General features: G+C 37.3%; 11 protein-coding genes across 12 annotated transcripts; 4 read left to right on the top strand and 7 right to left on the bottom strand.

Moving 5' to 3' along the window:
* Positions 1-1,553: 1,553 nt before the first annotated feature.
* LOC106129917 (uncharacterized) lies at positions 1,554-4,078 on the bottom strand. Its single transcript, XM_013328616.2, has 2 exons — positions 3,960-4,078; positions 1,554-3,560 (listed from the first exon to the last, which is right to left on the bottom strand). The coding sequence occupies exons 1-2, from the start codon at positions 3,966-3,968 to the stop codon at positions 1,812-1,814; spliced, it is 1,758 nt and encodes a 585-aa protein (XP_013184070.2). The 5' UTR covers positions 3,969-4,078; the 3' UTR covers positions 1,554-1,811.
* Positions 4,079-7,256: 3,178 nt separating this feature from the next.
* On the bottom strand, positions 7,257-28,646 carry LOC106130038 (alpha-tocopherol transfer protein-like). The gene is made up of 5 exons (XM_013328794.2): positions 28,267-28,646; positions 27,635-27,759; positions 12,003-12,099; positions 9,358-9,499; positions 7,257-8,403 (listed from the first exon to the last, which is right to left on the bottom strand). The coding sequence occupies exons 1-5, from the start codon at positions 28,557-28,559 to the stop codon at positions 8,158-8,160; spliced, it is 903 nt and encodes a 300-aa protein (XP_013184248.2). The 5' UTR covers positions 28,560-28,646; the 3' UTR covers positions 7,257-8,157.
* Positions 28,647-28,882: 236 nt separating this feature from the next.
* Positions 28,883-39,917, top strand: LOC106129844 (protein I'm not dead yet). Its single transcript, XM_060950852.1, has 17 exons — positions 28,883-28,899; positions 28,972-29,101; positions 29,476-29,613; positions 30,270-30,397; positions 31,230-31,344; positions 31,460-31,527; positions 32,518-32,582; positions 32,718-32,778; positions 33,160-33,282; positions 33,656-33,770; positions 34,729-34,820; positions 36,143-36,237; positions 36,670-36,768; positions 37,051-37,244; positions 37,791-37,928; positions 38,305-38,448; positions 39,909-39,917. Exons 1-17 carry the CDS (start codon positions 28,883-28,885, stop codon positions 39,915-39,917), a joined length of 1,731 nt encoding a protein of 576 aa, XP_060806835.1.
* On the bottom strand, positions 39,491-82,618 carry LOC106129961 (protein I'm not dead yet). Its single transcript, XM_013328684.2, has 15 exons — positions 82,460-82,618; positions 55,705-55,837; positions 53,430-53,577; positions 52,702-52,967; positions 51,726-51,840; positions 50,689-50,768; positions 49,942-50,067; positions 49,486-49,611; positions 48,671-48,785; positions 47,956-48,047; positions 46,588-46,688; positions 46,007-46,099; positions 45,275-45,468; positions 44,037-44,174; positions 39,491-43,368 (listed from the first exon to the last, which is right to left on the bottom strand). Exons 2-15 carry the CDS (start codon positions 55,749-55,751, stop codon positions 43,108-43,110), a joined length of 1,902 nt encoding a protein of 633 aa, XP_013184138.2. The 5' UTR covers positions 55,752-55,837; positions 82,460-82,618; the 3' UTR covers positions 39,491-43,107.
* LOC106129962 (GPI transamidase component PIG-S) lies at positions 56,313-112,627 on the top strand. 2 transcript variants are annotated; one of them, XM_013328685.2, is made up of 11 exons: positions 56,313-56,526; positions 97,689-97,779; positions 99,908-100,047; positions 100,286-100,498; positions 100,996-101,193; positions 101,649-101,749; positions 102,619-102,796; positions 108,807-108,982; positions 109,955-110,096; positions 111,470-111,674; positions 112,470-112,627. In XM_013328685.2, exons 1-11 carry the CDS (start codon positions 56,493-56,495, stop codon positions 112,576-112,578), a joined length of 1,587 nt encoding a protein of 528 aa, XP_013184139.2. In that variant the 5' UTR covers positions 56,313-56,492; the 3' UTR covers positions 112,579-112,627. The 2 variants fall into 2 exon arrangements, with proteins under 2 accessions (XP_013184139.2, XP_013184140.2); XM_013328686.2 differs by lacking the exon at positions 56,313-56,526 and adding an exon at positions 82,609-82,707.
* A 1,422-nt stretch (positions 112,628-114,049) lies between these two features.
* Positions 114,050-115,817, bottom strand: LOC106129927 (uncharacterized). The gene is made up of 2 exons (XM_013328626.2): positions 115,378-115,817; positions 114,050-114,873 (listed from the first exon to the last, which is right to left on the bottom strand). Exons 1-2 carry the CDS (start codon positions 115,796-115,798, stop codon positions 114,233-114,235), a joined length of 1,062 nt encoding a protein of 353 aa, XP_013184080.2. The 5' UTR covers positions 115,799-115,817; the 3' UTR covers positions 114,050-114,232.
* An 852-nt stretch (positions 115,818-116,669) lies between these two features.
* On the top strand, positions 116,670-158,386 carry LOC106129843 (ataxin-2-like protein). The gene is made up of 19 exons (XM_060950854.1): positions 116,670-117,056; positions 129,980-130,133; positions 137,093-137,273; positions 138,894-139,143; positions 139,929-140,103; positions 141,055-141,222; positions 142,827-142,939; positions 144,877-144,973; positions 145,571-145,645; positions 145,980-146,075; positions 146,614-146,718; positions 147,216-147,451; positions 148,083-148,218; positions 148,724-148,789; positions 155,238-155,334; positions 155,684-155,826; positions 156,122-156,331; positions 156,933-157,049; positions 157,636-158,386. Exons 1-19 carry the CDS (start codon positions 117,019-117,021, stop codon positions 157,699-157,701), a joined length of 2,523 nt encoding a protein of 840 aa, XP_060806837.1. The 5' UTR covers positions 116,670-117,018; the 3' UTR covers positions 157,702-158,386.
* On the bottom strand, positions 152,375-153,762 carry LOC106129972 (retinol dehydrogenase 14-like). Its single transcript, XM_013328703.2, has one exon. The coding sequence runs from the start codon at positions 153,616-153,618 to the stop codon at positions 152,683-152,685; it is 936 nt and encodes a 311-aa protein (XP_013184157.2). The 5' UTR covers positions 153,619-153,762; the 3' UTR covers positions 152,375-152,682.
* Positions 158,387-166,417: 8,031 nt separating the features above from the next.
* Positions 166,418-175,704, bottom strand: LOC106129878 (vacuolar protein sorting-associated protein 45). The gene is made up of 9 exons (XM_013328570.2): positions 175,421-175,704; positions 175,003-175,201; positions 174,185-174,334; positions 173,108-173,367; positions 171,961-172,095; positions 170,684-170,824; positions 169,313-169,450; positions 168,487-168,744; positions 166,418-167,385 (listed from the first exon to the last, which is right to left on the bottom strand). The coding sequence occupies exons 1-9, from the start codon at positions 175,511-175,513 to the stop codon at positions 167,044-167,046; spliced, it is 1,716 nt and encodes a 571-aa protein (XP_013184024.2). The 5' UTR covers positions 175,514-175,704; the 3' UTR covers positions 166,418-167,043.
* Positions 175,705-175,778: 74 nt separating this feature from the next.
* Positions 175,779-181,525, top strand: LOC106130030 (malate dehydrogenase, mitochondrial). The gene is made up of 6 exons (XM_013328785.2): positions 175,779-175,968; positions 176,119-176,329; positions 177,691-177,887; positions 179,451-179,690; positions 180,138-180,230; positions 181,309-181,525. The coding sequence occupies exons 1-6, from the start codon at positions 175,888-175,890 to the stop codon at positions 181,516-181,518; spliced, it is 1,032 nt and encodes a 343-aa protein (XP_013184239.1). The 5' UTR covers positions 175,779-175,887; the 3' UTR covers positions 181,519-181,525.
* Positions 181,526-184,847: 3,322 nt separating this feature from the next.
* On the bottom strand, positions 184,848-259,564 carry LOC106129967 (protein split ends). Its single transcript, XM_060950602.1, has 31 exons — positions 259,293-259,564; positions 240,240-240,422; positions 230,441-230,654; positions 227,519-227,635; positions 226,729-226,896; positions 225,730-225,897; positions 225,056-225,181; positions 223,893-224,100; positions 223,168-223,330; positions 221,577-221,722; positions 220,023-220,116; positions 215,389-215,593; positions 214,827-215,022; positions 206,012-206,148; positions 204,335-204,518; positions 203,069-203,282; positions 201,987-202,233; positions 200,833-201,081; positions 199,507-199,770; positions 197,886-198,003; positions 197,390-197,616; positions 196,367-196,628; positions 194,110-194,236; positions 193,361-193,480; positions 192,220-192,358; positions 191,397-191,524; positions 190,216-190,393; positions 189,143-189,297; positions 188,488-188,613; positions 187,909-188,114; positions 184,848-187,157 (listed from the first exon to the last, which is right to left on the bottom strand). The coding sequence occupies exons 1-31, from the start codon at positions 259,340-259,342 to the stop codon at positions 187,063-187,065; spliced, it is 5,214 nt and encodes a 1,737-aa protein (XP_060806585.1). The 5' UTR covers positions 259,343-259,564; the 3' UTR covers positions 184,848-187,062.
* Positions 259,565-264,781: the final 5,217 nt, after the last annotated feature.

Genomic DNA, 264,781 nt, shown 5'->3' on the forward strand with positions numbered 1-264,781 from the left:
TCAATACTTCCAATATTACCTAGAACAGATTATAAATAAGAAAAGGTTACCTTTTGCTGAAATTAAGGACGTCCTGGCAAAGAGTTAGGTCAGGAGTACCCGAAACCGCCGAGCTTGCATAAGAGTTATGAATTTGGATGAAGCGGAAGGAAGTATGCAGAGACCGTGGAAAGATGCACTCTCTGCCTACACCTCCGGGAAAAAGGCTTGATTTTATGTATGTATGTATGCTTTGTTTGAAAGATGCTGCCAGCAATTTCCTACAAAATCTGTCCAACGCATGTAAATAGAAGTCATTGGCATGTTTTGTCGCTCATTTTTCCCTTGTTAAGTGTATTTTAATTGTTGTCACATCATCAATCATGGTCACTGAATAGATGGGAGCGGTTCCATGGGGCGAAATGTAACTACTTTAATCATAGCTAATATACTTAGATCAAGTTTTTTTTTAGCTTTTTGGTTTGGTTGTTATTATTTTCACAATTTTCTTTAGCTTTCTGGTTTGTTTGCTATTTGATGCTCTTCAAACCAGTTGGTTAGTGTTTTTGTTTTAAGACACATGGTTTAGAATACAAAATATACCTATATTTTTTTTAATTTAGAGCAAGTTAGATAGTTCGCCAGTTCACACATGTTATGAAAACCAAGAGTGTTAAGATTTGTTTGTTTGTAATATATTTTTTTTTATTTAGGCTAAACCGCGTATATTTGTAATCGCAAGTATGAATATTCCTATAAAAACTACATTTTTTTTTTATAATATTGTAATGGAGATAATATCATAGAAATGGAGCAAAGCTTGAATGCACTGGAGTTATATTCCAGAAGTATGATTCAAGATCCAGTAAAACCCTTGTATTTTTATACATACATATAATCACGCCAATATCCCTTGCGGGGTACAGTTACAATAGTCTTGAAAAGACTAGAGGCCACGTTCAGTTGTATGGTTTAATGATGGAATTGAGATTCAAATATAGACAGGCTGCTAGCCCATTGCCTACAAATGGAATCCCAAGTTTTTTAGCGTTTCACTTTTTATTTATAATTAAAAAAAAAATATCTGTAGCGTATTTCACCTACAGTTTGAATCATGAAACTAAATATGGTGTCTGGCTATTTATATACATATATATAAAGGGATTATAATTGTGAAAGGAATAACAAAATTCTTATTTTAAAAACTGGCAATGTCTTGGAGATGAAAGATTCTAGGAAATCTTCTTCTTCATCATTGCATTTGTACACTGTATTACCAAAGAAAAAGTAATATATCTTAAAAAAGGGAGATGTTAGGAGTACCCGTAATCGTCGAATATGCATGAAAAGAGTAATGAGTGTGGAGGAAGCGGGAGAGGTCTGTAAGGATCGTAGCAAGTGGCATTCCAGTCTCTGCCTACCCCAATGGAAAACAGGCGTGATGGTTTGGATGCATAAAAATTATAACCAAATTTCATTCCTTATAAATTTATTTAATAAATAAAATAGACAGGATTGGCAAGTATAAGGTTAAACTAGTAAACAATAAAAGGCTAAACTTTAATTATATTACATTCCATTAATAAATAAATGTTAAAATAACAATGCATTTGGTGATAGTACTTTGGATTAATTTTAGACATTTTGGATTATGATAAATCTTTATACAGCATCATCTTAGATAAATTAAATTAAATTATTATTAAAAATGATAAACAATTTTACATCATTTCAGTTGTAAACTGTTTATTATAGCCTCAATTTAATTATCTTATCATGTATTACTATTAGTCTAGTTCAAATTGGCGGGAATTTTAAAAATTCATTCTCGCTCACATATTTTGTTGCAAAATTTTTCTTTCATTTATGCAATTCTCCAGCTCGTCGTGATATTTATCAATTTTAGCATCAAATCCTGGACTTTGAAGGCCACAGTCAAAACTATTACCCGTTATTACCTTCTCTTGATTCAATGTCGAGTCAAATCTAACTTTCTTCCCCGGTGTATTAGTCCTGTTATGTGAAATGTCAGCATTTTCTATACCTCTCTCTTTCAGTGGAGTTACATTCATATTTAGCCGGGTATTCCTTATAGTTTTAATAGTTTCATACTGATGTTCAATGTCATCATCATCATCAATTTCCTCAATCTCTATTTCGTCAGAGTTATCCAAATTTAAAGCAGGATTTTCTATTCCAGATTCTTTATGCTCAGTTTTCTGTTTAGGTGGCTTTCTTGGTACTTCATAAGGATTAAGTGTAACATTATGTTCAACTTTTTCACCTTTAAATGTTTTCTTCAATGTTTTAAACACTTTCTTAGACAGTTTATTACTTGCTCTTAATATAGATCTCTTTAAATCCTTTTTGTTTTCATTAGATTCGTTAGAGCTGTTAGGCTCATGTTTGTTTTTGTTCAAATTCATAATGTCTATAGCACTGAATTGAGAAACATCACAACCTAGTATTTTGCTTTGCTTGTTATAACTGACGTCATTATAATCACCACTAACATTCTCGTAAATTGGACTTTCAGATCTGTAATTATCAATATTCTCATACTCATGTTGATCAACATTTAGTGATTCGTTCATAGTAGATATAGTACTGTTTGTGTCACAAGCAAACAGTTTCCTAGGCATCAAGTTACTTGGTTGTGGAGCTTGGCATCGAACGGGATTATTTAACATTTCATCAGTATATTCCTGTTCTCTCATTTCATCATTAAGAAAAGGATTTTGATCACCAGCAGGACAGTCCAATTTCAAATTTGGATCTAAAAATGGATTTGTTATTGCTTTTTTCTCAGGGATTCTTTTCTTCTTTGTTATAATTGTTATAGTTTTGATTTCCATGATGTTGCTCTCATTAAGATCATCATCTAAGTAAAGAGATTGGTTGGAAAGATTTGGCGAATCCAACGCTAGTCTATCAATGAAGCTCAAACTCATATTACTTGTGTTATTTATGAATATTTGGTTTGTTACATTGGTCTGTATGTTAGTTGTATTTACTGTGGAGTTATTAAGGATTTCTGTTTGGTTGGCTGTACTTATAGATTTTTGTTCTAACACTGATATTCCAGAGTCCATTTCTATCTCGCTTATATCAGGTTGGAATATAGAGACGTCCATATTTTGAGTATCCCTATATGGCACCATGGCACTGTCAGTGATATCTTGTGGTACATAAGATAAGTTTGTTATGTTAGCATAAATGGGTTCCTCGCTCTCCATAGAAGGTGGGACGTTTTCTTTGGATTCCAAAGCCTGATTATAATCGTAACTTTTTACAGTTTTTCGTACATTCTCAAGTTCCCTTACGAGGAATTCATTAACAGCTGCCTTACTTATTCCTACATCTAAAGCTGAGTTATCAAACGTGACTATTTCACAGCTTTTGGTTCGTTTTCGTTTCTTTGGGACAATTTCCATGGCAGTGTTGCACATAGGATCCTCGTTGGCCAGTAAGTCTAAAGCGGGGTTGAGGTATGCGGTGGAACACGGAGTAACTATCTTCCTCTTTGTTTTAGAGCTCGGTATAACTTCAAATTGATTGTTGTCAATGGAGTCCATGGTATCCTGCAATTGTGAAATCTTTTTAGTCCACAGAAATAATTAAAACTGCAACCGTCATACAAAATTTTAAAAACATTAGATTTTTAAATACTTCTCGTGTTTTGATATAGTATTATGGCATTACAATTGTGTATCGTTCATCATTTATACCTACAAATAAATTGAATAATGATGAGTTCTTTGAACAGATATTTATAATAAAAATATAGTTTGGGTATAATGTAGAGACGAAATATTTGCGCCAAATTTCGTCTTATAAGTATAATTCTTATTGTTTATTTAAATGTCGGATCATTACCAAAGTAATTCTGGATTCCTGGAGCCTTTAAAACAATTTCAACGAAACAAAATAAGTATAAAACAATTTTAAAACAGTATGTTAATTGTAACTTAGAAACTTACCGAAAACATCAATAAGTAATGTCTCAAACATTTGGAACCAAGCACGACAGTATTTGACAACGTATATTCTCACTTTTTTAATTCAATAAATTGCTTTCATGTAATGTTTTAATTCATAATTTTCGTTTTATCCAATGGTAAACAAAAAACCGGAGGCAGGTGCAAGACGACGGTTAGAAAATAATGACAGATTAAGGTTGCCAGCATAGAAAATATTTTCTACCATTGATCCCCAAATATGGTAGTTTTCATTAGTTTTATTAGGCTTGTGTTTAAACGCCTACCAGAAATGCACCTATATTACTTCCAATAAATTCGAAGTGCCTGCCATAACGGATAAATGCTCACCAAATTGTGTATCACAAAATATTCTAGAAATAAAGCTATTTTGCTTTTTATTACATTCTATAAAAATAAATACACACCTTTAAAGTCAATTTGAGTCCAAATTTTGTAAATTATCGCTAAGGAGATGTTACCAATATTTTATTTTATTACTTTCATTTTAGTTATCTATGCTGAGGGAAAAAATTACAGTCAACCGCAAATATTTTTTTCATACCAAATATAATATTGATTACACCAAACACAAGTTACATAATTAATGCATTATGCATTTAATTATATATTTTTATGCAGTTACATAATTACTTTGTTGTCAATTATTGCAACACATAATGACTAAGGTATACAATGAAACAAACCATTGGTAGATGAGGAAATAAAAAATCTAAATTAAAACAGAAATTTTATTAAAGTGTTCATAAGATTAATTTAAGAATAATCAATGGCACTTCAAAAGGAACACAATAATTACAGTCTTATACAATCTTATCTTATAAGATTAATTTGTACTTAAAAATAATCAATGGCAATTTATATTTTACGTATATATTACGTAATCTTAGCTTGACCATAATATATTTTGGATTTTGGTTACATAATTTGATTACAAAAAAGCAAATTTGAACTGTACATTTTGGTATCAATGTTACTGTTTTAGTGAAACAATATTTGGTGAGCATTTATCCATTTTGGCAATCAAAAAGAATATTTGTACACAACGTACGATTATTTTGACGTGTGTATACTTATTTTGAAGCTTAATACGTTTTACTTTGGGAAACTAAGTATAGATTGATTTTAATTTATATGGAGTTAATTTATTTTACTGGGTACTAAAATTTGAAAAACAAAAGCTATTTTGGTGAGCCCTTAAATTGTACCCGTTTTATTATTGTTAATAGAATCACAGTTCAATGTCTTAATTCACAGAAATTCAAGAAGAATTGTAAACAATTATAAAACCACAGAATTTACTTGTACTAAACATACAAGTGGTCCCATAATTTAAAACAACATAGCCACAGAGTACTGATATTAGTCGATCAGTAAATTGCGATCAAGGCAGATAAATAGTATTTAAGTAAAAATTATTTATGGTATTAAGGGGAAGTTAAATGAAATACCCAAATAAACGCTCAATAATATATTGCTAAAATTTTGATCACAACATCGGGTTTCACAAACCAACAGATTACAAGGTACCTACACAAAGCTATCACAAAACAAACCCAACTCTAGGTGTGTATTAATTCACAAAATACTTAATTAACATAAGGTAAATGCTTAAGTACAATACCATCACCATTTTTAAAACAAAAGTACACTGTCTTCACCCAAATAAATATTTTTTCTTTAAAATTGGTAGTGCATTTTTGATTATCTTCAGGTTGGATTAAGGGCACAGATGAACTCATAATGTTACTAGTGATATAATATCATTATATCATAACATTCTTACATAAGTATATCTATTTCTATAACTATTAAGTAATTCGGCCATATGATTGATCCGAGACTACCAAATGTTTATTCTTTAAAAAAAGGGTTTATTCGAAAGATTAATAATTGATATTCAAGAGAAACTGATTATAAACGGAACTTAATTTTTGAAAGTAATTAGTATTGCAAACATTTTTCAAGCAATAAAATTTTTAGATAAAACTCGACGACAAAACGAAACTGTAATGGATTGAAACATAATATACAGTATCAATTTTTCATCAATACACGATCTCGAAATGCAGCGCAGTATTCTTTTTATACAATCGTATCTGGTCCTATTAATATATTATTCAATCAAATAAACTTTTGTAAATCAAAAGTAAATTACACAGAAACAAATTTAAGTAATCTAAAAGTTGTCATATGGTAACGGTAACATGTAATTGTCATATGGTAACATGTCTTTAACTTAAGGTAACATTCATACATCTCAATTTTATCATTAAGCCAAATAGCTGAACGTGGCCGTTCAGTCTTTTCAAGACTGTTGGCTCTGTCTACTCCGCAAGGGATATAGACGTGACCATATGTATGTATGTATGTAATATACATATAATTGGCATGCGGTAACACGTAAGTAAAGAAAGCGTGGCATACTTAAAATTTATTTACATACATGATTCTATCTAAAAAACAGTATCATTAGGACGAAAGAAAAATACTTATCTTGTTCAATATATTCACTTCTTGATTTATATATTTTATTGCAATAATAAAAAGAATTCTTAAGGCCCCGGCAAGGACAACGTAGGTACCTATTCACTAAGCACTGTGAATTTGTATATAGACCCGCAATATATATGTATATATATTAATATTATTTTTTTTAATGTTATTTTTCTACAATTTTTTCTTCATCACTGTTGGATATTTTATCCAATTAATTATAAATAATGGTAGCATATTCGTATGAACTATTACATTGTATGTATGTACTACATAATACTACAAAAATAATATTACAATACAGTTATGTACTATTCCATTTGTAATTACGATTCATATTTACCGTATTATACAATCAATTTGCTATGTTTACATTCCACATACAATCACAAATATCCTAATTTATGATTTGCTCACAAACTGTCTTAATAATAGTCAATCACGACTAAAGTTTTTTAAGTAGCGGTTAAGTAGTATTTTTCAGCGATATAAGCATTCTATATTATAAAAATATATGTGTAAGGTACGAGTATATCACAAAATTGCAAGGTAATAATTGACTCAAAGCCATCAATTCCATTCGAACAGAAAATTAATCTACTGTGATTCAATCACTGATTATGATATAAGCCTTAAACATTGCAGGACAAGTGCTGTTATTTTTATTTTATACATCGAGGGTACTTTTTTTAGCAAATAAATCTATTAGTTTATGAATTTGTCATTTGACTTCTTTTTGGTTAAAATGAAATTTAATAAGATATCTATATAATTCTGAAAAAATTCCGTTTTAAAGGGTTACTATCTAGAATTCGTGTATAAGATAGTCGCAGTTATCAGCTTAAAGACAAGCCAGTCTTCATAATAAGATAATTACATTAATCCCCTCTAAATTTATAATAAACAGTTATATATAATACATCCATTATAGGTTTAATTAAGTGCATTCATGATAATATTAAGATAATGGTTATTTTTACATATTCATGCACATCCATTTATTAATTGAAGCTAAATATATAACAAGAAGATTTATATAACAGCTGTTTGTTCAACATTTTTAACTCATAAAATATTCAAAGCTTTAGAAAGTATTGTGGCATCAGATAAGACATAATATATTATGCTGCATCTATTAATAATTGTTGTGACCTTTTTATACTTTAGTTAATGCAAAAACCGATCAAGCAAACAGGCTTACGAATGCCTTCTATACGATCAGTTTATACTACTTTATTTTTCATAATCAAACCGAGGCTCTGTCTACCCCTTAGGACATAATGACAAACATATACGTGTACCAAAAGTATCACGAAACTAAACCTTAAAATACTACTTCTTAATTATAAAGTCCTATGGAAGCATCTACAATGAACTCGTCCTTCTAAGATAAGTTTAATAAAACTTATGAAGGGTAAAATATATACGCGATAAGAAAACAGGATTTTAAAAGAGCTCTTTGTAACATTTAATCAAAATTGTCATAGAATCGACTTTTAGATTTCAATGTTGCTAGTTAAGCGAAAAAAGTAGTATTTAGTAGCATTAAAATATGTCTTTTCTATTTTTTTTTTAAATATCCCGCTAGATATTTACAAAACATAAATGTGCAACAGGATTAATCTACGTAAATAATATCAAATCAAATCACTTACTCAAATGCAATGTTTCTCCCAGTTTACAATTAATCTATATCTAAATTCTTGAATGCCTTTTCCATTTTTTCCCTTTTCTTGTCAGGCAAAGCCGCTATCCTCTGGGCCTCTTCAGCCTGGAAGTATGGCACCAAGGAGTGCAGGGTCTGCATACACCTCGCGTGCAATATCTGTGTGTCTGGTAGACTCCCGCCATAATCTGGCGGCAATGTGGATCTGGGTATGACAGTCTCGTAAAACTTCTCCAAGTCCTCCTCTTTGGCGTGGAATTTTATCTGGAAATATGGAACAATTTTTATATTATATATTTAATTACATTTTATCTGAAAATTATATTATAATTATAGGTATTTAAAAAAAATTATTAATTAAGAAAAAAACTTTATAATCACAGGGTTTAAAGATTGTGAAAGAAAGTAAGATAGTTTCTGATATTTCATTTTTAAATATGTAGGTAGGTACTATTGTACAGAGAGACTAGGTACCAAAGCAAAAACTATTCTACAAAAACTATATCAACACCGTATCGTATCAATTTGTCAAAAATATTGGCCTTAACTAAAAAGGTACTAATAAAAAATACATGACACTAATCACGTATACGTAACGTCCCACAATAATGAATTAAAAATTTTGGTTTTGATTTCACATCTTATCATATGTTATAATTAATTTATTGCTTTTTCAATTAAGGTGTTATTCGTTAACCGCAAACCAAAATGATTAAGCAATTTATCATGACCTCTCTCTCTCTCATCGCTGCGTGTCCCCGGTTGCACCCTCCACAGAAAGGTTTCGGGGCCCAGGGTCCGCCTTCCGACTTTTCTCTTATATTGACCTAACTATAATTATTTTTTTCTCTCAACAAAGTAAATCTATTCATACAAATTTGTAAATTTAGTTTTTGTATAGGTATCAAAACGAGAATAAATACCAACATCATCAAAGATAAGCTTATTCTATCTTTCTCCCATTAAAGATTTTATTTAACCTACCGTACATAGTTATAATATATACATATAATCACGTCTATATCCCCTACGGATCTACAGTCAAGTCTCGAAAAGACTGAAAGTCCACGTTCAATGATAGAATTAAGATTCAAATGGTATAGTGATAATAAATGGGATTAATAGTTAAGGATACCCAAATGATCAAATATATTTCAAAGGTAATCAATAAAGAAATAAAAATATTTTTTTTACCAAACGCTTTAAGTTTTGTCTTACCATGTCGAAGAATTTCTTCTCCATGAAAGGACGGATGACCATCATCAGCTTGTCAATGATCGGCTCCGTGTTCATCACGTGTATGGCCCTCATTTTCAGGGGCAGAGCCTCTTGGAGGTACTGGAAGAACTTGCGGATTGACCTGTAATTGACAAACATGGATGTATAGTACCGTATTAAACGTGTGGAGAACGTTAATTGAGAATTTCAAAAAAAGTAGAATTCTTTTCTATCATTCCTAATAATTAATATAAGAAATAAAAGAACTCTCTCTCATGTATTCAAACAGGGTTTCCAGTTCAAGTTACTTATAATAATTTAATCAATACACAAGAAATATATATAAATAATAGGTATTTAAAAACTTGAAATATACAAATACATAAAAGAAAAATTACCTTCGAAAGAGAAAATGTTAAATAGATAATAATATATGTATCCCCCCCTGAGAAGGTATTTTTAATGCACAAGGCATCCCTGAGCAAAATCTGAATCTGAATATCATCTATACTATACTAATATTATAAATCTGTTTGTCAAGTTTGCAAGTCAAGAACTACTGGTTCGAATTGAAAAATTATTTTTGCGTTGAGTAGACCATTTAACGAGGAAGGCTTTAGGCTATAAAACATCATGCTGCAACTATAATGAGTAAAGACATAATGGAATATGTGAAAAAAAAAACGGAAAAAAATATTCATCCTTGAGAGCTTCAATGATGCCCAAAATAACTATTCCACGCGGACGAAGTCGCGGGCACAGCTAGTAATTTCATAAAATTAACCAAGTAAGTGTATATATTAGCACAAATGCCAGCGCAATCACTGAGCCATGACACGATTTGACGTAAGCCAAGGGACAAGGGCGAGCAAACAGACATACACACAGCTTAATATCAAAGTTGATTTAAACCTGTTCTGTCACCTATAGCATAAAAAGATACGTAATTATTGTAGTCGCCATTATTACTTACTACAACGCGAGTAATCTTTGTATACTTAAATGAATGAGTGGCTTTTAGGAGGCAGTTACGATTAATTGCAATGTATTTTAAATAAACACCGCCATGGTAAGCGAATAAATGAACAAACGTAAAATATTTTTTTAAGGGGAGAAATACAAGGAAAAGATCATAATTAGTACAGCTATTGGTACAAAACAAAAATTGGAAGAGAAACCTGTTGTTTGGTTCAATAAAATGTTTACTAACTAGGTATACCAGTTTTCTAATCGGACGGAATCACATTCGACAAAGACGTAATAAATGTGCCATCAGCCTCATCAAAACTTAAATAGAAAAAATAAACTGAATTTTTCAAATACTCGTACAAGCGAAACTTGCACTTCACACTTTTTACCTTTGTTTCTCCTTTTGAAAGCTAAAAAAACAATTAAGTATATAAAGTAAATAATTCATCAACCAAAATTTGTACAAACATTTCTGAAACTGTTGGGTTTTATGACATAAGAATAATCTCTATCTAGCTTATAATCATATCCATTAGTCGCCATTTACGATATTCAACGGAAAGAACTGGAGTGGTCCTATTCTTTTTTATGTTGACCAGAAATCACACGGCACAAAAGTAAATCTTAATTCTAAATAGGTAGGTAGTTCAATTAATGTTATAGAATAAATTTAGTTTTGCAGGATACTACTGCATCCACTGAAAGAAATACTCTACCAAATGTTCATTACATTTGGTATTAAATACTAATCGTAAAAACAAAAAAAGAACAAGAAGAATGAAAGGGAAGTTTTGATATAGAGATGGTACAATAAAATATGGACATAAAATAAATAAAATGTATTTAACAAAATTTCAGACTAGCAGTTAATTTAACGCTGAAGTGAAACTCCGATATGTTGACCTTAATCCGAAGAAAGTCCCTTTAACAGGCGATAATAACTTTCCAGCGTTTATATAACATCACTAAGTAAATAGAAGTAATAAAAATATAACGAAACTATAAATTCTTACGAAATACGGTTATCTAACGCCAGCGTAATTTGTTTATTTTTACATAAGTAACTGGAAGAAATATTCATTTTTTAAACATCAAACCATCGTTGTTCGGCTTCGCCTTTTTTAAAGACTACATATGTATATCATCTTTACTAAAATACATAAAAATATTAGATGTCTAATTAACTGTGTAAGTTTTTATGATTGACATAATAAAATACTAGACATAAAATGTAACAAAAATCTTTTTAACCAGACAGAAGTTGGTCACACTTCTGTCTGGTTAAAAAGATTGTTTTTCACGTATTCTTGTAATTTTTTATTTATCACTTATTTATGGTAAACGAATCATAAAAAAAAAATTAGTTGAGCTTTCAAAATGAGAAACGTAGATGTATGAAAACTAATATGTAACGGTGAAGGAAAACATATTAAGGAAACCTGCACGTTCAGGAACCCTTGCAAAGGTTGCGGAGGTCAGACGGGAGTCATTCTATGTTAAAACCTGTTTTACCTTCTCCTGGATCATGGTCACAGACGGCGGAAGCATGGACGCAATCTTGACTACATCAGTCAGTTAGCCGTCTTATTTCAAATTCTTTATTTAAAAATATATTATTAATACGAGATAATTGAGTATTTAAAAATTAATAGTTGATCATACGATAAAATACATACGATAATCCACACCGCGCTAGATGGCCGAGTTTGACGCCCCGCATGTCAAACAGGAATATCACGCCGGGCTGGGGACCGCGTTGACTCAAACACGCATCTGGAACAGGAAGCATAAACTTCTAAATGGTAGTTTATGTTTTCGATGGCAACATTGGCTGAATTGTTAAAATTGCACTAGTTTTTGTTTTTACTACGCTTTTATTAGCTTGGGTTGTATGTATGTATGTATGTATGTAACGGAATCTTTGAGCTTAATTTTCACTGATTTCTAAACGTCTGATCAACTTGAAACTTTGCACACGTATCAAGGACCGATGACAATGCAATATTTTGATAAGAGTTTCTCATTATCCTTATTAAAACTGCCAGGATTAATAAATTCATTTTTAGATCCTTCGTATGAGAGTAAGAGAGACAGAGATAGCACCAGTGCCAGTAATCTCCATACAAGAAACCAAGAAGTTCTGACGCATAAGGAGTCCAAAAAGAGATGTAATATATTTCCATATAATGTTACTATTAACCTGAGGCTTTTTTATTTCATCGCATCGCTCTATTTAGAATTACCATTAGAAACAATAGTAGAATTAGTAGAATATTTTAAAACAATAAAAAATATATAAGTAATAAAAAAAAAGTAATAAATGAAAATTGAACAACTAAATTTACAACAATACAAGAATAAAGTTACTACCTACAGAACTTTGCGATATTTAATACGTATTTAACATATTAATGCGATTCTTGAATTAACATTATGTAACTTTTGCATATTTATAATAGCAACACTGTAATACTCGCTTGGAAAATGAGTGACAGTTTGTTTATTTATGTAAAATAAGTTTTGCAGTACTAACATTCCCCATCTAAATTTAGACACTAATTCATTTCTTTCTCTTGTCCACACTCGGTTCTGTTATATAATTGCAAAGTTCATAACTAAAAATAACCTAAATCTATAGTTCCCATTACAAATTTATTTATTTTTTTTAACTTCCGAAATCTCCCTATTAAGTATATCCCTTGTTTTGCACAACTTTTATACCTTACACACTCACTACACATTATAATCATTAACTTGTCTTCTCTTTTACTAACAATACCTACTTGTTGTGTTTGTCTTTTTGTGTTTGTACATTTGTTAACCTTCTCCTTTCAGATTGTATACCGTCCATTTTTGTAACTTCGTGTCTCTTCAAACCATGACATTGGCAGAATCACCGAAAGTCCGGTGGAAGCCATAATATAGAAAAGAAAGAAAGAAAGAAGTTTTGCAGTAAGTTTTGAATTCGATTCTAACACCTGTAAACTTTCTTTCTGTTTTTTTACCGGTGCCTGTGTATTTACCTATTTGCACTTTGTTTTGTGCTGATAACTTGTCGTTATTTGGAGTTTGGAATCTTCCGTTGAGTCGAGCTTTGTTCTTCCGGATATTCGTGTGATTTTATCATCTGAGATTGGACTCTGACTGTGTTCACTGTGTTGTGCAGATATTTTGAGATAGGACTCCTGTAAAAAGTACCTGATTATTTGAGATAGGAGTCCCAAGTTTGTGTTTGTTTTTGTGAAAGACAGATTTTACTACAAAATTGCCACGATGTCTTCAGATAAACATTGTTGCGTTCCTGGTTGTAAAGGCAGTGGAGGTATGTTTGAAATATTTTTGTTCCTGTATCAATCTGCCTCTTAATCTTGTGGTTTGATTCCTGGCAAGGCCACAATCGAAAATTGTTATGTTTGCTGGATAGTCAAAAATATTATTAACAGTGATTTATCACTATAAAATTCTTTTCAACTGGGTTTAACAATCATCATACATACATGCATACATATAATCACGTCTATATCCCTTGCGGGGTAGACAGAGCCAACAGTCTTATAAAGACTGATAGGCCACCTTCAGCTATTGGGCTTTAAGATAGAATTGAGATTCAAATAGTGACAGGTTGCTAGCCCATCGCCTAAAAAAGAATCATGATGATGAGAATATTATGAGATTTAATCCAATCAGGCCACATATAACTTTAAGAAAGTTAGTTGTGAAAACCTCCGGCGATGGGCGCATGGTTGCGAAAGTCATTTCTAGTAAGATAGTTATACAGCGTAGTAGAAGTAGTAGGAAGTTAACACTTCTACCAAAAAATAATTGTATAAAAAAACTAAAAAACTAGGCGTTTTATTGCTAATCAAACTAAAAAATAGAAAATAAATAATAGTTTAAAAAAAACTAAAAAACTACGCTTTATTGCTAATCAAACTAAAAAATAGAAAATAAAATTTAAAGACAAAGGAATTATAAAACAGTAGTAGCAAGTCGAACAATCGGTTATAGTCAATTACCTCCGATTAAAATTATAACAAAATTAAATTTATAAACAAAACAATTTAAATCAGAGTAAAAAGCGTGGGGTGCATTTTACTTCATTTTCATAACTCTCTTGTCATAAATATATGCTAATAGAATGATTTTAATATTTACTACATCAGGCACCCCACGCTTTTTACTCAGATTTAAATTGTTTTGTTTATAAATTTAATTTTGTTATAATTTTAATCGGAGGTAATTGACTATAACCGATTGTTCGACTTGCTACTACTGTTTTATAATTCCTTTGTCTTTAAATTTTATTTTCTATTTTTTAGTTTGATTAGCAATAAAGCGTAGTTTTTTAGTTTTTTTTAATTTATTCCTTGAACCGAAAGTCAGCAGACTGCCTCCGGGAAAGGCGTGATCATGGAGTAGGTAATCCTTCGTTATGTTATGGTGAATCTATGGATTACAGATTTAGGCACCACAAATTCTGCCATTATTGTCTATCCAATCAACTAGGGAAGTAAATACATTTTTTGTATGTTTGTAACGCGATAACTTTCGAGGTGTTGGTCTGATTTTAATGAAATTCAAAACGTGTGTATGATCTGGCAAGAGAATTTTTATATTTAAGATAATTAATTAATGATTTGTTTTTGAGAGAAATTGAAAGTGTTCGCAGTGACTATATAAACTCGCAGTGAACGACTAGTTGCATTATAATTTTAAAAACTAGGTATAATGCAAATTAATTCGACATACAAAAAATAAGGTAGTATTGGTGCTCCGAGTTCTTAATACTAATGTCGCATAGGTGTACCACCTACTTATGACATATCGTCTAACAGAATAAAGGTGGCATTCTCCTTAGCAACTAGTAAGAAGGTAAGGTAAGTAGTTTACAAGATAATAGGTAAAAAAAACTTGATTTTGTAGACTGCTATTTTAAATTTCTGGAATAAAATAGAAACTTTATTTGATTTTGATAAGTTATCTGTATCAGTAATATTTCACGTGTTATGTTAAGAATAAGATTTAAATAAATTAATCATGATAACCGGATCACCGTCCGGTGGCAACTACCATGGCGTTCACCACACCTAATAGGTACATTAGTTAGAATCATATTGGAATGTAACTTTTTTATTTTTGAACACATGACACATGAAATACCGGCAAGGTGAGTTACCGGTTTGAGTGTAAGATTTTGCGATGTATAGATAAAATAAGTCTTACGATTTCCATAAATTTTTAATGGAAATCAAATGTCATTCTTAATTTGAATAGCGTCAATGAAGGCGTTTAGAAAAAACAAATTATGTAGTTACTTTTATATTATGTCAAATTTATTATTCGATATGTAAATGAAACGTACTTTTGGCGGTAAATTGGTTGTCCGTCGGTCATTCGGAACTAAAAAAAAGAAGAGTTCTTAAAATTAACTTGGAAGTTGAGTTTTTAATTTTACATTTCAATCAATATTAAAGCATTGCAAGCAATATTAGATTGATAAATTTATCATACAATTACAAAAACAGACTAAATAAAAATAATTAAGGTAAGGATTCTAATGCGATCCTACAAAATACTTAGCGGTAAAAAAGGAAGGTTCTCATTCTTTTAATAATGCCATTGTTTATTGTTGCTGATAATTGATGGATAATCGCAATTCATCTTCAATGTTGTTTCATCGTCGTTATTTCAACCAACTAGCTTTTGCTCGGGGATACGCTCACTTGGGAATTTCAAGAAGAATAAAATAGCTTTCAGATCTTCAGATCTCTGTGCCAAATTTAGTCCAAAATTTTAGTGTTTTTTTATTATAATTTTAGAATTATTTAAGCATTCAGAAAACCCTCTTCCCAACATTTCGAGCAGAAACAAAATCCGCCTACTACTTTCCAAGATTGGCGCATACATACATACAGACTATAATATAATATGTAGTGATAGTGTTTTTGTATCTAAATATCTATAGTTTGCAACACAGCCGGCAACGGAACCTCACCTTAACACACACGATCGATAAATAACGGTTACCGGGTCACAACATTACTATGACCACGTTATAACTGCAGAGGCGACGATATCCACTTAGTTATGTAATTCATAGCGTGGGCAGTTTGCACAACTGCCATATTGGAATCTTCTTTTGCCTAGACTAGACTTTGGACACAAATATTTGCTCATTTTATGTGTGAATGTGTCTTCCTGGGTACCGGTAAGTACCGGTCACATTCAACCCGGATCGGATCCCGGGTTGCGCCTTTGATTGGATGTCCTGGGTTAAAGTCAGGATTTTACATGAAGCGACTCACGACTCACCTGCGCAACCGCAGCATTCCTACAAATACTACAATCTATACTAATATTATAAAGAGATTGAAAATTAAAAGCTGAAGAGTTTGTTTGTTTGTTTGAACGCGCTAATCTCAGGAACTACTGATTCGAATTGCAAAAATCTTTTTGTGTTGAAAAGATCATTTATTGAGGAAGGCTTTAGGCTATAAAACATCACGCTGCAACTATTAGGAGCGAAGTAATAATGGAAAATGTGAAAAAAACGGGGAAATCTTCATCCCAAAATTATTCACCCTTGAGGGCTTCAATAATGCCCAAAATAACTATTCCAAGCGGACTGAGTCGCGGGCACAGCTAGTAATTATATATACACACACATATATTATACCTTACGGGGTAGGAATGATCTTTAAAAAACTGAAAGACCCCGTTCAGCTTATGAGTTAACGAAAAAATTCAGATTCAAATAGTGACAGATTGCTAGCGGACATCGCCTCAAAGATTCTCAAGTTTAGAAGCATTTCCCTTGATTGATTTGTAAAATCTGTACGAGAAGAAAAGCGGCCGGCACACAACGCACTTATTAACATAATAAATATAAATGACAGGTAAGTTGAGATACAATGATTGTAATTTTCCAACCCAGTAAACCGGTTAAGTGCGTCATCAATGGATCGCATATAGTAGTAGGTAATGAACAAAAAACATTGCGTATGACCTTCCATGTAAATATTTATGATAAAATTGAATATAAATGTGCACAGACACGTCATCAAAATTATGAAGAAAAAATACCTTATAAAATGTATTTTTTTTTAATCGATTTTACACTGCCTAGTGTAAAATCTACTGCAGCTGAATGTGGTCGTTCAGTCAAGACTGTCGACTCTGTCTATCCCGTATATCCCTTGCGAGATAGACAGAGCCAACAGTCTTAAAAATACTGATAGACCACGCTCAACTGTTTAGCTTAACCCTTTCCACGCCAAGAGTTTTCGTCAAAAACGTTCACCACACGCCACGGCAATAAACGTGGTTGATTTACTAGTGTTGACAATATTGAGTATCGATATTATTAATTTGTATTAAATAAATCATTATAAAACAGTTTTTAAGTTCATGGGTTTTATTTTATTATTGTTGCTCCTTGAAACATTTTAAAATGTATTGAAATCTCAGTGGCGTATTAATACAGCGAAAAAACGCACAAGTAATCATGATAATTAATTGCATCACTACGTGTCTGATAAATCAGACAGTGGCGTACGCTTAATATGAATTTTTAACGAGTGTTAGTGATGTGTCAACTTCCGGTCATAAACTTCGATACCTTACGAAAGATATACATTTAACTTATTGATTTAATTAATTAAATGATGGAGACAATTATTATTTTACTAATATTGATGATCGTATTATTATTATTTAAAAATCCTTCAATCAGGTTATTTTTATTTTAAAGACAAAAACCGATTGAATGTTGTAAAAATTTTACCTACCCTACATGACTAACTTGAATCATCTGAAAGTGTAATTTTTCGTTTCGTCGTCTCAATTTTGTTTTACTTACAATTGCCATGGCTAAAAGGTAAATCCTAATCAACTCCTTTGCAGTGGTCATATTTCAATAAATATTAATTTGCAATTATAATAAATCTACACAGCAACGCAGAGATGATAACCCAGAAAATAACATGACAGGGTACTTCCATAATTTATCGATACCTCCTACCCTCATTGTACAGCACGAAATAAATAGTTCTAGAAACATCTAACGCCTCTGACGTCACTTCCGCGTCTTATATATCAGTCGTTGGCGTACGAGACAGATGCATGATCGTGTCGCTATAGTGTTGTGACATACCATGCAATTTACTGAGTTCGATGCAAAACATCATTTGAAAATAAATGCATTTTCTGTGCTAAAACTTGGTAAAATTACGACACACTAAAAAGTTTTATGGCCAAAACAAAAACCTGTAATATTTTTAATTTCTTAAACGTTTCTTTTGAGAGTTCCAGATTTCTGGTTTAAGTAGTAACATTGTAATGTAACATCACTAATGTCTGATATATAAGACATTGGCGCTGAGGGTTCAAATAAAAAAAAAGTCAGAATCTCTGATAAACATGGTTTTGTTTTTGATAATTTATTATTCAAATAACATTATAATAAATCGTGAAATTGTTATTTTTGATTAACTAAAGTATGAACTGTCTAAAAATGTTATGCATATGTCGTCAGGTACTATAAAGATAAGAAAAAATACAGCTAAATTGGTAAGATTTATTTGACTGATATATCAGACTTTGGCGGCGAGGGCACGAAACTTAAACGTCTGATATATCAGACTTTGGCGCTGAAAAGGTTAATGGTAGAATTGAGATTCGATTAGTGACAGGTTGCTAGCCTGTCGCCTAAAAGAAGAATCCCAAGATTATAAGCCCATCCCTCATTCGCCTTTTACGACATCCACCGGGAAAGAGATGGATTGATCCTATTCTTTTATCTTTTGGTGCCACACGGCACACAATTTATAATAACTAAACATAAAAACAACATACCTACATAGTTTAGCTAGTAATACTAACCAAGTATTTCGCAAAACCGGTATCCCATCCAAATGAACTTGTCATGGAAACAAGTCATGATGTCATGGAAACAACTTCGAATTTTCTACGTATTTATTATCTAATTAGATAGTACTTATAACCTTAGTGTATAACTACTAGTTCTTTTACGGGTCAGACCGAATAAAAAATATAAAGAAAAATTCCTCACCTGGTGCACCTCTAGGCCTACCCTTTACCACGCAAAAAAAAATTACGTAGTAATACGAAAATATATGTACATGTATATAATATATTAGAGGTCGCCCGCGACTTCGTCCGCATGGAAACCCTATGAATCCCGCGGGAACTCCGGGATAAAAAACAGCCTATATGTTATTCTGGGTCTTCAGCTACCTACATACCAAATATCATCTTAATCGGTTCAGTAGTTTTTGCGTGAAAGAGTAACAAACATCCATACTGACATCCTGACATACTCACAAACTTTCGCATTTATAATATTAGTAGTATTCATTCATTCATTCGATTTTAAAAACAGGGAATCGACCGCATATACTTCCAAACCTTTTACACAGCACATAAATAAATAAATTCTTAAATTCTTTATTGTCTTGAAAAAAAAAAAAAATTACATTTTTAGAACCAAGGTTGGGCCTTTCTTTTAAGTTATATAAACCTGTGTTAGAAAGACCCGCTCTTAAATAATTAAATATATGTTATTTGCAGACAATGTGCAATCACAGGTTTTAGTGCTTAAAAACAATAAAAATAACAGGAACAAACATGCAAATAACAGAAAGCAATTATACAATTTAAACTAAACATTATGGGGTGGAATTTAGTTAATTCTAGATAAAAGTGATTCGACTTCTTCATATGTTTGGGATTTCAGCCAGTTGTTTATAAGTATTTTACAATTACGGCTAGTTAGATGGTATATATTTAACTCTCTATTTAACTGGTTATATAGATGTGAAGATAAGTGTAAAAATTGTCTTTTGGCAAAAGCGGTTTTGAATACATATATTGGGGCTACCACATGCTTCCTACGCTTTAACAAGAGTCTGGGGTCGAAAGACAGTGACTTATGAAGTTTTAGTACTGTGTTCAATATGAATAGTTTTCTTACGGTCAAAACGTCGCTCAGTGTGTACAGGGTCTCTGTAGGAAAACGATAAGGTTTAAAATGAATAACCTTTAGCAGAGCTCGTTGTGCCCTTTCTAGGTCTAAGTATTTGGTTCTGTTTGCGCCACCCCAAATCGGAATACAGTACCCGAGAACAGACTGGACCAGAGATATGTATATTTGTTTCAATAATGCTTTATTGGCGATATGTCTTAAGGTCTTAAAAGTCCATGTTAATTTTCTTATTCGGCTCATAAGTAATTCCAGGTGTGAGTGCCAGGATAAGCGTTGGTCTAACATGACGCCGAGGTATTTTACAGTTTTTTCCTTTGTGATAGCTGGACAATCACAGGGCAAGTTGGAAATGTAATTGCAGTTATGTATTTTTATTTCAAAGTCTTCTGCTGGTTGAGTAGAGGTATATTTAGTGAAGCACATATAATTTGTCTTACTTTTATTCAAAGTGAGTAAATTTGAGTTAAGCCAATTCGACACCCTGATGAGACCCTCTTCCACCGAATGCCGTACCCTTTCCCACGTATCTCCAACAAAGACCAGTACGGTATCGTCTGCATAGGATACTATTTTAACAAAACATAAATTGAAATATTGTGATAATTAATATAATGTACACGAAGGTACCGTCAACAGTATATCAACCTACCCGAATGCATTGGAAATTCGGCTATATATTACCGCTTTATAGAGTTGCATGCAGGATAACTTGATATGCGGTTGACCGTACAGAACGGACGATTTCAGTAGGTAAAAGGTGGACTTGTCTGGACATTATTAAAATGCGGAATAAGGAAATCATTTGCGGAAGTAAAACAGACTTTCGTCTTTAGAGAACGGAAGAAAACTATCTTATACATACGTATAGTCACGTCTATATCTCTTACGGCGTAGATAGAACAGAACAACCTCAAAAAAGCTGTTTGGCTTAAAGATGGAATTGAGATTCAAGTAATAACAGTTGCTAGCCCATCGCCTAAAAGAAGAATACCAAGTTTGTTGCAAGTTGTCACTATTTGAATCTCAATTCTATCATTAAGCCAAACAGCCGAACGTGGCCATTCAGTCTTTTCAAGACTGTTGGCCCTGTCAACCCCGCAAGGGATATATACGTGATTATACGTATGTATGTATATGGATGTAAGCGGAGACCACCAGCAACAAAAATTCTGGATTGGGTGAGTCAGGTTTTCACATGAAGCGACTCCCGCCCTTTGCAGGGGAAGGGAACCTATTTTATTTAAATATGAGGTTCGTACCTTAAGAGCAGTTAGCAATAAAATTTAAAGTCATCATAGGTGGACCCCAGATGGACCCTGTGAGCCTAAAAAGGGACGCAACAAAAAACGCAACTCAGGACATAATTTTTAGTGCAAAACGTATATATACATTGTGGAAAAAAAGAGGGAAATATTTAATAGTTGAGATGTGGTGCTGGAGTTGAATGGAGAAAATAAATTGGATGGAAAAATCAATCAAAAGTTTAAATTAATGAATAAAAATCACAAACGAAGAAGTGTTATTCAGCGTTAGAGAAGTAAGAAAAGAACAATTTTAAAAACGATAGAAAAAAGGAGAGGGAACATGATATTTTTTAAAGGAAAAATTAATGGAAAGAGAGAATAAGGAAGACCAAGAATAAAATATTTTAATCAATTAAAAAGCAAAAAGTAAACGTTACAACATACCAACATACAAAAAAATTACAGAGAAAAGAGATGAATGGAGTAAACTCCATTTAACTCCACCGACAAGAGTTAGCTCTAAAATTTAAAAAGAAGACATAGTTCCCACACTTTTTTATAAACTTACAAATATTTTACAAACTTTTGATTGACGTCTAGTGACATAAAAAAAAATAAACATGGCCTTTTTACTACAATTCGCCTTGAACTAACGTTGGGCAATAATTTCGCAAATTAAAACGTATACTTTTGTACATACATACAAATAAAGTTATTTGTCTGTTGTTTCTATCGTCACAACATAATGTTACACGTGTTCTTGTCAATGTTAAATATGGTATAGTCTGCAGCAGAATTTAGACGAAGAGCAATATAATACAATAGAATAAGATTTACATCCAAAATATTTAATTTTATTTTTCAATAATCGAGGTGAGAAATTATTAGGTTTCTGTGGCTAATTCAATAAAAACTTCAAGCATTATTTGAAACAAAATCGACCAAGATATATGAGATAACTAGTTGTTACCCGCGACTTTATCCACGTGAACAAAAACAACTTAAAGGGCCTTACAAGACTTACTTGTAATATTTTGATAAGATTACGAAAACTCTCTATAAAATTAAACTTATTTTTAAAATGCGTTAATTAGTTTTTTCGTGAAAGTGTAACACACATTCGCATACCCTTAGAAACTAACACATTTATATTAAAAGTAGGAATATTCAAAAAAGAAATATTAACCTTTCTACTCAAATCAAACGAACTGGTTGTAGCATTACTTAATCATGCCGTTCCCTATCACTCAATTTCACTGGTATAGATTGAAAGGTCACTTTATTTATAAATGCGCTCACTAAAATTATAATGTAACAAATAGGACGTCATACATTTTCATACACAAGACTAGACCTATGTGGAGCCGAAGGGATTTCGGAGTATCGATATCGATAATTAGGTCGTCGATAATTAAAGCGTCGGTGGTCGAATCGGTAAGGTTCCCGGTTTAAATGCGTGATGCGCAGAAAGGCACAGGTTCAAATCCCACCTGGGCCATGTGTCACCAATGACTATTCAAACTAATATACATAACTTGGAAAATAGTTGCCTTTATGCGCGTCACGAACACCTTACCGTTCTCGCCACCTTACGCTCTCATCATATTCGCAGTCGATATTATATTCAACGTCTATCGATATGGAATACCATCGCCATTTTTTACCATTTAAACTATCGATATTGTTCTTCTGTCAAGTAACATCACTAAAGTACAACGGTTACGGTCGGGCGGTCATTAAATGCCCTGTCTGCGATGTAAAAGGTCAATGGTTCGAATCCTGCCGACCTCACTTGGGTAAGTTCTACAATCTGACTCAATGACGCGATCTTTTGCCTACGGATTCGCAAGCGTGTCTTTGGCCCATTAAGTGCCTGAAATCCGTAAGCCTACAGCATTATTGATTATACTGTGCTTACAGAGTCTAGACTACAGTTACCAGATTGCTACGAATATCCCAAATGGCATATCATTACAACTTAGGGTGATGTGTAAATGAAACATAACTTTTGTGCAAAGAGAACCGCCTGCAATCGATATCCCCCTTTTTTCAAGTCGGTTAAATATCAAAAACCTAATGTAAAATACACTTCCCTGAATACCGCATCAAAATCGGCGCGAAACGCGAGTTGATCGCGGATAAATATACAACACAGGTAAATAAATACAGGTCAAACTGTGAACCTTTTTTTAAGGGGGTTAATATCGGTGACGACCGGGTTTAGACACTTTAAAAAAAATTCCACATACATATTTTATATCCTTATAAAAATGTATAAAGTGCAATCGGTAAACAATTACTTTAAAAAGACAATGAAATAAAGCCTTAAAAATAGTGGAGCGTCAACATCTTCGCAATCGATACAATATACAATCGATATAGGCATTCGTTAACAATCGAATTCTTAACACGGCCAGCGGTTCATTCAATCGAAAATCAAAGGTTGCAGGCATTGTTTATTTATCGGTAAAACATACGTATATGTACTATAAAAAGGTCATATTATTTCCGGGGTAGAACGGGATTATTATACTTAGTGTTTTTGTTACGATTATTAAAAACCACGTCCATATTTTTAATCGTATCAATCGATATTTATATCAAAAATAATGGCCTTCTTCTTCCTCCTGGCTTAAGTCTCACTACGCTGGAGAGGAGCCTGGGGTATGCCTTTGACCATGAATCATAGGTTGGACGAGATTCAGATCCCAGGTTCTGTTACGGTGAGGGAAAACATTCTGAGGAAACATTAAGGCAACTGGATGAGTTATCATGATCCAATATGAGTTCGGTTCCCCTGCAAAGGTTGCGGAAGTCAGATAGGAGTCGCTTCATGTACACCTGATTCCACCTAATCCAGGATCATAGTCATAAAGGCTAGCTCCTCTCCAAAAAGGTGAGTAAGAATAGCCTTCATTTAATAAAGACTTGAGTGATGATGGATGATACTGCAGAATATAATGCATGTACCTAATGCAAATATTACAAGCGAGTTGACAATGCGACCTTGCCCTTATGACTTGGAGCCCTTACTACGAGTTTTGATACAACTTTCGTAAGCAGTTGCGTGCAGATAGCGCTAAGTACACCTTTATGTGTCTTAAAATTTAATTGAATCCATAATTTCAAAAATTCATCCCTCAGTCCAACTGAGCAAATTATACTCAGTTAATAAATATTTACGGGACAAATTACACTGATTGAGTTAGCCTCGAAGTAAGTTCGAGACTTGTGTTACGAGATACTAACTCAACGATACTATATTTTATAATAAATACTTATTATAAATAAATTAAATTATTTCATTAGGAACAGTTATGTTTCGTACGCTTTTGATGTTTAGGTCAGATATAGAATAAAATACTAAAGACTAAAGTAAGTTTTGGAGTCTTTAACTTAGCAAAACTGAACGCCTGTGAATGCAATTGGTCTCAGGAAGATAAGGGAGATGGTGTCCTCAGCAATAGTCCACTTCTTAATATGATAAGGTGATAATGAATATCCACCTTTAACACAAAAACGGGTCACGACTTGACGACCCTTGACTTAAATAAGAAGAAAAAAACAAAAGTAAATAAATTAAATATAAGTACTGAATCATAAATATTTTTGTACCTAATTTATCGTTTTTAACTAAACCGTTGCTATCCAAAAAAAAAGTTTTTGAAAATAATTTATGAATTTAACAACCAAATTAAGCAATATTAAAATTTATAGAAATTTTTGACAGCACGTGATATGTTAATACATATTTTGTATAATAATTTATTCAAATGAGAATCTTTTAATAATTTATTATTAATATTTAAAATTTTGTCGGTGTTCTTTGGGTTCGGTAAATTATACATAATATCCAAACTAATAAATAAGTATCATTCCATAATCTACATTCCACATTCATGGTGAGAATTATCAGACCCTAATTTCTAAATAGCTATTGACATAATATTAAAGCAATTACTGTGCCTATAAAACTTTAAGGATTATCTATACTTATATTATAAAGCTGAAGATTTTGTTTGTTTGTTTGAACGCGCTAATCTCAGGAACTACTGGTGCGAATTGAAAAATTCTTTTTGCGTTGAATAAACCATTTATCGAGGAAGCCTTTAGGCTATATATAACATCACGCTGCAAATATAAGGAGCAAAAAAATAATGGAAAATGTGGAAAAAACGGGGAAAATTCTCCATCAATTGGGGCTTCAATGATGCCCAAAATAACTATTACGCGCGAAGGAAGTCGCGGGCACAGCTAGTATATTATAAGGAGAGTATCAAGAGCCCGGTTTTGTAATTTTTAAATTTACCGTTTCCCGGTCAATATTGAATTTTTTTTTGGCTTGTAAGAATACCAATAATCCATGGTGATCAAATATTGGAAAAATTTATGTTATTTATACATATTTTGATTTGCAACTAAGGCCCGAAGGTGCGGCCCGACACGTACATAGTCGCTTTAATATAATAATTATTAGCATATATGTAGATTTGTATGCATAGGTAATTATTGCAATAACGATATTGACAGCTTAAATTAAGTACACTTTAATTACACAAAACATATAATTTTTAACATACATACATATGGTCACGTCTATATCTCTTGCGGGGTAGACAGAGCCCATAGTCTTGAAAAGACTGAATGGCCACGTTCAGCTATTTGGCTTAATGATAGAATTGAGATTCAAAAAGTGACAGGTTGCTAGCGCATCGCCTAAAAAAGAATTCCAAGTGTGTAAGCCTATCCCTTAGTCACCTTTTACGACATCTATGGGAAAGAGATGGAGTGGTCCTATTCTTTTTTGTATTGGTGCCGGGAACCACACGGTACCAATACAAAAAAAATGCTAACCCAAACCTAATATGCCAAAATCTCTAGACAAGACCCCACGATTTGGCCTGTACGTTGATACATACATACATACATAAAATCACGCCTTTTTCCCGGAGGGGAAGGTAGAGACTACATATTTCCACTTGCCACGATCTCTGCATACTTCCTTCGTTTCATCCACATTCATAACTCTCTTCATGCAAACTCGGCGGTTTCTGGTACTCTTGAAAAAGGCAAAGGGTCAGGCCCTTTGCCAGGACGACCTTAATTAGATCATATTGATATTTCACTTAATCAATTTCCTAAACTAACTAGTCACGTTAAATTTACTTTGACGTCGTACGCAGTAACTTACGAAGTAGGCACATTGAAATTTCAGAGTGGCAACGCTGTAACAATACATCGTTATAGTTGACCAATGTTTAGAGTTTACATTTAAACTCTATTAGCGATACGTATGGTAACGGTAAGTAAAATAACGATCTGAAATAAGCACCTAAACTGGAACAATAGAGCCCTAAATGTTACTTTTTTAAGGCGCGCTTTTTGCTTGTGTGGTCTCTTATATGTCGTTGAAACTATTAAGATTTGACGTCACGAGAATTGTATCTTTTCGTTGAGAGTATTTTTTTTTTTCACTAACTCTTTATAATTAATCTCTTTCATATGGATTCCGTAAAAGGCGACTAAGGGATAGGCTCATAAACTTAAGATTCTTCATTTAGACGATGCGCTAGCAACATGTCGCCAAACAGCTGAACATAGCCTATCAGCCCTTGAAAAGTCTTCCTCAAAATGAAATATCATTGTTGTAAGTGGCAATGACAAAATATATATAAAATTTATACATAGGTGCAAAAACGTAAAGGTCAAGTTGGATAAGTACAAGTAGCTTCACAAACTGGTTTTGCTTTTTATAAAGGTACGTCAAATGAGAATCAAGATTTATCTCATAAATATTTTTTTTGGTGATTAGCTTTTCTGATAAATATGTTTTCACAGAAGGACATTAAGCATGTTAAGCAAAATTGAAAGGGAAATTTAATTCAGTATTTTTGGAATTTTTTTCTCATTATAAAATAAGTATATATTTATTTAAGGACAAAAGAGACATATTGAGTAAACCCCAAAGTAAACCGAAGACTTGTGTCGTTATAATTAAAATATATTTATAGGGAACTTCATAGTGAAGTATTGATGAGTTTAAAAGATAAAACAAACTTACCGACAGCCATGAATAGCATTCTGCAGCCAAGTTCAAAGTGGTATTTAGAGGGCTCCGTGTACCGAAGCCGGTGGAATATGATATCGTAGCCCTCACACGACTTGCCAGGTAGTATTGAAAACTCTCTGTAAATACACAATCATTTATTATTATACCAGCAAAAATACTGAAATCTACTGAGTCAAAAGAGACTCAGATAATCAGTATAATAATTTTAAAACATTTCCACAGACTCTATTTTGTCCTTTTATTTATTGAATTAAAAAATAATATACAGTAACTATTTACACACTGTTAGTGTGTATACTTTTAAAAAAAAGGATGCCAAGATCACTGTGCATAAATACATTTAAAAAAATATTGATTGACCCTGAAATTTTTCAATCAGTTTTTAATTGTTTTTAAGTAGGTGGTAGGTGATTATACAAGCTTTAACGTATTGGCATTGAATGTTTCTACAGGGTTCTATTTTATTTTTCAACTAACTATATGAGACATATGTAGTAGAGATTGTGTAATAATGCATTTTGTATTTTTCTTATCTGTATAAAAATTATCACTGTATTTATTTATTTTTAAGTCCATAAATAACAACAGGGAATCAATAAAATAAGCGTGCCAAAAATACTTACAAGGCTTCAGCCATAGGCTTCATTTCATCCGAATAAACAGCGCGATTGTCGAAAAAATCTGGAGTATTCTTCCGACAGTAATAATATTTCTCTATACAAGTCTTAACTTTCGGAACGTCCCCGTCGCAGGCATTATAAAATAATAACAATTGCTTATCAGTTATATCCTTAGGGATGTATTTGGTTTTATCAGCCTTTTGAGTCCATTCCTTCAAACTGTTGAAATCCTCCTGTGAAAAAAAATCCAAGGAGGCCACGGCTGCATCATAATTGTATTCCAACTCCACTGGCATTATAAAAACGGAAATTATCGCAGTTTTGCCGTAATAAAATACGAAAATTTATGTAAAGCAAACACACCCAGCCACTCACTATTACAATATTTTGACAACTAAATTGAAAAACAAAATGAGACAGAAGAAATATTCACAACGCATGTGTTGCCATTTGAAATTTAAGATCTATTTGGTAGTTTATATTTCAAAAAATCTCGTATGGATATACTCAAAAAAAGTTTATTCTTTTTTTATATATATAATTTCCATAACCATCGCGATATTTTTACAACGAAAATCTAATTACTGTCTTATTTATTAATTGCTGATTGAACCACAAAATGGAATCAGAGCCATCGTAAGATAATATTTTTAAATTATCACTAAGTAATACATTACAATAATAATAATGTCTATGTAATTATTTCAGAGAGAGTAATTTACTAATAATAACGAAACGTGATCGCCTAAAATTGTTCGTTAAATTGTATTGGAGATCAATAGTTCTGATAACAACTCCAATTATACTAATACCCATAGCATTTATAGGTGCTAATAATGTAAGTAATACCACTAGATAATTACGCATTCCGCAATTTACCCTCGTATTTAGGGTACTGAATGAGAAACCATGAAGCTGGGTTAAATTCCATTGTTAGTCATGAAGGTGTGATGGAAGGCTTGACCCTGACTTCTACTTCAGAACCGTGATATACTTGGAGGTATAGGAACTTGAATTGAAGAAAAAATCCAGAACAAAGTATCAGAAGGATGATGATGATAAGATAGCAACAAAATATTACAAATTAAACTTGTTTGCTAAATGGTTAATCGCTAAGCACGCCTACGTAATAAAATACCAAACCAATTAGTATACTTATGTCACTATTGCAAAGTCCATATTTTTTTAAATAACAATGTACCTATTCCACAGGCTTATAGGTGTTTTTATATATTTCTCATAAGTATAGTTTACTGGGTAAGTGATATCATGCATCCAAGCATAACATCGATGATTCCAATCGGTTTTTATTCATTGATGCATATGATGGAAAAGGAATACGTTACGCAGGTAGGTGTATTTAAAGATGATTTACATCAAACACATTAACTTATTAGTTTTTTAAAAAGCGCCAGATTTTGCGAGATTTAGCGTTATGCACTAAGTTTGCAACACTGACAGTCGCTACTTGGATTATAAACGACCGATCGTTGCACCTCAATACGACCACAAGTCGTCAAGGTTTACCTAGTTTTTACATTCATGCATACAAATTCTCTATCCGTTACGGGGTAGACAGAGCCGGCAGTCTTTATAAGACTAAAAGGCCACGCTCATCTGTTTGACTTATTGTTGGAATTAAGATTTAAATAATAACATATTACTAACCCATCGCATTAAAATTAGTGAGTTCACTTTACACACATACTGTCTTTCTCTTGAATAACCTTTATGTAAAATCTGCACGGAAATAGAAGCAATTAGCACCAACTATATATTTTCTCCGCTACGACACCAACGTGTAAGCTTGCTCTTCATCAACATGGTCCTTTTCCCTTACTCGCCGTTTACAAAATTCATGAGAAAAATATGAAATAGCCTCTAGTACCAGGAACTATGTCATATTATATCCAATTTCTTAGTAGTTTCTAGCCCTCACAAATTTACCTAGTAATAAATTTAACTACCAAGTAGTTTCTTGTCTAGTAAAGTTCGATCTTTTCCAGGCTTACATAAAAAATGAGCTACTGGATTGCCTAGGAATCATGATAGTAGGTGTTGCGATAGAATACAGCCAAGTTCATAAGCGTGCAGCTGTGAAGATTTTGATGACCTTCGGCTGCTCGCACTACAGGTAATCTATACAAATATTATAAAGCTGAAGAGTTTGTTTGTTTGTTTGTTTGAACGCGCTAATCTCAGGAACTACTAGTTCGAATTGAAAAATTCTTTCTTGCGTTGAATAGACTATTTATCGAGGAAGGCTTTAGGCTTTATAACATCACGCTACAACTATAAGGAGCAAAGAAATAATGAAAAATGTGAAAAAAAAACGGGGAAAATTATTCATCCTTGAGGGCTTCAATGATGCCCAAAATAACTATTCATAGTAAGGTGCCCGGTTAAAATGCGTGTGGCGCAAGAAGGCACAGGTTCGAATTCCACCCCGGCCATGTACCATTGACTCTTTTCAAAGTTGTGTACATTAGTTCGAATTGTAACCGATGTTTTGACGGTGAGACAGACAGACAAAACATCGTGAGAATACCTTTCAGGCAACTGGTTGTAATCATGGGAGTCGCTTCGTAAAAAAAAACCTGACTCACCCAGTCCAGGGTCCATGGTCAAAGGCATACCCCGGGCTCCTCCAACATTATTGCAAAAACTCAAAGTCCACGTTCATCTGTATGGCTTGGTATTCAAAAAGTGACAGGTTTGCAGCCTGGGCGATGGGCAAGCAACCTGTCACTATTTGAATCTCAATTCCATCATAAAGCCAAACAGCTGAACGTGGCCTATCAGTCTTTTCAAGACTGTTGGCTCTGTCTACCCCGCAAGGGATATAGACGTGATTATATGTATGTATGTACGTTGCAGCCTATGTTTTTTACCCGACTACGGCGAAGCAAAGAGGGTTATGGTTGTTTACAAATAAATTATTTTATTAATAGATATAATAATTGCAGGTTGAGTTTTTTACTATTTTTCGGCACTATGTTTCTATCGATGTTTGTCACTGACATCTTGGCTTGTGGTCTGATGCTGCCACTTACTAAAGCGATTCTCATGGAACTGGAAAAAGTGAGTATCCTACTTAAACTTACTTACTTAATTTGTGTAAACCGATTCTTACTAATATATGGGAGAATAGAGATAAACAAATAGAGGGAATAAATTTAATTTTTCACAATTGCAGATGGGAATTATCGAAATGTATGAATCAATCGACAAAACGAAGCAAAAGTCCGTATATCATGAACTAAGGTATGTTCAAATTTTAAAACAAAATTTTTATATCAAAGATTCAACGTTCGAGATTAGGTATATATTCAATTAAGGACGTCCTGGTAAAGGGTCAGGCAGGTCAAAAGTACCCGAAACCGCCGAGCTCGCATGAAGAGAGTTATAAATGTGGATGAAACGAAGGAAGTATGCGGAGATCGTGGCAAGTGGAAAGAGGTAGTCTCTGCCTACCCCTCCGGAAAAGAGGCGTGATTTTATGTATGTATGTATGAATTCAACGTGGCAATGCAACCAGCCTTCTGGACACGTTGCCGTAGGCAAAGGATTTAACAGGAACTATACAATTTTTAAATTACAACGAATTTTTTTCTCTTTTTATTATAATAAATAGCTGAGCGTGGCCATTCAATCTTTTCAAGACTGTTGGCTCTGTCTACCCCGCAAGAGATATAGACGTGACATATGTAGGTATATATGTATAATAATGTTTAACTGTATTTTGTAAATAAGACAGATATTAACCTTAATTGAATATCAAAAAGTTATGTATTTGAATAAAAGTAAAGCCTTACAATAAAGGCTAGACGGCCTCTGTGGCGTAGCGGAAGTGTGCTTGTCTGTGACACCGGAGGTCCCGGTCAGGGCATGATGTTAAACGAACTTGTTCTGATTGGCCTGTGTCTTGGATGTTTATCTATAATATAAGTATACATACATACATATGGTCACGTCTATATCCCTTGCGGGGTAGACAGAGTCAACAGCCATAAGTATCTATATATTATAAAAAATATAGTATCTTTGGGTTAGTATCTCGTAACACATGTCTCTTACTTCGATGCTACTCGTAACTCAATCTGTGTATTCTGTCACGTATATATTTATTTATTTTGTACCTACAATGACTGACAACAGAGGAAAGTATTTTAAACACTGTGAATACCATGACATGTAGAATTTAGAGGACAATTCTTTTTTATATATGTATATAAAAACTAATACTCTTTACAGACAACCACGACCTACCGATTTTACCGTATTCTATTTCCTGGGGATAGCTTACTCGTCGTCAATTGGTAAGTAGAATTGTGTAATTAAACCTTTTATAATCTAAGGTTTGTTTGTTTCACGATGTTTTTCTCGCTGTAAGAGCTCAAAATTTCTAAGATATTAGAATTATATAAGCTACTTAAATACTTTAAATTTTTTAGGAGGGATGGCAACTATTATTGGCAGTCACGTGAATCAAATAATGAAATCTTATTTTGAATTGTAAGTACAAAGTTTTAAGTGTTAGGTGTAGATACTAGTAGGATATTGCTTTCACCTCTTTCCTATGAATATCAGGTCTTTTATATTGGGATTCTTCTTCTTCTTCAGCATATGTTCACCCACTAGTGAGTATCTCTCCAATATCTTTCCTTAAAGCTTTATCAAAGTTTTTTTTGGTCCAGGGGTATTCTTTTTTTTCAATTTAATTATTTGAGATTCTTTTATTAGGTGTTAATTCAAGTTTAATCAAGACTATTATCTCTGTCTACCCTAAAAGGAATAACAACGTAGCATATTGTATGTAATTATTACATTTGTGTTAAAAATCACAGAACGAAAGACACTTAGCGATTGAATTTACAAATTGTTTATTTTTCTCAGAATATTTCCTTTAGGACCGAAAATAGAGTTTCCACATTTTATGCTCCTCAACCTTCCGGGGATTCTAATACAAGAAGCCCTTCTGTATTTATGGATGAATTCCTATTTTATGGGAATGTTCAGGTAATATTATCCACATTCTTTTTCCGCAATCTCCTTACTCCATCTTATTATATCGCAGGTTTATTAGATGGCAAAAAGCATAACTGGTCGTATGGTTAAAAGGTTAAGGTTTTAAGGGCTCACAAATTCATACCCGTTCAAACGTTCCACAACATTCGATATTAATCAAATATGAATGTGAGCGAGGGCAGCTCATGCTCCTGGCAACAAAGCGGCGGGATGGCACCGTGTGGTTTTAGTGAATTCAAGCCTCACATAACCCGTCAAAAATGTGCAATTTGTTCCCTTTTAGGCGTATTAAAAAAAAGCGGCAATGTTAAATTTTTAAACTACAAGAATTTGTTTGTTTTTTAATTATTATTTTCTAAAACAGAGCAAATAGTACGATAGCATTAGAGATTGGTATGAGTGAGGAAGAAGCAGCCTATATAAAGACATTGCTGGACATTCAGTACCAACAGCTGGGGAAGATCAAGTTCCACGAAATAGTAAGATTTATGATTAATCAAATTTCTATCGTAACACCCTTATTTTATAACTTTATATCCATTGAAGTTGTTCTTCTAAGCGAGAGCATCGGTGGTCGAATTAAAATTAGTTATTTCAAAGCTTCGGCTATGAACTTAAACAATTACCTATAATTTCTGAATTAAATATCATAGAACATATAACATGATATCATCTGCCGTGTGGTTCCCGGCACCAATACAAAAAAGAATAGGACCACTCCATCTCTTTCTCATGGATGTCGTAAAAGGCGACTAAGGGATAGGCTTACAAACTTGGGATTCTTTTTGAGGCGATGGGTTAGCAACCTGTCACTATTTGAATCTCGATTCTATCATTAAGCCAAATAGCTGAACGTTGCCATTCAGTCTTTTCAAGACTGTTGGCTCTGTCTACCCCGCAAGGGATATAGACGTGACATATGTATGTATGTATATCACAAATGTCTTACGATGAGGGAAAACATCGTGAGGAAATCTGCACATTCAGACAACTGATAATAATACGGGTTACGTTGCAAAGATGACGAAGATTATACGGAAGTCGCTTCGTGTAAAAATCTGACTCACCCAATATGAGGTGAGGATATTACCAAAATTAATAGGTATCAAGAGAAAGAAGAGACTTTCCGAGAAATTTATGGACATAAAGACCAACTTTACACACTTGCTAGAAAGCCTAAATATATTTACCGTGTAGATCTGTATTCTTCTTTTAGGCGATGGGCTAGCAACCTATCACTATTTGAATCTCAATTCCATCTTAAAGCCAAATAGCTGAACGTGGCCTAACAGTCTTTCCAAGACTGTTGGCTCTGTCATCCCCGCAAGGGGTGTAGACGTGATTATATGTAGATATATGTATATAAATAAATAAATATATGTTTGTGTAGATCTGTAGCCTAGTTTTTTGGTAACGGTTTAAAACCATTTTTTTCAGATAGTAGGCGCAGTGGTTGTATTGACTGGCATACTCCAAGTCAGCATGATTGCGGCTCAGTTTAGGCATACGGACCACACGACTTTACACAGGTCAGTTTAGCTACAACGCACTTAGACTTGACAAGAAAGCTTGATAATTGTGTTTCGGCTATGTTACCAGTATTAACTATGTTAGTGCCGTGTGGTTCCCGGCACCAATACAAAAAAGAATAGGATCACTCCATCTCTTTCCCGTGGATGTCGTAAAAGGCGACTAAGGGATAGGCTTACAAACTTGGGATTCTTTTTTAGGCGATGGGCTAGCAACCTGTCAATATTTGAATCTCAATTCTATCATTAAGCCAAATGAATGTGGCCATTCAGTCTTTTCAAGACTATTGGCTCTGTCTACCCCGCAAGGGATATAGACGTGACCATATGTATGTATGTACTATGTTAGTTACGAGCACTGTTAGTTTTCCAAATAAAATGAAATAAAATAAACAGTTATCATAATCTTTCGACAATCTTCCCATGTTTTTAAGAACCCGTGTGCCACATGTCCACGACTATAGTGTTAGGTTAGTGACTGTCGCCTGACGTCTCCGAAACCTAGTTATAACCAAACATCTTTATCTATAACACTAGTTGTGCCTGCGACTTCAACCGCGTGGAATAGTTATTTTGGGCATCATTTAAGCTCTCAAGGACAAATAATTTTCCCCGTTTTTCAACATATTCCGTTTTCTTTGCTCCTTATAGTTGCAGCGTATGTTATATAGCCTACTTTCTATGTTTTATAGCCTAAAGCCATCCTCGATAAATGGTCTATTCAACGCAAAAAGAATTTTTCAATTCGAACCAGTTTTTCCTGAGATTAGTGCGTTCAAACAAACAAACTCTTCAGCTTGACGTGAGGAAAGCGTACGTCTCACAAGACCACGACCGCGAGAGCGAAACATATTCTTCTAAATCCAATAACTATTTTGTAATTTGTTATATTTACTTTTATGGGTTGGCAAATTTTAGCCTAATTTTAGGATAGGCTTCAGAATTAAGTACCAATGTACTTCCGCAGCGTGCAACTAGATTTTCCAACGTATTGTTACCTTTATTTGACCAACATACATACAAACTTAATGGTCACGTTCATGTCCCTTGCGGGGTAGACAGAGCCAACAGTCTTGAAAAAACTGAATGGCCACGTTCAGCTATTTGGCTTAATGATAGAATTGAGATTCAAATAGTGACAGGTTGCTAGCCCGTCGCCTAAAAAAGAATCCAAAGTTTGTAAGCATATCCCTTAGTCGCCTTTTACGACATCCACGGGAAAGAGATGGAGTGGTCCTATTCTTTTTTGTATTGGTGCCGGGAACTACACGGCAATTTTTGACCAACACCTAAAATATTAAATTATTGTATCTATATTTCAGCCACATAAAAACATCAGCACCGTGCCTCATAGGCATTATTTTATTGTTTGCAATACCGACGAAGTTGGACTTTTTGGAGTTCTTCAAAAAACGTGGTAAGAATTACGAGCTTCAAGTTCAACCATTAAGATGTGTAAAATCAGTCCAGTAGGTTTTGAGTTTATTCATAACATACATACATATAAACACGTCTGCATCCCTTGCAGGGTAGACAGAGCGAATAGGCTTGAAAAGACTGATAGGCCACGTTCTGCTGTGCAGCGATCCAAATAGTGACAGGTTGCTAGCCTATTGCCTAAAACAGGAATCTGAAGTTTATAAGCCTATCCCTTACTCGCTTTTTTCTACATCCATGGAAAAGAGATGGAGTGGACCTATTCTTTTCATAATTGGTGCCGGGAACCACACGGCACTATTCGTTACAAACATACAAAAACACTTTTATTTTTCTCTTTTTATTTAGTGTGGATAGAGTATTTGATTTTTATAAATCAATAAAAAAAAACACAAGTAATTCCTAATTTTAGATTCGAACTCGGAGCCGTTACCTCAGCACCAGACCAAGGCTTGCCTGAACTGGGGCCTGCTGAGACGTGAAATACAATGGAGTATTCTGTTCACTATAGGTGTAGTACACTCAACTTACTACGATAAGTCATAAACAATTTGGCATTACTTCTATTTGGTACCTAACTCGCAGTCCCTACCCGTTTTGTGTAGCATACATACATATAATCACGTCTATATCCCTTGCGGGATAGACAGAGCCAACAGTCTTGAAAAGACTGATCGGCCACGTTAAGCTATTTGGCTTAATGATAGAATTGAGATCCAAATAGTGACAGGTTGCTAGAAATTGTAATTTTCTAAAATGCCCAACAAACAGCACAGCATTCAATTATTTGCAGGCGGTAGTTGTTTCGTCTTCGAAGCACTGAAAGACTCTGCCATGACGGTTGAATTTGAAAAGTTCCTGCTTCTGTTCAGCACGTGGTACCCCCCGATGTTCGTGCTGGTTGTCATCATTTTCTGCAAGGTCCTGACCGAATTCGCCAGTAATCCTTGTGTGGTTTATTGCTTAATGCCCAGCATAGCTAAATTGGTGAGTTTATTCAGCGTCTATCTTTCAGGCTATGCCACGGTTAACCTTTATTGAAAACCGGTATGTAAATAAACAAATAGATTATACTTAATGCCTTTATTTTTGTGAACCAAGAAAAATGTAAACAAAACAAAAAATGAAAGGCTATAACGTGCAAAAACGGACAAATAGCTAAATGTTCCATTCAATCTTAGGGTGATGGTTCATTTGTTTTTTTAACCGACTTCAAAAAAAGAGGTTTTCAATTCGATCGTATTTTTTTTTATATTCCAAGTCTTCCACATACATGCCATGAATGTGTTTACAGGCAACACATCACAATCATCGCCCCGCCGTGTCTCCTGGCACGTCGGTAAAACCCGGGCGAAACAAGTAGTTAAGTCAGGTTACAAAAGCGACTCCCGTCTGATGTTTACCCAATTAAGATTTGTTTATTTATTTAAAACTGAATTCCATTCCAATTTTATGCAAAACGGTGATTATACCAAAAAACTTTATGCGATTCACCCAAATCCGCAAATAGACATGAATAATTTTATGTTTCAGGGTGTCATGTGTAATATCAACCCACACTGTCTGATGATGGCCGCCACTCTCTCCTGCGCCCTTCCCTTCCACATGATCACAGGATCTCCTACAAACGCGATGGTAGCAGCTTACGTTTACATACGACCAAGGAAAATGGTAGGAACTTTTACACCCTTATTTTCTGAGGTCTCTTAAGGAAAACAATAATAAAATAATTTGTTTAGACCTACAATCTACTAACTGAGGAGTCTCAAGGGAACCATTATAAAAAAATATAGAATCAAAAAAGTTAAAATCTGTATTTATATGGCATTTTTTCAACGTGCGCATCAGAGGGCTGCGTCAGAATAGAATGATATAATTTTAATTTTTTAATAGTTACTTATTAGGCATTTCAAATTTACGTTACTTAGAGTTCGGGTATTTTTAACTATATTTAAAAATATATGCTTTTCTTTTTGGATTCTTATATGTTAAACTTAAAACCTCATAAAAAACGCTGAAAGTGTACTTTTCTTTCATTATATTTCAGATGTATGCCGGAATAGGTCCAACAGTAACGGCAATATTCGTAATTTGGTTCACAGTAGTCGTGTGGGCGAAAGCTATTTGGACTGATATCCTTTTGAAACCCGATTGGGCGAGGCACAATACTTTTATGACAATAAACAATAATGTATGTGTTTGTGTTTTATTCTTTCTTACTGAAAAATTCTGGTTTTAGAACTGTGACAGCTGAAACAACAACTGAACAACAACATTTCTGTGTCTTAAATACGTGGCTAGATACCTTTCATCTACTCTTTCATCTAAAATTTACTAAATTTATTTGGATGAAACTACACGGCAATGTACCTTACATCAGATATTCTACGAATTCAGCGAAAACTATTGTCTAATAATAACAAATCATTGATGAAATTAAAACCAACGACTTATTAACACTTTTTATTTCCGATAACAATGACAATTTTTTATTTACACTGACCATATGTTTGTGATAAGATATAAATATATCACAATGTTATGGCCATACGCATCACTACACCAACTGCGATGTGAAATGAACGTTGAATGAACAAATCAATATATATAAGGCGTTATGTCAGAATATGTGTATTTTGTGCTGCTGCTAACGAGTTGTTTCTTAAGACAATGTTAAAAAGGAATTTTGCGTACCTATATATTAAGTTAGGTAGTTAGTTACAGGCAAATTTCCAACTAACCTTCGAAATTCAAAACACATAATATACTTTGAATGGTAGATCATTTGGTTTGTCATGCTATAATATTCCATTGGTATAAGTAATTAAAAGTGAAACATCTTTGTAAAACTAGTACAGTCAATAAAATACAGAGCTGTTTTCAGCCAATAAAAATTATCGAAAATGAATTACGTTTAAAATAAAATTCTTGGTAATATCTTCAAAGTTAATGTACTTATTAGTAAACAATTGACAAACAATTTTTTCCCCACTCGTTTTCCTATATTTTTTTTCATAAATTACCGGCGTCCTATACATCACAGCCCTATATATTTACTATGTTTTGACTGTACTATTTTAAAGATCAGTAAGACCGTTAGAAATATTGGCAGTGTTGGTACTACCAATTTTGTTTTAATTATGACATTTTGATAAACTTCCCAAGAATATAAAAACGTTATAATGAGAAACCGATTTGAGACATTTTCCATAAAATTATTAAATAAAACACGATTAAAAATGAGACCTTATCGTAGGAGATAAAATTTTGGTTTTTCTTGTTAGTACAAATCATTTCAGAGGGTATATTAATTACAATTTGTATGGCACAAAAAAAGAACCTCATGCTTAAAGTATTATATAAATATACATACTAAAATGATGTAAAGTCCATCCTGTTATGAAGATTTATACTCACGAGAAATCAATTGCACTCACAAAAAATCATCATATAAATAACTATGGATGCTCCATATTGGATCCTATTTTTGATTGCATAATCAATGTTTCGCATAAAGTTTTTTTTTGCAAATCGCATAAATTTTCATGTAGATAATTATGCGAAAAAAACTTTTATGCGGAACGATAATAATGCCATTAATGGACCATAGGACCCACTATGGACCCAAAATCCTTTTATATTCGTCATCAGATCCAATGAATATAATTATAATAAATGGATTATAATATTATTTCTAGGAACATATTATTATTGGGGCATTTGTTAAGGTAAATATAATAATTCTTGATAAAGTGTATTTTTCTGCCAAAACAAATATGTTTATTTGTTCCATTTATATTTATAAAACCAATTTTCTGTCGGTATATTGTATTTGAAATTTTAATGTTTTTTTTTAATTTACAAAATTGAAACGTTTAGTCAATACGTTTCAATTTTGTAAATTAAAAAAAAAATATTTCGACTTGGCAGTTATAAAAACAAGACTATTTCAATGACTATTTCAAACTAATTATATCAATATGGACAAATTCAAGGTGGACCAAATAATTATTTAATATTCTACCAAGAATCACTTTAATCGCCTTATTGTTTTATAAAAAAAAAACACTTCTCTATTTTTAAACTATGTATATAGCTAAATACTTATAAAAACATATATTCTCAAAATAGAGTATAAAATTATTTCCTCACCCGCATTTTCCTATTATTTACATAATATACAGCTACAGGTTGACTTTCTATTTATTAACACATGCTACATTTCAATATTTTCTTAATACAAAAGATAAAACACAAATTCTAATTTAAAAAAATACCTGTTTAATTTAACATTCAAAGTTAATTATGATTATCATATTTTTATTAAAAATTCTTTACAAATAAAAAGACAACCTGTATGTATGTAATTTACACCGATATTAATATAAATAAACTATACATTTAGCGTAGTACTCAATTTCGTCGCTAAACTATCTTTAAAGTTTTATTCATACGTATATGCTGTATGTGGACATTGTTAATAATATAATATACAAAAATATTTTTTAATTTTATTTTAATATCAATAAATTGCTTTCTAAAAATATCAGATGGAGCTGTATGTTCAAATTTGAGTATAATTTTAAGAACATCTACTACTTTTATCTCTTTCTGGCAATTTTTAATTTTTGTATATGTTTTAAATAATATAATTCAATAGCTTTTATAATAGATAAACGTGTTTAATTTTTTAAAAGTAGTTAGTAATTTTTTTATTATGAACATTTTTTTTATTAATATTTTATTCTAAAAAAACTACCAGATCATTTTTCTAATCTACGCATTTGACGGCGAAATATTGGTCTAATATCATATAGCCCCATATATTGTAGCCATTTTGACTTAAAAAAAACTGCCGGTATAAAACAATATATCAGGCACTTGACACAAGGCTTTGGTATTATTTTTTCATTAATTATAACGCAATTCCCCTCATCTCAGGAGCCATCGGTTTGAAAAATAAAAAATATATAATTAAACTTAGTTAAATAACATAAAAACATTACATTTCATAAAAAAAAAACCATAAATTCTAAATCTGTCAGTAAAAATGCTTAAGGCAGGTGAAATTATAAATAAAAGTGTACCATTGAACACGAAGAAAATATATATATGTAAAATAAACTTAAATGCTTGACAGATATCAAATACATTTAAATATAAGATCCTACGACGGTTATTCGCGCTTAAATGTATGTTCAATATATTGGATACGTTTGCGACCTAAAACGCGACGTGCGTAATACATTTCCATACAAATGGAATTGGTCGCATCGCGTCGCAACATCGTTCAGTTTATTCATATTTTATACTTGATACAATCTTAACGATTTGTCGCAAGCCGTTCCATTTTTAACTTGTCCCAGTCATGCGAATTCTTAACCTAAAAGCTAAACTTTGAGCCAAAAACGAGTTAAATAAAGTAAAGAAAATTAAGTGAGCGATTTGTATGTCTGTAGACAAGAGACAGAGCAGTTTATTTAATAAAAATACAACATACCTTTTACCAATTTTAACAAATAAATATTATTGATTAATAATAACAGGGTTCATGGTAGATCACATAAATTTCAATGACATTATTTAAAAACTGCATATAATTTTTTGGCATAATCATCATTTTGCATAATTTTCATTTTCACATGCAAATCGTATCCGAATCAAAATTAATTATGCAAAACTCAAATTATGCCATTAAAATTATATGTATGTATAGGTACCGCATCTTTTGCTCATAACTTAATATTCCAGTCACCACAATTTGACGAATGAGCAGACAATATCTCCTCTTTATACTTCTTTTGATAAACTTACGTACTTTTTTCAAATTCACTCCTACAGAAAAATCACGAGAGAATTGACTCGTTGAATAAAATGTAAATAAACGAGTTATGACTGAGCTTAGTTATCAATGGGACGACTTCAAATCCAATCTTATGTGTACAGCTACATTTAAATAAATACAGGTTAAATAACTAGTTAGTTGGACCTACGGTTGACGGTTATTATTGTAACACAACTTGATTGATTGAACTCAACTTTTTTGAGAAGAAATTAATTAGTTTTCTTTTGAGTACGGACGGATATTCATGTTATTGAAAATGCAGACACCTATTGAAGTGTGATGAACACATCTTTGTCGTTATTTTATAATATTTTTTTTATTAATTAACAATAATTTCATATCAGAAACCCCATTAATATTTGTATTGAAATACGACCACAAATTACCTAAAAATAACCACGCTAAACTTATGCTGCGTTTACACAAACTTATTAGCTGGCTTAGTTGACTTTTTTAACCCAAATTTTTAGCAAATTTTACTTTCATTATATTATATCAAGCAAATTAATGTCACTAAGTGCAAATAATGTTTTTATACTTTACAAATTCAATATTTTGTCCTCCAACGCTGGTAGTAATTGAAATCTTAATCTATATTAATATGCATTGTTGGGAGCGGAGATAGATTACATCTTTGTGACTCGAATTTTATGGCACACAATAATAAGTTCATATTTACAAAACCCTACATACGTATTTAAAGCATCGTTAAATACAACACTAAATGTCTTAGTTAAAAACAAGTAAGTAAGTAAGTGTGTTTTTAACGCCGCTTCAAATATTTTCAGTCTAACATAATTACCAATTTTTAACAAATCATAATTAACTCGTTAGATTATATGAGTATACATATACATATATACGCAATTACTATCAGTTAAATCACTCAGATTCACGGACGGATCGACTAAAACCTCATCAACTTACCACGCTCACTAAGTCCATGCAAACGCAGCACAGTAACGGCGTCAGGCAGGTCCAACGCAACAATAACCTAGATTAAACCTAAAAAACAGTCCGTGTACAACTTACTATACTATTAACTGTGGCGTTCACCAGGTTCGCTGGTAAGGAACAGTTGAAATTGGAAACTGTGTTAACCAAATCGGCTGTTATATCACAATTCATGGTAATGTTTTTGGCTACAGCTGCCACGGCTGAAGTGCTGACGTCTTCCAGTGGAGGGAAAATGTACGAACCCCATGTGGGGTACGCGCCCCATACGATAAGGGTCGTGATCAGTTTTGGCCCGATGCCACCGACAGCCTGGAAAGTAAAATATTACCTCAGTTCAGATAGACCGTGTGGTTACCGGCACCAATAAAAAAAGGAATAGGATCACTCCGTTTTATTAGAATGGATATTGTAAAAGGCCACTAAGGATGGGCTTACAAACTTGGGATTCTTCTTTTAGGCGATGGGTTAGCAACCTGTCACTATTTGAATCTCAATTCTATCATTAAGCAAAATAGCTGAACGTGGCCATTCAGTCTTTTCAAGACTGTTGGCTCTGTCTACCCCGCAAGGGATATAAACGTGACCATATGTATCGTTGAGTTAGTATCTCGTAACACAAGTCTCGCACTTACTTCGGAGCCAACTCAATCCGTGTAATTTGTCCCGTATATATATATACATACATATGGTCACGTCTATATCCCTTGCGGGGTAGACAGAGCCAACAGTCTTGAAAAGACTGAAAGGCCACGTTCAGCTATTTGGCTTAATGATAGAATTGAGATTCAAATAGTGACAGGTTGCTAGCCAATCGAGTCGAAAAAAGAGTCCCAAGTTTGTAAGCCTATCCCTTAGTCGCCTTTTACGACATCCATGGGAAAGAGATGGAGTGGTCCTATTCTTTTTTTTTATTGGTGCCGGGAACCACTATATATATATATATATGTATATATATACATATACATTTCTTTACTTACCATCTTAGAAGTGGGTATGCTGGCGACTCCCGCGACAATGGCGTTGGGTGGAGTTCCCACCGGCATGTGGAAGGCCATGGAGCAGGCCAGCGTGGCGGGGATCATCAGGTAGCGCGGGTCGATTTCTAAACGGCGTGACTGTGGAACACAAAAATAATATTATATAAGTTATACATAAGTTAGTTATATATAAGTTATACATAATATTTTATTATCTTCAAACATTTATTTATCTTGCTCTGCGCCAACGCCGATCTCCTGTTTGGTTTCCTTCCACCCAAAGGTTGACTGGAAGAGATTGCTTTAGCGATAAGTCCGCCTTTGTACCATCTATATCTGCTTTGTGTTGTTTTGTATGTTTTACTCTTATGGTGCAATAAAGAGTTTTATCTATCTATCTAACTATTTAAGACCTTGTTGTACTCATATTATGCAAATAAAAGTTTGAATTTTAATTAATAATATAGAAATCAAATATTGTTTTTGTTTTTTTCTTTTTTTTTTCAGATAAAAACAAACAGGGAAATAAAAAATAATAATTACCTATAGGTTTCAATATTCACTGAAAATTACACATACATATAGTCACGTCTATATCCCTAGACAGAGCCAACAGTCATTAAAAGACTGATAGGCCACGTTCGGCTGTGTTGCTTAATAATATATTATATACTATTCAAATAGGTTTCCCTTCACTTTGACAAGTTGCCCATCACCTTAAAGAAGAATGTAACATTTCAATACAATGTACATTGTTCAGAAATAAATGAAATGAAATGAAATCCCAATTTTAAGCTTATTCTGAAGTCGCCTTTTACGAAATCCATGGAAAAGAGATGGAGTGGTCCTATTCATTTTTATATTGGTGGCGGGAACCACACAAATTCTGGCAAATTCTTTCCACACAAAGGTGGCGCTAAATTAGTCGCATTTTGTTGTTGGCGCTAAATTCGTCGCATTTTGTTGATGGCGCTAAATTAGTCGCATTTTGTTGATGGCGCTAAATTCATCGCATTTTGTTGATGGCGCTAAATTCGTCGCATTTTGTTGATGGCGCTAAATTCGTCGCATTTTGTAGGTGGCGTTACATTCGTCGCATTTTATAATTGGTGCTAACTTCATCCATTTTTTATGCCATCTATCATTAAACTCGTCGCATTTTATTGTTAGCGCTAAATTAACGCGATCGTACCTGACATTAAAACCTATCATCATCAACCATATAAATCCAAACTCACCATATTAGCCAGCACAGGCAATATGAGGTTAGCAATAGCCACATTAGATGTGAACTCGGTGATGAACTGCGTCACCAGCACCACCACGAGCAGCACCAGCCAGTGGGGGAGACCCTGGAGGCCGTTGAGAGACTGGCCGATCTTGTCCGAGAGTCCCGTGGTCTTGCTGCCTTCGGCCAGGGCGAAGCCCCCGCCTGGATGAAAGAGGTAGTTAAGACTATAGATACCTGTTATTGATTAATTCAAACATTCAAATTCAATATTTCTATTATTAACTAGCGACCCGCCCCGGCTTCGCACGGGTGCAAAATTATACATACATATGATCACGTCTATATCCCTTGCGGGGTAGACAGAGCCTACGGTCTTGTAAAGACTGATAGGCCACGTTCAGCTATTTGGCTTTAAGATAGGATTGAGATTCAAATAGTGAGTGACAGGTTGCTAGCCCATCGCCTAAAAGAAGAATCCCAAGTTTGTAAGCCTACCCCTTAGTCGGCTTTTACGACATCTATGGGAGGGTAATGGAGTGGTCCAATTCTTTTTTGTATTGGTACCACACGGCACAAATCAATTAAAATGAAAATAATTTATTTATTTAAACTTCATTGCACAAAATACAAATGTATAGCACAATTGGCGGACGTAATTCTAGAAGCATTTTATCTACCAGTCAACCATTGGGTCTGACAGAGTACTTTATGTGGTTTTTATTTGTTTTTTTGGACTAACCAAGTAAGAACAGAAGTCCCCACGGCACTTTGTCCTTCAGGATACCCCAAGTGACGATGCCGGGAGACGGTTTGGTTGCAACAAGCTCTTCATCTGAAAAAAAAAAACATAAAAAAAATTAAAAATCTTAGATACATACATATGTTCACTTCTATATCCCTTGCGGGGTAGACAGAGCCGACAGTCTTGAAAGGACTGAATGGCCACGTTCAGCTATTTGGCTTAATGATAGAATTGAGATTCAAATAGTGACAGGTTATATAAACGTCACAGGAGATTTTTTTGCCGTGTGGTTCCCGGAACCAATACAAAAAAGAATAGGACCACACTCCATCTCTTTCCCATGGATGTCGTAAAAGGCGACTAAGGGATAGGCTTACAAACTTGCGATCCTTTTTTTAGTGCGATGGTCTAGCAACCTGTCACTATTTGAATCTCAATTCCATCATTAAGCCAAACAGCTGAACGTGGATTATCACTCTTTTCAAGCCTGTTGGCCCTGTCTACCCCGCAAGGGATACAGACGTGACCATGTGTATGTATGTATGTTTATTAGGACAAAAAAGCACGTGTGTACTTACAAGAAGCTGACGCCGAGAAGAATTTGACAAAATCCATTGACATTGGAATGATGAACATCAGCACCACGATGAACATGGATGTGACGCCGTCTTTGACCTTCCTGCCGGGACAAAATAACATTATGCACTTTTGTCTTTAGCTATAGACTAGCTGACCCGGCAAACGCTGTTTTGCCAATTATCCTACTACTATTATAAAGGCGAAAGTTTGTATGGATGTTTGTTACTCTTTCACGCAAAAACTACTGAACCGATTACCATGAAATTTGGTATGTAGGTAGCTGAAGACCCAGAATAACACATAGGCTACTTTTTATCCCAGAGTTCCCGCGGGATTGATAGGGTTTCCATGCGGACGAAGTCGCGGGCGGCCTCTAGTTTTTATATATTATTACGGAACCCAATTTTTTCCAAAATAAAATATAGTCTATGTTACTCGTGGATAAAGCTACAGCTTTCGAATGGTGAAAGAATTTTTAAAATCGGTCCAGTAGTTTTTGAGCCTATTCATTACAACCAAACAAACAAACAAACAAACAAAGTTTTCCTCCTTATAATATTAGTGTAGATATGGTAAGACGTACCAACTTAAATATCTTATATATGTATGTGGGTTGTGAACGTTTTTTTTTTTTATTTAAATTGTTTCGTTGTTATTGTGAGGACTGGCAATTTTTATTTTAGAAAAAAAAAATGTCAAAGAGTAAAGATTGGACATTGAAGTTGTAAGATGAAAAAACCTATTAAAGAAACTGAAGGAAATATTTGTTTTACTAAATCCAACTGAGTAATCCCAAATTACACAGATTGAGTTCGCAGCCTCGAAGTAAGTTCGAGACTTGTGTTACGAGATACTAACTCAACGATACTAAACTACTTCTACTACTAAACTTACAGCTAGGCTTTTCGAGAGTAACAGTTCTGCCTACTCCGTAATGGATTCATTATTGATGAGATTGTATTATTAGGATCAAGAATATGTGCCGCGTGGTTAATGACACTTTCGAATAGAACCATTGAACCATCTACATTTGTTGTGACATTGTTGTTCTTCAAAAATAATTATCTGTCATATTACACACATACGTTTATATCATTTGCGGTGAAAACAGAGCCTACAATCTCGAAAAGACTTGTAATTTATTCAGCTAGCCCGTCGCTTACAAGAGGAATGCCAAGTTTATAAGCCTATCCCTTAGTCGCATTTTACGACATCCATGGGAAAGAGACGGAGTGGTCCCATTCTTTTTTTTATTTGATGCCGGGAACCACACGGCACAATGATAGATGTCAAATTCATTTATATTCAAGAGGGAACCCATTGTTTCTTTTTATAACCGGACCAAAATAAGAGGAGTTATAACTTACATTGTGGTCATGACGTCAGCCCACCCGGGTATGAAGCCAGGCTTCCTGAAAATGTACAGGAACACAGCCAGGATGAACAGCAGACCGGACGACTGGAAAAGTGAGGAGATTTTCATTAGATAAATATAAATAAATTTAAAGTTTAATTTAAAATAATTATGCTAATGTTGATGAATGAGTTATGAATGTGGATGAAGCGAAGGAAGTATGCAGAGATCGTGGCGAGTGGAAAGACGTAGTCTCTGCCTACCCCTCCGGGAAAGAGGCGTGATTTTATGTTTGTATGTATGTATGCTAATATTGTCCGTCAGGCTAAAATGATAGATTGCTAGATAATGCTTCTAGAATTGAGTCCGTCTATTATTCTATAGCCATTTATATTATACAATAGCATTTAAATAAATTAATTATCTCATTCATAATGTGGCGACATCTCTATGCCACAAGTTATAACAGCCAATCACGCGACGCCATTAGCCAATAACAGCGAAGAGTCTAAATCGCGCAAGCAAAGATTTCACGGATTGGAGGATTATAGATCCAATAAGGGTAAGGCTTACCTGCAAAGGTTTTAGAGGTCAACCTGTCTCACCCTTCCTAGGATCCATGGTCAAAGGCATACCCTGGGCTGTTCTCCAAAGAAAGGGGCCAAAGCCAGGAGGAAGAAAAGAAAGAAGAGAAGCAAACGCAAGGTAAGCAAACAAAATAAAAATACCTTTTCATGGAATGTTACGGGCCCTAGATTCCTGTACTGTTCCTTGATGACCTTCAAAGTGTTCCTTGACCCTGATGTTGCCAGGTTCACTTTCCTTGCGGCTTCACTGTTGGGCCTGTGGAAAGAAAGAAGTTTAAATTATAAATATTACTGTAAAAAAATATAATTGGCTGAAGTGACTACCCTGGGGGACACCAGTTTAAGAAATTCTATTTATTAAGAAACAAACTTAGATCGCGTTTTTTATCAACATCATCATCATGGTGGGCTTTTGAAGATCCAGTCTTGGATAAAGGCCTCTTCCCTTTTCTTTCACTCTTGGCGATTTTGTGCCCGGCTTATGGATAAGATTTACGACATCAGTTACTGGTGTCTGATGTCGCAAATCGCCTACCCAGGTTTGTGGAGATCTGCCGCGCCCTCTGGCGTCAGCTCTCGATTCAGTCGGAACGCGGTTGTAGTCGCTAGGCATCCGTGCCACAGTATGCATACTTCTTATTCGGACACCTTTACCGTTCACCTATCGCCTCTCTAATCACTTATAGAATATGGGACCCTTATTTGTAGAGAAGGGAACCCAAAATTATCCTAACGTGGAAGATCCATTTTAAAAGGGATACGAATATTAATATCATACGTATATTTTTTATTTATTGAAAAGTAACCAACAGTTTTACAAAAACAATGTTAATACTCTCGATAATGTCAATTACAGATTTTTCTCATTTATATTCTAGAGTTATACTGTAATGTGCCGTTTGAATAGCATTTTGAAAAAGCAAATTGAATTTGAATTTGAAAAATCTTATAACTACCTGAACATGCCCATAAAGGTGACCTGCAGAGCCACCCAGACAAGGAGTTGCATGAGCAGCATGGGTGGCATGCTGTACATCATGAACCAGAAGAAGTTCACGGTTTGGGCGTACTCGGGGAATTCTCTGGAACGAAAACATAAAATTATATTAATTATCACAAAAAAAAATCTATAATTTACTAGACGGTAAAACATAAAAACTTTGTAGAATTTTCTTTGTGTAGTTTTACTCAATTCTTTAAGTAAAGATTTCAATTCATCAAACAATTTCTTTTAGAGTAAGCTGCATTAAAAAAAAATATTTACTTATTCAAAACTTCAATTTTAAGTAATAGGGGAACCCATAATATAAACAACACACAAAAGTATCCTCTAACGCGGTGAAAGTGTTCCAGTGAGGTGCCTTATAGATAAAGGAACCCTTTAGAGTGTGGGACCCAAAACTTGTACTTACGAGTCAAAGATTCCTTTGAAAGCGGAGTTGGTAGCGGTGCCGACAAGGGTTCCGCACCCGCCCAGGGTGGAAGCGAAGGCTATGCTCAGGTAGTAGCATATTGTTATGTCGCTTGGCATTGGAGCCCTGAGGGAAAAGAAGAAAATATTTAGAATCACCGCATGTATTTAAGTCTACATTTTGTTTTATTCTTATAAAAAAAATCAATTAAGTTATGAATATTCATAATCTATCTATTATTATATTTGCCGTGTCTTTAATTTTGTTTAAGGTGTAAGATTATAATCACTTACAACATTACACAAGGAATTCTTTGATCTGCCTCTTCGGTGTACAAACCAATCACTTGGAACTATTTCTAAAAGTACGTAAGTATGTATCATTTTAGACACAAATAAAATATAATAATAAGACCAAACTTAATTAAAATTAAAAAAAACCTGGCTTTTGCACAATGGGTTAAGCTAAAAACATATTCTTAACATCAAATCATCAATATAGAGAATATCATGGCGCTTTCACTCTAGTATATTCACCGATATTCGGTCTTCCTTCACCGCTTTTAACTTCCACAACTCAAACAATTTAAATCAAATATGTCTAAGAACACTTGCACGCAAATGACCTTTAATCCATAAAAAAACTAAATTGAAATCGCTTCATCTGCTTGTGAGCTATAATGCCAGAGACAGACAGATACGTCAAACTTATAACACTTCCGTCGGGGGTCAAAAAGAGTCTACTCACTCTTCCTCGCTTCCTTTCTTTTCTTCCTTCCCGTTCTCCGGATTCTTCTTTCTGTTAGTGTACACATCGCCCAGACCTTGCTGTAATTAAAAAAAATCATATACATAACGTACGTATATTTTGTACTTACATATATAGGTACCATGACGCCTGTTTCTCATTGGGGTAAGCAGAAACTATGGTTTTCCACTTGCTACGATCCTTACAGACCTCTCCCGCTTCGTCAACACTCATTACTTTTGTACTTAACATCGTATTATTGTGAAACTTATTTAACTAAAGGAGATCCCTTGTTAACAAAATGGGCGAAAGGTTCCACTTAAAAACGGGACTTTTAAAGTACATTTCGGAGACGAAGTTACCTTAAATGCTGTGTATATTAGCTACTTGGTATCGTTTAAGAATTAGGACATTACCTAGTTCTAGCGCCGCTTACACCCAGTTCTAATAGCTTTATTGTATATCCCTAGAGAACGGGACCCTAAAGTGTAGTTTATAGAAACCTAAACTGTAGAATACAGAATCTAATTTATTAGTATTTGTATGTATTCTATATAGGTATTTATTCTGTGAGCATTGTATTATGTTTAAACATTTATATATCTTGATCTGCGCCAACGCCAATCTCCTGTTTGGTTTCTTCCCACCCAAAGGTTGACTGGAAGAGATTGCATTAGCGATAAGTCCGCTTTTGTACCATCTCTGTCTGTTTCGTGCTGTTTTGTATGTTTCACTCTTATGGTGCAATAAAGCGTTTTCTATCTTATTACTTTTATACGATAACATTCGGAAAATCAAATTAAACTAATACGATTTAGAGGTTTAGAATGTGTCGTATAATTGATCTGAAATAGACTATGGAACCCTACTTATTAGAGCACGGGTACCTAATGTAGAGTACATTAATTCATATAGTCACGTCTATATGCCTTGCGGGGTAGACAGAGCCAACAGCCTTGAAGAGACTTGTAAGCCACGTTCAGCTGTTTGGCTTTGTGACAGAGTACATGGGACCCAAAATCGACATCCCTTCTTACCTGTTCCAAAACTTCCAAAATGGCCTCCACAATGGGCACCATCATGGTGGTCGCGGCCGCGTTGGACACCCACATGGATATGAACATGGTCACAAAGGTCAGGCCAAAGTTCAATCTGGAAATAAACATTCAAGTTCGTTATGTTAGTCTTAAACATTTGGGAGTCCTCAATTAAGCATCTTTGCTCAGAGATAGATTTTTAAAATCGTTTTAGACAATTCGAATTTTTCTTAAAAAAAAGTATAGTAGATATTTTTTTTAAATTACTATCTTTTAGTTAAATATTTTCGCGCAAGTCTTTTCCGTGTCCAGTATTCCCATCGTGGGGAACAGCACGATGGGGGAGCATGGGATGGAGGTGCTTGTAACTAACTGACTGACCCACTCCTGGATAGTTCACTCTCTGACGACCAGACGACGAACTCAACAGACTAATATCAAGCCTCTTTCGCGGAGTGGTAGGCAAAGACAAAAAAATCCACTTGCCACTGTCCCTGCGTATTTCACTTGCTTCATCCACATTCATAGAACTTTTAATTCCACCATCATCTCAAGTGTGCCTCTGGGTGATCCTTAGCTGTATTTTTTTAAAAGACTAGGTTCCTCCACATTAGGTAATTCGACGAGATAAATATAAATAAATAAAATAAAAATATACGGGACAAATTACACTAATTGAGTTAGCCTCGAAGTAATTTCGAGACTTGTGTTAAGAGTAATAATAAATACTTATATAAATAAACATCCAAGACCCAGGCCAATGAGAAAAAAATCTTTTCTCATCGTGCTCTGGCCGGGATTAGAACCCGGGACCTCCGGAGTCACAGACAATCGTACTACCGCTGCGCCGCAGAGGCCGAGATGTCTGGTCACGCATAGCTTCTGTTTGCATACATCGGGGTACATCAGAACTTAGCCGAGGATCGTAAAATGTACTTAAGACGCTTAGTAAATGTAAGAGAATAGTTCTGCACACCTTCTATGAGAGCAGCCGACCACCTGAACGGTCCACAAGGCGACCCTCTTCGGCAGCTTCGAGTGCTGGACCCCGGCGGCTATCATCAGCCCGCCCATGAACATCATGTTGGTCTCCTTCATGTACGCGGCGCAGGTCTTGTCCGAGTCCAAGATCCCCATCGTGGGGAACAGCACGATGGGCAGCATGGAGGTGACCGGCAGTGGAAGGAGTTCCAAAACCCAGTACACCGCCATTATTAACACCACGTACATGCATCTGAATGCCTGAAAATACATACATACATATGGTCACGTTATATCCCTTGCGGGGTAGACAGAGTTCGAGACTTGTGTTACGAGATACTAACTCAACGATACTATATTTTATAATAAATACTTATATGGATAAACATCCAAGACCCAGGCCAATCAGAGAAAGTTCTTTCTCCTCATGCCCTGACCGGGATTCGAACCCTCCGGTGTCACAGACAAGCGTACTACCGCTGCGCCACAGAGGCCGTCAAAACTAATGTGTACATAACAGAGTCTGGATGAGTATTACACGTCCTACTCGAATATGCAATTATGAAGGTTTCATCGCGACGTTATCTCTCGCCGATAAGAGCATCGGTTAGCATAAAATCATTGGTATATATCGGCAATAACATATGAAACAAAACAAGGCGCTCTCGAAAAAAAAAACAAATCTATTCTCTATATGAAATTAGTAAGAAAAAAATAACTTACCCTCCCCTCTTGCAAGATAGGTATCGGCAAAAGCAATACAGGCGTCAACACCACCAGCATAGACTTCCAGTATATCGAGAAGAAGAGGCTGAAACGTTGCCATGGCGACGCGCTGGACCTACTTCTGGAAAAAAAATAGGTCGTGCCGCTGGAAGAGAGAACAAACACACACATTATTGCAACCTGTTGTCGCCGGCTGTTAGTTGGCTGAAAAGCGGAACAACTGATAAAATGTAAAAGGAAAGAAGTATTTCGTTCATAGATTTTAAAGAGTGCATGCATCTTGCATGAAATGATTCGTGAATGTGCAATAGTAAGTTTATAATCCTGTGGCGTTTTTAGGTAAGAGATGAGATATAATTTTAAAATCCTTATAATCAACATATATTACGTTGATAGAGAAGACTACCTATACTCATATTAGGACTATTTTTAAGATATTATGTGGGCGTGGGTTTAGCTATAGACACGAGATCCAGCAAGAAGCTGCCAGAGGATATTGAGCTGCTTGGTGAGCGCTGTAGTAGTCCAAAAGCGAAGACCATAGTAATAAAATATGGAGGTATATGCTTTCGTTAAAAAGGAATTAACTTATTGCCTATTAAATATAGCTTACTCTTAAATTGGGGATATAACAATTTAGTAATTCGGCGTAATTAAAAGATTTGCTACGACCTAACTTTTAAATTAAAATACAAACGTAAAAAACACGCCGTGTTCCAGGAATGATAGGCAGAGACTACACCTTTTCACATGCCGCGATCTTTAATTTCGCGAACAAGCTCATTACTCTTGTCAGGATAAGGCTAAGTTAATAATTTAAATCATTCGAAATTGTAATTACAATTTATTGCGTAAATTTATTTAAACTAAAGAAGCTGAAGATTTATCAATAATTTTCTTTACGGTAATTTTCCTGCGAAAATATTTCAGAAAAATCAATAATTTCTTTTTTGTATACTTCTTTCCTTACTGAAAAATAAACAACATTATGGAAATTTTATCCCAAATTTGAATATACATAAAATTTCCAAATAAGATAAAGTGTCAATAATTCTTTATTTTTAAGTTTTAATAAAGCATGGTAAAATTCATGATTAAAAAGATTTATTGACACTGCCATGCAGAAAAGAAATAGAAATAAATTAACTTATTTATCCTATCAAAAGATGAAAAATCAAGATAAAATATTAAAAAAATACACATCACAAATAGTGCAAAATTTTCGTAAAAATGTGAGTAACACACCAAATAATTGTAGTGAAAAAAAAATTGAAAAAAAAAAAAACGAAACTGCATGTGTTTTTTTGAAACGCAAAAAATGTAATAGGAAATGTGATAGTTTAAACACCTGTTTTAAAACTACAAATGTGTATTGTCTAAATTACAAGACAGACATATTTTCTAATGTATTCTAAAGTATTTATGTCTGACCCAGAAAAAAAATATGGTGCATGTGCATTTGATTGCACAATTCATATTTGTGGTTGCCGCAGAAGCAATTTTTATAAGTGAGAAAAAAAAAGTTACTTATTTATAAGTAATGAAGAAGATAAATTGCTTCATTTGCATTTTTGAAATATACACTTTGCCTACGAAATTGTGCAGCAAAAAAGAAGGCTTTTTGTTCTAAGTATTACTAAACAATACTTAAATGTCTTTGAGGGACTGTTGGCTCTGTCTACCTCGTAAGGAATAAAAACATGATTATATGTATGATTCTTTGGTGGTCAAAATAATACTGCAAGCAGAACAAATAGTTTTCATTCATGAGTTAGGCTCAGATTATAGATCAAGGAGTAATGCTTCATTAACAAGATGCATAGGATAACATTATCTAAGAAGTACGAAAAATCCAAAGACTCCATACAGCAAATTTCATGTACGCTATTAAGGTCTGGTAGGCTGTGTGAAATTATTTGTGCACATAAAACCATGCAAAAAAAATGTGTAAACAGGTTCTAAGGATGCATTCTCATTGCATTGCCATTCAGCGACTTACAAACGTTAGTACCGGGCAACAGGTATTTATGTGTGTTTACCCTAAAGCCCCCTATACTCTGGAAAAAATCACACTCATTTATAAAAAAAAAAATATAAATATTAGAGTGTGTAATTTATAGGAGATTTTGTAACTGTACACTGATGATGTGATTTCCTGTAAAGTGTTTATTTTATAAAAGTTTTAATCATGTGTATTGCCCACATGGCTTTTAATTTTGTGTATGGGTATATTGATTTTTCTCACAGAAAAATTATAAATGTATATATTTACCGATTTTCCTCGACTCCATTAATCCCGTTTTCAACTGTTGTAGACATTTTTGTTGATATTTAATGTTGATATACCGCCAAATTAATAATATTCACGTGGAATATTTTATGGTCGCACACATTCTTCGCTGTGCCTGGAAACAATATAAACAATAAAATTATGTTAAAGTAAACGTCCCATAATTTCTAGCTAGAGTTTAAATTCAGAAATAAAATATTTCATTCATTAATAATATGTAACACTTCTATTAAAATTAAACCAAACGTACAGAACAAACAAACTCGTGAAATTTATTGATTTGAAAGAACATGTACCTGCGTGAAGTAGGTAGGTACACCGCATGTAAACAAAACAAGAGCGGACAAGAAAAAAATCAACAATGTGAAATGGAATGTACTTGATATTACAAAGTCACGATATCCAAATAATTTATTAAAAATATTCATACTTGTTTATTTATTATGTTTAATTTGAAAGATTTTTTTATTTAAGTGTCAAATAAAATTTAACATTTCATTTAATTTTTTTTTTAATAATAGTTTGATGTGAAATAATGCGACCACGAAACGAACGGAACAGATTAACATTGCTGCCAATTGGACAGACAAGAGACGTCAAAGTGTCAAAGTCAAATAACAACAATAAAACAGCTGATAAATTCTGATTAGAAAAGAATGTGAATTTGTGTGGATATTTTATGAATTTGCACTATATTATGAATAACATTATTCTATCAAGAATCTAGTGGTGTGTAACATAAGTGAAATAAATTATATACGCCAGTCATCATGACAAAACAAGGAAGAAAGCCGGACGGAGATGGTAAGTTATTTTTTGACCTTATTTCCTTATTTTTCTCCTATGATATGATCTATTTATATTGATTCTCACTCAATATTGACATTACTCTTGTATTTTTATCATCTTTAGTTATAAAATGAAGCAATATTGTTATTTACAAAAATAAACAGATTCTAACCTAACTTTGCAATAAACAATTCATCTAGTCCTTCTAACATATACAAAACTTTTATAAAAACAAACCTATTTTTGCTGACAGACAAAGTTTTGTTGAATCTTCCGCCTTTGTATTGGATGTTTTCACAAATAAATTGTTGCCTATGTTTAAAATCTGATTAAGAATCAATATTATTTTGAAGTTGCATATTTGTAATAGAAAAATAAATAAAACTATTAACTTGTTTTCCTCTAAAGGGCAGGGTAACTTACTCACTTCATACATAAAAAATTTCACATAGTACATACTAGTACATAGATTTGTTTGTATTTTCACTGACAGGAAATCAGTGAAAAATACAAAGAAAACAAACAAATCTATGTACTATATACTACTATTTTTCGTAAAATGGATCCTATCAAAACATACTGTTTATTTATCCATTATATGTTTATAAGACAATGGTCACTCATATTATATGCAAATTTATGCGCATTGCTAACCCAACAAGTGCCTATTCACTGCTATTCACAGCAGTCTTTCTTGTATGTCTAATAAGTAGCCTATTGTATATCAGATGGTTGATTAAAAATCAACGTGATATGTGGCTTTCCGGGAGTATTAATGTTGTAAAACACAACTAAGTATAATAAGTAGATAGGCTAATAAATCTCTCCAGATTGGTGAGGATGCAACCGGGACTAAAGCCAGGAGGAAGAATAGACTAATGTATTTGAGATTATTGTTGAAGGTGATGGGCTTTCAACCTGTCACTATTCAAATCTCAATTCTATCATTAATGCCATACAGCTGAAGGTGGTACTTTACTTTTTTCAAGACTGTCAGCCTTGTCAACCTCATAAGGGGTGGAGACATGATTGTATGTGTGTAGACAACATTGGCTCTGTTTTACCATCAGTTGTTAACTTAAGAAATCTTCCGCATAAGATAACCCACCGTAGTTAATCCAAACATATATTATAAAATGCGAAAGTAAGTTAATTTATTTGTTATAAATTTTACGGCATCTGCGGTGCAGCAGTAGTATGCTTGTCTGTGACATGGGAGGTCCCGGGTTCGAATCCCGGCCAGGGCATGATGAGAAAAGAACTTTTTATGATTGGCCCGGGTTTGTATTTATTATAAAATACCACAAGTCTGGAACTTACTTCGAGGCTAACTCAATCAGTGTAATTTGTCCCATATACATTCAGTCAGAAAAGTATCGGGAATGGATTATTTATTTATGGTTCCAAATTCAAATTTTTGTTTTTTTTGTTGTTGTTAGATTGGCACAACTGTTTTCCATTTTGGCGCGGAGTTTGAGTTGCATCTGTTGTTTACATTAAATACAGTGCTATTTTTAGTTATATCATATCTAGTGTGTATTGCTAATTTCATAATGGATAAAAACATCGAACAAAGAGTTTGTCTTAAATTTTGCATTGCCAATGGAATATCGTGTTCGGAGTCACTGAAAATGTTACAGAAGGCTTACGGTGAATCGACTTTATCAAAAACTCGTGCTTATGAGTGGTACAAAGCGTTCAAAAGCGGTCGAGATGTGATGGAAGATTTGCCTCGCTCTGGTAGGCCATCAACGTCTGCAACTGAAGTTAACATCGCAAAAGTGAAGGAAATAGTGACTGAAAATCCTCATTCAACTTTGAGAGAGATAGCCACCGAACTTTCTGTATCTCACGAGTCGATCCGTACCATTTTAACTCATAATTTGGGTATGAAACATGTTGCCGCTCGGCTAGTCCCAAAAGACCTGAATTTTTTTCAAAAACTCAATCGCATGAGAGTCGCTGAGGACATGCTAGAACGAGTCAATTCCGACCCAACATTCATGAAACGCATTGTTACTGGTGACGAGACGTGGGTTTACGAGTTTGACATGCAAACTAGTCAACAAGCTTCGGAGTGGCGCCTTCCAACTGAACCGAAACCGAAAAAACCACGCCAAAGTCGTTCAAAAGTCAAAGTCATGTTGACTGTTTTCTTTGACTATCGCGGTGTTGTGCACTCGGAATTCTTGCCGGAAGGTCAAACGGTAAATAAGGAATATTATTTGAGTGTTATGCGGCGTTTAAGAGAGCAAATCCGACGAAAAAGGCCAGATTTGTGGAAAGAAAATTCTTGGATTTTGCACCATGATAATGCACCTTCGCACAAGGCCATCATTGTGAACGAATTTTTAACCAAACACTCAACAAATACCATCGAGCAACCACCATATTCACCAGATATGGCTCCAGCCGACTTTTTTCTTTTTCCTAAACTCAAATTACCACTTCGCGGCACCCGTTTTCAATCGGTAGAAGACATAAAAGAGAATTCGCGGCGAGAACTGACCTCAATTCCGGAAACAGCGTTTAAAAAATGTTTTGATGATTGGATTATTCGTTGGCGTAAGTGTATCGTTTCTAAAGGAGCATATTTTGAAGGTGATAAAATAGATTTGGATGAATAACAAACAGTTTGTGTATTATTGATCTTTTCCTGCTACTTTCTTGACAGAGTAGTATATTAATTATATTATTTATAAATGAAATGTTACAAAATTTCAAGAAAATTGGTTCTTGTTGGTGAAGTTTGCCATCATATAATTAAGAATCTGAAGAAGGACACAGAGACTTTTGTTCCCTTGGGATTTGCAAAAAGCTCTAGTGTTTTCTAGACGGCGCGGGCGAAGTTCTGGATAAAATCTAATAAAAAAGAACGCTTAATTAGGTCCTTCATGGAGAGTTAAATTATTTTCATGGTGTATTACCTTGGTAAAGCTAGAACCTAATTGATTGGTTACCCAATTGATTATTGAGTTGTTGTTTGATTATGTATGAATGAAAATAAAATGAAAGAGTACTAGATTTTAAGTATTTTAAGAGCGACGGTGGTCAAATCGGTAAGGTGCTCGGTTAAAATGCGTGATGCGCATAAAAGGCACAGCTTCAAATCCATCTTACCGTCCGTACCGTACCTTCTGGCCATATAATGTAATAACTTAACGTACCAATGACTATTTTCGAAGTTATGTACATTAGTTTGAATACTAACCGATTCTCTTACGGTGAGTGAATACATCGTGAGGAAACCTACACATTTAAGCAACTGGATGTGTAACCATGATCGATCCAATACGAGTTAGGTTCTCCTGCAAAGGTTGCGAAGGTCAGACGGGAGTCGCTTCGTGTAAAAACCTCACTCACCCAATCCAAGATCCATGGTCAAAGGCGTACCCGCGGCTTCTCTCCAGTGTGGTGAGGATGCAACCGGGACTAAAACCAGGCGGAAGAAGATAAACTATCCGTAATTAGGACTATTGTAGCGGCCGTTCAGCCTCCATGAACAAACAGACTCATTGACTTGACATTTTGGATGACCAAAACTGACTGACAGACTGATGAAAAAAAGGACAATCGAAACTAAGACAAGACGACAATAAGACGACGCCTTTGAATAACCAATATTCTGTTTAATTCAGACACGACCTAAAAGACCCTCGGCCCGTTCAACTATTTAAAATAATTTGTTTTGAATAGTTAAAAACTTGTAAGTGGTCGAATATATACCATCTCCAATTGAATTTGAGTATGTGGAGTTGCTGTTGACTGTACAATTCGATCGAAAGTGTCCATTCCTAGTTCAAGGTGATCGAAAATACATTTGGGCGTCATTCCACCGGTCGGGGGCTCGCCGCCTGCGTCATTCCCGCGATCGATCTGTCTTTTCTATTTTTGCTTAGTATAATAAATCTTTGCAAACAAAATCTGTGTTTGCCACGGCCATTTTTGTTTTTTTTTTTTCATTTTCTAGGGTTTCGGTTAGTCTTAGTTATTAATATTTAGTGAAGTTTCAATGTATTCACATTTTCAAGGTCATACATACATACATACATAAAATCACGCCTCTTTCCCGGAGGGGTAGGCAGAGACTACCTCTTTCCACTTTGTTGAAGTTCGTCTAGGCCTTCCCACTCCAACCTTTACATCTCTCACACTCTCCTTGTATATTTGCTTAATCAACCTGCTTTCATTCGTCCTCTCCCCATGAGCAAACCTCATTAAATTTTTTATTAATGCTCTTCTGTCTAAAGCGATCATAATATAGATAGATAGATTGATAGACTCTTTATTGCACAATAAGAAAAAGAAAAACAAAAAATAAAACACAGGTAATGAGGTATTAAGGCGGACTTATCGCTAATGCAATCTCTTTCAGTCAACCTTAGGGTGGAAGGAAATTAAAAGAAAAAGGCGGTTGGCGCAGTACATACAAAATGAAATATAATACATATCGATGGTAAACAAATCGTTTGACCACTTTAAGTGGTCATAACATTGTAGAATAGACACACATACCTACGTACATACTTGTTTACGTTGCGGAAATATATCCAGTTAATATAATGCGTCATTATTGTATCGTTTATGTATTAAACACAACATAAATTGTTATTTATAGGCTGTAGTTAACCGTTTTACGAAACTATTCTAGGTTCAATATTTCATATTTCGCTACGTACTTGCCACGGCCATTTTTGTTATTTTTTATTTTCTAATAAGGTTTCGGTTAGTCTTAGCTTAGCTTCGCTGCGTACTTCATGATGATTAGAATTTTTTTTTACTATATACAAACAAACCAACCCAAATATTTAGAGGATATGCGAAGCCAGACAGCTGCTGATAATCCATAGCTTATAACTTTTTTACACACTTTTGTTGGTAATATGATATGTAGGTATGTATCAGCCGCAAAAACGTTGTAGAAAACGGAATAACTTTAGATTTTTTAGGACTAAAGATGTCCTACTTACCAATATACCTAATAACTCTCTAATGAGAAACATGATTTTATGTACCTATATTATGTCCTGATGTAAGAGTATAAAATCACTATCAATTATAAAGCATCAAACATATTATACAGCTGTTCGGCTTAAGATGGAATTGATATTCAAATATTGACGGATTGCTAGCCCGTCGCCTACAAGAAGAATCCCAAGGTTATAAGGCCTTTTCTTTAGTCGCCTTTTACGATACCCGTGGGAAAATATTGAGCGGTCCTATGGAATGCATTCAAAATTAGATAAAAATCGTTTTGTTCTGTTGTATACATCCCCTTCAGGTAAACTATGTTCTCATAGTAAAAAAAAGATGTGTTCATCTTCAAAAGTTCGATCGATTTAATTTTGTTTTTAATAACTAATGCGAACAAAGTCCAAAGAGAAAATTCTCCGTCACGTCCCTAAAAATAAAATAATAATGAATGAATGAAAAATTATTTATTCAAGTAACCAGACTCATTATGTTAGTTATACTTATAACTATGTTAGTAGGCATAAATAAAAATTAAAATAAAATTAAAAATTTTCAATTAATTACTGCGCCGACCACCCCTGCACTGTCCCCCCAGCTACAGTACAGCAGTGGTTTACGTAGACGCAATCCAGCCTAATAATATAGTGAAAAACATCACGCGACCAGAGGTAAACATGGATAGTATGAAAAAACTAATGACAAAGTCCGCTCAGATATTTTGAATAATAAATTTTCAAGGCGAGAGTTGATTGACGCCTCTTGTCTCAGTGGCGCTAACGAAAATACCTACGCATACATATTTCTTACTAGCTGTGCCCGCGACTTCGTCCGCGTGGAATCATCCAGCACATCACCTACAACAGGAATCCCAAGTTTATAAGCCTATTTATAAGCCTTAGTAGTCTTTAACGTCATCCATTGGAAAGAGTTAAAATGGTCCTATTCTTTTTTCTATTGATGCCAGGAACCACACGGCATATAATTATATATTTACTTATGCACACAAAACAACATACAGTAGCAATATTCAGAAATTTTAGTACAAAAGTTGCTACTTATTTCAATAGAAGTCTTTTCCAGTAGACCCTTGAGGGGAGAGACAAATATTGGAGCAATATGGCGTGTGCATATCAAGAACTAAACTATATCTTTTATTATGCGATCTGCTTAATTACCTGAAATCCCGTTTCTCTCTCTCTCTCTCTCTGTCCCATTTCTCTGTCCTTGTCTGTGTGATACCTAAAACTAAGGAATTTCAAGCCAAGAGTTAACAATGCGTTATTTGAGCTCGTATGCACTGCTTTTAATATCTTCTTGCTAACTAACCATCAAGAGATTTCTCCTCTTATATTTCCAATAAAAAATAGTTTTTTTTTTATCTGTTATACTTTTATTATGTTTAAACATTTATTTATCTTGCTCTGCGCCAACGCCAATCTCCTGTTTGGTTTCCTTCCACCCAAAGGTTGACTGGAAGAGATTGCATTAGCGATAAGTCCGCCTTTGTACCATCTCAGAAAAAAAAGCAGATATGCTTTGTCAGGGGCGTATTTTAAGATTGCGCGCTCCGGGCTCCTGCAGCTTTCCGCCCCATCAAGGAATGAAAGAAAACAAAAAAAAAAGTTATCGATTTTATATTTTACATTTTTTTTCTGTGGACAAAATTTTTGACAAATTCGTTTATTATATCGTCATAATCAATTTTATTTGTTAAATCGGCTTCGATGTTCAAAATTGCCAAATTATTAAGCCGTTCTTCGATAAGACGCGATCTTAAATAGTTTTTTAACCGTTTGAGTACCGAAAATGAGCGTTCTGCACTACAATTCGTTACTGCAGTACAAAGAAATATGCGCAACGCAATTTCAATGTAAGGAAACGCCTCTTTCAGATCCTTTTTATTAATTACTAAGTTTAGTTCGCGTAAACTTGTTTCAGTTTCTTGTCCCTGAGACGGCAAAAAATTCTTTAATAGTATGCATTCATCCTTTAAATCATCCGCAAGATCAGTAGGATAAGACTTTTGGAGTGATAATGCGTTCAATTTAATTTCCGCCTCAGATAGTGTACTTAAATTGGATAGAAATGCAAATTTTGCGGTTACAGCGTCATAGGATGTTTTACGCCTCCTTAACTCGCCCAACAATTGGTCGCATATTGGCAAAAAAGTATTCACTTTGAAATAGTCCCGTCCTTGTAAAATTACTTCTCCTTCGCGTTGCTCATCGTCTCGTTTTTTTCTTTTTGTTATCCTTTTCCGGCTATCTTTGTAATCTTCAGTACACTTTTCTTTTCCAGCTTTTTCAAATGCATCGAATAATTCGCGTTGATTTTTCACAAAAGTAATCAGGGAATCGTAAAGGTTGGAGACTACCTCAACGTTTGTGTCCACACCTTGCAAAATTTTAGAAACGGTATTAAATTGTTTTAGAACTGATCCCCAGAATTCCGATAATATCGCTGTTTCTAAGGAATTCAGTTGAGCCAATAAACCTGTAGCTTCATTTTTGATTAAGGCTTTTTGTTGCGAAGAGTTACTTTTTATTGCTTCCAGAGCTTTAATTATTTGTTCCCAATTTTTATTCAGGCTCGAGCAAGCATCATCTCTTGCCGACCACCGCGTATGTGACAAACTTTTAACGGTTACATTTTCAGGTTCCGTTAAAAATGTTTGCAATATTTTTGTACGTTCCGTTGATCCTGTAAAAAATACGTACAGATTTTGCAGTACTCCAAAAAACTTTGTAGCTTCTGGGCAACACTCAGCTGCTGAGGATCCGATCAAATTTAAGGAATGTGCGGCGCAAGGTATATATGTTGCATACTGGCATTTTTCTTTAATCTTTGCCTGCAGGCCGTTATACTGCCCCGACATGTTGCTTGCATTATCATAAGACTGACCTCTACAATTGGCAATATCGATATTTAGTTTGTCAAAAGTCTTCAAAATTGCTTGCAACATGTCTTCTGCTTTGTGACCAGTATTTGGCAGAAAGCAAAGGAAACGTTCAACTGGTTCTGCATTATCTTGAACAAATCGCACAATTAAAGAAAGTTGATCTTCATGGGTCATGTCCGGAGTAGAATCAACACTAAAAGAAAAGTATTTGGCTTTTTGTAGTTGCTCAATTATTGTTTCGGTAACTTTGTCAGCCATAATTTTAATAATTTTTTCATATGTTGCAAATGATAAGTAAGAGGTGCTGCCCTTTTTAGAACTTCTAGAAATTAACTTGCTTTTAGAACTTCTAGAAATTAACTTGCGCAAGGCGACTTAGGCTAAATACTAAAATTATTTTTTTTGCTTCAGACTTGCTTCAGACATTAAATAAAAAAACCGAGGCGGAAAAAAATAGACGGTTCAACCGGTTCAGGAAAGAACAAGGGGCGGCTTTCATGCTTTAATTGAATTTCAAATTTCTTCAGACATTAAATCAACATGTGGAAAGGTGGCTCAGGGGCGTTCTAGGCTTAAGTCTGAAAATATTTTTTTTTATTTTTTCAAACTTCCAAACCAAAGCCCTAGCCCTGGGCCGCCCCTCGCGGCCTGCCGCCCCGGGCTATAGCCCTTCTGGCCCTAGGTAAATACACCCCTGTGCTTTGTGCTGTTTTGTATGTTTTACTCTTACGGTGCAATAAAGAGTTTTATCTATCTATCTATACTCTTTTCTGTGTTTTTTGTTCTCAATACAGGGGTTACTTCCATTGTTATCTGGATGAAGGTCATTTACTTGCGTGCCGTGGTCATGGATTATATAACAGCATGGCAGCATGGTCTCATGCGATGGCGTGATCGTTGACGTAAACGCTATCAGAGGATACAAGAAATCAAAGGTTTTATTATAACCATATTTTGTTATGTATGGCTGACCCTGTCGTCCTATTACATCAGTATGCCGTAAAATCCTACTAATATTATAAACTAGCGACCCGCCCCGGCTTCGCACGGGTGCAAAATTCGGAAAAAATTATCCATAAAAACCTTCCTCTTGAATCACTCTACCTGTTACAAAAATACCGCATCAAAATCCGTTGCGTAATTTTAAAGATTTAAGCGTACAGACAAACAGACTAAAATAGCGACTTTGTTTTATACTATGAAGTGATGCGAAAGTTTGTGAGTATGTCAGGATGCCAGTATGGATGTTTGTTACTCTTTCACGCAAAAACTACTGATGAAATTTGGTACGTAGGTAGCTGAAGACGCAGAATAACATATAGGCTAATTTTTATCCCGGAGTTCTCGCTGGATTGATAGGGTTTTCAAGCGGACGAAGTCGCGGGCGGCCGCTAGTCTTCCATAAAATAAAAAAAACACTAAGCACTAACAAAAATACAATGTCGCCCTCTATGTCGGTGTGAGGAAGCATTTGCTCACACGGTCCCGTGAGCCCCGGTCAGTTCGAAATGTGACACACAGTACAGCCAACAGCACATCAACCTACTCAAATTACTGCAAATTCACCTCTTTTAACGTGGAATAGAATAGAATAGATTTATTTTCAAAATTGGATACAAGGTATCACTTATTGACGTCACATCACTTAAATCTTATTATAACTACTACCGCTTCCAAAGCGCATGTGTAGAAGAAGCGGCGGAACAAACTACACTGCAGCATTTTCATCGGACGTCAATATACAAATATGGATCTCTTAAATCTAAATCATGGACGAATACACAGTTTCCTAGTGATCCATGCAGAGTAGCTTGACATCTCGTTGATTGCACTAAGACATTTCGGAAAATGTACCCAGTGGGACCGCGAACCGCGGACAAAATATAGTTTCTCATAACAAGTTAGATCTATGTCTGTGCCTTTGCACCTATTGCATCATATTATACTATGTCATCAGTTGCATAAGGTGTTGTAATTACTGTTGCAACTTCCACATACCAAGTTTACTCCGTCTCGCAAACTGAAGAGGAAAGACGAGTGGACAAGGTAATTGACTTGTTAAGGCCCGAGGACACCTATACATATACATACGGTCACGTCTATATCTTGCGGGGTAGACAGAGCCAACAGTCCTGAAAAGACCGAATGGCCACATTCAGCTATTTGGCTTAATTATAGAATTGAGATTCAAATAGTGACAAACCTGTCACTATTTGAATCTCTAGCAACCGCTAGCCTATCCCTTAGTCGCCTTTTACGACATCCATGGAAAAGAGATGGAGTGGTTCTATTCTTTTTTCATTGGTGCCGGGAACCACACGTATAGCAGGTCAAAAACAGCGCAGTTTAAAAGTAAGTGTAAAACCGCATCAAGTTGTGACACAAGAAACTCTTCAATGTTGTCACACTGCAGCGCGGCGGCTGAGCAGTTCGAGTGCGGCGTTTCGATTTGATGTGACGAGTTTCTTGTATAACAACTAATCGCGGGAAAAGTATTAGCGTAGTATTATTATACTAGCTGTGGCCGCGACTTCGTCCGCGTGGAATAGTTATTTTGGGCATCATTGAAGCCCTCAAGGATGAATAATTTCCTCAGTTTTTTTTTCACATTTTCCATTATTTCTTCGCTCCTAATAGTTGCAGCGTGATGTAATATAGCCTAAAGCTTTCCTCGATAAATTTTAAAATTCTTTTCAAAAAGATTTTTTCAATTCTAACCCTACAACCAGTAGGGTACTCCTGAGATTAGCGCGTTCAAAAAACAAACAAACTCTTCATCTTTATAATATTAGTATAGATTGCGGAGGTCAGACGGGAGTCGCTTCGTGTAAAAACCTGACTCACCCAATCCGGGATCGTGGTCAAATGGCCGGGTAGAAATGTAACCGGGCCTAAAGCGAGGAGGAAGAAGATTAATTGCGGTAAAAGTACTGTTCCCGAGGGAATTGATATAAATGCGCGAGCGAAGTCACGATGGGAAGCAACTTATATTTCTTTCTTTGGCGTGCGTCTCAATATGCCCAACTTATAAATGCTAAAGTAAGTTTATTATTTGTTTCTTCTCAATTCTATCATTAAGCCAAATAGCTGAACGTGGCCATTCAGTCTTTTCAAGACTGTTGGCTCTGTCTACCCCGCAAGGGATATAGACGTGACCATATATATGTTGTTTTTAGGTACCTCGTCACGGGGTATTTGCTGAATTAATCTTGTTTAAACATCACGTTTGTATTATTAAAAGTTTGGACAATGACCTACTATCCTATTCCTCACATTCCGGTAAAAAATAGTATAATTTCCGTGGGATCTGTCAAAAACCTGTATACTTTTGTAGGTGGCGGTAACTTCGTCGCTTTTTATAGATAGCGCTAAACGCAGACGAAGATGCGTTTAAAAGTTTGTCATACACATAGAAATGAAGTAACAAAAGTGCCTAATTAGCAGTTCAATGCAACATTGCAATTACCATACTAGGTCATACTCATACCGAACAGACTGACAAAATGCAATTGTTTTCAAACCGGTATGCATTGTGCTGGTTGCAAAGGTATATTGATGCGTTTACTTTGATACGAATGACTTTCGCCTAACACTTCCATTGACCAACAAAAATTAATAAATATTTAAGACTGAACTCATATAAATATATAGGTAAATCTTTCGTATGACTGACTCACAGACTAGGGGTGCACCAAGATATTTCCCAAAATTCCCGCGGGAATTAACTAGGTCATACTCATACCAAACAGACTGACAAAATGCAATTGTTTTCAAACCGGTATGCATTGTGCTGGTTGCAAAGGTATATTGATGCGTTTACTTTGATACGAATGACTTTCGCCTAACATTTCCATTGACCAACAAAAAATAATAAATATTTAAGACTGAACTCATATATTATATGAGTTCAGTCTTAAATATTTATTAATTATGTATATGGTGATGATATCTATACTTATAATAAATCTGTAGAGAGGTCAATTCTGTACATGGAATATATTTTCAAAATAACTATCAGGGGGTGATCAGTGATCGATACTGATGCCAAAAATGCAATCAGTAAAATTTTTGTCTGTCTGTCTGTCTGTCTGTCTGTCTGTCTGTATGTTCTTTATAGAAACAAAAACTACTTGACGGATTTTAACGAAACTTGGTACAGTTATTCTTCATACTCCTGAGCAGGTTATAGTATACATTTTATTACGCTACAATCACTAGGAGCAGAGCAGTGAAAGGAAATGTTGGGAAAACGGGAGAAGTTACTTGATTTTTTAAGCTTCCGTCGCGTGTGCAGCCTTAATGGTTAAAGATATAGCGAAACCATGTATAACGGAAATATTCTACATAAAATTATTAAAAAAATATCCCAAGACAGCATAAGTCTATCTTTTATGGTTGACTCACAATAACACGTGTAATTCCTAATAGCTTAGCAGTTCGGAGATTTCTGATTATATTTCTTTACTCTGATGTTTATAATACCAATAACACTCACACTCACTATTCAATAAAAAAAGAATCATCTAAATCGGTATAGAAACACCAAACTTATACATGAAATAAAATACCCTAACAAGCCATCGCGCGTAAATACTGAATCATGCTATAAGGATTATTTTTGCGTAACGGTTGCCGCGCTCGACGCGGCTAGCGGCGGCAGGGTATAAAAGGGGCAGGAGGCGAGCGCAAGCTTCATGACCAAGGCAGCCAGGGGGAGACTTCACGCAGTTCTCTCCTCCAACCTCCCCCTGAGGACGAAGCTCGGGATCTACCAAACGTACGTCAGATCCCGCCTCACGTACGCGGCCCCGGCGTGGTATGCATTCTGCTCTGAGACCAACAGGAGAAGACTCAGAGCCCAAGAGAACCAAAGTCTCAGAGCAGTCGTCGGAGCCCCGCGCTACGTGAGGAACTCGACGATCCTCAGGGACCTGAAGTGGGAGAACCTAGATATTCGAGAGGGCGGACGCGTCATTACACAGCCACCTGCGCGTCATCGCGCCGCTCCACGCCCGTCCTCCGGGCCGTCGGGTGAAACTCCCCTCGCTGCCTTGCGGCAGACGTCGTCGACCAGTGACGACGCCGGCCGCCGCCGATAGGAACTCCCAGTGTATGAAGACGTGAAGACCCAGGCCGTCACGGCCGCCCCATCGACCTGCCTACAGTCGTAGGCAGCGATGATGCTTGATGATTGAAGAGGGCCAAAAGCCCTGACCGATCTACTCCGACTCCCCTAAGGGACCCGACGACGGCAAGATAGTATTGCACAGGCGTTTCAACTTTATTTTCATTTCTTTTTCTTTTGTAAGTTGTAGGTACATATTTCTGGTTATAATTCTATTAGAATATTTTTTTAAATTTAAATAGGCACTTAGATTTATCTATACCTACTAATATTATAAAACTGAAGAGTTTGTTTGTTTGTTTGAATGTGCTAATCTCAAGAACTACTGGTTCGATTTGAAAGATTATTTTTGTGTTAAATAGACCATTTATCGAGGAAGGCTTTAGGCTATATAACGTCTAGCTGCAACTATTAGGAGCGAAGAAATAATGGAAAATGTGCAAAAAATCGGGGAAAGAGCATCCTTGAGGGTTTCAATGATGCCCAAAATAACTATTCCACGCGGACGAAGTCGCAGGCACAGCTAGTATGACATATAAATATATAAATCTTTCGTATGACTGACTCGCAGACTAGGGGTGCACCAAGATATTTCCCAAAATTCCCGCGGGAATTATCGAGATTTATCGTTATATAAGGGTTTCTTACATTATTTTGAATTGTTTTTGAATTCTTACCACCAGTCGCCACTCTGGTGAACAGTCAATCCACATTGAATTAGTACTATAGATTCCAGTAAAATTTAAAGGCATAAGTCTCTACCCCAAGCAGAATTGTATAGATGGAAATATTAATCAATCCAGTGGTGCTAAACACCATAAATAAAGTGGCCACATTTCATCAGTACCTAAAATCTACTTTCCCGTTAAACTCACTCAGAAGTCCTCAAAATGTTGTGGGACTATCGTGTGGTTTCCTAAGCTTACCTTTCTGTTACCTACGTTACGTTCGTACGGTTGGGTTACGAAACAAGAATAAAATAAATATATAAATATATACGGGACAAATTACACAGATTGAGTTAGCCTCGAAGTAAGTTCGAAATTTGTGTTACGAGATGCTAACTCAACGGTACTATATTTTATAATAAATACTTATATAGATAAACATCCAAGACCCGGGCCAATCAGAGAAAGTTTGTTTCTCATCATGCCCTGGCCGGGATTCGAACCCGGGGCATCCGGTGCCACAGACAAGCGCACTACCGCTGCGCCACAGAGGCCGCTGGACGCCGCCGCCGCGAAGAAATACGATAACAACAGCGCGATGTCTAAAAATATATCAATGGTCGTCTTAAATTTAGAAAAAAAAATCGCAACCGGTCCCCTCATCTGGTCCAATGTCACTGATACAAGGTTGCGGCTAGCTTCCTTGAGACACAACCGGTTTGAGCCGGTTCAAAGCGGATTATATAAATAAAATGGCACGTTTTAGCGCCGTTTTTCAGGTTTGTTTACATGAAAAATTTAAATGTGATAAATGGATGCGGAACGTCGTTCGACTTAGGTACATGTAAAAATTCGAAAATCATGCAAGCTTCTTATATTTCATCTATGTATAAGTTATTTTACGTGCCGTGTGGTTACCGGCACCGATAAAAAAAATAATTGGAACACTGCATCTCATTTCCCGTAAGAGGCGACTAAGGGATAGGCTTATAAACTTGGGATTCTTATTTTGGGCGATGTGCTAGCTAGCAACTGTTGTCACTATTTGAATCACAATTCTATCATAAAGCCAAACAGCTGAACGTGGCCTATCAGTCTCTTCAAGACTGTTGGCTCTGTCTACCCCGCAGGGGATATAGACGTGACGATAGAATGAATGAATGAATGTTATTTTACGCGCTATTTCGTTCGTAGTGCGTACACACGTTATTTTTTTTTTCGGGGAAATTCTTTTATGTGAATGATTATGAAATGTAAATGAAAAATTTCCACATTTAACACGTTTTTAGTCTCCAAAATCATGTTAGATCAATTAACATTTTAAAAATCGCACATAAGTCATTCATATTGCTGAAAGGTCCTCAAACAAGATTTGAGCATCGATCTTCAAGTAAATCCTTCATTCATCCATTCATCTTACGATGAACTTTCTATTTAACATAAGGCTGTTTATAATTGCTAACAATTGTATAACAAACATTTAAATCTTTTTTATTGCTACTTAATCACACGGGTCGTCTCAACTCAAATTAACCTCGCGTGATAATGTTTTACTGCATCCATATTGTCATTAAGATAATACACAAAAATTTTAACCAACGTGACGCAACATTTTGGGAAAATATCGTCATTAATGACTTTAATTCCTTGAATTTAACACTCTTGGAAATTTTACAAGAATATAAAGATAAATAAAATTATAGTCTATAACTTCCGAGCAATAATTCGAAATGCTTAAAACTCTATTACTATTGCTACTTCGTTTATTATTAAATCAAAATAGGTGTACCACAGGGTAGCCTTCTTGGTCTTATGCTTATCTATAAAATATTAATATTTTTGTAAAAATCTAATAAAAAGTATATACATAATTTTCATGCTAAAATTCGAAATGCTCAACATTCTATATTAACTGCTACTTCGTTTATTATTAAATCAAAGTAGGTGTCCCACAGGGTAGCATTCTTGGCCCTATGCTTATCTTCAAAATATTATTTCTATTAAATTTGACAAGAAAGTTATTGCAATTTTTTTAACATTCTAACTGTAGAAAAATTCATAAGTAAAGCACATAATATTGTATCACAATCCAGTGTATCAATTTCAAATTAACAAGAAGACTATAAACATATTGAGTTTTCAAAAGGTTTTGTATTTTGGCTAACTTGTCTATTCATCACATCAATTGTTTTCAACATTTCACTGACACCTTAGCGACAGAAGTTTAATGTATAAGGTATCGTATATCTGAGACGCAAAATAATACACGATAAGCGATCCATAATTTACATAAACGTACTAGTATTACACATTAATAGCTTGTAATGAGATAGCTTGATGATGATCTGTGATGAGGTAATGATTTTTCTCGTGTTGCAGATTATTTCATAAGAGTTGCATTTTCTATTGGGTCTTAATGTTAATTGCACTGTATAAATAACATTGTACATTAATAAAGTGCCGTGTGGTTCCCAGCACCAATAGAAAAACAGAATAGGACCACTCCATCTCTTTCCCATGGATGTCGTAAAAGGCGACTAAGGGATAGGCTAACAAACTTAGGATTAGTTTTTAGGCAATGGGCTAGCAACCTGTCACTATTTGAATCTCAATTCTATCATTAAGCCAAATAGCTGAACGTGGCCATTCAGTCTTTTCAAGACTGTTGGCTCTGTCTACCCCGCAAGGGACATAGACGTGACCATATGTATGTATCTATTATGTACATTAATAAAATCAATCTAGAGAGAGGCTAATGTAGGTACTTGGGATTTTTTTTGGGTGAAGAGCTAACAACCTGTGACTATCTGAATCTAAATACCGCTGAACGCGAACGTCTTTGCGAGACCGTTATCTCTGTTTACCCCGTAAGGAATAAAGACGCGATATAATGTATACGTACATATGCTTAAAATTAAAACTAAACTTTTCAAGTGCAGTAAAATGTAGCCATAGCTTATTGTTATTTATAATTTCTTGATATTTCAAATCTTTTCCAGACTATTGGTTCTGTCTAGTAAGGACCTCGTAAGACTAGCTTATGATATAATCACGTCCATATCCCTTGTGGGGTAGACAGAGCCAACAGTCTTAAAAATACCGATAGGCCACGTTTAGCTATTTGGCTTAATGATAGAATTGAGATTCAAATAGTGACAATTTGCTAATCTGTCGCCTAAAAGAAGAATCGCAAGTTTATAAGCCTATCCATTTAGTCGCCTTACGACATCCATGGAGAAGAGTGGTCCTATTCTTTCTTTTCTAATGGTACCGGAAACCACATGGCACTATGCTTATTATAAAAATAACTATGCTAGTATTTAACAATTGTTGAACGTTATGTTTATGTATGTATGATCAGCTGGCATTCTTGTAAAGTTGACCTTGGATGCCTTTCTTTCCTGGTATAATATCATTTAGTACTGGTTTTCCTTTCATTTGTCTGGATTTATGCAGACGCAATACTTTATCATTTTATCGTTTTTTTTTTTTTGTAATCAATTCAATCAATCCCCACTAAAAACCTGTGTCTGTCCGTCCGATGTCCATATACATATGGTCACGTCTGTATGCTTTGCGGGGTAGACAGAGCCAACAGTCTTGAAAAGACTGAATGGCCACGTTCAGCTATTTTACTTAATGATAGAATTATATAATAGAATAATAGAACGTGTGACCTACGAGTCTTTTCGAGACTGTTGGCTCCGTCTACTCCGTAAGAGATAAAGACGTGATTATGTATATGTACATATATATATGTATGTGTGTGTGTCATTAAATGTTACTATTTGAAGGCAAAGGTGTGTCAGCCAGGTCGAGTTGAGAACTAGATTCAGTGAACTTTCCCATGCTTATTTGTAAAGCTCATGATATTTATGGATCAAATCATAAGAGGTTGCGTATATATTTAATCTTTCGTGCAAAAATAAATATAAATATATATATAAATATATACGGGACAAATTACACAGATTGAGTTAGCCTCGAAGTAAGTTCGAAACTTGTTTTACGAGATACTAACTCAACGATACTATATTTTATAATAAATACGTATATAGATAAACATCCAAGACCCAGGCCAATCAGAGAAAGTTCGTTTCTCATCATGCCCTGGCCGGGATTCGAACCCGGGACCTCCGGTGACACAGACAAGCGCACTACCGCTGCGCCACAGAGGCCGTCAAAATAAATACATATACAATTTTTTGTGCCGTGCCGTGTGGTTCTCAGCACCAATAGATAAAAGAATAGGTCCACTCCATCTCTTTCCCATGGATGTCAAAGGCGACTAAGGGATAGGCTTACCAATTTGGGATTATTTTTTTAGGCGATGGGTTAGCAGCCTGTCACTATTTGTATCTCAATTCTATCATTAAGCCAAATAGCTGAGCGTGGCCATTCAGTCTTTTCAAGACTGTTGACTCTGTCTATCCCGCAAGGGATTAAGACATCACCATATGTATGTATGTATGTACAATTTTTGTGAGTGGTTGTCAAATATCAGTTACGAACGTGGACTAAAGGGAATAATCAGAGTTGTAAATTTAGGGAATAATGTTATTATATGTTCCATTCGGGAACGTCTGGTTTCGAGCGAAAGATTTATATGCTAGGTTGGTTATTCGAAAATATATTTATTCCATTGATATTTTTTTTTTTATTTAATGCATTCGTGTTTTTATATTTGTTTATTTCTATATTGATTCCTTTGACATTTTAGCACTGCGTTATGCGTACGCGCTTATAACATGTTCCATGCAATTAATGTCCCTCATTTTGCAATTAACTGCAGTAGTCAGTCTCCTTGGTGACATTCATGCAGTTTTTTTTACATTTAAATGCATCATTCGACTATTTTCTCAGTTAATACATTTATTTTTATTTATACTTATTTTTTTGTTTATATTTATATTTATTCAATCATACAACTGATTCTAACGTGGCCTTTCAGTCTTTTGGTTCTGTCTACCCCGCAAGGGAAAAAGACGTGACCATATGTGTGTATGTAGGTATTGAAATTGGTTCTATAAATTTTATTTAAGATTCAATGTCTCCTTGTTCCTCAAGGCACACCCTTGAGGCGACTCTTGAAAAATCATTAACAGAAATTGGGATATTTTCAAACGGAATATAAAACCCGTGCCAAGGCGATGGTGGATCAAAAATAAATGTTGGTCGTTTCAATTTAAATGTACTAGGCGCTAATACAAAACTCACGGGTATTGAAAGACATTTATTTGCATAACGAGCTAGACTAGGTCTCGTTTCGTTAGCCGTAGAGGGAAATAAACAAGTGACTGTGCCGTGTGGTAACCAGTACATTAGAACCAGCTATTTCTCATGCGCAAAAGGCGCCTAAGGAAATAGGTACCATCATCTAGCGCAGCTGTTATCATAATCTTATATGGGTTAGGTTGCAAAGGTTGCGCAGATCAGACGAAAGTCGATTCGTGTAAAACCCTGACTCTTCCAATCCAGGATCACAGTCAAAGGTTCATCTCTGGCTTCTCTCCAGAGCTGTGAGGACGAAATCGGGACTAACGTCAGGTGCCAAAAGACTTGTTACTTTGATCCAATATGTCGTGTTCAATCCAAGAAAATTCGGACTTCGCTTCATGTAAAAACAGGCATAACTCTGCCTTCATCACAGAGAGATTATGATTCATGTATACTCGTATAATCACGTCTTTACGAGGTAGATAGAGCCAACAGTCTAGTAAAGATTGAAAGGCCACATTCAGCTGTATGGTTTAATGATGGAATTGAGATTCAAATAGTGTAGGTTGACAGTCACCTAAAAAGAGTTCCAAATTTATTATATGAATAAGATAATACAAATGTGTACGACACGAGCTTTGTGGGCTAGCAAAATTCAAGTTGGCCGACAAATGTAAGATGAGAGAAATATTTCAATTCTGTAACATTATACCTAAATCTTAACGATGATAGTGATAACAAAACTGGTGATCCTACACGTGAGAGAAGTCAAGAGGCCAGTGTGTGACATAATGGTGGATTTTGATAAAAACATAACCGATAACCATGTTATCATTATTGTTTTATAAATATACATTAATTTGACATTGATACTCGACTTATGGTAATGCTTATCGGTCATGGTGTCGCAAAACAAAAGGTTAAAAATAGAATTTGTCCGATACGTGTTTGCAATTTGAATATGCTGTTTTATGATCCTGCTTCAAATTTTTTAAAAGATACATACATAAAATCACGCCTCTTTCCCGGAGGGGTAGGCAGAGACTACCTCTTTCCACTTGCCACGATCTCTGCGTACTTCCTTCGCTTCATCCACATTCATAACTCTCTTCAGGCAAGCTCGGCGGTTTGAAAAAGAAAAAAATTAAAGGTTTCTTTTAAAAGATGATTAGAAATTTTACTGCAATGACATTAAGTATATAAAACGTTGCTAAATAAAGGATTTCGGTTGAGAAGTGACCCAAGGGCTCTACAGCGATATCACTTACAAACGAAAGGAAACGCTAATTTAGGAGTAATCAGCAGGTTTTTAAACTAATGTTAATGTTAATAAAATAAGGAGAAGTTGTTGAAATGTTTGATTTTTACACCAAATCCACAATAAGTGCTTAACAATTTTATCTATCTATATAATACAGTAAATAAGAACAGAATTTCAGAATAAGACCATTTCGTAGATTTCGTAAAAGGCAAGAAGGGGATTGATAATAAACTTGAAAATTTTCTTGTACGCTATTCTAATTTTAATTCCGTCATACTGCTGAAAGCCTTTCAGTCTTTTCAAGACTGTTGGCTCTGTCTACCCCACAAGGAATAAAAACGTGATTTTATGTATGTAAACAGCATGAATCTTTCTTCTCGTGTCCTTCGAGTCCCTTTGTCAGGGAACATTGTCCCATTTCCCAGTTGAATCATCAATTTATTTTTAATCTTCAAACCGACCAGTTCAAGAAACAGTCGTGCAGATATAAATAGTACGGGAAGCGAAACTGTTGCATTTATTTCACATTAGTTGTGATAACTAGATGATATGGTTTTGTCTTCGTTTACGATTTCTATCTATATTTGTTTTGTTTTAATAAATCATTAATAATATTTAGAATTTCATTCATATTAGCTTTTTTTTATTGGGGCTAACATGTCAACACAATAATAGCCCTCAGAATTTTAAAAAAAGATTTTTCTTAATACATCATAAAACGCCTCTTCCCCGAGGGCATGCACATAGAAATCTTTCCACTTATCACGTTCCCTGCATACCTCTTTTGCTTTATTCATTTTTATCAATCTTTTCATGCAATGGAATAAATTGACTTTATCATTCAGATTTTTTGAAAAGAAACGATTCGTATTTGTTCGAAATTGTATTGTGTGATCTCAATAATTACTGGACTGATTTTGAAGATACATAGAGCACAGATAGTATAGGTTATACCTTCAAAAGTAATACTTGCAAGAAAGCAGCTCTGGACATAAATCTAGACATTTCTCATACTAAATTAATTTATGAAGTAGTGGTTGACATGAGTACATAACACTTTTGTTCTCGAATGACGATTAACGAATCGATATACATACAGGCCGTGTTATTGAAATACTGCGTTATAACGACAAACAGCTGACTGCGAATGATTGTTGCACTTTCTTGGAACGAACACGATATTTTGTCCTTAGCCTGCATTTTTGAGCGAATAAATTCTAATTATGCAATGTATAAAATTGAAAAGAATAAATAATTGCCTGACCGAAGCGCAGCTTTTTTTACTACTAGCCATTTTAAAAATATGGTTGGTTCTTGCAGAGAAGTTTTTACCAGAATCTCTTCACTACACAGACTTTCACCACATGTCTATTATGGGGTAGAATGGACAACGCCAAGTCAGATAAAGCTAAACCACTTTATCTGGATGGTCAGATGTTGAAATTGGAATACAAAGGTAATGAGCTACTAGCCCATCACCTAAAAGAACATACCTGGATTTGTAACCATTTGGAAGTAGCTAAAAAGCATTTTCAGCGAGTAAAACCTCGTACGTATTAAACCAATTAGAATTTCTTGCATACATTTATTAACTTACATACGCATGGTCACTTAGTTTATATAAGTTTTCCGATAAGATAGCGAGGTAGACTACATGCAGTTTTTCCTTGAACTACAAACGTTGTATGGCTAACAAATTGCCAAGCTAGGTCTTTCCTACAAGCACTTGTCTGGATAATTATCTGTCATCGTGCCTATTACAATTGTTCTCAAGATCTTATCATTCACCGTTCGTTAGTACGGCCTTTTGTGTTAATAGTGGACTGCATTCATCATCATTTATTACGCCTTTAATATAACAAATCTCAGACACTTTATGTGCAGTCAGTTTCAATATCTTTAATATGCAGCTCATGATTAATCACTAGTTTGGTTTCGTACAAAATTATGTAGGTGTAATTTTGTCATACGACTTATGAAACTGATGGCAGTATGTACGTTCCGTTAGTAATAATATATATAGTTTTCTCTATCTGACAAGTCAGAGTGTGGTCAAAAATAATATTTTTGTTTATACCTTGATCAAATCAAGAAAGTTTGAAAAGTCGTAATGGAAGTATAATAAACTGACGATGGAAATCCTGATTAGAAAGGCCCAAAAGAAATACATCCAACAAATCGAAACGTCTAATGAGCAATCTGCCAAGCTAGCTCATGGCCCATGTAGCAAAACGTCTAACTATCAAGAGATCTTTATAACAGAACGTCCAGTTCGGTTCAGACTCTGATAGGAATCTTCAGATTCCGTACACAATTTGATAAATGTAGGTAAAGCAAAAGAAGACAGCAGAGATCGTGGCAAGTGGACAGATGTATTTACTGCTAACCCCTTCGGGAATAAAGCATAATCATTAATAATAATTAATGTATGACTTTTATAAATCGCAGCTAAGGAAGAAAGGAAATTCCCAAAGAAGCAAGCAACCCAAAATTAACGCGATTTCGACACGACATGAAGTATTTCCAAATCGAACACATAAAATGTTTTAGCATTAACGTTTATGTAAAATTGTTTTTTTGTCATCATTAGCACATTTTAACGTGCTGTGAATCTCGGAAAATCACAGCGCCTTATGGAATACTGTCGTGCGATTGACCTTAGCACCCTCGCGTACGTATGAATGTAAAACAATGTGTGACGTTACGTAAAATAAAAATAAAAGTCATCGGAACTACAGCATTGTATGCTAACAATGCGTTTAAATACCAATTTTTAATTATTTTTTCCCTTGCGTCACTTACTTTCCGGGGTTAGGAGAGAATACAGCTTTTTATACATGCTACGGTAAAAAGATTATTTGGTATAACATTGTGACGTTGTGAGATCACCTAACGCATTTATATTATTTATACATAAAATTTGCGACGTGTCTTAAATTGTTTCCTGAGCGATAAGTTCGCTTCTGTTAGTGCCTATGGTTTGTTTGGTTTATTTTTTTCAGAAAATCTCTCTTTTTTATTTATTTATCTAAGAATTTAAGAACGTGATTTTATATCACGCTTGAATTACAAATACAGCAATTGCTAATTTGGCGATTATGAGAATAAACGCTTCAAATTTTATTGAACTCTATTTGGTAAACTGGCAGGTAATATTTTGATCATATTCTGCCGATCAAACAAAATCCATTGTGTCCGTAGGCTTGACTTTCACGAGTATCCAATTTTGTTTTGTTCCTATTATAAAATCATTCACGTCTATTCTGCATCGAAAGGTCACGCACTGACGTCAATATCTTCATAACATCTACATCGGGAGCTATCGTTATTCCAGAATTCAAAAATAGACCGCCACATATGTCATTCTCTTTTCAATAACAGGTTTTAGATAGTGACAGGTTATGTTGATGTTTGGTTAACATGTTTTATGTATTCTTACAGTTATGAGTAGCTTCTGGTGTATTTCTGCCTGGACTTTGTACGTTTCTGACGCAAATATCGTCAAATTTGTGTTCAAGAATAATTTCTTTTACATTCACTTTGTCTCGTAAAAAGTATTTTAAGATAAAATATATCGCCGATAAACATTGTCTCTTGAAACTTGTCGTGACGGAAATATTTATGAAAACTTGTCTTGTTTGTATATATTATGTATGTTTAATAGCATTTTGTGTTCCAAAAATGAACAAGTCTCTCTTGTTAGTTATTCCTTAGTGCCATTTTCTATCATTCCTTGTCAAGTGCTTTTAAAATGTTACTTGAACGAATCGTTGTTGACTCAAAAAATACATTTTTCAAATTTGCATACAGTGAAGGATATCAAAGGGCCTAAAGTCTCATTGGAACAAAATTCTTTAAAATTGAAATCATATTTAGATCGAATTTAGATTTCTTTCATATGAATGAAATTTTTGAGTTGATAAAAATCTAAATTAGCATGTAAAGAAGTAGGAATTTAAACTGAACTATAAGGCTCTATTGATTTTTTTCAAATAAATAATTAAAAAAATAAGACTACGAAAGAACAACATCTCACCTAAGGAAAAAGCAAAGCTTATTGTGCAACAGGTGGTTAGAAATTGAGTAACTCACATGAAGATTAAAATGAACCTGTTATCAATAGGGCTTAGTTAGAAGATAATACCAAGCCTTGTTTATACACACACACATACACACCTTCTACTCAAGTAATGGCTATAATTTTGCATACTACTCTTACTTGTTTTTTTTTTTTGTGAATAAACTTCAAAACTTGTTTACTGATGCCGTGCCGATGAGTGCCGTGTGGTTCCCGGCACAAATACAAAAAATTATAGGACCACTCCATCTCTTTCCCATGGATGTCGTAAAAGGCGACTAAAGAATAGGCTTACAAACTTGGGATTCTTTTCTGGCGATGGGCTAGCAACCTGTCACTAATTGAATCTCAATTCTATCAGTTAGCCAAACAGCTGAACGTGGCCTTTCAGAATCTTCAAGACTGTTGTGCTCCGTCTATCCTGCAAGGGATATAGACGTGACTATATGTATGTATGTATGCATGTTTACTGATTATAATATTTTACGGGAAACAGAAAAATCATCAAGAATAACATAAGCTACCTTCATCAAGAAAATCCTACAAGAGCGAGTTCTCGCGTAAAAGCTCTTCGTATGATAAACATCAAATCATCCCATAGTCGCCTTTTACGACTTCCATGGGAAAGAGATGGAGTGGTGGTAAAATATAATAGTAGTGATATTATATCGACAATAGGCGTTACTCTGACATCATGAGATTGCATAAAAATTCTTAGCGCACAAGTTTTATGCCGACGCAATAAAATCAGTAGTGGCTATGTATTAGAATTAGTTTTAATTAAATCACACGATTATGTCATTGTTTTGACGACATCTTTTTTGTTATTAGCCTTGTTTTTGATTGCTCTTTGAAATACTTCTTCAATGATTAAATTATAAAGAAAAGATGTTATTATTTTAAATGACTTATTCTTTACATAAAGTGTTAAGAGTATTCTAATAGGCAAGGTTAAAGTTTGCTTTAAATGTGAGAATTATTATAACAATTAATTTCACATTAATATTACTTCTGCGTCAGCTTTAATGAGAATAAATTTAACGGTCCCTAAATTCATCATTATAACTAATATTTCGTTAATTTTTGATCCTCAAATTTATTTTGCATTCCACATTTATGTTATTTTTGTTTAAGATCTTTGATGGTTTAAAATCATCGCATCAGATATATTGGGTATAAATCGGAATAAGCCGTATAATTTTGGCAGTAGTCCAAATCTTAATGTTGAATCGGAATGTAAACTTTTTTATATTTTATTTAAATATCGAGTCATTTAATCTTAAAAAAAGAAACTAAAAAATATCTAAATTATAAAATTTCTTTAGTAAATCTCAAAGTTACTTAGTCACATCAAATCACCTCGACGGTCTTCTCTTACAGAAATTAGTGAATTGGACAAGATGAATTAAAAAAAAATAAAGAGATTTATTTCCGAAACTGATGAATTTTTGAATATTGTAACTGATTATACCTAAATAGTTACTCCAAATTATCAGTGTTTAAAATCATAACCTTCTAAATAAAGTTCTTAAAACGCAGTTAGATTTACGTTTAAAAGGTAAAATACGATAAATATCTGACCAAGAAACATACTAGTATTCAGACTCACGTTAGATTTGTGCGTAACAAACAAACCGTGCTCACCCGAAGCCCTAAAAATCTAAATATAATCAAACCGGACGAAAAACACTTACAACCACATAGAAAATAACAGTAAAATACTCACGTCAATTGAGAATTAATCCTCTTATCTGGATAAAAACACAACACGAAACACCACTGTTTAAGTAAAGTTTTGGCTCCGTCCACTTGCGGGAACGTGCGTTGCGTCCGCTGTTAATTCGCGGACTGAACGGTCTTTCTCAGTCATCTGTAGGCATCGGCCGGGACCGACGCCATGTTTTCTTTTTTTTTTTTTAACTTTTTTGTTTTTAATTTGTTAAGTGCGTGGTGATAGCAGCGTGATGACCGCAGGTTGGTGTGTGCTCATCTTATTGTTAATCTTATCTTGTTGTATGCAAGAAGCGTGCGCGTGCCGGAGTCTCCTAATTGGGTTGGATTAATAACGCCCGGCTTTTGTTTATGTTATGAGCTTTATTTAATTTTAGGTGTCGCTCTGCGATAATTATCCGGTTATGAGGAAATAAGCTTGGAATATTAAAAACATATACCTAATCGAGTCTATATCTCTCGCAGGGTAGACAGAGCCAACGGTCTTGAAACTGATAGGCCACGTTCAACTGTTTGGCATAATGATAGAATTGAGATTCAAATAGTGACAGGTTGCTACTCTGTCGCCTAAAAGAAGAATCCGAGTTTATAGGCCTCTCCCTTAGTCGCCTTTTACGATATCCATGGGAACGAGATGAAGTGGTCCTATTCTTTTTTTTTATTGCTGCCGGTAACCACACGGCACTATTCGAGCATTAATATAATACATATAATGTATGTGGCCTTATTTTTTAAATAGAAATATTTTTAATAAATAAGTATTGCTTAGCTCAACATTTTTCAATCATTTTAACAACCCAGTTTTTATATTCTATTGTCATTATATCAGTTGCCTGTACCGGACAAATAGGCCCCGATTGACAAATTGAAGCTGTCCTACTATCATCATAATTCTAATAAATATATTCTCCTATCTAGTTAATAGGTACTTAGTTTACATAGCCCCGGTTTGACTATTATTGGTATTACTAGAGGCCGCCCGCGACTTCGTCCGCATGGAAACCCTATCAATCCCGCGGGAACTCCGGGATAAAAAGTAGCCTATATATTATTCTGGGTCTTCAACTACCTACATACCAAACTTAATCGTAATCGGTTCAGTAGTTTTTGCTTTAAAAGGTAACAAACATACATACTGACATACTCACAAACTTTTGCATTTATAATATTAGTAGGAATATATTAAGGGTTTGAGTAGGTACTTAAAAAAATCCATACAAAGAGATTAAGTTTTCGGCTTTCAAGCTTCACTTACGTACTCTTTTATCCTTGATATCTTTATATCATTTCTACAGTAGGAAATAAATTGCATCAAATTCTTTAAGAATGCGAACACATGCTTCGTCACCGCAAGATCATTATGCTAGATATTATCGAATCTCAAACATGTCATTCATAACAATGACATTTTTATAACAACAAACTGATTGGAATTGAAATTATGACTGGAATTGAGATCTCTCTATATACATTTTTTAATTTGCGGATGTCCAAGAAAGCATCCTTGCGGTGCTCCTTTCAGTACCTATAATTTTTATTAACTTGTACTTGTATCTACGAAAGTTGTAAAATTCTACGTTTTTCAGTTGTACCAGAAGACTGGTGACGACTTTTTGATTATAAATGTGCTTATTAAACTCAATATAGTGAGATTGAGTTAACTCAAATGTCAAAGTCAGAAATTTAATGGAAATTGAATAAAACGAAGGCCATAATCACTACGTTCAAGATATCAATTGTGAAAATCCGACTGAAGTGGTGATGACTAGAAAATATCGACAACTATCAATCCAGAACTATTATCAAAATAGCAATTTTTTTTTGACCATGATATGACTGTTTTCAACAGAATCAAAAATGTAAAAATAGATATCATATTATGCGTCAAATTATACTAGTCGAAGTATAAATAACTTTAAATTGATGCGGCGTAATGATATTTTAATCGACAATACCTTTTCCGTAAGTAGGTAGGTACACAAAATTATTTGTTTCCGCAGGTAACAGGCAATTAAAATTTATGGTTTTACTACAAATTGGGTGGAAAACGTTGATATTTTCTTCCAAAAGGTTTGTGTAACTTGTCAGATTAAAATATTTATTACTACAGGCCGCCCGTGACTTCGTCCGCGTGGAAATCAATTAGGAATCAATCCCGCGGGCTTTCCGTGATATAAAGTAGCCTATATGTTATTCTGGGTCTTCAGATACATACCAAATTCCATTGTAATCGGTTCAGTAGTTTTTGCGTGAAAGAGTTACAAATATCCATACTCACAAACTTTCGCATTTATAATATTTGTAGGATTCTTGTCTTACTTAACTAGGATCTATTTGCGTTTTCTGCGAACAGATACTTAGATACTTGATACATACATATATTTAGAAGACCCGGGGTACTGAGACTGTTCTTTTCCTAATTCTCGTGGTTCTTGAGTTTTTTGTATCTCTACGTTATAAAAAGAATTTTTTCATGTTCAACCATGTTTTAAGCTTGGTCGCGGATCTGAAAAGGAGAATTAATTCATTCGGGCTCCTTCTCAACGATTTGACAACTACAACGCCAAGGCGACGATAACTTTCGCTTGCATAATATTCATTTATTTCATATTTTATATTAGCACCTATTAAGGTGCTTTATTAAAAGACAGTGCGTTGCAAAACAACCACTTGAATTGAAGTATGATCATTATTAATAGCAGTAGTCTAACCTAGTCTATCAGGAACCAGTCAGATCACCTTCGCTTACAGATAACGACTTACAGTTACTGTAGACGCGACCTTAACTTGAGCGTTATCATGTCATGTATGTCCTGTCATATGTATACAAAGTGTGACATCTACGGATTTATTATGACACTTGTCCTGTGACACTTTTTCTGTGTTGACTTGTTTATTTTTGGTAAGCACAGTTTTACTTTGTCTTTCTGCGGTATTTCTAAGGTGTAAATGTTCTTATCTAGTTAGAAGTTTCATATTTTCTTTTTTTTGATCTTGTTTATGAATTTTGCTAAGATTAAGGCTCTGGGAAGTCTTTACGCCACATTTTCTAGTCGTTTCCACTGACATGAAAGCTTAGTAGTAAAATCTTAGGTGGGTCACTTCGATAAAGTATAAAGAATGTTGTTTATATTTTGTTTCTATGTTAGTTTCTTGGTTATGGCATTTTAAAAGTTGGTTATCACCCACGACGAACATTGACGACAAATGTTCTTCCTCGTAGTTATCCTCACCTCTCTTGAGAGGTGGTGGTGTATCTTTTTGCATGATGCAGGATAAGGGCAGTCAGATTTTTACATGAAACGAATCTCATCTAAAATTAGTAATAGAAAAAAATGGGAGAGTATCAATGGGTACTCTGGGCGAGTTAGGCCAAGGTGAGTTTGCTGAAGGATTAGATATATGTAGGTTCACTCTTATTGCTGAAATTGCATGAAGAGATTGATGAATATGTATGTGTCCTGTGTCTGTCTATCTGTGCCCGCAACTTCGTCCGCGTGGAATAGTTATTTTGGGCATCATTGAAGCCCTCAAGGATGAATAATTTTCTCCGTTTTTTTTCACATTTTCCATTATTTTTTCGCTCCTAATAGTTGCAGCGTGATGTAATATAGCCTAAAGCCTTCCTCGATCAATGGTGTAATCAACACAGAAAGAATTTTTCAATTCGAACCAGTAGTTCCTGAGATTAGCGCGTTCAAACAAACAAACTCTTCAGCTTTATAATATTATAGTATAATAGTATATGTAGATGTGAGAGTATCTGCCCTATACCGTCAAATGAGATCTGATTTTATATGAACGTATGTTTTTTACACTTCGCCCAATAATCGATTTTCTTTCGCATGTCTGTTTAATACTGTCATATTGTTTTCCCAGTGCGAACGATGAAATTTAATTAAAATCAATTCAGTAGTTAGACATTTTCCTAAATAGATAAACGTGGGACTTTGTTTTATAATGTTAAGCGATAACTTCAAGTCATCTAAGTTGTATCACTGGTCATCCAGTAGAAATTTATCACTGAAACATTGAGAGAAACGATAAACTTTTAGTACTAATGATAAGAAACTCAATAAATTTTTGCTAATTTGTTTTTTCAAAGACTGTTGATATTCAAATGAAATGTGATTTATAACATTGTAATTACGCGCTGTAATAAATAAAATCGACCGTTATATCATTTCAAACAACGTGTTAATACTCTACTACTAATTAGTCATAATTCTGTTTCAAATGCCATAATTAATTAACAATTGATAATGTTACAATTGCTTATCAATGTATTGTAAATTAATATTGTGCAATGATGTAACAGAGTGCCGTGTGGTTCCCGGTACTTATGTAAAAAGAATAGGACCACTACAACACTTTCCCTTCATGGGAAAAAGTTGTAGTGGTCGTGTCGTAAAAGGCGGCCAAGGGATAGCTAGGCTTATAAACTTGGGATTCTTCGTTTAGGCGATGGGCTAACAACTTGTCTGCCCCGCAAGGGAAAAAGTCGTGACTATATGGGATTATTGGAATAAATGACTGAGAAGCTAACTTAGTTATCGTATATTTTGACGTGACAACGTCTTATAATTCGATTGAGCCGGTTGCACGCACGAAAAAACATGATTCATGCGGCGTTACCTCGCTCTGAGGCGTTCCATGTTAGGCTTGAAGTGCAAGCGAGAGCGCGGAACGAGCGACAAAGAGGCACAATCGGCCTTCGCGTTCGGCAGCGTATACCTCCTTTTCTAATATACATACAAATCTAATAAACAAATGAAATTAAATTTTTCTTTTGAAAAATGCTACCATTCCATCAGTATTTTCTTAAGACGTTGTCACGTTCAACTATCGTCAGTGGACCGACTTTACGGACAACCGATTTTTTTTTGCATTAGGAAAATAGTCTAAGAGCTAAAACATAAATCTTTACGTCTGTTTGACCTACGCCTGATAGCAGGCGGTAAGATTACCTAGTTAACCATGATCCACAAAAGGGTATGGTTGACTGGAAGAGATTGCTTCAGCGATAAGTCCGCCATTCGTTTTTACCTCATAAAAACGAATAAAAAAAAAATAGGACCACTCCATCTCTTTCCCATGGATATCGTAAAATGCGACTAAGGGAAACTTGGGATTCTGTTAGCTTCGGCTAGCAACCTGTCACTGTTTAAATCTCAATTCTATCATTAAGTCAAATAGCTGAACGTGGTCTATAATTCTTTTCGTTACTGTTGACTCTATCTACCCCGCACCAACTGGTAACTAAGTGGGTGTGGTCACCACACGTCACCCACCGTTCATTTCCCGACCTACGTATTTGCAGAGTCATTATGAAATGATGTGATTTGAGAGTGTCCATCGATACTAACAATCTTAACTTAAATCTGTGTGATTTGTCCCTTATATGTATAAAGAAAAAAAAAATGTAGGGTGTTGGTCTTGGATTCGTATAAACAATTAGACTTTAATTAGGTGACTTGAGTTTATTTAATGAACTCAAGTAATACAAGAGTCTGCCGCGAGAGATGGCTAGTCCTCAACCCGGTTAGGACGCCATCTTCCTCCGACTAGTGATGTCACACAACAATAGTGACGTGACATATACATACTCATAACATGTAGTACCTATTTAATATCATCTGTCGAATCGCTATGTGCCGTGTGGTTCCCGGCACCAATACAAATAAGAATAGGACCACTCCATCTCTTTCCCATGGATGTCGTTAAAAGCGACTAAGGGATAGGTTTACAAACTTGGGATTCTTTTTTAGGCGATGGGCTAGCAACCTGTCACTATTTGAATCTCAATTCTATCGTTAAGCCAAAATGCTGAACGTGGCCATTCAGTCTTTTCGAGACTGTTGGCTCTGTCTACCCCGCAAGGGATGTAGACGTGACCATATGTATGTATGTTGTTATTATCTTGACGGAGACCCAGCCGAGCCCCCCAGACTTGGCATGTCACGGGGAACATGTCAAATTGACACGTAAACACTAAAATTAAAGAAATAGGTGGGTGTGGTTGCGCGCCGTTACGTCACGGCTTCCTTGTGCGCGCGCGCAAACTATCGCCTTCACCTTGGACCTCGCACGTGACACTCGACGTCATGGCAAAATAAACGTCAATACTAAAAAAGTATATTCTTTTTTTTATGTTACGAAGATTTTTTTTAACCTACGATTTGGTAAGTGTATGAAGATTGTTGCTTAGTGCTTGGTTGGCCCTGAAAAGATATTTTGCTTATAAGTGCTTGTTGTATTTAATTTAGAAATTATAGGGTTCTGTTTACAAGGGCTTCGATGTGTTAGTATGTCGGTAGCTTACCTCATTAACTCTTTAAAGGGCCAAGCATACCAAAAGACCATGTGCCGTGTGGTTCTCCGTGTGGGCACCATTAGAAAAAAGAAGGGATCCCCCTTTCATTCGACTAATTTTTTTTTGGCATACTGTTTCAATAGGCATAAATATAGTTTAGACTAATTTATTTTTTGCGCGGAGCAGATGTAGTGTAATGCGCTATAAGGCGAGTACTTCTTAGGTGTGTTCTGTGCCGTGTGGTTCCCGGCACCAATACAAAAAAGAATAGGACCACTCCATCTCTTTCCCATGGATGTCGTAAAAGGCGACTAAGGGATAGGCTTACAAACTTGAGATTCTGTTTTTAGGCGATAGGCTAGCAACTTGTCACTATTCGAATCTCAATTCTATCTTAAAGCCAAATAGCTGAACGTGGCCTATCAGTCCGCTCAGGACTGTTGGCTCTGTCTACCCCGCAAGGGATATAGACGTGATTATATGTATGTATGTATGTACTTCTTAGGTTAGGTTAGGTTATGCTTATAGTAGGTATGCTTAAAGAAATATGCCTAAAAAGTTATGCCAAATAATATTATGCGTAACAATTATTGAACTCGTCACATCAAATTGAATAGAGGGCGGGCCCGCGCTCGAGCTACTCTACCTCTCACCGTCTTTTGGTGTGCGGGATCTTAAGACTAATACAGTCCGGTTTTTTTTTTTAATCATAATAAACTAACATTAATACTTTATTTATTACTAAACGAGTTATTCATTTTGTTTAAATACCCTTAATACACCGTAATTGTAATAATCATAAAAAGATTTGCCGTCTGCGGATAACGTCCTAACTAAAACGAATTATACAACAATAAGTATACAGATTTTCCGATTATGTGTTATACAAATAATTACTAGCTGAACAAATACAAGGTGTTATGATAAAGCAATTCATTAAGTTAACTTTATTGTAAGTGTACAAGCTGATTTTCTTCCAATGCAGATGGTAAAAGTCCATCAATGAAAAGGTACACTTAGGATAATTCTTTTAGGCGATAGGCTTGCAACCTTATTCTATTTCTATCTAAGTCTATTCTTATTTCAATTCTATCATACGGTAACTATACTAATATTATAAAGCTGAAGAGTTTGTTTGTTTGAACGCGCTAATCTCAGGAACTACTGGTTCGAATTTTTGTGTTGAATAGACCATTTATCGAGGAAGGCTTTAGGCTTTATAACATCACGCTGCAACTATTAGGAGCGAAGAAATAATCGAGAATTTGAAAAATATCGGGGAAAATTATTCCTCCTTGAGGGCTTCAATGGTGCCCAAAATAACTATTCCACGCGAACGAAGTCGCGGTCACAGCTATAAGGTATTAAAATTAAAACAGCATTTAATATTCTTAATTTTCATGACGTTTATTTTCTGAAAAAAGTTATACCAGGGGGAGATATTAAATGAAAAACTGTATAATTCTACAAAATAATTTATATTTAATTAAATTTTTTCCTTCACAAAAAATAGACTTTACTTGTTGCCTTAGTGAATTTGAGTACGGGTTCTTGCAATGTTTTTAATACTTACGAGTATTTGCTTTTATTAAACCTATAATACTTATTTATTGTAATGAGTGTCATAATGTTTTTTTAAGACTTACTTGCAGACTAATGTAGTGTAAAAGAAACTAATTTATTGCCTGTCTCTTTATCTACACTGTGGTGCTGGCCCTGTCTGCGTTTTTCCTGGAGATAAGTCCGGAATCCAACTGGAATCTGGGAGTGAGTTAGTCAAATAATTACATGCAGTCTGACCCCCTATTGAAGCTCTGTTTACAGAGAAACGTAAATCATGTTACTGTACCACGAAGCCCAAAATCATGCCTCTTTGCCGGAGGGTTAGACATAGACTGCATCTGTACAGGAAAGACATCTATGCAAAGAGTAACAGATTGTGAATCCCCCTTTATCTTGCCATTTTCAGCGTGTTCCTAATGGTACTCTCTCTCTGCTTCTGCAGTCTGGTATCCACTAATAATGAAACCCTTATAACCTAAACGCATATAGGCAGAATGAATTTACCAAATTCTTATAAGTACAGTCACTGACGGAGAAACATGACGTGTTCATACAACATACATATACAGACATACATAAAATCACGCCTCTTTCCCGGAGGGCTAGGCAGAGACTACCTCTTTCCACTTGCCACGATCTCTGCATTCTTCCTTCGCTTCATCCACTTTCATAACTCTCTTCATGCAAGCTCGGCGGTTTCGGGTACTTTTGACCTGACCCTTTACCAGGACGTTGTTATGTTATATGTTCATAGAACACCATAGTATAAGTTAAATTTACAGGTTACTGTACATTTTCTCTGTTATTACATTTACAGTCTCAAAGCGATTTACTTTCACGTTCGCATGAATGGCATGGATTAGTATGTCTGTCATACATTACGTGCTCATGCGGCGGCCACACGAGTCTTAATAATCCACTCATACGCATTGAGGGTGTGATATGAACAAGGAAAATGCACGGACTTAGATAAAAATTTTCCGAGTAAGCACTGCGCAATAATTAAGGTAATCTTGCGGCATGATGTGATGTTTTCATATTCTTGAAAATGTATTCTCCAGTTAACGGGTATTGTGCAACCAAAAAAGGATTTTTTTCGTGATTTCACGAAGCGGTGATCAAACTCTTTACCTCATGACAAAGATGTTGTGTCAATGCCTATAAGCCCGAAGTATTCTCTCGTCGTGAACAATGTATTCTCTCGTCCACATTCTATTCTAAGTTTGGATAATTGTAAAATTGACGTTGTTGAAGAAAATGCTGCAGTGCAGTTTGTTACCACTTCTTCTGCACTGACGCCTTAGAAGCGGCAGTAAACTTAGTTTTAAGTAATTTATTTGACGTCAACAAATGTTGTGAAACCAAACGTTTTGACAATTGTTAAGCGATATGAAGTATCCTATAATAATGAATAAAAATTTTGAATTTTGATTGTGTTACATATGTTCATAAAATTTCGCTTCGAAACGTAAGGCAGAGACTACATCTTTCCACTTGCCACAATCCCCATACTTTTTTCGCTTCATCCACATTCATAACTTTTTACGCAAGCTCGTCAGTTAAGGTCTTGACCTGACTTTGGTGGATTTAGATAGATAAATATATAAAAGCTTTATATATCACAATACATTTGTTGATCACATACATAATTAACATTAAAAGTATTTTTCCCATCATATTTTAGAATTCAGCGTCAAAACGAAGCTTGTGGTTTAAGGTCAGGTCGGAAAGTAACGTCGGGAATGTGAGCGAGGGCAGCTCATGCTCCTGGCAACAAAGAAGTACGCGATGGCACCGTGTGGTTTTAGTGGGTTCAAGGCCCACATAACCCGTTCGGCTTCCCGTGGTATTAGAAGGTCTTTCCACACGTTAAAAAATACTCAACTAAACTAGAAACAAACTACATTGACTGAAATCCGAGGACGCCGAAAACCGAACCAAGTGGAGAGAGAATAGTCAGAAAGCAGACCCCGGGCCCCGAAACGCTTCTGTGGAGGGTACAACCGGGAACACGCAGAGATGAGAGAGAGAGAGGGGAACAATGAAACTACACCACTGAAGTTTCCACCCAATGACCATAGCATACATACATACATTAAATCACCATCTCTTTCCACTTGCCACGATCTCTTCATACTTCCTTCACTTCATCCACATTCATAACTCTCTTCATGCAAGGTCGGCGGTTTCGGGTACTCTTAACCTGACCCTTTACCAGGACGTCCTTAATTTGATCAAGATACGTTCGATGTCCATAGCACAGGTTGAATATTAAATTAACACGTCTCTGTTTCGTCATGGGTTAAAAGACAAATATTTGTGTAGTATACAGCTTGAAGCCAAATGAGACCGGTTTTGTAAATAATTCAGATAAGGCCGGCTTATAAATGATTTGTTTGTTGTGTGATTTTGTCTCTTTTTGTGACCATCACTCGTGATAAGATTACGGCGGATATTCTAATTCTTTGATTTTCAACCCTCTCCTATTACTGCTTGATCATATTTTGTCTTCCCCTTTTATTTATGCAATTCTTGGAATCATAAAGCCCACCAAAAATAGGTCAGAAGCAATGCAGTTTTAAAGTGGGCCCGCACTTCACATGATATGTTAATGCGGGCCCGCACTTGAACTGTCGCCACGGCGCTGTGTGACTTGGCTTGACTACTTTGAACAGTTTCTTGCATTACAAGATGGTGTCTTCCAATAACTCTAACTGCTAAGCTTCAAGACTCTTACCTTCGTCTCTCTCTCAATGGGTTGGGAATGCGGTACCTATTGCATTTTCTATACATACATACAAACATCACGTGTATATCCCTTGCGGGGTAGACAGAGCCAAGTTCAGCTGTTTGGCTTAATGATAGCATCGCATACCATTTTGCAACGTTAGTTCGTCTTCATCGCTCTCATACTTTCCCAATTAACACAAGCCTCGCCTTGTATATTATACTAGCTGTGCCCGCGACTTTGTCCGCGTGGAATAGTTATTTTGGGTATCATTGAAGCCCTCAAGGATGAATAATTTTCCCCGTTTTTTTTTCACATTTTCCATTATTTCTTCGCTCCTTATTGTTGCAGCGTGATGTTATATAGCCTTAAACCTTCCTCGATAAATGGTCTATTCAACACAAAAAGAATTTTTCAATTCGAACTAAAGGTTCCTGAGATTAGCACGTTCAAACAAACAAACTCTTCAGCTTTATAATATTAGTATGGATTTGTTCAGTCACCATTTATTCTAATTCTAGTCCCCTCTTTGTCCCTTCAGAACAAGGTTTAATATCTGCTGACCCCAGGCAGATAGTCATGAGTTAAGCACTGTTTAGATCAAGATATCCTGATCTACGGATCACTGTTCAAAGGATCGTTATTTACATGACTGATGTAATGTCAATGTACGTTTCATTGCATTCCAGTACATTCAGTTTTACGAGACAAAGTCTTCAATGGATATTGAAATTTGTTACCTACCACATAGGTAACATAATATCAACTTGCATTCAAAGTATAGATTTTGTATCTTTGGCAGAGGGAAAATTATCTATCAACAATATCTGAAGGCCTATGAATACTATCAATAATTTTAGAGCTTGCTTGAGCAATGCGCATGCCCTCAATAATACTGCCTTCACTATCGATAGACCATACTCTTGATAGTAGCATAACATAACATATAATCACGTCTATATCCCTTGCGGGGTAGACTGAGCCAACAGTCATCAAAAGACTGAACGGTCACGTTCAGCTGTTTCGGATATTGATAGCATTGAGATTTAAATAGTTAGACAGGTTGCTAGCCCATCGTCTAACAGAGGAATCCTAAGTATATAAGCCTATCCCTTAGTCGCTTTTTACAACATCCAAGAGATGGGAGTGGTTCTATTCTTTTTTCTATTGGTGCCGCGAACCACACGGCCGATAATATTGTTGGACTTTACGGTTTCTTTCAAAAGTAAAGACAGATCTATCAATGCTTTTACTAACGCAATACGTAGGTTCATTATATCTTTATGTGGTAGCAAGTTGCAGCCAAACGCCAAAAAGTTCTGATGAAAATTAAAAAAATATAGTCTTGTTAATTAGTCCAAAGGAATAAATAATTGATGGCGGAAGAGCACAAAATAATTAAGTGAGCGAATGTACTGGCAATTTCTAATTAACCCAGTTTAAATTTAGAATGCTCGCATAATAAAAAAAAATCTTTTAAAGATCAGTGACATTCAACTGATTGTTTGTTTAGTCTATGGTGATTGGGATGGTCAAAGTGCAAGGCCCAGAAATCGGACATCGGCATATAGAACCCATTTGAGTGTATGATGACGTAAAGTCCTGACGAATCGGAGAGGTTACATACAAGCAGAGTCTACATCTTTCATCTTGCCACGATCTCTGCATACTTCTTTCGCTTCATTCACATTCTAACCGATGCTTCGGTAAGGGAAAATATCGTGAAGAAACCCGCACATTCAGGCAACTGGATGTGTAACCATGATCCAATGTTAACTTTCTCACTTCAACAAGTTAATTGTGGAGATAAAGCGGGAGTCGCTTCGTGTAAAAATTTCACCCAATTCGAAATCATGGTCAAAATACGCACCTCTCCAGAGAGGTGATTATGATACCTTTGTATGTATATTTTCCACATACATCGCCTTATCTAGTTTAGTTTACTTTTCATTTCATCATAAAACAAACAGGACAACAGCAAAACTTAATAAACAAAAGGTCTTATCACACTGAAATCTTGTCCAGACAAGTTACCATTATGGTATGAAGAAATGATAATGATAATTCGGAAAAGGTTTTATGTTGAAGGTTAATAATATCTATTAATGCTACCGTTAGATTCCCGGCACCAATAAAAAAAAGAATAGGACCACTCCATCTCTTTCCCATGGATGTAGTGAAAGGCGACTAAGGGATAGGCTTGCAAACTTGAGATTCTTCTTTAGGCGTTGTGCTAGCAACCTGTCACTATTTGAATCTCAATTCTATCATTGAGCCAAACAGCTGAACGTGGCTGATCAGTCTTTACAAGACTGTTGGCTCTGTCTTCCCCACAAGGGATAAAGACGTGACCATATGCATGTATGTATTTTGTAGCCTAGTCTATTTAAGTGCCTATCAATTTCAGGCATCACATTTGCGTCCTAGGTCATACATTCCGTTCCGTCCTCGAGTCAGCACGTGTTGGTGCAGTATGTAAATTGCCCCCTATTAACACCCATTGCCACGTTTGACACCCGACCCCAGACATTGATAGCCGCGCCACGGCCCAACTAAGTGTAATAACGTACGTACGCACATAAAATCACGTCTTTATCCCTTACGGGGTAGGCAGAGTCTTGAGAAGACTGAAATGCCTGAAGATTCAAATATTGACACGTTGCTAGCCCATCGGCTGCAAGAAGAATCCCAAGTTTTCAAGCCTTTCCCTTGATTAGCTTTTAAAATCTGCACGGGAAGGGAAACAACTAGTACACACTGTTCTTTTCTTCATACTAGACCAGCTAATTTCTACTTGGGCTTCTTCTTTTAGGCGGTGGGCTAGCAACCTGTCACTATTTGAATCTCAATTCTATCATTAAGCCAAACAACTGAACACGGCCCATCAGTGTTTTTCAAGACCGTTGGCTCTGTATACCCCGCAAGGGATATAGACGTGATTATATGTATGTATGTATATAATGTACTAGACCAGCATGGAAGCTTGAACTATATGAATGTGCTCTATTCCCTTACACGTCTTTTACGACATCCATGGGAAAGATATAGAGCGGTCCTATTCTAAACTGTTAAGAACCACACGGCACAAGAAGTGTAATAAATACGTAATAGTGATTCAAATAAGTTAGCGATAGGTCCAAAATTGAAAGTCAAAGCCGTAGGTCGATGATATGATGGAAGACTACGATGACGCCCGCGCATATACGAGTTTATATATACATACATACATATGGTCACGTCTATATAAACGTGATAAGGGAAGGGAAGGGATATCCCTTACGGGGTAGACAGAGCCAACAGTCTTGAAAAGACTGATAGGCCACGTTCAGCTATTTGGCTTAATGATAGAATTGAGATTCAAATAGTGACGGGTTGCTAGCCCATCGCCTAGAAGAAGAATCCCAAGTTTATAAGCCTATCCCTTAGTGGCCTTGTACGACATCCACGGGAACAAGATGGAGTGGTCCTATTCTTTTTTTTATTGGTGCCGGGAACTACACGGCACTCTGTATATGTATACATATCGGGCGTCATATATGTATAATTATGTGATACAATGCAGACATAAATAATTATTATCCAAGCTGTGTTTATAGGTAATATTTTCAAAACAAACAAATTCGCGTGACTCTCTCTGACCATTTTGAACAGCCTACCGTACCCAAAAGAAGTACCTATCTTCCAAGTCTTTTAGACAATGGGCCAAGTTTATAAACATTCCCTCTTCATCGTCGGCTTGAAATTTGAATCAACTGACCACCTGTTTCTGTTATACACAATGTTGTAAAACAAAAGCCAAATCTATTCTCTTCGGCAATATGACGGCCTCTGTGGCGCAGCGGTAGTGCGCTTGTCTGTGACACCGGAGGTCCCGGGTTCGAAGCCCGGCCAGGGCATGATGAGAAACGCAATTTATCTGATTGGCCTGGGTCTTGGATGTTTATCTTTATAAGTATTTATTATAAACAATAGTATCGTTGTGTTAGTATCTCGTAACACAAGTTTAGAACTTACCTCGAGGCTAACTCAATCTGTGAAATTTGTCCCGTATATATTTATAATACTTATATACATATAAGTCCTTCCGGGACAGATAGAGCCAAAAGTTTTGATGACTTGTATGAGGCAACTTGAATAGAAATTGTATTTAACAATCATACAAATATACCTATAACACCAGAATAGTAATTGCCAAAGAAACTCCGCTTGTTAGATATTTCTTTACAACATGATGACCGAATTCCCGCCAAACTGATTTGAAGTTGAAGAAGTTGACACAACATTTAAGATTTAGTTTGCAAAAAAAAACGTATAAAAGTTATTTGACTATGCAATAAATCGTATGTGACTTGTATAGGTACTTAAAATTTTTCTGCCGATATACTAATGGCAGAATATGTTGGGCTACCTTACATTGTTTAAACTATATTAAGACCTTATTTGTAGCCAGAATCCGGTTAATAGATACATTAAATTCACACAATCCATGACCATGGTCAAAAGCGCACCAAGAACTCCTCTCCAGAGAGGTAAGGATTAACCGGGACTAACGCAAGAAAGAAGAAGAAAATCGAATTCCCGCCAAAAAATGCAGACTATAATTGTTTTTTTTTTTTTCAGAATGGAGCCGCATGTGGGCAAGCGCGTCTTTCGTTGGCGTGCTCATCATCATCGGCCTGCCTCTATGGTGGAAGACCACTGAAGTATACAGGTAATCAATTATTATTAAATCTTGTGGTCTAAACCGAAGAGCTTGCATGAAGAGAGTTATGAATGTGGATGAAGCGAAAGAAGTGTGCAGGGATCGTGGCAAGTGGAAAGATGTGGTCTCTGCCTACCCCGCCAGGAAAAAGGCGTGATTTATGTATGTTGTATGTGTTTGTTTGTTTAATATGTTGTATTGTATAGAAATTGTCACAGTTACAAGAAATAGTTCAAAGAAAAGAAATAGCGGACTTATCCCATGAAGGAATCTCTTCCAGGGATAATTTTGCTTCACTCAATGATAGTATTGAGATTTAAATAGTGACAGGTTAGCTACCCCATTAACCAAAAATGGAATCTCAATTTTAACTAACTTAACTATACAAAATTTACCAATTAATACTTATTTAAGTGATGACTGTTTAAGCAGTGTCAAATAAGCCCAACTATTGACTTTAGCATAACAGAAGACCTAAAATAAAATAGAAATGCCAACGATTACGCAACCTTATTGTCGCCTCGCCACTTCTTAAAAGGAGTAGATATTCATGTTACACAAGTCACTGTGATAAGGAAATACGCTAACAAACGCAAGCTTTATTTTGATTCACCTGTCTGTCTGTCTGTAATAGAATCTTGCAACTAACGCACTATGTTATATTATACACTAGAGGCCGCCCGCGACTTTGTACGCGTGGAATCAATCCCGAGGGAACTCCGGGAAAAAAAGTTGCCTATATGTTATTCTAGGTCTTCAGCTACCTACATACCAAATTTCATCGTAATCGGTTCAGTAGTTTTTGCTTGAAAGAGTAACAAATACCCATACTGACATCCTGACATACTCACAAACTTTCGCATTTATAATATTAGCAGGATATATTTATGTATGTATGTGTGCCGTGTGGTTCCCGGCACCACTAGGGAAAAGAATGGGACCACTCCATCTCTTTCCCATGGATGTCGTAAAAGGCGATTAAGGGATAGGCTTACAAACTTGGGATTCTTCTTTAAGGCGATGGGCTAGCAACCTGTCACTTTTTGAATCTCAATTCTATCATTTAGCCAAACAGCTGAACGGGGCCTATCAGTATTTCATGACTGTTGACTAGCTCTGTCTATCCCGCAAGAGACATAGACGCAATTGTATGGATATTTCAAGGTAGGAGTACAGAATTGAATAAGCATTTTTTAACCTTGCGTGCATCACCTTTGACCTCAAATTTTCAATATAATATTAAAAAATATCGATTTCTGACGTTCTAGTCAGCTTAGCAATGCAAATAGGTACCTTATCTTCAACATCAGTAATGTTTAAGACTACCTCAATAGTCCATATAGAAAAACTGTCATTAAAATAAATATATGACTTGCCCGCATTAATCGAATTTTGAACGTAATGATTCAGAGAAAAGAAAATTACCACTGTGCACTGACTGTCAACATATATCACCCTACATTTTTATAAGAAGTAAAAAACAAATTTATTGACATTCCGTGTTTACAAACATTTTTTTTACCAGCACAGACAGATAATAAATTATCATTTGTAAGTCTCAAATTTATGTAAAAAAAATAACATAAAAATAACAATAAAACTAATAAATCACGTGCAACTAAGTATTTCCAAGGACAAAATAATTAAATTAAAAATTTTACGAGTTGAAGTGATAAAACTAATTAGTTTACATTAAAAACGTATTAAATATGTTATATCATACTAACTTTTCGATAATTTTTCATCTAGTCAAGTGTTTTAAAGTGTTTGCTAAAATTCCAATGCAAAAAACAACATTGTTTTGTTTCCATACGTTTTATTCTTCCATCTCGCTCTATTACAGGGCGGAAAAAACTGAATTGGAAGGGAAAATCCTGACTTAATCATTTCAGGGTCATATACAAAAGGCGCAACCCAGGCTCCTCTCGAAATAGCTGAAGAAGTAGCCAACACTTACCAGTGTTAAGCCAGTGTTTCTGATGTAAATCTCATCATTTAATTTCCTCCCCACCCTAAGGTTGACTGGAAGAGATTGCTTTAGCGATAAGTCCGCCTTTGTACCTCATTTCCTGTGTTTTTTTTTCTGTATTTTCTTTTTCTTATGGAGCAATAAAGAGTATCTATCTATCATTTCCAGGGTATCCCTTCCATATGACAAGATTAACTCTTTCGACGGCGAAGCGCTGATGTTAAGCACTGATCTCACCGTGCTGGCAAATGACGAACCCACAGCCTCCGAGATAGCAGGACTCATTGAGAAAGATTTTGAGGAGCAGAGTAAGTTCTTACATACATACACATACATAAAATTACGCTTTTTTTCCGGAGGAGTAGGCAGAGACTACATCTTTCCGCTTGAACTTGGCCTTTCAGTCATTTTGAAGACTGTTGGCTCTGTCTACCCCGCAAAGGATATAGGCGTATTTATTAATAAAACAGGTATTTAAAGCGCACTTTACGAATCATGTTACAATGACCACAGAACGACCTAATAAAGCGTATTATTTATAAACAGAAGTCATAAAACTGAACATCAAGAAGCTGATCATATCAGACCAGCTGCGCCACAGCCTGGACTCCGTGGCTGACGAAGCGGAAGCCCTGGAAGAGGTAGCCGCCCACTACGACATCAGCAAACATAACACTTTCTTCGTGGTGCAAAGGAAACCGCTGTATGAGGATGTGTGGCTGAGCGGCGAGAGGGTGGCATTCTTCAGGGATGCCAAAGGTATGGACTTAATCTATTTTTCATTTATTTATCTTCTTCCTCCTGGCTTTGGTCTCAGTTCTCAGTTTCATCCTCACCAATCTGAAGAGGATCCCGAGGTATGCCTTTGACCATGGATCCTGTATTGAGTGAGTCAAGTTTTTACACGAAGCGACTCCCATCTGACCTCCACAACTTTTGCAGGGGAACCTACCCGTATTGGATCGATGGTCAAATATCTTCTTCATCTCTCTTTCATTTATCAATGTAGCCTATTATTGAAGCAGCTGGTGGCAAGCGAAGAGATTGTCGAGAGAAGAGAAGAGAAGAGGGAACTTTTGCTCATCTGGCAATTTATCTGGAAATGCTGCTAAAGGGTGCATTTCCCTTATTTTAGGAAGCCGCTTTTGAATGCGATTTACCAATCTTCCAGTTATAAAAGACAAATCGTGGAAAAAGTGCGCTGCTCTCGCGCTTACGCCACGGGGATAATGAATGATGTCTTTTCCTTTTCACAGCATCACCGACCCTAGTTGAAGTCTTAAAGCAATGGGTATATCAAACTGACATACTGGAAGGCGCCCGGTCGGCCACAGCGGATTCCGCCCGCAGGAGTAGGTTTCCTCCGGCTAGTGGGTACCACGTGGTGCTGTCGGTGGTGCATCCGAGACCTGACTCCATGAAGGTGGAGTTTGATGCTGGGCAGGCGATGGAGGGTATGAGCATTCTTGTAACTGATATTGATTCACAGATGACCAGTTTTGGGTCATGTGTTCCCATGTTCTGATTATTTATTTATTCATTATGATCACCAACAGCTTATTTTGAAGCATTTACAGAGGATTCGCAATATAGACAACATACTATAAAATATTAAAAGTATATATATTTTGGGTTACATACATAAGAGGGAATGAGAGAGCGAATAAGATTGTATTAGATATGAGTCAAGCAGGCGGCCGATTGAGGAATGCCGAATGTTACGTAAAACCTGACACCGGATAGAGCCAAAAAGTCACAAATCACGTCTATATGGCTTACGGAGTAGACAGAGAAAATAGCTAAGAGACTTGATAGTTTACATCACATTTAGCTGAATGGCTTAATTTTTAATCGACGTGTTTAAACAGATGTGTGTTATATTTTATTTTTCGTTATTTTTTGATTACAGATTATATAGGCTCCTTCGTGGACGAGTTGAGTGAGCTACATAACTTCACACTCTCATCTCAGTGGCTCTATCTGTTGGATTTTGACTTCCAAGCCAAAGAGGTAAGTTCTTCCCGCATTATTTTTGTTCATCTTTTACCTCGTCTTTAGATTGTGAAATTATATAAAGGCATTCATTGTCTTTTATTGTTTCATTTTTGTGTCTATTAGATACAGTACTAACACATTAATAAATCGAATCGGCAATATTCGAAAGTACAGAATAGCGTAACGTACCGCCATTCAATAAAGTAACGACCTTATTACAAGTACATTAAACTTAAATTCCAAAAACAAAATGTGTCCTGCTATCTCGCTCATGAACGTCGGACAGTTCAGTTGGCGAATTCATATGACGCGCTCTGATTGGTCCATTTATTTCGCGCCATTGAGAAATTAGACTTTTGTGCAGGAAACATCGGTGTAACATATAAAAATAAAATAATACTGTAAGTGTTTGGCACTGGTATTAGATGTTTCAGCCCGCCTAAGAGCATCTTACATGAATTTACGACTGCCATCTTGTAATGAAGCTGTGTTATTGCAAACTGCTACTTTATAATAAAATGTTTAAAGATTTTAACCTTTACCACGTTTTCGTATCGATAACGAGGCAAGATTTATCCAATCATATTGATAAACAAACCATTATCCGTAGAAATACGTATAAAAAGTAATTATGAAGGAAGGCGTAATTATATTCAACACTGCTTCAAATGTAAACATTAGAAGTTTTAAATAAAATTGAACTGAGAACAATAGATGAGTCCGGGCGGTCGAGTCATTTCAGGGGTACTAAACATTTTTCGTTTACATAAATTCATCAGACTAAAATTTCAATAAAGTAATGACGTACTTTAAATTAAATACGGTTTTAATGAAAAATCAAACGAAATACAACAACATTAAAGTATTATTTTTATATAATCCAGGTGAAAGACACGAGCGAGTGGGGACGCCATTTTGCCGTACGCCAAGACAAACTACACCTTCTGTTGACTAAGTTGGAGGAGCGCGCCGCGACACAGGTATCGGCGCTGCCCACCATCAACCTGGCATTGTACGTGCTTCCCTGCGAGAGGGCGCCACTTGCCGTCTACGATGAACAAGGTGATCAGCTGTCTCTTTCACTTTCAACGGGTTTTGGTGGTTGTAGACTGAGCCTGAATACGCCATAGTGTTTAAAAATACTAAATCGCGCAAGCTTCTTTCACCGCTACTCTAGTTACTATAAGTATGTTTCCGTCGTAGATGGCGCCACTGGCTGATTAAAGTGTTCAGGCTCATGGACACTTATACTTCAAAGCCAAGGCTGGCTGAGTTCAACTCAAAAACAGGAGTACATACATATAGTCACGTCTATATCCCTTGCGGGCTAGACAGAGCCAACAGTCTTGAAAAGACTGATAGGCCACGTTCAGCTATTTGGATTTAAGATAGAATTAAGATTGGTTCATTCAGAGAAATTAGCTTCAAATCGAAACAAAACTATCATAGGGTTCAAAAGAAATTTGCGCATACCGAGAAATGGTGTATCTGTTAAGGTAAAATGCTTAGTAAGAATAACACCTTTTATAGTGATAAAGTTAAAAAAATGCGCAACAACAAAAGTGCCGTGTGGTTCCCGGCACCAATACAAAAAAGAATAGGACCACTCCATCTCTTTCCCGTGGATGTCGTAAAAGGCGACTAAGGGATACATACATACATACATACATAAAATCACGCCTCTTTCCCGGAGGGGTAGGCAGAGACTACCTCTTTCCACTTGCCACGATCTCTGCATACTTCTTTCGCTTCGTCCACATTCATAACTCTCTTCATACAAGCTCGGCGGTTTCGGGTACTTTTGACCTGACCCTTTACCAGGACGTCCTTAATTTGATCAAGATACGTTCGTCTAGGTCTTCCCACTCCGACCTTTCCCTCCACACTCTCCTTGTATATCTGCTTAGTCAACCTGCTTTCATTCATCCTCTCCACATGACCGAACCATCTTAACATACCCTTTTCTATTCCTGTAACTACATCTTCTTTCACATCACAACATTCCCTTATCACGCTGTTCCTTATCCTGTCACTCAATTTCACACCCATCATACTCCTTAACGCTCTCATTTCCACTGCATTTATTCTGCTTTCATGCTTCTTTTGCCATACCCAACTTTCACTCCCATACATTAATGTCGGGACCAACACGCCCCTGTGCACAGCCAGTCGAGCCTTTTTGGATAGTTTCTGACTGCTCATAAAGGCATGCAAAGCTCCATTCACCATGTTCCCCGCGTTCACTCTCCTTTCAATATCACTATCATACTTGCCATCTGATGTAAACTTTGATCCTAGATATACAAACTCTTTCACTTGCTCCACTTTTTCTCCTCCAATCAAAATATTACATGCTGTCATTTCTTTCTCCATTTCAAAAACCAGTGTTTTAGTTTTACTTACGTTCACTTTCATTCCTTTCTCTTTTAAAGCTTCATGCATACAGTTTACCATCTCCTGTAACTCCTCCGCTGATGACGCCAGTATAACCTGATCGTCGGCATAGAGCAGACATTTGACGAGTAACTCATTCATCCTTAATCCACTTTTAGACTCTTTCAAATCTGTCAAACAGCTATCCATAAATAGGTTGAACAGCCACGGTGACGCAACACATCCTTGCCTAACGCCTTTCTCAATCTTAAACCACTCAGTGTGCGCTCCGTTTATCCTGACACAAGCACTCGAATCCTCATATAAGGATTTCAGTGCTCGTATTAAGAGACTGCTCACCCCATGCATAGAAAGTGCTGACCACAATTCATTCCTCTCAACTCTGTCATAGGCCTTTTCCAGATCTACGAATGTGCAATAGACTTTTTGACTCTTGGCCAAAAACTTTTCGGCTATGCACCGCAAGGAAAAGACCTGATCAGTACATCCCATTCCCTTTCGAAATCCCGCTTGAGCATCCCATATTTTGTCATCAGTTTCATTCCTGACTCTATTAATCAATACCTTAGCATACAATTTGCCGACGACGCTAAGCAGGCTTATACCACGATAATTTTTGCAGTCCAGCTGTGACCCTTTTCCTTTGTAAAGTGGCACGATAACAGCCTTACACCAATCTTTTGGTACTCGGCCGCTTCTCCAACACAAATTGAAAAGGCAGTACAACTGACTAGCTACTACGCCTTTTCCTGCTTTAAGCATCTCGACCGACACTATCACACCCAGCAGCCTTTCCCGCTTTCATACTCTTAAGTGCTTCCACAATTTCGAACATTTCAATTTCGCCTTCCATCTCATTCTCTTTTTCTTCGCTATAGCAGAAATCTTTCTTATTTCCTTCCTTTTTTTCAAATAAACTTTCAAAATAGTCCTTTCATATCTTTAGTACACATTCTTCTCCTTTCACAACGCTACCATCCTGGCATCTGATCCTAGTCAGCTCTCTGGTTATAGTATTTCCTCGGGCTGACCTTACGGATTTCCAGAATACTTTCAGATTTGACTGAAAGTCTTCTGATAGCCTTTTATCAAAATCCTCTTTATACTCTTCTTTCTTTCTAATCACAGCTTTCTTAACCAAATCTTTCATTTTCTTATATTCCTTACGTGCTTCATTCACATCTTCATCTATAACCTCTTGCATTCTTAAGTTAGCTTTTGCTGCTAACAAATCCAGCCATGCTTTCTTCTTTAATCGCACAAGTTCTTGCACATCTTTACTCATCCACGCATTTTTGTGATTTTTTCCTTTCCTTCTTCTACTTACACCACACACTTCAACAGCTACTTTCACAATTCTTTCTTTAAATTCCTTCCATCCATCTTCAATATCGCTCATTTCCTCTAAATCTTCAAATTCATCCTTCAGTCTATTAATATACTTCTTCCCTACATCCATATCTTGCAAATTTTCTACTTTTACTCTTTCCAAAGCGCTGGTTTGCTCCCTTACCCTGTGCCGCCAGCGATTGAAGATACCCCTTATCCGGGATATCACCAGTAAATGGTCCGAGTCAATGCCAGCACCGCGATATGCACGGGTATCCAGCACTTTGTTCTTCAATCTTTCATCTACAATCACAAAGTCTATCATACTTTTTAAAATACCTTCCACTCTTGTGTAGGTGTGGATCTCTTTATGTTGAAACATTGAGTTCGACACAAAAAGATCCCACTCTAGACAAATTTCTAATACACTTCTTCCATTATCATTCACCTTTTCGTCACCAAACGCACCAAGCACCTTTTCATATCCATCACGCTTTACACCCACCCATCCATTAAAATCACCTAACATAATAATCTTCTCATTTGGCTTGGTAACTTTCAATACTTCTCTTACACTATTCCAGAACTCCTCGTTTTCGCTTTTTGCTGATGTTGTACCCCTCGAACCCACATCCCAAGGTGCATAAACACCTAGAACGAAGATCCGAGTGATTCCAACTTTCAGCCTAATCCATAGAAGACGAGGGCTGACACACTCATACTCATTCACGCACTCAGCCATTCGTGCAGAAAGAATTAGACCGACCCCTTGACAGCCTCGGCTGGTACTGGAAATTCCAGACCAATACGCCGTGTAAGGGCCGTGCTGCGTCGCGTCGCATCCTTTCCGCTTCGTTTCATTCACGCACAACACATCCAAACGTCTTTCATCCATCATCTGGCATACTTCCTCAATCTTATCCTTCATTCCTCCTCTTACATTCATCGTCGCAAAGCGGCTTTCAGCAGACCGCATACCGCTCCCGCCGGGAACGAGACGTGATGGGGTGCGGACACCATCGCCGCCATCTAGGTGCTCTTTCAAAAGATTTGCATCCATGCGATTCCCACGAGACGCTAGGGAAAAATTTTGTCCGCCCCAGCAGAGCCCCGCATGCCAGGGTAAGGCTAGCCATTACCTGGGGGTCGCCCAACCCCATGGCGGAAGTGGCACGCTCGAGACTAGGCTCGCCCCTAGCCATGCATCCATCGGCGCGGCAGACCTTAGATTGGCAGGGATTTACATTAAAGAGGAATCCCAAGTCTATCCCTTAGTCGGCTCTTACGACATCCGTGGGAAAGAGATGGAGTGGTCCTATTCTTTTGTAATGGTGCCGGGAACCACACGGCAAAACTAAGGGATAGGCTTACAAACTTGGGATTCTTTTTTAGGCGATGGGCTAGCAACCTGTAACTATTTGAATCTCAATTCTATCATTAAGCCAAATAGCTGAATGTGACCATTCAGTCTTTTCAAGACTATTGGCTCTGTCTACCCCGCAAGGGATATGGACGTGACCATACATATGTATACATGTATGTATGCAAAAGTGTCGGCGCTGCCCACCATCAACCAAGCGTTGTACGTGCTGCGCTGCGAGAGGGCGCCACTTGCCGCCTATAATGATCAGCTATCTCTTTCCCACTACAGACTGTATTGCCATTGTAGCGATGCGTTGAAAGACGCAACAACGTCGAAAAACACTAGATCGCGCGAGTTACATTACTGCAATTTATTTAAGAGAAGTAAACAAGGAGAAATTGGTTATTTTAAGTGTATTTATATATATTAATAACTAGCTGTTATTTTGGACATCATTAAAGCTCTCAATGATGAAATTTACCCCGTTTTTTCACATTTTCCATTATTTCTTCGCTCCTAATAGTTGCAGCGTGATGTTATATAGCCTAAAGCCTTCCTCGATAAATGGTCTATTCAACACAAAAATAATTTTTCAATTCGAACCAATTGCTCCTGAGATTAGCGCGTTCAAACAAGTAAACTCTTCAGCTTTGTAATATCAGTATAGATATATTTGTTATAAGCATGGACACAAGCATCTAATCTCGTTATTACCATACATTAATAGCAGAATAGTTATGGATTCCAATTGACAGGTGAGCAAGATTCGATTCCACTGCAGCCCATATCTATACCAACATCTTATGGTAAAGAGAAACATCATCAAGAAACCTGCAAATTCAAGCAATCGAATCTTTTACTATGATATAATCTGGGTCAAGTCACGTCTTTATCTGCGGGTTAAACGGAACCAACAATCTTGAAAACACAGAAAGATTTCGTTCAGTTGGAATTGAGATTCAAAAAGTGTACAACAAGAATAATCCCAAGTTTATAAGCCTTTCCCTTAATCGACTTTTACGCCATGTTAATATGATCAAATAAGTAAAACCGGTGGTCGCTATACGTTATTACATAGTCTTCCCACTAAACTTTTCGGTCGTAAATAAAATGCGGATCAATTAAGGACGCTTTGAGAAAAAAAGAAAAGAAAATTTATTTTATTTTTATTTTATTTTTATTTATTAAGGTACACATACAGACAGATTACAGAATTGCATTATTATCCTTAGGAAATGTATATATAATGAACAAGTAAAATGTCCAACTTTAGTGTACACAGCATGATCATGTAAAATGAGTCATTAACAGAACATGAACTCAAACAACAAGACATTAAAAACAAAAACAACGAAGTAGCTCAGAAAGTTATCACAAATCAATGGTTTTTATAGAAAGTGGGGAAAAGGATACAAAAATAAAATAAAATAAAATAGACTCTAGGGGAACAACATAATTAAAAAATTTCGGAATTGCTTGATACTCTGGCTAAAAATATCTAATCCATTAATATTAGCTTTATTATACGATCTACACATGACCGAGAGCGGATTGTTGAAGGAGATCCTGTTTCGGAAAAACGGAACAAAAAATGTTGGAGCATGGCGAGAACGGTGATTGGTATTAAAATTTATTTGCATTAAGAGTTCAGGGCAATCAATATCGGAATTTATGATTTTATATAAAAATATAAGCTCATTTCTTTGCCTGCGACATATCAAGGAAGACGTTTTAAAGTAATGTAACTTAGCATCGTAACAATCTAATTCTCTACAAAGTCTATATCTGCGACAAACAGCAGTTAAATATCGCTTTTGGATTCTCTCAATATTATCCTGGTGAACCTTATAATATGGTGACCAAATTATAGAACCATATTCTACCAATGGACGCACTATGGCTGTGTATAGGTAATTTGCAGTATTTGGATTTCGAAACTCGAAAATTATACTAACTCGTAAACGAATGTTCGTTCTCCTGTTACAGACCGCCGCATCCCCACTCCAGTGCAAGCGTTCATGTCCCCTAAGTGGGGGGGAGTGTACCTGGGGAACCCCGAGGCGAGCGAGTGCCAAGGGACACCGGAGTATCGCCCAACAGTCAGGCTTATCATGGGCACCTTCATAGCTCAGCTGAGGAAACTTCTTGGTATCACTGATAAGGTATATCTAATGAAGCTATTAACTTTTAACGAGGTACTTTCCTATCTATTCCTATCAATTCTATCATCAAGCCAAATAGCTGAACGTGGCCATTCAGTCTTTTCAAGACTGTTGGCTCTGTCTACCCCGCAAGGGATATAGATGTGACCATATGTATGTATGTATGTAGGTACTTTCCGAAAGTAAAAAGGAGTACCAAAAATTTGCGCCATCTATCGGCAAATGTTTTACAGTCGGTAAAATGATAACTGCCATCTATTGGCCAGAAGCACGAACGGACAGTGCAACGTGGAAACGAGAAGAGATCACGATAGTGGACAAGAAGAAAATGATATCACTAAAAGGGACTCAGATAAGGAACTAATTTAGACATACATACATAAAATCACGCCTCTTTCCCGGAGGGGTAGGCAGAGACTACCTCTTTCCACTTGCCACGATCTCTGCATACTTCCTGGATACATACATAAAATCACGCCTCTTTCCCGGAGGGGTAGCCAGAGACTACCTCTTTCCACTTGCCACGATCTCTGCACACTTCCTTCGCTTCATACACATTCATAACTCTCTTCATGCAAGCTCGGCGGTTTCGGGTACTTTTGACCTGACCCTTTGCCAGGATGTCCTTAATTTGATCAAGATACGTTCGTCTAATTTAGACTTTTGGTTTTAAAGAAACTTCTCGATGCTCTGAAACTGATAAATAAATAAATAAAATATACGGGACAAATAACACAGATCGAGTTAGCCTCAAAGTAAGTTCGAGACTTGTGTTACGAGATACTAACTCAACGATACTATATTTTATAACAAATACTCATATAGATAAACATCCAAGACCTAGGCCAATCAGAAAAAGTTCTTTACTCATTATGCCCTGACCGGGATTCGAACCCGGGACATCCGGTGTCGCAGACAAGCGTACTACCGCTGCGCCACAGAGGCCGTCTGATGAAGCGTATTTGTTCACAGCCGACCATTCCGGGCGCTTTCCTAGACCCACTGCGCGCGGTGCCGCCCCGCCGCTGGGAGCTGGACTCGCTGCTGGCTCTGAGGACCCTGGAGCAGCTCGCCTCCTCCCAGGGCACTCTGCGCTCGCTCGCCCAGCTGTTAGGTGAGTGGCAACTGCTGGAGGACATTGTTCATAGTTTACCTTAAAGAATGAAGTCACAGAAAGTGTATGAGGTCTATCGTCCATACTGAACAATCAATTTGTGGCGACATCACTTAAGTGCCGTGTGGTTCCCGGCGCAAATTAAAAAAAAGAATAGGACCGCGCCATCTCGTTCCCATGGATGACGTAAAAAGCGACTAAGGGATAGGCTTATAAACTTGGGATTCTTCTTTTAGGCGATGGGCTAACAACCTGTCACTATTTGAATCTCAATTCCATCATAAAGCCAAACAGCTGAACGTGGCCTGTCAGTCTTTTCAAGACTGTTGGCTCTGTCTACCCCGCAAGGGATATAGACGTGATTATATGTATCACTTAACGTCACACGCGAATTGTCAATCATAGCGAGGAAAATGACGCGCTCAGCCAATAGCAGCGAAGAATCTCAATCTAAATCGCGCAAACAAGATTTCACGGATTGGAGCATACAACCTCCGACTCAAAATCGTCTGTCGTGCGGTTCCCCAGGCATAACACCTAGCCTGGCGGAAGATCTTCGCTTTGGTGGCGGTCGAGCCGCATCGCTCCCGCTACAAATTCTAACCTTATCAAATACTACAAATACCTTATTTACAGTGAAAACTGCACATTCAGGCAACTGGATGTGTAACCGTGATTCAGTATGGGTTAGGTTCCCCTGCAAAGGTTGCTGAAGTCAGACAGGAGTTGTTTTGCGTAAGAACCTGACTTTTACAAGGTTTAAGACGCACCCTCGTTAGAGTGAAAGACTTATTTGGGATCATTCTGTTGCCTGTATTAGTATGTGTGTTGCCATAAGATAATTCCCCCAATTATAACAGCATCGGCCGAGATTCTAATAAGTTGTAGTTGGCAGGATTCAAACCTGTGTTCCTTACATCGGGCGCGGCTTTCTGTCGGACACCTTTCACTGCTCGACCGAACCGAACTGTTGACTACAGTATGACGTTCCAGTTATTGTCTTGTTTTTTTTTTAACTGTTCATACTTCTGCTGCCGTGTGGTTCCCGGCACCAATTGAAAAAAGAACAGTATCAGTCCATTTCATTCCCATGGATGTAGTAAAAGGCGACTAAGGGATAGGCTTATAAACTTATGATTCTTATTTTAGGCGATGGGCCAGCAACCTGTTACTATTTGAATATTAATCCTATCTGAAAGCCAAATAGCTGAACGTGGCCTATCAGTCTTTTCATGACTGTTAGCTCTGTCTACCCCGCAAATCTGAAAGCTGAACGTGGCCTATCAGTCTTTTAAAGACTGTTAGCTCTGTCTACCCCTCAAAAGATATAGACGTGATTATATATACGTATGTATGTATGTTCTTCCTTCCAGGCGAGATATCAAACATAGTTATCAACGACGAAGTAGGCGTATCCATCAACGCTGCCGTGGCGGCCATAGAGGACGGTGCGGCGCGGCTGGCAAGCGGCGAGCTGCTGTCGGCTCACCGCAGCTCGCAGCGGGCCCACTCCGCGGCTGAGACAGCCTTCATGGAGCCCAGCCTGCTGGCGCTGTTGTACTTCCCCGATGACCAGAAGTAATATTCGTACATACATATGATCACGTCTATATCCCTTGCGGGGTAGACAGAGCCAACAGTCTTGAAAAGGCTGAATGGCCAGGTTCAGCTATTTGGCTTAATGATAGAACCGAGATTCAAATAGTGACAGGTTGCTAGCCCATCGCCTAAAAGAGGAATCCTAAGTTTATAAGCCTATCCCTTAGTCGCCTTTTACGACATCCATGGGAAAGAGATGGAGTGGTCCTATTCTTTTTTGTAATAGTGCCGGGAACCACACGGCATTAGTAATATTCGTATTGACATAATCAGTTCTACATTCATACATGTTTTTTAATGTAGACAATGTGCATTCGTCCACGATTTAGATTTAAGAGATCTATATTTGTACATTGACGTCCGATGAAAATGCTGCAGAGTAGTTTGTTCCGCCGCTTCTTCTACACATGCGCTTTGGAAGCGGTAGTAGTTATAATTAGATTTAAGTTATGTGACGTCAATAAGTGATACCTTGTATCCAATTTTGAAAATAAATCTATTCTATTCTATTCTTGAGTGGTTTGGCGAGGTTGTCCAAGGTAGTCTAGCGGATTCGCCGTCGTCACTTGGCTTCGAATACAGGTTTCAAGGTCTATGCCGTCTTCAGTTGGCCAACAGCAGGTTCCAAGGTAGTCTAGTGGATTCGCCGTCGTCACTTGGCCAAGGTCAAGAAGTGAAACCAAGTTTGCATGATGAGAGAAATTAATGACGACTGAAGACCAGACCTGAGTTGCTTCAAAACCTGGTTTTCATCTTATTTGTTTCATATTTCAGGTACGCCATCTACATTCCCCTGTTCCTTCCTATAATGTTCCCGGTGATCCTGTCACTCAAGAATTTGCTGTTTTGGCTGCGAGGAAAGCCTAAGGAAAAAGTGGACTAATGTCATTAATTACTATTTTTTTATTTATGTTGTATGTAATGGTGAAATATAGACGTTTGTGTATAAGTTTTTTGTATTATTTACATACATATGGTCACGTCTTTATCCCTTGTGGGGTAGACAGAGCCAACAGTCTTAAAAAGACTGAACGGCCACGTTGAGCTCTTTGTCCTGATGATAGAATTGAGATTCAAATAGTGACAGGTTGCTAGCCCATCGCCTAAAAAAGAAACCCATGTTTGTTTATTTCTTTGAAATTAAGTTATTACGACTATTGTCTTGCAAGTCAATAGTAATTTTATAATTTATCTTACGTACGTACCTACACGAATCCAAAGTTAATTAGCTTTTCCCTTAGTCACCTTTTACAACATTCATGGTAACGATAGATACATGATAACTATTCTGAAGTCCAGTAAGTATGTAGGTAGTTTGATGTAATTTAAAAAAATTAAAGTATACTTTTTTTGGCACTACCGTCAGTGCAGTCAAAGTAGGTAACTATGTATGTTTAAAAAATAAACAACGCATTAATTTGCTTCACTTCATATATCATATAATTTAATAATACTGAGGTACTTATCAATAACAGTTAACTATATTATCAGGATACCATAGTGCAGAATTACGAACCGTGTGAAAGATTATACAAATATCTTATAGATCGAGTTAAAATTATACTTATGTAGCGACAGTTCTATATTTGATCAAATCCGTTTTATCCATAGACCTGGGAATAATTATTCCGATTTCTTTGTTTTTATTTTTATCATTATTAATGATATGTTATTAAAATTCATAATGTAACGAATTAAGTGTTTCTTTTCTAAACGTTTCCGATATTTTTAGTTTCATATTTTTCCAATTTTCTGTAACTTTATTTAATACATATTGCAAAGCTCTTATATAGCTTTTTTAGTTATTCTAGCACTTTATCAAATACAGCAGTGTAAATTCAGGGAACAACATTCAATAACCCATATAGGTATTATCTGCTATCTTGTTTGATACGAAACAGTTAGCAATATTGATCAACACATCAGTTTTGTACCAGCGTAATTTTCTTTCAATATTTTGTCAATCTTTTTTATTGCTATATTCAATTAAACATACGTACGTATATATAAGTCCATAGACTAACTTGGGTCGATCTAATAACTTGCTGATAAGCGGCGCGGAAACTTTTTCACTTTTATCAGTTGGCCGGTATTAAGATTCGCCCACAGACAAAAAATACATTGAAAGTGATGATGTGGCGCGTTTTTTTTTTATTTGTAACCTATTTCAGCCGAATACTCGTAACTTTAAACATTATCTGCGAGACTAAATATTTCACAATTTCTGTTGTACGAATGAAAAAAAAAATTAGTCGACTAATTATGCTTCTTTTTCCATCAAATAGTTAAAAATTTAACACCATGAGTTAACTGTCTTAATGGTACTCTGGTTTTTGATAACCCGGAGATGCTCCATTAAATTGAGGTGAGGCAGAGGTGGAAATAAATATTGTTGGATGTTACGTGGCGGAATCGTGAGTAAAACACGAAATAAGCGACCAATCAGCGGCTTAAAATGACCCAAGTTCAGTATTCCTCTCACAATACACGACAACACATAGACTAAGTATAAGTATATCCGATTGATTACTTGAATATTATGAGTCGTCCCAAAAGGTTTCCGTTATCATCGCTACGTTCTCGCCTTTTCCAGGCAAATACTCGAATTCCCAAATGGAATTCCACAAAACTAGAGACTCCCCTTCGTCTAATTCGAAATTCAGCCAAGTACATTCGTTTTCACAAGGAAAACGTGGTTTTAACTGTACCGAAGTCTGACCCCTAAGCTGGTACATAACAATCAATCCTACATCCAACTCTAAATGCTTGAATCTGTTAGTATCATAATTTTTCGAGAGCAACAACCAATTAAAATGAGCTGGGCCGATATAAGATGAAAGGAAATAAGGTCTAGGAGCTAAAACCCTGAAAGATTTAACCGCTACCAAATCGCAATTCTGGAAATGGACGAACCAACTGGGTATCTCAGTGTTGGTAATTTTGGAGACTATTTCTTCTAAATCCATGGGTTGGCGACCTCTTTTGATGTTGGTGAGTATACCGCAAGGGACTGAGTTTCGGACGCGTTCGTCGTGGCTTATAATGCTGGTCAGATTGAGGTCTCCCTGGGCTATGGACCAGTCGTAGAAGGCGTCCACGACTATGACAGGGGCGCCGCGGTACAAGTGGTGGTTGAAAACTTCGGTATAACTGGCATCGGATATGCGTGCGACGCTTTCTGGAAGAACGTTATAGAAAAATTTTAGTAAAGCTAAAAAAAAACAAAACAAATGATAGAAAATAAAGACTCAATATTTGAGTAATTTGACGGAATCTCTCTAGACGATGAGCTAAGAACCACCATATGTACGAACAATATTTGTATCTTAATTCCATCAGTAAGATACAGCTGAACGTGGCATTTCAGTCCTTTTTTTAAGACTGTTAGCTCCGTCTACCCCGCATGGGATATAGACGTGATTATATGTATGTATTTATGTAAGTATGTTTTTACGTAGGTATGCATCTCCCTCACCCTCTCTAATCTATAGTATTTAATTTTAAACTGTTATGTTAAATATTTGTTTTTTAGCTATGTACTTAGATACTACTAAAATTACTGAAATTAACTGCTCCAGGTAAAAGTGTTTATTTTCTTAGTCGCCTCTTACAACATCGGAATGAGTGACGTTTGATAACTATGGGCATAACAATGGGACAATTTTAGCCAAAATTAACTTACTGATAGCTTCACATGTGATGCAGTCATCTGGAGAAAACACATTATTTTCCATATCCTGGGGCTGAGCCCTATCCACCGAACATTTCCCCTGGATTCCAGCCAACTTCGTCCAGTCCCAAACTGGCAACATTTTTATCAACGCGATCCTCGCCACCGCCGTGGCATGCCATTGGAATGCTTCCGTCTGACTCACAGTATACCCGATAGCCAAAATCATGATAATCAACAGAAATCCCCTCGTCCATCTCCTTATTGAAGCCTTCCTTACTGCATTCGTCAGCGGTCTACAAATAATATCCATTTCTTCATCCGACATTCCTGCTTCTTTGCAATATTCATAAAACGAACGCACTTCGGAGTTTATTAACTCGAATTTCTCGCGTTGGGACATTGTTGCCCCGTTTTTGAGACTCATTTTCATTTTCAGCTAGTCGCGTGACTGGGATGCGTATTGCGATCAATATTTGAGGAGCACGGAGCAGAGGAGAGGAGAACGTAATTTGGCGCGCGCGCGCTTTGGGTGCCCTTTCTTTTGTTATGTTGCAAACTTGCACCGGAGAAGTCAATGACATTGCAATACAAAAAGGAATAGCAAAATGGATTATTGTGAATTAAAATATCATTTTATCTCAATACGAGTATCTTGATTCATGTAACATAACGTCGGGTAAGTTGTTTATTTGGCTTATTCATATTGCCACTTTATTATACAAAAATTAGCTGAAACCATGTTGGTACCTAAAATATGAAATTCAACAATCAAACGCTATTGCATTTTATTTATTCATTATTAGCATTCCAATTAAAGGTCCAGCAATCAGAATCAAATCCAATTGAACATTTATTTAGATAGAAATTATTTTAAATACATAGCTTTTAACTATATAAGGAAAATCTATGTTAAGTAATGAAAAAATAAATTTACTACACATGTACTACATATTAAGATGAAAATTATTTAAAATAAGCACGAATACATACGAATAAAAATAATAATATTAAGGAAATATAAATTTAAATTTAATAATTAATATATAAACAATGCCTTTTCTTTGTTTTTTTTTTCAAATTTTTACTAATGGCAAGACTAAAAGTCAAATCTTTTCCGCCATATTGAAATTTCTGAAGTGGGATGTCGGTCAATCGTTGACCCTATTCTCTATTTCTGTTTATTTTATACTGGAATAAAATCAAAAAGTTTTCTAAAAATTAAGTTATATATTTAGCGATATATTTATTGTGCTGAATGTGTGACAAAGTTTGATTTCATTTTATTGAAATTCTTTTGATGTATACGTCACAGCGCCATGTTGTATTCCTGCGCTGATTGCAGGCACGAGAAATCTGCCAACCCGTTTATTTTTCGGGATTAGTTCCCTAGAATAAATCGAACTGCGATTTTGTACTCAAATATATTTAAATTTATATTTGTTGGCAAATGTCAAACAGCTTCAGTGAAATCGATGCATCCCAGTTGTCGCATTTTGAGTGTTAACTCCTAATTTCAACTGCAGTTTTGTGCATCCGCGAAAGTTGAAAGGACTGTGTTGTAAAAGAAAGAAGTGATAATTAGCCAAAATTCCGGTCCCTACGCGTAGACGAGAAGGTGCCTACCCGCCGGGGCAGTCGGGCGAAGGAGAAATGAACAATAAACGCAAAAATCGCCAGGGACCACCGAGGTAAATGTAGTTTTATGTTGAGAGGTTTTGGGATGGGTTGACATGTCTTTGTTGTTCGCGAGTCCTGTGGTGCCGTATGGCGATGATGTTGTCACGTTGACAGATTTCTTGGATCGGTAGCGTGGGAGCGTTGTAAACAAGGCGTGAGAACAGCCCGCGAAGCTGTGGTAGTGACACGCTGCGGCGGCGCGTCGTCCATAGTCTAGATGTTTGGCCTACTTTAGCGTGTAGTCTGATTAAATTAGGCGCGTGCGATCAGCTGATCCCAGTCCTAGCTTCAAATAAATTTATTACTCATCTTCCTGTGAAATTTTCACCATTTACCACCTATTGCTATAATCAACACAGTAACATTCAAAGAACGGTAAGTAAAATTTATGATTAAATCAATTAATTTTATTCTCTTTGAGATTATCTGTCAGAGTGAGCTTCGATTGAATGGTTAAACTTATTTTATACACGAGGAACAGTGTTTGGCATAAATCCAAACGCTAATCAGTAACATTCACTTTCCTGCCGTTGTGTTAGGTTACTTTTGGTGGTGATTTCGTGCATTTTTTCTTCCTTTCCTGGTAGTGGTTAGTATAATATAGACCAATTGGCTAGCTTTGATAAACCCCATTATTAACTTGAGATAAGTCTTTTTATTTGTAGATTTCCCTTTTTATTTTGGTTAACTGGAACAAATCCTTATTGGGATTAGTCCGCCATTTTACTTATTCCTTAAAATCCAAAGATTGTTTTTTATAATTTGTTATTTTATTATGTGCAAGAGTTCACAAACAAACATGTCATGTCTATTGTTAAAAGATGGAAGGAATGACCCTGTATGTCCGATTTAAGCAAAATTTATTGATAGGCTCATGTTTAGTTTAATTAGTATGTTAGAAAGCTTTGTCCCACTCAAAAGCATGTTTGAATCTGATTTTTATAATCTTTTCTTACTATCATTACTTCATTTATCTTACCTTTACTCTCTCTCTCATCTCTGCATGTATCCGGTTAAGCTCTCCACAGAAGTGTTTTGGGTTTTATCGTTATAGTAAAGGTAAGAAAGGCAGACCCCAGCTGCCTTTCTCACCTTTACTATAATGATATAAAGACATAGGTTTTATACTTTTCTTCCTTACATACATACAATCACGTCCATATCCCTTGCGAGGTAGGCAGAGCCAATAGTATTGACAAGACTGACAGGCTGTGTTCAGCTGCTTGGCTTAATATTAGAATTGAGATTCAAATAGTGACTGGTTGCTAGCCCATCACCTAAAAGAAGAATCACAAGTTTATGAGCCTTTCCCTTAGTCGCCCATTAGATATCCATGGAAATGAGATGGAGTGGTCCTATTCTTTTATTTATTGGTGCCGGGAACCACACTGCACTTTTTTCTTCCTTAAGGCCGGGACTCCACCAAAGCAGAGATGTGTGCGGTGTGCTGTGTGCTGTGCGAGAAGAGATGTTTTTCAGCTCGCGGGACTCCACCAAAGCGGAGATGTGTGCGGTGTGCTGTGTGCTGTGCGAGAAGAGATGTTTTTCAGCTCGGGTGCGGGGCGTTGAGTGCTCAGTACGCACATCTCTCGTCTCCACTGCGCGTCGTCCGCGCACAGCTCACATCTCCGCTTCCATCGCGACATACAAATATTACACATCTCCGCACAGCGATCTCCACTGAAGCTGAGCGGAGAGGAGACGTGTCAATAACTCAATTCTATTGGTTGTTTAAAAAACATCTCCTCTCCGCTCGTCTCGTCTCCGCTTTGGTGGAGTCCCGGCCTAATAGGGGAAAGTTCTGAAAAGAATTCTCAGTAGTTGTTTTAGGAACTCCGGGCCAGCTAAAGACGACATCCATACTTCCAAAAAGACAAAGGCACTGATGTCTTGGTGTTTTTTTTTTTTACTTTTTTTAAAATATGCATTGGCATCAGTCATTAGAAAAGTTGGTATTTTAATTGATTTACACAACTAGTTAATTGTACGTATTAATTAATTATGTCATTAGGTGTTTGCCTAATTGTTTGCCAGTCAAGATTTTCTTTGTGATAAGTGTACCGTTTTTGTAATGGTACTAATAATTTGACAAATACTTTGTTTTCCACTTCACATTAATATTATCTGAAAATCTGGTAGGAGGAAGGAAACTTGGTAGAAATATAGCTTATGTTCATACATACTTATAATCACGTCTGTATTCGTTGCTGGGTAGACAGAGCCTGTTGGCTCTGTCTACTCTGCCCCGAAAAGACAGGTAGGCCATGTTCTGCTGTTTGACTTGGAATCCTAAGTTTATAAATCTATCTCTTAGTCGCCTTTTACGACATCCATGGGAACAAGAAAGAGTGGTCCTATTTTTTTTTCTATTGGTGCTGGAACCACATGGAACCAAATAGCTTATTTATTTAAATGTATTATTTATAAGTATATATTCTGTTTTTTTGTATTATGTTTAAGCATTTATTTATTTTTCTCTACCCCAATGCAAATCTCCTGTTTGGTTTCCTTCCAACCAAAGGTTGACTGGAAGATATTGTCTTTGCGATAAGTCTCCTTTGTACCATCTATGTCTCTTTGTGCTGTTTAATTCTATGATGCAATAAAGAGTTTATCTATACATATACCCTAGGCAGAATGGCAACTCCTCAGGGTCCTTAATACATACATTGTTATTTTTAAATCACCAATTCTAGGCGTTTAATTTTTAGTTTTTCCGTTCAGTGGCGAATATTCTGAGAAAAGTTGCATATGTTACTCAGGGTCGGTCTGTCTCTCTGCCAAACACCATCAAAATCGGTCCAGTAGTTTTGACTTTATTCCTTACAAACAAAAATTGAATCTTTATCTTTTTAGCTTTATAAATATTAGCATGAATGGACAGTTACATACCTACATATAATCACGTCTATATTCCTTGCGGGGTAGACAGAGCCAACAGTCTGGAAAAGACTGGTAGGCCACATTGTGCTATTTGGCTAAATGATAGAATTGAGATTCAAATAGTGACAGGTTGCTAGCCCGTCGCCTAAAAGAAGAATACCAAGTTTGTAAGCCTATCCCTTAGTCGCCTTTTACAACATCCATGGGAACGAGATGGAGTGGTCCTATTCTTTTTTAAATTGGTGCCGGGAACCACACGGCACTGGCAATGGACAGTTAGTAAGATATTAGTCTAAATAAAGCTAATATTATCCAAATAGCTGAGATGACGAGGCGCCAATAACATCACACGACCCCGGCCGTTCAACTCCGCCATTACACACGACATTCGTCAAATTGGCCTCGCGAACGTAAACACTAGGTACATAATACATATAGCCACGTCTTATCCCTATCAGGGTAGACAGACAAGAGAAAGACTAATTGAAGAAAATGCTGCAGTGCAGTTTGTTACCGCTTCTTCTGCATTGACGCCTTGGAAGCGGAAGTAAACTTAGTTTTAAGTTATTTATTTGACGTCAACCAATCTTGTTAAACCATACGTTTTGACAATTATTAAGCGATATGAAGTGTCCTATAATAATGAATAAATATTTTGAATTTTTTGAAAATTTGAAGATTTTTTTGATATTGCGATGCCCAACAGGGTTTATATTGTACCTACTTATAAGCAGTAACTGTAATTTAACTGATGCACTTTATGATATGGTTGAAACAAATTTTGATTTTCATGAAATTTGCAATACATAGAATAAAACTCCCAAAGTAACCTTATGATTACAAATTCCCACTGAAGTCTCTGGCAAATTTATTAGCAGTGAAGGCCCATCAGTAGTGCGCTTGTCTTTGACACCGGAGTTCGAAGCCCGGCCAGGGCATGATGAGAAACGAACTTTCTAATTATCCTGGGTCTTGGATGTTTATCTATTAAAGAATTTATTACAAAATATAGTATCGTTGAGTTAGTATCTCGTAACGCAAGTGTCGAACTTACATACTTCGAGGCAAACTCAATCTGTGTAATTTTTATAGACGTTTATATATTTATTTATAAATCTAGTATTTTAAAATAAAAGTAAAGGCGTATAATCATGCAATAGACCAATACGAAAAGTTCTTTAAGCATGGTCAGATCCGATGTCGAATCCTGTCACTAAAAGACAAGCAAGCGTATTCTTACCACTGCGTTATGAAGGCCTACAATTTGTATTAACAAATCTGAATTGCTAAATAATTTCTTATTCAATTCCAAGTCCGTTTTCATATACCTAATCATTTAATATCGTGAGTTTAACATTAGTTTGATCAATAGCTGCATTACACAAATAGAATTACTTGGGTAATAATAAATACACTTTACGAGGCACGATTGGTTGCCGTTTGACGTATCTGTGGTAGTAGTTATGTTTTTGTTTCTGTGGTTGGTTTAGTTCCATGATGCCTTCAAAATGGCAGGTAGGCAGCGCCGATGGGGTTTTAGTGAGGTAGTCTTGCACACTCGGTGTCAGGATTCCATAAATTGATCACGTCGCCCAATATAATCCTACTAATATTATAAATGCGAAAGTTTGTATGTCAGGATCTCAGTATGGATGTTTGTTACTCTTTCATGCAAAAACTACTGAACCGATTGCGCTGAAATTTGGTATGTAGGTAGCTGAAGACCCAGAATAACATATAGGCTACTATTATTTTTATCCCGGAGTTCCCGCGGGATTGAAAGGGTTTCCATGCGGACGAAGTCGCGAGCGGCCTCTAGTATAATATAATGTAAAATTACCATAATATAATGATAACATCATCATGTCGTCGTCACTTCACTTGTCTAATATACCCGTAATTTTTTTTTTCTACTTTTAATACATTCCATTTTCAACTGTACGCTTCAAATCTTGCGAAAGAAAAATAAGTGCCGTGTGGTTCCCGGCACCAATACAAAAAATAATAGGACCACTTCATCTCTTTCCCATGGATGTCGTAAAAGGCGACTAAGGGATAGGCTTACAAACTTGGGATTCTTTTTTAGGCGATGGGCTAGCAACCTGTCACTATTTGAATCTCAATTCTATCATTAAGCTAAATAGCTGAACGTGGCCATTCAGTCTTTTCAAGACTGTTGGCTCTGTCTATCCCGCAAGGGATATAGACGTGACCATATGTATGTATTTATTATAAATGCGAAAGTTTGTGAGTATGTCAGAATCTCAGTATGAATGTTTGTTACTCTTTCACGCAAAAACTACTGAACCGATTGCGCTGAAATTTGGTATGTAGGTAGCTGAAGACCCAGAATAACATATAGGCTACTTTTTATCCCGGAGTTCCCGCGGGATTGATAGGGTTTCCATGCGGATGAAGTCGCGGGCGGCCTCTAGTGTGCTGTCTGTAAAAATAGTAAATAGTCTCTCTTCTCTGCATTATTACGTTCATACGTTAGTTCTGTGTGCTAAGCTGTAGTGTGAGTGTGCGCAGCCGTATTCCTGCCCGATAAAGTGTATTGGTGTGAGCAGTCTAGATTGCGGCAACTTATTGCACTAACAATTTATCGGAGGGTAACTTTTACATTTTGTTGGGTGAATAATTAAAACAATTTCAAGGGTTATTTTATTGGATAATTAACAAAAAGAGCAATCAGTGGATGCATTATTTACTAAAATCTGATTAATAAGTTAAAATTATACACGGTACATATACGGGACTCGCCAAACCAATAACGCCATCTATTGAGACCCTGAAGCACTACAATTATAAACATTAAGACTTGTGATAATTAAATGAATTTTGCAATGGCTAAGTGTGGAGCTTGTGGAAAATTTCTATCCGCTACGGGTACTGTGGGATGTACACAATGCCCTCGCATGTACCACAAGGGATGCGTTGCGATACCAGAGGCAAATACACCCAAAGAATGGGTGTGCCCGGAATGTAAAAAGAAGCAGCGCAAGGGGGATAACAGCTCTACGCCTGTAAAGGGTGTTTGCGGGAGCCTGGAGATTGGACTGGATGCCTCAATTGCGGGTCCGAGCTTACCACTTCCTTCCGTGTCTCTCACTCCTACAGCTGATTTGGAGTCACACAGCTTGCGGCTTGAGTTGAAGAAGTTCATGGGAGAAATAGGAGAGATGCGCAGGGATATGGAGGGGATAAAGGAGATCAAAACCTACGTGTCCGGTATATATGACACCTTAAATTTAAACCTTTCGCGGCTCAACGATAGGTTGGATAGTTTTGATCAGCGGTTGGGGGCCCTTGAGGGAAGGGTGGATGGAGCGGGGAGTGAGAGGATCTCTGAGCTAGAAGGAACAGTTGCTCAACTGAAGTCTGATCTTAACGACCGCGATCAGGATGCCTTGCTCTCCGATCTTGACATCGGACAACTCCCTGAGGTGAAGGGTGAGAACATTTACCACACGGTGACGGTCCTGGCTGCCAAACTCGGAATCACCCTGGAGGAGCGGGACGTCGTGTTCGCCGAGCGGGTGGGGGCGGCGGAGCGCGCGGGCGGGGCGCCGGCGGGCGGCGAGAGCGCGCGCGGGCGGCGCGTGGTCGTGCGGCTGGCGCGCCGGCAGACGCGCGACGCGCTGTTGCAGGCTGCGCGCGTGCGGCGCAACATCACCACTGCAGACTTCGGACACGACGGGCCGCCTCGTAGGGTTTACATTAACGAGCGACTGACACGGGTTAACCGCCTTCTTTTCCACAATGTCAGGGAAGCATGTCGTAAGCAGCTCTGGCGCTATTCCTGGACGAGGCGAGGTCGCATATATGCGCGGCAAGGTGATGGTAAACAAGCTTACCTCATCCGCACCGATACCGACCTTACCCGTGTTTTTGGATGCCCTGTCGTTTGACGCGTCCCCTTATTTTAATTTTTGTAATAAGTCTTATCACTGTATGATTGGAGTTTTGTGTGCTTGCTGTATGTGTGATGGTGGGAACTCGACCGATCTGCATTTTAACTGTTCAATATGGGCCTTGTGTCTGTGTGTGTTTTTATGGGTCATAATATTACATATCTCAATCTATGAGCATAATTTTTTTCTCAATTATTTCTGCTATCAAATTTCTATAAATTTTTTATTATGTAACAATTTAATTAAGTTGTGTGACATACACAGTGTGTTAATCTTTAGCCATGATTAATAAACATCTCAAAATTGGTTTGTTTAACCCGGGCTCATTGGGTGCAAACCATGATAATCTCATTGCAGCTATAGATCGGTATGGCATGGATATTTTGGCAATTAATGAAACCTGGTTGTTTGATGGTGAGGATTCCCGTGCTCCTCAAATATCTGGATACAGGCTCCGTCACACTCCGAGGCCTCTTCCTCGGAACAACAACCGAGGTGGTGGTGTTGGCTTTTATATCAGGCGGAACGTGACAGCGCGCGCTTGTCCGCACCCGGTGGATCCCGCCCACTCCCTTGTTGAACAAATGTGGCTTAGAATGACTGTCAACGGCAGAAGGATTATTATTGGCACTGCTTATCGGCCTGAGTGGACAAATCTGGATACTTTTTTGGATGCCTTGACTGACTCCATTACCTCATTTCAAAGTTATGATAGCATAATTCTGTTGGGTGACTTTAATGTGGATCTGTTGAATGAAAAAGATTGGAAATCAGTTAAACTCAACATTTTCCTTAGATACAGTAATTTGACTCAACTTGTGACCTTGCCTACGCATTTTACTGACCATTCACAAAAACTCTTAGATGTAATCTGCACAGACCTGCCGGCCAGGAACTTAGTTTTAGACAACATGGGACATGATAATGGCCATTGTATGCTCGTGTGCGAGTTTAACATAAAAAGCGAGAAACTTAAGCCCTTTATTCTAAAATACAGACCTAAAAGGAATATTTGTATGGACAATTTTAATAGGGACCTCAACAATCTGAACTGGGAACATTTGTTGAGCCTTGATAACGTGAATGATATGGTGTCTCATTTTAATACTTTGCTAGTTTCTTTATTTGACCTTCATGCGCCTGTATCAACGGTAATTATCAGGGATCGCACTCATCCATGGATCACTGAAACAGTTAAGCTGATGATGAAGCTGCGAGATGATGCATTGAATGCTTACCGTGAAACAGGATTAGAGAGTAAGAAAGTATACTACAAAAACCTGAAATCTTTAGTGAAACAGGCTTTATATCATGAGAAATCTGCTTACTTTAATCATAACATCAATAATAAAATCCATGATTCAAAACTATTATGGCGAAATTTGCAAAAGACATTAGTTCCAAAAAGTAGATCTGACCTTCCGCCTAATTTCAATGACCCTAATATTATTAATAACTATTTCCTTAATGTACCTGGACCTTTGTTTGTTACTATCTCATTACTGACATTTTTTGAATACAATAGACATGATGATAAAATTCACTTTAAACTTCAAACCATTGACACTGAACACTTGATTAATATAATAAAAAGCTTAAAATCAAATGCTCAAGGTTATGATGGTATCACTATGGATATGATATATCTGACTTTACCTGAAACCATTGAAGTTGTTAGGGATATTGTAAATAAGTCAATTGAATCCTCAACATTTCCTGATGTGTGGAAAATTGCATTGGTTCGTCCACTGCCCAAAGTAACTAATCCTTCTGGATTAAATGAGCTCAGACCCATTAGCATCTTGCCATACTTGTCTAAAATACTAGAAAAGGTTGTTTGTATACAGTTGACTAAGTTCTTAGAAAATAATAATGTTTTGCCTCAGTTTCAGTCAGGATTTAGAAAACAACGCAGTACTGTAACAGCTCTTTTTGATGTCACTGACAATATACTCCAGGCACAAGACCAGGGTAAGTGTACTGTGCTGGTGATGTTGGACTACTCCAGGGCTTTTGATTCCATAAGTGTAGATTTGTTGTTATCGAAGATGCGCTACTATGGTTTTGACTCGGAGACTATAAACTGGTTCCAGAGCTATCTCAGTGACCGTTTTCAGCAGGTAAAACTGGATAGTCGTGTTGACGGGTCCTTTGTGCTGTCAGAGATTTTGGAAATAAAGCGAGGTGTTCCTCAGGGCTCTATTCTAGGTCCTATTTTATTCATACTCTATACAGCTGACATAAAAACGCATATCAAGCACTGCAAATTTCATATATATGCTGATGATACACAGCTATATATATCATGCTACCCGTCTGAAGTTGATGATGCAATAGGGCGACTAAATCAAGACCTTGGATCCATTGCACAGTGGTCCAGTGATAATTGTCTTTTGCTGAATCCCCATAAAACTAAATACATAGTTTTTGGTAGTAAACATCAACTGAATTGTCTTAATCTTTCAGCTGCTGTCACCTTATCTGGTGAGGTTGTGGAGCGAGTGTCTGAGGTTAGGAACTTGGGATTGATAATGGATTCCAATCTGTGTTTTGAGTCACACATTGCAAAGTCTGTAAGAGATTGCTTTTATAGGTTAAAGGTCCTTTATAAGGCTAGACCTTTTCTGAGTGAGTCCCTTAGAATCCAGCTAGTGGAGGCCCTTGTTTTGTCCAAACTGAATTATGCTGATGTGGTTGTTGGGCCAAGGCTACGTGGTAAAACAAAACGGCTTCTTCAGAGGATCCAGAATGCTTGTGCTAGGTATTGTTTCAATATTCCTTTGAGAGCTCATGTAACACCTTTTTTAAACCGGAACTCGATGTTAAAAATGAAACACCGGCGGAAGCTGCACCTTGCTTGTCTCTTGTTTGGCATTTTGAATCACAAAGCCCCCTCCTATCTGTATGACAAATTGGAATGGGTGAGAAAAAATAAGAGATGTGGTGCCAGGAGCTGTGCGATCCAACTTGCAACACCCCAGCATCGCTCTGTTGCATTTAGAGGCAGCTTTAGATATGCAGCATCCAAGTGTTGGAACAATATTCCTCCACCAATTCGAAACCTGAAAACAATAAATAGTTTTAAGACTAACCTAAAAAAATTCCTCATTGAGCACCAGCTTAGTGAGGAGATGCTTAGGCAGGACACTAGTGTAATATGAAGTTATTATTAATGTATGTGCTTTTTTCTCGTAACTTACCTTCTTGTATCTTTCGCTGCGTTGGCTGTGGAGGCACATCTTGTTTTTCACTGGTGTTTATGTTGTTGGGGGGGGTTGGGTACGCATGCTTCGATCGGTCGAGGTCACACTGTTTCACATTGCATAAAATGTTTGTTTGTTGTACTTTCTTTCTTTAATTTTTGTTACTAAATTTACATTCACTTAGAGAAATTTATGTCTTTAATTATTGTTTTCCCATTAAGTATTTGTTTACAAGGAGAGTGTTCTGTTTATCTGCTCACAGATAATAAATTTGTGATACTTACGAGTGAGTGATGCAGGATAGTTGACAATGACATTGATTGGTATTGACAGTTGTGTCAATACTAATCAGTGTGTATTGTTTTAATTTCATTTTTATTTGTTATTTTCTTTTTTTTTTTCTTTTCCTCTTCCTTTTTATTTAGTGTAACTTATTAATGTTAAATGTGTATTTATGTACAGGAAGAATATATATATATGAATAAATGTGGGTGCAGTAATGCAAGGGCAATATATAAGTATATATTGTTCTTGTATTATTTGTATGTTAAACATATGTATATATTTATTTCTTTTCTTTTTTGTTGTTGTTGTTTTCATTGTACGTATGTCCGTGATGTCTACCCGGGCACCCCCGGAAGATCAGCGCTGGCCGTGTAGCATATTGTTTACAGCCAGCATTATGCTGAGGGGGTACCCTTTCGGGAGCACCATACTACATGTTTATTTTTGTACATATTTTTGTTTCCTTTTTTGTCTTTTTGTTATGGTGTTCTTTGAATAAATTCTTTTTACTTTACTTTACTTTTTACTCTAGTATAATATAAAATTACCATATAATCGTCATGTCGTCGTCACATCACTTGTCTTATAAACCAGTAATTTTTTTTTCTACTTTTAATACATTCCATTTTCAACTGTACGCTTCAAATCTTGCGAAAGAAAAATAAGGAGTACCTACCTTCTACTATAGTTTTAAGAACTTTGTCATGTCGGATTTAATGGACTATCATTTTCCCTCTTCTGTTTTATATCGTTTTCAAAATAGTTCATTCGTCTCTTACTTCTCAATAAAAAAAATTCGTTAATGATTTTTCCCATCCAACTTATTTTCTCCATTCTTTACGATTAAACATACATATAATCACGTCTATATCTCTTGCTGGGTAGACAGAGCCAACAGTCTTGTAAAGAGTGATAGGCCACGTGTAGCTATTTTTAACGATTATTATTTACTTTACGATTATTAAATCCATTATTGCACAAAAAAAATGTACAAAAGGCGGTCCTAATGCCGTTTGGCATTCTCTACCAGGGTTACCTATTTATTTGAGATTAACAGAAGCCAAAAATGTGATTTTTAGAATTTATGTCTGTCTGTATGTACTATGTGTACTCGCATCGCACGTTAACTATTGCTCCGATTTGAATGCCGTTTTTTTTCATATGTTATATCATAGGTCCTACATAAAAACTGGTACACAAATATGTCTCCCCTCAGGGGCGTGACTTTTATGTATTGTGATTGTAAGTTAACTTTTACGGCGAACGAAGTCGCAGGCAACCGCTAGTCTTATTATATATACGTTTTTAGAATGGCGCTTGCCATCCCTCTATGTAGGACGAACCAGTTATTTATTCCCTTATCTGGCATTCCATTATTCAATTATCTTGAAATGCACTTTCTCCTAATTAATTTGGTCGTTTCTTATTATATTCTATAGTTAGTGTGCTATTTGCTTAACTTATCTTAAATAAATTAAATGAGGTTTGCATTGAAAGTTCATCAGGGCTTAACATATAAATCTGGGCCGTGACTATCGCTGTTTAGTTTGAAGTCGTAATAAAAAGCGAAATAGCGAATAGTTTTTCGCGCGATAAAAACGGCGCTGCGATCGCGCCTTGCTAAAGGGGCAAGAATAGTAAAGAAATGTATGAAAAATAATGAACTTAATGTATGTAACAAATATTTCTGTTTTTGTAATAGTAATCATAACATACTCGAACTTTTACTTCACTGAAATTTACACAAAAGATCAAAGAAACATATTGCCTCTGTTTATCCGCATAGAATATATTTTATATTTATTCTCCATTTACCATTATATACATGCATTCATATAGTCACGTCTATATCTCTTGCCGGGCAGACAAAGCCAACAATCCCGAAAAGACTGACAGTTCACGCTCAGCTGTTTGGCTTAATGATAGAATTGAGATTCAAATAGTGAAAGGTTGCTAAACCATCGCCTACAAGAAGAATCCCAAGTTTTAAGTGTCCCTTAGTCGCCTTTAACGACTTGACCATGGCAAAGAGATGGAGTGGTCGCATTCCTTTTCTCCGGGAACCACACGGCAGTTTTCTTCATTTAATGATGTAAAACTAGATTCTAAGCACGTGTCTCGATAAAAAAAAGTTGAAGCGAAACAAAAGAAGACGAGTGTACGGCAGGTACCTTGTTTTACGTTTGGGGCGCAGACAACAAAGGCAATCAACGGTACAGTCAACCACATTTAAATTTACATTGCATAAAAACTCTTATGTCGCAGTAATAGTGGCGAATTTTCAGTGAATTTGTCAATACTCCGTACCTCTGAAGTTGTATACTATTCATTCCATACTAATGGTTAATATGGTTAATGAAGAAAACTGCCGTGTGATTCCCGGCACCAATAGAAAAAAGGAACGCGACCACTCCATCTGTTGGCCATAATCAAGTCGTTAAAGGCGACTTGGGTTAGCAACCTGTCAATATTTGAATCTCAATTCTATCATTAAGCCAAATAGCTGAACGTGGCCGATCAGTCTTTTCAAGACCGTTGGCTCTGTCTACCCCATAAGGCATATAGACATGACCATATGTATGTCAACAGAGTGTCCCCGATTTTTCCACAATGCAATTTTTGTCTAAGACAGCGTAATTTCATCTCCAGGTCGCCGAGAGGCCGCGTGGCGGCGGAGGGCGTTTACAACAACGCTCATTTCATGCACGCAGCCACCACCCACGTCGGTGATACGGTGCAGGTTCTCACCCAGTCCGGGTGTCTTTGGGAAGGGGTGTTCAAGACTTTCAGCGCGCAATTTGAGGTACGAGAGTTATAAATATAAATATATACGGGACAAACTACACAGATTGAGTTAGCCTCGAAGTAAGTTCGAGACTTGTGTTACGAGATACTAACTCAACGATACTATATTTTATAATATAATACTTATATAGATAAACATTCAAGACCCAGGACAATCAGAAAAAGTTCTTTTCTCATCATGCCCTGGCCGGGATTCAAACCCGGGACCTCCGGTGTCACAGACAAGCGTACTACCGCTGAGCCACAGAGGCCGTAAAAGTTTCGTTTTAATTTTAGAGGTTTTTATTGTTTCCGCATTCAGGTTAGGGATATCTTCCATTCAGAAGTTGTCCCTTAGATGGGATAAGTCTGTCGTTTTAATTTTAGAGGTTTTTATTATTGTTTCCGCATTCAGGTTGAATGGATGATGTCCCTTTGATGGGATAAGTCGGCCGTTGCGAGTAATTTTGTTCCCTTTTATGTATTATACTATTTCTCGTAACTGTGTAGATGTGTGTCAAAAATGTTATTACAAACACTCCACTCCATCTCTTTCCAATGGAAGTCGAAAAAGGTGACTAAGACATAGGCTTATAAATTTGGGATGTCACTATTTGAATTTCATTGGATTAAGCCAAAAAGCTGAACGCGGCCTTTCAGGCTTTCAATGACTGTTGCCTCTGTCTGCCCCGCAATGATTGTAGACGTGATTATATGTTATGTTATAAAAATAAGTGTGACGAGACCGCGACACAAATTAGGGGGGTTCTACAAAAACAGAAACTTAAAGTCTACCGGACTTGCGATCGACACTCTACTGTTAATTACAATGTTTGTTTGTTTGTAGCCAAATAGCTGAACGTGGCCATTCAGTCTTTTCAAGACTGATGGCTCTGTCTACCCCGCAAGGGATATAGACGTGACCATATGTATGTATGTATGTTTGTTTGTCTGTTCCACCATTCCGTATTGGTGTGTACAATTGGCAAATATTACGCAACGCTACCGTACAGACGTTACGGTGAGCGAAAGTGTGAACAAACGGTGGTAACTACGGTGAAATGCAGCCGCGTGCGTACCTACTCCGCGTTGCAAACGTTGAGGTCTTGTGATTCTTGATACGTCTTCAATTAAATCTCTAAATCTATACTAATATTATAAAGCTGAAGAGTTTGTTTGTACGCGCTAATCTCAGGAACTACTGGTTCGAATTGAAGAATCTTTTCGTGTTGAATAGACCATTTATCGAGGAAGGCTTAAGGCTATATAACATCACGCTGCAACTATTAGAAGCGAAGAAATAATGGAAAATTTGAAAAAAAAATTATGCACCCTTGAGGGTTTCAATTATGCCCAAAATAACTATTCCACGCGGACGAAGTCGCGGGCACAACTAGTATTATATATTAAAATCTCGTGTCAATATGTTCGTTACCGTTCCCGTAGGTCTGAGAATCGGCCAACATCTACTCGTATTTTTCATACCCCTTAGTGATTAGGGTTGTCCACCGATAACACTTTTTTTTTGTATATTTTTATAGGTCCGCGTTTTTGTATGTGTTTTCATCAGTTTTATTAAGCTTATTGACACGAATAACATCGTAACATAACATTTTTGCTCTGTACTTGTAAGTGACTTAACAATATATCCGTGAAAAATTATACGTGTTCTACTCTACAAATTAAAACTAGTTCGTTCCCCCGGCGTTGCGTGTTATCAATATGTTTCTAGGGTACCTGGGCTCAGTTGATACGGTGCACGTCGTCGTAAGCAGCGGACCGCTCAGAAGAAAAACGTCAATTTGCATCTATGAATGTAGGCAACCTTCTTTATGTATCCCATAGCAACGGTTGCCATGGTTTTTTAGTTAGGATAAAATGTCAGAGATTGTTTGTTATATGTTATATAAAATATGTTTAATTTTATTTCCGTATAACTAGAGGCCGCCCGCGACCTCGTCCGCGTGGAAACCCAATCAATCCCACGAGAACTCCGGGATAAAAAGTAGCCTATGTGTTATTCTGGGTCTTCGGCTACCTACATAACAAATTTCATCGTAATCGACTCAGTAGTTTTTGCGTGAAAGACTAATAAACATCCATACTGACATCGTGACATACTCACAAACTTTCGCATTTATAATATTAAGTAGGATATAGTACTTTCAATTTGATTATTTCTATAACGTAACTTCACAATATATACTTTTTCTACAATGAATTATTGAATAATACAGCACAGACTAACATACATACATACATATGGTCACGTCTATATCCCTTGCGGGGTAGCAGCCAACAGCCTTGAAAAGACTGAATGGCCACGTTCAGCTATTTGGCTTAATGATAGAATTGAGATTCAAATTGTTAGTTAGCACAGATTAAATAGAGTGGATGAGGCTGACCTCAAAATGATTTTAAGGTTTAAGGCAAGCCGTGTTGTTTTAAAATACAGCCCCCTAATTATTATGGCACGCGCGACGCTCTTATTATCGCTGTTTCGCTTTTTATTATGACGTGAAACGAGACAGTTATAGTTTGGACCACGGGGACTGTTCTAGATAGATTAGCAATAAGTACTAAGTATTGGGGGATTTCCCGAATTATAAAACCGGTTGAACTATGAACAATTATACCGTGTGGTATTCGGCACAAATATAAAAAAAACAATACGATCACTCCATCTCTTTTCTGTGGATGTCTTAAAAGGCGACTAAGGGATAGGTTAATAAACTTGGGATTGTTTATATAGGCGATGAACTAGCAACCTGTCACTATATGCATCTCAATTCTGTCAAACAGCTGAGCGTGGCCATTTAGTTTTTCAGGACTGTTGGCTCTGTCTACACCGCAAGGCGTGACTTTGTATGAACTATGAAAATATATAAATTTTAACAATGAGTTAACGAAATCAGTGACCGCCCTCCGGCACACTGTTATTAGTTCAGTTACACGAAAGTTTAAAGTACGCGTGATAGCTGTAATTATTTCTTAATATGTGTATTATTAGCTAAGATTTACTTACTTGCAAATGATTTTGTTTTCTGTTGTATTTCTGAAGCGATAATTGAATGTGATCTTGACACGATCATGACAAGATTAAGCTGATATTTTGAAAGTCGTAAGCATCCGCTGTTTTGGGAGGTTTTGGAGAAAATTGGAAAAAATTAATACTTTACGATTACGTTATCTGTAGAATCGTTTTCATTAGGACAAATTTATGAATCTGTTGTAATAATCTTATCGCGTAACTTTTAAGTTTGTAATGAATTCTTCGTTTCTATATACAAACATATACATATAATTACGTCTATGTGCGGGGCACGTGCGCGTGCGGGGTAGACAGAGGCTTCATTCAGATTTAACGCTTTATGATGGAATTGAGATCCAAATAGTGACAGGTTGCTAGCCTATCGCCTAAAAGTAGAATGCCAAAATTTATTACCCTATCTCATAGTCTATTTCTTTTTATGTCGGTGCCGGAAACCACACGGCAAAATTACATGCACACCAGCAACCTACAACCAGTTACAGTTTAAGATTCAGCCGTTAAATTATTTATACATATATTAAGTTAAATCAAGTTATCGTTTCTCACAATGAAAAGTCGATCTAAACACACACAAAACCTACAGTGATTCACACATCGGGACACACAAAACGCCGCTCGTCTAAACCGGATGGCCGCTGATGAGACGCGAAGGTCACAGACCGATAAGAGTGGAACTTACACCTCTGCTTTGTTACGCTTATAATATATATTTTTTTTATAGTTAAATCAGATTATTCATATATTAAACTTGGAATGTTTTGATGGGTATGCACCGAGAACCTGTCACTATTTGATTTCAATATCTCTCTCTCTCAATTCCATCATAAAGACATTGAGCTGAACGTGGCCTGTCTTCCCCGCAAGGGATATAGACGTGATTATATGTATGTATGTATGTACTAAAAAACAAATCCTAAAAAAACCGACATATCTTACGCATTGAACTAACCCACGACTTAGTGTAGCCCTTTTAAAAAACGCTATAGTCTTGAACGTCAATTCTATCGTTAAGCCAAATAGCTGAACGTGGCCATTCAGTCTTTTCAAGACTGTTGGCTCTGTCTACCCCGCAAGGGATATAGACGTGACCATATGTATGTATGTCTTGAACGTCGCATAATGCAACTGACTGCGTCCACGCAACGGATGCGTTTCGGCGCCCCGACCCGGACACGAATGATCGATAACTCGTCATTGTGAACTTTTTGGTTACTACTTCCGCGTGCTTAACATACATATAGACATGCATATAGCTCTTGCGGTGTAGACAGAGCCGGCAGTCTTTAAAAGACCACGTTGAAATTTTTTTATTGATTTTTATTCATTATGCTTAAAAAAAAATAAGTTACGTCTTCATCACCTCTAGAGATTACTATAGATAACACAATTTTATAGTTGAATGTCAAATTACTAATAATATTCTGAAAATGTCAAGCCATTCAGTCATTACCTGCACACCAAATCAAGCTATGTAAACACATAATTTGGTGCCGTGTGGTTCCCGGCACCAATAAAAAAAAAGAATAGGACCACTCCATCTCGTTACCATGGATGTCGTAAAAGGTGACTAAGGGATAGGCTTATAATTTGGGATTCTTTTAGGCGATGGGCTAGCAACCCGTCACAATTTGAATCTCAATTCTATCATTAAGCCAAACAGCTGAACGTGGCCTATCAGTCTTTTCAAGACTGTCTACCCCGTAAGGGATAAAGACGTGATCATATGTATGTATGTATGTACATAATTTGAGTGAATCAGTTAGTTAACACCTTCGCTGATTATTATGTTATACAATATTTTTCTTTTTGTTTACAATCTTTATAAGTCTGTCATTTGTTCGTTATCGCTAAGTATTTCTTAAAACTTTGTTGAGTAACCGCTCGGAGTTAATTTAAACCTTAGCGCATAGAAATAGGGTTGAGATAGAGACGAGTGGAATATGGGCCACATTTCTTAGAAAACTGATAAGGTCCGTCCCTTACTGCAAAACAGTTGGTGCCTGTTTTATATTTTAAAAACATTTTTTGTATTATTTCAACATAAATACATACATATAGTCACGTCTATAACCCTTGCGGGGTAGACAGAGCCAACAGTCCTGAAGAGACTGACGGGCCACGTTCAGCTGTTTGGCTTTATGATAGAATTGAGATTCAAATAGTAACAGGTTGGCTAGCCCATCGCCTAAAAGAAGAATTCCAAGTTTATAAGACTACTACTGGTAAGAATTGAAAAAAATCTTTTTTTGTTGAATAGACCATTTATCGCGGAAGGCTTCAGGCTATATAACATCACCTTGCAACTATAAGGAGCGAAGAAATAATGGAAAATGTGAGAGGGATCCTTGAGGGCTTCAATGATGCCCAAAATAACTAATCCACGCGGACGAAGTCGCGGGCACGGCTAGTAACTAATAAGTGGAAGCACTTGAAAGCCTGTTTTTTGCGCCCCTCGCTCTCAAAACTAATAAATTACTTTAGGAAATAGTGAGTCTGTCATCTGACGTCTGAGTTACGGCCGTAGCTTTCGTCACTAAGGTTCGACGGCCTCTGTGGCGCAGCGGTAGTGCGCTTGTCTGTGTCACCGGAGGTCCCGGGTTCGAATCCCGGCCAGGGCATGATGAGAAACGAACTTTCTCTGATTGGCCTGGGTCTTGGATGTTTATCTATATACGTATTTATTATAAAAATATAGTATCGTTGAGTTAGTATCTCGTAACACAAGTTTCGAACTTACTTCGAGGCTAACTCAATCTGTGTAATTTGTCCCGTAAAAAAAAAAAAAAAAAAAGTGAGACTTAAATTCTAATGTACTATTGGGGACATTGTATTTTTTGTCCTTTGAAAAAAATTATATAATAAATAAATAAATCATTTATTTCAGACTTGCGTCCATATCTTCATACATTACATTATAATAAAATTCCTAATACATAGATTAAATAAAATTAAATTAAATTACATACACCATCAAGTAATAAGTAAATCAATCAAATTAAATTAATCACTACATTACATAGGTATATATAACGAGGGGTAAACTAATGATTTTAACACGTGGTGCTTATGTAATTTAGCCGTGCAAGCTTCCATGCACCTTTCCATTCAAATATTGAATGTGCCGTGTGGTTTTGGCACCAATACAGAAAAGAATAGGACCACTCCATCTATTTACCATGGATGTCGTAAAAGGCGACTAAGGGATCGGCTTATAAATTTGAGATTATTTTTGAAGGCGACGGGCTAGCAACCTGTCACTATTTGAATCTCAATTCTATCATTAAGCAACACAGCTGAACGTCTATCAGTCTTTTAATCACTGTTGGTTCTGTGTACCCCGCAAGGGATATTAACGTGACTATATGTAGGTACCTATGTATGTTGAATCTTCATTAATTAAGCTATCAAGCTAAACGTAGTAATCGATTCTTATAACTTTTGTTTCTGTCTATCCCGTAAGGAATAAAAATAAATGCCCTATCTGTCTAGGGCAACTAATAAACAAATCTGTCTTTGTTTATAATATTTTAAAGAGGTGTAAGGTTTGTCACTGTTATTTGTTAACATACATACACAATCACGTCTATATCCCTTGCGGGGTAGACAGAGCCAACAGTCTTGATAAGACTGACAGGCCACGTTCAGCTATTTGGCTTTAAGATAGAATTGAGATTCAATTATTTATTTGTTTGTAACGGCCAATCTTCGAAAATTCCTTAGTTGTAAATTTCATGTGTCCATTGTGTTGATTGAGGCAAATGGAATGATCTCTGCCTACCCCACCGGGAGATAAGCGTTATTCTATGTTCCTATCTACGTATGACTAATTTAGCGTTATTCTATGTATCTACGTAAGACTAATTTGAATACTCAATACTCAATCATTTATTGCATCTCATGTGTTTACATAATCCCTTAATTTCCAGGTCGTTCTAGAAGTGGCACATCGCGTCGACCAAGACGGCGTGGTCGCTGTAGAGTCTGTCGTCGACAAGTTGATCTTCAAGCCTCAGGACGTCGTGTCGATCAGGGCTAAAGACTCGGACCTCGAATACGCGACCCACGATGTGTTTCAAACGGACAGTGTCATATCCAGCAAGTTTAACGGTCAGTGTATACCCCCGCCGCCGTTTGGTTTTTGGGCACCAATAATAAAAAAATAAGGGATAGGCTTATAAACTTGGGATTCTTCTTTTAGGCGATGGGCTAGCAACCTGTCACTATTTGAATCTCAAATCTATCATTAAGCCAAACAGCTGAACGTGGCCTATCAGTCTTTTCAAGACTGTTGGCTCTGTCTGCCCCGTAAGGGATAAAGACGTGATCATATGTATAATAAAAAAAAAAAGAATAGGACCACTCCCTCTTATTCCCATGGATGTCGTAAAAGGCAACTAAGGGCTTATAAAGCTTAAAGCCCTTAGCCGCCTTTTACGACATCCGTTGGAATGAGAGGGAGAGGCTTTAAGGCTTATAAACTTAGATTCTTCTTTTAGGCGATGGCGATAGCAACTTGCCACTATTTGAATCTCAATTCTACCATTAAGCCAAACAGCTGAATGTGGCCAATAGGTCTTTTTAAGTTTATTGGCTCTGTCTACCCCGCATGGAATATAGACGTGAATATATGTTACGTGAATATACGTATGTATGTTTACCCCGCACCCGCTGGTGTTCTTTAGATATGGAATAGCATACCTCGCTGCAAAGAAGAGATGTGATACTAGTAGGTAGTTTGACCTCGCTTAATTGACCATCCTTACATACATATAAATCATGGCTATTTCCCCAAGGAGTAGGCGGAGACAACATTCTACCACTCGCCACGATTCCTACATCTTTCGAATCTATACTAATATTATAAAGCTGAAGAGTTTGTTTGTTTACGCGCTAATCTCAGGAAGTACGGGTTCGAATTGAACAATTATTTTTGCGTTGAATAGACAATTTATCGAGGTAGGCTTTAGGCTATATAACATCACATTACAACTATAAGGAGCAAAGAAATAATGGAAAATATGAAAAAAAAAACGGGGATAATTATTCATCCTTGAGAAGGGCTTCAATGATGCCCAAAATATATTCCTATATGCCTATTCCACGCGCACGCAGTCGCGGGTACAGCTAGTCATCAATATACTTACATTAAATTTTGTAATTAATATCCAGGAAGTATGCAGAGATCGTGGCAAGTGGAAAGAGGCTGTCTCTGCCTAACCCTCCGGGAAAGAGACGTGATTTTATGTATGAATAAATATATATGGGACAAATTACACTGATTGAGTTAGCCTCGAAGTAAGTTCGAAACTTGTGTTACGAGATACTAACTCAACGATACTATATTTTATAACAAATACTTATAAAGATAAACATCCAAGACCCAGGCCAATCGGAAAAAGTTCTTTTCTCATCATGCCCTGGCCGGGATTCGAACCCGGGACCTCCGGTGTCACAGACAAGCGTACTACCGCTGCGCCACAGAGGCCGTTAATGTATGTACATACTAGAGGCCGCCCGCGACTTCGTCCGCATGGAAACCCTATCAATCCCGCGGGAACTCTGGGATAAAAAGTAGCCTATGTGTTATTCTGGGTCTTCAGCTACCTACATACCAAATTTCATGGTAATCGGTTCAGTAGTTTTTGCGTGAAAGAGTAACAAACATCCATACAAACTTTCGCCTTTATAATAGTAGTAGGATATGTATATACCTATATATATATCCAGGCAATGGCCGATCGGCCGAGGAGCGCCACCTGGAACCGTGGGACGGGTGCGACGGCGACGCCGGCGACGCCCCGTCCCTGAACGGGGACGCCCGCCTCGAGGACCTGGAGCTGGACCACCGCGCCAACGGCTGGGACGCCAACGACATGTTCCGCAAGAACGAGGAGGTCTACGGCGTGCTGAGCACTTACGACAACTCCCTGCTGGGTTATACGGTGCCGCTGCAGAAGAAGGACACCCAGGATTACAGGTCGGTGTCTTTGCTAAATTGATGATGCATGCATTTATTTGTTCACTTTACTGTAACTTGTAAAGATAGATAATGTTCTGTGAAGTAAAACTGCACTTATTCTTAATAATCACTGCATTTATATATTTGGACTCATTGACATTTAATGTGTTGTATAAATTACAAAATTACCTAATATGAACTTAAAACATTTTGTACTAAGATATATTTTAAAAAACGTAGTTCCCGCGTCATTCTCTTTCTTTTTATAATGTACTTACTTTCTCTCTTTTTTTATCAGTGGCCAGTTCTAACCTATTTGAATCTGTTGCTTATTTCAAAGAGGTTGCGTGATTGTATTTTCAAACAGTCTTGCTTGGCGCTTCCATTTTGTTTCAGGTCGAAATTGATGGAATTGGTGCCGTGTGGTTCACGGCACCAATAAAAAATATATTAGGGACACTCGTTCCCATGGATGTCGTGAAAGACGAATTGGGGGTAGGTTTATAACTTGAGAATCTTCTTTTGGGCGATTGCAACCTGTCACTATTTGAATCTCAATTGTATCATTATTGCTCGTTTTTGGAGCGGTCTTTTCAGATGTGTTAGACTTGGTCCAACTCAAATTCAAAATTCAAAACTGGTATTCATAAGACTGTTAGCTCTGTCTTCCCCGCAAGGGAAAAAGACGTGACTATTTGTATGCACGTCAACTTCACAACTATCCCAACTTGAATGGAAATGTGGACGACACACTATATATATATATATATATATATATATATATATGTTTTATTTATGAACAGAGACGCAGAAGCGAAAGCGGAGGAGATAGCAGCTGAGATAGAGAGCGCGCCCGCGTACAAGAGCCGCATAGAAGTGGAGAATGGCGACGAGGAGGAGAGGTTCGCGGCCGTGGTGCGCCCCGGCGAGGGGGCGCCGGGGAAATACGTCATACCCAACAAGAGGAAGAACATGCAGGTGAGGAATGTCGTGAAGAATTTCGTAGGTAGAGATGGGCAAATGTCCGGGGCATTAAGGGGAAATTGGGAAAATTCCCAATGTTATAATAATAATTCTTATTTTTCCTCTCTCACATTGAATGACACCGTTAAAAAATAATAAGTAAGATGAACCATGCAGTTGCAAAATAATGATGTATGTGAGAGACTGGTGTCTGTACTAGGAAAACCTGTATGACAGATTACCAGCCTCTCCTACTCTGAACCAAGTGTATACAATGCAAGTAAACCTTACACTAGTTTAGGTACATTAGGTATGTACCTGTGGAGAAAAACAAAAAGAATAAATGCCCAAAGGGAAGGAATATATATGAATATAGGCTATCTATTGGTAATTTTTCAAATTTGCTTTAAATGTCCGGGCATTCGCCCATCTCTAGTCGTAGGAAGATGTAATGATTAAGTTTTTGAGAAACATTATCCATGTTTTACTTGCCTCAGTCACACACTTAATGCAGTAGTTATATAGTTTTGATTTGATTTGAGTGGCGCCCTCTGCAGGAAAGAGCTCAAGGTCCGCTTTTGATCACCAGCATTAGGCAAGTCGCGACTGTATGACCTCCGCAAAGAAAATAACGTAGCTTGAATCATAGTAAAAAAAACTGATATCATGTCAAGACATACATTATTTTAAAATTGTGCCGAGTGTTTTCTAGCACATTAGAATAGGACCACTCGATATAATCCTATGGATGTCGTGAAAGATGACTAAGGGATTGGCTAACAAACTTGAGATTTTTCTTATAGGCGATGAGCTAGCAACCTGTCACCATATAAATCTCAATTTCCATCATCAAGCCAAACACCTTGTATATCAATATTCATCATAAAGCCACACAACTGAACATGATATTTCGCTCAGTCTACCCCGCAAGGATAATAGACGTGACGTACACGCGCGTGATTGCAGACGGGCAAGCTGGTGAAGCCTAACAACAACGGGGGGCCGTCGCCGGGCGCGGGCAAGCCGGCGGGCGCTCCGCCTGCGCCCGCGCCGCACAGGGAGCCGCCGCGGGAGCGCGAGCCGCGCCCGCCGCGACACCACCTCACGCCGCCCGCCCGGCTCGACGCCCAGCCGGTGAGTGGCTGCGGGGGTCACTGGGGAGCGGGGTCTGATCGATATAGGGGATATGCGCGGGTCACTGGGGAGCCAGAGCCGGCTCTGATCGATATAGGGGATATGCGCGGGTCACTGGGGAGCCAGAGCCGGCTCTGATCGATATAGGGGATATGCGCGGGTCACTGGGGAGCCAGAGCCGGCTCTGATCGATATAGGGGATATGCGCGGGTCACTGGGGAGCCAGAGCCGGCTCTGATCGATATAGGGGATATGCGCGGGTCACTGGGGAGCCAGAGCCGGCTCTGATCGATATAGGGGATATGCGCGGGTCACTGGGGAGCCAGAGCCGGCTCTGATCGATATAGGGGATATGCGCGGGTCACTGGGGAGCCAGAGCCGGCTCTGATCGATATAGGGGATATGCGCGGGTCACTGGGGAGCCAGAGCCGGCTCTGATCGATATAGGGGATATGCGCGGGTCACTGGGGAGCCAGAGCCGGCTCTGATCGATGTAAGGGATATGCGCGGGTGATTAGAGAACCAGAGCCGGCTCTGATCGATGTAAGGGATATGCGCGGGTGATTAGAGAACCAGAGCCGGCTCTGATCGATGTAAGGGATATGCGCGGGTGATTAGAGAACCAGAGCCGGCTCTGATCGATGTAAGGGATATGCGCGGGTGATTAGAGAACCAGAGCCGGCTCTGATCGATGTAAGGGATATGCGCGGGTGATTAGAGAACCAGAGCCGGCTCTGATCGATGTAAGGGATATGCGCGGGTGACTGGGGAGCCGGCTCTGATCGATATCCTTTATCGTTTTGAAGTCTGTTCATTGCGCAGATGTTGTTGCAAGAGAGCCGCCTCTGATCGATGTCCTACTTTTTTTAAGTTGGTTATGTTGAGGGTGGACGAACATTAGGCACACTGTCAAGTTACACTACTTCCTATTTCTATGCAATGAAGATATTACAAACAAACACTTTGCACGGATAACAAGGGTTACGCAACGCCTCTGATTGATATCCTCCTTTTTTTGCAGTCGGTTGAGTTGAGGGTGACAAACACTTATTGAAAATTGCATCAAAATCGGTTCAGCGAAACGGGTGATAATCGCCGGCAAACTAATATACGTATATACGAACAAAAGAAAAAAGAATAGGACCACTCCGCATATTACCCATGGATGTCGTAAAAGGCGGTTTAGGGAAAGGCTAATAAATTCTTTTTATAGGCGATGGACGGACGGAGTGTCGGTTCCATCTTGAGCTATTCAGCTGCACGTGGCCTTTTAGCCTTTCCAAGATTGTTGGTTCTGTCTGACCCGCAAGGGATACAGACGTGACTATGTGTATTTAATGTATGTATAAAAACTATATTGAATTATTATTTGAAATCAAATTAGCTGCAACAAACATTGGTAAACAAATTAAAAATATGTCTTCACATATATTTTTTTTTAATTGTATGAATAACATTTTTAGATATCTATTATTATTATTCAGTTATCGCACCACCACGTTTGGTCCAAACGTTCGACCAGCAGAGAATGTCTTCACCTGTTGTACATTTTATGTACTACAAGTTTAAATAAATAAATACTTTAATCACGTATAAATTGGCAGCCCGTGGCGAGCAGCGCGGCGCCGCCCAACGCAGGGCCGGCCAAGAGCTACGCGGGGCAGGCGGCCGCCTACCACTACCACGCGCACCAGCCGCACCACGCGCACCACCACCCGTAAGTACCTACGCTAGCGGTGACGAGAACTGGTTTAGTATCCGTAAGTACGCTAGCGGTGACGAGAACTAGTTTAGTATCCGTAAGTACGCTAGCGGTGACGAGAACTAGTTTAGTATCCGTAAGTACGCTAGCGGTGACGAGAACTAGTTTAGTATCCGTAAGTACGCTAGCGGTGACGAGAACTAGTTTTATATCCGTAAGTACGCTAGCGGTGACGAGAACTGGTTTAGTATCCGTAAGTACGCTAGCGGTGACGAGAACTAGTTTAGTATCCGTAAGTACGCTAGCGGTGACGAGAACTAGTTTTATATCCGTAAGTACGCTAGCGGTGACGAGAACTGGTTTAGTATCCGTAAGTACGCTAGCGGTGACGAGAACTAGTTTAGTATCCGTAAGTACGCTAGCGGTGACGAGAACTAGTTTAGTATCCGTAAGTACGCTAGCGGTGACGAGAACTAGTTTTATATCCGTAAGTACGCTAGCGGTGACGAGAACTGGTTTAGTATCCGTAAGTACGCTAGCGGTGACGAGAACTAGTTTAGTATCCGTAAGTACGCTAGCGGTGACGAGAACTAGTTTTATATCCGTAAGTACGCTAGCGGTGACGAGAACTGGTTTAGTATCCGTAAGTACGCTAGCGGTGACGAGAACTAGTTTAGTATCCGTAAGTACGCTAGCGGTGACGAGAACTAGTTTAGTATCCTTAAGTACGCTAGCGGTGACGAGAACTAGTTTAGTATCCGTAAGTACGCTAGCGGTGACGAGAACTAGTTTAGTATCCTTAAGTACGCTAGCGCCGGAAAGTAACAAGTTTATAAACCTTAAGTACTCAAACACCGTGCCGTGTGGTTCCCGGCACCAATACAAAAAAAGAATGGGACCACTCCATCTCTTTCCCATGGATGTCGTAAAAGGCGACTAAGGGATAGGTTTACAAACTTGGGATTCTTTTTTAGGCGATGGGCTAGCAACCTGTCACTATTTTAATCTAAATATTGTTATAATGATTCTGTCATTAAGCCAAATAGCTGAACGTGGCCATTCAATCTTTTCAAGACTATGGCTCTGTCTACCCCGCAAGGGATATAGACGTGACCATATGTATGTATGTACTCATACACTAGCACCAGAAAATATAACAAGAACAAGATTATTATCCGCTTCTTCCCAGCTTTAGTACCAGTTGCATCCTCATCTTTGTTATTGGTGCCGTGTGGTTACCGCCACCAAATAGAATAGATTTATTTTTTTCTTCTCCAAAGAGGTGAGGTCACGAACTAGACACTAAAGCCAGATTTACATTAAGAAATTAGTTGCATGACATTTGTTTTACAAAAATTATATGAATAGCACGAAACTACTTCAACCACTATTTCGCAATGTAAATCCGGCATTACGATAGATATGTCGTGAAAATATATAGCGGTATAGTATTGTTTGGGAACGAGATGGAGTGATCCTATTCTTTTTCTTTTTATTGGTACCGGGAACCACACGACTAAGGGATAAGTTTATAACTTGAGGATCTACTTTTTGGGCGACGGGCTAGCAACCTGTCACTATTTGAATCTCAATTCTATCATTACGCCAAACAGCTCAATGTGGCCTCTATCAATCAGGATCCCTTTCATTCGACAAATTTTTTTTTTGTCCTTTTTTTAGTTTGGCATAACGAGTTACGCATACATTTTTTTGTTATAATAGTTTTTTGTCATACTTGGTTTTGGCATACTATTTCAATAGGCATAAATATATGTAGTAGTATGTATGTATTTTTTTTTTAAACAAAGGTATGCCATGTCAAATTATGACACAAAATTTTATGCTAATAGATAGATAACCCTATCAATCTTTTCCAAGACTGTTGGCTCTGTCTGCCCCGCAAGGGATATAAACTTGGTTATATTGTATGTATGTGTTGTTTTGGTTTACAGGCCAGGAGTGGCGAATGTATCGGTCAACGCAGCGCCGCCGGCCAGCAAACTGAACGGCACTCCGCATGTTAGACATCCACCGCCGCACATACATCACGTGAGTATACAATACAATACAAATTATCTTTATTGCCCATAAAAAAATACAAACGTAGTAGAAACATACATTATGAACATGTTGAGCAAAGGCGGACTTATCGCTAAGCAATCTCTTCCAGCCAACCTTTGGGTATACACAATATACAATTATAATCATCAGAATAGAATAGAATGAATGAATGTGGATGAAGCGAAGGAAGTATGCAGAGATCGTGGCAAGTGGAAAGAGGTGGTGTCTGCCTAACCCTCCGGGAAAGAGGCGTGATTTTATGTATGTATGTATAGAATAGAATAGATTTATTTTCAAAATTAGATACAAGGTATCACATATTGACGTCACGTCATTTTAATCTATTTATAGCTACTACCGCTTCCAAAGCCCATGTGAAAAAGAAGCGACGGAACAAACTACACTGCAAAATTTTCACCGGACGTCAATTTACAAATGTAGATCTCTTAGATCTTAATCGTGGACGAATGCACATTGTCTACAGTAAAAAACACGAATGAATGTAAAACTAATCATTACATCACGTCATATATGCTTCATCTTACTTTTATTCATTCATTCATTCAGTTTTATCGATTATTCCAGAATCCCCCACCGCCGGTAGTGGACACCCACAGACACCACCCACCACCGGAGCCGAGGAGACAAGATGAAGTTCAGGTAAGTATATTATAATCTTATATATAAAATTCTCGTGTCACAATGTTCGTTTCCGATGATGATTACTATGCTATGAAATTGAGCTCACGTGTCGTGTGGTTCCCGGCACCGGTAGAAAATGAATAGGACTACTCACATATCTTTCCCGTGGATGACGTAAAGGGCGACCGAGGGATAGAGTTTATTAATCTCAACTCGATCATTAAGCCGAACAGCTGAACGCGGCCTATTTAGTCTTTTCGTGATTGTTACCTCTGTCTACCCCGCAAGGGATATAGACGTGATTAAGATGTAAATAAGATTCTGTGTACAATGTCATTGGTATTGTTTGCAGGAATTGCGTCGTTTCGGTCAGGAGTTCAAACTGGTGACGGTGAGCGCCACCGGTGCTCCTGCGCAGACGCACTCGCCGCCCAACGCTCATACACCGGTTAGATTCGATCGAACTTCCTGTTTGTTTGTTTGTTTGTAATATCTTTACATACATATGTACATATATGCCATCGCTTAAAAAAAGAATCCCAAGTTTGTAAGCCTATCCCTTAGTCGCCTTTTACGACATCCATGGGAGAGAGATGGAGTGGTCCTATTCTTCTCTATTGGTGCCGGGAACCACACGGCACTAATATCTTTATTGCAAAGAAATTTACACAGTAACAAGAAATAGTATATAGTTATAAAAGAAACAAATCATTTGCAATGGCGGACTTACGAGTATCCCGTGAAGGGATCTCTTCCAGTCAACCGGCAAACAATAAAGGAACTAGATGATTCAGTAAAAAGCTGCAAGTTATTATATGGATGCGATTGCTTTAGCGATAAGTCCGCCTTTGTACCTCATTTTCTGTGTTTTTTTCTTATGATGCAATAGTCGTATCTATGTATGTATATGAATGTCAGCATATATGTATATCTAGACTCTTTATTGCACACATGTATGTATGTATGTACGTGTATGTACCCCGCAGCCGCAGCCGGCGCCGGCCGCGAGCCCGCCGGAGGTGTCGGCCAACGCGGCCGCGGAGCCCCACAAGCGGCCGCCCAAGCAGGGCTCCCCGCCGCACCATCACAAAGTACGTGCCACACTCTGAACAGGCTTATGTTGTATATTATACGGTTTAGCTTAATTTATTCATAGCAATGTATTTTTTTTTATTATCCTACACTTTATATAATATTTTTTTTCTTCTAAATTATTGTTTTCTTTTTACACTTTGGTCCCGATTAAACAAACTTTATATGTATTTATATGCAACGTTGAACCCCGACTTACGCGAATTCCACTTACGCGGCAACCGCTCGGACCCACCTACCGCGTAAGTCTGGGCGTATTACTGTACTAGAGGCCGCCCGCGACTTCGTCCGCATGGAAACCCTATCAATCCCGCGGGAACTCTGGGATAAAAAGTAGCCTATGTGTTATTCTGGGTCTTCAGCTACCTACATACCAAATTTCATGGTAATCGGTTCAGTAGTTTTTGCGTGAAAGAGTAACAAACATCCATACATCCATACAAACTTTCGCCTTTATAATAGTAGTAGGATGTTAACCACGTTTACTAACCCGCAGCCGCCGCCCGCGCCGGGCGCGGAGCCGCCGCCCGCGCGCTCCCCGCTGGCGCCCGCCCCCGCCCCCGCCCCCGCCCCCGCGTCCCCCGCGCCGGCCGCGTCGCCGCCCGCCGCGTCGCCGCCCGCGCCGCTCGCCGCCGCGCTCAAGAAGTCCACGCTGAACCCCAACGCGAAGGAGTTCAACCCGGCCGCCAAGCCGTTCACGCCCAGGAGCCCGAGCACGCCGAATCCGAGCAGGTGAGCGGTTTGTGTGCGGCACGTTCCGAATTTGAATGTGCGCGTGCGTTTTTTTTTTTTGGTTTTTTTTCTTTTTGATGTTAGCTTTTGGTGGTCGTGGTGGCCAGTATTTTTTGTTTTTTTTTTTTAAATATATACTGTCAGCAGAGAATAATAAGAATCGCAAACTTATACGTTAACTAGGAAGTTTATAAACTTACGTGGGATTTTAAACGAAAGATGATTATATTATTAGGATTATATTATTTAATGACTTAAAATTTATCAATTTGCTACATTTCGTGGAGAATTGTTGTTGTTCTTGTTATTTGCCTTAATTTGTTGTTTTTACAATTATTATAACTTCAGTCTCCTTTAATTGCCTCAGGAACTTTTTTATTTAAATTAAGTAATGTAGGTATGAAATAAAAGAATTTCTCGAATTTTATATTACATATAGGTTTTTTTTTTGTTTATCAAATTTTAACTCTATTTTATTTTTGTGTAGTCTTTCGAATATAATGTGCGATATAATTAAAATAATTTGTACATAAGATCTATTTTGCAAAACGTTACTTATTTTTGTCAAAATGAACTTTTTTTTTCTCTTACTGTAGTAAGTATAATAATGAAAGCAATCATGTTATATCAGGCCTCACACGCCGGGCACGCCGGTGGGCGGCGTGGGCGGGGTGGGCGGCGTGGTGGGCGTGGGGCTGGGCGGCGTGGGCGTCATGGGCGCCGGCGTCAGCTACGTGCCCGCGCCGCACCCGCCGCCGCCGCACATGGTAACGCATCGCTTTGTACTCGCACACTCTCTTTTACACACATACTCTGTCTTACACACAAACCCTCACTAGCTCTCTCTCTTTCACACACACACACAAACGCTCTCTCACACACACACACGCTCTCTCTCACACACTCACACGCTCTTTCTCACACACTATCTCTCACAGTGTCTGCCTTCCTGTCTTAAATGTATCTTCTCTGACTGGTTTGACGCAAAATGAGCACTGACGAAAAAATTATCATTGTGCAAAATGATCCTTCTCATACAATACATACATACAATCACGTTTTGAAAGCAACCTGTCATTATTTGGATCTCAATTCTATCATAAAGCCGAACAGCTGACCGTGGCCTTTAAGTCTTTTGAAGATTGTCGGCTCTGTCTACCCTGCAAGGAATATAAACGTGATTATATATATATGTATGTATGTAAAAATATATATATGTCAAAATAAAAGATGTATATATTATAGAAACTAACTTAACATTATTTTGCGCAGATGACCGCAGTCCCGACATATATGGTTCCCGCTCAGCAGCCGCCATCTTATTTGCAGCACCCTGCGGTGAGTTATTTATATATATGTATATAATAGCTGCGCCCGCGACTTCGCCCGCGTGGTATAGTTAGTTTTTCCCGTTTTTTTTTTTTCACATTTTCACACAGTTGAATCGGTAAAATGTGCATGTAGAAAGTAACCTGACTCACCCAATCCAGGATCCATGGTCTAAGCCGTACCCCGGGCTCCTCTCCAGAGTGGTGAGGATACAACCGGGACTAAAGCCAGGAGGAAGAAGATACATACATATAATCACGTCTGTATCCCTTACGGGGTAGACAGAGCCAGCAGCTGTTTGGCTTAATAAAAACATTGAGATTCATAACAATCTTGAAAAGACTGATAGGCCACGTTCAGCTGTTTAGCTTAATGATAGAATTGAGATTCAAATAGTGACAGGTTGCCAGCCCATCGCTAAAAAGGAGAATCTCAAGTTTATAAGCCTATCCCTCATTCGCCTTTTACGACATCCGTGAGATGGAGTGGTCCTATTTTTCTTTTTTATTGTTGCCGGGAACCACACGGCACTAGAAAAATAAATAATTTATAAATATATTATTTAATATATAATTTTCGCGTTGTAATTTTTTCGTAGCAACGAAGCTTTTTGTATCTTTTATTATCAGAACGATGATAAGACTATGTGTTCATCGCACGCATTTCATCGACATAGCATCATCATCACCTATATATTTCTGTAGCAAAAACCTCTGCTCTGTATGGAAAACTATTAAAAAATATTGTTTCGTGTATAGTGTAAAAAAAGAACAGTCGGTGGGCGAATTATCCACGTTCAACCAACAATGGAACCATGAATTAAAATGGCCAAAGTCCCCAGTGGAATGGGTGACGGGATTCTGGCATTCGGTTCGTTCGTAAACCTTCCCACTCCTGAATCTTGTAGTATGACATGCGCGACGCCGGTATTATCGCGCAAAAAGCTATCGCTGTCCCGTTTCGCGTCATAGTAAAAAGTGAAACGGCGATAGTTTTTTTGTTTGCGTGATAAAAATGGCGTCGCTCGTGCTTTGCTATGGAGGTTGGTCATAGTGATAGGTTATCTGGGGAGAAATAAAACGAAACGGAAGGCCAGGGAGATTATTATATTATCAGAAGATATATGTGAAAATAAATAATAAATAAATATATTACACAGATTGAGTTAGCCTCGAAGTAAGTTCGAGACTTGTGTTACGAGATACTAACTCAACGATACTATGTTATATAATAAATACTTATATAAGTAAACATCCAAGACCAAAGCTAATCAGAAAAAGTTCTTTTCTCATCATGCCCTGGCCGGGATTCAAACCCAGGACCTCTGATGTCACAGACAAGCGTACTACCGCTGCGCCACAGAGAATAAAAGATGCATTATATGATAATTCTGATAAAACAAGTATATGACGAGGAATGTGAACAAAAACAGATGGAGATGGGTTGCGAGTGCCGCCAGTATGCGCCCGCGCCGGTGTTCCTGCTCGACAAGAGAGATAGGCCGGAAGCGGTGAGGGGGAGGGGAATGATGGGAGGGGGTAGCACTTTGTATTTAACGATCCCCTATTGTAATGAATTTTGAACGATACATCATTTTGATATTTCACTTTTGTATGATGATGAGACAGGTGAACAAAGTCACTCTCTCATCTTGTTGAAATATATTTTTCTTCTTTTTTTAAATTATATATAACTTACACGCCACTTTGTGTAAGGTATTTCCGTCGAGAAAACGCTTGGAAAAAAAAGTAATCAATCATAGTGTTGGGTAGCTCACTATGCTCTCAAAAAGTCACAATTTTTATATGAGAAATTTCTGTCTTGAAACAGTTATTTGTTTTTTTTTTCACTATTAAATTTTATATGAATACTTCTATTCCTAACGGTGAACAAACTTGTAACCTTACAAAGTGCCCTCGCTCTTCACGTTTTACCCCCAAATGTTTGAACTACCAGTGTGCAGTGATTTATCGATTGAAACTAACCTATTATGTCATGATCGAGTCATTTCATTTATTATTATGTTATGACATTTAGTTCATTGCACGCAATCACCATCGTTGGAATAGTAATTATCCATGTGTGTCTGGATATTTTTTTTTATCATAAAAATTTAACAAAAACCATTTGTTAACATTTTTATCATGTGTTTTGCGAGTTTTGGTCGCCATGACTCTTTTTTCTTAACAAAATAACAAAGAATAAAAATTTGAACATTTATTAACAATTTATCATTTGTTTTATGAGTGTTTGGGCGCCATTTTTTTTTTTTGTTTTTTTACTTATTTCTACGTTTGTTCTAAAATCCAAAAAGAAAAATTCTTAAATACCTACCTCTCGTTCCCAGATGTAAGGTTCTGAATAGTCATTACTTTACATGTCCCTCTTTAAAAATATTTCATTTCTCATTTGTTTATTCTCAATCATTTGGAACGTACAATTCACTAAAATAAATTCATACAAAATTGAATTTTATTTTGTAACGTAAACACGTTTCGATTGATTTTATTTTAAAGAGATGCTAAAACTTGTATTACCACATTGTACCATATGGGTCACAGTTCAACATAACATATCTGGTTTAAAAGATAAATGGTTATAAAATGTGAGCGTGTAAAGTCACAGGGGGGTAAGCGTGACTATGTGTAAACAGTAAATACTAGTTTCTTAACTGAGAATTGCCGCATAGGTCTAGTGTTTAAGTTTTTTCTTGATGACATACATACATACATATAATCACGTCTATATCTTGAAAGACTAATAAGCCACGTTCAGCTGTTTGGCTTGATGATAGAATTGGGATTTAAACAGTGACAGGTTTTGCTAGCCCATTGTCCAAAAGAAGAATCCCAAGTTCATATGCCTCTATCTATCTATATATCCCTTAGTCGCCTTTTACGACACCCATGGGAAATAGATGAGAGAGGATTTTTTTTTCTATTTGTGCCGAGAACCACACGTCATACCTATATACGTGGTTATATGAATGAATGAAAAACGCAAACACTATAGGTATTAAAAATTATCACAGCGTTGGAAACAGTAAAACATGGAATATACCCTGAAAATACTCGTGTAACGAAAGGTGAATAACTGTAACCGTGTTAACATACAAAACCTAACTTTTTACTTAAATTCACCCATGTTCATTGAAATTCAAGGTTAATGTCCTGTCAGATTGAGATATTAGAGTGTATGTAACATTATCAATTTGCAGTAGAATAGTACCCGCGCGCGAGATGTATTTTAACAATTTTGGTCAGATGAAAAATTTTAAGGGACAATATAATCAAGGTCATCTTGTTGTCGATAGGCTAGCAACCTTGTCACTATTTGAATCCTAATTCTATCGGTTGCTAGACCATCGCCTTAAAGAAGAATCCCAAGTTTATAAGGCGATCCCTTTGTCGCCTTTAACGACATCCATGGGAACGAGATGGGGTGGTCCTATTCTTTTTTTATTGGTGCCGGGAACCACACGGCACTATAAACAAATTAAAATACCTAATTCGTTGTTTGGCCACTGTTATCGCATTATCATTGAACCAAATAATTGAGCACGGCTGTGTTTATCTCAAGATAAACAATCAAACAATTTCTTTAAAATATCACATTTTTATTATTTAAAATAAATTACTTAGTCCAACTTGTTCATCGTATTTTGTTCAGTCAGTAAAATGTCTTTCATGTTATGCTTGCTACTTCATATTCTATAGTTTAAACCGTTCTTATCCTCCTTTTTAAAGCGGTGGTAACCTCTCACCAAACTTACTTTAGATTAATGTTAATTGTACACACGTCTCAAGAGATAACTGGACCACCTACCATACCAATCAAGGCGAGGTGGCACGGCTATCTCCTGAGCCCACCGTACCAACCGCTTCCTTGCTCTTTTTCCGTAATCAAATCGCTTCCTCCGGCCTCAGCTTGACCAATTGCTCTGACATGGACCACAGCCTTTTCGCCAAGCCTTCGTCCCTCGCTTTAGCCGACATGTTACCCTCCTCACAATCAGCGAAGTATCTTCCCGACACAAGGTCACACTCGTCCGACACGGCTAAATATATAGAAGTCTGAGCGCCTTCCTCCGGACTTTTGAAGAAAGTGTACAGCACTAAACTCCTCAGCTTTTCTAACGCTGTCGCTTTGTATAAAGACGTGTTCACTTGACCTGGATGTAAGCTGTTTACCACCACACCAGTACCTTCCAGACGTCTTGCCAACTCATTACTGAACAGCACGTTACAAAGTTTACTGTTACAATAAGTCTGGAAGTAGCCGTAAGCATTCTCTTCGTTGATTCTCGCAATCGTTCCGAATTTGTGTAAAATTGAAGACACTATCACCACACGGCTCGGCGCGGACTTCCTCAGAATGGGCACTAATAGTAAAGTCAATAAAAATGGCCCAAAATGATTGACTTGCATGTCTCTAACGATCCCGTCTGCAGTCTTCTTCCTGCCCAGACCACCGGCTCCGGCGTTGTTTATCAAAACGTCCAATTTCGCTTCGGAGCTCTTGAATTCTTTAACGAACTTCCTTATTGAATCAAACGAGCTCAGGTCCAAATGAATGTACTTGACACTTTGGTTGCCAGTACGTTTGATGATGGAAGAGACCGCCGCTTTCCCCCTTTCGTCGTCCCGACACGCGGCTATCACTTTAGCGCCACGCCTGGCCAACTCCAAAGCTGTAGCGTATCCTATACCACTGTTGGCACCAGTCACTATCACCACTTTCCCGGACATGACGGTGTCGGCGTAACATCTCCCGTTGGATAATTTGTTCAACATTCGTATGAGAATCAAAGTCGCTGCCACCCATAAGAGAAGCCACATTTTAACAATTCAATTTTAAATACGTGCACGTATGAATGTTGTTCAATGTTGTATGAGAAATATCGATGATAATAGAGCGTTGTTCGCTATGGTTCAGCCCTGGGTTTGCCCGTTGTTTATTGATTCACTTTTACGTGTATGGAAGCGTGCCAAATTATCCAAATGCTTTAAAACAGTCAATATAAACACGCATAAAAAGAAAGTGGGAATTTATTCCTCTGAAATATATTTGTTGTAAAATTAAAAACAAAACAGTAAACATCTGTACAAACACACCGACCGTTTCTTTTTATGTATTACATCGACCGATAACGCGGGTCAAAGTTTCATTTCATTATCGTTTCGAGTCAGTATCGCTCTGAATGTCATCATAATCTATCGAGTAATGTCCACCTGGGCCGCCTCGTGAGAATTGTGGCGAGGTCAGAGATCTGTACCGAGTTTGCGCGTTATAGTGTTGCCAACCCCAATTGAGATTAAAACTGCAAATAAGTCCTCAGAAAATGTAGCAAACTTTTGATAATACCTGGCTCAGAATAGGGACCACAGTGTGCGCTTTCTTCTTAGTTAACTTTGAATGTTTTAACCTTTAATATTACATAAAATGTACACGAAATTTTTGAGTCCTTTTTAAAGACTTCCTCGATGAATTATTATTCCGAATCACGCCTACTAACAAGATTTTTTTATAATATATACTTAAGGAATAAACAACTTAGATTAAGATGTCAAAAGTGACAAGGAATAAACTTGTAAATCTACAGTAGATCAATCTGTAGTAGTTGACTACACTTGTGTGTCACAACTTAGTTCTATATGTTGACGCTAGATGGCGATCATTGTGTAAAATCCGTCAGATAAACCGCCAGGGTAGTTAACCCTATGTATGAAATGGAAATTAAATTCTGTGAATTATTACAATTTATGTTAAATTTCATTGTACGCATTCATTTACGTCTCTTTTTAGTCTGTTAACTATGTTATAAAAGTTGACTGGAAGAATGCTTTAAGCTGTTGTCTTTAAAGTGAAGATTATTATCCAAAACTAATAATATTTTTATCCCCGATTAGTGTCGTATCTTGTTTGTATCATACTCGTATAGCCATAACCACAAGTCAATTTAATGCTACGCAACTCCATTCATTGGGATGAATTAAAATCTGTATTAATCACTAACACGTTTGATTTTTGCGATTGACTTTTGTAAAGGATTTTTTAGATAACTGGTTGAATAGCTCTGGCACTGTATCTATTAATGGCTAGTTTTTTTCAATAGACTGACTTAATGTATCTGGTATGTAAATAGCGCAATACCTTTTATGCCATTTGTTCCATTGTCTCGTCGACAAGTAGGACGATTTTGTCGTGGTCCCATGAGACAAGTGACATTAGTGAAATCGTCTCAGTTGGCACACTATAAAGCTAGTGAGAGGGATGTTCCCAATACGGCCAAAAAAAAGCGAAAGTAATGTATTAGCGAATAAATTGCCGTTAACATGTGTTCTTGGCCTAATTGCGATATTTCTACCGAATATCTTTTGTCTTACCTGTTGAGAAACTAGCTCTTAATAATTTGAATTTTAAAAAGAAATATTTTTCATTGGTCGTACTATTTTAGTTGGCGTATGGAGCTATGGGCGGCGGCGCAGGAGTCGCCGGCGGAGCGGGACAACATGGACCATTACAGGCACAGCAACAGAGAAACTTTAGGAAAAGTAAGCGAATTTAAACTTTCGAAAATTTTACTAAATTAAAAAAAGGTTATCTTTAAAAGTTGATAAGATAGTTTAATAATTTATTCTTCGGTTCTATCAATATTATTTTATGTTTAACAGCTTAACAAGAAGTAAATTTTATTAGTTTCATTTGTTGTTGACTATATTTAAATGACAAACTTAACATAACATACTTTTCATAAATATGTAAAGATAAAATTTGGCATATGTACTATATGTCAAATTCCATCTTCGTACGCTCAATCAATCATGCTGTGCATGTTATGTTATATCATCAAGTTACGCAAAACTTACCAATTATTTTATTTCGATTTTTTTGTTGGAACAGTGGGCGTGGGGTCGGGCATGCAGGTGGCCGCGGCGACGGGCCAGCCGCTCCTGGCGCCCGCGCCGATGCAGCCGTTCGTGCCGTACGCGCACCCCCACCCCGGCCCCCACCCCGCGCAGCCCGCCATACAGTACCAGCACATGGTGAGTTTATTGTTTTTGGTCTTAAAATAAGGATTGTTTAGCAAAAGTGTCGTCATGATATGGTCGAGCAATCTAAATATAATATTATTAAAGGATTTCAATAATAGCACACTTATGCAGCCACACAGTATAGCGTTTATTTTGAAGACAGAAAAGATACATATGACATTGACACATGATCACAGACTATATTGTTCGCAATGGAAGGCGCCAAAATTTAAATATTCAACAGTATTGTTAGTTAATAAGTTGAGAATGTTATATAAAGTTTTCTTATCATGTATTTCCTCCCCAGGTGCGTATGTACGGCGGCGGCATGCCCGGCGGGGTGGGCGGCGTGGGCGTGTCCGGCGGCGAGGTGGGCTACGCGGGCGCCCCGCAGCCCTCCCCCGCGGCCGCGTCCCCCGCGCTGTACCCGCCGCCGTCGCCCGCGCACACGCCGCACCCCCACCCCCACCCCCACCCGCATCCGCACCACCACTACCAGCAGCCGGCGCAGTTCCAGGTCGGTGGGAATTCATTTAATAAATTATTCGTGCCTACAGTTGTGTAAATTCGTTTTATAAGTGTATTTCATCGTTCTTAGTTTAAGTCAATCCACTAAGACTACCAGAATATGGCGCAGTTTTGAAATAATTCACAATTTAAGGTGATCGTCATAGTCGTTGAAAAAAAGACGGACGGAGTGTGGCGTGAAAGAAAAGTGAAGCATCGTAATGGCGGTGTTCTACGCATATGTTAGTGACATTTCGTGTAATAGTCTATAACGCTTCTATGATGTAATCAAGGCCGACTGTCACACTATTGGTAAGAGTGTATATGTTCTATTGGTGCTTCATTTTGCTGTGCAGTAAAACTCCGTCCGCCTTTTTTTTCCATTGGTCCCGAGAACCACACGGCACGGCTACAGTTACTCGATTTGATAATTGAAACATTTTACACATCCTGCCCCCGTAGTGCGCGTTAAACTATAGCTGTCCCGTTTTACATCATAATAAAAAGCGAAACGCCGATAGATTTTCGCGCGAGAAAAACGACATCGCGCTAGTGCAATGATACGGGGTCTGGTTAGTTAACTAACTATAACGCAGTGTTGTCCTCGTCAGGTGCTGTGCCCGCTGATGGCGGCGCCGGGCGGCGCGGGCGCGCACCACCACCTGCACCACCACGCCGTGTACCACAACCACCCCAACACCGCCTCCCCGCCGCACCACCACATGCAGGTATGTAGGTACCACCACAACACAACACAACACACGACATCGCCCAATCGCGGGGAGAATACGACGCGATCAACCAATGGATTAGAGAGTTGTGACGCAACCGGGTCTGTCGCAGCGCGTGTTCTAAATCGCGCAAGCAAAGTTTTCATGGATTGGAGCATATATGTATATGTACAACCTCTGACCCAATGTCGTTTGTCGAGCGGGCTCCCCAGGCATCATACCCAGCCTGGTGGAAGATCTGCCCTTTGTGGCGGTGGAGCCCGAATCATCGCTCCCGCTACACGACAGATACTATTATTTCACTGGAGTCAGTCGTAAAAAGTCAGTCGTAAAAAGACTGATAAACGACGTTCAGCTGTTTGGCTTAATGATAGTATTAAGATTCAAATAGTGACATTGGCTTTTAGCTGATCACATAAAATAACTATCCTATGTTTATGAGCCTCTATTCCATAGTCGCCTTTTAAGACATCCATAGGAGAGATATGGAGTGGTTCTATTCTAAACCACACGGCACTGCCGAAAACCACAAGGCTTCTATCAAATTAAATACATATTTTTAAATGAGCCGTTTTCTCCCCAGCAGGTCCTCCTCCCCGGCCAGTCGTCGGGCGGGACCCCCCCCGGGCCGCACGCGTCTCACCCGTAACCCGCCCCGCTGTCCCGCCCCGGGACTCGAACTCGCGCCAGCTAATGATAGGGTTCACTACCTACTGTACACCTATATGTAATGTATAACATAATTATGTATCCTCTTATTGGTTTGTGACGAGATATTGACGTCGCATTTGAAGGTTTTTTTTTTTTGGGGAACTTTTTGGAATAATGAAAAACCCCGCTATACCTATATATATAAATATATAAATGTTATCTATAAAATGTATCCACTATTGGTTTCTCGAGGTTTTAAAGTCATATTCTCGTACCTTTCTTGTTTGACGACGCTACACTGTATTAATTTTGTAAGGGGAACTTTTTTGACGCTGCATTTAAAGGTTATTTTTTGGGAAAGTTATAGGAATAATGAATAAACCTACTATATAATGTAAAACATGTATCCGCTGTTGGTTTCTCGACTTAACGTCTTAATTTTTTGGGGTTTCTCGCTACATATATCTATATAAATTATAACATGTATTCTCAATTGCTTTCTCTATGTTTATTTTCATTTATTTTTTGGCGGAATTTACTTACTACCTACATTTTATATATCATTGTAAACAATGTAAATGTCTGCAATTTCATTCTTAAGTATTAATAACTTGTATCTGCTATTAGTTTCTCGAGTACTATTCGCAGTATACAATGCTGAACTTGATTACTGTTTGTGAGTTTTTTTTTAATTGGCGTATTTGAAATTTGAGAAATTACCCGCAATATAAATTTATATAATTTATAACGTGTATATTATTAGGTCTTAACGCAGCATTTCAAAAGAATATATAGTAAAGTTTCATAAAGCATATCTTTAAATTTATTCTGAATAGTATTATAGTTATTTTGCATCTGTCAAGTTGTGTGAAACTATTCTATGAAAGTTCGTTTGCCTTACCAATCGTTCGAAGGCATAATATGTCGGTTTTGGGCGTTCAGCCGATATGACTTTACATCTTCGAAATATCACACGATATTTTCTGTCGTTCAAAAATGATAAGTCAGCGTCTCAATGACGAAATATTTTTTTTTTATTTTTTTTATAAGTAATCATGTGTACAATTTGTTTCTCGAGAAAAGTAGTGTATGCGTCGTCATAAATATATAAAAGTTAACCACCTACCCTTTTATACCATAATCGTTATCCAAATTAAAATATTGTTTAGTTATTATTTGTTCCTAAAAGTATTGTTTAAACCCCAAAAAAAAAAAAAATACATTTTGACTGCGACACGTCATCAGGTCAGATCGTTGATTTAAATCTGGGAGTTCATAATTAAAATACCTATTATATTTCCAAAATGTATATAAAATTAAAACAGCAGCAAAGTAGGTATGAAAAGACAATAAGAAAATTGCACCCATCACAATACAAAGTTTCTCATACAATTTTCATGACGTCATACAAACGCGTCGTTATATGTATACGTATGTCCAAACATTGTCTTTTTCCATCAAACCCTATCAATAGCTAAATAATTGTACATTTACTTATTGTAAAGTGTAATAGGCTAATATAGTATTTATTAAATAATCATGTATTTCCAACGCATATTCGTTATACTCTCGAGTATTTGCATATATATAGATATCAGGTATATATACGTGTTTTGTGTGCGTCAATTGACGAAAGTATGTTTCTGTACCTGACGCGAATACTCGATAAATACTAACGAATACCTGTTACACGCTTGTATTCACAGAAAATACTAGTATTAGTGACTCGCGTGTGACATTTTCTGTGTATGTAAGTGTTATTTGATTCCGTTTTATATCAAGTTATTGTACATTTCCCTATGATGCCGAATCAATGTTTGTGTTATGTTTGTTTGTAGTTCCATGATAAAAGACGATTAGTATTCATAAATACTTGTAGATATTGGCGCTATAGGTTCTGTAGACATTTTAGTACTGGCACTCGACATTTAAAATTAAAAACAAAACTTAACGGAGAGTAATAATTATTGCCTTTTTGCTAATGTTAATACCAGAACAGCAATAATTTTATGTAACTTTTTAAATTCGGAAACTATTTGTAATTGGAATTTTATATATCTTTTCTTCGGCAAAGGCTTTCTTTTTTCAAGTTTCGGGCGGATTTTTGTCTTTAGTCTGGAACATGTTTTCAACCTGTTCGAAGTTTGAATATATGTATAAAAAATTTATAATAGGGGGCTTAGTGTGTATGGGTGTCTTAGTGCGGTGGGGCGGAATTGAATGCGTTGTATCGTGTATAAGTGGAGTCGGCGAGCGTCGCCGATTTATAGTTAGTTAAATTTCTTTCTTGGCGGCGAACACAGTTGGTAAAGATGCTTACTGTAAACTAATTTTTTTTTGTTTTGTTTTGTTGATGCATCAGTTTTTTGTCGTAACGAAAAATCCTTCTTAACCAACTCAGCAAAGCATTCGTGTTTATATACCGAAAGCTCTAACTACCCCGTTTAAAACAAAGATGCAGATATGTTGATATCGTTTTATATCTATCGTTAAAACCGTAAAGAGAACATGCAATAAAAAAATGTTGTTAGTTTTTCCATCTGGCAACACCGTTGTTTTTGGTCTATGCCAACTGTTGTCGCTGGTTGTGGGCAAGCGCGAGCCGTCCATAGACAAGCACGGCTCGCGGCTTGCCTTGTATTTATTTAGATGCCTATATTTAGTGTAACGAAGGAAACTCCTTTTTAAAGTTGGCGCGTGAGTAAATATAACGTGCGGAGAAGAATTAGTGTTATATTGATAATTAGTGATATGTCGATTTAAAATAGAGAAAGCGTGTGCCTAATGATTGTCTGTGTGAAATTATTGTGAACTGTACGAAATATAAAAAATCATTTTGAAATTTTTATAACCTTAAAATATTCTTCAATATGATCGATTAAAAGATCGATCATTTGATTTAAATTGATGATTTTACGTTTCTTGCTCATCACACTTAAAATAGCGTAAGTACTTGTGAGCAATTGTTTCTCAGTTAAATGGTTTAGTAGTTTTAATTATAAAACAAATATAAAAGGTTAAAACTGAACTGAATCGCGATGTTTTATATAAGAGTAATTACTCTACACGGTATATTTACTCGCGTGGAATCGTAATTTTTTTTTTCGTAGAGTACGAATGTGTGCGCGATTGGGAATCGGTTATGTGTGTGTGTGCGTGTAATGTATTATATGTGTAGGATTTCTCGGTGAGTGTCGAGAACTTTCTTTACTGCCATACGTGCGGGTATGCGTATGTTTTGAACGTATAGCTAAAACTACACAGGCTGAATTTTATATACGGATTTGAGGTGGAATTTAAAAAGAATTGTATGTTTATTTTGATGGCAGAATCATCATTGTTTAGTAGCTTATTTTGAAGAATACTAAGATTCTAAACTAGTGGGATGACACGCCCCGGATGCGTCTTTTCTGGGGATGAACCAGGAAGGATGAAAGGGCCCATGACTACAATCCAAGATTATTTCAAGTATTTATATATAGCGATAGATATATAGAATGCGAGAAAAAATACGATAAATATGAGAACAACGTTAATGAAACTACCATTTGAATTGTATTACGTTTAATAAATAAAATTATTGAATGATTGATTAGAATTCCAAAAAAAATTTTGGTTAACTGAGGATCTAGCGAAAGGTCAGGTCAAGAGTGCCCATGACCGAAGAACTGGCAAGACTAATGAATGTGGATGAAGCTAAAGTAAGCAAACATCGCGGGCAAATATGTAGTCTCTGTCTACATATTCAAAGAGGCGATCCCATGATGCCCTCAAAATGGCAAGAACCACGCGTGATTAGAACGAAAATATTTTATATTCTAGCTATACTATACATAATACTAACGTAGCAAGAGAGACATTGCGAGGATTGGTCAACGATTTGACTCAAACGAATCCGAAATATAGCTGTCTGTGTAGTTTTAAGCTTCGTACGTACGTAGATGAGACAATAAATACATAGATTTAACCGGAAGACGTTTAAACCCCGACATTTACCATAGTAAACGGCATGCGAGTTCTTATACTGCAGTTTTTATCGCTTAAATGCAATATGTTATCTTTAACGGCGGTGTTAGGCGATATAGCGATGAATATAACTTAACAGTCCACTTATTTAGGTTCTGAAATGATAGTAAACAATCTCGATATGTACTTTTTGTTAAAAATTAATTCTTTAAATAAATTTTTAGCCACAAGAAAAAGAAAAATTGTAGTAATGATTGCTGTTGTTGTACCAACTTATAAGTTCGAAATAAAGTTTGTTTGCTTGTTACTTCTTCACGGATTATCGATTGAATTAATCTTCTTGATATATCACTTATATATATAATTAAGAGTCTGGCGAAGGACATATGGTACCTTTCGTCCCGGTAAAATCTAAAGTTCCAGTGGAATTTACGAAAAACTTGTATTCTTTCGATGGTGGCGCTAAATTCACACGGGCGAAGCTAGTTAGCCATAATTTATTATTTTAGAAATGTATTTTTTAACAAAAATATATATGTATTTATCAAGATTGTTCACTTCTATTTCGGTACCTTAAAAAAACGGACCATAGTTTAATATGCTGTTGTCTCCGCTGTAACATAAACCGGTATTTAAAAAGTTAAACAAGGAGGTATGCAACGAATTTTTTTTTGTCGGGGTTAGCTAAATGATAACAATTTGTGTTTCGTACTTCATAGCACGATTATGAACGTATTTGTTGTACTGAAATACTTTTTTATTTGTGTTAGTCCCGTACCTGTCAGTTGAGATGTTAAGGCTGGAATACTCTATCACTCTTGGGTCTAATTTAGGCACTCAATTTATATTTCTAAAACATTTTTTTGCGTTTTTGTTGTTAAAACAAATGACATTTTCACATCCATATCTCCCTCTTTTCGTAAGCCGTATATCATTAAAATTTTACATCCATAAAATATCTCTTTCCTTGAACCGGATTCTGTGAATGACATGCGTAAAATATGCTGTTAAAACAGTTGTTCCAGAAAAAAATATAGCCTTTTATCCATATATAAAATACAGAGTCGTGCTATGAAGTGCGGGACAATACCATTCGTTCAGTCACAACACAAGTATTGCACAATTAGTCTTCGCATGCATGATTTTCTCTATGGATTCAATAAAATATGAACTCGTGCCAACATATTGTCTAAGTGTATTTAAAAAAAAACTAGATGTTGTTCGAGACTTCTGTCGGCGTTTCTCTATTTATTTTGTTTCTTTATATATCCAATAAATGTAAATACCTCAAATGATTCTATGTTTATTTCGTAAGGGGAAAAGATTTGATGTCACAGTATATTTATAACTTTTCCGTTTAATCACCTTTATTTTTGATTCGTTAAAAGCTATGTGGCACGATATACTTAACAACTAGAATCCATTCTAAAAACGTGAATGTATTGCGAAGACTAAAAATCAGCCTAATATTATTCCATAGATAATTAAATGCTCAACGGAGATTTTTTTTTAAATATACCTAATAATAAAGTGTGGGATCAAGGGGGGCTTAGTCCATGACCTCCGCGCGGTGCCCCCTGGGTCGCGCCAATTGTGGACAAGTGTCATTCACACGTTTCGTTCAGATTTGTCTATGGTGCTCGCATTTTGGCGGGTAACCGGCGGACTTGCAAATCAAAAAGTATAAACCATTTAAAAGTAGGGTTATGTTTTTCGCGCCCATTAGTGTAATGTTCTTTTTGAAGCTGCTAAAAAGCTACAGTTTTGTATAATCAATATCACTCGTACACGCATATTACTGGCGCTACAAAAATCTTGAAATCATCTTTTCAAAAGCATTCATAAAAGTTTATCTCGCCGTTAACTATATACCATATGTAAAGGCTGCAATTTTTCAACCCGATCCTGGCAAACAATAACGCGCTAGCTCCGATGTCGATTAGAACTCTTAAAATTACTACCATAGCATAGATTGATTTAGCCGGAGGATATATACAAATAGCTCTTAATTTTGCAAGTCTGTCTGTCACGCCAATGTGACCCGTATTGGCAGCTAGCGACGTCACTGCCAAAGATCAGCTGTTTAGGGCTCCACAACCCCACAGGATGACCGGAGCTAACCATTTCTCACATATACGAGTACTAATGTGGCGCAATTTGTTGCTGCCCTTTCGAAAACAATCCTCTGAAGTTTTAATGTGTAGATTTGTGATACGCACGCTTCTTACCACTACGGTTATAAAAAAGAATTGAATACACTCAAAATTGTGAAAATATGTAAACAATTGACTATAAACCGGTTTATATAACTTATAAATACAATAGCAACTTAAAATAATGTTTAAATAATTTTTGCGCAAAGATTAGTGACAAATTGTGACTACTGATCAACTCGATCACTAAAAAGGATTAAAAAATGGCTCTTTTTTGTTTCATTTATCGCTTTTTTAATAAATATGTTAATATTAAAATATGATGATCAATCCATATAGCTTTTGAGCACCTGCCAGTTCTTTTGGACAAATATTTGACATACCTAAATTTATTTTATGCATAGTTCTGTACGCTGTTATCTTCAGTCCTTTCATGTGATCGAGTGATAATGTTGAACCCTCATTACCCGCAGAGAATAGTGCTAGTTTGATTCTCGAATCGTTTAATTAAATGAGTGAATGAACGAATGGACGATGAATTGATGTTTAAGATCCCTTCGTTCACTCATTCAATATGGCCGCCTTAGCCTTTCACTCTGCAGGCATCGAGTATTGAACGCTAGTATAAGCATTGTAATTATCTTCATAACTTGTAATATATCCTGAACCCAAATAGTATATTTACTTCATGATTTTTTAGTGTTTAAAAATAATATTATATAGTTATACAATAGACATATTTACAACCGGAGGAGAGTTAGCCAGCATGAAGTGTAATGATAAATCTCTGCTAGGTCCATGCCGTCTGGGCGTTGTTGTACATAGTGTATATAGGAATTATATATAGAAGGGAAATCGTTAGAGTCCTTTCCCAGAAACGGCTTCTATTTGTGTATAATTTGTGATGTATAAAGAATTTCGATATAAAGGTTTAACATTCAAAAAAATCACAAAAAAAAGAGTTTGGAAAGGGCCTATTAGTGAATCCGCGGCGCTTCGCCGGACGAACGAAACGTCCAGAGTGGCGACGCGCCCCGGGTCCCGATTATATTCTTAGTTATTTTTCTCATTTGTTTTGATTTAAATTTTATTGTCGTGTGAGCGTGTCACCGCGTATGTATTTGTTGAGAATGGTTGAGAAAGGTTGAGAAATTATATGTGCGTGTGTTGATTGTTGAACGCCATAAATATAAATATATATCTATGTAATTTAACGTCCGCGAGCGAGTTACGTCTTGATTTGTCGATTCATTGTTTTTTACAAGTAATTCTTTTTTATATATATATATATATAAAATTTCCGTAAGAAATCTACGAATGTAAGTTCCTGTGACCGGTTGATTAAGCGGTTGTGGCTATTTTGTACAAGACGACTCCTCGGCGTCGCGTTAATAGTGAAGTACCTAAGTTCGAATCGTTGCAACGACTCCGGTATTGACGCCTCGAGCAATATCGACCCTCGTGTACTATATTGTGTATATTATGTATTGCTTACGCGCACAGCATATGTAGCATTTAGAGAATTTACCAAAAACGAAAGACAGGGCTCGCAACGCCCCCACACCGCGTCGACGTTGATTTTCTTTTATTTACGATGCTTATGGGTTGTACTGCCGCGTAATTACTATTTGTGCCTTGAACTACTTTTAATACATGACATTGTGCGGCCCCGGCGCCCGCAACTCGCCAACACGGCCCCTGTGAGCCGTTATGAGCAGCTTTGTTTCATTTTTACCTAGAGTCGGCACTTGTAAATATCGTCCACGATGACGAAGTGTGTAAAGAATGTCGCCAGAGGGCGTTGTTACCAACTGGGGGGCGGCGTCGCGGTCGTCCCCGCCAAAAGACTGAAGCGAATGATTGGTTTTGTATGTACTCAGTTGGTACAGGTAGGGTCAGCGGCCCCATGGGCTATAGTGCCAAACTGTACGGCATTGTTTTATTACTGCTATGTTGATGACATGTAACATCTTTGTCGACGGATATTTTTCAATAAAAAAAATATAAAAAATGTGTTTTGAACACAACAGTTGCGTGTTTTATTTTGCCTCTCGAATCAATAAAAAATTGACAAGTTATTCATTGATAAACGGTAAGTATCGTTCCAGGTGTAACAACGCCTTTGTTATCTTTCTATTCTATACAAGGTGAAATCCGGAACGCAATGGTATGAAAAAGAGGTACAGATTGGATATAAATTTTTTAACACTTTTTTTTCGACATGTCGATTTTAAAATCAAAATAATATAAATCATAATTGGTATTGTTAAGCCTATCATACTGTATACTCCTTTTTGTAAACATTCGTTTTGATGATTGTTTGTGCCAAGGGATATCAAAATTCAGGTACATCACTTTCATTTTGCAAATGAAATGTCATTATTTCTTATATTAATTTATTAGATTTTGAATAAATAAATAAATACATTTACAAGCACTTACACATAAAATATAAATAACATTTAAAATGATCTTATGTGAACAATCCGTTCTGGTGCATTATGTCCAATTCGCAAAATGTCCAATTGGTCCAGTTCGAAATTGGTCCAGGCTAAACCAATCGCGAACTGGACCAATTGCGAACTGAACAATTGGACATAATGCGCCCAACCGGAACAATCAAATTAGTAGATAATGGAATGGTATTTCTTTAGGATTAGCCTTCCAATTGTTCTCTAAGTAGTTTCAAATAATAATTTTATACTTTGGCGAAATTTTACGTCGAAATCATTTTGTTAATGAAAGGAAGATATTTGCACGCCACGACCAATTGTCTATTTTATTTAATTTAGATTAGTATATGTAGGCGAAGGACGTACCTACATATACAAAAATGTGGAAAGTTTCGCGATTTTGCGTTTCATCCTTGCGCAGGGGCATCTGAAATTTGTGTCTATGTCCATCTCAGACTTATCAAAAACCAGTATGTACAAAAGGATCTATTTAATACATACATATAATCACGTCTTGCGGGGTAGACAGTGCCAGAAGTCTTGAATGGCTGATAGACCACGCTCAGCTGTTTGGCTCAATGATAAAATTGAGATATAAATAGTGACAGGTTGCTAGCCCATCGCCTACAAGTAGAATCCCAAGTTTATAAGCCTATCCCTCACTCGCCTTTTACGACATCCATAGGAAAGAGATGGAATGGTACTGTCTTAATTGGTGCCGGGAACCACACGGCATTTCTCTATCTTCTACCGTCTCGATCATAACATTTAAACATTTTTAATATGCTTAGTATGCGTCCTATACACGCCCTGCATCGCAGCCTTCACCTCCTCCAAGAACGACGTTGAATTATGTATAGTCGTGCCTCCCAACACTACTCTGACACCCGGGTACGCTTGGTTTATCTGATGGACGCAGTACGACTCCTCGTAAGTGGCGCCACCTACGATAAAAACTATGATGTCTTGCGGTTTCCGGCCGTAGCCGCTATCGTCGCCTCCCAAGGTAGGATATAGATTTTCTCTGAGCTTTCCTTTTATTAGGTCTTCCAATGTGTCTTTTAGAAGGGGCGTGTGCTGTGTGTAAATATTTTCTACGCCTTGGAGACCCTGAAATAATGAAAAGTAAGTATTTATTGAATGTATTGGAAACAAAAACTTTTAAACTTGAGATACCATTTATAAGAGACTAGACTGTGCCCGCGACTTCGTCCGGAATAGTTATTTTGGGCATCATTGAAGCCCTCAAGGATGAATAATTTACCTCGTTTTTTTTTCACATTTTCCATTTTTTCGTCGCTCCTAATAGTTGCAGCGTGATGTTATAAAGCCTAAAACCTTCCTCGATAATGGTCTATTCAACACAAGAAGAATTTTTCAATTCGAACCAGTAGTTCCTGAGATTAGCTCGTTCAAACAAACAAACTCTTCACCTTTATAATTTTAGTTTGATAAGCCTGTCACTATTTAAATCTCAATTCCAACAGGAAGTCATATAGCTGAACATGGCCTGAAAAGGCCAGTCAAGATGTTATCGCGTTTCTCATTGAAGAGACATTTTAAAGTCTCAAAAACTGGTATCCAGACCAAATTGCCATAAAACTGCCTAGAAACCCAAGAAAGCCTAAATAGATCTCGTAATCATGGGCATCAGCACACTCTTCCACTTCTATGTAAGAAAAAACAAAGCATCCTGACCAGAAACTCTTCCTCCAACCCAATCCCTTCCGAAGAACATACCTTGAACAGCCTTTTAGTGATTTTGGCGGCATCCTGCAGTCCAAACAGTCGCATTGCCTAATATAAGCATCAGAATCAGAGTGGCGCAGCGGTAGTACGCTTGTCTGTGACACCGGAGGTACCGGGTTCGAATCCCGGCCAGGGCATGATGAGAAAAGAACTTTTTCTGATTGGCCTGGGTCTTGGATGTTTATTTATATAAGTATTTGTTATAAAATATAGTATTGTTGAGTTATTATCTCGTAACACAAGTTTCGAACTTACTTCGAGGCTAACTCAATCAATGTAATTTGTCCCGTATATATTTATTTATTTATTTAAAGCCTCAAAAACTGGTATTCAGACCAAATTCCCATAAAACTCCCTTGAAATGAATGGGCATCAGCATACTCTTCCACTTCTATGTAAGAAAAAATATGGCATCCTGACCAGAAACTCTTCCTCAAACCCAATACCTTCCGAAGAACATACCTTGAACAGTCTTTTAGTGATCTTGGCGGCGTCCTGCAGTCCAAACAGGTCGCTCTGCCTTGCGTGCGCGCCGCCGTACTCCAGCACGGAGAGCGCGGCCCTCACCAGCGGCTCCGGGCACCCCCGCGCCTTCAGCGCCTCCGTGAGGGCGGGCAGGGCGTTGCTGGCGTGTTTCTCGTACCGCAGCGCGTACAGTGCGACCAGCTTGGCCGCGTCGTGGTCGCACACTGAAGGGTTGGAGATCAGGGCGCGCAGGCGCTGGGAGAAACGTTGTACAATCATTTTGTTTATTTATTTATATATTATACATACATACATACATAAAATCACGCCTCTTTCCCGGAGGGGTAGGCAGAGACTACCTCTTTCCACTTGCCTTTCCACTTCCAATTATATTTATTTGTTTATTATATTTATCTATTTATTATATTTATTTATTTATTTTACATATTAACATGTGCCGTGTGGTCTCCGGGCACATTCGAATAGGACTAATCCATCTCTCTCCCATGGGTGTCGTTAAAGGCGACCAAGGGATAGGCTAATAAACTTGGGATTCTTCTTTTCTGTGTATGTATAAGTTAGTAAATCTATTTAAATAAATAATGCCAGCCTTCTGGGCACACTTCCGCAAGTTGATACTATAGGGGGACTGTACAATTTGTAAATTAAATCATCTTTCTTTTTTATGAGTAGTTTTAGTTTTAATTTGAGTTCATTTTAATTAAGTTTTCCATTTCATTATTTCCATAAGAAAATAATAAAACTACAAAAAAAAAAATATAGTAGACCAGATCCTGTAGTAGTAGTAGTATGTAGTAGTTACCTGCAGATGTTTGGCGTGGTCGCTGGTGCATGCCAGCTCCTGCTCCAGCTCCGACACGTCGAGCAGGCCGCGCCGGCCCACCGCCGCCGACAGCTCGCCCACCACCGTCACGTGCTTCGTCACAGTGCCGGACATTTTCTACAGAAAAAAAAAAAGTAAACGTCATTGTCAAGTAACAAGTGACGTAGGTGCGAGGTTAGCTTTTCTTGCGCAACGTATTGCTATTGCAATACATTATGTGTACCTATTCAAAATATGCCGGGATAATATAAAATAACTACGTGTTGGTAAATCAAAATTAAACTGTAATATAAAAACTTAAAAAATACATTCATATAGTCACGTCTATATCCCTTGCGGGGTAGACAGAGCCAACAGTCTTGAAAAGATTCGAATGGCCACGCTCAGCTATTTGGCTTAATGATAGAATTGAGATTCAAATAGTGACAGGTGCTAGCCCATCGCCTAAAAAATAATCCCAAGTTTGTAAGCCCATCCCATAGTCGCCTTTTACGACATCCATGGGAAAGATATGAAGTGGTCCTATTCTTTTTTGTATTGGTGCCGGGAACCACACGGCACGTCATAGAGTTCCGTGCAGGTTACCTTATTTTGCTTATTCTGATACTGTATTTAAAATCAGAAACTTAATATTGGTCAATTTTTGGCATCAAATGCACCAGTTGAATGTTATAACACCTACCATATAATTTTTAGTCAAATGACATTTAAAATATATGCTAATGTTGGAAGGAAAATTCTAGAGCGCCGGTGGGTTAAAATGCGTGATGCACAGAAAGGCACAGGTTCAAATCCCACCTCGGCCAATCGTGTCAATAACTGTTTTCAAAATCATTATGTACCAATGATTGTTTTAGAAGTTATGTACATTCGTTTGAATACTAACCGATGCCCTTACGGTGAAGGAAAACATCATGAGGAAACCTGCACATTCAGGCAACTGGATGTGTAACCATGATCAATCCAATACAGGTTAGGTTTACCTAGAAAGGTTGCGCGGGAGTCGCTTCGTGTAAAATAACCTGATGCACCCAATCCAGGAGCCATGGTCAAAGGCACACCCCGGACTCCTCTCCAGAGTGGTGAGGATGCAACCGGGACTAAAAAAGCCAGGAGGAAGAAGATCCTATTATGACAACAACTTTTCCATTTCTTGACAGTTATTAATCGAAAGATCATAAATAGGCAAACAAAAAAAATCTCCAGCCTAATTCTCATCGTTTGAAAAACTATCGCTGTCCTGTTCCACTTCACAATAAAAAGCGTAACAGCGATAATTCCACGCGCGATAAAAAGCGGAGCTGGAATTGCTTCTCGCTTCTCCAACCATGTCTCGTGCGTGATTCTCACCTTGAACAAGGGGTAAGTCTCAACAAAGTTCTTCATGTCAGCGATGCTCTCCACTTTCTGATGGCTCTTGGCCTTCTTCTGGAACTCGTCCATCAAAGATTTCATGGTCTGACCGATTTCGCCGAAGTTCGAATACAGATTCTATAACAAATACAAACATATACATACATATGATCACGTCTTTATCCCTAACGGGGTAGACAGAGCCAACAGTCTTGAAAAGACTGATAGGCCACGTACAGCTGTTTGGCTTAATGATAGAATTGAGATTCAAATAGTGATGGGTTGCTAGCCCATCGCCTAAAAGAAGAATCCCAAGTTTATAAGCCTATCCCTTAAATAAATATTCCATGGGGTATCACAAGCTTTTACTAAGGAACTAGCTATGAAGTTAGTTAGTCAGGAAAGAAGGAAGTCAGGAATTAGTTTAAAACTGGCTCATAATTAGTTATAATAACAAATTTTTAATGTTCGTTTATAATTTTTTTAATAGTATAATAATGATAAATAATACTATTTAATTTAAAAAAAAACTAGTCTAAATTATATAAACATAACATAACATAAAATCACGCCTCTTTCCCGGAGGGGTAGGCAGAGACTACCTCTTTCCACTTGCCACGATCTCTGCATACTTCCTTCGCTTCATCCACATTCATAACTTAATTATATACTTAAATTAATGAAGATTACTTTAATAACTTCTTTTATTTTACTTGTTTCATTATCTCTTTTTTTTAGTATTTGCCTAAAACAAAGTCGATGCTGTGTGGGACTACAGACACACTATCAGTCCATATCCATGGGAAATAGATGTAGCGATCCTATTATATTTTTCTATTAGTACCGAGAACCACACAGCACATCATTACATACAATTATTTTTTTACAAGGAGAGTGTGGAGAGAAATATCACAGTGGGAATGCCTAGACGAACGTATCTTGATCAAATTAAAGGACGTCCTGGCAAAGGGTCAAGTCAAGAGTACCCAAACCGCCGAGCTTGCATGAAGAGAGATATGAATGTGGATGAAGCGAAGGAAGTATGCAGAGATCGTGGCAAGTGGAAAGATGTAGTCTCCTACCCCTCCGGGAAAGAGGCGTGATTTTATGTATGTACATACATACATACATATGGTCACGTCTATATCCCTTGTGGGGTAGACAGAGCCAACAGTCTTGAAAAGACTGAATGGCCATGTTCAATGTATGTATGTATTTTTCTTACAAACTCAAAACTCAAAGACATTTGGAATAAATTAATGGATAAATCTCACCTTAGCATAAAACTCGTCTTGTTCAGAAGCCAATACCACCTCCTTGAAGTCCTTGTGAACATCGGGCACGTGCGCCAGACTCACCCGGTTATTATTGATGGTGAGCAACTCATGCACCATGGCTTGATACGTCCACTGGAATCAATTTTCAATCTACATATACTAATATTATAAAGCTGAAGAGTTTGTTTGTTTGAACGTGCCGTGTGGTTCCCGGCGGCACCAATACAAAAAAGAATAGAACCACTCCACTTCTTTCCCATGGGTGTCGTAAAAGGCGACTAAGGGATAGGCTCACAAACTTGGGATTCTTTTTTTAGGCGATGGGCTAGCAACCTGTCACTATTCGAATCTCAATTCTATCATTAAGCCAAATAGCTGAGCGTGGCCATTTAGTCTTTTCCAGACTGTTAGCTCTGTCTGCCCCGCGAGGGATATAGACGTGACCATATGTATGTATGTTTGTTTGAACGCGCTAATCTCAGGAACTACTGGTTCGAATTGAAAAATTATTTTTGCGTTGAATAGACCATTTATCGAGGAAGGCTTTAGGCTATCTAACATCACGCTGCAACTAGTAAGGTGCAAAGAAATAATGGAAAATGTGAAAAAAACGAGGATGAATAATTTCATTCTTGAGGGCTTCAATGATGCCCAAAATAACTATTCCACGCGGACGAAGTCGCGGGCACATCTAGTCTTGTACATAAAATTCTCGTGTCAGAATGTTATACATACATAACCTTAGTGATAAGGGTTGTCCACATTTAACAATTTTTTTTACTAGAAATTACTTAAAAAATATTTATATGGCAAAACAACGTTTGCCGGGATAGCTAGTAATAACATAACAAATTATCACGTCTATATCCCTTGAGACGGATGTCGCAAAAGGCGACTAAGGGATAGGCTCACAAACTTGGGATTCTTTTTTAGGCGATAGGCTAGCAACCTGTCACTATTTGAATCTCAATTCTATCATTAAGCCAAATAGCTGAGCGTGGCCTATCAGTGTTTTCAAGACTGTTGGCTCCGTCTACCCCACAAGGGATATAGACGTGACCATATGTATGTATGCATGCATCTTTGTCTCTCTCAAAGAAAAGAAGGCTTTGCAAATAATCCATCTGATGCCATACCAACATACCTGATTCAATAACGGTGTGACAGGATCATCCCGCCTGTCAATTATCAACAGCTGCGGTGTGGGAATCTCCCCGTTGAACGGTATGTTGTTGTCTATCAACACGGCCTCCCTCCGAAGCAGATCGCGTACACGTTCCGCTAGCCTGGCGCAGGGCTCCGAAGCCGCTTCGTAGCGGACCACGCAACGCCGTTTGAGGGATAGTAACAGTGACAGTAAGCCTTGAGAGCAGCGCTGGAGGTGCGCTTGGTTCCATAAGCGACCTGGTGGGAGGGATTAATGACAAGTGGTTTTATAATTATATCTTATATATAAAATATAAAATTCTCGTGTCACAATGTTTGTCTCCGTACTCATCCGAAACGGCTTGACCGATTCTCGTGAAATTTTGTGAGCGTATTGAGTAGGTCTGAGAATCGGCCAACATCTATTTTTCATACCCCTTAGTCATAAGGGCTGTCCACCCTTGACATTTTTTTTAACTAGAAGTTACAATTTTTTATATGGCAAAACAACGTTTGCCGGGACAGCTAGTATGTATATAAGTATATAAATATAATACCAGCATTATTTGGTAAAATGTGGACGTAAGATATATATAATACAATTCATATCTCGTTTAGAATCCTACAAAAGTTTATAAATTTCCAAGAAAATTTATAAAATTGCGGTTCTTGTTATTTTACTGTGACATATGCACTGAATGTGTCAGTTATGAATATTTGATATTGATATTACAATTCATTCATTCATACAATCAATTCTATATCCCTTGCAGGGTAGACTGAGGCAGCAGTCTTGAAATACTGGCCACGTTCAGCTGTTTGGCTTAATGACAGAATTGAGATTCAGATAGTGACAAGGTAGATAAGATAGAGACAAGCTAGCCCATCGCCTAAAAGAAGAATCCCAAGGTTACAAGCCTGTCCCTTAGTCGCCTTTTACGAAATCCATGGGAAAGGGATGGAGTGGTCTTATTGTTTATTATTTTGGTGCCGGGAACCACACAGCACCAATATAATAATATAACAATTAAGCTTTTAATTATTCATAATATGAGAACTCAACAAATAGAAATACCTTGTAGACAGCCTACAATGTTGAAAGAGAACAGATGCCTGTCCACGGCCAAGTAGTCCGCGAACACCTCCTGCACCTCCCGCACCGTCTCCTGCTCGTCGCACTCTGCGAGGGTCTTCACGTCCGCTTTGGAGATCACATTGCTGAAATCTGAAAACAAGAGGTTGATATTAACATACATACATACATAAAATCACGCCTCTTTCCCGAAGGGGTAGGCAGAGACTACATCTTGTGATATTAACTTAGTAATATATCTGCATATTCCATAATGAGTTTGTTAGTAATCACATATTGGTAAAAATAATCAGGATATGACAATAATAGAAAAATTGCAAAGGTACAAAAACAAGTATATTACAGAAAATATATATTGTATGTATTATTACTTGTAATTGTGAAAATTTCTGTGCAATAAAGATATTACAAACAAACAAATAAAAGTACTTTTTAAGTGAATGTAAATAATGTCACATCCATACAGTCCTGGAAAAACTCAGAGGCAACTTATAGTAAAATACAGATTTTACGAAGGTAATTTGTATTGTAATGAGAAAGCACGGTTAAGTTTCAAAATATGTATAAATTTAGTTTAATTTTAAGATTGTGTTATGCAAAATAGAAACTTGGTATGGTTTTGTACATGCACAAGCCAATTTATCTCCTCAACATTCGAACTGAGCAAAATATATTCTGTTGGACTGTTGAATGCATATTAAAACTGGAGATTTGAGTAAATGCCTCTGATCCAGGAGTCTGACATTCATTCTAGCTACCCTGGCACTATATACCTTTGGTTTCACAGTGTTATTACTTACATATGAAATAAACTCCATATTTCGGATACCGTAACTCCCTAGACAATAATGCAATGTTCTCGGACGTGGGCCTCAGAAACGCGATGCACTTCATGTGTTTTAGGTTGTCCCACTTAGAATGGCTGTCGATGCGTTCAAACAGGTACACCTCCTTTTGAAGGATTTCCGATTGGCTGAATACCATGCTAACTATGCTTGTCTGAAAAGAAATAAAAAAACGTAATAATTAATATTATATCATTTGCTGGGAAATGATTAAATTGATAACAGATAGAAGTGTTTCATGCCTTCTTGTCTTTGTCTAGGTAGCTTAATAATGTTAAAACCTATGCTATGAGCCATAACTAATGATTGCTACTTAACCAGTGAAAGCCAGAAAATATTGAAAGTTGTAGTAAAAATAAATACAGGCACTCACTGTTTCTTTATCCATTAGAATAACTTTCATTCCTGGCCCGCTCTCCTCCGTCATCTTTGTTATATACATCTTTACTGCCTGTATCACATTCATTTTGATTTTTGTAACTTTTATATACTTGGAATGTTTATTTTATTCTCGCAATGAAAAATATTGAAAATTGGTCTGACATTCAATTTTGAAATACTTATTTTACGGCTCTGACAATGACATTGTTTTTTTCCGCATAAAATAGGCTTCAAGGATCATTTATACGAGCCGAATACACAAAAACGGGTTAAAGTCGCTCCATGTAAAGGCTCTTACTTGACATTGACGTGGAATTTGACAGCAAAAAATTACATCACTATCAAAGCCAGAGACAAGCAGTTTCTTCCTCTATCTATCAAAGGTCGGCTGGGTCAGGTGGAACTGCTGAATTAAATTATTTTATTTCAATAATTATACACGTCAATTTATCTCTAAAAATGTTTTCGCGAGCCCTGAGACCCGTTGCCAATGGCGTGTACTCCCAGACTAGTTCCATGAACTTCTCCACTACCTCTCAGGTAAGATTTTTTGTACATATCAAAGTACTTCATTATTATCTATTTCATTGAAAATTTTACTATGAAATGATTTATATGTTCCAGCTTATGACCTCTTAACTCTCATTGTTCAAAACCCTGATTAGCACTGACAAATAAATCTTTTTTCAGAGGAATTTCAAAGTAGTGGTAGCTGGTGCCTCCGGTGGCATCGGCCAACCCTTGGGACTCCTGCTCAAACAAAACCCTCTCATAACCCGCCTGGCCCTGTACGATATCGCGCCGGTGACCCCTGGAGTGGCCGTGGACCTGTCACACATGGACACTCCAGCTAAGGTCTCCGGCCACAAAGGACCTGAACAACTAGCAGATGCCATCAAAGGTAACCCTCAAAAGAACTCTTTATAAACACAGTCCATTGAAATGACCTTACAAAGTATTACATAACAAGAGGTTATGTTATGGTTACAAAATGAAATTTCTTATCTGTGCAAGGTACTTACAGATAAAATTACAAGGTTACGTGAGTAATAAGATTTTGATGGTGTTTTTAGTGCATAAATATTGTAAAAAAAAATGTACTCAGTTAAGATTTGATTGACCTTGACATTTGTATATGTGTTGTTCATTAGCCTCTAAAAAAAACTTCATATCATAAATATATTGAATGAGAAAATTCTTCGTAATATTATTATTCATAACTCAATGCATAACACAAAAGTCTGAATTCATTCGTCATTTTTAATTTAAAGACTTAAGCTATCGTTCAATTAATATAAATGAATTATCCCTAATGTTCTGTGATCTAACAGGCAATTAGTGTCATTCTTTATCTGCGTAAATAGCCTATTGTATTCACTTTGGTTGATATGTTGGTAATAAATAATTAAACTTGATGGGTACTTAACCACATCAGAGGTGGGGGATTTGACCTTAAAACTCATGATCTGCTAGAAACAGTGATATCGATCAGTGATAAATTCAAATTCAAAACTTTTATTCGTTATTATGGGACACTTAAATATTACTTAATAAATGTCATTACAGTTCACTATTAAGTTGTCTTTATTTCTTCGGGGGAAGACATTGATAGTCTATCAATAGTCTTTATTAGCGGCATTAATTTCAAAAATGATTTTTAATCATGTGCAGCTAGATGGTTTACAATGGAAGTGAGACAGTGACAGGTTGCTAGACCAACTCTAAAAAGAAGAATTTCATGTTTTTAAGTTTTTATTATTTAAATATATTTTTTGTATTTGTATGTGTTTGGATAAGTTATTGTAAAATTTTTATTGCTTTTTGATGGGGACTATTTTCTAACATATTTATTCTTCATGGTGGTATGTATAAATCCATAGTACAATCAGACTAAATATTTACAGTGCCTTATTGACACCATACCTGCCCTGCCTAGGATTTTTATTTGTTTAGGCTCATTCAAACAGTTAATAGGTAGTGCCGTGTGGTTCCTGGCACCAATACAAAAAAGAATAGGACCGCTCTATCTCTTTTCCATGGATGTCGTAAAAGGAGACTAAGGGATTGGCTTACAAACTTGGGATTCTTCTTTTAGGCGATGGGCTAGCAACCTGTCACTATTTGAATCTCAATTCTATCATTAAGCCAAATAGCTGAGTGTGGTCATTCAGTCTTTTCAAGACTATTGGCTCTGTCTACCCCGCAAGGGATATAGACGTGACCATATGTATGTAATGAGTAGAACTTATTTAATATCTCCAGGTGCTGACGTAGTAGTAATCCCCGCTGGAGTTCCCCGCAAGCCGGGAATGACCCGCGATGACCTCTTCAACACGAACGCGTCCATCGTCCGCGACCTGGCCATCAACATCGCACAGAATGCACCCAAGGCCATAGTGGCCATCATCACCAACCCGGTTAACTCCATGGTGCCTATCGCTTCTGAAGTTCTGAAGAAGGTGAGAATCATCATCTCTTTAAGTTATTTGGTTGAACCAGTTGCAAGGACCTGGGTCTGCTTTCCGGCATCTTTCCTTCCACTTTGACCAGTTTGCAGGGTCTTCAGTTTCAAAACATAAGCCAAAATAATATAATAAGATAAAATTATGAGCATTTTTTTAATTTGAGTAAACTTTATACGTCTACTACAAAATATAGTTTTTATTTAGCTAGCAACCTGTCACTATTTGATTCACGATTCCTGAATAAGTCCGCCTTTGTACCATCTCTATCTGTTTTGTATGTTTAAACTCTTATGGTGCAATAAAGAGTTTTATCTATCTATCTATCTAAAAACCATGCAGCTGAGCGTGACCTTTCAATCTATTCAAGACTGTTGGTTCTGTTCTGTTTAGCCCGCAGGGGACGTAGACGTGACTATATGTATGTATGTATTTCCGCCAGTTAAATGGATTAACTGTTTAAAAATACATTACTTATTATTGCTGATAAAATACATCATTGTTTATTGCACACTATCTTGATGGTATAATGTAATCTTGGTATTAATAGACTCAGTATTACGTTAGAAACGTCAGGGCTATCTGAGGGCAATTTAAACGTTTGTTTGTGGTCAAAACAACTGCCTATTTTAACACAAGATTCTTATAACTATAACATAATTTTCCAGAGCCTTTATATATTTAATATATGTACATACATACATATGGTCACGTCTATATCCCTTGCGGGGTAGACAGAGCCAACAGTCTAGAACAGACTGAATGGCCACGTTCAGCTATTTAGCTTAATGATAGAATTGAGATTCAAACAGTGACAGTTAATATAATATGTTTATATTTATTATAGTTTAAATTTTAAACGTATGAATTTAAATTTTTGAAATGAAAGTCCATATTATAATGGTCCATCATTATAATATGGACTTTCATTTCAAAAAATCTAGTAATATTTGTGTATACAAATATCTCGTTTTATAGTATACTCGTAGGTACATATTATATAGAAGATATTCACCTAGTCAATCGGATATTGTATATTTAAATTGAATGTGAAGTGCGGTTCCGGGCACCAATATAAAAACAATAGGACCTCTCCATCTCTTTCCCATGGATGTCGTAAAAGTCGAGTAAGGGATAAGCTTACAAACTTTCTTTTTTAGGCGATGAGCTATCAACCTGTCACTATTTGAATCTCAATTCTATTATTAAGCCCAACAGCTGATCGTGGCCTATCAGTATTTTCAAGACTGTTGGCTCTGTCTACCCCGCAAGGGTTATAGAGTGATTATAAGTAAGTACATATAGTGTAGGCCACGTTAATAATAACTGTATTCCTTAATGATGTAATTGAGATTCAAATAGTGACAGGTTGCTAGTCTATCGCCTTAAAGAATAATTCCAAATTTATTAGCTCAGAAGAGAGTAATAAAAAGAGATGGAGCGGCCCAATTTGTCCCGTATATATTTATTTATATATTTATATTATATTAAAAAAAAAAAAAAAAAAACTTTTTTCCATAAGAAAGTTAGTACAATTAAATTAAAATTTGTTATTACCAGGCTGGGGTATACGACCCCAGACGCGTCCTGGGCGTCACCACCCTCGACGTGGTCCGAGCGGCCGCGTTCATCGGCGAGATCAACGGTGTGGACCCGCGCAGTGTCACGATACCGGTGATAGGCGGTCACTCCGGAGTCACCATCCTGCCCGTGCTGAGTCAGAGTCAGCCGGCGGTGAAGCTGACCGACCAGGGCAAGATCAAGGCGCTCACTGAGAGGATACAGGAGGCGGGGACTGAGGTGGGATGTTTAAATGTTTTTTTTTTTTTTTTGCGCAAAAGAAATTTTTTTGTTTGACGTCCAACCAATGTTGTGAAAGTAAGTTTTGACAATTATTAAGCGATATGAAGTATTCTCTAATAATGAATAAGAATTTGAATTTGAAAAAATACATACATACATACATATGTTCACGTCTATATCCCTTGCGGGGTAGACAGAGCCAACAGTCTTGAAAGGACTGAATGGCCATGTTAAAAAATATTTGATAAAATTTAGGATTTTGAGAAAAGAAGAATCTCAAGTTTATAGTTCAATCCCTTAATCGCCTTACGACATCCATGGCCAAGGGAGGAAGTGGTCGTATTCTTTTTTCTATTGGTGCCGAGAACCACACAGCAGTTTACAAAAATATGAAGTAAATTTTTTTTTTTTTTTCATCCAATACGCAATATGTTGTGTTTTCAGGTAGTCAAGGCTAAGGCTGGCGGCGGTTCAGCCACGTTGTCTATGGCGTATGCTGGAGCCAGGCTCACCAACTCTGTGCTGAGAGGACTCAACGTGAGTGACCTTTATTTTATCAACTATTTTTTATTTTTATTTACTAGCTTAGGAATCTAATCAAAGATTAGTATGATTGACATTGGTTAATCCACACTAATAATGAAAAGGAAAGATTTTTATTTTTGTTGCGAATAAAATCAAAAACTACTGAATCGATTTTGATGAAATTTGATACAAGCATAGAATATAAGATACTTTTTTTCTGGAATTTCCCACGGGAGCGAAGCCCCGCGCATAAACTTGTTTACCATATACAAAGTTATATCAAAGGGCCACTAGTTTACCCGTTAAAGCGTATCAGAAAGATAGACAGACATAGTTTCCCATTTATAATATTGGATTACTCACTGGGCCAGCGAAATCACCAAGCATTTTTTCTTTAAACACATATGTCAAATTCAAATTCTGGGATGCCATAAGAAGAAGAAGAATGATAGAAGTTATTTAGGAGTACACAGCGAGCCTCTACAGTTCTAGCACGCTTAAGAGGCTTATAATGTAATACTCTGTCCTTGCTCAATCAACGCCAATGATTCTTCAGCCTTCCAAATGTATTTTTGATAACCATATCCAATGCTTTTCTTTACACTTTCCTGTCGTGGGCCTGCTGGAAGAAATTTCTCTAGAAATAAATAGTGCCCTTGTACTGAATTTCTCCTTATTTTAAGTTTTATTCTTATTTCCCTTGATGAACATAAATTAATACTAATATTATAAAGCTGAAGAGTTTGTTTGTTTGTTTGAACGCGCTAATCTCAGGAACTACAGGTTCGAATTAAAAAAATCTTTTTTTGTTGGATAGACCATTTATCGAGGAAGGCTTGGCTATTAAAATCACACTGCAACTATAAGGAGCGAAGAAATAATGGAGAATGTGAAAAAAATCGGGGAAAATTATTCATACTTGAGGGCTTCAATGGTGATCAAAATAACTATTCCACGCGGACGAAGTCGCGGGCACAGCTAGTATATAAATAAAATAAATAAACTTCACTTGCTGCGCAATGTCTGTCATTGTATGTTGCTTCTGCTATACTACTTATACGCTTTAAAAATAAAAATAATTTCTCAACAGGGCGACTCGAACGTGGTAGAATGCGCGTACGTCAAATCCGACCTGACTGAGGCGGCTTACTTCGCGAACCCACTGGTTCTCGGCAAGAACGGAGTGGAGAAGAACCTCGGGTTCGGAAAATTGAACGCGTACGAACAAGAACTACTCAAAGCCGCTATCCCCGAACTACTGAAGAACATCAAAACTGGAGAGGATTTCGCTAAAAAGTAAATAAAAACGCGCGTAGGACTTGACACGCCGATAATTTTGTGGTTACAAGTACCTATTATCGGGCATTGGCGTATGTAATATTGGTATTTTGGATTGCGGTAACACGTGCCTGTTGAAAGTAACTTGTGTTTGGTACAGTAAGGTTATAATTGTATCGATTACTCGGTATTGAATATCAGTAATAGGTATTGAATATATTGCGTGTAGGTATTTGTTATCGTGATCTTAATTTGATATCAATAATTGTATAACTATATTGTTAATAGGTATTTGTAGCTGTATAAATATATAGCACATATATTAGGATAGGACATTTTCTGTCCTCTTATATTGGTGTCGGTTTCAAGTCCTGGTTGTAGGTGGCGCTAGTGTGTTAAGAAGGAAGTGTATAGTTCAACTTTCTAAAGTATATTATCTGTCACACGGTTACTAACGTTGCTTTTGACATTACCGTGATCGAATCGCGTTTAAGTGATAATTATTTTTTAAATATATTTTTATATATATATATGTATATATTTTGTTTTGTCAATCATCAATTTTATCATGTTAACATTAAGTGGAATAACAATAGACCACGTCGTATGTGGCGCCATCTACATATAAAATATAGTTTTTTTTTATCTGTACTGGTAGGTAACGGGCCTAACTCGTGTAGAAATATATATAAACGAATTTAGTTATCCTAATTTATTTGTATAGTATATTTTAACCCTGCATTTTAAGTCCGTTGCGGTATAATTAAGAACAATATACCAAAGTTGCCATGTGGTGAATGATTTTGTAAATATACATGTTTATGCGTACGTTTATTAAATGAATGTCCTTTCCATGAACTTTGTTTCTCATTTTTGACCGGGACTTTACTCCCGTTGACCCAGATTATCCTAAATTTCGTCATATTTTATTTGCTCCACTTTGCACCACTTGTGGGGCAGAAGGAAATGCCTGTTCCAGTACAATCTGCCCTACAAATTGCATAGTGGGCATTTTTATTTTGTTTACAATTCAGTATAGTATCTTTGACTAGAGTGAAGTAAAATGACAACGTCATCCTATCTCAAACACAAAAGTAGTGAATACACCAAATTTGAAATATCCACACAAAATTTTTGCGAAATCTGTTCAAATTTCGCGTGTATTTAAAGATGGTATATGTCTGGCGCCTTTTTGGTAATCGAAAAGAGGATATACAAAATCTAACGCTACTGTTACGAACATTCTGAATGTGATGATGTTTAACTGTGATAAGGTAGTTGATGTTTGTTTTTTATGTCAGACAAAGTAACCGATCTTTTTTTTTTGTAGCAAATTAAAAGCTCTTTATTTTTGGGATCATTTGAACTAACTAACAAGGAATGGGTCATTTACCAGTAAAATGTATAAGAGATTTCAAGATTTTATTGCATATTGTTTCTGATTAGACAAATATCTCACAAGTTTCGTAAATACGCAACGAAATTGCACATTTTGTCGTACACCCGTAAATGCGATTGGTTTTCGTATATTTCTATATATGTTTCCACCATGAGTAACACCAAATATGCAGAAAACACCGTCACACCAGTCCAAGCGCGCTGTTTTGGGTTGCTGTAACTGAATCTTGTACTTTTCTCCATATCACCAATGTCCACGGCGGCAGCTATAATATTATCTCCTCTGGATATGATCCTTTAGATATCTAGAGTTCAATGGATATAATCCCTCAAGACATATTGTGCATTATTGTATTAGAGCACCGCTCGGTCACCCAGGCACTGAAAACAATTATCTTTAAAACCTTACGATTTTCCCATCGGATTATCTTTTTGTTTCAGACAACGTAAACGGAGGCCTGATATAAAATATATAAAAAAAAGTACACCTTAATATTTACAAAATACCTACCTACAATACAAGTTGGAAACGATGTGAATCCATGAAGGTATTTTTATTTGTAACTTTTGACATTACGTGTGGCGGTCTTACGTGGAGAAAAGGTTTTTTTTTTGTTTATTTCACTTATATTCAAATCAAAATATATTATTTTATTCAATAATAGTTTTACTATAATGTTTCTGAAGTGCCAAATACTGTCCAATACAGATGGACTGAAGTTTGGCAAGTGTTCAGATTATTTTTAGACTGAGAATGCCTGATATATGCCACGTAGTAGACAGAAAGTGTGGCGTAGTAACATCATTGCAGTAATTTTTTTTACATACATTAAATCATGCCTCTTTCCCGGCGGGGTAGACTGAGAATATATATTTACCCTCTCTTTCAATTGGCCATAGTAATTATCATCTCGACAGCATGGAGTTCACTGCTAGACATAAATATTCCACAAGTTTTCCATGACCTCTGGTAAAAAAAAATATAAAAAAATACTTCCTTATCCAGCTCAAAATAATCTAGAAAAGTATTCTTACCAAATGAAACACACAAATCTGTTTGCATCTTATTTATTGATTTGTCCTCACAAAACTTTGTTTTTGCTTATGATCGGACTTACAGGGATTATGTTTCTTGGGCTACTTACATAACATTACAGTTTTATAAAGAAATCACAGAGGCGTCGCGCCCCGCGCCCGAAGTCAGTCGATTAAAACATACTTGAAAACATTTTACAAATTGTGCCGGCCGGGTTATACACGCGCGCGAAATTTGCTTGGCCGCTGCGCAAATATTGTACCACAGACAATTTTTTTTTTTAGTTTCACTTGACTATTTTTTTCTAACCATTTATTTTTTATTTCACATGTCAGTTCTCATCATTTGTTATTATTTTTCTAATGTTACATGTTCTTGATTACATTGCCTTAAAACCATAGATTTAATACATTTTCCAAATTTACATGTGTATATTTAACACCATTGTACAGTGGGCCACATAGAATAACGTACCTTTGATACGAAGGTACACTCTTTTATGTGCCCCACTGCCCGATTTATTCAAGTGAGATTGAAAATATAGCTTTATTTTAATTTCTGATTTTGACGTTCGTAGAAATAAAAAAAAATATACCGGTTTTCTAAGCCTAAGCTTAGATAAAAACCAGTTTTCAGTAGCCCTTGTTATTATTTTGCGCAGCGGCCCAGCACTATCTGCCCTGACAATCAGGGTAAATATGTAGGGAATGATTATTCGATTTTGAATATATTTAGACTCGATTTAAACCCCCTGGTTTACGAGTCACCGTCACTTAACTAGATTTACATGAGAAATAAATTCGACGCGTCATCTGGGAAGCAATGTTACCTATGGTTCACATAATGTGTTCATTCTCAATTCTGAGAAGACTGCACGAGTTTTTAAACACGATTATCATATATTTATTTTTAATTAATTTTGTTTTTTTTTTTGTGAATTTAATTCGTTTCGAGTAGTATCTCATCAAATCTGATTCAGATCAAGTGGATGATAGCTAACCAAAATTATCACTATAATCTCATGTAGTCAACTCAAAATTCGTATAAAATCTTTATATGAAACCCATCAATTAGTATGAGAACCCGCAGCTACTGAGCGACATCGCGCGGGTAGAGCCCGACCGGCGGCGCGCGGACGCGGCTCGCACTCACTCCACTCTCACTCCACTCTCGCTCGCCACTCACTCTCACTCCACTCGACCGTACGCGGCCGCGTCGCCGACCTAACTAAAAAATGAAATCTCTATAGTAAAACTTACCTAACCTTCTATATAATTACAAATGCACAGTGTTTACACAGTAACCATACACTTTTACATATGTATATAATTTACCGCGTACGGAGCGCCATTCGCGCGCCCGTCGGAGCCCCGGTCTGTAGAAAATTCGCGTCGGCACGGACTTCGCTGCGACAACGAGCTATACAGAAACGATGCGATGAACTATTTACATGAAGTGGCGATCACTACGCGCTAACTACCGAGATGGGTGCGTCAGCGAAATCCGAAGCGAAGCGTTACAAAAACTTAATACAAAAGCTAAATTAAATCGGGCGGCGGCGCAATCGATCGATTCTCGATTGCCCCCCCTCCCCCGGACCGACACGAGTCGAGTCCGGAACAGAAATCGTAAAATGCAGCGCGTGGCGTCTATACATAATGTACAAGTTAGTGTAGCTACGTAATGGACGAGGTCGCGCGGAGATCGCGAGCTCGGCGATGGAAGACTGGATTAAACTTTACTTTAGAATCTGCCACTTAAAAATATGAGGTAATTTTTGCATCACAGCGGCAGTATCATTTAACAGTCACAAATTAACACATTCGCCAATTATGAAGGCTTAATTTAAGTCTTAACGCTACGACCTCCGCACTTAAAGCTTGCCACAACATGGTACATCCCTGTTTTTAAACTACAAATATACAATGTCTCTTCGGCGAGTCAGGGCACCCTGTTTGGACCACTTGTCACGTCCGTACCAATAAATACGAATCCTGACTGTATGTCACACAATGTCGTCACTTTAAAGTCATATCACTGTCAGTCCTTAAATCTTGTAACAGGAAACTTCTATAAGCTTAGTTCAGGCTTTGGTGAGAGAACAAACTTACGCAGAAGTAGCTATTAATGACTATTTTTCTTCGCTTAGTTTAATGATTTCTTGCGTTCGGGCATTGCCCGTTTTACTATCCAGCAGAGTTTTTAAATTTAGTTTCATATCAATTATTGTCTTATATGAATCTTGAAGCATATATTTTTTTGATGTCATATGTTAATAATAATTCTTTATTTCTATAGTCCGTGTTTCTTATTAATTAAATTTAATTCGTTGTTCCGTAGAAGTTATAGTAATATGTTTTACTAGTCCAGCTAATTTTGAGTTTTTTTTTTAAATATTTATTTTCATTGATTTTATTTTCATACAAGATTCCTTTTATCATTCTTTGTTAATCGGTAAACCGAGTTTACCTTTCCGCAAAATGTCAAGTAATAGTTGTTATATGTTACAACAACAGTTGTAGCATGTTTCGAATTCAATTCTTCCGTGTTTCAACAGTTCAATAAGCGGTTAAAGCTGTTTGCACAACAGTATTTCAACAACATTAGTGATGTTGTTTGGTGTTTTCAACATCATCAATTTTCGTAATGTTTCCAACACAAAAGACCCGTTGTTTCGTGTTCCAACAACATTTGTTGTATTATGTCTCCAACAACAGTCGTCCCGTTAATCATCAACATATCTGCCAGCAACGTGTTTGTAGTAGCGTGTTGACTATGGAATCACTTAGTGTCGCGCCCCGGCTTTCCTTATACTCATGTAAGAATGACGATTTGACGTCTATTTCCATGTGAAAGTCGTGTCATTTTGAGCTAACATTTTGAAGTCAAATAGGGCAGTCTTTAAAACAATTATAGCACGACAAAAGATGGTCCTATTCGAGTATTTCCTCAGTTGGTACTTCCCTTGAAGTATAGAAGATTGTTATCTAATTTTCATTGGTTTCTACCACATGGCATTTCCTGGTTGTTCCATGAAGCCACGACGCAGCTGGAGACTAGTCTTGTTTCAACCATAACTTGTACCACATCGGTACATCTAGGTTAACTACCGCCCACGCGAGGCGGCGGCCGTCAGTCTTCGTCGGAGAGCGGCTCGTACTGCGCGGACATGAGCGGCGCGGGCTCGGGCGCGGCGGGCGGCGCGGGCGGCGGCGCGGCGGGCGGGCCTGCGGGGGGTGGGGGGGATACATGAGTGACAGCGGTTCAATTGAATTTTTTAAATGATAATAACAAATTGATACGAATATTGTCTGGTTGTTACTAATGACTCTTTTAACATACATACATACACACAATCACGTTTATTATCGTTTGAGGGGTCGACAGAGCCAACAGTCTTGAAAAAACTGATAGGCCACGTCCAACCTATGGTTGGTAACCCATCGGCCAAAAGAAGAATCCCATGTTTATAAGCCTATTTCTAAGTCGCCTTTTACGACATCCATGGGAACGAGATTGCTTTTTTTTATTGGGACCGGGAACCACGGCACTTTTTTGAGTTATGTAAGTAAATTAGTTGATCGATGCTTACAGTAAAGAAACACATTGTGAGGAAACCTACGTATTCAGAAACTGAACAATTAACCATCATCCAATACGAGTTATTTTCCCCTGCAAAGGTGATGGTGGTCAGATGGGAGTCGCTTCGTGTAAAAGCATGACTCACTCAATCCTGAATCATGCTCAAATAACCGCCGAGTTCCACTCCAGAGAGATGAAGATGTAACCGGGACTAATTCAAGGAGAAAGAAGGAGAGGCAATAACACACTAAACATAAACAATAATAGTCGACGCAACCCAAACATTAAGAGCCAAACAGAAGTATTTTCATACTCCTGTAATAGACATAATCTCCAAACGGATCCCACATCTGACCCCAAAAATCCCACTTCTTCCACCAATCTTACTACACTGACCGTCAGTAGGCGGCGCGGCGGTGACATTCAAGGCCGAGTAAGGGTATTTGTAGGCGGCGGCCATCGCTATCGGCTTGGCGCGGTCGTCGGCGTCGCTGCGCATCACCTCCACGATGCGGTTGGTGACGTAGTCGAACGCCGTCAGCACGCCGCCGCCGGAGCCGCCGCCCGTGCCGCCGTACCGCCGGGGGTTGTTGCTTCTCGAACTGAAATCGAGTATATTTTCAGATGTACATACATACATATACATATGGTCACGTCTATATCCCTTGCGGGGTAGACAGAGTGAACAGTCTTGAAAAGAACATAAACATAAAGAACGTTGAGCTATTTGGCTTAATGATAGAATTGGGATTCAAATAGTGACAGGTTGCTAGCCCATCGCCTAAAAAAGAATCCCACGTTTGTTAGTCTATCCCTTAGTCGCCTTTTACGACATACATTGGAAAGAGATGGAGTGGTCCTATTCTTTCTTGTATTGGTGCCGGGAACCACACGGCACAATTTCACGGCCCATATTAAATGAATTAAAAATATTTTGAAGTTGTAATTTTGCAATGTGAATGTAGGGCTGCGCACCTGTTCGGCTGGTGCGTGTCGGGCGGCGACACGGGCTCCAGGAAGGGCGCGTGCTTGGGCGCGTCCCGCCGCTTCCACTCCTCGCCGCCGCCGTAGCCCTCCGACGTGGGCGCCACGAAACGACTGCTGGAAGTTACAATTATACAATTAATATATTAATAATATATAATTTTATAATGTATAATTTATTATGCTTCTATAGTCCAATGTTCTCGTAACGCTGAAGACCGCCACAAATGGAGCCGCATCGCTGGGGCTGCATTATCCAAAAAAGACGCATCGTCTTAAAACCACGACCACTCTGTCAAGAGTGAACGACTGAGGAGTATATATTTAACTACTAGAGGCCGCCCGCGACTTCGTCCGCATGGAAACCCTATCAATCCCGCGGGAACTCTGGGATAAAAAGTAGCCTATGTGTTATTCTGGGTCTTCAGCTACCTACATACCTTCATTCATGGTAATCGGTTCAGTAGTTTTTGCGTGAAAGAGTAACAAACATCCATACAAACTTTCGCCTTTATAATAGTAGTAGGATAAACTTTTGTTTACCTAAGATCCTACTTATTTTTCAATGTGTAATTTTTTTATCATAGTAGAAAATAGTCTTCGGCTGCCTGCTAGAAGAATGTATAGAATTAAGACTAAAACTCACTTGTGCTGAACAAGCGTGGGGCTGCAGAAGTCCCTGGTGATGATGTTGGAGGCGAGGTCGCCCAGCTTGATGCTGGTGGTGTGCGCGGCCAGCTCCTCGGGCCGCTCCGGCAGCCGCTCGGCCGGGTTGCCCGCCTCGCATTCACGCATCGTCTGCTGTTACAAATAATAATTAAGTTAATAAGTAGTTACATACATACGAGTACATATGGTCACGTCTATATCCTTTACAATTAAGTTAATAATAATTAAGTTAACATACATACACACATAATGGTCACGTCTATATCCTTTACAATTAAGTTAATAATAATTAAGTTAACATACATACATACATACATATGGTCACGTCTATAAGTTCTTTTCTCATCATGCCCTGGCCGGGATTCGAACCCGGGACCTCCTGTGTCACAGACAAGCGTACTACCGCTGCGCCACAGAGGCCGTCAAGACATAAATTTATATAAACATTAATTTACATACATACATATATATAATCACTTCTATATCCCTTGCGGGGTAGACAGAGCCAACAGTCTTGTTAAGACTGAATGGCCACGTTCAGCTATTTGGCTCAATGATAGAATTGAGATTCAAATAGTGACAGGTTGCTAGCCCATCGCCTAAAAGAGTAATACCAAGTTTATAAGCCTATCCCTTAGTCGCCTTTTACGACATCCATGGGAAAGAGATGGAGTGGTCCTATTCTTTTTTGTAATGGTGCCGGGAACCACACGGCAGAATTAAGTTAATAAGTAGTTATAATTAGATTTAAGTTATGTGACGTCAATAAGTGATACCTTGTATCCAATTTTGGGAATAAATCTATTCTATTCTAGTGCCGTGTGGTTCCCGGCACCAATACAAAAAAGAATAGTGGTCCTATTCTTTAGGAAGGTCCTATTCTTTCCTATTCTTAAAAGAAGAAGCCCAGGTTTATAAGCCAATCCCTTAATAGCCTTTTACGACATCCATGAGAAAGAGATAGAGTAGTCTTATACTTTTTCTATTGGTGCCGAGAACCACACGGCACTAATCAGTACATAATATAATTATAAACATTTAAACACTAACCGGAAACCTCTGCGGGTCTGTAGTCTGACTGATCTGATGCGTGATGATGGCGTCTATGAGCGAGGCCGCCGTGAGCTTGCCCTCGGCGCGTCGAGGCTCTGCCCCCGCCGCGGCACTAGCGGACGAGACACCCGCTGCTGAACTGGTCGGCACGCTGCTTTGAGACACTGGTGGTCGACTGGAAGTTAAAAATTTAATGAATATGTATGATTCGTATCAGTCACGATTACTATATAAGACACTAGCGACCCGCTCAGGCTTTGCACGGGTAGCATTTATACATATAAACCTTATTAATCAGTGTATCTATTTAAAAAAAACTGCATCAAAAGCCGTCGTGTAGTTTCAAACATCTAAGCATACATACAGACATAGAGACTTAGATACTTCATAATATGTAGTTAGAGGAGAGGGCATATTGAACTGAGGTTGAATGCATTTCTCGATTCCCCACATAAGGAAGATCATTCCTTGTGACTCAAGGAACCTAAAATTTGCGGATTTTCGAAGCAAAATTGAATAGGCGTTATTTGAGTGGTAGAACGTCGCTTTCGCAAAATGTCCCACTGAAACTTTTGTTGTATAATTAGGTAAATTTTTACCTCCATTTTTAATTATTTGGAACGAGAATCTGACACCGAGTGCACTCTTTCAATATGTAAAGCTTTTTAGCAGACACCCTGTATAAGTATCAAATAATAAATTATGTGAGTGGCCCCTTTTCAATATGTAATGTAATTTACCATACAACCATGTATAGGAATTAAATAATTGAGTGTCCCCTTTCATATAACGGTATTTATCAGACACCCTGTATAATAAGTATTTAAAAATACATGTTGGATTGGCTTTCAATATGTAACGCTATTTAGCAGACACCCTGTATAAATATCAAATAATACATTATAAGAGTGATCCACTTTCAATATGTAAGGCGATTTAGCAGACACCCTGTATAGTTAATCCTACTAATATTATAAATGCGAAAGTTTGTAATAATGTCAATATGTCAGTATGGATGTTTGTTACTCTTTCACGCAAAAACTACTGAACCGATTACAATGAAATTTGGTATATAGGTAGCTGAAGACCCAGAATAACATATAGGCTACTTTTTATCCCGGAGTTCCCTCGGGATTGTTAGAGTTTCCATGCGGACGAAGCCTCTGGTAAATACATACGTGTCTTTCCTGTCGAGGTGGTGCGGCGTGATGGCGCGGTGCTTGTGCGCCGCGTACCCCGGGTTCGAACCCGCCACCGACACCGCCACGCCGAGCAGACGCCGCTCCGTCTCCGCGCTGGACACCACCTGTGACAGAGTTATATATATATATATATATATACATATATTTTTTGTACTGGTGCCGTGTGGTTCCCGGCACCAGTACAAAAAGAATAGGACCACACCATCTCTTTCCCATGAATGTCGTAAAAGGGGACTAAGGGGTAGGCTTACAAACTTGGGATTCTTTTTTAGGCGATGGGCTAGCACTAGTTGAATCTCAATTCTATCGTTAAGCCAAATAGCTGAACGTGGCCATTCAGTCTTTTCAAGACTGTTGGCTCTGTCTACCCCGCAAGGGATATAGACGTGACCATATGTATGTATGTATGTATATTTTATTCAGTCATATGATCTCGTCTATATATACCCACAGAGTCAGCCAGCAGTCTTAAATGACTGACAGGCTGCGTTCAGCTGATATGGTTAAATGATAGAATTGAGATTCAAATAGTGACAGGTTGCGAGTGCATCGCCTAAAAGAATCCCAAGTTTATAAGTCCATCCCTTAGTCGCCTTTTACGACAACCGTGGGAAAGAGAGTGGTGGCTGAACCTATCTTGAGGCGGTTATCAGGAAACTGTTTGTCACAATCAGGAATAGGTTTAAGTAATTTAACCGACTTCAAGAAAGATGATATCGATTGGAGGCTTTCTCTTTTTACAAAAGTTATTTAACAAATTCTCGAAACATCAATGATATTATAAAGATGTCAAGTTTACCTGGTGTTGTTGAGGATGTTGCCGCTCCAACATCATTTGTTGTTGGTGCTGTTGTTGCTGTTGGTGCTGCTGTTGCTGTTGATGTTGTTGTTGTTGTTGTTCCATCACTATTTGACGCTCTTGCATCATCGCACGTTCTCTGCAAAAAAATGTCATATATTAAAAATGTTTGTCAATCATAATATTAATTTCTGAACAATGAAATAGATACATTTTATGTAACAGGTAAGATAACTTATTACATACATACATACGTACATATAATAACTTCTATATCCCTTGCGGGGTGACGTAGACGTGATTATATGTATATAATAACTTATTAATACCTAGGTTCTTGGGCCAATGCCTGTCTTTACATTTTCCTGTCGTGGGCATGCTGGAAGAAATTTCTCTAGAATTCTAGTGCACTAAATTTCTCCAAAGTCTAAATTCTATTCGTATGTTTTCCCTGATGAACATAATATATACTTTAATGAAACCAGCCAAGTTCCAGGCGGACTCGCGCACGAAGGGTTCCGTACCATCAACATAGTTGTTGCTTAAAATTGTTTTTTTTATATAAATTCGTCCAAAGAAGATTGATTTAAAATTATTTTTGTTGTATGGGAATCTCCGCTAATAATTACTTAATTGTTATCTAATTATTTTGAAAGCTTATATACAAATATTCTGAAATATATAAATATTCTGTGAAAATTTTAATTATTAATATTGAGTATAATTTAATTAATATTAAATATTCAACTTTTTTATATTTGTCATTATAGCGGCAACGCTAATATACTTATAATTTGTGAGAATTTCAAAAGCTTTGATAAACTTGGGACATTTAAGCGATGGACTAGCAACCTGTCACTATTTGAATTTCAATATCATCATGAAGTCTTTAAGCTGATTGTGGCCTTCAAGTCTTTAGAGACAATTGACTCCGTCTACCCCCAAAGAATAAACACTTTATTTATGAATATAGCAAAAACATTATAACATGTTTGTTTGTTAACTCTTTATTACACATAAAATAAAATATAACAAATACAAAACAGTCATTGGATTTAGAAGAATATTTACAACAATGGCGGACTTATCCCAATTGGGATTTCTTCCATCAATGACGGGGATGGTGTTGGTGAAAACATACCTGTCTCTATTTTGTTGCATGGCGATTCTGTCTCTTTCTAAATACTGCGCTTGTTGTGCTCTCCTGTCTCGCTCTAACGCTTGATAATGAATTTGATATTTCGCCATTTCTCTTTGTATTCTGAAACAAATAGTAAAACTTATTGTATATTTTTTTAAACGTAAAATCTTAACGAATAGTTGAAACCCATACTAATATTATGATTGTGAAAGCGTGTTTGTTTGTCCTTCTCTCACGTCACAACCACTGAACCCATCTCCGTGAAATTTTGTAATGAAATAGTGTGGAGTATGGAGTAGAAAATAGGGTTACTATTCACGCGGGCTGAGCTTCAGGCAAAAGCTTGTAAATTATTTATTTATACTATCTTGTGCCGTGTGGTTTTTGGTTGAATAGGACCACTCGATCTTTTTCTCATGAATGCCGTAAAAAGATACAAAGAGATAGGCTTATAAATTTGGGATTTTTCCTTTAAGGTGATGGGCTAGCAACCTGTCACTAGGAAATCCCAATTCCATCATTAAGCCATACAGCTGAACTTGGCCTTTCAGTCTTTGCGAGACTATTGGCTCTGTCTACCCCGCAAGGAATAATTACGTGAACATATGTCGATTTGTATCTTTTAACCACGTCTACATATATATTTGTGATTGATTTGTACATCTAGTCAGGTGATGCAACAATGCGGTACTACAGTCTACCCCGTTAAGGCTATACACGTGATAATATGTATGTATGTAAGTATATACCTCATGTCATGATGTGGGTGATGCGGATGGTGTTTGGGTTCCTGTTTCTGCTCCTGCTCCCCGCGCGGGACAGGCAGCGCCGTGGCCGCTGACGCTACATTCACTAACTGGGCGAAGGCTTCGTGACCTGGAACAGATAAATAATAATTTGTTTAAAATAGACTGAAATCCGAGGACGCCGAAAACCGGACCAAGTGGAGAGGGAAAAGTCGGAAGGCGGACCCTGGGCTCCGAAACACTTCTGTGGAGAGTGCGAATGGGAACACGCAGAGATGAGAGAGACAATCACAAAACAGAATACACGGAATGTTAGTAAGTAGAAAGTAGAGGGTCTAGGCAAAATTCATGATGAGAAACCTTCACACTAAATACATACATACATACATACAATCACGTCTATATCCCTTGCGGGGTAGACAGAGCCAATAGTCTTCACACTAAATCATCGGAATTACTATGAATTAAAAGTAAATTGAATATGTGGGTTTGCTGGAAAAATTTCTCTATAAATAAGTAATTAATAAATAAATATATACGGGACAAATTACACAAATTGAGTTAGCCTCGAAGTAAGTTCGAAACTTGTGTTACGAGATACTAACTCAACGATGCTATATTTTATAATAAATACTTATATAGATAAACATCCAAGACACAGGCCAATCAGAGAAAGTAATTGCTGCTTAAGTCTATGCTCTAGAGGTATTTTTTTTATGTTGATGTACATAAATATATAAATAAAATAAAATACGGCATTTACAAAAATTTACTTAGCTTCGAAGTAAGTTCGAAACTTGTATTACGAGATGCTTACTCAACGAAAGTAAATAAAAAAAAAACTTATATAAACATCCAAGATCCAGATCCAAATAAGAGAAAGTTCTTTTATCGTCATGCCTAGACCGGGATCGAACCCGGGACCTCAGGTGTCACAGACAAGTGAACTACCGTTGCGCCACAGAAACCGACAAAAAGTGGACATTCTGGGAAAATCTGACTGTAGAGAATAGATGAAAAGAGAATGAGAATAATCTAAAAGATAAATAATTGGAAAAAATAAATAATTAAAAAACATGTATGAATGTAGAACTGATTATGTCAATATGAATATTTCGTCAAATAAAATAAATATAAAATAAAATATGTACATACTGTACAAATTATGTCAAGATCATGTCAAAAATACACAAGCATTTAAGAGGCCATTATGTCCAGCTCGGGCCACACATGTTTATCATTAATATAAACATCCGTGCTGTAATAGGCTTTCCTACAAAGCTCAACTTTAATATACTGTTAGAATTTTCTATCATTCATTTCAAGAACACTTTTTGGTAATTTATTGTAAATGTATTGAGTTTTTATTCGGCTGTAGATTGCGCTATTCTTACGCGGACGAACATTGTCGAAGCAACTTATAAAGGTAATTAGTGACTTTGAGCGGAGTAGTAATGAACGACTTTAACTTTTATGACATATGTGTATATGTAAAATCAGGGGTGTACTATTTATCTATCTGTAGCGGGAGCGATGATTCGGGCTCGACCGCCACAAAGGGAAGATCTTCCGCCAGCTGGTGTGATGCCTGGGGAACCGCGCGACAGACAATGTCGTTTCGGAGGTTGTACTTATTTATGCTCCAATCCGAGAAATCTTTGCTTGCGCGATTTAGACTATTCGCTGTTTTTGACTGATAGCGTCACGTGATTTTGATATTGTGACTTCTGGCGTAGAGATGTCTCCACATATCTATCTATACAGGGTGACTTTTAATTTAACTGCATAAATTTAACTGTTAAGTGTACTCATCTAATGGATATTTAAAAATGTTAAAAGAAAAATATCAGTTCATATTTCAGAACATATGAAAAAAAAAATAAAAGTATCAAAATCCACGATCCTAAATACGTCATATCACCCCGGCCGGTGGAAAAGCGACGCGTAAGATTCAGAGGTCAACGACACAATTCATTCAGCTGAGCGATCTCGACAACTCTGTACTTTACTTGATCTTGATACTAGAAAAATAATTAATTTTTCAGACATTTATTTACATGTTTAGTTTTAATTTCTTTTTGTAGTATTGGTCTTTAAAAAAGCGTGCGACGTTGTTTTCGAGGGCTTTTTAAATGTGAAAATGATGACGTTTAATTTAAATAAAAATAGGCTCAAACGGCTCAGAAGCATGGGTATAGTCTATGTTTAAAAGGATGCAGTTGTTTTAAATGTCACCCTGTATATCAGGAGGAGTACCGACCTGGCGGCGGATGCGGATGTTGGTGGGGGTACACGTGCGGCGTGTGCCTCTGTATGACGGACACGGGCTCCCGCTCGCGGCGCGGCGAGCCGGCCCGCTCGCCGCGCTCCGCTCGCTCGTTGCGCTCCGCTCGCTCGCCGCGCTCCGCTCGCTCGGCGCGCCGCCCGCCGCCGTGCATCTGCTGCGAGGTGATGAAGTCGGCCATGATGATTTGCCGTTGTTCAAGGCCGTATGGACTGCGGGAGTATGCGGCGTTTTGTTGCTGTACGGAGATAATTATGTTTACATTTAATGAGTTAAAAGACTTAGAAATTACATACACATTTGTACAACTTCATTAAAAAACTAAAATACTGTGCCGACCCCACGTAGAAAGTGGGAAAAGGTAACGACAAAGAAAAAGATAAGGCAATCTTTTTGTTATAATAAAACTAAATGGATGATGGATGATTTATTCATTGCAGTTTGTTACCGCTTCTTCTGCACTGACGCCTTGGAAGCGGCAGTAAACTTAGTTTTAAGTAATTTATTTAACGACAACCAATGTTGTGAAACCAAAAGATTTCACAATTTTTAAACGATATGAAGTTTCCTATAATAATGAATAAAAATTTTGAATTGAATTGAATTTTGAATTTGAATAGATAATTCAAATATAGGTATGTCATTCGTTATGCAGAGATATCAGCGAACCAGATGCCGCTACCATGCAGTTTATTTTGTTACATTTAAAGCATTGGTTTAACACTTTTATCCAAGTACTAGCTGTGCCAGCAACTTCGTCCGCGTGGAATAGTTATTTTGGGCATCATTGAAAGATTCAAGGATGAATAATTTTCCCCGTTGTTTTTGTTCCCATATTTTCCATTTTTTCTTTGCTCCTTATAGTTACAGCATGATGTTATATAGCCTTCCTCGATAAATGGTCTTTTCAACGCAAAATTTTTTTTTAATTTTCACCAGTAGTTCCCGAGATTAGCGCGTTCAAACAAACAAATTCTTCAGCTTTATAATATAACTTACCTGACTAAAGTTGTTAGGGTCGTGGGGCCGAGTGGTGTAGTAAGTGGCGTGCGGACTCCGCCTCTTGTAGTACTGGGGGTCGAATCTCTTGTCGTGGGGGTGCGGGGGGTGTTGGGGGTGCTGGGGGTGCGGGGGGTGAGGTACAGGAGTCCCCAGCGTGATGGAGCCCGGCTTGGGTTCCGGGGTCCGCCTTGGCTCGTAACGGGATTCTAATGGGACCGGTGTTCCTGGGAAAAAATAATTACATTGATCAATCAACTGAGATCACACAGAGACTTTCGTTTAATTTTCTAATATAGATTTTTATAAATTAATTCTGTGAAACGCACATTTCAACAAAAGTTAATGAACTTTCTTCAGTTAATCATGATTAAAAATGAATATTTGGAAATGATATCAAAATTTGAATGAAATCTTAAACATACAACAGAATTTTACTGATTTGCATACGGCTATAGATGTTAAAATTACTAAGAAATATAAAAGCATGTCTTACCAAGCGTAATAGAGCCCTTGTTGCCAGGTGTGGGTTGATGCGAGAGCGGCTTTCTGTCCTGCGCGGGCGCAGGGCCCGACGCTCGGTATTGGCCGTAGTCGCCGCAGTTGCGATAGGCCTGGGAACAAAAAAAAATTATTGGATTTAAGTCAAGTTGGTAAAGTAATATTTTCTAATACCTAAGTTACAAAAGTATGATAATTGAAAGATATTTAGCCACGTTTTGGTAGCCTAGTGGCGCCGAGGGGAATCTAATATATTGACAACGCCATCTATACACCTGTCACGGCTCCCCAACATTTGGGAGCCATTCCTAAGAGGGGAACACCGCGGGGGACACTGTGGGGTGCGCGGGCGCACGGCCACGTACCGCGCGGCTCGCATCGCTCACTTCTCTTCCGGTCGCTACAACAATCGGACATTGCCACGAGGTATTACACGGCGGATTCATATAATATATATATATGTGGCGTGCCGTTTGAATTTAGAAAACTAAGAACGATGTTTGCACGCGCAAGACGCCGCTTCAGAGAACATCGCCGAGCCGATCCTTCACTCCACATATAGCTCTTGTTCAAATCGCATGTTGTCGCATTTCTTTATTAAACATTTATATACATTCTTCAGTTTCATTTTGTTAGAAGGTTGTGAAAAGTAAACATTAATTCGAGGAATCACAGGCCTTCTACATATACATAAAAGATTGGATGTCTACCCCGCTCATACAATCACGAACAATATATTCAGCCGGCGTTGACACACCAAATGAGAATATTTTCTTCAACTAACGGCTTCTGATTTTGTTAAGACTGTCTGTTCATGTCTCAATCTCTTAACACTTAAATCCAACAACGGCTCAAGTCTAGACTCTATATAAGTTGTACAACGACGCCATCTTTGTTTTAAGCAGAGAGAGTTACATACATACATATGGTCACGTCTATATCCCTTGCTGGGTAGACAGAGTCAACAGTACTGAGAAGACTGAATGGCCACGTTCAGCTTTTTAGCTTAATGATAGAATTGAAATTCAAATTGTGACATGTTGCTAATCCATCGCCTAAAAAATAATCCCAAGTTTGTAAGCCTATCCCTATCCATGGGAAAGTGATGGAGTTGTTCTTTTCTTTTTTTGCATTGGTGCCGGGAACCACACGGCTTAAACGAGAGAGTTATTAAAATACTATTACTAACAACGCCATCTATGTATAAAATTTGTATTTTTTTATTAAACTTACCGGCTTCTGATGTTGCTGAGGCTGAGGGAAAGCCAGTTCGTGTCTCACTCTCTTCACACTTAAGTCCAACAACGGCTCAAATCTAGACTCTATATAAGTTGTACAACGACGCCATCTTTGTTTCAAGCGGATGTTGTTAGTAATCCTACTACTATTATAAAGGCGAAAGTTTGTATGGATGTATGGATGTTTGTTACTCTTTCACGCAAAAACTACTGAACCGATTACCATGAAATTTGGTATGTAGGTAGCTGAAGACCCAGAATAACACATAGGCTACTTTTTATCCCAGAGTTCCCGCGGGATTGATAGGGTTTCCATGCGGACGAAGTCGCGGGCGGCCTCTAGTAGTATCATAAAATTAGTATTTTTATTAAACTTACCGGCTTCTGATGTTGCTGAGGCTGAGGGAAAGCCAGTTCGTGTCTCACTCTCTTCACACTTAAGTCCAACAACGGCTCTTGCCTAGGCTCAATGTGCAGCACCACGACGCCGTCCTTGTTGGTGGCGGAGTGGGGGGAGGTGGCGGCGGAGAGGGGGGTGATGGTGGCGGGCCGGTGCGGGGAGCGGGGGGAGGCGCGCGCGTGCGAGCTGTTCACCACGCTCAGCGTGGCCAAGCTCTCCCGCCCGCCTGATGTGGGGGTTACCTGGTGAACAAATTTGATGATCAATTCTTACATACATGTGCCGTGTGGTTCCCGGCATCAATACAAAAAAGAAGAGGACCATGGATGTCGTAAAAGGCGACTAAGGGATAGGCTTACAAACTTGGGATTATTTTTTATTAGGCGTTGGGTTAGCAACCTGTCACTATTTGAATCTCAATTCTATCATTAAGCCAAATAGCTGAACGTGGCCATTCAGACTTTTCAAGATTGTTGACTCTGTCTACCCCGCAAGGGATATAGACGTGATCATATATATGTATGTATGTTCTTACATACATCTTATCTAAAATTCTCGTGTCACAATTCGTTCCCGTGCTCGTCCGAAACGTCTTGACCGATTCGTATGAAATTTTTAGAGCATATTGAGTAGGTCTGAGAATCTGCCTACATCTATTCTTCAAACCCCTTAGTGATAAGGGTTGTCCATCCTTAACATTTTTTTTTCACTTAAAAAAAAATTATATGGCAAAACAACGTTTGCCGGGACAGCTAGTATATACATGAAATCTTTCCGCTTGCCACGATCTCTGCATACTTCTTTCGCTTCATCCACATTCATAACTCTCTTCATGCAAGCTCGGCGGTTTCGGGTACTCTTGCCCTGACCCTTTCCCACTCCGACCTTTCGCTCTTACATCTTTACAAAAAGTTATCTTTCGTAATGTAGTATAATTTTTACTGATTTCAAACTTTAACGTTTCATTATAATATTTATAATAGATGAAATAAAAGTATGTTACGTGCGCGTTTAATACCTGTGTAAGAGCAGAGAGATGAAGTGGTCCTATTCTTTTTTCTATTCGTGCTGGACCCTTTCCACAGATTAATCATATGAACAGATAACACTATAATACATACATACATATAATCACGTCTATATCCCTCGCGGGGTAGACATAGCTTACAGTCTTCAAAAGACTGACAGGCCACGTTCAGCTGTTTGGATTAATGATACAATAGAGATTCAAATAGTGACAGGTTGCAAGCCTAATCTCAAGTTAATAAGCCTATCCCTTATTCAGCTCAACATTATAAACAAACCTTTAACTGTTGAGGTTTAACCGCCGGCGGTACCGGCTGGTTGTTCTTCGTCAGACTAATCTCAATCATGTTGAGCACCACGTCTCTGACAGACAGCTGGCCGGCGGGGGGCCCGTTGCGGGGCAGCAATGGCGCCGATGACGTCACCGCCGCGGAGGTGGCGGGGGCCGCGGGGGCGGCGGGCGGCGCGGGGGACGGGGGGCGCGGCGCGGGCGGCGCGGGCGTCGCGAGCGGCGTCGGCGGTAACACCTGTAGGTTTTGATTTGTGTTAGTGTATGCTTTTGTATGTTTAATTTCGCTTTAACAATTTTTGGACGACTCAACATTAGAGGGGAACACTTCGGAATTTTTGGATACCTCAACACTAGAAGCGAATACATACGTACATATGATCACACGTCTATATCCCTTACGGGGAAGACAGAACCAATAGTTTTAAAGAGACTGATAAGCCACGTTCAGCTGTTTGGCTTTATGATGTTTTGGCTTATTTAAAGGGGAACACGTCGGTTTTAATTCAGTACTGAGAGCTTGTTATATAGTTGAACGAAACGACAAGATTGTTGGCTCTGTCTACACCGCAAATAATATAGACATGCTTCCGATACATACATTACAAGTATTCATTATAAGTATGTAAGGTTCATTATTGATCGAACGTCTGCAAAAGAGTCATTAGACGAACCATAATGCTATAAACGAGTAGTTTACATGAACTACACGGCACTAAACAAATGATTTTAGTAGTACCGTGTGGTTCCCGGCACCAATACAAAAAAAAAGAATAGGACTTTTTTTTATTGGTGCCTAAATTAATGATTTTAGTAAATTAATGATTTTTAATATACGGTATACGATGAACGCTGACCTTGGAACTGGGCTCGCTCTCCTCGTCGGCGGTCTCGGTGGCCGAGGAGTCGTACATGTATGTATGTATGTATTAGTATGGACCGTTCAAACAAACAAACTCTTCAGCTTTATAATATTAGTACAGTCATGTTGAACGCTGACCTTGGAACTAGGCTCGCTCTCCTCGTCCGCGGTCTCGGTGGCCGAGGAGTCGTACATGTATGTATGTATTAGTATGGACCGTTCAAACAAACAAACTCTTCTGCTTTATAATATTAGTACTTATAGACATGTTGAACGCTGACCTTGGAACTGGGCTCGCTCTCCTCGTCGGCAGTCTCCGTCGCCGAGGAGTCGTACTCGTCGCGCGGCTGGCGCGGCGCGCGCGCAGGCCGGCGGGGCGCGGCCGCGTCGGTGCGCGGGCCGGCGGGCGGCCGCGGGGACTCCGCGCTGCACGTGTCCGTGTCCGCGGAGCTCGCCCCGGACTCGTCCGAGGACGACCGGCCCGGGTTCGAACTCCGGTCCACTACTGCGTCCAGTTGGTATTTTTTTCTTGTTAAAAAAAAAATAATAATTAAGGTTTTTGTTGTCTGTACATACATACTATCGAACTTCAGTCCGCTACGGCGAACAGTTGGTATTTTTTTCTTGTAATAAAAAATAATAATTATTAAAGTTTTTGTTGTCTGTATGTACATACATACTATCGAACTTCAGTCCGCTACGGCGAAAAATTGGTATTTTTTTCTTGTAATAAAAAATAATTATTGAGGTTTCTTTTTTTGTTGTCTGTACTTATTAGGAAAATTTGTAAAACTATGTATGTCTTTCACGACTATATTTGGCGACTGACTCTGTGGCGCAGCGGTAGTATGCTAGTCTGAGAAAACGGAGGTTCGAATCCCGGCCAGGGCACGACGAAAAACGCACTTTCTCTGATTGGCCTGGGTCTTGGATGTTTATCTATATAAGTATTTATTATACAATATAGTATTGTCATGTTAGTATCTCGTAACACAAATTTTAAACTAACTTCGATGCTAACTCAATCTGTGTAATTTGTCCCGTACATATTTGTTGTTTAATATAAATATAGTAACGAATCATTTAAATATGCCACTTGCAAAGATCCTTGCATACTTAATTGCGCTTTGGAAGCGGCAATATATACTTAGTCTTAGTAAAAAGTCTTAAGTAGATACTTAAGTTGACGTCATTAAGGTATGTCTTGTATCCTATTTAAAAAATAAGTTAAATAAAACGTTTTCAAACAATCGCATTTATCACTTCTTTCATGGCAAAGATAAAAGATGTTCATGGTACTCTTTTCCTGTCCTTATATTTTTACTTCTTACTTATTTCAGTCATCAAGATATTCCCAACTAACCTATAAGTGAAGTAGAACGCCTTCAAACTGGCCGGGGTTCTGGAACAGAGGGGGGCGAGTCTCTCCCACGCGGGCCCGTGTTCCCTCAGGAGCTGCCGCACCCGGGACACCTCCTCCTCGGAGGGCTCCGGCTCGGGCTCCCCGCAGGCCTCCAGCCGACGGGTGATGCGTTTGAAGCACGCTAAACAACACTTGCTGAGCTCGCTTGGTATTTCTGTGGAGGAATGGATGGTTTTAATGAAGAGAAGATGACTTTATGAGATATGCTGGGTACATACATACATACATATATATATATTCGTCCACGATTTAGATTTAAGAGATCTATATTTGTAAATTGACGTCCTATGAAAATGCTGCAGTGTAGTTTGTTCCGCCGCTTCTTCTACACATGCGCTTTGGAAGCGGTAGTAGTTATAATTAGATTTAAGTTATGTGACATCAATAAGTGATACCTTGTATCCAATTTTGAAAATAAATCTATTCTATTCTATTCTATAAATAATCACGTCTATATCCCTTTGGAGGTTAGACAGAGCCAACAGTCTTAAAAATATATATTGATTAACAATTCACTAATTCCAATTTATATTTTGTTAATGTACCAAATAAACGATTTTTCTTCCTCTTCTTCTTGATATGCTGGGTAATGAATATATATGATAGTGATTTAGTTTATATATCGTGCCTGTGGTTCGTGGAGCTTTAGAATAACTCTAACATCTCTTTCTAATGGATGATTTTAAGAATGACTAAGGGAAAGAGTAGTTTTCTCCAATATTTAAGCCCGTCTTTCCTGGTCGTTTTGGCTTTATTAGTTTTCGTCATCGTCAAATCATACCGACGGAACTTAGCTGGCTTCGTTTAGGAGTCCTGATATCCTCTTTGAATTCTTCTTTTAGGCGATGGGCTAGCAACCTGTCACTATTTGAATTTCAATTCTATCATGCCAAACAGCTGAACATGGCCCATCAGTTTTCAAGACTGTCGGCTCTGTCTACCCCGCAAGGGATATAGACGTGATACATACATACATATGGTCACGTCTATGTCCCTTGCGGGGTAGACAGAGCCAACAGTACTTGTACGCCTATCCCTTAGTCGCCTTTTACGACATCCATGTGAAAGAAATGGAGTGGTCCTATTCTTTATTGTATTGGTGCCGGGAACCACACGGCACTATAGACGTGATTTAATGTGAAATTAAGACATTTCATATCCCTGCCCTAGTTTAAGTAAACGTTGATTATATATACAGAAACTCACGAAACTCCTCCATTAGCGGTCTTTTAACGTCTATCGGTAGGTCGTGCCATTTGGGTGGTAAGTGTCGCAGTCGCTTCGCGCGCACCCGGGGTCCGGGACACGTGGCCACTGGACACCGGGTGTAGCGGGATCTCACGCAGCGGCAGTGACACGGTTCACATACCCTGGAGCCGACAGCGTCCTCCTGGGAATCGAAAGGTAACACGGTGAATTGGAAGTGTTTGTCAAAGTATATCACTACATAGTATAAAACAAAGTCGCTATTTTACTCTGTTTGTCTGTATGCTTAAATCTTTAAAATTACGCAACGGATTTTGATGCGGTTTTTTGTAACAGCTAGAGTGATTCAAGAGGAAGGTTTTTATTTATAATTTTTTCCGAATTTTGCACCCGTGCGAAGCCGGGGCGGGTCGCTAGTATAAAGATATATATATATACGCCGCATGTCACAAAAACAAAATCACGCGACGCTATCAGTTTGTAACAGAGAAAAGTCTGAATCGCGCAAGCAAGGATTTCACGGATTGGCGCATATATACAACCTCAGACACAACATCGTCGTAGCCGCGGTTCCCCAGGCATAACACCTAGCCTGGCGGAAGATCTTCCCTTTGTTGGCGGTTGAGCCGAATCATCGCTCCCGCTACAATACTATGGAATTAGTTTTAATTAGTATTGAGTATTTAAACTGGTTGCTATAAATCCAACATTAGTCTATTTTTACGTATTTCTTACCACTGAAATATAGTTTTTGACCAAAGGCCAGTAAGTCTATTGCTCACTCGTAGTTTTTGAAAAGACCTATGACAGAGTAGAGCGAAAGGAATCGTAGTCAGCACTAACTACGGATCGAGAGTCTTGGATACGTGCACTGAAATCTTTATATGAGGATTCAAATATTCGTGCTAAAGTAACAGGGCGCAAAGTGACTGGTTTAAAATCGAGAAAGCTGTTAGACAGGTATTGCGTCATCTTGGCTGTTCAACCTATTCACGGTTATTTATTGGACAGGTTTAAAAGAGCCTGAAAGTGGATTAAGGATGCATGAGATACACGTAATATTTGTTCTATATGCTGACGATCAGTTTATTCGTATTAAATTCATTAGTTTTTTATTCATTCATATTTTGTTAATGTAGTCAATGTGCATTCGTCCACGATTTAGATTTAAGAGATCTATATTTGTAAATTGACGTCCGGTGAAAATGCTGCAGTGAAGTTTGTACCGCCGCTTTTTCTACACATGCTCTTTGGAAGCGGTAATAGATATAATAAGATTTAAGTGATATGACGTCAATAAGTGATACCTAGTATGAAAATTTATCTATTCTAATCTACTGGCATAGGCCAAAGAGTTATGAAACTTTGAATAAGAAGGGGTTACCTTGAGTCCGTAATGCACTACTCTCGAGCGAGACACCGTCCTGGTCGCGCCGGGCATTTCGCACACGGCGCACGTTGTTGCCGTCGTTGTCGTTGCGGCCGCGCTAGATGGCGTGCTTATCCCTTAGTCGCCTTTTACGACATCCATGGGAAAGAGATAGAGTGGTCCTATTCTTTTTTTTTTGGTAATGGTGCCGGGAACCACACGGCACGGTGATTGTGTATGTATGTCTATTCTACAGGCCCTCGGCCGCGGAAGCTTTGAATTCGAAGCTTTGAATAAGAAGGGGTTACCTTGAGTCCGTAATGCACTACTCTTGAGCGAGACACCGTCCTGGTCGCGCCGGGCATTTCGCACACGGCGCACTTTGTTGTTGCCGTCGTTGTCGTTGTAGCCGCGCTAGATGGCGTGCCGGCGCGCTCCGTCACAGCTGTGGGCAAAGTGTTATTATTGTTGAATATTTAAATTTTGGCGCCTTCCATTACGGTGACTATGTGTCAATGTCATTTGTATCTTTTCTTCCCTTCAAAAATAAACGCTATACTGTGTGGCTGCATAAGTGTGCTCTTATTTTAAATCATTTAATAATATTAAATTTAAAGTGGTTTCATATAATTAAAATAACAATTATAAAATGAGATGAAGATTTGTTTGGCTGTGCCATGTTTTATCCGGCACCATTAGAAAAGAAATAGGATTACTCCATCTCCTACCCCATGGATGTCGTAAAAGGCGACTAAGGGATAGGCTTATAAACTTGGGATTCTTCTTTTAGGCGATGGGCTAGCAACCTGTCACTGTTTGAATCTCAATTCTATCATGCCAAACAACTAAACGTGGCCTATCAATATTTTTAAGACTGTTGGCTCTGTTTACCCCACAAGGAATACGGAAGTGATTCCCCAAAGACGGATTTTAACTTTTGCATATACCAAAAGCAACACTCACGCGAACAACGTTTCGGGCAACGGCTTGTGAATAAATAACGATCCCAATACAAATGCACCCTAAACTGGATCAGTATTAACAGAGTTTGGCGCGAATCAGCCTTCTGTAATATTCAGAGCGGGCGCCATTTGCAAAGCAAAGCAGATTACTGTAGCTGTTATACAGATTAGCGGGCTTACATTATTTACGAGACGGCCGATTCTGACATATCACATATCTTTATTCCTTACGGGGTAGACAGAGCCGATAGAGACCACAGAGCCACAAACCCAATGAGTGCGGTTAAGTTTTTGGCTTTATTCTATTCAACGATGGCATAGTTCTAAATGGTGTGACGTGTATCGTCAACCCCCCTAGAATAGGGAGTGAATAATACCGAACTAGAGGGTCACTATAGAGATTTTCTGAAAGTCAAGAAAGGGTGCGTTGTTTTATAGAAAACGCGAGAGCAGCGCACTCCGAACATGATTCGTGGTTATTGAAATATCCACAATTTTGTTCAAATTGAAAGATATACCCGCCCGTTTGGTTACCGGCACCAATAGGATAAAGAACAGGACCACTCCATACCTTTCCCATGAATGTCGTAAAAGGCTACTAAGGGATAGACTTATAAACTTGGGATTCTTCTTTTAGTCGACGGACTAGCAAACTGTCACCATATCTGAATCTCAATTCTATCAGTAAGCCAAGCAGCTGAACGTGGCCTATCAGTATTTTCAAGACCGTTGGCTCTGTCTACCCCGCAAGGCGTGATTATATGTATGTACGTTGAAAGAGTTCGCGAGGTTTAAAATCGCGGCTAACAACCTATTCTAACTTAAATCGCGAAATGTATGAAACATAGAAATCCGCAAACGAGAATCGAGTTAAACGAACAAGCGGATAGGAAGATAAACTTGCTAAATCAGAGCGAATCATCTTAGTTCGGAGCTAACTGCAGCGGCTCTCAATTATTAACGGTTCACGGCGGATTGTGCTAACTACTGATTAACTAGGCGCTAGACAGGTCGAGGTGGGATTTGTATGCTATTTGTTTAAGCTTCTGTGTAGAAGGAGTTTTTTAGAATTATGCCATCCGTCCATATAATCACGTTGTCATTGTCCATATAGTCACCCTTGCGGGGTAGACAGAGCTAGAAGTCTCGAAAGACTGAGAGGCCACGTTCAGCTGTTAGGCTTAATGATGGAATTAATAAATAAATATATACGGGACATATTACACAGATTGAGTTAGCCTCGAAGTATGTTCGAGACTTGTGTTACGAGATACTAACTTAACGATACCTTTATTTTATAATATAGAATTAAGAATTATGTTCACAGGATTTATATTGTAAAAGTTAAAAAAGGCTTATAAACATGGTATTTTTAATTTTAATTTTCCCCTATTAAAGGGTGATATGCTAGTAAACTGTCGATATTGCCAAAAACTCAAATTCGCAATTGACATCTGGCTTAATATGCCTTTTGAAAAACAGAAAAAAAATTAGATATAGCACGAGCTTTAGAAATTAAATACATTTAACATGTTTCAGTTAGAAATTATCAATAATGATTCAAAAAAATTAACTTCCCATAGACCTTCTATACAATCTTTGAATTCTAGTCAAATCAGGAAATATCCAGTTTTAACCAGTTCGAAGCAGCCGTAACTCGCTCCTGCAAGACACACAGTTCTGTCGGTAATTAGCACTGGCGCTGTGCAAACGTTTAACTATCTTACACCTCTTTGTGATACTGGAAATGCTATGTTAAAGTTTCTTATCTAGTAAGAAAAAGAAAGCTTTATTTTTATAAACATTTTAAATATTTAGCGTGCTAACATATTTGCACTTCAAATTACCTTTGCTTCATTGAACACAACAGTTTTAACAGATAACAAAAAAGTTGCACATTAATATTGCATTTTTAAGTACTACAACAAAACATTTAAACAAGAACAAATTGAAAAAACTGTATATTCAAGCCATGTTAATTAGACGATTAAATTATCAACTCATACATACATTGAAAAAATCTTGTCGTATCTAGAGTTGTAACATCATAGCTGAGCACTGTCGATTAATCCCCCAATTACAGATATTTGCCCAAGCTCTAATTGGATCCAGCGTGCCGCGAATTGCTCGGCTACTACAGCCCACGCCGAACTTACCAATATTCATTCGAACCAATTTAATTACAAAGTGTATTTGTAATTCATTAATCGCGTGATTAATAAATTAACTGTTATTTCGAGTTAATTTATTTCGTCCAATTTAAAATGCGCTCGTTTAATATTTACATTTAATTGCTTAAATTGAAAAAGTAGATGTACCACGTTGGGCGCCAATTTTTTCAAATGATATTCTTACTACATACTTAACAATGTATGTATCAAAAAGAATGTAGAAAAATCAGGCTAGTTAGAAAAAATACTATCTTGTGCTCGGGGTGTTGATACAATAGGAGTTCCAAAGTTTCTAGTCTCAGCGATTGCCTACATTAATTTACCTATTACACTACACAGGTAATGTAAATACAAGGTACAGGTATAAATTTTTGCTGCTCTTCTCTCTATATAAATACAGATAAAAAAGCGCTTCACTATTTTAACATTTAAAACATGCTTTTTCAGACGTCAACCAACCAATAGCGCTTCAATATTTCACCATTCCAAACAATTTCCAAACGTCAGCAGATAAAAAAACGGACCTATATCACAGATTTCAGTGTGCGAAAACCGTCACGCGGGAATAGCAGCGTGTCACGAGTAAACCTTGTTTATCCGTGCAACGGAGCGTGACGATTTAACGAGTATTTGACGAACAAACAGGAGGGACATCTTGCAGATTAAATGCTTTTACTGAACGGGCGTAGTTATTAAATTAACAGAACATATTTGAACAGCGGCACGTTTGGTTTGCGAATCGTAACGTTTGTGAGTTTTTTCACGTTTCATTTTAGGTTATTCTAGTAATTGAAAAGCCTTTTGTAGACTCCTTAGGTATACTGTTTTTTTGGTACGTAAATTTACTTAGTCTGGAGTGTACATAAATGATGTAGGATAGATCTACAAAATTAAAATAAAATTTAAAAAAAAATCGCACAGATTATGTACACAAACCGTTGCAATTAAAATTTTTCTGTATCCCTATTATTAGAATAATTAATTTAAAAACAGTCTTGTCATTTTCATTATAATCTCAATTTTCATAATTGGAATGAGTAATTCCAATTATGAAAATTCAAAACGTGAAAACCACTCATTACATACGAGTATCTCGCAAAGAGTACCTACAATGACCTGTTAATCCGGGGCTGTCACTCGATTTGCTATTCCGTTTGTGTCCTGTCCAGCGCGGATGTCACACGTCATGCGAGATCAACGGATGAGGGCGAAACGGCAATTTTCAAGAAAGGGTCATTAATATTTATTAAATTTTATTTGAAAGACCAACGACATTTTTAACAAAAAAATACAAAACTTTTGTAACAAAAATAATATGCTATTCGTATTGAAATCTTAAATTTGGTTCCAAATGTAGATGCACTTAGAGGGAATTTTCTGGAATTTCCCACGGGATGGAAAATTAAGGGTTTTTTAAAGCAAAAATTAAATAATCAAACAAAAAACAACAAAACCTTTAAAAGTCCTATTCACAGTTTGATTCTCAGATATCGAGCCCCTTCGGATTCGAACGCGGGTCTCCAGAGACTATTAAGCAAATAACCGCCGGCACCGCGTCCAAGAACCAACAATATTCATTTGACAAACCCGCGGCGGGATCGCTTTATGTAGGAGGGCCACGGTATAAAAAGGACTTTTTGTTCAAATATATATATTTTTTATTATAATTAAAAATGTAAAATTGAAAGTGTGGAGGGAGGAAAAGGAGACCTTTGTCCAGCAGTGAAATAAGAAATATTTTAAAAAGCGTCTCTTGCAACAAAATTAAAAGCAAAGTTATATTTAAAAATCCTCGATTGGCGCCCAACCTGGTGCAAAATGAAATTCATAGTGTATTTTATTTGAAATACTTAAATGTTTAAGCTGATTTTAATTTTTAAAATATAAGTAAAGAATCAAATACATCGAAACAATATAAATTCAGAAAATTTGCGCTTCAGATGTAATTTTGCACCACGATGGGCGCCAATTTAGGTGTTTTAAGTATTGCTCATTAATTGAAATATGACATTTCATACATGACAAAATTTTTTTATGTCTTCTACGTGTACTGCAAAGACTATTCTTCTAAGAATTTTAATCTGGAAAAATATATTAACCGTATCATATCATATGGCTGCATTTATATATTTTTGCAATGCATATCTACTTAAGCAAAACATAAAGATAAAATAAATTCTTTGGGTCCTTTCAACATGAACCCGACCTCAGAACTCAAGGGACGTCTTTTGTGCCACCGTACAGATGTTTAAACACCCGCTATGCAAAGACATATATATTATTCAGACAAGATTGTCCAAATAAAGGTGAAAATTTAAACAGGCGAATCTTTTGCGTTCAAGAAGTTTCTTTTTTAGTGTTTAAAATTGTATAGCGTACTGGCCGCTATGAAAAAAGTTAATTCTTTAAAAGAAAAATGGTGATTGTCAATTGTTAATTTTCACAACAATGATTTAAGACGAATTGAAGTTAGGATTATTATTATGTTTTAAGTTTTTATAATAGTTTCCTTTATTTTTATCATTTGCAACATTTGCTATCAAGCAAGTATTGACTCATCATACAGAATATTCATTCATAACATAATATCATCTATCATACGAGAAAATTAACAATAATTTAAAAAATCCAGTTTGCATTTTGCAACATACATGCATATAATCGGGTCTCTTTCCCAGAGGGGATACAGAGACTTGATCTTTCTACCTGTCAGGATCTCTGCATTGTTTCAAAATCAGCTCTCGACCTGACCTCTTGGTGATATGACCTAAGTTCGAAAAAATGCTACAATTGTAAAAAAAAATACCAGTGTCAACTTTATTCTCAATGGCTGGTAGAAATGTTTACAAGCGGTTATACATAGCGGCGCGTTTGAGCTACAAGTTTGAACAGCGTCGGGTGTTTGAACTAGCTCTGTTAATTGGCGGCTGATGGGACAGTACGTGGACTTAACTTAGCATGTTTTATAAAATAATTGACATCTACCTCTTTTTAAGATTATACGACCTTTGGCCCACAGCTTCGCCCGCGTAAAACATTTTTCCATTCAAGTATTATTTACTTCGTACGCCCAGAATACATTTTGAACGATCCCGTGTTAATGGTGAGAAATCCTCTCGTAGGTAGTAGTTGGGTCTCATACATAGTGTATATTTATTTCCTTTTTCAGATGAAAAATTGAATTTCTATGTCCTGTATTCTGCGACCATGCATTGATCAGTGAGTCAGGTTCTTTTCTTTATATACCAAATAGATTATGACTGGCAGGCAATGCACAGCCAAAATTTTTTACACGTTTGTTCCTGGAAGATATAGTGTGAGACTGAAGGGAAGTCGCGGATTCTCGAAAACTCCTAATCAATATATAATTCCATGTTTACTCTTCTAAACAAGAAGTTTGGTGATCTTTTACGTTTGTTAACTTGGCGCCCAACGTAGTAATATTTTTTTTTATCTGCCTATCAAAAATATTTCCCGATTGTACGATACCACCTCAAAATCCCATAATGATCCCTACAGCTGATTCCAAAATTAGCCTTAACCCATATTATATTCATGGTTTACCATAAAAACAATTCCTACAAACACTACTCTTATCACATTAAAAAAGAAAAAAAAAGAAACATATCATTCAATACAATCCACAAAGTAAACATGAAAACAGACTGGAATCAGAATTCATAATTCGAATCGGGATGGGGTATAAAAGGCTCGAAGCGACCGCCGGAACGTTTAGTCGAGCGGCGATCGCTGAGCGATGCTGTCGTTGTACCGCGCCTGGCTCGGCCCGAGTCCGTGCGTGGCCCGTCCGGCGCCACCACCTGGCGCCCACAGGCCTGTCCCACGACGGGCCAGGGTCCCATCACCACCGTCTACTCCACCCCCGCCTTCACCATCTTCAACCACATCGAGCGAACTCGACGTCGAACGCATAGAAGAATCTGAACCGGCAAAAAGACCCACAAACACAGTGTTGGATATAGCATCCTGCGACGGCCCTGTCAGATTCAGCAGGGTTCTCAACGTAGCCTGGCAAGAGCAAACATCTCAGCGCTCTTGGCCGTGTCGACACCGCAAGTCGCAAGCCAAAACGACTCTGCACTACTATCCTTGCAAGACTTGCGGCTCCAAATTCCCTTCGTATTACTTCGTTCATAAACACAGGAAGCGATGTCACGCTGAAGAAGTGGCTGCTTCCGGAGAACAGGAGCCTGAACCTTCGACTTCTAGTGCGACGAATTAGTGTTTTTTCATTGTCTTTCTCGAAGTGCTAAAATGCTATAAGTTGACTGTTGGCCTAAGTTTCTTCTAATCGGTGTTATCGTAATATTGAAGGGCAAATGGGCGTAGTAAATCAGACATATCAGTATTATGCGAGGAAGAGCTTCGTAGGTAATAATTTCAATTGTAAGTTTGTTATAATAAATAGTTAAGTATTAATGTTGTTTTAATTTGCCAATGACTAGTTTTTAAATTAAAATAACAATCGTTATTTTTTCTTTTGTAGAAATTAAATCACGAAACGATACTTAATTAAGCTTAGATTAAAAATTTACTAAAAAGAGAAGGAGAATAAATTCTATAGGTATACCGAATATTTGTGGCATCAAAATTACTATAGAAGAGTCGTGTACCAAAACAATAACAAAATGCAAATAGGTTTTGCAATTGGGATCAAATGTGGAAATGTAATACCTTTAAAGTCTATATCCCTTGTGGGGTAGACAGAGCCAACAGTCTTGAAAAGACTGAATGGCCACGTTCAGCTATTTGGCTTAATGATAGAATTGAGATTCAAATAGTGACAGGTTGCTGGCCCATCGCCTAAAAAAGAATCCCAAGTTTGTAACCCTATCCCTTAGTCGCCTTTTACGACATCCATGGGAAAGAGATGGAGTGGTCCTATTTCTTTTTTGGATTGGTGCCGGGAACAATTTATTTTAATGTACAATACAATATAATCTTATCTTACAAGAGGTAGTCTCTGCCTATCCCTCCGGGAAAGAGGCGTGATTTTATGTATGTATGTATATACAAGAGTAACAAACATCCATACTGACATCCTGACATACTCACAACTTTCACATTTGTAATATTAGTAGGATTTATTGTAACAATTACAATTTGTAAAGTACTTACAATAGGCGAACTTAAGGTAATAATTGCTGTCGAATAACTATGTGATTTTTTTAATAAACACTAGAATTTTCTTTTCGAGAACGTTGGCTCTGTTTACCCCGTAGGGAATGACATGATATATGTTTGTGAATATAAAAACTATGAGGCTCGAGATTATTGACAAGCTGTGAACATATCTGTATGTTTACATATGTATGTAGGGATATAGACTTAATTATATGTATGTATGTCATATAATCTAAGGGATAACAACTTGTCACTATTTGAATCTCAATTCCATTATTAAAAGCATACATAGTTTGACGGCCTTTGTGGCGCAGCAGTAATAGCTTGTCTGTGACACCGGAGGTCCCGAGTTCGAATCCCGGTCAGGGCATGATGTAAAAAGAACTTTTTCCGATTAGCCTGGGTCTTGGATGTTTATCTATATAAGTATTTATTAAAAAATATAGTATCGTTGAGTTAGTATCTCGCAACACAAGTCTCGAACTTACTTCGCGGCTAACTCAATATGTGTAATTTGTCCCGTTGTTTTGTGAGTAAAGAAGAAACCTACAGGCTATCACTGTCACTCACATACACTGAAACGTTTTCTTAGACAGGTCAGCTTAGTTTCTGGTCAAGATTTAAAGCGATGTTTATCCAACAGAATTTTCTGGTTTTAATTTTTTTATTTCTATTGTTTATGTTTTTGTGACTCCCTCAGATTTTGTTTTAACTCATTTATGTCATTTATTATTATTCCTTCTTTTAGTATCTTTTTCTTGTTTATTACTTTTTATAGTTTTTTCCGACGTCCACCGAACCACCGCTCGGTCAACCAGGTACTATCACCCGAAATGAGTACTTACCAGCTTCGGGCGTAGGCGGGGGCTGCGTCGGCGTCGGGGGCTGCGCCGGCTGCGGCGTGGGCGGAGCGCTGTTACTGCTCACAACAGACGTTGCTGATGAAGTCACGGTCGTCGTCGCTGGAGCAGTGGACGTTACGGTCGTGGTAGCTGTTGTTGCTGGTGCTGTTGTTGTTGTTGTTGCTGTTGTTGTGGGCGGCTGTTGGTGTAATAATGAACATGAAGTGAACTTTTAAATAGTTGAGTCATCACAAAGCATTTTTTATTGGGACAAGTAGCACTAGCAACACCAAAGGTAGTCGGTTGGTGACGGCGGTAGCCGGGTCTTCATAATGAAGGGCGTGAGCATTACTTATTTTGCGGGTGCCAGATTCTTTACTAAACACAAAGTACATTCGTTCGTTGTTACATATGTCCATGTTCCGAATTTGCCGCCATAATGCTTTTAGACTTGGGATACGCTTTCATGCTTCTCTCTCTCAATTTTAACCAGTCTCCAGCCTCATCTGTTTTAAGACTTTGCAAACTCATAACATGACAAAATTAATAGATAGTAGATATTCACCTGCTTCGCCGGCGTCTGATCTTCAACCGGCGACGGCGGTAGCGGCGTCTCGTCAACAGGCGCCACGGGCACAGGCGACGTCGGGGGCGCCGGACTGGCCGCGGCGGGCGCGCTGCTACTGGACGTGGTGGTGACGGGCGCTGGAGGCGCCGAGGACGCCGGTGGGGGCGACGGCGGCAGCGGGGGAGTTCGGAGTTCAGATCTGCTGGCAAAGATAGTTACTGTTATAGGTATAACAACTTAAAAAACTAGGCTATGTATGTTTGTGTTAACATCAGCTGTCCTAAAAAGCATTAAAGCCAATGTCTGGGAATTCAGTTGGTAACATATTTTGATGACAGGTCTGTTATTCAGGTTTTTATAAACTTAATTGGTGAAATCCTGGTTGCACGTGGGTAAATGCGCAATTTTTATAATAAATAAAAAATCACAGAGAAAGGTGATCACATAAAAAGCACACTTGATAGTTAGCGTACGTTTTACACCGACATGGTCCTTCGAGCCGGATTTGACCTAAAGACACATGAGGTGAATGAAATAACAAACGCTTGTTAAATTGCTGCAAAACACCGCGTCCACGGCGTCACCAGTGGAGGGGGTATCCCTCCACTCCCCACCCGCTTAGTAAACATAATTAAACCCGTTCCGTATACTTTTAATTAGCACTCATTTACGAGGCTGAATAGATAGGCAGATACTGCAATGTTAATTTGTCATTTTGGGAATTTGTAATTGATGATTCTGATAACTAGAATTAATTGGTCTGATAACGAAGAAGGCTTATAAACTTGGGATTCTTCTTTTAGGCGATGGGCTAGCAACCTGTCACTATTTGAAGCTGAACGTGGCCTATCAGTCTTTTCAAGACCGTTGGCTCTGTCTACCTCGCAAGGGATATAGACGTGACTATATGTATAATGTATGATAACGAAAAAAAATACAAAGTAGGTATGTTCCAACTGCAACTCTATCCGAGCAAAAAATAAAGAGATCGTAAAAGTCAACCAAGGGAAGGACTTATAAACTTGGGACACTTCTTGTATGCGACCGGCCACCGACCTGTCACTATTCGATCGTGAAACTGTACAGCTGAACGTGGCTTTTCTGTTTATCCGTATATCGTTGGCTCTGTCTACCCCGTGAGGGATAAGAACAATATTTTAAAGATTAAATAATTTTAACGAAAATGTATCTACATATAAACAACTGAATAAAGAAAAACGCTGACAACAACATTTCACCAACGGACCACAGTTAAAAAAACCAGTTATAACGGTTAAAACTTTTAATCTGCGCTTCGCGGCTGCCCGTTATTTGATTATCATTAAAATCTGGCCAATTAATACTACGACGGGAGGTAATTACCCCCCTTTGTGGGGGAGGGTGTGTGTTTGTGGGGTCGGAGCGGGTAAACACTACAATTGGATTAATCTCTGCTTTTTGCGGGATAAACGAGAAGTTTAAATAAAAATGAATGAATTACAAAATGAAAATATCAAATAATGTAGGTATATACAACTGAATATACGCTTTGATTACACTATACCCTTAAAGAACCATCGCTAATTGAATTATAAAGGTTACTTTTGGAGTTGGTCCGCCGGAAAACGTAAAATTAAGACCAAAAAAAAGAACTAAGCTTTTCTCTTCATAACGAAGATATAAGATTTAATCTATTCACAGCCAAAACTTTATATGTCTGTGTAAAACTAACTTAATAGGTATATTGCTGCTTGACAAACTGATATAATTCAAAAGAGACATATTGGATATATGTATTTACATGAGTGAATTAAAGATAACATTTTTATGCAGAACAAACAATTCTTTAAAATCATTTAACACACGTTAACTTCCTAACAATACCGAAGTTAAAAATTCAAAAAAATCAAAATGTAATCTCGGTAAAAGGCTGCCGAAAAATTCTTCTTGTTTAAAGGAAGAGTTTGCTCTCACTCGCCGTTATGAGCTTGCTTCAGAATAACTCGATTTTTCATCTACAAATTAATCGTTTAAAATTCATATTTTTCCCGTAGGAATCTTTTTACTGGTACTTTCCGTTAAAAGAACACTCGGTTTCTTATTGAAAGTTACTTTTATTACTTTTTTGTGATTCTTTTCGCGTTCAAGTTCTTATTAAGATTACAATGGTTCTCAAAGGTTCGTTCGAATTAAAATTTTCTGAATATAATGAGAATAAGAAAAATAAAAAGCATGTCGTGACAGCAAAACTGAAATTACACATTTTACTATTTACACTTTAAAATCCTACTAATATTATAAATGCGAAAGTTTGTGAGTATGTCAGAATGTCAGTATGGATGTTTGTTACTCTTTCACGCAAAAACTAATGAACCAAATACGATGAAATTTGGTATGTAGGTAGCTGAAGACCCAGAATAATATATAGGTTTTTTATCCCGGAGATCCCGCGGGATTGATCTCACGCGGACGAAGTCGCGGGTGGCCTCTAGTTGTTTATATTTATATTAAAATTAGGCTGCCGTATTGCTCCAAAGGTGTTTATTTACAATACGTGTACGAAGTTAACGAATGAGTTGAATGATAAATCCAATTAATTAAATGATGATTTCGCTTGTCAATATAATAATAAACAACGTATGTAGTTAAAAGGCATGATTTTTAACTTTTTTTATTTTTAATGATATAATAAACGGGGGAATAATCGACAAACCGAAATCATATATCGACCTCTACTGAGCCAATTTTTCATACTCCTTTTTATTCCCTCGGGAACATCGATAATATAGATCCGAATAATAATGTTTGTGCGTGTGTTGACAATTACTCCCGTGATTATTTGCGGAGGAGCCCGAGGGATGTGGGCGTCGATATCGATATGTCTATATTATGCAAATATCAGCTTCGATAAAAATCAAAGAAATATTTACTCGTCGTATTGACAATTTATATAGGTATTTATTTATTGCGAAGGTAAAGGACTTTTAAATTATCGATATCGATTACAAAATAAAGTCACTTTTTGGTATTCAGATACGAACATTTTGTTTATTAAAAATATTTTTTTTTTCAATACAAAATCAGGATCCCTTTTCATAAAGACCTCTTCGAAATATGAACACTGTCGTAGAAACGTAAAAAAAACAATGTCCTAGAACTAAAATTTTTCTACATTAATAATTTATTAATATAACACTGTCGTAGAAACGTAAAAAAAAAACAATGTCCTAGAACTAAAATTTTTCTACATTAATAATTTATTAATATCGACACAAACTATTGTGCAGTTCAATTAAATATCGCACACCTTAATCATTCATCGATACCGCCCCCTCCCTAGCCTGTATTGGCGCTTGATTCCACCCTTGTTTAGATTTTTGTGTAAACACCGAACCATCTTTCTAATTGCCTTAATTAAAAGCGATCGAGATGGGGCGCTGTGTGCACGAAATGAAAAATGTTCGACTGCAGAGCCTCCTCAGGCATATTTCGTTATTGCACACTAGTTTACACCCGCGGTTTTGTCTATTGTGCTTTGTCCTGATGCTTATCTATACTAATGTTATAAAGCTGAAAAGTTTGTTTGTTTGTTTGAACGCGCTAATCTCAGGAACTACTGGTTCGAATTGAAAAGACTGTTGACTCTGGCAACCCCTAAGGGATAAATACGTAATTGTATATAACTACCTATGTTATTTATAGCTTGAAAAACACAATCATGGTTCCAAATTGTGCCATTCCAACGTTCGACGTCAAAATTTCGAACGAACTCACATTCAAAATCATAGCTATTTTTCTAAAGTCTACTACCTACTACTACTCGTAGTAAATTACTGCGTTCACAAAACGATTCGATTAATTCAAAATGCACACAACTCGAGTCCCGATCGCGCACTCATCCACTTAGCCGAGCAAATAGCAGATTTTAAAAAATAAAGTCGCGAACGCTCCCGAGAAAGATGTTCTGAATAATTCATGTGGCCGCCCCGTCGCGGTATTGTTAATGTAATATTAATTTAACGACGTGATTTAATTAAAAAATAATTAAGTTTGTACGATAACTAGGGTTTTGCCGGGGCTTCGCTTGAGTGGGAATTGAGATAAAGTAGCTTAATGTTAATCTTGAAGGTATATTCTATATCTATACTAATATTACAAAGCTATAGAGTTTTTTTGTTTGTTTGAACGCGCTAATCTCAGGAACTACTGGTTCGATTTGAATAATTCTTTTTGCGTTGAATAGACCATTTATCGAGGAAGGCTTAAGGCTATATAACATCACGCTGCAACTACTAGGAGCGAAGGAATAATGGAAAATGTGAAAAAAAAACGGGGAAAATTATTCACCCACATTTGAGGGTTTCACGCGGAGAAGTCGCGGGTACAGCTAGTTATGAAATTAAAACAAACATCGTGAATAAGTTGGCTTGTGTTCTGCCCTGGTATAACTAAAATGCCGTTATCTGCCAAATCCTTGTTTTAAGTAAAACGTCAAAACTGCGGTAAAAATTTAAACTGATGCCATTCATCAATGAGAACGCCTATTTATGACTTAAAGGTACCAAAAAGTCGTATATACAGATCGAAAGAGTTTTTTTTGTCAGATAACGGCATTTTAGTTATACCACGGCAGTGTGTAAAATTTGACATACCTGGCAGATGTTGCCGGCTGTGCGAGTGGACACACCACGACACCGTCTTCAGAACTCTGCTCCTTGTCCGTCTGTCTCGCCGCTGACCCCACGCCTAAACAGACAAACACACATGTTAATTATAGAATACATACATAAAATCACGCCTCTTTCCCGGAAGGGTAGGCAGAGAGTACCTCTTTCCACTTGCCACGATCTCTGCATATTTCCTTTGCTTCATCCACATTCATAACTCTCTTCATGCAAGCTCGGCGGTATTATAGAATAGAATAGATTTATTTTCAAACTGGATACAAGGTATCACTTATTGACGTCACATCACTTAAATCTAATTATAACTACTACCGCTTCCAAAGCGCATGTGTAGAAGAATTATATTGTTTATTTGTTCTTCGGGAACTTGCATAATATTAGTTGTACTTGTAAAGATCATTGGAAGAATGCTGTGTGGTTCCCGCTTCATTTATTTCCCGTGGATGTCGTATAAGGCGAGTATGTGATAGGTACTAGATATAATAAACTTGGGATTCTTCTTTTGGGCGATGGGCTAGCATCCTGTCAGTTTTAGAATTTCCATTCCATATTTAAGTTATACGTACAGCTGAACGTGGCCTACTAGTCTTTTCAAGACTGTTGGCTCTGTCTACCCTGTTAGGGATAAAGACGAGGATATATGTATGTATGGCAATCAAAGTGCGTCATAAATGTTGTATTTTGGTAGTGCATATTGCTTTTATTTAATTACGAATGTACTTTAATCTCTCTATCTATCTATCTACAGCTTCCATCTTGCGGATTATTTTGAATATTCAAAAACAAACCACATTTCAGTACAGTAGCAACTACTGCCATCTATTATTTCAAGTCGCAAATTGTTGCAACCGCGCCGCCATCTCTTAGTATTTCACGGAAACTTTCTTTACTTTCACCTTGCGACCTCTAGCGGTGACGATGTTAAACTTCAAGGCGAACCTACTTCTTGAAAATTTTCTAGCGGATTTGAAACGAATTAATTTTGTGCGAATTTCAAGTAGCTATTTGGATCTTTAAAATAAATTGCAAAATCTCGTGAGCCTGCCATCTCTTGAGAAACATCGGTATCTACACACAACCGCATTGCATCTTTGGAACTACAGTGGACAGCATTTAACATAAAGGTGAGCTTCATCTGCCTTATAACAAGTAATTTATTTTATTTTATTCATTATTATGGTACATTTCAAACATCACTTAATAATTGTCATATCTTTTGGTTTCACAACATTGATTGACGTGACAATAACAAACAACAGATAAATTACATAAAACTAAGTTTAATGCCGCTTCCAAAGCGCCAGTGCAGAAGAAGCGGCAACAAACTGCACTGCAACATTTTCTTCAATAACATCAACTTCACAATTATTCAAACTTACAATAGAAATGCGGACGACAGTATGATATGGCCCAGGACATCAAAGCTTGCATCTTGATCCACCAAAACTATGACTTCGTTCGGAACGGACCTTCCTCACGGTCCCCTCTAACCTTCTGACCTCCGTGACCTCGTTGACTCACCTTGCGACCGCTGTAGCCGGGTGGTGACGCCGGCGGAGAGCTCGGGCTCCGGCGCGGGCCGCGGCGGGTTCCGCGCCGAGCGCCGCTGCCGGGGCTTTCGCAACAACTGCTTATAGTTCTCAGCCTTCTTTGATAAGTAGTAAAATCTGGGAAGAAATGGGGGGGATATCAGTTAAATAAGTCCTATAGAAATAATAATTTGCAATTACTTATAACAGCGTACCCGTACAAAGTACCCGAAGCCGCCGAGCTTGCATGAAGAGAATAATGAATGAAGCGAAGGAAGTATGCAGAGATCGTGGCATGTGGAAAGAGGTAGTCTCTGCCTACCCCTCCGGGAAAGAGGCGTGATTTTTATGTATGTACTTATAATAGCGGGTTCTTCAAACACAAGTATTTATACTTAAATGGACACCTTTCAAAACGGGATACTGTAGAGTTAAAACAAATAAACTTTAATTTCTCAGGTACATAGAAAATAATGGTTGACTGGAAGAGATCCCTAAATGGAATGAGTCAGCCTTTGTATATTTTGTCTTACAAATTTACTGTATTTTTGTGTTATTTCGCATGTACAATAAAGATATTACAAACAAACAAAAAAAAAGGAAGTTAGGAGAAGTAATTTAACTATATGAATACTGGTTGTAGCCTGAAACTCGTCCCATAAAATCTCTATAAATTTTAACTTATTTTTAAACCAACTTCTAAGTTACTAGCTTTTTTCCAGTAAAAAGCCTATGTCATTTTTCGAAGGTCTATTATATATCTATACTGCAGTAATTTTTGAGTTTATTCTTTACAAAAAACACAAATCTTTCATATCAAATAAATACATACATACATATAATCACGTCCCTTGCGGGGTAGATAGAACTAACAGTCTTGAAAAAACTGATAGGCCACGTTCAGCTGTTTGGCTTAATGATAGAAACGAGATTTATATAGTGACAGGTTACTAGCCCGAAGAAGAATCCAAAGTTTATAAGCCTATCCCTAAGTCAGACTGGTGTTGTACACTGCAGCAACGTTAAATAAAACAATAGTTGCTTACGTTTTCATTATTATTCTAAGACGTACATACTAATAAACGTTCGTACATCGTCTAACTCAAAAATCAGCTATCTAGTTAAATACAAGTAAGTATTCTGAGTGGCGCTGCTGTAGAGTATACTCTCTAGCAGCGCCCTATAAAGTATCATTTTTTCTCAAATTTACTGTACGTACATACTAAATTGTTTTTACTACGCTTTTATTTTATACATAACTAGCGGCCCGCCCCGGCTTCGCACGGATGGACATATTTTTGTGTTTTATGTTTTGAAATAAATTTATTTCAAAACAAATTTATGCCTATGTCACTTTTGAAGGTCTATTCTATATCTGTGCCAAATTTTATCAAAATCGGACCAGTAGTTTTTGAGTTTATTCCACACAAACATACAAAAATACAAATCTTTCCTCTTTATTATTAGTGTGGATGTTCTTCTGTTGTACATTAAATTGTCATAGGTAGAACGAAAATTCCAACAGGGGTCGTTGCAGCAGAGTACAACACTCAGCCTGGCATGATTAGACTCTGTCATCTCACCTAACACAGTCTCTGACGGTCTTCCTGGGCAGGAAGGAGGCGATCTGGCCGAAGTTCTTGGGGTGCTGGAGGTACTTCTCCCGGAAGACCTCGCGCTCGGCGCCCGACCACGTGTTGCGCAGCTGGAGATCTTTGTGTTCAGCCTCCATGTCCATGCAACGTCCTGAAACAACAATTTAAAAAAAAAAAATGAAAAACAAAGTAAATTACCGGCACTAATAGAAAAAAGAATAGGATCACTCCATTTCTTTCCCATGGGTGTTGTAAAAGGCGACTAAGGGATAGGCTTATAAACTTAGGATTCTTTTATTAGGCGATGGGCTAGCAACCTGTCACTATTTGAATCTCAATTCTATTGTCTTAAATCAAACAGCTGAAGGTGGCCTATCAGTCTTTCCAAAACTGCTACGCCGCAAGGGATGTAGACGTGATTATATATATATGTAAGTTTGTATGTACAATGAATATTGCACTAAAGCTGGCCTTAAGCAAAAACTATTCAGACAAAACGTGCTTTCTCGTAGAATTCTCTATTTCTTGCGTCCTTCGCTTTCCGCTTCTGTCTTGTTTATATTTGTAATTGGTACATGGCTTTGGTGGGATTTGAACCAGGCCCTTTACCAATACGACGACCAACGCTCACACACAGCATATCAGATCAACCCATAAATCCCAATCTCTGCCCATTCAACCTAGACCCCACCATCTAAGTATGAAACACTCACGGTTTGTGTCAACGTAGACCGGCCTCCTGTCCCTAGGGTCCCTGAGCAGCGGCGGCACCACGGTCAGCGACCTCATCTTCTTATCCTCGTGCTCCTGCTCGTGGAGACCGTCAGCTATCTCCTCCAGCTCCGCCTCGGACTTCACCCGGGCGCCGAGACGGTTAAACCTCTCCCTCTCTTCGCGCTGCTTCCTCAGTTCAGGGAACACCTGGATAGATAAATAAATAATATATAAATACACTAGCGACCCGCCCCGGCTTCGTACGGGTGCAAAATTCAGAAAAAATTATACATAAAAACCTTCCTCTTGAATAGTGATTCAAGAGGAAGGTTTTTATGTATAATTTTTTGATTTTAGGTACATAAAAACCTTCCGGATTTTGATGCGGTTTTTTGTAACAGCTAGAGTGCTAGCTGTTACAAAAAACCGCATCAAAATCCGTTGCGTAATTTTAAAGATTTAAGCATACAGACAAACAGACTAAAATAGCGACTTTGTTTTATACTATTTAGTGATAATTTGAAAGAAGAAGAATTCTTGGAGGATATATAAAGAAGTTGCAATAAGTATGTAATGTAACCTGTCACTATTTGAATCTCAATTCTATCAAAAAGACAAACAGCTGAACGTGGCCTTTCAGACTTTTGAAGACTGTTGACTCTGTCTACCCCGTGAGGGATATAGACGTGATGATATGTATGTATGTATGTGAAGTCGGGTCCTCAGCCTCGTGTATGCTAACAGAATAAATCGCTTATCGAAAACCAACGGGAACAGACCTTATTTCAAGGATTACAGGGATTTAGGGCACCCCTTGTCCACCTCAGTAATCCTAAAGCTTTTATAAGCCTTTTATATAGCTTTTCCTCGCGACTTCGTTGGCACTATGTCCGGATTCCCGTGGGAATTTCTGTATGTATGTCGTAAAAGGCACCTAAAGGATAACCTTATAAACTTGACATTGTTCTTTTAGGCGATGATATTGCAACCTATCACTATTTGAATCTCAATTCTATCATTAAACCAAACAGCTGAACGCGACCTATCAGTCTTTGCAAGTCGTCTCTGTCTACCCCGCAAGGGATATAGACGTGATTATATGTATGTACAATAAACATTGCACTAAAGCTGGCGTTAAGAATAATATTCGGACAAAACATGCCTTCTCGAAGAATTCTCTATTTCTTGCATCCTTCGCTTTCCTCTTCTGTCCCGTTTCTATCCTCTCCACTCTTCTCATCCACTCTGCTGCTCTTCTTGTGTACGCGTCTGCTAACAGATCTTCTCTCTGGAAGTATAAAATATATAGGTATAATTAAATTTGGTCATTAACTTTGGTTGACTGGAAGAAATCTCAATTGGGTTTAGTCCGCTAGTGTACATATTTTTCTAAATCCCATGACTGCGTTTTGTAATTTGTTATATTTGATCGGCTGTCGGCTCTGTCTACCCCGCCAGGGGTATAGATAGACGTGATTGTATAAGTGTGTTTCGAAACCCAACAATTTGGGTTGTACATAGATGTGTCAGTCAGTCAGTTAGTCATAATGTAGATATTTACAATGCATATAGTATAGGTGCCGTGTGGTTCCCCGGCACCAATACAAAAAAGAACTGGACCCCTCCATCTCTATCCTATGGATGTCGTAAAAGGCGACTAAGGTATAGGCTTACAAACTTGGGATTCTTCTTTAAGGCGACGGTCTAGTAACCTGTCACTTTTTGAATCTCAATTCTATCATTAAGCCAAATAGCTGAACTTGGCCTATCAGTCTTTTCAAGACTGTTGGCTCTGTCTAGCCCACAAGGGATATAGACGTGACCATATATGCTTACCATCTCAGCCTCCTGTTTTAGCCGTCGTATGTGGTCAGCTAGATGCTTTCTGAACAGCCGGTGTCTCCTGATGTTCTCGTGGTATACCTCGGTGTCTTGAGGCTGGTTGTACAGTGGATAAGAGACGGGTGGGCCTAAGTGAGAGAGGACGCCGTGCGCAGACGCAGCCTGGGAACAAAATGGATCAATTAGTTTTGTTAATAACTAGCTGTGCTTAACTTCGTCCGCGTGGAATAGTTATTATACCATTGAAGCCCTCAAGGATGAATAATTTTCCCCGTTTTTTTTTTCACATTTTACATTATTTCTTTGCTCCTTATAGTTGCAGCGTGATGTTATATAGCCTAAAGCCTTCCTCGAGAAATGGTCTATTCAACACAAAAAGAAATTTTCAATTCGAATTAGTAGTTTCTGAGATTAGCGCGTTCAAACAAACAAGCTCTTCAGCTTTATAATGCTCGTATTAGCATAGATTAGTGGACGCCCGAAGTTCCGCTTGCGTTAAAACGAAAAATTATACAATAATTCCCGTTCCCGCGGGAATTTAGGGAAATTCTTTCGAAGCGAACTAAATAACATCAAATCCATCCTCATTTTTGCGCAAAGAAGTTTTCCCTCACCGTAAGAGTATTGGTTAGTATTCAAACTAATGTACATAACATCGCAAATAGTCATACATGGCCGAGGTGTGATTTGAACCTGTGCCAGTTATGCGCTCACGCATTTTACCGATTCGACATGACACATACCATACATAATAACGTCCTAGCGGGGTAGACAGAGCCAACAGTCTTGTAAAGACTTTCGGCTCTGTCTGTCTTTAGCTTTAAGATAGAATTGTGATTCAAATAGTGACAGGTTGCTAGCCCATCGCCTAAAAGAATCCCAAGTTTATAAGCCTACCCCTTAGTCGCCTTTACGACATCCATGGGTAACAGATAAAGTGGTCCTATTCTATTTTCTATTGGTGCCAGGAACCACACGGCACATACGACATACCTTTTTTCTATTATCAGCATATACACACTGCGCCAAGCTCCGATGCCTGGGGACAGCCTCCTCGGGCTCCTCCGCCCTCTCGGGCTTCGACGCGGACTGTTCCAACTCTTTCTGCTTATTTTTCAGCTTCGTCAGCGTCGTTTCCGATAACGCCATCTCTCTGTCCACCTATAAAATGTATCATATGTTTTTGTGTAAGTTAGCGGAGGAAAGGGTTAAAATATAGGGGAGACTATGACTATCCCGGAACCGCCGAGCTTGCATGAAGAGAGTTATGAATGTGGATGAAGCGAAGGAAGTATGCAGAGATCGTGGCAAGTGGGAGGAGGTAGTCTCTGCCTACCCCTCCGGGAAAAAGGCGTGATTTTATGAATGTATGTATGAGACTATGACTATGATTCAAGATAATTATACCCCCTCCGATTTCCGTCCCACTCTCAAGGGGAAAACCAAATCCAGTTTCGATCAAGCATAATAGCCTACTTGCCGGGTGGTTCCGCTCCGTTTCTTTGTCGTAAAAGGCGATTAAGGGATAGGCTTACAAACTTGGAATTCTTTTTTAGGCGATGGGCCAGCAACCTGTCACTATTTGAATCTCAATTCTATCATCATCCATGGGAACCACACGGCACTAACTAACTCAATGATACTATTTTTTATAATAAACACTTATCACAGAAACAGAGAAAGTTCGTTTCTCATCATGCCCTGGCCGGTATTCGAACCCGGGACCTCCGGTGTCACAAAGCCTCAGTTAAAGCTAGTCAATTATAAAAAAAATATATTTTACCTTCGATATCTGTTGTAGCAAATCATCCTTAGTGGTCCTAAAGCTCTGGTCTTCGACGGTGGACTCCGAGGGGGGGTTGGGGGAGAGGTCCACCGTGCTGTACGTGTTCACCGACTCCTGTAACATACAAACATTGAATTATGTTATGTAGAAAATATATATAATTATCATATAGAAATATTTTTAAAAGTATTACGATTTTTTTTTATATCTTGTAAAAATAAAAACTGTTAAAAAAATATTATATATTTTTTTTCTTTCTAAATACACAAACAGGGCTTAAACGAACACATATTAATTAACTATTTTTATAAATCTGAAGCTCTGTCTACACCGCTGGGATTGGAGACGTGAAAATAATTACCCATCCTCTAAACGGTGGATCTTCCTCGTCCATTTTTCACTGATTGTTTTAAAAATAATTACCGAGTTTTAACAAAAAGTATATTTAATTCCCAACATATTTTCGAGATAATATATTTTTGGACAAACTAAACACCTAATAAACTGAACACCAAATATAATAATATTATAATAAATAAAATTCTAGACGCGTATTCACTTACAAGTAATGCATTTCAAGTGCTTATAAATATTACTAAAATGTAGGTAGTTAACTGACAGAATCAAAAATTATTCAGATCTACCCACATACATATATTTGTACACGTCGTAAATAAACAAACAATTTGAACTTTGTTATTAACCCGCGAGCACTCGCGCTATGAGCTCGCGCATTTCCGCCGTTAGGCGGAAATGCAGGAAGACCCACGACGAAGGAAAACACGAATATAATCATAACGCGCAGAGATTACTTGAAACAACTAGCTCTTCAACTAATACAGCCGCATATCGAAAGAAAAAGCACCTTGCAAAACATTGCATATCCTCTACAGCAAGTGATTAAGCGTTTTATACCAGATTCTGAGATACCAGGACAAGAAAAACAAAATGGAATCTGCGAGGTTTGCCCAAGACGCAAAAACCGCAAGACCAAAAAGTGCTGCATTTACTGCCAAAAATTTTTATGTAACGAGCATAGTCATACATTATGCGATATGTGTAAAGCTCTCATATATGACGAAGAATAATTATTTCTACACATTTAAGTTATTGTTTGAAAAGATTTTAATTTTTTTAATTTTTTCCATTCATTTTCATTTCCATCCTATTTCAAGTCAGCCTTAGAAGACTGGAAAATTAGTTAGTATGATTGTTAATTAAAATAACAAAAAATAATGTTGAAAAAGTTTTACATATACGTTTTTTAGATTAATAAAAAAGTAAAAATATTATCTGGGAAAACCTGCATTTAATAACATTCATAAACGTGAGCAAAATGCTCTACGCGCGAGTGCCCGTGTAACTTATAAAGGCGCGGGTGCTGGCGGGTTAAAATAATAAATACTATGTTTCTTAAAATACAAGTCTATAAAAAAATTCACCTTCTAATATCTTCTAAATCTTAAAATTGCTTAAAGCTGTATTCTTTTGCCTTATTGTACATCAATATTTAAATAAAATATGCTTTTGAACGATACGAGTTGAAACCAATGAATTTGTATACTCTTTTTGAAATTTTTCTTCGGTTATTATATTTTATATTTAATTTTCGTGCTAACCTTCTACGAACTATTTATTTATAAAAAAAATGTACAAAAGACGGACTTAATGCCGCTTGGCATTCTCTACCAGTCAACCAGCTGACCAAACAGAAAAAACTTTGATTAGGTGGTGCGATAAAGTGCACATGCATACTGAAATATACATACATAACAAAAAAACAAGCATAAATACATACAAGATACATACATCATAAATAATACATATACATACATAAAATATCAAATTAGGATGACCCATAATTGATCTGCCGAAGAAAGAGCCCATTCATTGGCTGGTTATACTGCCATTGTTCTTACATAACAGCAAACTTACCACTCCACGTTATATTCCAAGAGGCTTGTTCTCGAAGGTTCCATTCAGAAACAATCCCCGCCAGCGGTAGATGCTCTACCAACGTTGGTATTTCACAGCATATACGAGCGTTGGTAGAGTATCCCCCACCAGCGTGCTTGTCTCCTTCTTTCTTCTTCTTCTTGGTCTTCTTAGTCGATTTCTCCTCTTTTTAAACGTGGACTTACACGGTTTTTTTCTCCCTCGTTTGTTCAACTTGCTATGAGTATTGATGTTATGGCGAAAGAAATCTAACTTATCTTTGATATCTTAACTTCTGGCAAACCAGGTACTCGTTAAAGGACAGACTCTGAACGAGACTCTGACTAAGGGGGTAAAGCTTTTGTACGGTCTTACCACCGTACATATTTCGCTGACCTCGCGACACACTTTACGCGCGAGCCATTATATATGTACATTTTAGTTAATATCACATGTCAGTGCGCTAAGAATAACGTAACAAACGATCGTCGAGACAGGGTGAATTAATCTTATTTTCTGTATTACTTGTTGTCATACATTAAACAACTTTTAGATACTAGTGATCTTTATCTTGCCTACTTATACAAACAAACTCTATCTTCAAGTGTACACGGTCATACTGGCCCGTACATATCTAGATGTTAGTAAATAATGCACGAGGTTAATAGTTGTCCGAACACTAACAAGTATCTTCTCGAACCCCCATACACTGGACCAAAGGACCCAAAGTTTTAACGTGCACCTGGGTATCAGACCTCTTGCAAGAAATAATATTATTTTTGTTACTTTATTCAGAACTAGCGTCCTACCCCAGCTTCGCACGAGTAGCATTTCTAGATAAAATCCTTCTTCAGAAAACCCTCTGTCCAATATTCGAAGATCAAAATCCGTCCTCAACTCTCCGAGATTAGCGCATACAAACAGATAGAGAAAAAAAGGAGACTTTATAACATGAAGTGATGATTAATTGATCTAGGTACTCACCCTCGTGTCAACCCTAAGTGGTTGATGCAGAGGCAGGGCTGTGTTAGGGGGGCGGTCGACTCCGAAGCGTATCTTCTTGAAGGGGGGCGGGTCCGCCGGAGGAGGGTGCTGCGCCGGCGCCGGTATGTATGGAGCCGCGAGCAGAGACACGCGCGCGCCGCCCCGGAACTCGCCGGCGGCGCCACCACCTCCACCTCGCACGTAACCCCCATCCCTGGAAAGGTAAGGAATTATTATTATTACATACATACATACATATTGTCACGTCTATATCCCTTGCGGGGTAGACAGAGCCAACAGTCTTGAAAAGACTGAATGGCCACGTTCAGCTATTTGGCTTTATGATAGAATTGAGATTCAAATAGTGACAGGTTGCTAGCCCGTCGCCTAAAAAAAGAATCCCAATTTTGTAAGCCTATCCCTTATTCGCCTTTTACGACATCCATGGGAAAGAGATGGAGTGGTCCTATTCTTTTTTGTATTGGTGCCGGGAACCAAACGGCACCATTATTATTACATACATACATACATACTTAAAATCACGCCTCTTTCCCGGAGGGTTAGGCAGAGACTACCTCTTTCCACTTGCCACGATCTTCATACTTCCTTCGCTTCATCCACATTCATAACTCTCTTCATGCAAGCTCAGCGGTTTCGGGTACTTTTGACCTGACACTTTACCAGGACGTCATTAATTTGATCAAGATACGTTCGTCTAGGTCTTCCCAGTCCGACCTTTCCCTCCACACTCTCCTTGTATATCTGCTTAGTCAACCTGCTTTCATTCAATTATTATTAATTTGTGTTAATCTTCTTCTTCGCCCTCAAGGTTAGTCCCGGGTTCCTCACCTATTTAGAGAGGAGCCCGGAGTGGGTCTTATACGACCGTGATTGTGGATTAGTGACAGGTTTTTACACGAAGCGACTCTCATCTGACCATCGCAACCTTTGCAGGGAACCTAACTCAAATTGGATCATGGATCAGTTACCTGAATAATGCAGGTTTCCACTCGATGTTTTCCCTAAGTGTAAGAGCATCGTTGTTGATTTGTTAATATACGAGTATCTATCAAATTATAATTTTACTTTTCCTGGTCTTTCAAAGAAACGCTTGCAGAGAAATTTGACTCTCAATGATTTAAGTTTATGTGAAAAGGGAGGCATGTTTCTTTGCAAGCAACTGTACTTATAAAGAGACCAGAAGATGCCAAAATGGTTGCAAATTTCAAGACACTAGACTGAGTTGTTTGGGCTCTGCGTTGTTAGTCAGTCAGTGAGACAGTTAGTCAGTCATCTAGTAACGGAAGTGTTTTTATATATTACTAGAAAGCGCCCCTGACTTCGCCCGCGTAAAACAAAAAATCAAGGTAGCGGATGCCTACATCATAGCAACTATCTGCCTGCTAAATTTCAACTCGATCGGTCCAGTAGATTCGGCTGTTGATGGATCAGTCAGTCAATCAGTCACCTTTGCGTTTCGTATATATCGATTCATTTGTAATGCGGTCAGATAGCATTGAACTCAAAACGTGGGCGTTCTACAGCTGTCGATACTCGATCATGAGGCGGCGAAAGTAATTATAAAGCCGATCCAGTATTCCTTTCATTCTGCCGTTTTCTCGGAAACTTTAATAAGATAACACTTGTTTACCGCAAAGTGAAATTGTAGAGTTGCGATAAAAATAATGGCAGTTCGAGGCTTTTCCTTATATTGATTTGATAGTAATTTGTTTTGGTTTTTGTAAAGCGTCTATTCGATTTGACTGAATTTAATTTTTAACTGAATAATTTAGGACGTCTGAATAAGATAAAGGGGATTCGCTAAAGTCATTATTTCTTAATCTCCATCGTAAGTGTTCAATTCAATTTAATTCAAAATATTTTTTTCATATCATAAAGTACATCAGTTAAATTACAGTTACTGCTTATAAATAAGTGCAATATGAACCCTTTTGGGCATCGCAATATTAAAATAATATGGAACGGCGGGCAGGTTTATATCGGCTATCATGATGAATATAGCAATAATAAAAACAATATCGTATTATACTCGTATTTTACTTGATCACCTAGCAGTGTTTTTAGAACGCCGGGCTCCACTACCTAGAAGGCTAGTGGATGTCAAATCTATGGAGATTTGACGCGGATACCAAGAGTATGTCAAAGGGCTGTGTTACTGCTCATCATCCTCTTGACGTTGTTCAGGGTTACGACTTCACCATCACCTCTCTGGAGAGGATCCCTGGGCTAGTCTGTGACCAGAATCCTGGATTGGATAAGTCAGGCCTTTACACAAAGCACTTTCCGTCTAATCTCCGTGACCTTTGCCGAGGAACATAATCTATAATTAATGTATCATGGGAATGCTTACTACATCCAGTTACCTAAATATGCAAGTTTCCTTTCTATGTTTTCACTCACCGTAAGAGCATTGATTAGCAATCAAACTTATCATAACTCAGAACAGGCATAACTTAGTAGACGACCGTTAGTAAATATTATTCTATGAAATTATATCAATTAGTGACGCACCGTTATAACCCATTTAGATTTCCGAAAACAAAAATTGAGTCACGTTATAACAAAAACTGGCATCATAACGTTATAGAGGATAAACTGACGAACAGATAGACAATGCGTGGGCGCAACATCCATCATTGAATCAAAAATCACACGAGCACAGTCGACTTCATATAATTATAAGGCTGACTGAATGTTTTGCGCGACTTGTTCGACTTGTTTGAAGTTCAAAACTTGTGTTACGAGATACTAACTCAACGATGCTATATTTTACAATGAATACTTATATAGATATACATTGAAGACCCAGGCTGATTAGAAAAAGTTCGGTTCTCTGCCCTGGCCGGGATTCGAACCCGGGACCTCCGTTGTCACAGACAAGCGCACTACCGCTGCGCCACAGAGGCCGTCAATATACTAATCGTGTGAACTAGTGATTGTAGTACTTATCCATATATTTCCCATGAATGTCGTTAAAGTCTACTAAGGGATGGGCTTATTAACTTGGGATTCCTTTTGTAGGCGATGAGTTTACCACCTGCCACTATTTGAATCTCAAATCCAGTTTCAGTCTTTTCAAGGCTGTTGGCTCTGTCTACGTCGCAAGGGATATTTATTTACTTATTTATTTAAACTTCATTGCACAAAATACAAATGTATTGCACAATGGGCGGACTTAATGCTAGAATAGATATTTTCGTGACTATATGTAGAAATCGCATAAGCGAGAAACTAATATATTAAATCAGTCAATTTTTTGTCTTTATACTTAAATGTATTTTTAGTCCTACAATATAAGCAGAAATACTACTCTGTCAAGAAAGTAGCGGGAAAAGATCAATAATACACAAACTGTTTGTTATTCATCCAAATTTATTTTATCACCTTCAAAATATGCTCCTTTAGAAACGATACACTTACGCCAACGAATAATCCAATCAAAACATTTTTTAAACGCTGTTTCCGGAATTGAGGTCAGTTCTCGCCGCGAATTCTCTTTTATGTCTTCTACCGATTGAAAACGGGTGCCACGAAGTGGTAATTTGAGTTTAGGAAAAAGAAAAAAGTCGGCTGGAGCCATATCTGGTGAATATGGTGGTTGCTCGATGGTATTTGTTGAGTGTTTGGTTAAAAATTCGTTCACAATGATGGCCTTGTGCGAAGGTGCATTATCATGGTGCAAAATCCAAGAATTTTCTTTCCACAAATCTGGCCTTTTTCGTCGGATTTGCTCTCTTAAACGCCGCATAACACTCAAATAATATTCCTTATTTACCGTTTGACCTTCCGGCAAGAATTCCGAGTGCACAACACCGCGATAGTCAAAGAAACCAGTCAACATGACTTTGACTTTTGAACGACTTTGGCGTGGTTTTTTCGGTTTCGGTTCAGTTGGAAGGCGCCACTCCGAAGCTTGTTGACTAGTTTGCATGTCAAACTCGTAAACCCACGTCTCGTCACCAGTAACAATGCGTTTCATGAATGTTGGGTCGGAATTGACTCGTTCTAGCATGTCCTCAGCGACTCTCATGCGATTGAGTTTTTGAAAAAAATTCAGGTCTTTTGGGACTAGCCGAGCGGCAACATGTTTCATACCCAAATTATTAGTTAAAATGGTACGGATCGACTCGTGAGATACAGAAAGTTCGGTGGCTATCTCTCTCAAAGTTGAATGAGGATTTTCAGTCACTATTTCCTTCACTTTTGCGATGTTAACTTCAGTTGCAGACGTTGATGGCCTACCAGAGCGAGGCAAATCTTCCATCACATCTCGACCGCTTTTGAACGCTTTGTACCACTCATAAGCACGAGTTTTTGATAAAGTCGATTCACCGTAAGCCTTCTGTAACATTTTCAGTGACTCCGAACACGATATTCCATTGGCAATGCAAAATTTAAGACAAACTCTTTGTTCGATGTTTTTATCCATTATGAAATTAGCAATACACACTAGATATGATATAACTAAAAATAGCACTGTATTTAATGTAAACAACAGATGCAACTCAAACTCCGCGCCAAAATGGAAAACAGTTGTGCCAATCTAACAACAACAAAAAAAACAAAAATTTGAATTTGGAACCATAAATAAATAATCCATTCCCGATACTTTTCTGACTGAATGTATATACGAGTATAATCAGACTCAGAAAAAGACTTGGAAATAGACTAGGATGAAACAGTATATCAGAGATTTCATATCAGCGACACGTTTCAATGTAAATCGTAACTACATTGTATTTGTAATGGTAAATAATGACGTGTTAAGTATGTTTAGACTCGACACGTGTATAGTCCTACTGATAACGTGAACAAAACGAGAGAAGTCAAATATGTAGATATGTCTATTTTAGTTTAACTTAAAACATAACTAATAATAGTACTAAATATAAATCTACCTATATATATGTGCCGTGTGGTTCCCGGCACCAATACAAAAAAGAATAGGACCACTCCATCTCTTTCTCATGGATGTCGTAAAAGCCGACTAAGGGGTAGGCTTATAAACTTGGGATTCTTCTTTTAGGCGATGGGCTAGCAACCTGTCACTATTTGAATCTCAATCTTATCTTAAAGCCAAATAGCTGAACATGGCCTATCAGTCTTTACAAGACTGTAGGCTCTGTCTACCCCGTAAGGGATATAGACGTAATTATATGTATGTATGTATATATGAAAGATATTCACTGACTGGTTGACGGGCGTTGATGGTCAAATGGGTAAGGTGCACGGTTGAAACGCGAACCAATGACTAGTTTAGGAGTTATGTACATTAGTTTGAATACTAACCGATGCTCTTACGGTAAGGGAAAACAGACCTGCACATTCAGGCAAATAGATGTGTAACCATGATCGATCCAATATTTGAGAATTTCGTCGGCTGCGGGCGTACCATTAATAACAAACATTTTAATTAATCATACATACATACATAAAATCACGCCTCTTTCCCGGAGGCGTAGGCAGAGACTACCTCTTTCCACTTGCTACGATGTCTGCATACTTCCTTCGCTTCATCCACATTCATAACTCTCTTCATACAAGCTCGGCGGTTTCGGGTAATTTTGACCTGACCCTTTACCAGGACGTCCTTAATTTGATCAAGTTAATTAATCAAGAGGATGATTAATTAATCATCCTCTTGATAGAAAGATAAATAATTTTATTTTTATCAAAAATACATACACACGTCCCATATCCCTTGTGGGTTAGACAAAGCCAACAATCTTGAAAAACTTGCAAGGCCATGTTCAGCTGTATGGCTTAGTGATAGAATTTAAAATCAAATAGTGACAGGTTGCTAGCCCATCGCCTAATAGAAGAATCCCAAGTTTATTCATACATAGGTATAGTACACTAAACACTTATTATCTGTAATGGTCTTGAAATGTAATACCTAATAATAAATAAATATACAGGACAAATTACACTGATTGAGTTAGCCTCGAAGTAAGTTCGAGAGTTGTGTTAAGAGATACTAACTCAACTAATAAGTTATTACATTTCAATTGTAAACATCGCTCGGCAGATCAGGTGAAACATGTTTCGTAACTAAAAAAGATATTATTGCAGGCGTTTATCACCAAGGACAATAAAAAGGTTGATTAGTAAATTGAAGAAAAAATAAAGGAAAATTTGGTTCCTTAATAAAATAAGGAAAAATTTTGTACCCAACTGTATCTTTAATAAGTTAAACTCCATCGTTTTTGGGCCAACGTATTTTTGACATAATTAATTATAATAAACATCGTTGTTTCTTATAAAGAAGTATGCAGAGATCGTGGCAAGTGGAAAGAGGTAGTCTCTGCCTACCCCTCCGGGAAAGAGGCGTGATTTTATGTATGTATGTATGTTTCTTATAATTGTTGGTAAAGCGGTATTTTTACACAGTTTCTAAGTGTGTGTGGTTCCCGGCACCAATACAAAAAAGAATAGGACCAGTCCATCTCTTTCCCATGGATGTCGTAAAAGGCGACTAAGGGATAGGCTTACAAACTTGGGACTCTTTTTTAAGCGATAGGTTAGCAACCAGTCACTATTTGAATCTCAATTCTATCAATAATCCAAATAGCTGAACGTGGCCTTTCAGTCTTTCAAGACTGTTGGCTCTGTCTACCCCGGAAGGGATATAGACGTGACCAAATGTATGTATGTTCTTAAGTAATAAGAAATTTCATTTAGAAATCCCTCCACGCATCTGTCTTCCCCGATATATGAAACTTGGGGATTTTCAAGGCAAGAGTGAATAGGCATTATTTGAGTTTGCTTGCACCACCTTAGGCCTCATCTTGCTTATCTCCAGGCAGATAGAGGTCACACGCACTCATATTATTATTTTAAAAAAAAATTGTAGCTGGTTGTTTTGGCGAAACTATTAGCATACATACATACATACATAAAATCACGCCTTTTATATTGGCATATTTTCGCCGAAGCTCAAGCCAATACAAAATAAGCCGTCTAGTCTCCGTAACTTGGACTATATCCAACTTTTTTATTAGTGTACAAAATAGTCATTGCCATTTTTATGTTGTCGACATTTTTGGATACATGATATTTCATACGTAACTAAGTTAGTAAGAAAATGCTTTATTGTTCACTAAAGGAGTACATTACAAATTATTGAAGTCGGTTAATAACATACCATATTTTTTTTTAAACTTACGGAATACTAATTACATAAGATGAATATAAAAGACTAATATTTATAGCCATCAGAAAATGATGCAAGAATGAAATGCACGTGTGAATGATATGTTATAACAATATCATTATTGTGCAGTGTTGAGTTTCATTCGTGGGAGAGTTTAGGCTAGTACACATTGACTGGAAGAGATTGCTTTAGCGATAAGTCCGCCTTTGAACTTCATTACCTGAGTTTTTTTTTGTTTTTCTTTTTCTTATGGTGCAATAAAGAGTCTTATCTATCTATATGACCAACTACAAAAAAATCTTAACTCCTCCAAATAATATGACACGCCTTGACTCCTTTTTTGAAAAATGGCAAGAACGGCGCATTGTAACCTGTAACGTGTTTTCACAGATACCTATTTTGACCGTGTACACCAGCCTTGTAACCTGTTTTCATAAAATAAATCTATTTTGATATGATGTGTAGACCAGCCTTTGTTTTCCGATTCTGGGAACGCCCGTGGGAGACTGATCGCAATGTATGTCTGTCTGTGTCTCCTTATCTACTGTTTACGAAATGCTGATCTTGTTGCCATCAGTAGGATTAAAGTAGAAATGCTAAACCTCACATCTGGAAACTAGGGCTTCTTCCTCCTACCTCACACTTTTTGAATCCCAATTGCTTCAGCTAAACGTTTGCATTCAGTCATTCGAGACTGTTTGCTCTGTCTACCCGTAAATATAAAGACGTGATAATATGTGTGTATGTAAAAAGACTACCAAAAACCGCCGAGCTTGCATGAAGAGAGTTATGAATGTGGATGATGCGAAGGAAGTATGCTGTGATCGTGGCAAGTGGAAAGAGGTAGTCTCTGCCTACCCCTCCGGGAAAAAGGCTCGATTTTATGTATGTATGTAAAAAGCTGAACTGAGAGTAAAAAGCTGATACATCGGTTAAAGGGCCTGAATGAAAATCATTAAAATCGTTGGTACTGCGGATCTACATATGACTATTTTCTGAGTTATCTTACGGTGAGGAAAAATAAACACCGTGAAGAAGCACATTCAGGCAAGGTTACCTGCCTGATATACTGATCTAAACCTTTTTTTAACTGACATTTAAAAAGGTGCTTTATTTTAAAATGATGAGAGGATCAAAGGAAATTTGAAGTAGATAGCTTTTTCGGATAAATATATACCTACATACTACCTCAAAAAATCTATAACGTATTTACGTAAGATACGAAAGTTTGTCACACCCTAGTGTTCACAAATATTTATTTCTCAAATCAATACTAATATTATAAAGCTGACGAGTTTGTTTGTTTGTTTGAACGCGCTAATCTCGGGAACTACTGGTTCGAATTGAAAAATTCTTTTTGTGTTTAATAGACCATTTATCGAGGAAGGCTTTAGGCAATTCATAATCACGCTGCAATTATTAAGAGCGAAGAAATAAGAAAGAAATAAGAAAATGTGAAAAAAAACGGGGAAAATTATTCCACATTGAGGGCTTAAATGATGCCCAAAATAACTATTCCACGCGGACTAAGTCGCGGGCTAAATAAAAATTGTAAATTACGTAATCACAAAATGAACAACAGACATAAGAATCACTGCCAAAAAAAATATTCCGCAGCTACGGAGCCAGTTTGAGAAACTGTTGCGAAGGTCAAGGTCACGAACATGAACATTGATTTATGGGCCCGGCCAATTTTTTGCAACATCCTGCTCTGATCATTTCGTATACTATGTTTATTGTATTTTGTTTAATATTATAAGATTTATAAATAAATAAATCAATATACATACGGGACAAATATACTAACTCAACGATACTGTATTTTGTAATAAATATCTATATAGATAAACATCCAAGACCCGGGCCAATCAGAGAAAGAATATTTCTCAACGTACCCTGGCCGGGATTCGAACCCAAGACCCCCGGTGTCACAGACAAGCGCACTACCACTGCGCCACGCAGGCCGCCAAAATATCTATAACAAGAGGCCGCCCGGGACATCGTCTGCGTGAAATCAATCCCGCTAGAACTCCGGGATAAAAAGAAGCCTATGCGTTATTCTGGGTCTTCATTTAACTACATACCAAATTTCATCGTAATCGGTTCAGTAGTTTTTATGTGAAAGAGTAACAAACATCCTGACATGAAACATATTGACATACTCACAAACTTTCGCATTTATAATATTAGTAGGATGTATCGAAACAGGATGTTTGCATCTGTTACTAAAACGAGCTGCGTTGTTTTAAACCGATGCGTGTAATCTTCACCTTGAACTTTGTGGCCAATGTTACGTACTGACTTCATACACACTGTATGTATACATTACATACATACATATGGTCACGTCTATATCCCTTGCGGGGTCAGAGCCAACAGTCTTGAAAAGACTGATAGGCCACGTTCAGCTTTTTGGTTTAATGATAGAATTGAGATTCAAACAGCGACGGGTTTCTAGCCCATCCCCTAAAAAAGAATCCCAAGTTTGTAAGCCTATCCCTCGTCGCCTTTTAGAACATCCATGGGAAAGAGATGGAGTGGCCCTATTCTTTTTTATATTGGTGCCGGGAACCACACGGCACCAATACAAAAATACACGGCATTCAAATTTCAAAGGATGGTTACCTGTACGTGAGTGCGGCGGATCCGTACCCCGGCTGGTGCAGCCGCAGCTGTGGGGAGTACTGGGGGGCGTAGGGCGCCGCTGGCGTCCCCCGGGGCTGCGGCACCGCCACCACGCCGCCCCCCGCCGGCTTGCCGCCGTAGGCCAGCGCGCCGCCCCCGTGGTTATGATCGGACTGCCCGGCCCTGGAAGAGAGAGAGTTAGTTGTTGGTAAGATTTGGCTTGATATTTCCAGGATAGATTTAGGTACAAATTCGGCGTTGGATGGAAATCAATAATTTACATACATGCATACATATGGTCACGTCTATATCCCTTGCGGGGTAGACTGAGCCAACAGGCTTGAAAATTGGCCTCGTTGAGCTATTTTTTGGCTTAATGATAGAATTGAGATTCAAATAGTGATAGAAAAAAATATGATATGTCTCGTTGTGTATCTCAATCCCAACTGTTATAAATGTGAAAGTAAGTTTGTTTGTTTGTTACATCTTCACGCGTTACCTACTGAACCAATTTTCTTGAAATTTCGCGTATATATATGTAATTAAGAGTCTGGAGAAAGACATAGGGTACCTTTAATCCTGGTAAAAATTATAGTTATATATATGTATATACCGTGGGATTCTCTAAAAACCTGTATTCTTTTGCAGGAGTTGCTAATTTCGCGCGGGCAAAGGTGTGGGTAAAAAATAGTTTGAATCCTACTCATATTAAATGCGAAAGTTTGTGAGTATATCAGGATGTCAGTATGGATGTGTTTTACTCTTTCACGCAAAAACTACTGAACTGATTACGATGAGATTTGGTATGTAGATAGCTGAAGACCCAGAATAACATATAGACTACTTTTTATCCCGGAGTTCCGTTATGATTATATATTGATCTGGACATCTGAAATATCATCATATATTGATTGGGTTTCCACGCGGACGAAGACGCGGGCGGCCTCTAATATTTAAATAAATACAAAAGATTCAAGATGCAAAATCCTCGATTCTATCTGTGGAACATGGCTGAAGTATTTGTATTTTATTTTTCATAATATAGTTGTAACAAAAAGGTTTGAAATTCCAACGGGAATTTTTGTTCGTTAGGAAAACATTTTAACATTTTTAGCAGAGCTGCATAACTCGGCGCAAGCCGGCATTTCCATAACATTTGCATCCTGGCTTATTTAAATGACCTGTAGCCCAGGGTTCGGGCGGCCCCGGGCAAATGCTTTGTTATCAGGGTAGAGAAAAAAATATTCATTTTTATACATTTTTCCGTTGATTTCATTACCTAAAGCTCGTCTTCGCGACTTTTCTATTATACTAGCTGTGCCGGCCGTTGTTTTGACATAAATATTTTCTAAGTAATTTTAAATTTTAAGGTTAGGTTAAAAATGTTATAGGCGGACAACCCTTATCACTAAGGGGTATGAAAATAGATATTGGCCGATTCTCAGACCTACACAATATGCTCACAAAATTTCATGAGAATCGGTCTCTTTTCCTTACGGGGCTGACGAAACTAACAGTATAAAAGACTTAAAAACCACGTTCACACATTCATAAATTTGAATCTGTTCTCGAGTTTTGAAGCGTGATATATATATATATATATATATATATATATATATATATATATATATATATATATATATAATCTGTATCAATTCCTTACGCTGTTTTTAAGTAAGGCTGCGGTCTGTGTGTGGGCGAGAGAGGTCAATATTGACCTCAATGTAGACAGAAATAGCCGAACACGCATACCCGTTGTAAACATGATTAATAGTTTACAATCACGGTATATTGTTTGTTACATCGTGACTTATAATTTATAGCTCTCAGGATCTGACCACTATTTTAGGAATTAAATTAGAGAACAAATTGAAATTAGAAATAATGTGAAGTTGACACACACACACAATATAAAACTACCCACTGATTTAATGGAATCCCAGAGCAGATGAAGATAAACGTACATACATACATACATATGGTTGCGTCTATATCCTTTTTGAGGTAGATATAGCCAACAGTCTTGAAAAGACTGATAGGCCACGTTCAGCTATTTGGCTTAATGATAGAATCAAGATTCAAATTGTGACAGGTTGCTAGCCCATCGCCTAAAAAAATAATCCCAAGTTTGTAAGCCTATCTCTTAGTCGCATTTTACGACATCCATGGGAAAGAGATGGAGTGGTCCTATTCTTTTTTCTATTGGTGCCGGGAACCACACGGCGCGGTGTATGTAAAAATGAGGTAATAAAATAGGTGGCGCCATTTTAACAAGTCAGAGGTGAGTCAGATTCACCTTTGGGTTAGTCACCTAGCTGCCGACGGGTTGGGTGAGTCACTGCCTATCAGTCCCAACGGGATGACACGTAAACGCGGTAGCAGGAGGTACTCTTGTGTTATAAACTTATGCAAAGGAAAGCGAATTTTATAATGTGTTCATTAAAAATAATCGATTTTTTTAAGTAATCATTACAATACATACATACATAAAATAACGCCCGCGAAGGGTAGGCAGAGACTACCTCTTTCCACTTGCCACGGTAGACAGAGCCAACAGTCTACCTTATTTATCGAGGTTGAAATGTGAATAATAATTGGCTGAGTATCTACCCAAACCGACGAACTTGCATGACGAGAGTTATGAATGTGGATGAAGCGAAAGAATTATGCAAAGATCGTGGCAATATTTCATCATGCGAGCGACTGTGATTTAGAATTCCCTCCCAGCATCTCTCATTCCCCAATACATACAACTTGGGGAATTTCAAGGGAAGAGTGAACAGGCATTATCTTGTGTGCACCACCTTAGGCCTTATCTTGCTTACCACCAGGCAGATTGAGTGAATGAATGATTGAATGAATAAGTGAAAGAGAGGTAGGATGAATGAGATAGAGGTCAAACGCACTCAAATTATTAAAAAAAGTCGAGCACATGGTGTCTTTCTATCCCTCCGGGAAAGAGGGGTAATTTTAAGTATGTTTGTAATTAGCTAAGTAAGCTTATTAAACTAAGCAACTAGACTCCGCCCGCGACTCCATCCGCGTGAAACTAAATAGCCTGTCGGGCAAATAATACGTTTACCGTAATAACAACGCCGTAAATACAAATTATATTAGTACTTTCAAAATAAGTATTAAAAAAACGTGAATGAATTTTTTTATTTGCAAATATCATTAATGCGTTAATTTTTTCAACACAGTAAACCTTTTCGTACGAGAACAATGACATAACATCTGAATTGAAATTAATTAATTACAATTACTTACAAATTAAATCTCATTATCGTTTTAATATTCAAATTAAACAATTGTAAACGTTCTTGAGTTTCATCATATAAATGATATGAACATACAGACGAGGCTCATTTGTTACGAGTAAAGTAGTTAAAAAAAACAACATACATACATATAGTCACGTCTATATCCCTTGCGGATTAGACAGAGCCAAAAGTCTTAAAAAGACTGAAAGGTCACGTTCAGCTGTTTTGCTTAATGATAGAATTGTGTTTCAAATAGTGACAGGTTGCTAGCATAAAAGGAATCCCAAGTTGGAAGGAGTCAACAAATTTATTTTTTTATTATGAGACTTTAATCTAATAATTGCTTCTAACGGCATTGGGACATAGAAGCAATATAATTGCATCATTAATCACCATAAGTTTGATTTGTACAAAAATAAAAATAATTAAGCAAAATGAAAATGAAGAAACAGAAGTATTTTTCCAGCGTGAATTAAATTGCAAGGATCTCAAAGTTAAATAAAGTAATCTCCTTACAGCGGCTTTAAAAGTACTTTATAACGTTTTTGAGATCAAAGAACGAAGATCCTAACAAAAATGTAACTGACAAATGTTTACCAACAAAAAATACAGAAAACAATGGCGGACAACCTTCACAAAACAACTAATTCACTAAGAACAAAAACACAATAAAAAGCAAACATTACGAAGTGAAAATTAAAGAGTGCGCAGAAGTCGTACAGCACGTTGTGCGACTTTTGCGCGCTCTTTAATTTCACTCAATATGCGTCAACCTTTTGGCGTTTTTCAAACAAGAAATATTGATTAAACTCTTCTCCTTATTACTTTCCTAGAATTAAGAAAAATATTTTTTAACAATATATCGATTTTGCCGAATTTATATGGATAGAAGTTAACAAACGAAGCAATTCTGTTGGCTTCGTTTAAGTAAGGTTAATTATGAATTTTCCAATTATTTAAAAGTCGTATGCATTCAGAAGCGGTAGACGTTGGTGCCCATTACTTAATGTCAGACGAAACATAACAATATGTCTTACAAAATCTCAAATCAAAGACGTACACTTAACCTATAAATTTACACGAATAGTGTCATGAAGCGAAAGAATCGTGCGAGGATCGTGGCAAGTGGAAAGTTGCTGCTGCCTTTGTCTCCTAAAAGAGGCGCACATCAGTATGTAGGTATATTATGTACGAGTGTATACAAATTATACGCAATACAAAAAATAAAACGCTGCCTCCGTTTTGTGTGTGTGTGGACGATTTCAAAGGTATGTGACATTAGGTGATCATAGATTTTTCTGCTCTCTCGTTATTTTGTAAGTTAAAGCACGAACCGCGATTCGACTATCAGTACTAATTAGATTCGGCAGCATTGAACTCTAAGCTAAATTTAAATACTAGATAATTCCTGCAGCTTCGTCTGCCGTGAACAACCGTTCCATTGAGAATTCCGACTGATGGTAGATTTAAGGGTATTTTTGTAAATTGATGTCCGGTGAAAATGCTGCAGTGTAGTTTGTTCCGCCGCTTCTTCTACACGTGCGTTTTGGTAGCGGTAGTAGTTGTAATTAGATTTAAGTGATGTGATGTCAATAAGTGATACCCTGTATCCAGTTTTGAAAATAATCTATTATATTCTGATCCCGGACCACTGAACAAGGAGACAGAGTGTCTCCAAGTAAATGGAACGTGGAAAGGAGGAAGACAAATGAGAATTCCGGGATCTCTCTTAGGACTCCCGTAAACTTAAAAAGGGACGTTATTGCCAAAATTCAGCTTTTTACGTCTATCGATGTAACTACCTCGTCTTGTAATTGTTATGTTCAAAGCATTGAATGATTCATATTTTTTAACCTTTATCCGGCAGATTGAGCGGAACAAATCACAACCATTGATAAGAGATAGTTTTTATTTTTCTATAAACGAAGATTGTGCCGTGCAGTTCCCAGCACTAATACAATAAAGAATAGGACCACTCCATCTATTTCTCATGGATGTCGTAAAAGGCGACTAAGGGTAAGGGTAGAAACTAAGACTATATATATATATATATATAACTCTACCGTTACTGAGTGACGGACAGACAAAGATCATAGCTCAAAGCGTTGGATTTAGAAATTTTATATTACGGCAATAAGGTTTTTTATGTGGTCAAAGGATGCATGAAATGAATGAAAGGATTCCTAAAATTCCCGCGGGAACAGGAATACTTACACGGGATTATTTATTTGACGCGGGCGGACCCGCGTGTGTACTCTAGTTAGATTACATAAAGTTCATATTCGTATGAATGTTATTCAACAGCGTAAAATTGATCCGTCTTTCACTTGGCACAATTCCTAAAATATTCTTCATTTTTTATTAACAACAAACAATAACATCATATTGAAAGATAATAAAAAAATTGAAGCTTATAATAACCTAACTCATTCACAGATTTGTAGAATATTGAAATGAAATACTATAAAATCTGATGGCAATGTCCTACGTGCCCTTGTAAACAGATTTTCCACGTCCTGTGAAAGTGAAAGTATCGAACTATTCAACGTGGGAGGCGGGTGTTTCGTAAAATGGCGTAGGGTTGCCAGTCAACGAAATTCCCCCAATCTTTGGTCGACATTCCGACATGTTTGTCTTACACTAAAATAATAGACTAGTATTTATGGTGATATTGTTTTCAGTATACTTGTCAAGATTTCGTCAGATTCTGGCAACTTTTGATGGAGGTAAAAAGCGAAGTGGAAGGAAAAGTGCATTATTAAATTGGATTGCATAATTAATCTTCCTATCACTTGTGTCATAAACTTAAGAATATCACGTACCACAAACAAAAATATGTTAAGAAATCATTCAACAAAGTCTATAGCACAGTATAATATAACAAAAGTATATTTGCGACAAAATAACCCATAACACAAGTCTAAGAGCTTAATGTAGTCCATTGAATATTGTGTCCATTTAATAGATATTAATTATCAAGTATCCGTTCAAAAATAAAACCGTGCATGAATGTTATACGTTCGAATTCAAACATTATTTGAAAAAAGAATTTCAAAGTCTAGGTATATTCCTTAAAGTGTCTAGGCAACCCTATAATGTGTTGACGCCGCAGGGCTGTAGTCAGCTTTTATTTCACCTTCGGACCGGACGTTAGATGGCGCTGGCCGTTGAAACGCGGCGTTAAAAGGAAATTAAAATATTTACATAAATTCCCGTCAACGCGTTACGTACCTACTCGCTGTGCAGAAATATCAACGTAAACATTTACATAATGGATGGCATGTTGATGAAATTATCATGTCAGTGACATGATAAATAATAAGGGTCGCGCGAATCAAGCACGAATATTTCTAAGGGTATGGTCTAATATTAGTAATTGATTCTTTTAACGGACAACAAATAAGATGACTTGCCATCCCATTTTGTGTAAATATTTACTCGAAATAAGAATTCTTCTTGAACAGAACAATAGCCAGAAAATCTCTATATATATCAAACAAGAAAGTGAATGACCGACTGACATCAACGCACAGCACAAACCGCTGTATCTAGAGACTTAAAATTGGGCTTGTTGGTTCTTTATGTGGTCTTGGGGTGCACTAAGCGAGTACTTCCCAAAATTCCCGTGAAATAATGTCGGAGCCGCGGGCGTGCTCTAGTAACTCTATAGTGAGAAAGGAAAATTATAATATATATGCAAATTTATTCGTAATCAATTCGTGTGGACCTTCTTTATTGTCGTTTAGGGTCGTATCTACATCGGACGCAGACACCCTAAGGCCACAAGGCACAGCTGGCTTATTAAATGTCCTGTTTTATTCACGAGTCGTATAGAAAAAAGAAATTAATAACATACTATGTGGTCATTACACTTTACAGTCTTAGAGTGGGAGAGCAATGTAGTCAAAACATTGCATGATAAAAATCTCTTTGTATATGCTAACGTAGCTATGCTATATAGATTGGATAAATTGTCACAGATGCATCTACATATTTCGAATTTAACGATCGTTACAACGGTTATAAAGCGCGAGTTCTAATATTGCACGTTTAATAGTAAAGGTAGGTAAAGGATAGGCTTTTCATCTAGTCTTTCCAAAGTAACATAACTGTAGAGAAAACCGCATGTAGCGGCCGTTCAGCCTCCATGGACGGACAGACGACACTCTGACTTGACATTTTAGATAAACAAAACTTACTGACATATTGATGAAAAAAAGGACAATAAAAATTTGACCTGTCCTTATAATGATGTCCATCTATATGTATATGTACGGATCTACGATATCGTCACTTGTCAGGTTTATTGTGTTTTTTCAACGTTGACATTGGCAAAATCATCGTTTTGTTGAACGATGGAGCCTTAATATTAAAAAGTGAAGTGAAGTGACTAAGAAGACGACAACACGACGCCTTAAACAACCAAAAATCTGGTTTTATTCAAACACGACCTTCCATACCCTCAGCCCGTTTACCGCATAAATAAATAAATAAATAAATAAATAATTTCTTTATTCACTTCTCACAAGGATATGGGTGGGTGGGATACTATTATCTTGTTTAATTCCGACGCTGTCTGTACTATTTTATCGACGCCCCTTTTGATCCGGCCGGGTGAGAGTTTAAGCTCACGACTGGAATTCAAAGGGCAGGACGAGAGAAATAAACGCTTTCAACAGTAGACAGCGGTTGTAACTACTCGACCACTAAGCAGAAAGCTTAAAATAGCGGGACTTGTTCAGCTATCCATACATATAATAAAACTGTATGGGAAATAAAAAGCTACAGAAATGTGTGTAGTCAAATTAATTTTACTTTACGACACTTTCAGTTGATCATCTTGAACGGATTAACGTAAATTGTATAGGTTTTAACATACATACATACATACATACATATACTCATATGTATATAGTCACGTCTATATTCTGGGGTAGAAAGAGCCAACAGTCTTGAAAAAACTGAAAGGCTCCAGCTGTTTGGCTTAGTGATAGAATTGAGATTAAAATAGTGATCGGTTGCTAGCCCATCGCCTAAAAAAAGAATCCCAAGTTTTTAAGCCTATCCCTTAGTCACCTTTTACGACATCCATGGGAAAGAGATGGAGTGGTCCTATTCTTTTATTAATAGTGACTGGTTGCTAGCCCATCGCCTAAACGAATATCACCTTATAATCATATCTTACCTAATTTAGTTCAAACCAAATTGTTTCCGTTCAAAATTTCTCAAAACTTTATAGTAACCAATAATTGAAATCACCAAACCACTAATGATATTAATAAACCTGTCTGTTGGGATTCACAGCTAGCTTAATTAGGCATACAATTTGAACCCGATGTAATTACTGAACAGGTAAAGGTTTTGATTAATGTCCCGAGCGAAAACGCGACAATATATATAACCTATGTAATGAAATTGTCATCAATCAAGCTAATGAAGTTCTATTAGATTAGGCGCAGACTGTTAATATCAAAACTAGAGGTAGACTTTTGGAAATGAATATGATTGATGCTCTTGATGATTAAACACTAAAGTTTATCTCGTAAGAAGAAGACCGAAGTCCTAAACAATTAAATGGGCTCATATCCGGTTCAAATTCAAAGAAATAGGGAAAATATTGTAAGTAAGCGGATATAAGAAATTTGGGATCGATAACAACATAAAGAACCCACAAACAAAGAAAAACGAAGAATTTAGTAAATACATATACCTACAATCACATCTATATCCCTTGCAGGGTAGACAGAGCCAACATTCTCGAAAAGACTGAAAGGCCAAGGTTAACTGCGTGGCTTAATGATGGAATTGAGATTCAAATAGTGACAGGTTGCTAGCCCAACGCCTACTAGAATCCAATGTTTATTGATTTATGCCTTTCCCTTAGTCGCATTAGTAGTAAGAGCACAAGGAAAGAATTAATAAAAATAAACGCTACAATACAACATCGATTTAAAAAGTTCTCGAATCTAGAACACCATTTAAAACCGTTTATTCACAAATGAATGTGTTTCGTATGCATTTTCTGTCCCGTTACCGTGGCCGACCTAAAATTGCGGAAAACTGCGAATTGAATTTCAAATGACGTTCTTCCTGTTTTTGGAATTAAAGTAGTAACAAAAATACCGTATTAAGCTGCTTTATCAATTTATGGAACGTCATCCATCACGTTTCATTAGATGTCATCTTACGTATGGTAGTGTCGGAGAGTGTAGACTTAATGGACTTAAAAGTTATTTTTAACTAGAGGCCGCCCGCGACTTCGTCCGCATGGAAACCCTATCAATCCCGCGGGAACTCTGGGATAAAAAGTAGCCTATGTGTTATTCTGGGTCTTCAGCTACCTACATACCAAATTTCATGGTAATCGGTTCAGTAGTTTTTGCGTGAAAGAGTAACAAACATCCATACAAACTTTCGCCTTTATAATAGTAGTAGGATAAACTTTTGTTTACCTAAGATCCTACTTATTCTTCAATGCGTAATTAATTTTATCATAGTAGAAAATAGTCGTCGTCTGCCTGCTAGAAGAATGTATAGAATTAAGACTAAAACTTTCGCCTTTATAATAGTAGTAGGATAGGATAAACACAATTTGTTCAGTTGCATCTTAGTTGGTAATAACCAAGCAGGTGATTGGCAAACTGGCGCAGAAAATTGAAATTATACCATGTTTTGAGGGGCCATTTTTTTTCGATTGCTAACCAACTGGACTTGGGCTAATAAGTAGAGTAATATTTTCATTGGGAAGAGCAAGCTGCGCAAAGGTCTTGAAATAAAGCTTTCGCATTTTTAGGCGAATATTAGATCTAATAAAATACTATAATAAACCAATATTTCTGCCAAAATTTATCATCATATTCACTTCGTTATAAGTTGTAACAGGCGAGTTTATAGATAAATCAGATTAAATAAATTTGAGATGATTCTCAAGACAAACGGCCATCCTGTAGAAATTACCGAGATCCCTCAGCCTTGACATCTCGCGATCCGGCCCGATAAATTGCTGAATAACTTGCACACCCTAAAAAACAGGTTACCGTCTTATAATAGCTAGCTGCATTTCGCATCTGTTCGAAGAGCAGTGTCTGTTTTCGAAACTGTTCCGAGAACGCTGCACTTGTGTCCGACTGCGTATAAAAATAAATACAATGAACACTTTCCCGCGCGTGCGCCGTTTCCAAACGCACTAAGGAAATGTGCGGGTAGTTCGCGATGTTGCTTTAACGCTATAGCAATAAAGTCGAATATAGAATATCTAGTTAGGGAATTACGTTGTTGATTTTGTCGAGAATGCGATGCGTCACTGAGTGGCGGAGGGGAGTGGGTGAGGGGCGGGGGGCGCCGAGCAGGTCATCGTGCTGCGCGATGTATGTGTATAGTATAGCTATAGCTACACAAGTTGATGAAATCTGTATTTGTAAGTAGGTAGGTAGAATGCGGCGTACGCTACGTTGTTGCCAACCGCTGGGCGAAGGTCGCGCGAGATAGGTGACTGATACAGACGCGACGTTTGGGTTCACAATAGCATTGGGTAGACTGGCTACTTGCGTATTCCGTAGGGACAAATGTCGAATGAGGAAAACGCTGAGGATGATGCCTCTGACAATTTTGTAACTTATGTCATCGAAAACAAAAGTTGGAAAGCGTCTTTTTCTTTTTGTTAAAAATATGTACAGCACATGCTTCCGATATAATTTAGGTTGAACGTGAATGGTTTGAACAAGTTAAATATAATGGCAAGAATAGGCAACTTGGGTTTAATAGAATGTTTACTATAGAAATTTGCCTGGCAAAGAAAGATAAAAAACTGTTAAATTTAAAAAAAAGTGCCGTGTGGTTCTCGGCACTAATGGAAAAAGAATAGTAGCACTCCATCTTGTCTATCGCATTGGTTTTTATGACTGTAATGATAGGATAAGTTTTGATGAAATAATTAAATAAATAAATAAATCTCTTTCTCCAGGATGTCGTTAAAGGCGGCTAAGGGATGGGCTTATATATTTAGGATTCCTCTTTTAATGGGCTAGCAACCTGTCACTTATTGAATCTCAATTCTATGATTAAGCCAAAACAGCTGAACGTGGGCTTTCAGTATTGTGATGACTGTTGGCTCTGTATACCCCGCGAGGGATATAGAAGTGGCTATATGTTATGTCTATCATTAAGCAAAAAAGCTGAACATGGCTCTTTAGTCTTTTGATGACTGCTGGCTCTATAATGGGATATAGATATATGTATATGTATGTATGTATCAAAAGCTACACATACAGATTAAAACTCTATGGCGACTACGTATGCCAAGTACTTAAATTAGATACTTTATGACTTTATTCTTGGGCTATGAGGAAACATAAACTCACATCAAAAGAAGAACGGCATTACGTCATACTACTCCCAGAGTTTTGATATTTTACCGTTGTTTGCCAAATATCCAGCTTCCAAGACCATAGCTCAAGTGAGAAAGAATCTTCGATGTTTTGACCTTCACTGTTCTGCATAAGAAATATTGCCAAAAGGATACCTTTGCGATATAGGTAATGCTTTGACTTTGCATGAAAAAATTTATAATATTTACATAAGGTCACGTTCAGCTGTATGGCTTTATGATGGAATTGATATTCGAATAGTGACAGGTTGCTATCCATCGCCTGCAAGTGGAATCCCATGTTTATAAGCCTGTCACTTAGTCGAATTTTACGACAAAGATATCTCCATATGCTTCTATTCTAACAAAAAAATGTAAATTTTAGCATATTTTGTGATCTCCATAACAATTCCGTTTGTAAAACAGCAATGTAAGGAAACGACTTCTTGCTAACGTCAATTCTCGGAGAAGATACAATATTCTTTATCACCAATACCAATCAATCTTTCCAGTTTATATCCTTTAGGAATGACTAGTGACACTATTCTTAAAAAGAAATAACTGACTCCCTCAAATTACACAAATTAACGTGTATTGTAGATAATTTATAATTTATGCCTTACTTTGCAAAACCTTTTAAAAAATATGATGTAGCTATTGAGGTATTTAATAAGGATTTGCCCACTAGATGAAGCTATATCGAGAAAATGGAAAACCTGATGATTTAACCAAAACAACAAAACAAAAGAAACCTCAAAATTTTCAATTTGAGTTTGGTTCATTCATTACTAAGTCGTATTAAACTAAAAAATTCAGTTTGGAAATTTTGGAAACTACTATCTAAATATTACCCATCGGTTTATTTAAACTTAGAAACAAACTGTCAACTAACCTTTTCTCATCGAAATTCCACAATTCAGGGTTCAATATCATCACTTTCCGATCGCACACATAACTGACACCAATTCATATGAACACACACACACACTAACTCACGATTCCGCACAACAAAATGTCGCTCGCTACTCGATAGGCACGCGGGTTGCGTCATGGACGGCCGAGTTGCCACTGACTCAACTATGGATGTCTGGTAAACACGCCGTTCCTTATTCACTTTCTAATAACCCACGATGGCCTAAATGGGAAAGTTTTTTGCAAAACATCGCAGAATACACGCGAAATTCTGTGATTGCAAAAAAAAAGAAAAAAATGCTGAATTCGAAAATCGAATCGAGTGTAACCAGATACAAAAAATTAATTTGTTGTGTAATAGAAATTGTGTTCTCGTCGGAGCGGCAATACACTCTTTTTATTTTTAAAAAATAAATTGAAATAGTGTGTTTTAATTAAATCAATCAATAATTGCACTAACCATTTGGATTTTAAAAAGTAACATTTAATGGCGTTGTAAAAGAACTTCAGAAATTTTACTATATCGCATTTGTTGGATTTTTATGGGTTATCAGCCTGTTGTCAATAGCATCTCTGCTTGCTCAGTATATCCTGAATAACAATAAACATTATTGTAATCATATGACCTCGATTATTTCCCAAGATAATGTGTTGCTATTTGATAACGACATTTTTGGCCGACATTGTTATTTTTGTCAAATACTTATTTCTTAAACATATATTTGAATCTCAATTCTATCATGGAGCCAAGCTGAGCGTGGCCTTTCAGTCTTTTGACGACTTTTGGTTCTCTGTCTACCCCTCAGAGGATATAGACGTGATTATATGTAACGTTATATTAAAGAAGCAATGAAGCAAGAAAAAAATATTTGAATTTTATTTCAAATTCATTGTAGATGGATAACTTTGCATTTGATGTCGTCAGCAAAGATGTTTTAATGACTCAGTACCTAATGTAATGACTTACATCCTGTCTATAAATCTCTGCACTTTGAACCAAACAGACTACGATTTATAATAGTTAAATCATTTTAGTGCTTTTGCGTAGAATTCGTATACATGTCATCTTCGCTATCTCATTCCATTGTTTTACCAATAAACAATCCTAAACTAATATTTTAAATGCGAATGTCTGTCTGCCTGTCTGTTCCGCTTTCATAGCTTAACCGCTGTACCGATTCGGAAGAAATTTGGTATGCACACAGAAAAAGATTTTTGGGAGAAACATAGGCTATTTATTCTGAAATTTCCCACGGGAGCGAAACTACAAGGTTGTCTTACATGAATAAACTTCCTAATCCTTCCCATTGGAACTCTTCATAGTCGTCCTTAATTCCTAAAGCCCTATACTGACTTCGAACATATTAAAATCAGCTGATCGATTCTTTAACCGACAGCTGATCGCACAGTCTCTGTGAAAGATAAGTTTTACAACTTTGCTACTGGCATGATAACACAAACAAAAAAAAAGCATCACATGGCGGCCGATCGTTAAAAATAAAAACCAACCACGCGGGAGTGCGTTCCATTTCACGGTAAAACGTGCCGGCAAGGGCGAGGGACGTATACAGACTTATAACTTCGTAGAACCCACGCAACGTAACGTATTTTTATTTTTATGTGCTCCTCTTTGTAGTACTAAAACTGGACTAGTTTTTAGACACGTTTGTCGTTAGTTGTTTTACAACAAAAAAATCTGTATTTAACCGACTGTACAAAAAGAAGAGTGCCTAATAAATTTGTAGATCGTTGATAATTTTCTTGTGTACGTATTTATCATTAAAATATTTACCTTAAATTATACAGTCACAACTAGCTATACCTATTAATTTTATGTCAACACAAGAAGCGGGTTAAAAATATATATAGACTGCTGAATTTGACAGCTGTCGTATTATAAAACTTAGCTTTGTTAGAAAATGCTTAGAAATGTGGAACAAATTTTAAGGAAATTTATTTTTATTTTGTGATTAATATAACTATGTTAAATTATTATAGAAAATACCACATTATTCATTATTAACATTGCAATGAAATACTGTGTATTTTCAAGATGTAAAAGTAAAATGTTGTTTGTAAGAAATTCAATTTTAAGTTTACGAAGAAAATTTTCAAGTTTTATTTGATAAAATAAGCCTGCTTGTACTGTACACTTCTTCAAAAAACTACAGGATTTAGGCAGCACAAGCACTGAATAAAATCTAGATAATTTGATAAATTTTGGTCGAACCATGATTTTAATTTAATTATCTTGTTGGGGATTTTTCAGAATTGAAATTAGCATACTTCTAAAAATTAGGATAGTCAACCTCTTCTGTCAATTTATCGTAAAATTTCAAAAAATACAATGTTTGGAAAATACATATCTGCAAACCACCTTGGTCAAAGCTTAAAAAATATGCTGTAACCATGGAAAGATATAGTCCCTGCCTACCCCTCCGGGAAAGAGGCGTGATCAGACATGGATAGGACGAATTGTAAAGCTGTAAGGTGCACCTTGTGTGCCATTTAACATACATGTCAGTACATCGCACCCCCCCTATAATTTACAACAATGTCATATGCATGTGTGTGCGTGTGCGCATGTGTGTGTGCGCAACTGCGTAATTCAACGGACAAACCGACAGATGTTCTTTTCGGAATAAATCAATATGTTTTGTCATTAATCGAGTCAGTCGGTGTCAATGACCTTGCCTTGTCAGACAATCGATGGTGTGATGCAAATGAACTGTGTAATATTACTTTAATAGTAAGTATACCTACTCAACTTTAACAGGTAAGTATAAAATATATTTACCTACAGAAATGACTAAATGTTTTACCTACAAGCGCATATTTTGTAAAAAAAACATCGCAACAACAAAAGAGATTACCAATATAAAAAAGAATAGAGCGATTCCATCTTTCTCCATGGATGTCATAAAAGGCGACTATGGGATAGACTTATAAACTTGGGATTCTTCTTTTAGGCGATGGGCTAGCAACCTGTCACTATTTGAATCTCAATTCTATCATTAAGCTTGACAGTCTTTCAAGTCTGGCTCTGTCTACCCTGCAAGGGATAAAGACATGATCATATGAATGGATGAAAATATAAATAATATTAATTTCATTATGTTTTTAGAAATTCCAGCAGGAACGGGAGATAAAGTGATTTTGGCGTTTTACGCAGGCGCTCTCTAAGTTTCGTATATAAGTACAGATAGCATATAAGCATCTCGTAACATATAACATGACAGGCCATAGCCAGAACGAAAACAAGAACATAACTCTTCCCCCGGCTTGTTTTCGGCCATTCATTCATAGATCCTTCCCCTAAAATTAAGGGTGGATGGGGTATACATACAAATATTGAGATCAAGGCTTGTAATACGCTGTGGGAGTCGTGCCAAATATATAAACTTCCTATTGCTTCTGCTTGCGGGTATCTCTGTGTGAGTTTTTATCGATTCTTTTTAATCTCAACACTATTTCTAGGCCAGGTTGAGCACGTTCTTAGACGAATCAAAGCGACCTCACTTTAATAATAGACTGTAAATTGCACCTTTTTGTCCTCGGATAGTAGTTAGCCTTTACTTAAAGTGAAATTAACTTTAGCGATAACGATAATGGTGGAAAAAAGAAACTAAGTACCTTAATGGGTTTTGCTAAAAAATTGCTTATTTAAATCAATGACATGGATGGCATATACTTAACATTATTAAACACCAAAGACTTTGTTTTAGCCGTAACAATTTTAACTTAAAAAATAAACTAGTTAAATACAAATGTTATGTTAAAAATGGTTTATCAACACGTGGTTGGTAACATAACTTCCAATTACGATTCAAAATAAGAAGTATTAATAATTGTTATCAGCTAATAGTGTGGCTCAACGTGAGCCCTTATCAGCCTTCAATATTTACTCATTCATATCGCGTGTGTATAATAATGTATAACTAATAAAATCTAATCTGTGCGTGAGATTACGAAGTCGCGGATATAACATTGTACTTTTTTACAAATTTAACACGACGCAGTCCAAACAAAGCATGTACTCAAGGTTTATTATTTATTTTATATATTTAAAACTTTATTGAGCCTAAAAAGTTACAATAGGCGGATTTAATTCTAATAGCACTTTCATGTCCAGTTTGGGATATATGCGTCATCCAAGCTCTACTTCTGACGTTCTTCTGCAAACCCAATTTATAAGCCATAAGCCTCTTTCACAGCGTTACTCAGGTCACATCTTCACCTCTTTGGAGAGACGCCTGGGCTGCGTCCCTGACCGTTCCTGGATTGGTAAGCTAAATAGCTGAACGTGGCCATTCAGTCTTTTCAAGACCGTTGGCTCTGTCTACCCCGCAAGGGATATAGACGTGACCATATGTATGTATGTATGTAAGCCTAGTTTTTCACGCCTTTACTGCGTAAAAACGATGAATCATCCGATGTAGAGGGTGAGTGTCCCATTTTTTTTGTGTTGTGTACTATTTTTAACTGTGACATTGTCTCAAAGGTTATGTAAGGACATCAGCAATTAGATAAAAGGGCGCTTAGTCTACGTCACTGTCATTAAGCGAACTCTACACGAGACAAAGGAATAATAACGATTTTATCGCATCCTGCTGTGTCGGTCGTATTCATACCGACGCGATAGCATTTGTTTTCTGCTGACTCGAAACGGTTAACATACATAATGTAAATCATATACTTCTGCGCAGTAATATCTTTAGTAATATTATAAAGCTGAAGAGTTTGTTTGAACGCGCTAATCTCAGGAAATACTGGTTCGTATCGAAAAATTTTTTTTTGCATTGAATAAACCATTTATCAAGGAAGGCTTTAGGCTATATAACATCACCCTGCAACTATAAGGAGCAAAGAAATAATGGAATATGTGAAAAAACGGGGAAAATTATTCAGCCTTGAGGGCTTCAATGACGCCCACAATAACTATTCCACGCGGACGAAGTCGCGGGCACAGCTAGTAAAGTAATATAGTTAAAGGGTTTTTCTACACAGCAAATAGAATTGCTTTCTTTTCCCTCCTGGCTTTAGACCCGGTTGCATCCTCACCTCTCTGGAGGAGCCTGGGGTATGCCTTCGACCATGGATCTTGGATTGGGTGAGTCAGGTTTTTACACGAAGCGACTCCCATCTGACCTCCAAAACCTTTGCTGGTAAACCTTATTTTGTACATAAATATATATAAATAAAATAAAAATAAACCACATACCTACACCATTTTAAAAATAAAGAAATTTTTTCGTTATCGAACAATAGCTGAACAACAAGTTATATATATAACTGACTGATCAATTCGATGATAGCACAATCACTACAGTCGTAAAAAGAAATGACGTCACAAACAAATGTAGATCCAATAACACTCCAATGATATCACATCCCTGATCTCTGTAAACATTATATCGCTCGATGGAATTTGTCATTTGACAATGACAGTTCGTTATACAGATTTTAGGCGTAAAACGATCGATATACAACTTTGAAGGGAAAGGAAAGAAAATTGTGCAGCGCAGTTTGTTACTTGTACATCTGCTCAGTGAACTTAGTTATAAGTTATTAATTTGACGTCAACCAATGTTGTGAAACCAAAAGATATGACAATTATTAAGTGATGTTTGTAATGTCCCATAATAATGAATTAAAAAATGTTAACAAAATTGGGATGGCAACTTGTCACTGTATGAATCTCAATTCCATCATTAAGCAATTCAACATATGTGGTCTTATATTATTTTCAAGATTATTGACTCTGTCTACCCCGTTAAATACAAAGACGTGATGTATAAATATCATTGAGCTGAAGTTAAGTAGATAGAATGTACTGGTTTGCAATCAGCAGGTATTAAAAGCAGCTTGGCTGTTAAAGCTGCAATAAATAAAGGTACCTAGATATAGGTATTGTTTTACACGGTTCATGGAACCATGCACATTCAGGCGACTGGATGTGTCACCATGAACAAAGATGGGTTAAGTTCTCCTGGGAACAAGTTGGTGCCTTATTCGAATACTTAATTAGATGAGTGTTCGGTGTTTAGTAAACAACACATCTGGATATTACTGCTAAAAGTTAGTTAGAACTTGTTTTAATGGAAGTCACTCGCACTAAACACTAATCAAAGTGTAGAACGCGCATTTAGCTTAGTAGGAATGTTTATGTAGGCTTACTACGAAATGGCTTTAGATAAGGAACAATAGCACTCATTGTAGGTACTTAGTAAGTAGGTACTTAACATAATACAATTAATGACTAACAGGTATGTATGACCTTCCGATAAAAGGAAGCCCCGGTTCAATGTCAAGACCTACGTGTCCCACATAAACATAACTACATATAGGTACCTACTATACGAGAGAATGGGATTACAGTGTGCAGAATACGGGACACGACGCCCAGACAGACACCTATTGCCGCTGATAAGGCCGGCTACTCCGATAAGCACACGTCACCACGAGGCAGCTCCACGTTGTCACATGACTCAACCCGGTAAAAGAGATCATAGCTACCTTGTAACGATGTCTATCAACACCTCCCCGGACGGCGTAGACCACACCATAATACACTAAAACAACACACCAAAAGTACACCTGTGTACGAACACCATCTCACTAACGGATAAGGTCCTATACGAATTCCCGAATGATAACGCGGCCAAACAAAAAAAAATCGGGGGTCCCAAGAAGGTCGAATCTGGTATTTTTTTCTGAAAAGCTGGCAACGTCGCGCCAGCCGCCGCACGGACGCGCGTACGTTTCGCGCTCCACTCATTGGCTGAATGCGACGGCGGCCATTATTCTGCGGCGCCCGCTCGGCCAATGACGCCGCGTCCCGCACGCCCCGCCCACATCCTAGCAGCCTGTTGAATGAAATTCACGTCAGTCACGCCGGGAACGTGCGACTGGACGGACGTATCCATTTTAACTTTGAAATAAGAAGACTTATGCTGCGAAGAGCAGAATTCGAAAAGATTCAGTGATCACATCGGAAATCGAATAAAACGCGCTAGAATGCTGCAAAAATAAAGCTGAAAGTGACGATATTAAAAACCTATTTTACGTATAAGTCTATGAATACGAAAAACATGAAATGAAAGTGGCTACAAGATGAAATGTGATCGATAATGTGCAAATTTAACGATTAAATAAAAGTACCGCGTGTTTTAATCTGTAAAAGAATACAAGGCACTCGTGTTACCTGAAACAATTGAAAAAAATAGATTAACCAAATACTGCCATTACACTAAAATAAAAAATAACAGTGAATGCTCAATTTTTTTCCTAAAATCGCTGCTGAATTCAGAAGTTTCAAATCTATTATTAAATCATGTTATCGATCATGTTTTGTTTGTCCAGAATATCTAGGTATTTGAAAGGTGCAATAAATTCATAGGTATATAAAATATCCATCAAAAAGACGTGGTTATTTAGAAAATTAAAGACGTATCGCAGCTAGACTTCTTCCGATTGACGATCTTATAAACTATCCAACATTACATAAAGTAAAATAATTATTTTATGATTCCATGCTTCAAAGGATGCTAGTTGTTCGTACTATAAAGTCTATCGTCTTCTATAATCCTATCGAATCCTTCAAATTTACATGAAGTAGAAATTAATTCAGTTTTGTGAATTTGTTGCAAGAAATTAGTTCAGGATTTACAAATTTTTGATCAATGTTTGGGGTTGATTAGGAAGAGCTTTTCGAGATTAGGTCAAATATCTATAAATTTGCAACTTATATTCAAAAATTTTTGTTCATTATAAGACATGAGATAATTCGAACATCACTTAATAATTGTCATATCTTATAGTTTCACAACATTGGTTGACGTCGAACAAATTACTCGAAACTTAGTTTAGTGCCGCTTCCGAAGCGTCGGTCACGACGCGGTAACAAACTGCCCTGCAGCATTTGCTTCAAGAAAGTCAATTCACAGTAATCATTCCTAACTTAGAAATGACGATAGAATGTGGACGAAAAAATACGTTATAATAATGAATTGATTTATTTGAACTTAATACTTTCAGTTCAAATTCCTACTAAATATAATATAAATTAAAATAAAATGTTAAATGTGAATAAAATTGATGTACAGAGTGTAGCTAATTTTAATTAATTAGATTTACCGAAATCAATTTTTTATTTATGCAACACTGATATCTGACGTTTATAATAATGCAAGATGGTTTCTTCCCAAACAGGTTTAAAAGTATGAATGTTTTATGACAAAAGGTAAGTGAATGTGAGAGTAAAATCAACACCACACAGTGACAGTAATGTCATAGTCAAATCATAACTGATACCATAGATTGGTACTATCAATGTCATCTTTTATTTTGTGCCGTGTGGTTCCCGGCACCAACAGAAAAAAGAATAGGACCACTCCATCTCTCTCCCATGGATGTCGTAAAAGGCGACTAAGGGGTAGGCTTATGAACTTGGGATTCTTCTTTTAGGCGATGGGCTAGCAACCTGTCACTATTTGAACCTAAATTCTATCATTAACCCAAATAGCTGAACGTGGCCTATCAGTTTTTTCAAGACTGTTGGCTCTACCCCGCAAGGGATATAGACGTGATTATGTGTGTTTATTTGGTGCACTGTCAATATAGCGTACTTACCATCCGTGTGGTATGGTATAATCTACCTTCGCTTTATACCTGTCGATGGTACTTTCTTGATGTCATCAGAATTAGATTATGTGCTTCGCAACAATTAGGTAGTACCGTATTCTTGAATTCACTCAGACAAACACACACAATTTTGTTAAAAATATTTTAACAAAATTGTGTGTCAGTCATTTTAACTGCGTGAAATGCGTAAAATGAATGTGGTTCTTACATACATAAATACATATAGTAACGTCTATATCCCTTGCGGGGAAGACGGAGCCAACAGTCTTAAAAAGGCTGATAGGCCACGTTCAGCTTTTTGGCTTGATGTTAGAATTGAGATTTGAGAGAGGCTAGCCCATCGCTTAAAAAAAAGTTTACAAGCCTCGCCTCTCGTCGCCTTTTACGACATCCATGAGAACGAGATGGAGTGGCCCTATTCTTTTTTTTTATTGGTGCCGGGAACCACACATTATAACACTTACATGGTAAATCCCTGCTTTTTTTACTTTTTCTTTTATAAAATCAAATAAACTTTATCCAACTAGTTCATATCGACCTGAATATCCCACAAACGGTTACAGGAACGGCCTGTGCCCAGCTAGTTTTATTTACAGTCGGCCTGACCTAGATCTTATCGGATAAGTTTCTCAAAGCACTAAAATGGCGGCCGATCGATACAGCCAGCCAGTCCGCTTGTCTGCTTAGTAAGGACAGAGGGAGTGGGACATTCACTATGTCAGTTTATAAATATGTATAGAGATATTTTTAGTAAGTAGTGCGACTAAGGGATAGGTAGACAAAGCCAGTGTTAGTCTTAATGATAGAATTGAGATTCAAAAAGTGACGGGTTGGCTAGCAACCTGTCACTATTTGAATCTCAATTCCATCATTAAGCCATACAGTTGAACGTGGCCATTCAGTCTTTGCGAGCCTGTAGGCTCTGTCTACGAGAGTAAGGCTTTAGGCTATATAACATCACGCTGCAATTGTAAGGAACGAAGAAATATAGGAAAATGTGAAAAAAAAACGGGGGAAATTATTCACCCTTGAGGGCTTCAATGATACCCAAATAACTATTCCACGCGGACGATGTCGCGGGCACATCTAGTAGTTAATGTAACAAATTGTTCAATCATAACAAAGGTTTCAAATGATTTCGGCCTCGACATAGCTTTGACAAGACAATTGCTAGGTTGTGAATGACAGTAATGGATTAAATTACATATACAATTATGTATCAGAACAATTCCCCGTGATAATCTATATACTATGAAGAGTTTGTTCATTTGTTAGAACGCGCTAATCTCAGGAAATACTGGTACGAATTGAAAAATTATTTTAGCGTTGAACAGACCATTTGTCGAGGAAGACTATATAACATCACGCTGCAACTAAAGGAGCAAAGAAATAATGGATAATGTGAAAAAAAACAGGGAAAATGATTCATCCTTGAGGACTTCAATGATGCCCAAAATAACTATTCCGCGCGGACGAAGTCTCGGGCAAAGCTAGTAAATTGTAATGATTGACACTGACTTAAAATAGAACCGTACAGAGAAGACTGGTTAGCGCAGTGGTACACAAAATTGTCAATTTATTCTTGCTAAAAAGAAGCAATATGCTTAGAATTTCTTTTACGTACACACATATAGTCACGTCTATATCCTTTGCGCGGTAGACAGGACATGGGCTAGCACCCTGTCACTATTTGAATCTCAATTCTATCTTAAAGCCAAATAGCTGAACGTAGCCTATCAGTCTCTTCAAGACTGTTGGCTCTGTCTACCCCGCAAGGGATATAGACGAGACTATATGAATGCATGAATGATTGATACATACATACATACATACATAAAATCACGCCTCTTTCCCGGAGGGGTAGGCAGAGACTACCTCTTTCCACTTGCCACGATCTCTGCATACTTCTTTCGCTTCATGATAATAATAAATATAAATGATTGATAATGAAATCAATACCCCCTCTGGGACAGAGGCGTAATATATGTAGATTAAAAAGAGTACGGCGATTCATATCTGCGTCATCGTTGGGCTGTTTCGAAGCTGAATACACAGAGGTACAGTCAACAGCATAAAATACTGTCCAAATGCAAATTCGCCTCTATTCCCGCTTCATAGAGTTCCAAGCAGGGTAACTTATAAGCGGTTGACTACAGAGGTACGGTCAACCGCATATAAACCTACGCAAATGCAAATAAGTTTCTATTCCCGCGTCTTAAGAGTTCATATTCATGTGCTAACTATGTGTAGGTAAATTGGTCTTAAAAATTAAGAATGGAGCTTGTAACTTACCAACCTTATACAGGCTTAGCAAATAGCATAGCTTTAGTTCCATACAGGGTTACTTAATTTGCGGTTGACTGTACAAATTCTAATGGAAGTCTTTTTGATACATAATGTTTTATTTACGAGCTGTCAAAGTGGGTTGTGTCAACAAATGTACTTCTTGACCTCTAGACTTAGAAAGGTCAAATAAGTACTAGTTCTAATACTTTACCTGTTCGGCTCTATATACATAAAACTACGTCACTTTCCCGGAGGGGTAGGCAGAGTATATATTCCCACATGTCACGATCCCTGCATACTTGTTTCGCTTTATCCACGTTTATAACTCTCTTCATGCAAGCTCGTCGGTTTTTAAAGTGATGATTTACAACACTATCTTTTGCCGTGCAAATTGCTTCGGCGGTATTTTCCAGAAAAGCTAGCCTGTGCAACTCCTGAACGTGTGTACACTGTCCAAAATATCATCAAAATCGGTTCAGTAAATTTTCTTCGTAACTGACCAAAATAATGACGTCTATATCCTTTGCAGACGGAAACCAAAGGTCTTGAAAATACTGATTGGCCACGTTCAGCTGCTTGGCTTAATGATACGAGTATAATTGAGATTCAAATAGTGACAGGTTGCTAGCCTATCGCCTAAAAGAATCCCAAGTTTATAAGCCTATCCCTTAGTCGCTCTTTAGGACATCCTTGGTAATGAGTGAGACAGAATGGTCCTATTCTTTTTATTGGTGCCGGGATCAACACGGTACATTTAAAATTATTTCAATACAAAAAAAGTCTTTTCCAAAGATAACGCCATTACAAGAAGCCTTCATCCCTCTTTTCTACAAGGAGAGTAATAACATTCATTAAAGAACAGCTGATTTGGTCCCGGCAAGGTCCCCGGGTACCCTAAAGTGGCAGGGGTCCCGTTTCGTTCACCCTCCATTCTAAATACGAAGGGTGGATTGTTCGGGCTCGATAAATTTACCTGTAGGTTGGGTATGAGTGTGCGCAGTTTTTATTAGTTTTATACATATATCACGTATTTACGGGGTAGACAGCGTCTCGACGCGTGAAGAGATAACAAACGA

The sequence above is a fragment of the Amyelois transitella genome, chromosome 22, assembly GCF_032362555.1.
Source record: "Amyelois transitella isolate CPQ chromosome 22, ilAmyTran1.1, whole genome shotgun sequence".
NCBI lineage: Eukaryota > Metazoa > Arthropoda > Insecta > Lepidoptera > Pyralidae > Amyelois > Amyelois transitella.

Excerpts from the sequence above, each read along its gene's own strand:
- LOC106129962 (XM_013328685.2), top strand. The coding sequence starts at position 56,493 with ATGACAAAACAAGGAAGAAAGCCGGACGGAGATG. Across the intron at positions 101,194-101,648 it reads TGCTGGGCAGGCGATGGAGG|ATTATATAGGCTCCTTCGTG; the intron begins GTATGAGCATTC and ends TTTTGATTACAG. Across the intron at positions 108,983-109,954 it reads TTCTTGGTATCACTGATAAG|CCGACCATTCCGGGCGCTTT; the intron begins GTATATCTAATG and ends ATTTGTTCACAG.
- LOC106130038 (XM_013328794.2), bottom strand. The coding sequence starts at position 28,559 with ATGCCAGTGGAGTTGGAATACAATTATGATGCAGCCGTGGCCTCCTTG. Across the intron at positions 12,100-27,634 it reads AATGCTATTCATGGCTGTCG|ATGCGTGTTTGAGTCAACGC; the intron begins GTAAGTTTGTTT and ends TTCCTGTTCCAG. Across the intron at positions 9,500-12,002 it reads CTAGCGCGGTGTGGATTATC|GTCAATCCGCAAGTTCTTCC; the intron begins GTATGTATTTTA and ends TGTCAATTACAG.
- LOC106130030 (XM_013328785.2), top strand. The coding sequence starts at position 175,888 with ATGTTTTCGCGAGCCCTGAGACCCGTTGCCAATGGCGTGTACTCCCAG. Across the intron at positions 176,330-177,690 it reads ACTAGCAGATGCCATCAAAG|GTGCTGACGTAGTAGTAATC; the intron begins GTAACCCTCAAA and ends TAATATCTCCAG. Across the intron at positions 179,691-180,137 it reads TACAGGAGGCGGGGACTGAG|GTAGTCAAGGCTAAGGCTGG; the intron begins GTGGGATGTTTA and ends TTGTGTTTTCAG.
- LOC106129844 (XM_060950852.1), top strand. Across the intron at positions 31,345-31,459 it reads TTCTCATGGAACTGGAAAAA|ATGGGAATTATCGAAATGTA; the intron begins GTGAGTATCCTA and ends TCACAATTGCAG. Across the intron at positions 36,238-36,669 it reads GGAGTTCTTCAAAAAACGTG|ATTCGAACTCGGAGCCGTTA; the intron begins GTAAGAATTACG and ends TCCTAATTTTAG.
- LOC106129972 (XM_013328703.2), bottom strand. The coding sequence starts at position 153,618 with ATGTGGCTTCTCTTATGGGTGGCAGCGACTTTGATTCTCATACGAATG.
- LOC106129843 (XM_060950854.1), top strand. The coding sequence starts at position 117,019 with ATGAACAATAAACGCAAAAATCGCCAGGGACCACCGAG. Across the intron at positions 141,223-142,826 it reads CCCGGCTCGACGCCCAGCCG|CCCGTGGCGAGCAGCGCGGC; the intron begins GTGAGTGGCTGC and ends ATAAATTGGCAG. Across the intron at positions 146,076-146,613 it reads CGCCCAACGCTCATACACCG|CCGCAGCCGGCGCCGGCCGC; the intron begins GTTAGATTCGAT and ends TGTACCCCGCAG.
- LOC106129927 (XM_013328626.2), bottom strand. The coding sequence starts at position 115,798 with ATGAAAATGAGTCTCAAAAACGGGGCAACAATGTCCCAACGCGAGAAA. Across the intron at positions 114,874-115,377 it reads CATCACATGTGAAGCTATCA|AAAGCGTCGCACGCATATCC; the intron begins GTAAGTTAATTT and ends ACGTTCTTCCAG.
- LOC106129961 (XM_013328684.2), bottom strand. The coding sequence starts at position 55,751 with ATGTCTACAACAGTTGAAAACGGGATTAATGGAGTCGAGGAAAATCG. Across the intron at positions 49,612-49,941 it reads TTCAAAGGAATCTTTGACTC|AGAATTCCCCGAGTACGCCC; the intron begins GTAAGTACAAGT and ends TTTTCGTTCCAG. Across the intron at positions 43,369-44,036 it reads GCATACCCACTTCTAAGATG|GCTGTCGGTGGCATCGGGCC; the intron begins GTAAGTAAAGAA and ends TTTACTTTCCAG.
- LOC106129878 (XM_013328570.2), bottom strand. The coding sequence starts at position 175,513 with ATGAATGTGATACAGGCAGTAAAGATGTATATAACAAAGATGACGGAG. Across the intron at positions 170,825-171,960 it reads AAGACGAGTTTTATGCTAAG|AATCTGTATTCGAACTTCGG; the intron begins GTGAGATTTATC and ends TATTTGTTATAG. Across the intron at positions 169,451-170,683 it reads AGACTTACCCCTTGTTCAAG|AAAATGTCCGGCACTGTGAC; the intron begins GTGAGAATCACG and ends TTTTTTCTGTAG.
- LOC106129967 (XM_060950602.1), bottom strand. The coding sequence starts at position 259,342 with ATGGTGTGGTCTACGCCGTCCGGGGAGGTGTTGATAGACATCGTTACA. Across the intron at positions 220,117-221,576 it reads CCGGCTACAGCGGTCGCAAG|GCGTGGGGTCAGCGGCGAGA; the intron begins GTGAGTCAACGA and ends TTGTCTGTTTAG. Across the intron at positions 199,771-200,832 it reads TTAAACCTCAACAGTTAAAG|GTAACCCCCACATCAGGCGG; the intron begins GTTTGTTTATAA and ends TTTGTTCACCAG.